The sequence below is a fragment of the Prionailurus bengalensis genome, chromosome D4, assembly GCF_016509475.1.
Source record: "Prionailurus bengalensis isolate Pbe53 chromosome D4, Fcat_Pben_1.1_paternal_pri, whole genome shotgun sequence".
NCBI classification, from domain to species: Eukaryota; Metazoa; Chordata; class Mammalia; order Carnivora; family Felidae; genus Prionailurus; species Prionailurus bengalensis.
The window spans coordinates 84,006,425-84,251,966 of record NC_057359.1 but is presented as its reverse complement, the minus strand read 5'-3'; the positions used below and the strand labels follow the sequence as shown (position 1 = coordinate 84,251,966).

Sequence of the window (245,542 nt, the reverse complement as noted above, 5' to 3'; positions counted from 1 at the left end):
CCAGGTTTTGGAAATGCCTGTATTGTGAAAGCAAATCTGAACTCTTTCTGAGCCTTTTTCGTTGTCAGAAGTAGAATTGCTTTCCATCAGCCTCCAGAAAATTGTGTATCTGGAGTCGAAGAGATTTAACAGCACGAATCCAGATTTTTAATTGTAATTGTTTTTTAAGTGCTAATGTTTGTAAAGCACCTTCAGTTCCTTGGATGAAAGGTGCTATATTCTCTCAGTGTAAATTAATAAAAAGATTATAGGAAGTTTGTCAGAAAATTTTATCTGATGCATAGTCTGTAGCATGTCCCGACCAAAAGTTAGCATTTTATATAACACAATTTAAACTAAAAAATGCTTATTCCTTCACTTGGTTGCTTGACTAGTAAACAGAAGTGAAACTTTTTCTTGTTTTGCATTTGACTTTGAGCTAAGTGTTCCAGTTCGTTAAAGGAAGTAGTCATTGTTATGTCCTGGACCCCATGCCCAGAACCATGCATCATGAGATGTCACAACTCTTTAGATTGTGTGTTTACAGTGTGTATTCATGCTGATGAAGTATACAGTAGTAAAACACCCAGAAGCATTTGCAAAGTCCCCTAGCATGGTGTCTGACACAGTAGATGCTTGGGGGACTGTTTGTTCCTTATTCCCCTCTTCTTCATTTTCTATTTCTTTACCAATCAGTTGGTGATTGCCTTTTTTACCCTCAGGAGAGTAAGACTATTCCGACTTGGATCACTCAAATATTTTCTTTATTCAAAACTGCATGAAATTTATGAAGATTTTTTTGTGTGTATCAACAAAAATACTTACTACGTAAGTATGTTCCACTCAAACCCTGGACATCCACTATTCTCAGCACTCTGCTTTTGGGTATAAATGGGAATGAGATATAAAAGAATACATGGAGGTGTTATGGAATAGCATAAAGAATATAGGCTCTGGGATCAGATCTATGTAAAAACTCAGCTCTGCCAGGCAGTAATAGCTAACTTAGCTAAATGATGTACATGCCCTATTTTGTGTTTACCTTTACTATGGTTCTATGACTATATTACCTCTTTCTGTGCCCTGCCCCTTAGGGGAGGACTTCAGATGAGGAAACAGACTTAGGATAGGTAACTTGTCCAAGGTTGCATAGGAGAGCTGGAACTTCAACTCCTTTAGGATATGCAAGAGTACATCTTAAACCCTCTTAAGCCATCTTAAGCATTACTGGTTTTTGTAGCTGTATGACCCTGAGTGAGTTGGGTTCTCTAGATCCTAAAATTCTGTGTCTAAAATAAGAATACCATACAGGGTTAACCTCTAGATTAAAAACAGCACACATAAAGCACCTGGTCCCTGGCCCAAAGCTGCTATTTATTGAGGGCTCACTCTAATATAGTATTTGCCCAAATTAAATGTAGTTGGGAAGTAAGAGTAATCTAAGGCAATAGATAGTTGCTAATATAGTGAGGCTTCTGGAAGTACAACAAATTTGGAGAAGGAAGTGTTTGACATAGGATAGAGTAATTGGGGAAGGCTTAAAAGAGGAAGTGTGAATTAAATGTGAACTGGAATGATGGGATATACATTTCTTATATAGTAAAAACACAGAAGTGGAGATTACTAGAACTTACATGTGACATGAAGATGGGACTTGAGGGTACCTTTTGGGAAGGCATAAGAAATGAAAAGCTGCAGCTCTATTGGCAGAACCACGTATCAGAGAGGAGTTGGCCAATTATGAAAGATCTTGAAAACCACATGGGATTTTAATCCCTATTTTTAAGAACTGTAATGCATGATATTTCAAAATTAGTCTTCTAGTGAGTTGGTGATCCTACCTGGAATCAGACCCCACCTGCCACAGTCTTATCTGAAAAATATTTCTGGTTTTTCCCCCTTCCCTATCTGGTTTGGTTGACATTGAGACTGTCTGTAGTTTGTTGATTTGGGGATTACATAAAATATTAATTTGGGGAAACCACCAGATGTTCGACATGTTTTTCTTGTCAAAGCCATTTTAACCGACCCCCCCCTACGATTTACCATCATCGTTTTGTAGAAGGAATATTACTTTTAACATGAAATGTTTAAAAAAAAGTCCATCTCAATAAAAATGCCCTTTATGTCAAATAAATTTGGTTTTGTGAAAAACCAGTATCCTAATTTTTGCCATTTGTGAGGGTCTGTGAGAGATTTGTCCCCAAACTGGTGGTGTGATCTACTCTAGGCTGTCACATTATTGATGCATAAAACATGTTCTAATAAATAGGAAATTGCAAAAGAGAAAGTTTTATGCCTCCTCCCAGCTCCAAATAGATGCCAGGGATCTATCAACAACAACAACAACAACAAAAACCTGTTCACATGGAATGTAGAGAGGCTGTAGAATACATTTAATTAAAGGGCACAATTTTATAAAATGTTAACGAGTTATGTCTTATTTTCAAGGATGATCTTATTAATGTAGAAGATGAACAGTAACATACTGTGCTTATGTGCTGGTAGTCTTGCATGCTTTGGTCTGTCGACAAATGCAGTGCAATTTATTTTTAAATTGATTAGCTGGCATTGAATTTACAATCATCTGCAGTATCACACGACGGTTAGCACACACTCAAGGATCAATTCTATTTAGCCCTTCCAAAATGGAACATACTGCTTTTAGTTATGGCATCAATTCTGTTTGCAGTGATGATTTTTCTTTCATGGTAATTTTTAAAATCTCTTGCTTTCTTGGAAGCCAGCACCCAAGCTTGTGATCTTTTCTGCAGAGGACTGAGCATCTGAAACATGCTTTATTTTGGTAGACTCTTACAGTTTTCTTGCTGGATCCTCAATGAAGGGTATCTGTGAGCTGTGAGCCCATTTCAGCATGATGTAGAGTCAGGGACCGCATTGAGGTGGTTCAAAATGAAGCTCGTTTTGGAGTTACCTCACCGTCGCACCTGCCAGAGGAGTTTGGGAAATTGCAGTGCTTGGCTGTTGGTCCTGGCGTGGTGCAGTGTTGGGGGGCGCCAGCAGGTGTGTGGAATGCAGGACGCAGAGCCAGGAGAACCTGCCGGCAGGTGTCTGGCGCCGGAGATGCAGTTTCTACTTTCCAGCGCACGGTGGCGCTTAGGTCTCCCCGGCGCTGCTAGCAGTCTCTAAGGCACCTCCGCCGCCACCTGCAGTCTCAACCAAACTCTAGGTGGCGGGATGTGACGGCCCGAGCGTCCAATCGACCGCCAGGCTTTCGGCTACACTACAGTTCTAGCCAATGGGAGCCGAGGAGAGGCGCGGAGGAGGCGGGCCCCGCGGCATGCCAGGCAGAGGCGCGAGGCCCTCCTCCCGCCTCTCCGCCTACTCCAGCCTCCGCCGCCTCAGCTTCCCGAGCGAGCCCTGCGGCCGCCGGAGCAGCTCCCGCGGCGGAGCAGGAGCCGGATGGTCAGAGGAGCCCGGCAGCCCCAGCAGCCGAGGAGTCGCCTGGCCCCCAGGTGGGGCGGGGGCTGAGTCGAGGTCGGGGTTAGGGATGGGGTGGGGGCGCGGGAGCGGGCCCACGGGCAGCGGCTCGGGGCCGTGAAGCATTCGGGGCTCCGGGAGGGGAGGGGGGTTCAGGCTGAAGGGGGGGTCCGGGGGGCGCCCAGGAGCGGGGGAGCGGGCTGGGCGGCGATCGCATCCTCGAGGCCGGACGAGAGGGGCGTGTGAGGGAAGGGTCGCCGAGGGGTGAGGCTGGGGGCGCCGGGCAGGGAGGGGCAGGGCGTGCGCGCCCCGTGGAAGGGCCGTGGAATGCGGGGGGCGCGGGGCCTGGAGGGGCGGGGCTCAGGGGGGCAGTGCACGCTCGGGAGGGGGTGGGCACGGGAGAGGGGAGGCCGGAGGGGCTTGCGGGGGTGACGAGGCAGACAATGAGTAGGTGGAGGTGGGTGGTTTTGGGGAGCGGGGCTGTGACGAATAGGAGCTGAGAATGGAGTGAGGGACTAGAAGGGAGAGCAGGGTTTGGGCAGAGCAGACATTAATTAGGGGAACTGTGAGTCCCAGGATTGCTCGGTCTTGGTAAATAGGGGAAACAGAGAGCATAAGGCATTTGTAAGGTCAGGTATGAGCCTAGCGAGCCTATGGTCCTAGAGGGTGGTGGTACGTTCAGTTCTTGACTGGCACAGTAGGGCCAGGAGATGTGTTCTTGTATATTACTTTTAGTTACCATCTTATTTGTTTGGTCTGTAGACTGACTGGCACGGTGGAGAAACCACCTCGAAAACGGAAAAGCAGGTAAGGCAAAATGCCTTCCTATTTTGCTTCGTGTTTTTCCATTTGCTTGGCTTCACCTATGCCATACTGCATAGTTACACACGGTCGGTAGATGAAGTTTTTTATTTAGCTCCTTTCCTTAACGAATATAACTGCATTCAAGGTCTTTCTTTTTGAGGAGTTCACAGTACTACCCTGTACCATTTGTGTGTATGTATGTAAGATTAAATGGGAAAGAGACATGGGTAATTGAGAAATCTTAGGTTTTACTTTATTTTTTTAAGTTTATTTATTTTGAGAGAGAGAGAGAGAGAGAGAGAGAGAGAGAGAGAGAGAGAGAGAAGACAGCACACACGTGAACAGGTGAGGGGCAGAGAGAGAGGGAGAGAGAGGATCCCAAGCAGGCTCTGCACTGTCAGCACAGAGCCCCATATGGGGCTCAATCTCACAAACCCATGAGCTGAGCTGAAATCAGGAGTCCCTTGCTTAACTGACTGAGCCCCCCAGGCACTCCCTTAGTTTTTTTCTTTACCTGTAATTTCACCCTCTCCACCATTTGTGTTTAAAATGCTAATGTTTGGGGTGCCTGGCTGACTCAGTCTCTAGAGTGTGCTACTCTTGATCTTGGAGTCCTGAGTTTGGGCCCCACCTTAAGCATAGAGCTTACTTATAAAAAATAAATAAAATATATTTAAAAAGTTATTGAGCATCCACTGTGTGCTGAGTATTATGTGCAAGTGCTTTATATGTATTATCTTCTGTAATCTTTTTTTTTTTAATGTTTATTTTTGAGAGAAAGGAAGAGCATGAGTGGGGGAGGGGCAGAGAGAGAGGGAGACAGGGACAGAGGATCTGAAGCAGGTTCTGTGCTGACAGCAGAGATCGCGATGTGGGACCCAAACTCATGAACTGCAAGATCATGACCTGAGCCGAAGTCAGATGCTTAACCAACTGAGCCACCCAGGAGCCCCATATCTTCTGTAATCTTGAAACACCCCAAGGAAGTATGTATCATAAGTTATCACTGTTTTGCACAAGAGGGAACTGAGGCACAGAGAGGCCAAGATCACTCACTCATCTAATAAATGATAGAAACCAGATCTGAATCCAGGCGATCTGGCTCCAGAGCTTAAGCTCTTACCCATTATACTATACTGCCTCTAATAAACATACAATTGAAAATAGATTTTCTTACTGCTTCTTTCTTTTATCATTGTACATAGTATGTAGAGTCTAATAAACAATCAAACCATAGGGAAATAGAAACAGGGGGCTTAAGGAGTCCACAAACAACTGAATTATTCCTTGACTAATGAAGAAGAGCATGCATCCATCCCACAAACTTTTTTGTGTGCGTTCCACATGTCAGATACTATGTAGCAGTTCTGTGTGGTCATTAGAAGGGTTCTTTTTCACAGATACAGGCCTAGAGAGAAAATAAGCTACAGTAGTGAGGATGGGACCAGTAGGACGCCTGTCATAGTTAATACTTGGTAAGTTACTGATGTTAGTACACGGAAAACCTCAACAGTAAGTAGATCATGAGGTAACGGTGGAAATGCTGTCAGTTAAAGTTCCTTTGTCACTCTAGGCCTGTGCTGTTCAATATGGTAGCTATGTGCGGCCATAAAACACTTGAAATGTGGCTCACATTACTGAGGAACTGAATTTTAAATTTTATTATTATCATTTTTAATGTTTATTTATTTTTGAGAGAGAAAGATTGGGGGAGGGGCAGAGAGAGAGGGAGACAGAATCCAAAGCAGACTCCAGGCTCTGAGCTGTCAGCACAGAGTCTGATGCAGGGCTCAAACTCACAGACTTTGAGATCATAAGCCTTGAGATCAAGTCAGATGCTTAACTGACTGAGCCACTCAGGTGCCCCTGCATTTTAAATTTTATTAATTATAATTAATTTAAATTCAGAAAGTGGTACTTGACTCACTGGAAGGTGTGTTTGGAACAATTTGGGTATGGGAATCTACTTTTTCATCTGGAAGTTTTATGAAATCTGTATACAAGTCCCGTATTTCCAGTGAAAATTTAATGTCCGAAACAAGATGTGCTTGAAGTAAAAATGCACATCAGATTTCAGGTGAATATGAAAAAATGAATGTGAAATTTCTTATTTACTAATTTTTGTAGTGATTAGATGATGAAATCATTTTAGGTCTAGTGGGTAAATAAAAGTATTACTAAAATTATTTTCACTTTTTTCTTTAACTTTTTCTAACATGGCTATTCAAAACTTAAAAGCTATATATACGGCTTACATTAAATTTCTTTTGGACAGACTTTAGCTCTCATTACCCGACTTCCAGTCTCTTGCAGGGGCCTCCTGACTGCGTTCTCTACCTTAAATCTGTAATTCATTCATTACAAGTTGATCTTGTAATTCCCCTATTTAAATCCTTCTGTGGTTCCCCATTGCTTATTGAACATAATTCAGACTTTTGAGCCTACTCATAAAAAGAGACTGCCTTTCTCCTCTCCCTGTCTTCCACAGTTGAATACTGTGGCCATGGAAATTCTCAATAATGGATCTATTAAATATCTACTATTAAGTGACTTAACTTTCTGCTGAATTCTGTACTATGAATTAATTGCTGAATGTAACTCTGTGTTCTGTTTGCCATTCCCAGAACTTATATACTCTCTTTGCTTTGGGTTTTTGCACATGATTTCTCTTTCTCTCTGGATTACTTTCTCCTTGCTCCTTGGCAGGCTCCCTCTAAGACTTAGCTCATATGTCACATCCTGTGTGCAGACTTTCCCAACCTCTCCTTCACCTTATTTGCTCCCATAATAGCTTGTACATACACCTAAGGGTAATGGTTTGGGCTGCATTTGAATCCTAGCTCTGTCAAGTACAAGTTATGAGATCATGTATAAGTTAATAAACCTCCTTGAGCCCCAGTTTCCTCATCTGTATGTGGAAATAATAAAAGTTCAAACCAGGGGCTCCTGTCTGGCTCCGTCGGTAGAGCATGCAACTCTTGATCTCTTGATCTCAGGGCTGTGAGTTCAAGTCCCACGTTGGGCATAGAAAAAATAAAATAAAATTTTTAGGGGCGCCTGGGTGGCTCACTTGGTTAAATGTCTGACTTTGGCTCAGGTCATGATCTCGTGGTTCGTGGGTTCAGGCCCGTGTTGGGCTCTATGCTGACAGCTCAGAGCCTGGAGCCTGCTTCGGATCCTGTGTCTCCCTCTCTCTCTGTCTCTCCCCCGCTTGTGCTCTTTCTGTGTCTCTCAAACATGAATAGACATTAAAAAAATAAATAAAATATTTAAAGAATAATTAAGAAAGAAATAGTCCAACCTTCAAGGGGTTGTAAAGTGCTTAGTACAGTGCCTGGCACATAGAAAATACACAGTAAATTTTATATGAAAAGGCAGCCATCGAATACCTTTATTTCCCACCCCTTTTCTAAATATATACAGGCTAAAGGATTAAAAATAAGGTATTGAGGTAAAGAAGAAATGAGAAAAGAATAATACAATTAAACCAGTGGCAAAAAACTATTTTAAACCAGTGGCAAAGTTGGTATATAGACTAGAAAATACTGAACAGTCACTAAAGGTGGGTTCCATATTTGGCTCTGAGTTTCCTCAAGCAAAGCAAAGAAGAAAATAAAGCTCAACTTCCAGATCCATGGTGTTTATAAAACCAAACACATGTTGTTTAAGAGAAACACAACTTTTTTTGAGTGTTAGTTTGAGAGAAATTTTTCTCAGGGGTCTTCATAGTGGGGACACTGGTTTTGTAAGGGGCAGAATCCCTGTGATAAACATAGTAGTGAGTTTTTAAAGATTGCTTCTTATAATGCTTTAAAAAAAATTTTTTTTAATATTTTATTTATTTTTGAGACAGAGGGAGACAGAGCATGAGTGGGGGAGGGGCAGAGAGAGAGGGAGACACAGAATCTGAAGCAGGCTCCAGGCTCTGAGCTGTCAGCACAGAGCCCGATGCAGGGCTCGAGCCCATGAACCGTGAGATCGTGACCTGAGCCGAAGTCGGACGCTTAACCAACTGAGCCACCCAGGCGGCCCAACTTCTTGTAATGCTTCTTAATCCAGGTTCATATGATGCCAGTGAACATTCTCCAAAGAGCCAAAGCAGTGTTTAAGTATACAGCTCACTGGTGGCTCGCTTGGCTTGGTTTAGAGATAAACAGGGATGAATAAGCTCCAGGGATTCTGTTTATTCCCAGCATCTAGACTTGTGTCTGGCACTTAGAAAACAGTTGGTTGAATTATTGAATGAATGTGTCCTTAAATACTTCTCTATGAATATTATTTTTTTAATTAAAATTTTTTTTTTACTTTTATTTTTTTAGTAATCCCTCCACCCAACGTGGGGCTCGTACTCACGATCCTGAGATCAAGAATCATGTGCTCTTCTGAGTCAGGCACCCCAAATCTATTTTCTTAATAATACTGAGACATTACTTGCCTTTATCATGATTCTCTCTCATTAGTGGTGTAATTTTCTTAGGCTACAATTAGGAGTGATTTCATTTTTGCTCTGAAGGCTCATGGAATGTGTGCTTCTGTATTATTATATATAAAATTTTCATTTTGAAATATAATGTAAATATCGATAGATATACCCACAAATAGAGTTTTCAAGAGTGTTAAGGGGCTGTGCGACCAAAAAGCTTGAGAGCTGAATGAGAGAACGTATCATACATAAGAAAGACTAAATTTTCCTTAACTCTTAATTCTTGGGATGCTCTTTTAACACTACGTCCCTCCTAGAGGCACCTTTCCTTCCTTTGGGTGTTTGACATTTAAGGGTCCAGAATTGTTACCACCAGGAGTCCCCAGTGTGGGCTGCCTGAATATTGTTTCTTGTAACTAAGTTTTGATCAACATCAGGCAACGATGAGTTTTATCTTCTATTCTCAGTGAAGAATCATGAGAACATGTGTTTTGCATGTCTGATTAAGGTCAGAGCCTGTGATCAAGTCAGGGTTTTGACCTGAATGGACAGCCAACATAAATCTATGAAGAGATCCTATGGGCAAGACAAGATTTTCCTCAGAAAACAGTCCTGAGATTGCTCTAAAAATAGCAAACAAAATGGCCAGTTAAGGTCCTAAAGATGGATTATAGGGAAAAGATGTAATGGTCATAGCCAGATTTTTCTTTTTTTTTATTTTATAGCTGGTGTTATCAGTTGCATACTGTGGTCATAAAAATTCTCAGTATCAACGTTTATTTATTTTTGCAACAGAGAGAGACAGAGCATGAACGGGGGAGGGGCAGAGAGAGAGGGAGACACAGAATCCGAAACAGGCTCCAGGCTCTGAGCCATCAGCCCAGAGCCCGACGTGGGGTTCGAACTCCCGGACCGCGAGATCGTGACCTGGCTGAAGTCGGACGTTTAACCGACTGCGCCACCCAGGCACCCCAAAAATTCTCAGTATCAAATGAAATGACTTTGTAATGAACACTTCCAGATGAATTAATTGTTGAATTTGCCCTTAAGCATCCCTTTGAGTTGGACTGCTGTGTAGAGTTGTTGACTATTATACCATATATCCTATTAATGTTTGGAAAACAGTTGCCGTAAGTGTCATTTTTATTTTTGGATACTTGCTCTTAAGTCATAGTGACTGAGGTTTTTGGTTTTTTTTCCCTTAAGTTTTTATTTAAATTTCAGTTAGTTAACATATAGTGTAATATTAGTTTCAGGCGTACAATTTAGTGATTCAACACTTCTGTACATCACCCAGTGCTCACCACAACAAGTTACCCTCCTTAATCCCCGTCATCTGTTTCACCCATCCCCCACCCACATCCCTCCACGTCATCTTTTTTTTTTTCCCCTCCATGTCATCTTTTGAGAACATTCCTGGTGTACACCAAACTATAAGGATGTTTTTTAAAAAACTAAGGTAATATGAGATCAGCATTTCATATACGACTGTTACTAATTTCGTGTGTATTTCTTTCGTCACTAAAACTTTTATTTCTTTATCTTAGTTCATCTTTGTATCCCTAGCACTGAGTGGGTGCTCAATAAAACTATAGCGGACCAATAAATGAATTAGTAGCAAGAAGGAGTTCATGTAGGATGAGGCTTTAGTGGTTCAAAATACTGTGACACTACTTAAGGACCCTGATAAACTGTACTAGACCAAGAGGAGTTTTAAGATTAGGAAACTTGATCTCTCTGGTTGTGGAAAATTGTGAAAACTTCAACCTGTTGCTTCGTAATGTTTGGTTTCTATGAGTTAGAGCATCTTCCAGATCCTATTAGGAATAAGACCCATTTGTTTGGATATGATTCATGTTGATTAAAGCTTTACTGTGTGATTTGGAGGGCTTTTTTTTTTTTAGTGATCAAAGCAAAGAGATGTAAACATTTTGATGGGATATGTAATTTGTCTGCATTACATTTGAATTCTAAAAACTTTATTTTATTTTTTAAAGTAACGTTTATTTATTTTTAGAGAGAGAACATGTGAGCAGGGGAGGGGCAAAGAGAGAGGGAGAGAGAGAATCCCAAGCAGACTCTGTGCTGTCAGCGCAGAGCCCCACATGGGGCTCGATCTCACAAACCGAACTGTGAGATCATGACCTGAACCTATATCAAGAGTTGGATGTTTAACCAATTGGGCCACCCAGGCGCCCCTTTAAAAACATTTAAATGCTTTCTACTCCTGGGTACCAAGGATATAGACATGATTAAGGTTTGGTCCCTGCTGGGTAAATCTCATATAGTAGAGAAGGCAGACCCAAACAATGGGAAAGTATAATGACTTTGTATGTATACAAAGGGTTTTAGTAATTCTGCATACTGGTAGGGCACTTTCCACAGACATTTCATCTAAGCCTTGGAGGTTTTCAGGAGGTGACTTTGGTGGTAGTGTGACTATTGAAATGACAGAGTAGACCCTGGATATAGATGGACTAATGCTGAGGACTTAAGTGAGCTGAACTCAGGACCTAAACCAGGCCAGTGTCAGGTATGGAAAGGAAGGTGCTTTTCAGAGTTCTGTGCTGTGGTGTCAATTTTTAGAGATTAAGCAGTGGTTCCCAACAAAGGCAACTTTGCCTCCCGGAGCCATTTGGCAATGCTGGAGACATTCTTGCTTGTTACAACTAAGGGCATCTGGTGGGTAGAGGCCAGAAGTGCTGCTGAACACCCTACAATATATAGAATAGCCTCCCACATTGAAGAATTATCCAGCCCAAATTGTCAGTCATGTTGAAGCTGAGAAATCCTGGATTAGGGTCTAATCTCAGCTCTTCCAAATACTAGCTTTGGGCTCTAGAACAAATTATGGATTTAATCTTTCTGAACCTGTTTGCCCAACTTTTACAAAGTGCAGGTATTGACAGTACTTACTTTGTAGGGTTACTAGCCTCCTCTAATAGCATATAGACCATGTGAGTGCAGAGATTTTTGTCTATTTAAAAAATAGATTTAATGGTGTAATGAATGTAAAGTACTTGATAAGTTACCTGACATGTTAAAGATTCAATAAATGATACCTGTTAACTATCATTAGTTTAAATATTTTTATTTTGCCTTTCCTTCTAGCCTTTTAAAGAACATCTTTATTGAGGTATTATTTATGTTTTAAAAAAGTATGCCAATTTTAAGTATGCAGTTTGATGACTTTGGACTTAAAGTGTATTCAGCCGTGTAATCACGATTTTGAACATCACCATTGCTGCCCTCCTGAAACCACTGATCTTTTTTCTCTATTGTTATACCTTTATCTTTTCTGAAATTTCATATAAGTAAATCATTCATTAGATAGTCTTGTGTCCTCTTGGTGTAACACTGTTGAGATTCATTCACGTTCTTGTTTGTAACTGTAGGTAACTTCTTATTGCTGAGGAACATTCCATTGTATGATTTTACCACAATTTATTTACGCATTTGCCAGTTGGCAGACATTTGGCTCGTTTCTGGTTTCTAATATGGATACAACTGTTAATGAACATTTGAGTTAAGACTTTGGGCAGATATGTTTTCATTTCTCTTGAGTAAATGCCTATGAGTATACTTGCTGGGTCTTATGGTAAGTGAATGTTTAACTTCTTAAGAAGTTGCCATACTGTTTTCCAAAGTGACGGCACCATTTTGCATTCCTACCAGCAATGTTTGGGATTCCATATGCTCCATATTCTTGCCAATATTTGGTATTGTCTTTCTTTTTCTTTTAAACATCTATGTCGAGGTATAATGGCATATAGTAAGACTCACATATTTAAAGTGTACAGTTAAAAAGCATTAAAAAATTTTTTTTAAGATTTATTCATTTTTGAAAGACAGAGAGAGTGGGGCGCCTGGGTGGCTCAGTCGGTTAAGCGGCCGACTTCGGCTCAGGTCATGATCTCACGGTTTGTGAGTTCGAGCCCCGCATCGGGCTCTGTGCTGACAGCTCAGAGCCTGGAGCCTGTTTTGGATTCTGTGTCTCCCTCTCTCTGACCCTCCAGAGAGAGACAGAGCACAAGCAGGGGTGGGGTGGAGAGAGAGGGGGACACAGAATCTGAAGCAGGCTCCAGGCTCTGAGCTGTCAGCACAGAGCCCAACGTGGGGCTTGAACTCACGGACCCGCAAAATCATGACCTGAGCCGAAGTCGGACGCTTAACCGACTGAGCCACCCAGGCTCCCCTAAAAAATGTTTTTTTAATTTAGCCTGAGAGAGAGAGTGTGTGCGTGTGTGCACAGTTGGGAGGGGACAGAGAATCCGAAGCAGGCTCTACACTGAGGTCATGACCTGAGCCAAAGTCGGATGCTCAACCCACTGAACGATCTAGGTACCCCTAAGTTTTGACACATGTGTATACCCTTGAAATCGTGTATATACATGTATATACCCTTAAAGCCATCGCCATTGTTTGCTGTTCTAGGGGTGTATGGTGATATATATCATTATGTTTTTAATTTGCCTTTCCCTAATGACTAATCTTGTTGAGTATCTTTTCATGTATTAATTTGCCATTCATAAAACTTCTTCTGTGAGTTTTCTTTTCAAATCTTTTGCCCGTTTTTAAAAAATCAGTTGTTTGTCTATGTATATAGTTAAAAGGGTTCCTTTATGTATTCTGGGAATAAAGTATTTATCAGATCTATGTTGTGCAGGTGTTTTTCCCCAGTCTATGGCTTGCCTTTTCCTTTTCTTCACAGTATCTTGAGCTTTTAGCTTGAATAATAGGTTGGATGGGAACATTTGCAATTGAGACAACAGAGACAGGAGCAAGTTTGGAAGGGAAAGATTGTGAGTTTATTTTGACCGTATACAGCGTAAAGTGCTTCACTGAACACTGTCTCTCGTCAGGCAGGTGAAAACATGGGTCTGGAGCTGAGAAGAGAGAGAGTAGGGCTTCAGGTATAGACTTGGAAGTCATCAGTAAATACTTAGTTATCCCGGTCGTGGAATGGAATAACAGAGGGGGACCACTTCGAGTGAAATGTGAAGAGTAGAGTGTCCTAAAAACAGGCTGTAGAAATAGACCAGACTGCTTTCTGTCTTTTGGATGTTCTATCTTTGCAGTATTGTCTGCCCTTTGCAATCGTTCTGTATGTAGTCCTCAAACAAATAGTGTTTATCTCTGGGAGAAAGATCTCTGTACTCTGGTGAGAAACTGAGATTCTGGAGGGTGTTATGTTGAAAACTAAGTGAACACTTTGCAATATACACCGAAACACAGGAATGTCCTCTACTTAGAGTGTTTCTGTGTGATAGTGTTTGCCTTAGCAACGTCCCTACAGAAATGCAGTGGTGTTGGTAAAGCTGTTTCTTCCAGCCCGTGTCAGTGAAAACCTACGGACATAACACCAAAATTCGGTTCTGTAAAAACAGATTCTGCAGGAGCCCAAGACGGTACAGTCAAAGTGGTCAGCATTTTCATGGTAATACTGTACTCGAGTAAAACCTAGACAGGCTAACGCAGTGATTATTTATTTCTTTATTATTAGTTTTTAAACATTTATTTATTTTTGAGAGACCGCGAGAGACAGAGCATGAGCAGGGGAGGGGGAGAGAGAGAGAGAGGGAGACACAGAATCCGAAACAGGCTCCAGGCTCTGAGCTGTTTGTTAGCACAGAGCCCAACGCGGGGCTCGAACTCACGAACTGCGAGACCATGACCTGGGCCGAAGTCGGATGCTCAACCAACTGAGCCACCCAGGCGCCCCAAGCAGTGATTTTTAAGGGTATTAAAAAAATGAGCCCAAAGGTTCATTGGGACTAATTCGAGGACTCTTTGGAAGGCAGGATGTCAGAAGTAGGCAGAAGAAAGTTAAACAGCCTAGCCTGTAAGGCTCCACATCTACTTTATATGTGTATGTATATGTATTTTTAATACGGAAAATTTCAGATACAGACAATATCGGAATGCTACAGTGAACTTAAATTGTTCACCCAGCGTCAATGATTATAAACTAAATCCCGTTTCATCTGTATACCTTCCTACTCTACCTGAAGCATATGCCATACATAGTTTTCATCTGTAAATGTGTGAGTATGTGTTGTTGAAAGATCAAGGACTCTTTTAAAACACATTACCACAATACTATTGACAATAACTTAAAAATATTCCCTTAGTGTTATCAGATATCTTATCAGTGTTCAGATTTCTACATTTGGCTAATCATTTTTTAAAATATGTGTTTGTTCAGGGGCGCCTGGGTGGCGCATTCGGTTAAGCGTCCGACTTCAGCCAGGTCACGATCTCGTGGTCTGTGAGTTTGAGCCCCGTGTCAGGCTCTGGGCTGATGGCTCAGAGCCTGGAGCCTGTTTCCGATTCTGTGTCTCCCTCTCTCTCTGCCCCTCCCCCGTTCATGCTCTGTCTCTCTCTGTCCCAAAAATAAATAAACGTTGAAAAAAAAAATAAATAAAATATGTGTTTGTTCAAAGATTCAGATCAGGTTTGTAACTTGCAATCTTTTGATTAGATCTCACATTTATTTACTTAAATTTTATTTTATTTTATTTTTTTTCATTTGAGAGAGAGAGAAGGAGAGAGTGAGCAGGAGAGGGATAGAGAGTCTTCAGGCTGAGCATGGAGCCTGATGTGGGGCTTGATCCCATCACCCCGGGATCATGACTTGAGGTGAAATCAAGAGTCGGATGCTCACCCCACTGAGCCATCCAGGCGCCCTTCACAGTTTTTTAAATCTGTAGTTTTCCCACTCTGTTTTCCCCCATGCTGTTTATTTGTTGAAGGAACCGTGTTCATTATTAAGAGTTTCCCACAATCTGAATTAAAAAAAAATTTTTTTTTTAACATTTATTTATTATTGAGAGACAGAGACAGACTGTGAGCAGGGGAGGGGCAGAGAGAGAGGGAGACACAGAATCTGAAGCAGGCTCCAGGCTCTGAGCTGTCAGCACAGAGCCTGATGCAGGGCTTGAACCCACGAACCGCGAGATCATGACCTGAGCTGGGGTTGGATGCTCAACCGACTGAGCCACCCAGGCTCTCCAAAGCTACTATATACTTTCTATAGGAGAGAATAGCCTAGAAAAAATTGTGGGTACTAGATTACTAATGGAGGGGTGCCTGGGTGGCTCAGTCGGTTGAGTGTCCGACTTCAGCTCAGGTCATGATCTCGCAGTACGTGAATTCAAGCCCCGTGTCGGGCTCTGTGCTGACAGCTCGGAACCTGGGGCCTGCTTCGGGTTCTGTGTCTCCCTCGCTCTCTGCCCCTCGCCCACTCATGCTCTGTCTCTCTCTCTCTCTCTGTCAAAAATAAATAAACATATAAAAAATTAAAAATATATATTACTAATGGACAAATCTTAATGTTTCGATGGAGCAACCTGTTCAGAACTTTCTTTATTTTTTTTAATGTTTATTTATTTTGAGAGAGAGAGAGAGACAGAGACAGAGTGTGAACCAGGGGAGAAGCAGAGAGAGAGGGAGACAAAGAATTTGAAGCAGGCACCAGGCTCTGAGCTGTCAGTACAGAGCCCGACGTGGGGCTTGAACTCAGAACCGTGAGATCATGACCTGAACCAAAGTCAGATGCTTAAGTGACTGAACCACCCAGGCGCCCCTTGTAACTTTTTTTAAAACTACCAAGGTGGATAAGTTAAAAAGATATCCATAAGTTAGTAAGTTAGTTAACCATATAGTAGATACAAATTACATTTAACAAAATCAGGTAACCAAGAAATGTTACAATATTTTAATTCCTTTAAATGAAATTAAATCCAACCTTGGGACATGTGCTCCCCCCACCCCTAATCCACCAAACTGATGAGAAAAATTGAATCTCAGTGATTAAGAATGGGCATCCATCCCTCCTTAGGGTTGTACAGGAATCTGAGAGGCTTGTGAGGAACCAGGCAAAGGGTGAAAGGTTCGTTTTCAGTCCATAATGGCTGTGACTGGTAAGCATGTTGTGTAAGAGGATATGGTTCCTTGAAGTTCGGTGGCTCTAACAGTTAGGGCCAACTTTAGGCACACGGATTTTTACTAGGTGTGGGGATTCTGGTGTAGAAGTGTCAGCTTTCCTGGGTACAGCACACACCCATCTCCCTCTGAGGACCTGTCATTTATCTAGAGCCCTGGCAGGAAGTGGGCTTGCAGGCCTCTTCTTTTTGTGGGTCCCAAAGAATTCCTTCCCCTTACCAGACAGTTCACTCCTTTTTTCTTCTCGTTTCTACCTTCGTGCCCTCAAAGGTATTGTAGTTCCCCCCCTCCCCTCAGCATCATCTCCTCAAGGAGCTCACATTTTCAGAAAACAAAGACGAACCTCCCTTGAGGCAAGGACCGTCTTCTTGGGGTCTGGGGAATACAGTGAAAACAAAACGTCCATTGATGTCTTAATAACTATCCAGCTCCTTTTTTTTACGTTCAACAATTCTTTTAGTCTCTGTAGTGGTTTTAAAGACTGTCCACAAATTCTTTGATTCTCCTTTCTTTAAAAGATGGAGCTTAATTCTCCTCTCCTTGAGTGTGGGCTGGACTTTGTGCTGTGGAAGTGATGAGACCTCACTTCCCAAATCAGGTCGTCAGGAGACTTTGGTTTGTTTCTTTCCTTCTGTCTCTCATCACTCCCTCTGAAGGAGGCTGGCTGCCATGATGTGAGACGGCCCTGGACAGACAAGAGTCACTTGCCACGTTGTGGGGACAGGCAGTCAATGGCGAGGGCCACATGGTAAGGAAGAGAGACTGCCAGCCACCAACCACATGAGTGAGCTTGGAAAGGGATCCTGAATTAGTTGAGCCTTGAGATGACTACCGCCCTGGCCAAAAGCTTGACTTACTATCCTGGCTTTACAAGGGCTGAGTTATATGAGCCTGTGATTTTTTTTGGCGGGGGAGGGAGGTAGTCTCTTTTCTTTCCACACTGGCTCTATTGTACCCAAGGGATGAATCTCTGGCTAAGCTTTCTCTCCTTCTGGATAGGTCTCTGATGGGCACTGTGTGTCTGTATATGTGTTTTGGAAGCAGCTGTCTTTTGATTAAAGGCATTGCAGGACAGTTTACTTTCAGGCAGTGATGTGTGCCTGTTGTAATAGCTGAATCTCTACCCATTTGCTTTTCTCTTCGGAGTCCCTGGTCTTTTGTCCCACAGATTGGGAGGTAGTCCCATGCTCATGTTCACTCTTATTAAGGTAAGAGCCAGAAGGTCGTTGCCCAGTGAAATTCACTTTTCCTCTGCCTGGTATCTGTCACCAGGTTTTGAACTTTTTTCCTACCCCTTCTTGGCTGTCTGTGAAGAGTGGACAGATCACACTTAGGTAAGCTACTGATGGTTAATTTTATGTATCAACTTGACTCGGTCACGGGGTGCCTAGACATTTGGTCAAATATTATTTTGGCTGTGTGTCAGGATGTTTTTGGATGAGAGTAACGTTTGAATTTGTGGACTGAGTAAGGTAGCTTGCCCTCCCCGAGATGGGTTGGCCTCATTCAATCAGTTGAAGACCTGAGAAGAACAAAAAGGCTGAATAAGGGGGAACTCTTCCTGCCAGACTGCTTGAGTTGGGATATCAGTCTTCTCTTGCCTTTGGAGTCAAGCTGAAACCTTGCTCTTCTTGGGTCCCGAGCCTGCTGGCTCTCAGACTGGAACTTACACCATAAACTTTCCTGGTTCTCAGGCTTTCAAACTCCAACCAATACTACACTATTGGCTCTCCTAGGTCTCAGCTTGTTGACTGCGGATCTCGGGACTTTTTGGCCTCCATAATTGCATAATCCAGTTATTATCCGGTCTCTCTATGTAGACACACACAATTACACATCCTGTTGGTTCTGTTTCTCAGGAGAACTCTAGTATATAAGCCTCATCTTTTTAATTTTTTAAATTTTTATTATTTTTTTTAAAGTAGGCTTCACACCCAGCATAGATCCCAATGAGGGGCTTGAACTCACCTGAGATCAAGACCTGAGCTGAGATCAAGAGTCAAACTCTTAACCAACTGAGCCATCCAGGCGCCCCAAGCCTTGTCTTTTTTTATGGCCTTCTTTTGTCTCATCCCTGGTTTGCCAGAGTGCTCCTAAACTTGTCATAGCTTCTGCACAATGAGCTGTAGGTTCTCTTCATGGATGCAGTCTGCTGTAAATGGCCATCTTCACCACAAGCTCAGCAAAAGAAATGCTTGTGTTTTTGTAAACTTGGCAGTTGTTTTGGAAACATTTCACACTAAGGCTAGGCATCATTCTTTTTTTTTTTTTTTTCTTTTTTAGTATTTTTTTTTAATGTTTATTTTTGAAAGAGACAGAGTGTGAGTGGGGGAGAGACAGAAAGGGAGACACAGAATCTGAAGCAGGCTCCAGGCTCTGAGCTGTCAGCACAGAGCCCAACGCGGGGCTGAAACCCACGAACTGTGAGATCATGACCTGAGCTGAAGTTGGACATTTAACCAATTGAGCCACCCAGGTGCCCCTGCGCATCATTTCTTTATATTCTTATTTTGCAGTTGGGTTTCTTTTTCCAGGCTCTCTCCATATATTCTGTGGGCCTCAGAAGCATATGTACCTGTTTGGCAGTATTCTAGAAGTTCTTCCTGGTTGAAGGAACCCATGATGAGAGTGTTCCCACATGGTTTCCCAAAAGTGTGCAAAGTGGCAATCAGAACGTTTAAAGTTTTATTTGTTTGTTTGTTTGTTTGTTTGTTTATTTATTTATAAAGTAATCTCTATGCCCAGTGTAGGGCTTGAACTCATGACCCTGAGAACAAGAGTCATATGCTCTTCTGACTGAGCCAGACAGGTGTCCCAGAATGTTTAAATTATTGTGATAATTTCCAAACTCTAGCATTATCTATGTTTTTAGAGAACAGCTGCTGAAAATAAAGGTTTTAGATTTAGAACAGTTGCCATTAGCCTGTCTTTCCAACAATAGATAAGCAAGTCATTTATCTATTGTGGTGACTCCTGGCTGGTGATGAGAAATTGTCATCAATGAGTAAGAGGATTCTTACTTTTTTATAAAATAGGAATATGCATCTGTATTGTCTTAAACCAGTTTTAAGTTATTAAGATACAAGCTGAAAAGAAGCGGAATGCTCTTCATAATTTATAAGAGAATTATAGAATGGGTACTGGAAAAATTAGTTATTGAATCCAGCCGTAGGCACAGTAGGAGAAATCCTACGTAACATACCAGAAAAGGAAGTCCTTTAAAATTCCTCAGTCTCCCGGGGCACCTGGGTGGCGCTGTCCGTTAAGCGTCCGACTTCAGCCAGGTCACGATCTCGTGGTCCGGGAGTTCGAGCCCCGCGTCAGGCTCTGGGCTGATGGCTCAGAGCCTGGAGCCTGTTTCCGATTCTGTGTCTCCCTTTCTCTCTGCCCCTCCCCCGTTCATGCTCTGTCTCTCTCTGTCCCCAAAATGAATAAACGTTGAAAAAAAAAATTAAAATAAATAAAATAAAATTCCTCAGTCTCGGTCTTTTCAGATATGGCTTACTTACATGTTTACTAGTAATTGATATGTATTTGGTATTTCCTAAGAATTTTATCTAAATTAAATATCTCATGTACCTGCTATTATATATTTTATTTGCCCTTGCACAAAATACCAATGGCATCTAGTAGAGGTTATGGTGAATTCAAAGTACTTCTGTCATTATTGATTTTTCTTAATAATCAGATAATAAAACCACAGCAATTGTCATATAGGTGGCCACAGAATTTTTACTCTTAAAAAGAGGGTCTTATACTTGAAGACATTGGAAACTACTGGATTTAGATATTTTTGGATCTATTTCTAGCTCTGATAGGTGGGAAAGGAACCGTAGCTTAAGGATGGAGTCTGTAAGGGCGTGTGTAAAGAGCATCACAGAACATGCTGGTGAAATCCCCAGGGCTTTGGCTGGTTTCTTAGTCACTCCTTTTTCTTTTTTTTCCCACGTGCCCTAGGGGTTTGATTCATCTTTTTCCCCCAACATTCATTTGGTAATCTCTTGTTCTCTCTGCCCATAAACCCTTCTTTGAAAGAGAATGCAGGTGCCTCAGCTTTTTCCCTTACTTTGTTAACTCTGAAACTATTTGATGCTTTTTCATTTAAAAAAATTTTTTTTAATGTTTATTTTTGAGAGAGAGACAGAGTGTGAGCAGTGGAGGGGCAGAGAGAGAGGGAGACACAGAATATGAAGCGGGCTCCAGGCTCTGAGCTGTCAGCACAGAGCTCAACGTGGGGCTCAAACCCATGAACCATGAGATCATGACCTGAGCTGAAGTTGGACGCTTAACCGACTGAGCCACCCAGGCGCCCCGATGGCTTTTTCATTTTCAGGGGTTTCTACTGCCAGTAACAATAGGCAATGAAATGAATGAATAAAAATTTATGCATTTGAGAATTTGGAGTTTTATTAAAAGCAAGATGTTTGCCAAACCTTCACTGAAGGGTAAATGAATAAAAGCTCAGTTTTCTAGTTGTTGCTAACTAGTACCTAACCATTTTTTCTTCTCTATTGTTTGGCCCTGAAGATAATTACTTGTAGGCCACTGAAGTCATTTCATCACAGAGGAGGAGAAGCTCCAGGTTAGTTTTCAGTCTCTTCACCCCTTACAGGAAAAGTCTACTTATAGAACCCAAAAAATAGTATTAACAAAAAATCAACTTCAATATATACGGACACGTAACCTTCCACTGATGTGATAGACTGTATTTTCCAACGATATCTGCAATAGCATTGTTCATTACACATGTTCTACTTACATTGTGACCTTGACGCTCCTCCCATCTAGTGTTGAGATCTGTGTCCCCATCTCTTAATCAGAGCAGGCCTTTGTAACTGCCACCAATAGAGCATGGCTCAGGCAAACCTCTGTGACTTATAGGCTGGGTCATAGAGATGCTGTGTGCTGCTGCCTTCCTCTCTTGGGGTATTCACTTTTGGAACCGAGTTCCCAGGCTGTGCTATGAGGGCTCAAGCGGGAGGCCTGTGTGAGAGAAACCGAAGCTCCTGGCCCTCAGCCCCAGCTGAGCTCCCAGCTGACATCTAGCCTCAGCTCGCCAGCCATGTGAGTGAGCCATTCTAAAAGCAGATCCTAATCCTCCAGATCCCCATCATACTGCCCCTGCGGGTGCCCACTTAGGGCAGAGAAGAGCTGTCCCTGCCAAGCCCTACCCAATTGCAAATTCCCGAGGACAATTAAAGGCTGTTGTTTTAAGCCACTAAGTTAGACAACAGAAGATGACTGAATTGGTATTCCATTTTGCCAAAGCTGAGAGAAGAGACCCTGCATATATCAAACTGCTTCAACTTACAAGCAAGATGTGTTTCTACCTTCAGGACCACTGTCTGTATCATAAAAGAAAAAAAAAAATAGATTCTGTGTCCTGTTCCCTTATAGATTTTTATCTCATAGGCTTTCACTTTCTGTATTTATTAAATTATGTGTCTTTTTTTAATGTTTATTTTTGAGAAAGAGAGAGAGAGAGGGAGGGAGGGAGGAGGAAGGGCAGAGAGAGAGGGAGACAGAATCTGAAGTAGGCTCCAGGCTCCGAGCTCTTAGGACAGAGCCCTCCTTAGGGCTTGAACTCACAAACTGTGAGATTATGGCCTGAGCCGAAGTCGGATGCTTAGCTGACTGAGCCACCCAGGTACCTCTGGGTCTTTTTAATTAAGAGTAGTACAAAACAGCAAAAATTGGACAGTAATATCCCTGCCCATATAACTCCATTCTTATGTCCTTCTAATATAGAAGGTTGTGTGCATGTTAGTAATGAGCAGTGACTTTAGAAAGATTCAGATGAGGTATGTGACCTTGGAAAGTGACCTCTTCTCTGTAGCATAGTTTCTTAAATAAAATGGTATCTACTTCATAGGGTTGTGGTGAGCCTTCAGTGATACATACATACAAAGTGTTAAGATAGTGCCTGTCACAAAATGTTGGCTCTTCTTACCACTGCTGGTTACTATCACTATTATTGGCATTATTATTTTTAGACAAGGGAGGGGAAGGATAACCAGCAAAAAGGTTGCAATCTGAAATGATGGAGTAAATATTCCTAAGAAGTTAGGGACAGAGGGATGCTCAGAAGTCTAAAAGGACTAAAGAATTAATTGTTTTAGTTTTTTTTTTTAAGGCTTAAGGCTTCACTTAAGAGGTGAAGACCAGGGGTGCCTGGGTGGCTCTGTTGGTTGAGCATCTGACTCCTGATTTCAGCTCAGGTTGGGATCCCAGGGTCATGGGATTGCGTCATGGGACTGAGATCTGTGTCGGGCTCTCAACTGAGCATGGAGCCTGCTTGGGATTCTCTTTCTTTGCCTCTGCCCCTCTCTGCTACTCTCTCTCTTTCTCTCTCTCTCAAATAAAAAAAAAAAAAAATTAATAAAAAAAAAGAAGTGAAGAGCAGAAAGACTCCTTTGGGAAAAAAGATTAGGGAGAAAGTGATGAAGAAATTTCAGAATAAGTGTGCTGGTTTTTAGACTTTTATTATTTTTTTTAATTTATTTGTTTTTATCATTATTATATTTTTTATTTTAAAGAAAGAGAGAGACACTGTGAGTGGGGGAGAGGGGCAGAGAGAGGAAGAGAATCTCAAGCAAGCTCTACATTTTATACTGAGCCCAATGTAGGGCTCTATCCCACAACCCTGGGATCATGACCTGAGCTGCTGAAATCAAGAGTCCGATGCTCAACCGACTGAGCCACCCAGGCACTCCAGGGACTTCTTCTTCTTTTTTTTTTTTTTTTTTTTTCTTTTTTTGCTCCATGGGCTTCTTGATAATGACTGGCATTTACTGATGTATTAGCCAGTGGTTTCTCAAATATGTTTTTTAACAAACCTTTTAACTTTATTAATGAATACTTTAATGCAATAAAATGTATAGATCTTAGGTATTGAGTTCACTGTTTTTATCAATTCTTACTTGTTTAGCATTCAGGTTGATTACAGAGTAGAGTTAATGAACTAAATAGGAGGAGGGGTCTGAGAGAGAATTACTTAATTCCCAGGGTGCTGGTTGGTGCTTATAAGCAGTTTGGATTTGTATTTGTTTCTTCATTAGAAGACGGATGGTATTGCTCCCATTTACAAATAGAGAAACTGAGACTCGGGAAAGTGAAGTGATTTACCCAGAATAACACAACTAGGAAGTGGCTCAGGCAAGACAAACATAGTCTTTGTCTGTCTCTATAATATTTTTACTGTTACAGACTAAAATAGTGATATTGGCTTTTTTTTTTAAGTTTTGGTGGAGATAATTTCCTATGAGGCTTTATTAAAGTCCCATAAGTAAAATGAAAACAGTTCTTTGATATACATGTCTTCTGGTTTCAAATTTCAAACTTCCTCAAGCTTCTAAAACCATTATTTTTTATTTTACCAATTTCTATAATTGACATAGTGTAATTTATCCTCTCTAGTGGTTATTAGGTAAAAGTAGTTGTTTGGGATAATGTAGTGCAACTTTACTTTTAAGTAGCCAAGAAAATAAAGACCATTAAGAATGAAAACAATTCTGTTTCCAGAAAGCTCATGCTATTGAGAGAGCTCAAGCATCTCTTAGATAGAATATTTAAAGGCAGAGGTGTAAGTGATGTCACTTGATTTTCCTGGATAACAAACAGCCTCATGCCGGAAACTAGATGGTGGACAAGTAATTTGAAATGTTACCGAGTGGAAACATCTTCAGGTGCAGGAATGCAGTCTTTGATTCAGTCAGCATCGTATTCCTGAAGGCCTCACATTTTTCTTTCCTCTCTCATATTTTAGACTGTTTTATCCTTGGCAGCATGTTCTGGTGTGTGTGTGTGTGTGTGTGTGTGTGTGTGTGTGTGTGTTCTACTTGAAAATTGACACTACATAAAGAAATAAATATAATAGGTGAAGGGTAAATGGGAATTGAGCCATTCATTTTCAGAAATTCTTTAAAAATTTTATTTTATGGAAAATGATAGCTCTGAAAATGTAATTAAGACATTTCATGTACAGGCAATCATTTGTTTAACAGGTATTCTAAAAGTATCTAGACATGCTTAGTATTTTTAAAAAATATTCTGAGGACTTTTAATGGACAATTTACTTGATTGGGATTCTCTTAATATATTGATGGTTTTCTCTTAATATATTGTTGATGGGTTTGACCTTTTAAATTTTTCCTAGTATCTTACAAACTGTTAAACATCTAAAAGTTTTTATTTATAATACAATTTTACTTGTAATAAAAATTTTAAACATCTCAAGTTAAATTCAGTATTTCATATGACAATCTGCCCTGTGCTCCTGGTATCTCTTTCTCTGCTCTACTTTTAATTAAAAAAATTTTTTTTTTAATGTTTATTTATTTTGAGACAGAGACAGAGACAGAGCATGAGTGGGGGAGGGGCAGAGAGAGAGGGAGACACAGAATCCGAAGCAGGCTCCAGGCTCCGAGCCGTCAGCACAGAGCCCGACATGGGGCTTGAACTCACGAACTATGAGACCATGACCTGAGCCAAAATCAGACACTTAACTGACTGAGCCCCCCTGGCCCCCCTACTTTTAATTTTTTTAAGTAAAAAAGTGTTGGGCTTTGTGGGGTTTTTTTTTCATTCATTTAATCTGAGTGTTGCTTTCTGTCTTCTTCCTCTACTAGAATATAAACTCTATGAGGGCAGGGCTGTTTCTTTGTAAAGCACAGAAAATGCCTGGAACGCAGTGGGTTTTTAAGAAATATTTTGTTGAATAAATCATGTTTACCTTAATTAATTATTTTAAAACGAAATCTAACATGTATACAAAAAAGCACATATGACATATGTATACTTTATTAAAAAATTTTTTAATGTTTATTTTTGAGAGAGAGTGAGAGAGAGAGAGAGCACAAGACACATATGTGGGAGGGGCAGAGAGAGGGAGACAGAGGATCCCAAGCGGGCTCTGCACTGACAGCAGAGAGCCTGATGTAGGGCTCAAACCCACAAACCGCGAGAACCGCCCCAACATATATATACTTTAAAGAAGAATAATAAAATTAGTATCTTTGTTCCCACTGTCCAGCTTTAAAATTAGTACATTGTCAATACTTTGGAAGTTCCTCCTATGCCTCTCTTGTATGGCATTCACTTCCTCCCCTCTCCTGTTAGAGGAAAGCGCTATGTTGAAATTGTTTCTATTCCCTTGTATTTTCTTTCATGGTTTTACAACATATGGGTTTAACTGTACATATATTGTTCGGTTCTAGATTTGTTAAGCTTTAAATACATGACATCATACTGGATTTCTTCTTTGGTTTGCTTTAGTCAACATTAGGACTGAGATCTATTCACGTTGACGCACATACACGTGTGCCGTTCGTTTTCACGGTTCCGTGATGATGGTCTCGCAGTTTATCCATTGTCTTATCTATGAGCGATTGAATTGTCTCTCAGTTACAAACAACCACAGACATTTTCTTAAAACACCTCCTGTACATGTGCAAGAGTTTGTTAGGGTATATGTCTGAAGACTTTCAGGGTCATATAAAATGGGCATTGTCAAATAAATATTGACATTGATTCCTAAAGTAGTTGTACTGTTGTAAACTCCCACCAGCTACTTCTGTGAGAATTCCAGTTTCTTACTTTCTTGCTGGCACTTGGTATTTTAAAATTTGAGCCATTGTGGTAGGTGAATGATAATACTATTATGGATCTTTTTTTTTTTTAATTTTTTTTTTAACGTTTATTTATTTTTGAGACAGAGAGAGACAGAGCATGAATGGGGGAGGGGCAGAGAGAGAGGGAGACACAGAATCGGAAGCAGGCTCCAGGCTCTGAGCCGTCAGCCCAGAGCCCGATGCGGGGCTCGAACTCACAGACCGTGAGATCGTGACCTGAGCTGAAGTCAGACGCTTAACCGACTGAGCCACCCAGGTGCCCCTGGATCTTTTTTTTTTTAAGAAAACATTTAAACTTTCATTCTTAAATAACTACTGTCATTTGGGCCCTTCACTTCTCAAACCATGGGATCATATTGGATACCTCATCTCACCTCCCATACCATATGATTTTCACAGATATTTTCTTTTTATGACAACAGCTGAAAAACCAGCTTCACAAGATATGACGTTATTGAAAGGAATATAAAGTGCCCTAATGTTAGAACTCAGCTGCCTAGAACTTGTAGTTTGTGTGGTATCCGACAGATGTCACTGTGTTTCCCTTGAAAGTGTAATATGCCCTGCTGTATGCTTGTAAATTTGCTGTGGTGACCTGGGTGCCTGAACACACAGTTTGGGAACCACAGCCTTGGAGTATTAATCATGGTTATCTTCAAGGAGTAGAGGTTTTTTTTTTTTTTATGATTTTTATTTTATTTTTTTAATTAAAAAAAAATTTTTTTTTAATTTTTTTTTTTAACGTTTATTTATTTTTGGGACAGAGAGAGACAGAGCATGAACGGGGGAGGGGCAGAGAGAGGGGGAGACAAAGAATTGGAAGCAGGCTCCAGGCTCTGAGCCATCAGCCCAGAGCCCGACGCGGGGCTCGAACTCACGGACTGCGAGATCGTGACCTGAGCTGAAGTCGGACGCTTAACCGACTGAGCCACCCAGGCGCCCCAATTAAAATTTTTTTTAAACATTTATTTATTAAAAAAAATTTTTTTTTCTCAACATTTATTTTTTTTGGGACAGAGAGAGACAGAGCATGAACGGGGGAGGGGCAGAGAGAGAGGGAGACACAGAATCGGAAACAGGCTCCAGGCTCTGAGCCATCAGGCCAGAGCCCGACGCGGGGCTCGAACTCCCGGACCGCGAGATTGTAACCTGGCTGAAGTCGGACGCTTAACCGACTGCGCCACCCAGGCGCCCCAACATTTATTTATTTTTGAGAGAGAGAGGGAGACGGAGTGTGAGCAGGGGAGGAGCAGAGAGAGGGAGACACAGAATCCCAAACAGGCTCCAGGCTCTGAGCTGTCAGCATAGAGCCCAATGCGGGGCTCAAACTCATGGACCTCAAGATCATGACCTGAGGCAAAGTCGGAGGCTTAACCAACTGAGCCACCCAGGCACCCTCAATTTTTTTTAAATGTTTATTTATTTCTGAGAGACAGAGAGAGACAGAGACAGAGCGTGAGTGGGGAGGGGCAGAGAGAGAGAGGGAGACCCAGAATCTGAAGCAGGCTCCAGGCTCTGAGCTGTCAGCACAGAGCCCACGTGGGGCTCAAACTCATGGACCGAGATCATGACCTGAGCTGAAGTCAGTTGCCTAACCGACTGAGCCACCCAGGCGCCCTTAAGATTTTTATTTTTAAGTAATCTCTACACCCAGTGTGGGGGCTCCGACTCGCAATGCTGAGATTGAGTCATATGCTCTATTGACTGAGCCAGCCAGGTACCCCAAAGGAGTGGAATTTTTATTTATTTGTATATTTTCTGGGTTTTTCACATTGCCTCTTTTTCTTTAAATTTTTTAATGTTTATTTTTGAGAGAGAGGGAGAGCATGCGCATGAGCTGGGGAAGTGCAGAGAGAGGAGGACAGAGGATCCAAAGCAGGCTCTGCGTGGACAACAGAGAGCCTGACACAGGGCTCGAACCCATGAACCGTGAGATTATGACCTGAGCCGAAGTTAGATGCTTAACTGATGAGCCACCCAGGTGCCCCCAACATTTCCTGTTTTGAAAAAAATTTATTACTATTTTTAAGTAAACTCTACCCCCAGCACAGGGCTTAAACTCACGATCCTGAGGTCCAGAGTCCCATGCTCTACCTAGTGAGCAGCCAGGTGCCCCCACATTTCTTTTATAATGATCATATAGCATTTAAGAGAGGTCAGAGAAAAAATTATATATATGTACTATTTTTAAAAGAAATTATTAACTGACATCCATACTTTATTTTGCTTTTTTAAGTTTTTACCTAGTTTTCTGTTCTACACATGAACATTTACATTACTTTACATTTATCTATTTTTCTTAATTTTCTAATGTTTATTTATTTTGGGGGGGGAGGGGCAAAGAGAGAGACACAGAATTCGAAGTAGGCTCCAGGCTCTGAGCTGTCAGCACTGAGCCCGATGTGGGGCTTGAACTCATGAACCATGAAATCATGACCTGAGCTGAAGTTGGATGCTCAGACTACTGAGCCACCCAGGTGCCCCAAACATGCGACTCTTGATCTCAGGGTCATGAGTGCAAGCACCATGTTGGGCATGAAGCCTACTAAAAAAAAAAATTAAAGATCAATCAATCAATCAAAATCTAGATGTTGAGTGTGCTTGTTGCTACTGGGGTACAGTGTTGTGTCACTTAGCATTCCTCTGATGATTAATGAAGCTAAGTACCTTTATATATGTTTCTTGGTTGTTTTTTGTTGTTTGGTTTTTTTGTTTGTTTTTGGTATATCCTGTTTTTCATGTGGCAAAATTTTGTCCAACAGCAGAGTTGAATAGTTGTGACAGAGACTGTCTGGCTCACAAAGCCTAAAATATTTACTAATTTACTATCTGGCCCTTTACAGAAAAAGGTTGCTCACACCTATAGTTATGATAACTATTTTAATGTCAGTTCTGGGTTGATTTTGATTGGTTGATTGTTCTCATCATCGCTGGCCATATTTTCCTGTTTCTTTGCATATCTTGCAATTTTTGTTTGGATGCCAGACATTGATTGGGTGGGGGGACTGGAGTTTTGTTTTGTTCTTTCTTTCTTCTACATTTCTGGAGATTTTCCTAGCTTGCAGTTAAATTATTTAGAAATATTCTGATCCTTTTGGTTTTAAGGTTTTTAAGCAACAGTGGGACCAAAGCAACATTTAGGGCTATCATCATTAGGGCTTATCATTCTTTACTACTGTGGCAAGATCCTTTGGAATACTCTACCAGGAAATTATAAGGCTTTCTAAGGCTGGCTAGTGGAAACAGGCACTACTACTGGCCTTTGTAAACTCTAGGCACTGTTGCCTCTAATCCTCTCGGATGATTTTTTTCCTCTGTCTTTGATAGTTTTCTTGCATGCATGGACTGGTGCATACTTTAGTGGAATACTTTAGAGGAACTGCCCACAAATCTCCAGTATTTTCTCTCTGTTTAGCTTTTTCCTCTACAATATTCTGCCCTGTGAACTCTAGCTGCCATGTCTCCCTGGACTCTAAGCTCTATCTTTTCAATTTAGGATATTCCTTGGGCTCTGCCTGGGCTCCTCTTCCCTGTCACACCCTGGAAATGCTCTCAAGGTTGGTGAACTGGGGCAATTGCAGGATTCACTGTTTGTCCTCAGAGATCACTGTTTTTTGTTGCCTGATGATGTACAGTGTCTTGAAAACTATTGTTTGTTATCTAAACTATTTCATCTGCTTTCTTTTGGTTGTTTTAAGGGGGTAAATCTGGTCCTTGTTATTACATCTTGGCCAGAAGTGGAAGTCTTTGAGCTCTTTGTAAAAAAAAATTTTTTTAACGTTTATTCATTTTTGAGAGAGACAGAGCGCAAGCTGGGGTGGGGCAGAGAGAGAGGGAGACAGAATCCAAAGCAGACTCCAGGCTCTGAGTTTCAGTACAGAGCCCGATGCAGGGCTTGAACTCAAGAGCTGTGAGATCATGACCTGAGCCAAAGTCGGACGCTTAACTGACTGAGCCACCCAGGTGCCCCTTTGAGATCTTTTTTAAAATCCTGAAAGGGTGTTGTTTAATTTTGTCAAATGCTTTTTTTTCTGTGTCTATTGAGATGATCATATGATTTTTTTCCCTTTTTTTTTTCTATTAATATGTGTTGAATTACATTAATTGATTTTTTTCTGATGTTTTAAATCAACCTTCCATTTCTGGAATGAACCATACTTAGTCGTGATGCATTATCTTTTTTTATATACTGCTATATTTCAATTTATTGGTATATTTTTTAGAGTTTTTGAATCTGTGTTTATGTTCATATACTGCCCTTCTTCGGGTTTTGACATCAGGGCTATCCCAGTTTATAAAATGGGTTGGGAAACATTTAATCTTCTTCTCTAGAAAAGTTCTGTTAATACTGGTGCTTTTTCTTCCATGAATGGTTAGAAAAATTCTCTGGTGAAGCCATGTGGTGATTTCTTTTCTTTTTGTGTGTGTGTGGTGATTTCATTAGGGAAACTGTTTAATTACAGCTTATTTTTTAATAGATACAGGACCATTCATATTTTTCATTTGTTTACATTTAAGTTTTGGTCAGCTGATTTTCTAAGAAGACAAATGATCTGTTCAAGGTCATACATCTAATAATGAATAAATCTTCCAATCCTGTGCTTTTTCAAACTTTGTCATACCAGCATAATGTATAGTTTTGTTTTTTTTTTTCAACGTTTATTTATTTTTGGGACAGAGAGAGACAGAGCATGAACAGGGGAGGGGCAGAGAGAGAGGGAGACACAGAATCAGAAACAGGCTCCAGGCTCTGAGCCATCAGCCCTGAGCCTGACACGGGGCTCGAACTCACGGACTGCGAGATCATGACCTGGCTGAAGTCGGACGCTTAACCGACTGCGCCACCCAGGCGCCCCAATGTATAGTTTTAAATTTGTATACTCTTTTATCTTCTGCAGTAGATTATAAACTAGCAGGCGGGTTCTATCTCTGATAAAAATGTCACTGGAAGCTTTCAGCCAAGTAGATACTTAAATTGCAAATAGATATTAAAGTTAAATTAAGGCATACATGGGATTTGTATGGAGATTTTAAAAGGAGAGACGGTTATTCAAGTAGTTGTTACAGAACTTCATTTGGGCTCTTTCAGTCTCTAAAGGTACATTTTAGTTCTTTGGTAATGGGCTATTGTTGGCTAGAATTATTAAATTAAAAAATGGGAATAGTATAGTTCTTATGCTTTAGATGTACCGTTTATATTGTTGTATTTATTTTTCTAGATTTTGCTCAATTGTATCTTTATTTCCTAAAATTTAGTAGATTAGATATCTGTTTATAATTCTAGGGCAATTGAAAAAAGAAAAATAATTCTAATTCAGAATATGATTTACAAAATGATTTTTTTTTTTAAATTTTTTTTTTCAACGTTTATTTATTTTTGGGACAGAGAGAGACAGAGCATGAACGGGGGAGGGGCAGAGAGAGAGGGAGACACAGAATCGGAAACAGGCTCCAGGCTCTGAGCCATCAGCCCAGAGCCCGACACGGGGCTTGAACTCACAGACCGCGAGATCGTGACCTGGCTGAAGTCGGACGCTTAACCGACTGCGCCACCCAGGCGCCCCCAAAATGATTTTTTATATCCATTCAGGAGAGATTGTAACTAAGATTCTATTATTGTAGAAAATTTAGTGAATCACCTTTCAATACCTTAAATGTGCCCATCTTGGTGTAGTAGACTTAGTTTAAGATTCACATGTTAGGGGTGCCTGGGTGACTCAGTTGGTTGAACATCTGACTCTTGATTTCAGCTCAGGTCATGATCCCAAGGTCATAGGATCGGGTCATGGGATTGAGGCCTGTGTCAGGCTCTACACTGAGCATGGAGCCTGCTTGGGATTCTCTCTCTCTCTCTCTCTCTCTCGCTCTCGCTCTCGCTCTCGCTCTCTCTCTCTCTCTGTCTCTCTCTCTCTTTCTCCCCCTCTCTCCGTGCTCTCTTTCTCTCTCTCTAAGAAAAAAAAAAAAGAAAAAGATTTACATGTTAGTGAAGAATGTGTGTTTGAGTGGAGAGGGTTCAGTTGAAGGTCTGTTTCTATAAAGTATGTAGTCTGTTGCCAAAAGAAATATTACCTAGCAGCAGTTTACATGTGCCAAGAGAGGCCAGGAAAGTCTCGTAGTAGAAATTGTACAGGGGAGCTGTCAAACTAGATCCCTGAGGATGTCAGGCAGGAAATAAAGCTTACAATGCTAAAAAATGTTACTGGATGGCTAGGCCATTGGAAATAAATCTTCCAATGCTTATATTTTTTATCACGCTTTTATGTTGAACAGTCAGAATTATAGTTAGGTAATTTAAACTGTTTAAAAAATTTAACCCCAAATTTAAGAATTTTTCTAAGATTATATATGTGTATTTTAATGTTTTTATTTTATTTTTGAGAGCAGAGCACGAGTGGGGGAGGGGCAGAGAGAGAGGGAGACACAGAATCCCAAGCAGGCTCCAGGCTCTGAACTATTAGCACAGAGCCTGATGTGGGGCTCGAACCCACAAACTGAGATCATGACCTGAGCCGAAGTCGGATGCTCAACCTGCTGAGCCACCCAGGCGCCCCAAGAATTTTTCTAAGATTATGTTGAATAAATATGAACTTATTTATATCTTTTTCCTACATACTGTTTATTCTCTGAGATGAGGTTTAGAAAAAGTATTAGGAGAGAGGCTTTAAGTTCTTGGGAATAAAATATAAGTAAACAGTTTCCTTTTCTGTGCCCAAAATGGAAATGTAGAAAATGTAAAGTAAGTAATCATGCCAAAGTATTTAGCTGTGGTTCTTTTTGTTTCTAAAATAAACATTTCCCGTCTCTATACATTCAGATATAGACTATACAGAATTACAGAAATGTTGAGCCTAAAGGACTTTTAAGGAATATCTATTTGGATTCCTTTATTTTGTGGGGAAGGGAAACAAGGCAGGTACAGCTGGGATAAGAGTAACTTAATTTGCCCAGTGTCCTGAAGGGAGTAGGAACACTTGTAGCGCTTGGGAAAATAGAGCCTTCCCTTAATTACTGTTGGTTTAGTGAGTTACTGGAAATTTCAAATGTATGGTGATGGCATTGGTTTTCTTACCACCTCATGGCTTCTAAATGCTGGAGTGTCAGCTTTTAGTTCCCTGCCAGTAACAGTGAAAACTGCCAAGCCCCTTTGAAAACCATTTATATTCAGGAAACAAAAACGATGTTGATCCTTTATATAAAATAAGAATAGGTTTAGGTTCTTAGAATTGAGAGGTTATTAAGAAATTATTTATAAGCTTTCTCGGCCGCTTCTGCATCGATGACACACTCTCTTCCATTATGAGCGCCCCTTGAAGTTCACAGATGGGTTTTAAACTGATGTTACAAAACACTAAAAGGAATAGAGATGGCCCTGCAATTTCGGTTATAAGCGGTCATTGTAACTGATCTACGTTAAAATCTTCTCTAGGGCAAGACTTAAAATCAGTCTGGTTTACTTCTGGACCGTAGGATGTTGATATTAATTATTTTAAAAATGTATGCTGTTTTAACAGCATTAAAGAACTTTTTGAAGAAGCAAAACTTTTTTTTTCTGCTTAATGTGAGAAAAATTTCTTTTTACAGAAAAGTTTTATTTTGAGCTCAGGCTGCAGCTACATTATAGCCTGTTCAGCAGATGCAAGTGTCGGATCGTGGTTAAGAGCTGGGCTTTGCCCTTTACTAGCTCTGGACTGTTGAGCAAGGTACTTCACTTACGTGTATCTCGGTTTCTTCAACTGTAAAATGGGAATAATAATAGTATGTACCTCAGGTACTTTGTTTTGAGGATTACATGAATGCTTGTGAAGTGCTCAGAATAGTGCTTAACATGGTAAGCACTCTGCAAATGTTAGCTATTATTATTACTATTATAACATGTGAAGCTCTTAGAATCTGGCTTCCTAGGTATTCGGTAAATGTTAGCTCTTGATGTTAGGCATTTTTAGTTAGTATGTAACAGGCTTTAGGGTCTTGAAGTAAATTAGATGGTTTAAAGTAGCACTTCCCAAAGTGTAGAGCCGTAATTCAGTATTTTGCAACCCACTCTTTTAGCCATAAATATTTCCTTCCCTTTCTTAGGCTTGTAAATTTTAGGACTTTATGCATTCCTGCTCCCCAGAGACAACCCAAAAGTCCCATCTAATCAGCACCAGGCTGAAGGTCCTGGCTCTTGTGATAGTTTCTCTATGTCAGACCCGATATGGTCTCCACATCACTTACTAATGCGGTTCTCTCTGAGCTCCTACCCCATTCCCGGCATTCAGGGAGGGCATGACTGCAGGAAATTCTCCTCTTCCCCCCTCTTCCTGCTCTCACCTTTTAATCCCTTTGTCTTCCTTGTCCTCTCCTTCTCCTTTTGCTTCTGCATTTGCTGTTTCTGGCACTATTTTAAGTTCTGATATGAAGTATATATATATATATATATATATATTTTGGTAATTTTCTTTCCTTGGATCAGTTGTTTTCCTTTTAATCTTATCCTTTTGTCTTTTATCTTTAAGTTCTTGGTTCATGGAGTTCATTCTGAATTTTCTTGATTTATTCCAAGAATGAGAAGAAATGTACATGGAATGTACTCTTCATCTGTATATTGAATATTATATTTGTTAGCCTATTTTTATATTTTACATAATTTTATATTGGTCTCTAACCTAACGCTCCATTCTTCTTTTAATAGACGTAGATTTAAATTCGATTTCTGTCACTTGCACCTTTTTTGACTTTCAGCATTTTACTTAATCATTTGAGACTTAGTTTTCTTATTTTTAAAAGGCACTTCATAAGATCTTCCTTCCAAGTGTTATTATAAATTTAGATTAACTTTTGCTTAAAAATGATGTATTTCCATATGAATTTACATTTTTCTTTTGATATTAAAAAAGCAGAAAAGGTTAAGACTATAAAAGGAAGGAAAGTGATTGAGAACAGAATAGCTGATGAGAGATTTAATAAAATTTTTGATGACAGAGGGGCGGCTGCGTGGCTCAGCTGGTTGTGTCCGACTCTCGGTTTCAGCTGAGGTTATGATCTCACGGTTCTTTGGTTGGAGCCCCGCATCGGGCTCCATGCTGTCAGCATGAAGCCTGCTTGGGATTTTCTCTCTCTGCCCCTCCCCTGCCTGTGTTCTCTGTCTGTCTGTCTGTCCCCCTCTCAAAATAAATGCTCAAGTCTTAAAAAAAAGGTTTTTTTGATGATAGAAACTCGATAAAGGGAAAAGTAATTGACATAGTAGGATAGAGAGATGTTATTACCTTCTAGGTATTACCTTTAAGACCTGAAGAATGGTTCCTACAGGAAGCACACTGATTCACTTCACAAATTTCTCAAGAGGCGGCAGCTACTTCAGAGGTGGGAGTGAGACATTGAACCAAAAATGGGTCATTGGTTCAAAGTCTGTTTACCGAAGGGCTGAATCTCCAGGTCCTCTGCCTTACGCCATGCAGCCAGGCGACTACCTGCCCTCTACCCCTCAATTATTCAGAAATCAAATGTAACCAGGGGCTGCGGTCTCTTTAAATTGGAGACATTTCAGGATGGAGTGACTCACGGGACAGAAAATGGGGCTTATCTGCGTACGGAACGGTGAACCTACAACGTCTTACCTCATCTCCCAAACACACTCTGGCTCCTGACCACTGGCCACCAGACTTCTATGGCTCATTTGGGAGACTGAAGGGATCTTTTTCAGAGAAACTGAAGAAGACTCAAAATTCTTTCTCATGCTGACATTTGGGGGTCTCTAATAAAAGAGCTATTTCCTTTAGGGAAGCTGTCTGGTTGAAAACCCTGTCTGAGGGCTTCTGGGTGGCTCATCTGGGTGAGCATCTGACTTTATTTCAGCTCAGGTTGTGATCCCAGGTTTGTGGGATCGAGCTCCACATCGGGCTCCACACTGAGCATGGAGCCTGCTTAAGTTTCTCTGTCTCTCTCCCTGTGCCCCTCTCCCCTACTCCTCTCTGTCTTTCTCTCTCTCTCTCTCTCAAGCATAAATAAATAAATAAATAAAATGAAATCTAAAAAAAAATCAAAGATTCAAATATGTTTAAAAAAAAAATAGAGAAAACCCTGTCTGTATACAAATCTTTCAGGGCTTCATTCTTTTTTTTTTTTTTTTTTTTTTTTTTTTACAGCTCATTCTTTTTTTTATTTTTTTTACATTTATTTATTTTTGAGAGACAGAGCACAAGTGGGGGAGGGGCAGAGAGAGAAGGAGACACAGAATCCGAAGCACGCTCCAGGCTCTGAGCTGTCAGCACAGAGCCCGACGCGGGGCTTGAACTCACAAACCGTGAGTTCATGACCTGAGCCGAAGTCGGATGCTTGACCAACTGAGCCACCCAGGCGCCCCTCAGGGCCTCATTCTTAAATAGGAACAGACAGCTACTAAGGATCTATGAGACTAAGAAAAAGCCTTCAACATGAACAACAGAGACCAAAAAAACACATTGCAGAAAGGATCTGGTGGAAACAGAGGTAAGGCAGGGCTCAGAGTCAAACTGTAAAATGAAAAAAAAAAAAAAATCCCACCAAACCAAAATAAAACTTCTCTAACTGATAATGTCATAGAGATACGGATTTATAAAATAAGGACTGGATTCGTTGAGGAAAGAACAATTCAGGAATAAAAAAGATCTTTTGGATGTATGTAACTAGAGCAGCTCAAATTTAAAAAAGAACATTTTTTTAAAAATGGTGGAAACCAGGGGCGCCTGGGTGGCTCAGTCGGTTAAGCGTCCGACTTCAGCTCAGGTCACTATCTCGCGGTCCGTGAGTTCGAGCCCCACGTCGGGCTCTGGGCTGACGGCTCAGAGCCTGGAGCCTGCTTCCGATTCTGTGTCTCCCTCTCTCTCTGCCCCTCCCCCGTTCATGCTCTGTCTCTCTCTGTCTCAAAAATAAATAAACGTTAAAATAAAAAAAAAAGTGGTGGAAACCAGGTGAAGTTGAAGAAGTCTCCCAGAAACTAGAAGGAAAGATAGTGAAGTGGTGGGAAGTAAGGGAGAAAAGATGCTCTTTGAGGAAGACAGGGTCACAGCTATAGTCGTGCCTCATCCGGCCACTCCTGCCCCTGCCTCTCCGCTCTTTGCTGTCCTGGAGGAACAAGGTCAGGAGGCTGTGCCATGGCCCCAACTTTTAAAAACACTGGGAACATACCCGTGGAACCACGAGGTAGCGATTCACAGAATTAGAATTACTCTGATCAGCCATCACGTAAAACCTTTGAAGAAGGTATGTACTGACTTGATCAGAGGCGCAAAGGAAAAGAATGTGAAAGGATCAGTTCAGATGCCTACCAAGACTGAGAATCACTACAAGAAAAACTCCTTGTGCTGAAGGTTCTAAGACTCAGATCCTTTTCAAATGAGGATGTGGAAAGGACTCATTGATTTGCACTCCTTCTGAGATTGTTAAACAGGTTACTGAGATTGTTAAACAGATTACTTCCATCAGTATTGAGCCTTTGTCCAGGTTGAAGTCACCATTGCAGATGCTCCAATCAACATTTTTGATAAATAGATTATCAATTGTTTAAAAAAAGAAAAGATGAGAGGCTTACAAAATTAAGTGAGGAGGTTCAATGACAGACTAATATAAGCTGCATAAGGAGAGACAAGAGGAAAATCTTATAAAACAAAAAATAAGAAAATTGTCTAGAACTGATGTTTCCAGAATGAAAAGCCTCTGAGTGGCTAGCACAGTGGATGAAAAAAGAATGAAGTAAGGTATGTAGAATTTGACGATCATCCTTTAAAAGGATAAAATAAAGGTATTGAAAACTTGCGCAGACACACACACACACACACACACACACACACACACGCACCCTCACATCACTTTTAACGAAAAGAGAACAAGTGTAGCATCCAATTTCTCATTTGCAACTCTAGAGGCTAAAAGACAATGGAATAGTGCTTGAAAAATTCTGATGAAAAAATTATTTTCAACCTGAATTTGATACCTGGCCAAATGATCAATTGTTAGCAGTATCATTCAGTATCATGTTTTGGTCATCGGGGATTTGGAAATTTTATCTTTCATGTGTCCTTTCTTAAGACTACTGAAGGGTACTACTCTTTGGCAAAGTAAGGAGGTATTCCATGAAAGATGATGATAATGGGCTTCAGGAAACAATAGCTCCAATGTAGGAGAACAGTGAAAGGGAAGTTCCAGGATGAGCCAGTATAGAGCAGATCTGAGAACAATCAATCCAGTGTGTTCAAAAATGGAATGTGATGGGAAAGAGGTGTCCAGGGTAAAATAACAGATTTTACTTGGGACAAGTAATAGGATGTATGATAGAGCATTAGGAATAAAGTTGATACACATATGATGGAACATTTTTGAAAACTTAAAGCTAGAGATATAAACAATAGTGTAAATAAGAATACAGGCCATGTATAAACACTAGGGAAAGAGAAAGCTCTAGGTTTTTGAACAGTTGGCTGGAAAACGAAGTTTTGGAATGGCAGTCTCTTAAATGTTGGAGTATTCCTGTAACTGGAGTTTCTGAGTCTAAAAGTATTCTTGATTTTTTCCTTAAAATCCTAAGTGTTCAAAACTTATTACAAAGCTACAGTAATCAAGGCAGTGTGGTAGACACACCGATCAATGGAGTAGAATTGAAAGTCCTGAAATAAAAAACTGTACATCTGTGGTCAATTGATTTTCAGTAGGGGTACTGAAAGAAGTCAATGGTGAAATAATAGTCTTTTCAATAAATGGTCCTGGGATAACTGGATATCCACATGCAACAGAATGAAGTTGGACCCTTCACCGCACATCATATATGAAAATTAACTTAAAATGGATCACACACCTAAATATAAGAGCTAAAACTAAAACTCTTAGAAGAAAACAGAGAAGTGAGTCTTTGTGACCTGGGATTAGGCAATGATTTCTAGACATGACACCAAAAACACAAGTGGCAAAATTGAACTATATCAAAGTAAAAAACTTATTGCTTCAAAGGACACCCTCAAGAAACTGAAAAGATATCCCACAGAATGGGAGAACTGGTGTGCAAATACCATATCTGATAAGGGACTTCAATTCAAGATACATAAAAAAAGATTCCTACAGTTCAACTATAAAAAGGCAAATAACCCAATTTATCAATGACAAAAGGAGGGGCACCTCAGTGGCTCAGTTGGTTGAGCATCTGACTTTGGCTCAGGTTGTGATCTTGTGGTCTGTGAGTCTGAGCCCTTTGTTGGGCTCTGTGCTGACAGGCTGGAGCCTGGAGCCTGCTTTGGATTCTGTGTCTCCCTCTCTCTCTGCCCCTCTTCTACTCACACTCGTCTCTGTCTCTCTCTCTCTCTCTCTCTCTCTCTCTGTCTCTCGTCTCTCAAAAAGAAACAAAGATTAAAAACAATTAAATGACCAAAGGATTTTTTTCATTTCATTTTATTTTATTTTATTTTATTTTATTTTTTTCAATATATGAAATTTATTGTCAAATTGGTTTCCATACAACACCCAGTGCTCGTCCCAAAAGGTGCCCTCCTCAATGCCCATCACCCCCCCTCCCCTCCCTCCCACCCCCCATCAACCCTTAGTTTGTTTTCAGTTTTTAAGAGTCTCTTATGCTTTGGCTCTCTCCCACTCTAACCTCTTTTTTTTTCCTTCCCCTCCCCCATGGGTTTCTGTTAAGTTTCTCAGGATCCACATAGGAGTGAAACCATATGGTATCTGTCTTTCTCTGTATGGCTTATTTCACTTAGCATCACACTCTCCAGTTCCATCCACGTTGCTACAAAGGGCCATATTTCGTTCTTTCTCATTGCCACATAGTACTCCATTGTGTATATAAACCACAATTTCTTTATCCATTCATCAGTTGATGGACATTTAGGCTCTTTCCATAATTTGGCTATTGTTGAGAGTGCTGCTATAAACATTGGGGTACAAGTGCCCCTATGCATCAGTACTCCTGTATCCCTTGGGTAAATTCGTAGCAGTGCTATTGCTGGGTCATAGGGTAGGTCTATTTTTAATTTTCTTTTTTTTAAAAATTTTTTTTTTTCAACGTTTATTTATTTTTGGGAGAGAGAGAGACAGAGCATGAACGGGGGAGGGGCAGAGAGAGAGGGAGACACAGAATCGGAAACAGGCTCCAGGCTCTGAGCCATCAGCCCAGAGCCCGACGCGGGGCTCGAACTCACAGACCGCGAGATCGTGACCTGGCTGAAGTCGGACGCTTAACCGATTGCGCCACCCAGGCGCCCCTATTTTTAATTTTCTGAGGAACCTCCACACTGTTTTCCAGAGTGGCTGACCAATTTGCATTCCCACCAACACTGCAAGAGGGTTCCCATTTCTCCACATCCTCTCCAGCATCTGTAGTCTCCTGATTTGTTCATTTTGGCCACTCTGACTGGCGTGAGGTGATATCTGAGTGTGGTTTTGATTTGTATTTCCCTGATGAGGAGCGACGTTGAGCATCTTTTCATGTGCCTGTTGGCCATCTGGATGTCTTCTTTAGAGAAGTGTCTATTCATGTCTTCTGCCCATTTCTTCACTGGGTTATTTGTTTTTTGGGTGTGGAGTTTGGTGAGCTCTTTATAGATTTTGGATACTAGCCCTTTGTCCGATATGTCATTTGCGAATATCTTTTCCCATTCCGTTGGTTGCCTTTTAGTTTTGTTGGTTGTTTCCTTTGCTGTGCAGAAGAAGCTTTTTATCTTCATAAGGTCCCAGTAGTTCATTTTTGCTTTTAATTCCCTTGCCTTTGGGGATGTGTCGAGTAAGAGATTGCTACGGCTGAGGTCAGAGAGGTCTTTTCCTGTTTTCTCCTCTAGGGTTTTGATGGTTTCCTGTCTCACATTCAGGTCCTTTATCCATTTTGAGTTTATTTTTGTGAATGGTGTGAGAAAGTGGTCTAGTTTCAACCTTCTGCATGTTGCTGTCCAGTTCTCCCAGCACCATTTGTTAAAGAGACTGTCTTTTTTCCATTGGATGTTCTTTCCTGCTTTGTCAAAGATGAGTTGGCCATACGTTTGTGGGTCTAGTTCTGGGGTTTCTATTCTATTCCATTGGTCTATGTGTCTGTTTTTGTGCCAATACCATGCTGTCTTGATGATGAGAGCTTTGTAGTAGAGGCTAAAATCTGGGATTGTGATGCCTCCTGCTTTGGTCTTCTTCTTCAAAATTCCTTTGGCTATTCGGGGCCTTTTGTGGTTCCATATGAATTTTAGGATTGCTTGTTCTAGTTTCGAGAAGAATGCTGGTGCAATTTTGATTGGGATTGCATTGAATGTGTAGATAGCTTTGGGTAGTATTGACATTTTGACAATATTTATTCTTCCAATCCATGAGCAGGGAGTGTCTTTCCATTTCTTTAAATCTTCTTCAATTACCTTCATAAGCTTTCTATAGTTTTCAGCATACAGATCTTTTACATTTTTGGTTAGATTTATTCCTTGGTATTTTATGCTTCTTGGTGCAATTGTGAATGGGATCAGTTTCTTTGTCTTTCTGTTGCTTCATTGTTAGTGTATAAGAATGCAACTGATTTCTGTACATTGATTTTGTATCCTGCAACTTTGCTGAATTCATGTATCAGTTCTAGCAGACTTTTGGTGGAGTCTATCGGATTTTCCATGTATAATATCATGTCATCTGCAAAAAGTGAAAGCTTGACTTCATCTTTGCCAATTTTGATGCCTTTGATTTCCTTTTGTTGTCTGATTGCTGATGCTAGAACATCCAACACTATGTTAAACAACAGCGGTGAGAGTGGGCATCCCTCTCTCCTCTGACCAAAGGATTTAAATAGACATTTCTCCAAGGAAGATACATAAATGGCCAATAAGCATATAAAAAGATGCTCAACATCATTAGTTATTAGGGAAATGCAGATCAAAACAAGGAGATACTGCTTCATTATAATAAAAGAGAAAGACAAGTACAAGTTTTGGTGAGGATGGATTGTTAAATGAGGTGTTCGCTGTGGCAAACAGTTTGTCAGTTCCTTAAAAAGTTAAGAGCAGGGGCGCCTGGGTGGCTCAGTCGGTTAAGCAGCTGACTTCAGCTTGGGTCAGGATCTCGTGGTCTGTGAGTTCAAGCCCCGCGTTGGGCTCTGTGCTGACAGCCCAGGGCCTGGAGCCTGCTTCAGAGTCTGTGTCTCCCTCTCTCTCTCTCTTCCTCCCCTGCTTGTGCTCTATCTCTCTGTCTCTCAAAAATAAATAAATGTTTAAAAAAAAAAAGTTAAGAGCAAAAAATAGCCACGTGACCCAGCAATTCCACTTCTAAGAATATACACAAGAAAACGAAAATGTACGTTCATGCAAAAAGTTGCACAGATTTTCAAGGCAGTGTTATTCATAATAGTCAAAAAATAGAAACAACCCAGTTGTTTATCACCTGATGAATGGGTAAATATGATGTGGTATATCCATACAATGAGATATTATGCAATTATAAAAGTACTGATACATGCTACACCATTGATGAATTTTCAAAACATTATGTTAAGTAAAAGAAGCGAGTCACAAAAGTCCAAATATTGTTGTAGGATTCCATTTTTATGAAATATCCTGTATAGACAAATCCATGGAGACAACACCGATCAATGGTTGCCATGGTAGGGGAAAATGGGGAGTGACTGCTAATGGATATGAGATTTCTTTTTGGGGTGATGAAAATGTTCTGGAATTTAGATAGTGGTGATTGATGTAGAATTTTTGTGAATATGCTAAAAATCCCTGAGTTATAAACTTTAAAGAGGTTATACCCTTCATGGCATGTGAGTTATATCTCAGTTAAACTGTTATTAAAAGAAAAAAAACCCTAAATGTTATGAATGGCTTACTTTAATGACTAATAAGAGATGTTTTGTGATAAAATATGAATTGGAATCATAAAGCAATTAACCACCTCCAGATTGGGTGATGACTGAGAAGCAGTTGAGAAAAAATTGCATAAGCCTTCGGCAGACACCAAATAAAACTTGGCATTTATATAGTAGCTCCTGTATGGCCAAACATAAGGTAACATTTTTGTTGTTTAGGCTAGATTTTTTTGGGATAGGACATTGTGATATAAATTTGAAGATGGTTGTTAGCTTGAAATGTGTGTTTTGTTCTTGTAACAGGTTTTTACTTAGGTGGGTTAAAACAATGATTGTACAATGAGAACGTGAGAAAATAAAAACTGTCCCTTTAATTCCAGTTCACTGTCAATTCATTCATTAAACAGACAGAAGAAAGAACTATTTTGGCTGTAAATGTGTTCCTTCGTTATTGCTTAGATAGAAACAGATGCTCTCTTTTGGGAAACATGAATTACTTTCAAGAAGGTATTTAGCATTTTTGCCCCATCGGCTTAGGTCAGTATTTTCATCTTACGCTTGTCATTTGCTATTTTGGATGAATATTTGTTTTAAAAAATAGTTGAGCCATGACCTGAGTTTTTGGAATTGTACCAAAACACTACTATGGTAATTTTATACAAACATATCCCTTGCTTTATCAACATTCATTTATTGCTAGTCTGTGCTGGGTTTTAATGTGATAATGGAGGTCATAAGTTCTATTCATGTGATTAGCCATTCTACAATTTCCTTTAATCATTAGAAAAAAAGATGTAATTTTACAGTATGATTTGAGCCAAGGGGTTATGTTATTTGAAGTAATGCTAAAGCTCTCCTAACTTTGTGAGGATGCACGCTCAACTGGTTCATTTGGGAAAGTATTTGACTGAGGGCCAACTAACCATTTGTGTCAGCTCTAGCCAGTAGCTTCTTCGAGATAATGATCTTAAAGTGATCTTAGATTTCTGTTGTAACAAGTAGTGCAAAGAATTTCCGTAAAGTATACTGCTAGAAACTATTTCGGAGCATTTGTGAATTTTTTGATTTGTTGGTTCTTCGTTTAAAGTGTTAAGAGCTGGCAAATTTGATCTGATAGGCAGAATTAGACTGCAGTCTTTTGGGGGTGGTGGTGATGTGGTTGGATTCTAAAGCCTAGAGCCTAGAGGAAGTGATGGCAGGAGTAGAACTATAAACCTCAAAATGCTCATAACCTCAGATCCATTCAAGACTCTTCTCCATTAAGATTTGGAGCTAGCTCTGAAAGTAGTTACAGCCTGTAATGTGTGTACCTCATACTAGAAACTCCTTTGTCATTTTTCCAGTTACTTCTGCCAGATGGGTTTTAAAATACTAAGAAAAATATGATGTCAGCTCTTTTGTACTTTGGACTAGAATGATTTTGTTCTCTTGTCTACTTGAAGAGTCCAGTTGAATCCCTCTTTAGTGACTGGCTTTTTTTTTTTATTGCATTTTCTATGTGTCCATTTCCACTTGTGGTAATAATCCTGTTGGGATGCATATTACCAGCTGTACGTGAAGGTGTAGCTATATGGAGCATAAAATCAGATATGCTTCCTGCCTTTGGCTCACAATCTAAATTTAGTAGGCGAGAATCTCCTTTCCTAGATGTCATTAAAAATAGAAGATACCCATCTGTCTGGAATGGTTTAGATATAATTCTGCCTACAGGCTTGGAAATGAACTATATAACGTTGACTTTCTTTTACCCCTAGAATTCTTAGAAAAATAATATCTTCTTTAATACAGAAGGCCAAGAGTGTACAGCTTACAGTGTTGATCTTAAACGATCCTGTAAGTTTATTACTACCAGGAAAACCTAAGAGAATTGAATTTTTAGGAGAAATAAGATGAGACAGTATCACTTGATTAAGAAAATTGGCTTTGAAGTAAAAGCTAGTTCCAATCTTATATTTACAATTTACTAACTATATGAGAGAATTATTTAATTCCTCTGAGACTGTAACCTCATTTATAATGTTGAATACGTTGAATTAGTTAACGTTTGTAAAGTGCTTTCTTCAGTGCCTGGCATGTAGAAGGCGTTTTTTGGTGGTGGTAGTTACTATTGTTTATTGTATTGTAATAAACATAAATTGTGGTTCTGTTTCCCACCCCCCCTACCCCCAAATTCTGCCATCTTGCTATTAAAAGATCTTATTGTGGAGCTCAGGGTATAATGGAGTCAGAGATAAACAGAGAATCCCTGGGGGTACTTGGAGTGATGGAAATCATTTAGAAGAGTACTGAAAGTCACACCTAAAGGACTGCTTACGTTTGGGGGCTTCAGAAGACACCGGGAAATACAGAACACTATCATTGAGGTGAGAGGACAGCTGGGAGAGTGATGTCATGGAATTCAAGACATAGGTTGCTCACCAGGTCACGTATTTTCTTCAGAAGTTTATTAAAACAACAACAAAAAACAAACGAAAGAAGCTTATTCAAAATATTAAATTTTTAAAAATTCTGTCTTTATTTTTGGAGAGAGACAGACAGAGTGCGAGTGGGGGAGGAACAGAGAGAGAGGGAGACACAGAATCCAAAGCAGGCTCCAGGCTCTGAGCTGTCAGCACAGAGCCCAACGCAGGGCTTGAAATCACGAACCGCGAGATCATGACCTGAGCCAAAGTCGGACACTTAACTGAGTCACCCAGGTGCCCCTACTCAAAATATTTTAAACACTAGGTGGCGTCAGGGAGTGCCCTGAGGAAACCATTGAACTGGGCAGATAGGAGGTCTTGATCTTTGAGAGAAGAGAGAAATGGCTGTAGACCCAGATTTTACTGGACAGAGAAGTCAGTATGAGGTGAGGAAAGTGAAGGCCATGAGTATAAGAAGGACTCTTACGAAAATTTAGTTGTATAGAGAAGGAGAGAGATAAACCTAAGGAGGTGGAGAAAGGATTGGGGTTTGTTAGCTTTGTTTAGGAAAGAAAAAAAATGATCATGTTTGTGGAGTATGAGGGAGAAATTAAACATATAACCAGATCATTGATGGGCAGGTTGTGGTATGAGACAAGTGGGAGTGGAATCCAGTCACAGGTAGAGGCTGAGATGAGCAGCTGTTGTTTTAGGGGAGGAAAGGAGGAAGACCAGCAAGTTTGAGACAGAAGGGGACAACGAAGAAATTTATGTCTCATGACTTCTATCTACATGGGGAAATGGATAGTGAACTTCCTGAGATAATAACAGACCCCAGCAGTCCTCAACTGAGGATGATTTTTGCCTCCCAGGATATATTTGGCAGTGTCTGAAGAAGTTTTTGATTGTCATAAGTTGTGGGATGCCCTACCGGCATCTACTGTGTAGAGGACAGGGATGCTGGTGATGCTGGTGAATGACCTAACATGTACAGAACAGCTTCCCCCATCAAAGAATGATCCGGTTCCAAATGCCAGTGGTGCTGCAGTTGAGAACTTGCCCTAGATCAGAACATACCTCCATCAGGATCTTCAACAAAAGCCAACCAATCTAGATAATGGCTTCATATATCCCCTCTTAGAAAGTCACAGTACATATTTTTGGAAGTCTGAAAAATCCTTAGGAGAAAACCTAAACTATTTAACCAATTAACTGTTTCTCTTCCTTTCATAACAAGTGTTAACACTCTGGGAAATTCATTCAGGAAGAGATTGTACATTTGATTTCTTGGCTGGCTGGTATTGTATTTTCATCCTTCTATGTGAAGCTCTTAGTTCAGAATCTGGCATTTAGTAAACCATCAATAAATAATAGTTTCTATTATTACTATTTTCTCCTTTCCAACTGTGAAATCCCAGGCCATTTCTGGTATGTGTTATAAGTTGTAATTTCATTTATTTATTTTTAAAGTTTATTTATTTATTTTGAGAGAGAGAGAGAGAAAGAGAGAGAGCACACATAAGGGTGTACAAGAGGGGAAGGGGCTGAGAGAGAAGGAGACAGAGAATCCCAAGCGCAAGTTCCATACTATGAGTGCAGAGCCTGACATGGGTCTTGAACTCATGAAGCGTGAGATCATGACCTGAGCCGAAACCAAGTGTCAGATGCTTAACTGACTAAGCCACCCAGGTGCCCCACAGATTGCAGTTTTAAGGTTCAGGTAGTCAGTGTGAACCATCAACACAAAAGACAAGAGATTCTTCTCATAGATCTGTAAAACCTACTGATATTTGTGCTTTAAAATCTAACATTGGAGTATGGTGGTTCCCCAAAGACTTAAACTTAGAATTACTACATGATCCAACAGTTCCACTTCTGGGTATATATCCAAAAGAATTGAAAGCAAGGACTTGAACAGATATGTGCATGTATCTGTTCAGAGCAGCACTATTCACAATAACGTCCATCCATGGGTGGATGGATAAACAAAGTGTGTTTTGTGTATGTATATAAAACATAATATTATTCAACCATAAAAGGAACGAAATTCTGGCTAATGGTACAAGGATGACTTTGAAGACATTATGCTAAGTGAAATAAGCCAGACACAAAAGGACAAGTATTGTATGCTTCCACGTATATGAGGTACCGAGAGTAGTCAAATTCAGAGACAGCAACTAGAATGGTGGTTTCCAGGAGGGGGAATAGTTGGTCCGTGGGTACAGAGTTACAGTTTGGGAAGGTGAAAAATCCCGGACATGTGATGACTGCGCAACAGTGTGGATGTACTTAATGCCACTGAACTGTATACTTCAAAATGGTTAAAATGGTGAATTTTATGTTATGAATATTTTAAACCCCCCTCCCCATCTCATGTTAGAATATTTAGCAACCACCACAAAGCAGTCAAGAAGCTCTCTGGTGGTTTAGTGGTTCGGATTTGCCCCTCTCCCAAAGCTTCACAAAGGTCAACAGAGATCAGTTTTAAACCATTGATACTGTTCTAATGGGGCAGAACAGACATAAACAAAAAATACATTTATTTATTAGATCATTAAATATATTTAACACCCCTACTGACATGCACATAATTTTCTCATTTTCATTACAACACAAAACTTTTGAATTTTCAGGTCCAGGGTTAATAGTGATGATTCTTATGTTTCATTCAAATAAAAGGTGTGTATTTATTTAGAGAAAAAAAGTGATTCTTTTTATAATTCTCTAAGAATTAACATCATGGTTAGTTTAATTTGGGGGAGTATCTGCATATATACTTTCTCCAAGATTTTTATATGTATTCTTAAAGAATGTTCAGAATGTAGCCAGCAGTATGAGAAAGAACCTCCATGGAACTGCAGTCACTTCCCTACATCTCAAGAAAATCTCCTGCAAGTAAATCTGTTTTTAAAAATTGTCTAAAAATGTTTGTCAAAGGCAATATGGGGCATGCTTATCTAGGGTAATGTTGTTGTTGTTTTAATCTGTGGTTTTTCCAATCGAGAAGAAATGGAAAAAGGAGGGAAGGTTTTGATATTGTGGATGTACTTGCTGATTAAGGGATAAGAGCATAGAGACACAAACCCAGGAATTATCTTACTTCTGCTAAAACAACAACAAAACCCTCCGATCTTCAGCACTAGTCTGTGTAATTGCTTTCCGCACAATAGCTATTACCTCCGACAGACTGAACGTTTAATCACTAGATTGGAGACTTCCCTTTGCAGTGCACAAATAGGAAAAACACCACCATGGACGTTTTCTCTCACATCTGACCCTCCTGTTTCTTAACTTACTAGCAATGCAACTGCATTTCACTGCCATGCCTCACCTTAACATTCTTAAGTTGTAATGTTACAGATTATTAGCCCACCAAAGTTTTTGATATGTTGACACTGAACAGTTACAAATGAGTACAAAACAATCTTGTCATTCATCGGGTTGTCTTTTAAAGGCTTCTGTTTGATTTTATGCACAAAGTATAGTCATCTTATGGAAAATAAATGTTATATTGCTTTCTTAAACCTCTTTTACACTTGTAATCTAGATTTAGTATCCAATAAGAGATCATATTTTTTTATTCTTTTTAAGTTTATTTATTTACTTAGAGAGAGAGAAAGTGAGAGAGAGCAGTGCTCAAGCAGGGGAGGGAAGGAGAGAGAGAGAGAATCCTGACCAAGCTTTGTGCTGTCAGCGCAGAGCCTGACGTGGGGCTCAATCTTACAACCTGTGAGATCATGACCTGAGCTAAAATCAAGAGTAGGAGGCTCAACTGACTGAGTCACCCATGCACCCTTACTGTTATGTTTTCAATTATGTTCTAAATATGTTTATAATCTTATATAATGTTGGTGTTAAAATATTGAGGTTTCTGTTGCTTGTTTTGACTGTTGTTATAATTCTTAGAGGTTCATGAAACATCTATAAACTCTTCTTCCTTGAAATGTAGGTATAATTCAAGCAACATACGCTTCTGCAATATCCAGAATATATTTTGCCAGTAACAAAAGGGTATTTTTTGGAAACACCAAACTTCAAAGAGCGTTAGACTAACAGTACACATACATATCATATAATTCTTCTTTATCTTCTGCCCGCCTCCTTAGATCACAAGACTGTAAAGAAGAACATCCTAACTTTTTACATGAATTTTATATGTATCCTAAATATATTTATATTTGTTTTAGTGTTAATATATTGAAGGCTATATATATGTAGCCTGTCGTATATATAAACTATATATGATATATTAGTTTTTTTCAGGACTTTAATCTCTTTCAGGAGGTTAATGATACAGAATCAAGAAGATATAATTTAGCTATTTTTAGTAAATTCTGCCTTGCTTCTATTTGGTATTCCTAGAAGTCAATGTGTATATATAATCTTTTTTCTCATTGATGAACAGAACTACAGGTATGAACCAAAGAAGTTTCTCTTCTTTGTAAATTCCTTCTTCCCTTCTCTCCTCCAAAAATTTTTAAAGTTTGTTTGTTTGTTTGTTTGTTTGTTTAATCTCTACACCCAACATGGGGCTCAAACTCATGACCCCAAGATCAGGAGTCACATGCTCCTCTGACTGAGCCATCCAGGCGTCCACCAAATGTTTTTGATGTTTATTTAGACTTCAAATTATAGGCAACCATATATCCTGAATAATAATGAGGTGTATGTATATTCTACAGTCGTGGAATATGGTCCATGAACTGTTTTAAGTGAAAAAGGTGAGGTATGTGGTATACCCTATAATTCCATTTTGATTTAAGAGAGTCACCGTCTATTTGATTTTGCACAGGGCAAGGTTTGGCAGGGTGTACAGGTGTAATAACTGTGAGGAACCCTAGGGAATGGGATGGTGCTCATTGGATATATCCAGTGAGATATATCCTATCTCAGGTTTGGGTCCCTGGAAATAGAACACGGGATGAGATTTCATGGGGGCAGTGACTTACTAGGAAGAATTTCAAGGAAACTTGGTAGGGGTGAGGAAGTGGGTCTGAGAAGAGGGAAGGGGACTGGAGGCTAAGCAAGGGTGCAGCAAGGATCAAGCAAGATCTCGGGGAGGACACTGTTGGCTCAGTCCTGCAGGGGAGTTCTGGAGCTTATTCCTAACAGCTATCACAATCAAGAACAAGATAAGAAGGTAAAGCCTTTGTAATACTCCTGGCCCCATCAGTCATTGCATAAGGACTGCTGTCCATGGGGAGGGGTGCATAAGTGATCGGAAGTGCTGGCAGCCTGAGAATAGCCTTCCCATAAAGACCTACATTTGCTGGCTGTGGTGAGTGAGAGAGTGCATAGGGTTGGGGAGGGACAGAGCACAGAAAGCCATTGTAGCTGTCACCCAGGCGACACAGGGGTTTAACAAGATAGAGGGTTGGCTCTTTCTCACGTGATGATCTTGTTTGAGCAGTCCAAGGCTGGTATGGTGGCTCCACAGGGTTCCAGCCTCCTTCTGTTTGGTTACCCATATCTGCATAATCTGAGATACTCAATATTATGTCCATATTCCCTTTCAAAAAAAGGGGAAAGGTCAGAGGGAAGAGGGCACATTAATTCCTCTAAGAGCAAGTTCTGGAAGTTACACACATCACTTAAGCTCAAATCTCATTGGCCAGAACTTAGTTACATGGCCACACCTGGATACACAGAAGAATAGTTTTTACTGGTTGGCCTTATGCCTAGTTAAAAACAGGGGACTCTTTTATTATGTAACCATTTCTGTAGAAGGAGAGAACGCAATATTGTAGGACAATCTGTTATAAGGGTATTAATTTTCTACTTTATCGGGATGTAGTTTGTTGGTTTGTTTGGTTTTTAGTTTTAACAATAAGCGTGTCACAGGCTGGGGTCTCCTGGAGGCAGAAGTTGAGATAGTTTAGTGTACAGGATGTTAAGAAGTGCCCTTCTGTCCATCTCTGTGGGAGGGATGGGAAAGAGGCAGGATTTGGCAGGGGAAGAAGTTGAGTTATGATGCTGTCCTGAACAGTAGTCTTAGCTGACCCTACCGGGAGCCTAGAGCTAAAATGGCCTTTTTAAGTTGTCCTGCACTGGGTTGAAGTGGCTGCACCATTATACCCTCAGCTCCATCAGTCACTGAATGTGGGCTACCTTGGGAGGAACATGACCTTGGGCAAGGCAGCTCTGCAGAGGTGATCTTTCAGGGGTGACAGCACTCCTAGCAAATGGGACACCAAGTCCTTCTTTAAAGGGAGAGCTAGGTGGCACATATCTATGTCTGTCACAGTATGTGTGTGTGTGTGTGAAAGTAATTAATACATGTTTATGTATCCACTTATGTTTTACTTTTCAAGTTTTTATTGAAGTATAGTGGACAATGTTATATTAGTTTCAGGTGTACAACATAGTGATTTGACATTTTTGTACGTTACTCAGTGCTCATCATGATGTCTAGTTTTTGAAATAAATTTTTATAATAAAGCTAAAATTTACTTAATCATTTCTTCCACAGAGTTTGTTGAGCAGCTACTATGTGGCAGGCTTTGTTGTAGGCACTAAAGATAGGGAAATGACAAAACAAAGTCCCTCCCCTTGTGGAGTTTATATTACATCTGAAGATAGACAATAAATAAATAAGTAAATTCATGATATGTCAGGTGGTGATAATAACTTTGGAGAAAAATAACATAGTATAAGGAAGTATAAGAAAAATAACATAGTATAAGGAACTACTCTTATTTAGAGTAGTCAGAGAAGGCTTCTCTGATAAGGTGATTTGACCAGAGATAAGAGTGAGATGATGAACTAGCTATGCAGGTATTTTTTTTTAAGTTAATTTTTTTATTTTGAGAGAGAGAGAGAGCGTGTGCAAGCAGAGGAGAGGCAGAGAGAATCCCAAGCAGGCCTCTGCACTCTCAGCGTGCAGCCCTATGTAGGGCTTGAATCCACAAACTGTGAGATCATGACCTGAGCCAAAACCAAGAGTTGGACACTTAATTGTCCAAGCCACCCAGGCACCCTTTTGGGGATGAGCATAATAAGCTTAGATTATAGCACATTCCAAGACAACCCAGTGGCAGGAGTGTGTAGTGTATTGGCATGTTTGGTGATGTAAATCGTATTTAGAATTTTTGCTTTTTAATTATACCCATTTTTGGAAGGCTGCAATAAACTCAGTGAGTGACAGGTCATTAAAAGGGGATGGTGGGGGGAGGAGGCGGGAAAGGTTCTTGGCTGAGAATTATCAGCCCTAATTCTAGCCAACATAAGCAGAAGAGGAATTTACTGGAAGGTTTTCAAGTACCTTACGCACTGATAGAAAGACTGGTTTAATAGTTTAGAAAGCAGGCGGGAACCAAGGGAATAAAAAGATCTGGAATTACTACCAAGATCACACCCCTGGAAGACCTTGGTTAAGGATGTCTGGTTAAGGATGCTGAATGTTTGTGTTCCCCCCAAATTCATATGTTGAAATCAGTGGTCTTAGTAGATGAAGCCTTTTGGGTGTGTTTAAGACATGAGGGTGGAGCCTCATGAGATTACTGCCTTTTAAAGGACGCTCCAGGGGCGCCTGGGTGGCTCAGTCGGTTGAGCGGCTGACTTTGGCTCAGGTCATGATCTCACAGTTTGTGAGTTCGAGCCCCGCGTCGGGCTCTGTGCTGACAGCTCGGAGCCTGGAGCCTGCTTTGGATTCTGTGTCTCCCTCTCTCTCTCTGCCCCTCCCCCACTCATGCTCTGTCTCTCTCTGTCTCAGAAATAAATAAACATTAAAATAAATAAATAAATAAAAGACGCTCCAGAGAGATCCTTTAACCCCTGTGCCCTGTGTGAGGATACAGAAGAGAGCCCTGGCCTGAACATGCTGACACTCTGATCTCAGACTTCCAGGCTCCAGAACGGTGAGAAATAAATTTCTGTGTTTATAAGCCAAAATACCAGTCTGTGGTGTTTTGTTATAGCAGCCAGAGTAGACTAAGACAGATGCTGTCGCTGCCATTTCTGAACGCTGATGTTGCATCTGTTGGAGGCCTGACTTCTGAACTTGCCATTTCTTTTCTTTTTTTTTTTTTTTTTTTTTTTTGAACTTACCATTTCTTATTTGAGTCAGTCTCTCTATCTCAAAGACATTTAAAAAGATTACTCTGGCTGCTATGTCAAGAATGATTTAAGGGGTTCGGTAGTAGAAGTGGGGGGAGCCAGTCATGAGACTCCAATGTAGTGATATTAACTTATATTAGGATAATGACAATGGAGTCAAAAAGAATGGACAGATTCATGAAACAGCTCATTAGGTTGCCACTAAAATTCTTATCTTGGAAGAATTCTTTTTCTTCTTCGTCCTCATCCTAATTCTCTTCCTGTCCCTCCTCTTCTCCTATTTCTCTTCCTCATTATTCCTTCTTGAAATCCAAACCTTCCTAGAGGCCTTGTTGTAGATCCTATCTTGCACACGGCAGTGTAACTTATCTAACTTATATTTCATAAAATCTCACAGTGTTCATTATTTGCTCATTGAAGAAATATTTCTGAGTTCCTGTTGTGTACTCTGTGGTGCTAAAGGAGGTTGCTAGTTGTATTCATTCTAAATGGAGTTCAAAGGGCCCCTGGGTGGCTCAGTCGGTTAAGCATCTGACTTCGGTTCAGGTCTGATCTCACTGTTTGTGAGTTCGAGCCCCACGTCAGGCTCTGTGCTGACAGCTCAGAGCCTGGAGCCTGCTTCCAATTCTGTGTTTCCCTCTCTCTCTGACCCTCTCCTGCTCACACTCTGTGTGTCTCTCCTCTCTCTCTCTCTCAAAAATAAATTAAAAAAAATTTTTTTAAACAAACAAACAAACAAATAAATAAATAAATAGAGTTCAAGTTTAGACGCTCAGAAATGGTTCTTTTCTTCCAGGGCACTTCATGATTGCTGATGCAGATCACCCTTTTCTAGGTGTGGATAATTTGAAACCACATGATCTCCCTTCATCTAAACTTTTTTCTCCAGGACTGATTAGTCCCTTATTTTAGTCTTTTACATATCAGTTATAGGCCAAATGTGTATCCATTATTTTAAAAATTAATGAGAAAGAAAATGGTATTTTTTTCATCCTCTTAAGACAGCGATTTTCAAATAAAACCAATCATCAGAAATGGCTAAAATGGTCTTTAAAAATAGAGCATTCCAGCCCTCCTGAATCATAACATCTGGAAGTAGGTCTCAGAAATCTTTATTAAAAGAAAAAATAAATATTCAGGATAATCTGCTGGGTTTGGGATATATAGCTTTATGCTGTTGAGACTAGCTATGCTCTTGGCCAAGAGAATTAATTAAATTTTTTTTCAGGGCGCCTGGGTGGCTCAGTTGTTTAAGCATCAAACTCTTGATTTTGGCTTAGATCGTGATCCCAGGGTCGTGAGATCGAGCCCCATGTTGGGTTCTGCACTGAGCATGGAGCCTGCTTTTTTTTTTTTTTTTTACATTTATTTATATATTTTTGAGAGGGAGACAGAGCGCACACAGGGGAGTGGGGGAGAGAGAGAGAATCCCAAGCGGGGTCTGCTCTGTCAGCACAGAGCCCAATGTGGAGCTTGAACTCACGAACCATGAGATCACAACCTGAGCCAAAATCAAGAGTTGGACACTCAACCGACTGAGCCACCCAGGTGCCCAAACATGGAGCCTACTTAAGATTTTCTCCTTCTCTTTCTCTCTCTCTCTCTCCCTCTGCTCCTCCCTGACTTGCATGCACACACACACTCTAAATAAATAAATAAATAAATAAATAAATAAATAAATAAATAGAAATAAATTTTTCTAAATGGGAATGATCCATTATATAACTGTTTGGTTTTCTCAGCTTGATTTTAAAATATGACATTTGTCTCATCTTTGAGATTGTTTTCATAAGATTATAGATAGTTTTCGGGGGGGGTGGTAGAGGTGGATTCCATTAATTTTTCTCTTGCCCTGTGGCTATTTTGTAACTATACAGTATTTATTTCATCTCCAAAAATAAAAGAAACTTAATCTCTCTATTACAAGAATATAGCTCACTAAACTTCAACTTCAAGCAAGTCTGTATTAAAAAACAGCTGGATCACTGCTCCATAAGCTTAGTGTGAATACAAATCACCCGGAGAGCTTATTAAATTGCGCATTATGATTTAGTAGGTCTGGAGTGGTGCCTGAGCTTCTGCATTTCTAAACAAGCTGGGGTAATGCTGATGCTGCTGGTCAGCAGATCTCATTTTGAGTAGTAAGAGGCTGAGGACAATTGAGTAGTAAGAGGCTGAGGACAATTGTATTATCCTTTGAGCTTTCATCTTTGTATGAGTTACTCTGCTTTGGGGCATGTTTTGGGACTTTAGTTTGACCAAAGGTTAGTAGTATATTTTAGGAAGATTGGATTATATAACCTTTATTGCTTTTTCCCATAATCTTGAAGGTTATAGTACTATAAATAGCCTAAGGTTTTAGTTTCAGGCTTTGGAACTGAATAAAGGAAATGTCAGAAGCAGTATACTTTTTATTGAATCATTAAATCTGTAGCAGAAAAATTGGGTTTATATACTTGAAGTAGTCTGAACTACAAGTAGCATATTATTAACTGAATTCAGAATATGAAAGAAAGTGATACAAGGTTGGACATTATTAGTAGATATGCAGGATATACCTACGGATTGGGGAATCTGTGTTGTGCAGAATTGAGACCGCTTTGGATAAGATAAATGTTAGGGGTGCCTGGGTGGCTCAATCTGTTGAGCATCCGGCTCTTCATTTCGGCTCAGGTCATGATCTCATGGTTTGTGGGATTGAGCCCCGTGTTGGGCTCTGCACAGACACTGCGGGGCCTGCTTGGGGTTTTTTCTCTCTCTCTCCCAGTAGACAAATAAACATTAAGAAAAAAAAAAAAAGATACATGTTAGATCAGTGGATTCTTAGCGGGGAGTGGGGGATTTTTATCTCCCAGGAACACATTTGATAAATACCTGGAGACATTTTTAGTTGTCATGATAGCAGGATGGTGGTAGTGCTATTGGTGTCAGTGGGTGGAAGCCAGGGATGCAGGGAAACACTCTCTGGTACGCAGGACAGCCCCTCGCAATAGAGAGTTACTTGGCCTAATATGCAAATAGTCCCAAGATCGAGAAAACTTACGTTAGAGAATTTTCACAAGTATTTTAAAAATATTTTTGAATCAAAAATTGTTTTGCATGTTTATTTATTTATTTATTTTGAGAGACAAAGAGTAGGGGAGTGGCAGGTAGAGAGAGAATCCCAAGCAGGCGCCACGCTGTCAGCAAAGAGCTCAGTGCAGGACTCCAGCTCACAAACCGTGAGATCACGACCTGAGCCAAGATCAAGAGTCAGACACTTAGCCAACTGAGCCACCCAGGGGCCTCTTTATTAACTTTTAAATTAAAAGTAATGCAGAGGGGCTCCTGGGTGGCTCAGTCAGTTAGGTGTCCAAGTTTTGATTTCACCTCAGGTCACGGTCTCACGGTTCATGGGATTGAGCCCCACGGGAGGTTCTGCGCTGACAGCACGGAGCCTGCTTGGGATTCTCTTTCTCCCTCTCTTTCTCTGCCCCGCTCCCCCCCCCCCCCCACACTCTCTCTCTTTCTCTCAAAATAAGTAAACTTAAACAATATATACAAAATAAAAATAATACAGGAAGCAATCATTCATATTCCTACCAAATTCAACCTGTTAACAATTTTGTCATATTTGATTGTAACCTTTTTGTTTAAGAAATATCACTCCATTATATTTTGAAATGTTTATTTTTGAGAGAGAGAGAAAGATAGAGTGGGGAAGGGGCGGAGATAGAGGGCTACAGAATTTCCGGAGTGGGCACTGCGCTGATGGCAGAGAGCCTGTGATGTGGGGATTGAATTTACGAACCGTGAGATCATGACCTGAGCTGAAGTCAGACGCTTAACTGACTGAGCCTCTCATGTGTCCCTCACGCCATTATTTTTGAGAAAATAACATGATTGCAATTTTGAATTCAAATAATGTGGAAAGTTCAGGGATGAAAATAATGAAGCTAATCCACATCTTACCACCCAGACATACCCATCATAAATACCATTTGAACATTAATCTTAGATATCTTTCCATGCATGTGTATAGATAGAAGAATAGAGAGAAATGCTTAAATAAAATTGGGACCATACTGTAGATGAACCAAAAATAACCATTATGAAAAAATTTAAATCTAGAGAAAACTAAATAGAATTATTAACCCCATGTACTCTACTCATCACTGAACTTCAGCAGTTATGAATACAGAGCCATTCTGATTTTATATACATCCACATCTGTACCCACTCACCTGACCCATAGTATTTTGAAACACATCTCAGACATGACATCATTTCATCTGTAAGCATTTTTTTTTAATTTTTTTTCCCACGTTTTTATTTATTTTTGGGACAGAGAGACAGAGCATGAATGGGGGAGGGGCAGAGAGAGAGGGAGACACAGAATCGGAAACAGGCTCCAGGCTCCGAGCCATCAGCCCAGAGCCTGACGTGGGGCTCGAACTCACGGACCGCGAGATCGTGACCTGGTTGAAGTTGGACGCCTAACCGACTGCGCCACCCAGGCGCCCCTCATCTGTAAGCATTTTAATGCCTATCTATAAAACTTGAGATCTCTTTCTTTGAGCTATTAATCACACACATACAGTTAACAATTTTTCTGATTGATTCATTCCCTCCCTCCTTCCCCCCTCTTTCCTTCCCTTGAATTATGTTTTGTTCCAAATGGAAGGATATTTTTTCCTACTGAGGTTGCACAAAATGAAAATGAAACAGCAGAATTCCACAAAGAAAGGGAAATGGATGCCGCACAGGCCAAACCAAAGCTATCTACTGCACATACTTTTTGCAAATTTCATTTTTTCTTTCTAGAATGTCTTCATCTGTTTGGCAGTGCTGTGTAAAATAATGAAATACTTTATTTCTCTTCTTTGCTCTGTTCATTTTTCAAGATGCCTGTTTTATCTTTTCCAGTATTTCTTTGAGATATCTCCCTGCTTTGATGTATTTGCTTACAGTAATGACCTCTGACGACTGTTAGCAGGAAAGTACCTGCAGGAGTCATCTAACTGGTGGTTTGCTTCTTGAGGACAGGAGCAAGTTTTACCATCTTTCTTCCTGACATGTCTTCAGTATTTGTCGGATGCTTGTTATTAATCTTGAGGGAAGCCTGCCAATATTGATTGGTATAGTAATTAAAACCATTGATTTACAATAACAACATAGTCTAACATATGTGCATGCAAGAGAATATTATTCAGATGCTAACATTTGGTCCCTGTATGGTACCTGTGGGCAGTCTCCATATAAAGTCATGAAGCAGGGAATTCTCTCTGATCGCATCCTCTTGTTTCTTCTGACACTTACAGGGTGACCACATGTCCTGGTTTGCCTAGTACAGTCTCCATTTCTACACAGTCTCGATGGAGTATTAATAGTGTCTCTTTCCTTTCACAGAATTGTCCCGGTTTAGATGGGACTTATACCACATTTAATATGTGCCAGGCTTTTTTCCAGACACTTTACGTACATTCTCCTTTGATCTTCGTGACAACCCTGAGAAGCAGAGCCCATTATTGTCCCCATTTTACAAATGGGCAGGTTGGGGGCACAGAGAGGTCAAATAGCTGGCTGATACCACAAGGCAGGGCTCGAGTAGTAAGTGGCAAAGCCAGGATTTGAGTGCAGGCAGTTGGGTGCCAGCGACCTTCACCACTCTGCTGCGTTGCACCCAGACTGGCCCCAAGGAGATCTTTGTAGAATACCTATCGACCCACGAGGAGTCTCCTCCTACCTAGTCTGCATCTTTGTAGATCAAAAGGCTGGCGAAGCCTTTGGGAATTTGAGTGGTTTCCTTATCTTCACAAAATACTTGTCGTTTCCTCACGTACCACCATGCCAATCTGATAGAGGCGTCTTTCTCTGAAGATTGAACATGTACCTTTTTTCATTCTCTTAATGGCAGCTATTTGGCATTCCTTTCTAACTCTTTTTTTTTTTTAATGTTTATTCTTGAGGAAGAGAGAGAATGCACGCATGAGCAGGGGAGGGGGAGAGAGAGAGAGGGACAGAGGATCCAAAGCAGGCTCTGCGCCGACAGAGCTAAAGTCTGATGTTCAACCGACTGAACCACCTAGGCGCCCCTGACATTCCCTTCCAGATGCTCAAGTGATGTATATCCTCAGCTTCCGTAGATTGTCAGGTCCCTGCCACAGTCACTTTTCCTTGCTTCTGGCCATCATTGGTGTTTTAAATTCACACACACACACACACACACACACACACACACACTCACACACACACACACACAATGTCTCTAGCACCTACAACAGTGCCTGCCATAAACTACCTTTGATGGTCAGTTCATATTTTGGAGTTGTCTGGGAACAGTATTCAAGGCCCTGGCGTAAAGTGCTTTGACGAAGGATATTCGAGAAAGCTACTGCTTTCAAGCAGCTTACAATCTAGTAAGGGGATGATGACCGTTCACAAATAACCATGACACAGAGCAGCTGATCTATAGGAGCAGAGTAATTTAGAGTTCAGAGGAACACAAATTGTTTCTGACAGGGTTGATCCAGAAACATTATGTGAAGGTGGACACACTTAAGTCCGTTTAATGATTTCCTAAATTGGGCACAGAAGAATTACTTTCTTGTGCTAAGGACAGGGCTTAAGTCTGCCAAGAGTAGAGGCCTGACAGAAGAGTGAGATGTGATTAACCCAGAGGAGAGGGGGGCTCCAGTCAAGTTGACACTTGGTGCCCTTGTGAGAAACCCTCAGTCGCAGGATTGCTCTGTTTTTACGGTATCATCATCGTCATGGCACATGTTGACCTTCTAGGTGGGTTATAAGCAGCAGGAACAGATGGAACTTCTCAGGGGCAAGGAATTTTATTTTTTTTTAATGTGGAAGCCTATTTATTTGAAAAAATTTTAACTTTTTTGGTTTAAAGTCTTTTGATATACACAAGGTCTTTTTCCCTAATAAAAACATTGTCTATTTCTCTTATACAGTTGACCCTTGAGAAACATGGGATTAGGGGTCTCAGCTCCCTGCACTGTTTGAAATCTGCATGTACCTTTTGACTCTCCCAAAACTTAACTACTGATAACCTACTGTTGACTGGAAGCCTTATCAATAACACAAACAGATGATTAACATGTATCTCCTCTATGTATTATATACTGTATCCTTACAATCAAGTAAGCTAGAGAAAAGAAAATGTTATTAAGAAAGTTATAAGGAAGAGAAAACACATTTACAGTACTGTGCCGTATTTACCAGAAGAAATTTGCATATATGTGGACTCCACAGTTCAAACCCACGTTGTTCAGCATCAAGTGTAATTGCATTGACCTTTTGTACTTTTTTTTTTTTTTTTAGGATTTTATTTTTATCTAATCTCTATACCCAACATGGGCCCCAAACTCACAACCCCAAGATCAAGAGCCTTATACTCTATTGACTGAGCCAGCCAAGCGTCCCTTACTTTTTTACTTGACTATCTAAATAACAACAACAACAAAAAATGATTAATTAGAATTTATCACAGTAGCCTGGTGAGATAGAGCAGTATTCATTATCCTCACTTTACAAATGAGGAAATTGAAGTTAGGTTACACTGTAAGTGAGCTATGTGACTTGGGTAAAAACGGCAAAAATGGGACTTCTACTTGGGTCTTCAGAATCGAGAGCCAGTGTATATCACGTGGTCTCATTTAACTTAACAGATTAAAAAATTTTTACCAATATCCAGATAAAAAGGAACATTGAAAGTTGTGATTATCTTACATTTTAGCTCCTTTTTAAATGAATGTCATTATCGAATCTGGTTCAACCTAATCAGTCTGTTTCCGTTTCTGAGTCAACAGGCCTATTTGTTTTGATGAGTACAGATCCCATAAATTGTACTGAAAGGGAAGTCCCTTGGAGGCTGCAGGTGGCCTACACGCTACCTCTGTGCAGATTGGTAAAACAGTCTCTCCAGACGGTTTGGGTCAGTCAGAAGAAGGCATCTCCCCTTGGGGCATGTTCAGCCCACACCAGGGTGCTGGCCTTGGGAAGTAAGCGTCTGGATTTTCATGTCTACACTGGCTTTTATGTAGCACTCAGAAAACAGCAGCCGGGGATCCTGTTTAATTTATTTATGAGGCGCTGAGGCTTCTTTAGGGTTGTGTTTACAGAGCGCACCTGTTGCTTTTCCTCAGTATGCAGCGAGTATACCTCCCTCAGTACCTGTGCTTATTTGCTCCACCCGGACCCCGAACCTCCCTGATATTACATGGCTCACCCCTTCACTTCATCCAGGGCTCCCCTTAAATCTTCCCTTACCAAACGTCCCCTCACCTCCTCTGCCTGGAATACCACCTCCAGGCACGCTGCCCCTTCTTGCCATAGTTTCTTCATTATACTTCTTACCACCTGGGATAAGTAAATTCGTGTGTGTTTTGTTTTGCTTTTGTTTCTCCACTAGAAAGTGCACTTTGTGAAAGTAGGGGTTTTGCCTGTGTTGTTCACTGCTCTGTTCCAGCAACTAGAACAATGCCTGGCAGTGGGGAGCTCTCAGTCAGCATTTGTTGCATGAATGAATACACATTGGACTGTTCTTATTGTGATTGATGATATCAGTGACCAATTTTAATATTTGCTACTTCTGCTGACTCTATTTGTACGCTTTCTGGACTATGATGTTATGAATTTTGTCTAATTGAACCGTCACAATAGCAGTGTGAGGGGAAAATAATGTAATTCTTATTTTAGAGTTGAAGAAATATAGCAAAACTTAGAAGAGTTAAATGACATGCCCAAAGTTAAATATCTAATCGTTAGAGTCATTCCCTTGACAGGTAGTTTTGATAATCAAAGTTCACTTAAAAACATTGTTTCAGTGATTCTTTAGGTCTTACGGCTTTTTTGAAAGAGGGATTTCCAATTACTGGTGGGGGGGGGAGAAACCTTAAAAACACTGTCAGCTATGTTTTAAGGGAAAGAGGAGGTAAGGCCCTTGGGATTTGAAGCTTTGGGATACTGGAGATCAGACAACTCTCCTTTGTAATCTTGCATTCTTATCTAAGGGTGTTCACCTTGAGGGTCCTTTGGGAAGAAGAACATGACTTTGGAGTCCTTTTCCAGCTGTGTAAGTCTGGCTATATAACTTATCTGAGTAATTTTTTCATCTCTAAAGTCGAGTAAGAGTGTCTACCATATGGGGTATGAAGATGAAATGCCTGGCCTAGTTTTTTGAGCTTGGGAGCTTGATTTCTCCTGTCCCCTTTTCTTTCTCCCTTCACCTGCAAGGGACTAGAAATCCAAGTTGTTTGAGCCCTCTTCAGGGTGATTTCTCTTCTTGATAACTTCCCTCCAGATAAGTAATCCTATATGTTAAACTGTTTTCTGGTAGTATGTAGGCAATCAAGGTACCTTTTATAATTTGCATGTTATATTGTTATTGCAACTCAGGGAGTAACTCAGGGTCTTTGTTTATTTTTATTTATTTTTTTCAGTTTATGTATTTTGAGAGAGAGAGTGTGAGTGGGGAAGGGGCAGAGAGAGAGAGAGAGAGAGAGAGAGAGAGAGAGAGAGAGAATCCCAAGCAGGCCCTGCACTGTCTGCGCAGAGCCTGACATGGGGCTCCATCCCATGAACCGTGAGATCATGACCTGGGCTGAAATCAAGAGGTGGATGCTCAACCGACTAAGCCACCAAGGTGTCCCCATGGACTTTGTTTATAAGTGTTGTGCACATACTGTTTTCACAAATCTTTGGGTCCAATTCCTGCTTTTGTAATTGAATGTTCATAAAAACTGTATCACTAGCTGGGAAGCCCTCCTTGTTTCTCACATCCTTCTCTCCATGTTCCTTGAAATACCAGGTTATTTTAAGTCGTTGACGTGTTTGTTAACACGTGTAGGTTTAGGTGCCTACTAGAATTTAAGTAGCATCTTACAATTTCTATAATAGTCACCATGTCCCCAGAAGAGTAGTGTCATGTACAGACTCAGAAAATAGGGTTTCCTGAACCAATGAGTAATTGAGGTAGGTGAAAACCCAGGAATTTTTAGGCTCTTTCTCTGAAATTAAACAGTACAGCATTTAATTTCTAACTGAAAAATTATTCACTGAGAAATGGGAAACAAGTTAAAGGAAGTACAGCCAACTTCCGGTTAAAGATGTCTGGGGGTCCTTCCCAGTTACATGCTGATCTTCTCTTCTCTTAATACCCTATTATATGCTGTATAATAAAGCATTAAAAAAGGTTCATTATTTAAGCATTAATTATGGATTTAGCTGGAAGGTGTATGATTTAAAGACTAACTGATTTAACCCCAAATAATGATATAACTATATTGGAAGGGACTCTGGGAGTATAAGAGAACTAATTCCTTGTTTGTCATTACAGAAAATCTGTAATGTCAAAAATGGATGAATCAGGCAATTGCAAGAAATGATTTTTATGTAGGACCGTAGGGAACACTATCAGATGAAACAGCCACAAGAGGTGAAAGTTGTTGATGTTGGTGGAGTAAGGGTGAGGCAGTGAACTACTGCTTTGCACTTAAGTCTTATTGGGTATTATTGAATGGTTAATTATGTGTATATTATTTTGATTTAAAAAAATTTTTTTAACATTTTTTTATTATTTATTTTTGAGACAGAGAGAGACAGCACATGAACAGGGGAGGGTCAGAGAGAGAGGGAGACACAGAATCTGAAGCAGGCTCCAGGCTCTGAGCTGTCAGCACAGAGCCCGACATGGGGCTCGAACTCACGGACCGTGAGATCATGACCTGAGCCGAAGTTGGATGCTTAACCGACTGAGCCACCCAGGCACCCCTACTTTGAGTTTTAAAATAAGGGCTAAAAGGGCAAGAGAAAAAGTAGAAATGTAACAATCTAAGAAAGTGAAAAAAACAACCCAAGAAAGGGAGAAAATGTTTGCAAATCCTTATCTCTGGTAAGGTACTTGTGTCTAGAATATACAGTAAACTCTTCCAACCCAATGATAAAGAACCCAAGTAACTTATTAAAATAGGCAAAGGATCTGAGGAGCCATTTCTTCAAAGATGATATATTAAGGGGCCAGTAAGCATGTGAAACGACGCTTAACATCATTAGCCATCAGAAATGTAAATCTAAACCACAACCAGATAGTGTTTCACATCCCCTAGGATGCCTAGAATAAAAAAGGCAGATCAGAAGTATTGGTGAGGTTGGAGAGAGATAAGCTCTCTCATACATTGCTGCAGCTGTAAACTGGTGCAGTCACTTTGGAAAACAGTCTGGTTGTTCCTGAAAAGCTTAAACATAGCATTACCGTCTGACCCAGCAACTCTACTCCCAGCTATGTACCTTAAAAAAGTGAAGACACATGTCCACACAAAAACTCATATGCAAATGTTCATAGCGGCATTATTCGTAATAGCCCCAAAGTGAAAACAATCTAACTGTCCATTGGCTGAAGAATGGATAAATAAACAGTGGTATCTATAGATACGATGGAATATTATTTAGCCATTAAAAAGAATGAAGCACTGGGGCCCCTGGGTGGCTCAGTTAGCTAAGTGCCTACTCTTCATTTTGGATCAGGTCATGATCTCATGGAGTTTGTGACTTTGAGCCCCTCATTGGGCTCTGCGCTCACGATGAAGAGCCTGCTTCAGATCCTCTGTCTCCCTCTTCCTGCCCCTTCCACACCTTTCAAAAATAAATAAATGTTAAAAAAAAATTAAACAGAATGAAGTACTGATATATGCTAAACATGAATGACCCTTGAAAACATTTTAAGCGAAGGAAGCCAATCACAAAAGCCACATTTTGTATGATTCCATTTATGTGCCCGTCCAGATGTTAAATCCATGGAAACAGAAAGTGGACTAAGGCTGAGAAGAGAGGTGTTTTAGGGGAAATGGGGCATGACTGCTAATGAACATGAAGTTTCTTTTTTGGGTGATAAAAATGTTCTAAAGTTAGGAGCACCCGGGTGACTCAGTCGGTTAAGTGTCTGACTCTTGGTTTCAGCTCAGGTCATGATCTCATGGTTTTTTAGTTCGAGCCCCAAATTGGGCTCCGCGCTGAAGGTGCAGAGCCTGCTTGGGATTCTGTTTCTCCTCTCTCTCTGTCTCCTCTCTCCTCTCTCCTCTCTCTGCCCCTCCCCTGCTACATGCTCTGTCTCTCTCAAAATAAACAAACTTAAAAAACATTCTCCAAAAAAATGTTCTAAAGTTCAATGTGGTGATGGCTGCATACCTATGAATGTATTAAAAACCATTGACTTGTACACTTAAGTAGGTAAATTGTATCGTATGTGAATCATACTTCAATAGAGCTATTATGTTACTCTATATAAAAATATAGATACATAGACATATAATCAAGTATTACTGCTAAAAAAAACAGTTTTATTTCTCTTTTGATGAAAAGTTTATTTTTTTCTTACTTTTGCTTCCAACTTATTACACACAAAACCTGCAATTTAGGAAAACAAAATTGTCATGGTATATAGATCATAAGTGTCTTTTAATGGTTATTTTTCCCCCGTTTAACACAAATCAGCATGATTTGTTGATCTGTGTGCCTACAGCCTTCTCTCGGAGTATGCCGAGATGTTGGTTTTGGGTGGCTCCAAATGTTTTTCATGTTGCCTGTTTTTAGTGTGCTGTAGACACAGACTTTTGGCTGCTGCCAGAGTCATCTTTGTATGTGATTAAGAAGAAAAATCTGTGTGGTCTGTACTTCTTCATACACCGAATAGGAGTAACGTCTTGTTGGTTGGCGATTGAGATTCTTGCCTGAACTTCTTGTTCCCTCTTGAGTTTTTGTGTTGTGAATAAATGGCTACTTAAATTGAACTAGACTGTATTTGACTGCTGCCTCTGTGGGTTTCCCCACTGGAGACAGTTTTCATGAATTGTTAGCCTTAGGCTGCTTCAGATGATGTTTTCTCACATTATTCTCTCGGGTACCTGTTTTTGATGCTGTCTTTCGTTTTGTATATTTTTGTGTTTCTTGCCCCATTAGCTTCATAAATAGTCCTTGCATGGGTCTGGTTGATAGTCATTGTTTTTAGATGCCTGCCTGCCTGCCTGCCTGCCCTTCCTTTCAGCGCAGTGCTGTTAGGCTAGGTCTCCATCAACAAAGTACTGGACTTTGCATATTTGTGCATGTTAGATTAACACCTCTCTTTCCCCACATTTGGTAGGCAAAATGATATCTTTTGTTTTTAAATTTTTTTTCTAACGTTTTAATTTTTTTTTTTTTTATTTGAGAGACAGAGACAGTGCGAGCAGGGGAGGGCCAGAGAGAGGGGGAGACACAGAATCCGAAGCAGGCTCCAGGCTCCGAGCTGTCAGCACAGAGCCCGATGCGGGGCTCAAACCCACAAACCGCGAGATCATGACCTGAGCCAAAGTCTGACTCTTAACCGACTGAGCCACCCAGGCGCCCCCAAAATGATATCTTTATAGTCTCATGCACAGTACCTCACAAATGGCATTCTGGCCGTGTATACACCACTGCTGCCCCATGCCCTAACTCCTTTGGCTTCCTTTTCTTTTCTTAACAGTTCTTTTTAAAATTTTTTGAAAAGTTTATTTATTTATTTTGAGAGCGCACAAGCAGGGGAAGGGAAAGAGAGAGGGAGAGAGAGAAAATCCCAAGCAGGCTCCATGCTGCCAGCATGGAGCCCAGTTCGGGGCTCAAACTCATGGACCGCAAGATCATGACCTGAGGTGAGATCAAGAGTCAGACGCTTTACCAACTGAGTCGCTCAGGCGCCCCTGGCTTCCTTTTCTTTTTCTTTTCTTTTCTTTTTTTAAAATTTTTTTATTTTAACGTTTATTTATTTTTGAGACAGAGAGAGACAGAGCATGAACAGGGGAGGGTCAGAGAGAGAGGGAGACACAGAATCTGAAACAGGCTCCAGGCTCTGAGCTGTCAGTACAGAGCCCGACGCGGACTGAGAGATCATGACCTGAGCCGGAGTCGAATGCTTAACTGACTGAGCCACCCAGGCGCCCCTGGCTTCCTTTTCTTAAACTGTCTTTGTCCTCAGTTCATTCAGTTTCTCTCACCATCGAGCAATGAGCAGTTTGGTACCTATGCATTTCTCTTACAGTTGTTCTTATAGCATGTAACTTAACTTCGCTTGTGGAAATAAGTCCGAGACATTGTTTTCAGAAAATAATTTGTATGTAATTCATGATAGTTTTATGCCATCTTTGATACATTGGAGATGCTTCCCATTCTGGTAAGGACCAGCGTTGTTCTTATTACAGGAATACCACCTGCACCAAGCGGTAGCTTCTCGTTCCTTTTACAATGAGTATGTTCAAACCATCATCATCACCCCTTACATACACACACACACGTTCAAAATTTTTTTGGACTTGGTATTATTCAATTTATGCTCTATTTTGAGTACACTTATGACAGTTTTACAACAAATAATTTTAAAGTACATTATAATTTACAGATCAGTTCTATATCCATTAGTTCATTGCAGTGTCCAACAGCCTTATGGGATAGCCATTATTACTACTATTTTTAAAATTTACATCCACGTTCGTTAGCATATAGTGCAGTGATTTCAGGAGTAGAATCCAGTGATTCATCCCCTACATATAACACCCAGTGCCCGTCCCAACAAGTGTCTTCCTTAATGCCTCTTCCTCATTTAGCCCCTCCCCCCACCCACAACCCCTCCAGCAACCCTCAATTTGTTCTCTATAAGAGTCTCTTATGTTTTGTCCCCCTCCCCGATTTTATATTATTTTTGCTTCCCTTCCCTTATGTCATCTGTTTTGTATCTTAAATTCCACATATCAGTGAAGTCATATGATATTTGTCTTTCTCTGGCTAATTTCACTTAGCATAATTCATTTCAGGTCCATGCACGTTCTTGCAGATGGCAAGATTTGATTCTTTTTGATTACTGAATAATACTCCATTGTGTGTGTGTGTGTATTTTTTAATGTTTATTTTTGAGACAGAGAAAGAGCATGAGGGGGGAGGGGTAGAGAGAGAGGGAGACACAGAACCTGAAGCAGCCTCCAGGCTCTGAGGTGTCAGCACAGAGGCTCAACATGGGGGCTCAAACCCACGAGCTGTGAGATCGTGACCTGAGCCGAAGTCAGATGCCCAACCAACTGAGCCACCCAGGCTCCCGTCTCCATTGTATATTTATACCATATCTTCTTTATCCATTCATCTGTTGATGGACATTTGTGCTCTTTCCAATACTTTGGCTATTGTCGATAGCACTGCTATAAACATTGGGGTGGTGATGTGCCCCTTGGAAACAGCACAGCTGTATACCTTGGATAAATACAATTGCTGGGTCGTAGGTTAGTTCTTTTTTTAATTTTTTGAGGAACCTCCATACTGTTTTCCAGAGTGGCCGCACCAGTTTGCATTACCACTAGTAGTGCAAAAGGGTTCTTCTTTCTCCGCATCCTCGCCAACAGCTTTCGTTGCCTGAGTTAATTTTAGCCATTCTGACTGGCGTGAGGTGGTATCTCATTGTGGTTTTGATTGGTATTTCCCTGATGATGAGGGATGTGGAGCATTTTTTCATGTGTCTGTTAGCCATCTGGATGTCTTGTTTGGAGAAGTGACTATTCATGTCTTTTGTCCATTTCTTCACTGGATTATTTGTTTTTTGGATGTTGAGTCTGATAAGTTCTTTATAGATTTTGGATACTAACCCTTTATCTGATATGTCGTTTGCAAGTATCTTCTTGCATTATGTAGGTTGCCTTTTAGTTTTGCTGATTGTTTCCTTCACTGTGCAGAAGCTTTTTATCTCGATGAGGTCCCAATAATTCATTTTTGCTTTTGTTTCCCTTGCCTCTGGAGACATGTTGAATAAGAAGTTGCTGCGGTGAGGTAGCCATTAGTCGTATCCCATTTTTATAGCTGAGAAAACATAATTTTGATACTCTCTTATGTTAATGTTTAATTATACAGCCATTCCATCTCTTTATATATGTTTTTTTTTAAATCTGAGTGTGTAAGAAGATGATCTCTTTCCTACCATGTGATTTCTATAAATATACTCTCTTTTATCAGAATCAATTTCTATACTTTAGTTTCAGTTTCTGCATACTTTCTTTCTTTTTTTTTTTTATATCAAGGGGTCAGTAGGGTCGGTTCCTTCTCAACGTTTATTTATTTTTTTTTTGGGACAGAGAGAGACAGAGCATGAACGGGGGAGGGGCAGAGAGAGAGGGAGACACAGAATCGGAAACAGGTTCCAGGCTCCGAGCCATCAGCCCAGAGCCCGACGCGGGGCTCGAACTCACAGACCGCGAGATCGTGACCTGGCTGAAGTCGGACGCTTAACCGACTGCGCCACCCAGGCGCCCCTCTGCATACTTTAATTCATTCCTTGACCTGCTTCCCTTTTAGGTCTTAGCACAGGGTAATTCTCTATTTTTTTTAAACCTCAGTAAACTGCAGAGTGATAACTATGGTGGTATTGTACATTAGATACTGTTTTCAGACTTCTTTCACACCTAAATAACCTTGTTCTATCTTCACAACAGTTATTTGAGATACACAGAGCAAGTGCAAATTGCTTGTTTTTGTGAATTAAAACCTTGCGACTCACAGTGTTCGCTCAAGTTTTTGTTTGTTTGTTTACAGTCACATAACTAGGAAGTGTTAGGAGCAGGAATACTCCAGCTTCTGGCCTAACATCGGGCACTTTCCGCTGCTGTTAGGACCCTGCGTTGTGCTCCCTCGCGTGATGTAATGCACACTTAACCAGGTTTCTTTCATGCTTTCATATTGCCAACCACTTATTCAGAATTCAACCCAGAGTAGCAGTTACTCTTGTTTTGTCAGAAGACTTCCTATAAAAAGAAGTTGTCAACAAGACAGGCCAATAATTTGCCAGATGCTCTGTATTTAGCAGAGCAAGTCTTTGAAGTTGTCCCTACTTACTGCTCTTCTGCTGTGTGTCTATTTTGTAATCTCTGCCAGGACTGTTGTATATAGATCAGTTTCCTGGGGCCTCAGTAACAAATTGCCACTAAGTGGGTGGTTTAAAACAACAGAAATTTGTGCTCTCACACTTCAGGAGGCCAGAAGTCCAAAATCAAAGTGTTGGCAGAACTGGTCCTTTTTAGAAGTTCAGAGGGAGACTGTTCCATTTCTCTTCCCTGGCTTCTGGTGGTTGCCAGCGATCATTGCTGTTCCTTGGCTTTGCAGCTGCATAATTCGAGTCTCTGTCTCCTTCTTCATATGGCTGTCTTCCCTCTGTGTCTGTGTCTGCATATGGCATTCTGCTCACTGTGAATGCCTGTCTCCTCAGCTTATAAGGACACGGTCGCATTGGATTAATACCCTGTTCCAGTACGACCTCATGTTAATTTACGCCTTAATTACATCTGCAAACGCACTACAGTTGACCCTTGAAGAACACAGGTTTGAACTGTGCTGGCCTTCTTACACGTGGGTTTTTTTCAATAATCACATACACTGACAATATCAATAAGTACAGTATAGTACTGTAAATGTATTTTCTATTCCTAATGGTTTTCTTAATGACATTTTTTCTAGATTACTTTATTGTAAGAATATGGTATATGATACATGTAATATACAAAATGTATGTTAATCAACTATTGATGTTATAAGGCTTCCAGTCAACAGTAGGCTATTAGTTAAGTTTGGGGGAGTGGGTCAAAATTATACATGGATTTTCAACTGCACAGGGGTCAACTTGTTTTTTCATTTTTCTAATGGTGTCTTTTATTGAATACAATTCTTGGTTTTCAGAATGGTCTAATTTTTCCTTAGTGAAGAATGCTTTTTGGTGAGCTATTTATTTATTTATTTATTTATTTATTTATTTATTATTGTTTTAAGACCTTTTTTAATGTTTTATTTATTTTTGAGACAGAGAGAGAGAGGGGATGAACGGGGGAGGGTCAGAGAGAGGGAGACACAGAATCTGAAACAGGCTCCAGGCTCTGAGCTGTCAGCACAGAGCCCGATGCGGGGCTCGAACTCACGGACCGCGAGATCATGACCTGAGCAGAAGTCGGCCGCTTAACCGACTGAGCCACCCAGGCGCCCCTTGGTGAGCTATTTAAATAATCTTTTTTTTTTTTTTAACCTCACTGTCATGAAGATAACCTCCCGTATTATTATTTAACTATTCAACTTTACCTTTTACATTTATATCCACAGTCTGCCTAGAATTGATTGTCATGTGTAATTGTGTGAATTTTTGTGTGAATCAAGATTCATGTTTTTTCTTTCAGTTTAGATATCTAGTTGACCCAATACTGGCTCTTTTTCTTAATTTTTTGGACAAAACTTATTTTTTCTCATTGCTTTACAAAATGCCGCTTTTGTCATAAATCAAATGTCGGTGTGCGTGTGTGTTATCTCTCAACTCTACTCCGTTTTACTCTTCTGGTACCAGTACCACAGTCTTCAGTCCTGCTTTTCAAAAGTCTTGGTATCCAGTGGAATCAGTCCTTCCATTTGTTCTTCATCAAGATTATTTTATTTTATTTTATTTTATTTTTTTAATATATGAAATTTATTGTCAAATTGGTTTCCATACAACACCCAGTGCTCGTCCCAAAAGGTGCCCTCCTCAATGCCCATCACCCACCCTCCCCTCCCTCCCACCCCCCATCAACCCTCAGTTTGTTTTCAGTTTTTAAGAGTCTCTTATGCTTTGGCTCTCTCCCACTCTAACCTCTTTTTTTTTTCTGCCCCTCCCCCATGGGTTTCTGTTAAGTTTCTCAGGATCCACATAGGAGTGAAACCATATGGTATCTGTCTTTCTCTGTATGGCTTATTTCACTTAGCATCACACTCTCCAGTTCCATCCACGTTGCTACAAAGGGCCATATTTCGTTCTTTCTCATTGCCACGTAGTACTCCATTGTGTATATAAACCACAATTTCTTTATCCATTCATCAGTTGATGGACATTTAGGCTCTTTCCATAATTTGGCTATTGTTGAGAGTGCTGCTATAAACATTGGGGTACAAGTGCCCCTATGCATCAGTACTCCTGTATCCCTTGGGTAAATTCCTAGCAGTGCTATTGCTGGGTCATAGGGTAGGTCTATTTTTAATTTTCTGAGGAACCTCCACACTGCTTTCCAGAGCAGCTGCACCAATTTGCATTCCCACCAACAGTGCAAGAGGGTTCCCATTTCTTCACATCCTCTCCAGCATCTGTAGTCTCCTGATTTGTTCATTTTGGCCACTCTGACTGGCATGAGGTGATATCTGAGTGTGGTTTTGATTTGTATTTCCCTGATGAGGAGCGATGTTGAACATCTTTTCATGTGCCTGTTGGCCATCAGGGTGTCTTCTTTAGAGAAGTGTCTATTCATGTCTTCTGCCCATTTCTTCACTGGGTTATTTGTTTTTCGGGTGTGGAGTTTGGTGAGCTCATCAAGATTATTTTAGCTGCTCTTGACTCTTTGCATTTCTGTATAGATTATAAGATCAACTTGTCCATTTGTCCAAACAAATCTACTGATACTTTGATTGGTATTTGCACTGATCTGTAGACCAATCTAGGGAGAACTGATGTCCTTATACTTTTGAGGCTTCTAGTATAAAAGATGGCATATTCTGAATTTTCTTATTTATTTATTTATTTATTTATTTATTTATTTATTTTTAAATTTTTTTTTTCAACGTTTATTTATTTTTGGGACAGAGAGAGACAGAGCATGAACGGGGGAAGGGCAGAGAGAGAGGGAGACACAGAATCGGAAACAGGCTCCAGGCTCTGAGCCATCAGCCCAGAGCCTGACGCGGGGCTCGAACTCACGGACCGCGAGATCGTGACCTGGCTGAAGTCGGACGCTTAACCGACTGCGCCACCCAGGCGCCCCAGAATTTTCTTATTTAATTCTGATAACTTATCTGCAGGTCCTTTTGAAATTTCTATGGAAAGGTTCATATCATCTACAAATAATGACAGCTTTATATTTATTTGATAAAAATATAATTGAGTCATGTGTGATTTTAAATTTTCTAGCCACATTAAAAAGGTGAAATTAATTTTAATAGTATATTTTATTCAACTAAAATACCAAAATATGATTTCAACATGTAACAAGGTAAAAATTATTAATGAGATTTTTACATGCTTTTTCATACTTAATCTTCTAAATTTGGTGTATTTTACATTTATGACACATCTCAATTTAGAGTAGCCATGTTTCAAGTACTTAGTAGCCACGTATGGCAAATGACTACAGCATAGGTTTAGAGAATGAGGCAAACTTTTTTTTTAAGCAAATGTTATATATATAGCTTTTTTATGTATAACTTTTAATGGAGTCACTGATGGGGCTTCTACTGTCTTGATTATATATAAGTGCCAAGGAGAGACTGAATTTTCAAGGAAGGTTATTCTGAAAAGGTGTCATTTGAATGTCTTGAACTATGAATATAAATTTGCCAGGTGAACAAAATGGCCAAAGAGAATAACATGTAAAACTGTGATGTTATATTAGAGTAGAATTCGTTCAGAGCCTTGCACATACTTTGCTGTGGGCGGAGAAGGGGTCACACTGCGAGAGTGGTGGCTGACTGGCTAGCAGTTCTTCCCCAGTTCCCTGTGTTATGAGTAATTTATTAGTAATGGTAGTTCACATGTTCCAAATAGATAAAGTAAGATAAATTTTCAAAAGTGTAATTGCTGGGCCTAATAAAATACGCATATACCCCAGCACATACGGTGAATCTCGGGGTCTGAACGAATTTTTCTGCCCCTAGAAAATATGCTGGTTTCAGTGCATAGTCAACTGCAATAATTAGTGTACTGTATCTGTAATGGGTTAACTGTTGTATTAAGTTCGTATTTTGGGTTTTTTGGTTTTGTTTTTATTTAAATTCTAGTTAGTTAAGATACAGTTCAATATCGGTTTCAGGAGTAGAATTCCGTGAATCATCACTTAGGTACAACACCCAGTGCTCATCATAACAAGTGCCCTCCTTCATGCCCATCACCCATCTAGGCCACCCCCCACCTCCCTCCCTCCATCAACCCTCATTTTGTTCTGTATCATTAAGAGCCTCTTCTGGTTTCTTTCCCTCTTTTTTTCCCTCCTTCCCCTGTGTTCATCTGTTTTGTTTCTTAAATTCCACATATGAATGAAATCATGGTATCTGTCTTTCTCTGACTGACATATTTTGCTTAGCATAATACACTCTAGCTCCATCCACGTTGATGCAAATGGCAAGATTTCATTCTTTTTGATGGCTGAGTAATATTCCATTGTTATATATGTACACACACACACACACACATCACATCTTCTTTATCCATTCATCCGTCAGTGGACAGTTAGGTCCTATCCATAGTTTAACTATTGATAAGGTTGCTATAAACACTGGGGTGCATGTACCCCTTTGAATCTGTATTTTTGTATCCTTTGGGTAAATATCTAATAATGCAATTGCTGGATTGTAGGATAGTTCTATTTTTAACTTTCTGAGGAACCTCCATACTGTTCTCCGGAGTGGCTCTACGGGTTTATATTTTGTTGATTACTGGTAAAGTTTAACATTTTTTCTTATTAACAGTGATGCATTACTACCTTCTAGTTCTCAGATTCCATTCAGGGTTTTCTAGTTGTCCCAATTATATCCTTTGCAGCAGAAAGATCCAGTTCAGGATCAGGCTTTGCACCTCAGTCTTCCTTTTCTTTGGAGGAAAAGGCATTTTCTTGACATATTTTACCTTGGCATTTTTGAAGATTACAGGTAGATTATGTTGTAGCAAGCCTCCCTATTTGGTTTTGTTTGTTTCCTCATGATTAGATTCAAGATCCAGCATCTAATTGAATTGGCAGGAACATTACTTCTCATTGTATCTTACCAAGTGGTAAAGGACTTTGATTAGTCCAATTATTAATATTCACTTTGATCATTTGATCAAGGTAGAGTCTGTCAGGTATCACTTCTGTATTTTGGAATTTATGTGTGTTTTATGGAGAAGTACTCTGAAACTCTCCCACACTTGCCATTTACTCAGTCATTTATTTATATCAGCATTGCTTCATGGTTTCTTACTTTATTCAATAGGTTATAATCCATCATTGTCATTATTTGTTTTGATGCTGAAATTATCCCCGGTTTGGCCAGTAGGAGGTTTTTCAAGCTGGATCCTCCTCCTTCTTTTCTTAATTGCTTTATTTTATTTATTTTTATTTTTATTTTTATTTTATTTTTTAAGTAAACTCTACCCTCACCGTGGGGCTTGAACTCACGACCCCAAGATCAAAAGTAGAATTCTGTACTGACTGAGCCAGCCAGGTGCCCCTTATTTTTTTATTTTATTAATTTATTTTTCCAGTTTTATTGAGGAGCATTGATATATAACATTGTACTAGTTTAAGGGGTATGTATATATTGTGAAATGATTACCACAGTTAAGTTTAGTTAACATCTATCACCTCACGTATTCTTTTCTTATTATAAGAACTTTTAAGATTTACTCTTAGCATCTTTCAGATACACAGTTCATTCTTGTTAACTATAGTCACCATGCTGTATATGTATCTCCAGAACTGAAAGTTTGTACCCTTTGACCACCTTCACTCATTTCCTCTACCCTACCTGCACCTATTCTATTCTCTCTTTCTATGAGTTTGGTTTTTTTTTTTTTTTAGATTCCACATATAAGTGAGATTATACAGTATTTGTCTTTCTCTATCTGACTTATCTCACTTACCATAATGCACTCAAGGCCCATCCATGTTGTTTTATATGTATGTTATATATAGGTTCCCTTGGAGATACATATATATATATATATATATATATATATATATATATATATATACCTGGTTCCCTTTATCGGAGAATGGTATTACAAGCCGAGATGTAGAGACTAGGTATGTTCATACCAAGTGGAGGTGGTCACTGTTCCAAGGCCCTCTCAGTACATAGATTTACAGAGCTAGGGAGTATGTATGTGTGTATGCTTATGTATACACACAGAGACATACATACGCCATACACATTTATGTCTGTATTCTTTTTTTTAATGTTTATTTATTTTTGAGAGAGCGTGAGCAGGGGAGGGGCGGAGAGAGAGGGGAGGGAGGATCTGAAACTGGCTTTGTGTCAACAGCAGCGAGCCTGACATGGAGCTTGAACCCATGAACTGTGAGATCACGACCTGAGCTGAAGCTGGACTCTCAAATGACTGAGCCACCCAGATGCTCCTATGTCTATATTCTAAAAGATCCATTAGTTCACCCAGACCTTCCACAGGGTTTATTCTAACCTTTCTCTTTTCATATTTGTATCTCTCTTCTCTTATAAAGAGAATTCTGGGTCCCATTGTCCTTAGTTGATTTTCTTATTTAAAAAAAAATTTTTTTTTAATAAAAAAAAATTTTTTTTTTTAATCTTTATTTTGAGAGAGAGACAGAGTGTGAGCAGGGGAGGAGCTGAGGGGAGGGAGACACAGAATCAGAAGCAGACTCCAGGCCCTGAGCTGTCAGCAGAGCCCGACGCGGGGCTCGAACCCACGAACCATGAGATCGTGACCTCAGCCGAAGTCAGACGCTCAAGTGACTGAGCCATCCAGGTGCCCCTTTTTAATCTTTTTTGATGTTTATTTATTATTAATGAGAGACAGAGAGAGGGAGACAGAGCATGAGCAGGGGAGGGACAGAGAGAGAGGGAGATGCAGAATTGGAAGCAGGCTTCAGGCTCTGAGCTGTCAGCACAGAGCCCGACACGGAGCTCGAACCCACAGACCGCAAGATCATGACCTGAGCTGAAGTCGGATGCTTAACTGACTGAGCCACCCAGGCACCCCAGTTGATTTTCTTATTTGATGAATCCTCCCATATATGAAAAATCTCTTCTTGTGGCCTCTGAACCGTTCCATGTGGAAATACTCAGGGTCACCTCACTCAGGGTTCAACCTCCCGTGCAGACCAGCCCTTTGTGTGCATGTGGATAGTCTCTTCACAGTTTGTGCCCTGTGCGTGGACACCTACTATGCTCTGCCCCACCTAATGGCTGTCAGACTGGATTGCTCAGGAAGGGGCAAGGGCTTCCTGGGAATTCTTGTTTCACCTGAATGTTTCTAGCTGTGGGGTTATTTCTTTATCTTTATCTTTTTTTTTTTTTTTTTTTGAGCCCTTTTGGTTTGAGGCCTCGTACTTTCCCTGAGTCTGAGAAGCTTAATGGAAGTTTCTTCCTGAAAATATTTTTCATCATCTCTGCATAATTTTTCTCTTCTATATATACTGTCATGTGGATGTTGATTTCCTTCATTTCTCTATTCCATATCTCTTGATTTTTCTTTTATGTATTTTACCTGTTCCTGATGTCAGGCAAAGCCTGATATTTTAGCTTATTAATTTGTTCAGCGCTCTCCTTTCTGCTCTTTAATACATTTATCCATTCAGTTTATTTCAGTGATTATATTTTTCATGCCCAGTATTCTTATTTGCTTCATTATGACATTTTCTTCCGGCTTTATTATTGTTTTTTAACGTTTATTTATTTATCTTGAGAGAGAGAAAAAGAGCACGCCCACATGTGCATGTGGGCAAGGAAGGGGCAGAGAGAATCCCAAGCAGGTTCCGCACTGTCAGTGCAGGACCCTACATGGCTGGTGCTTGATCTCATGAACTGTGAGGTCATGACCTGAGCCAAGAGATCAGGAGTCTGACACTTAATCAGCTGGGCAACCCAGGCACCCCCTTCCTGCTCTATTTCTAATATCCTTCCTTATTAAGTTTGAAAGTTTATTTATTTTTAAGATTTTATATATATATATATATATTTTTTTTTATGTTTATTTTTGAGAGAATGAGGGCACACACGCGAGTGAGCAGGGGAGGGGGAGAGAGAGAGGGAGACACAGAATCCGAAGCAGGCTCCACACTGTCAGTGCAGAGCTTGACACGGGGTTCGATCCCACAAACTGTGAGATTGTGACCTGAGCTGAAATCAGATGCTTAAGCACGTGAGCCACCCGGGTGCCCTGATTTTAAGTAATCTCTACACCCAGCAGGGGCTCGAACTTGCAACCCCAAGATCAAGAGACGCATGCTTTACCGACTGAGCTAGCCAGGTGCCCCAGTTTGTTTATTTTTAAACATTTATTTTCTGTCTTTTCTCCTGTGTCCTGGGGATATTAGTCACCTTGGTTCATGATGTATCTGAGGTGTGGTGAAGAAAGCTACAGTCAGCTTTGATGCCTAGTTTGTGCCTCTCCTGGGTTAGAGAATGGAGGTGGTAGGGGTCCAGGGAGAGGACTTACCCACCGTCATTATACGGTGTGAAACCCCTTCTAAGGCTCAGCACTTTTTTTTTTCTTTTTTTTAATTTTTTTTTCAACTTTTTATTTATTTTTGGGACAGAGAGAGAGAGAGAGAGAGCATGAACGGGGGAGGGGCAGAGAGAGAGGGAGACACAGAATCGGAAACAGGCTCCAGGCTCTGAGCCGTCAGCCCAGAGCCCGACGCGGGGCTCAAACTCACGGACCGCGAGATCGTGACCTGGCTGAAGTCGGACGCTTAACCGACTGCGCCACCCAGGCGCCCCGGCTCAGCACTTTTTAAGGTCTGTTTCCATCTGTTAGAAACTTCTAGCCCACAAAGTACAGAAAGCAGTGGTGGGAAAAGGGAGCCATGCACATACAGGGACCACCCACTGCCGTCCGTGCATATCCCCACCAGCTGGCCCCATGGCACCCACTTGTTACTCTGCAGCCCCTTGACGGTTTCAGGCTTGCCGACAGTCTTTCTGCCCTGTAACTGCAACTGCCTATTCAGTAAAATGTTGGAGAGAAAAATATTTACCGAAATAACCGCACCACACCCTAACTCTCATCTCTGGTGTCTGGCTCTGGTCTGCTCTGCTCGCATTTTCACCCTACATCAGGACCAGATTTCCCTACGTTGTTCCAGGGATTTCTGTCTGTATGTAAACACAAATTAATTTTTTTGTTTAGTATAGGTTCATACTTCACATGCTGTCCAGCAGCTTGCTGTTTTTACATTTTATTTTTTAAAAGAGTTTTTTTTTTTAAATGTTTATTTACTTTTGAGACAGAGCAAGATGGTGCAGGGGAGGGGCAGAGAGAGAGAGGGACAGAGTATCTGAAGCAGGCTCTGTGCTGACAGCAGAGAGCCCGATGTAGGGCTTGAGCTCACAAACCAGGAGATCATGACCTGGGCCAAGGTCAGATGCTTAACCAACTGAGCCACCCAGGTGCCCCAGCAACTTGCTGTTTTTAAAATGGCTGATTAGGGGCCCCTGGGTGGCTCAGTCAGTTGAGCGTCCTCTTGATTTTGTCTCAGGTCATGATCTCAGGGTTGTGGGATTACGGAGCCTGCTTAAGATTCTGTCTTTCTCTCTCTGCCCCTCTCCCCCACTTCTGTGCTCTCTATCTCAAAATAAAAAATAAAAAAATTAAAATGGCTGATTAACATGATTGATTACATATGAAGGTAGTTTGGTTTCAATCAAAGATAGCTTTAATGTATGTGTATGTATAGTTTTTATATCCCTTTTACACTGAGGTTTCTTCATATAATTACCTTATCTTAAATGTAAGTTAGTGATAGGGTAGAGTGTAGTTGTTAGTGTTCTGTGAAGCACTTGATATTTGCCCTCTTTGATTCTTTTAGGTTGTTACCAGTTTTTAAATACTGCATGATGATACTGAAATAAATATCTTTATGGATAAAGTGTTTTACATTTACAGATCATTTTCAAGGATGGATTTACAGAATGGATCAAATAGAGGAGTAGGTCAAAAGGCATTCAAATAGTATTTCCAATATGATGTACCAACTTGCATTCCTACTGACAATATGAGAGTGTTTTCCCACACCATCGTGCACTTAGGTTATTTTGATGATTTGACTGTGATCAGAAGAATTCTGTATCTTGAAAAAAATGCTATCAAATAATATAATTAAGGTATGTTCCTCATTTTATTCTTATCTACCGGATAAATGGACGTATGTTTTCTTACAGGACTGAATTTGCTCTTAAAGAAATCATGTCCTCTGGAGGTGCTGAAGATGATATCCCACAGGGAGAGAGGAAAACAGTTACAGATTTTTGTTACCTTCTGGATAAATCTAAGCAACTGTTCAACGGATTAAGGTTAGTGGACTCTTGATGCCTTAAACTTTTCTCTAGTTCTGTGTTTTTTTCCCTATGGCTGGTGTGTGGTAAGTTTCTGAAAGTCATGGATAGAATGTTTTATAAATACCTGTAGTAGAGGTCAGGTGATCATGCTGTTTTGACCCTCTTCATTTTCAGATGAGAAGACAATAGGAAAGAGAAACTGTTCCCTTCAAGTTGAGGCGAGCAGTTTTGTTAGATGGTTTTGCATACGGTATTCACATCATACCCTATTTATTTGTTTGTTTGTTTGTTTGTTTGTTTATTTTTAATGTTTTCATTTTTGAGAGACAGAGAGAGACAGAGCACTAGTGGGGAAGGAGCAGAGAGAGAGGGAGACCCAGAACCTGAAGCGGGCTCCAGGCTCTGAGCTGTCAGCACAGAGCCCGACGCGGGGCTAGAACTCACGAACTGTGAGATCATGACCTGAGCCGAAGTCAGCGCCCAACCGACTGAGCCACCCAGGTGCCCCCACATCATACCCTATTTACATCTGATTTTACACATTGGGGTATTGAAGTTAATGTATCTTTTTAGAAAACATTTACAATTATAAAGATAATTACAAGATTATCAAATATTCATTTGATAATATTCCATGACCACTGTATCTAAAGTTATACTTTCAGTCACTTTATCCCTATATTCATTTAATTTTTAAAAAAAAAAATTTTTTTTTTTCAACATTTATTTATTTTTGGGACAGAGAGAGACAGAGCATGAACGGGGGAGGGGCAGAGAGAGAGGGAGACACAGAATCGGAAACAAGCTCCAGGCTCTGAGCCATCAGCCCAGAGCCTGACGCGGAGCTCGAACTCACGGACCGCGAGATCGTGACCTGGCTGAAGTCGGACGCTTAACCGACTGCGCCACCCAGGCGCCCCTCATTTAATTTTTTAATAAAACTGATGACTGTCTTGAGCAATCTTATTAATTTGCCTATAATGTCTTCCTACATAAAACTAATATTCCCAAGAATAGGACCCTGTTTGTCACGGTTTCTCTAGTACATAATGGCCAGGGTCTGGCCCATTGCAGATGCTTCATAAACATTTGTTAAATGAAGGATTCCAAAGGCAGGTTTCTTAACTTCTGTACTCTGCTGCTTTCTATTTTGTGCCAGAGAAGAATCTTTGAGATCAGCTTCTGGTAATAATCAGATTAATTGCAACTTTTTAAAGAATTATTTTCTGGGGTCTGGGTGGCTCAGTTGGTTAAGTGTCCGACTTTGGCTCAGGTCATGATCTTGCGGTTCGTGAGTTCAAGCCCTGCCTTAGGCTCTGTGCTGACAACTCAGAGCCTGGAGCCTGCTTCGGATTCTGCGTTTCCCTCTCTCTCTGCCCCTCCCATGCTCATGCTGTCTCTCTCTCTCAATAATAAATAAACGTTAAAAAATAAATAAATAAATAAAAAAGTATTATTTTCTGAGGCACCTGGGTGGCTGAGTTTATTGACCATCTGACTCTTGGTTTCTGCTCAGGTCATGATCTCATGGTTTGTGAGATCAGTTCCTATGTTCGGCTCTGCGCTGATGAGCATGGAGGCTGCTTGAGATTCTCTCTCTCTCTCCCCCCCCCTCTCTGCCCCTCCCTCTGATCTCTCTCTCTATCCCTCAAAATAAATAAATAAAATTTAAAAAAGAAAACATATTTTTTCAACCGATTATTGCATTTCTTGCATATTTTTTCTTGTCCCTTGTCCTCCCTCCTTTTTATACTTGTAATGCCTAGAGTGAACATCCAGCTCAGGTCCTCTGTAATGACCTACTCTTGATTTTCATCTCTGTTCTCTTTTACATCATTTCGTTTTCAGAAAATGTCTCTGAAATTTGTCCACCATATGCCAGACATACTCTTTTTTTGTATTCATTTACTCTTTATGGGATGTATGTCATCTTGTCATTTCATATCAGCATTTTTTGCTATACTGCTTAATAAAAAGCCCTAGATACTACGTTTTGACCCAAAGTTTACTAGCTTCTCTATATATTCTCATTTGAATATAAGAATGAGTATAGTATGAGTATGTCTTTCACTGAGTATGTTTGAGAAGCATATTGAATGTAGTGGCATCTCCCTTCTTAAAAAGGAATTATTTTCCTAATCTGATTCTGGATCATAAATGAATCCTTAAAGCTCAAGTAATCTCTTGCTAGAGACTCTCCATCTGGCTAAAATCACTCTGTAACTACAACAACAGTAACAGTAACACATTTCCACACAGCATTCTACAGTTTGTAAATCGCTTTAAAGTATGTCTTCATCTTTAAGCCACACGATGACAGTATATAGTACAAAACACGTAACTAGAGTTGATTGTTTTATCTTACCCTCTTTTTAAATGTGCAAATTTTAAATTTAAATTTGTTGTGCAGATCAATTTAACAGCTCAAATGTGTCTCATTTTGATCTTTTTTTAAAGTGCCATTTTAATGATCACACTGATTTTATTTTTATTTTTGAATTTTTGATTTTATTTAGTTTTAAAGTAATTGCAGAGTAAAATTGTGTCTGTGGGGATGGTAGGAAAACCTAATACATGGAGAGGTTACATGAGATCTAATCTTTAGGACTGTTTATTTATTGTTACAGAAATTTATTATAATATGCTTGTGATACCTATTTCAGTTTAGTTCTTGAGCTCTTGAAGCTGTATCGGGTCCAAGAATTAATCCTTCTGGGCACCTGGGTGGCTCCAACTTCAGCTCAGGTCATGATCTCATGGTTCATGAGTTCGAGCCCCACTTTGGGCTCTGTGCTGACAGCTCAGAGCCTGGATCCTGCTTCAGATTCTGTGTCTCGCTCTCTCTCTGCCCCTCCCCTGCTTGTGCTCTGTCTCTCTCTCTCAAAAATAAACATTTAAAAAGAAATAAAGAATTAATCCTTTTGGCTTTGTTTTCTGAAATATTCAGTACATAATTTCACCAGTTTGAAATTTCCCTTCTTCATTTGTTAAGTCAATAATTTTGTCAGTATACATGTGTAACTTGCAGATACCATAAATTACTACCCAGAAAGCACTATTTTTTTTTCTTAACTTACATTATATCAGTCTGGCACTGTGGCCACAGCTTGCTTGCTTGCTTGCTTGCTTGCTTTCTTTCTTTCTTTCTTTCTTTTGTGTTTATTTATTTATTTAGAGAGAGAACGCCCACACACGTGCAAGCAGGGAAAGGGCAGAGAGGGAGAGAGAGAATCTCAAGCAGAGCCCAGTGCAGAGCTTGATCCCATGAACTGCAAGATAATGACCTGAGCCGAAATCAAGAGTTGGACACAACCTACTGAGCCACCCAAACACCCCTGAAAGCAGTATTTTCTATACTAATATATTGATTGCCTCCCAGATGTGGAGTAGTACTTCCCCAAAGTGCTATTTTTAAAATTTGAGAATCGTGGCGTGCCTGGGTGGCTCAGTCGGTTGAGCGTCCAACATCAGCTCAGGTCATGATCTTGCAGTTGATGGGTTCAGGCCCCACATCAGGCTCCCTGCTGTCAGCCTGTCAGTGCAGAGCCTGCTTCTGATCCTCTGCCCCCCTCTCTCTGCACCTCCCCTGCTTGCACTCTCCCAAAAAGAAATCAATCATTTAAATTAATATTTAAAAATAAAATAAAATAAAATAAAATAAAGTAAAATAAAATAAAATTTGAAAATACTAATAATAAATTTTGGCCTAGAGGAATGGATAAGCAAATTCATCAGGGATTTATTTTCAGTGTTTTGTGTACAGGGCCCTCTTTAAAAAAAATTTTTTTTGATTTTTTTTTTAATATTTATTTACTTAGAGCGCACAATCAGGGGAGGGATAGAGACGGAGAGAGAGAGAGAGAGAGAGAGAGAGAGAGAGAGAGAGAATCATAAGCAGGCTCTACAGTGTCAGCACAGAGCCTGATGCAGGGCTCGATCCCATGAACTGTGAGATCATGACCTGAGCTGAAATCAAGAGTTGAACACTTACCCGACTGAGCTACCCAGGTGCGCCCAGGGCCCTCTTTATTTTATTTATTTATTTTTTTCAACGTTTATTTATTTTTTTGGGACAGAGAGAGACAGAGCATGAACGGGGGAGGGGCAGAGAGAGAGGGAGACACAGAATCGGAAACAGTCTCCAGGCTCTGAGCCATCGGCCCAGAGCCCGACGCAGGGCTCGAACTCACGGACCGTGAGATCGTGACCTGGCTGAAGTCGGACGCTTAACCGACTGCGCCACCCAGGCGCCCCAAGGGCCCTCTTTATTTTAAACAGCCTTAATTATTTCTGTAATAAATATGGTGAGTAAAGTATATATATTCTCTGAATGCTTTTGGGTTGCTGTTTGAGAGAGATGTAGCTAATGGCAGTGCAAGTGTGAAGTTTCCTGAGAGATTAGTACTTTGATTCTTTTCCTTTTTTTCACTTTTTAAGAACATCTGTTTTACACGCATACACACACACAAACAGAATGATATAGAATTATTAAAAAGATTTGGTGGATAAATGAAAAAGAGCGAATTACAAAAACAGTATGTTCTTCATGATCTTGATTTATCAAAAATTCTATATTAAATCGATGTTCTGTATACCCTAGTAGCTCTTAGCGGGGACTGTTTGCTTTTACCGCCCAGTTTGGTCCCTAACCAGAGACCAAATATATTTGGGGGTTGATTTTCTCAAAATGTCTGGTACATATGGGGGTGTGTATTTTCTCTGCTTGTTTATCTAAATGAAAATGCTTTGTTCAGTATTAGGCCTTGGTTGGAGAGGCCTCTATTTATCAGTTCTGTAGGTTTTGTTTGAGTTCCCCATGGTGGTGGTTGTGGGGTGTGTGGCATTCTTCTCCACCCTTCTCTCCCATTCCCTCTCCAAAGTAGCTCTTTGAGTTATGCGAATTAAAAACCTCTCTGCTTTTCAAGGGGTGATACAGTTTTAGTGCATTTCTTTTGAAATAGAGAGGATTTCTTTGGGAAAAATGAAAAGAAATTTTTTTTGGTCGTTTTCCCTCTTTATATCTATGTTGGTCTGAATAGAAAACAGGATCATAGTGCTTATAGAGAAGAAGAAATACATTGATGGTGGTCTGGACCAGTTTTGGGACTTGGGGAAATGGGAAAGTGGGGACCCAGCTAGAGTAGCATAGCCTTTAATATGGGGCTCTTCCTTCCCAACATTCTTCTCACTGTTAGTGTTTATCAATTTTGACTAGCTTTCCTTCATGCTTTCTCTATTTTTCTTGAGTTCACAAACTAATTATTAAACTTACAATGCAGTGTAATAGACTTGCAGAAAAGTACAAAGATTATGAATGTATTTTTTTACAAATGGAGCATATCCATGTGGCTTGTACTTGGATAAAGAAATAGAACATATGGGGCGCCTGGGTGGCTCAGACGGTTGAGTGTCTGACTCTTGATTTTGGCTCAGGTCATGATCTCAAGGTCATGGGATCAAGTCCTGCATGGGGCTCTGTGCTGACAGTGCAAAGCCTGCTTGAGATTCTCTCTCTCCCTCTCTCTGCCCCTCCCCTACTTGCTCGCCCTCTCTTTTTCTCTCAAAATAGATAAGTAAACATAAAAAAAAGAAACCAACAGAACATTTAGCACCTCAGCAACCCCCTGTGTTCCCTCTCACTTGGACTTTTAAACTCCTTATGAGCAGAGCAAAAAAGTGCATTTCAGTTCATGAAAGGCTTCAGAGTTTCTATATAATGTCTTACTTAGATGTAATAAATTCCCTTTTTGCCCTTGAAGGTGTGTCTTTCCACCTTATATTACGTCGTTCATCTAAGTTCTCAGAACCTTTTAATTTTCCTAGGCATGAATATTTTTTATAACGTTCATTTTATTTTTGAGAGAAAGCGTGAGTGGGGGAGGGGCAGAGAGAGAGAGAGGGAGAGAGAGAGAGAGAGAGGGAGAGAGGAGGACAGATGATCCGAAGCGGGCTCTGCTTTGACAGGAGCAAGCCCTGTGGGAGGCTCGAACTCACGAACCACGAGATCATGACCTGAGCTGAAGTCAGATGCTTAGCTGACTGAGCCACCCAGGTGCCCCTAGATGTGAATATCTTAACGAAGTGTTTTTCTTGCCTGAAAATATCTCCTTATATTATGTGCATAATAAATAAGCTGTTTCCACTCACTGTGTAAGAAAACATAGACCAAGAGAGTGAGAAATAGATAAAATGAATGGTGTTTTTCCTTTAATAGCTCTTGCATGTAGTTACAGTAGTAATGAAGTGAGAATAATGTTAGAAATATCTTTGAATACTGTCAGAAAATGATCAAAAGCCCCAGTGCTTGCAGGGTTCCAGTTACCATGGTGACTAAGACTGCTGGAGCAGAATGGAATACTTGCTGGGATTATATAAGACAGCATCTTGAGACATGTATTTGAGATACACAGCTGTCCCTGCCAGTGATATCCATGACTTTTGGTGCTTTGAGACAGCAGAGGCCTCCAAATCACTGATTATTTGACTCTGGAAGAGCAAATACACATAGCCAAAATAAGCACTGGAGGCCACAAATATACATTGACAGAGAAGTGTGCCAAAGTGAAGTATAATGGTCTTACATAAAAATAACTGCAGAAATTGTGTTGATTAAATAGCCTTCTAATATTTCAAATTAAAGAAGAAATCCCCCACAATACTTCCTTGAAGAGCCTATTTTTAGGATGCCCTGGTTCCTAAGTAGGAAAGGGTAACTGGGAGATGAACGGTCTGTTCCCTTGTCCCTTTCCTCCCCTCCTGCAACCCTTCCTTCCTCTTTCTTCCTTCTTTTTCTGCCCCTCCCTCTTCCTTCTCTTCTTTCCTCAAAAAATTCATACCTTCCTTGAGGCAAGCTCTGCACACCAGTAATAGTAGGGTATCTGTGGGGCGCCTGGGTGGCTCAGTCAGTTGAGCATCCAACTTTGGCTCAGGTCATGATCTCACGGTTCGTGAGTTCGAGCCCCACTTTGGGCTCTGTGTTAGCTCTGTGCTGACAGCTCGGACCCTGGAGCCTGCTTCAGATTCTGTGTCTCCCTCTCCCTCTGCCCCTCCCGCACCCATCCTCTGTCTCTCTCTGTCTTTCAAAAATAAATAAAAACATTTTTAAAAAGTTTAAAAACATAGTAGAGTATATGTTATTTCAAAGATGATGCTTAAAGTAGCTGTACAAGCTTGTAATAAATATTTTGGTTTTCTGTGGCTTATTGCTCAAAAGAATTGCACGTGCATTTGAGGTAGACTGCCACCAGAGTGCAGTGGATATCTTGGTCACATGATGTAGAGAAGTGTGGACTAATAAAAATTTAATACGAACCACAAATGTGATTTTAATTGTCTAGTAGCCAGATCTTAAAAAATGTAAAAAGGCAAAAATGAAATTAATGTTAATAATTTGTTTGATCTAATATATCTAAAATACTTTATCTCAACATGTCATCAATATAGGAAAATTATTGAGATCTTTTACATTCTTTTTTTTCATACTTAGTCCTTGAAGTACACTGAATATTTTATTAACTTTTTTAATGCTTATTTTTTTATTTTTGAGAGAGAGAGAGAGAGAGAGAGAACATGAGTGGGGAAGGAGCAGAGAGAAGGGAGGAGAGAACAGAGGACCCAAAGCAGGCTCCATGCTGACAGCAGACAGCCTCATGAGGGGCCTAAACTCATGAATCACAAGATCATGATCTGAGCTGAAGGCAGATGCTCAACCAACTGAGCCACTAAGGTGCCCCCTGAATATTTTATATAAACTTAACATACATTTGGGTTCAGATGAGCCACTTTTCAGGTACTCAGTACCCATGTATGGCTATTGACTCAGGCACAATTCCTCCCACTTTTAGCTTCTGTTCACAAAATGATCCACTGTGCTTTCTGGAGAATATATACTGGCTGTTTTGGGGTTCTCTTCTTCACAGGTCCATCAGATGTCCCTGTTTGTTTCTTCTGTCTCTTCCTGTACAGATGCCAATAGCCTTCAGGTCTTTTGGCTGTTGGTGATTTGTCCCTACCCAGCTGTATTTGGGGATTTGAAGGATACTTTATTACTTACTCTGTTAGTTTGCTAGGACTATCATAACAACATATCACAGATTGGGTTGCTTAAACAACAGAAATTTATTATCTCACTGTTCTGGAGGCTAAAAGTCCCAGATCAAGGTACTAGCAAGGTTGGCTCTTTCTGAGGCCTCACTCCTTGGCCTGGAGATGGCTGTTTTCTCACTGTGTACCTAAATCTAGTCATCCCTCCATACGTGCACATCCCTGGTGTCTCTGTGTGTGTCCTTATCTCCTCCTTACAGGACACAAGTCAGATATATTAGTGCCCACCCAAAAGGCCTTGTTTCAGTTTAATTACTATATTTGTTTAAAGGTCCCATGTCAAAATGCACATTCCGAGGTACTGGGGGTTAGGACTTCAACATATGAATTTTGAAGTGACATAACACTTACTTTTGCTGAAGATGTTGTTTGGGGTTTTGGTTTTGTTATCTAATGTTTCTGTCTGTTTTTGGAATGTACCTGAGTAGCTGAAACTATGCTGCTGTCCTTTCCCCAGAATCCAGAAAATCAGCTATTTAAATGATATACCAAAATTTTAAACACTAAAATAGATGAGTATATTTCTAATTAGTTCTTTTTGACTATCAAAGTTCAGTATAACCTGACCTAAAAAGTTACCGTTTTCTAAGATCTTAATTGTCAGGCCTGGCTAGGAACAAAAATACACGTCTTCACCTTTTTATTAAAAAAATTTTTTTTTTTTTTTAGTTTTTATTTATTTTGGAGACACAGATCATGAGCAGGAGAGGGGCGGAGAGAGAGGAAGACAGATAATCCGAAGCAGGCTCCAGGCTCCGAGCTGTCAGCACAGAGCCTGACTTGGGGCTTGAGCTCATGAACCGTGAGATTGTGACCTGAGCCGAAGTCTCAGCTTAACCGGCTGAGCCACCCAGGCGCCCCGACACATCTTCACCTTTAGAATTGCTAGTGGGTTAGACCAGGGATTGGTAAGGGGGAAGGTATTTGTGTTTACTTTTTTTGTTTTGTTTTTGTCTTTTTGTGTGTGATCTTCTAAGATCTTCCAGGAGTAGTGTAAAGAGAAAAAGGAAAGATTTTAAGAATAATAGATTTCACTAAATCCTCAAAACAACCTCATTAGCACCTATTTTCTTGGCTCATAAATGAGAAAAACAAAACTTTGGCAGATAAGCAATAGCTTATGTTAATACAATGGGTTGTAATTTGGGAAGTGCTGCCTCAGAGAAGTTTTTCCTTGGTGTAGGAGTAAGGATCCCAAAACTTACAGGGAAGCTCTGATAGCCTCTTCTCTGGAGGTGACACAGGAGAATACTCTAATGATGTAGGAAGGACGCCGTTCCTGGCTTCTTGCACTCATCTTCTTGGTTCTCTGAGAAATCCACATCTGTAGAACTCCTTAGGGTAACATCATACCTGCAAAATAGTCACAGACCTTTGGAGGGACAAGGCAGCAACACCTTAGAGGACTTTAAAACTTGACAACCTTTTTTTTCTATGCGCAAGGGGCCAGTGGAAAATAAATGTATTTCTAAGTGTAAGATTTTGTATACTTCCCCTGGAGCTGGTTCACAGGAGGAGAAGACAGCATTCCGTAGCTTTATTTGGCTTGGCATTTCTAAATTCAAACTAAGGGTGATTATTCAAAGTTATTCAAATTCATAAACCATCCTTAGGAATGGAACAATGTACTAAGTGCTTTCTGTGTGCCCACACCATTCTAGGTACAGGGCTAGCGATGGGAGCAGGATGCAGAGATAAAGGGAATGTCCACCTTCTACCTAATCAAGCACTCTTGTGCATTTTTTCTCAATCTCTCATTCAAAAAAAGCTTTTCTCCCTCTTCAGTAAACAAAAGAGTTGGGATGCCTGGGTGGCTCAGTCAATTAAGCAACGGTTAGTGAGACTGAGCCCCATGTCGAGTTCTGTGCTGACAGTGCAGAGCCTGCTTGGATTCTCTGTCTCTCTCTCTGTCTCTCTCTCTGTCTCTCTCTCTGTCTCTCTCTCTCTCTGCCCCTCTCCCACATGTGCTCGCGTGTGTGCACTCTTTCTCACTCTCAAAAATAAATAAAAATTTAAAAAGTTGATATAGTGGTATCATTAAGATATCCTCCCCAAAGGAAACACTCAGCCTTAACAGTCTAGACCTGTGGATACCCCCAACATCTTCCAACTCACAGATCGATTCTTAAACCTAAATTTGGAAACCAGGTATGCCAGTTGGTTAAAAAAAAAAACAAACATACCGGTGTTAAAACAAGGAATTGCTGATTGGCCTTGCAAGTCCTGAACACAATTTTGTCTGGCGTATAAATGAACACAGAGGCATGGATTAGAACAAAGATGTCACTGTATGTAATACAGTCTTCTCTGTGTAAACAAGAATGTGTGATGGGACACTGTGCTCCTTGACTGAAAACCTTGTTCAGAGGAATTGAGTTATGCCTTTGACTAGAGCTTTGGTCATAGCTTTGTTAGAGGTCAATTGCATCCCATGACCTGGGGAGCAGAATGAGCTCACAGAGAAGAAATTACTAACGTAGAATCAAAATCTAAATTGTTTTCCCTTATGGTGCAAAGAAGAGAACATTAGATTAGGGGTTAGAAGGTTTGAATTTGAATCGTAGTTCAACAATTTACTGGTCATGAGTTCCCAGACAACTCGCTTAAGGTCCTTGATCCTTAGTGTGTGTGTGTGTGTGTGTGTGTGTGTGTGTGTGTGTGTGTGTACATGTGTGTATGTGTGTATGTGTGTGTAAATGTGTTTACATATACACATATATGCCCTAGAGAAGCCAAGCATTTAACTATGGGACTAAGGAAAGAGAAGCCAGTAGAAGAGAACAGGAAGGACAGAAAGGAGAGAATTACAAGATGATGGACATGGTGCACAGCAGCACACCACAGGGAGGACGGACGTGAGGATGGAAGGGTGGCTATCGGGCTGGGATGTCAGGTGTGGGTGGGTGTCAGCCATCTTAGCTAATTCCGCTTAGTTAGGATGGTTGATTTATAGAAACCCAGAAGAGGTTTCCTAAGTTTTGACATCTCAGCGTTACATTGGAAACATCTCTGAGGTAAGAACCAGGTTTAATCATTTGCACGACACTTTTTGCTACTGTAGTCTCTGAACTTCCGTTGGTAGAGTTGAGGATTTAAAAAAAAGGAGCGAGATAAGTGTCATACTTTCAATTTCTACTAACGCTTTGGAAGAAGAATATGAGCAGTCAATTTATAACATAGGTGCCTTTGCAAAAAGTGAAATATCAGGTCATTTAGCTTACAGGATAATTCACAGAGCCCCATTTAATTTAATTCTATGGACCATTAATTTCCCATCTCTGACATCAGTATTAATAACCAAATGATGTATTCAGAGTTTAAAACCATAGTCAAGCTCTGAATAGTAGAGGAATTTGTCTAAACCTCTTTATAAAATACCTTAGTTAGTTTTAGACTCTAATCAAATTATAGTGGTATGTATATTAGCTTCTGTGATAGGTCTTATTAGAGAAGGGGTGGTCACAGGACTTAGCCTTTAGGAAGTTAAACAAAAATTTAACTCTGTTGAAAAAGAAATTCCTGTCTGTATAGCTGCGTTTTAATTTTTTTATTATTATTTTTTTTATTTTTTATTTTTTTATATTTGTTTACTTAATTTTGAGAGAGAGAGAATGTGCAGGGGAGGGGCAGAGAGAGAGAGAGGGAGACAGGATTTAAAGCAGGCTCTGCACTGACAGCAGAGAGCCTGATGTACGACTTGAACTCACAAACCAGGAGGTCATGACCTAAGCCAAAGTTGGATGCTTAACCAACTGAGCCACTCAGGTGCCTCTAATTATTACTTTTTTTAAAGTTTGTTTATTTAGAGAGAGAGAGAGAGAGGATGTGCATGCTTAATGAGCGTGGGGTTAGGGAGAGAGGGAGAGAGGGAGAGGGAGAGGGAGAGGGAGAGGGAGAGAGAGAGAGAGAGAGAGAGAGAGAGAGAGAGAGAGAGAATCCCAAGCAGGCTCTGCACTTACAGTGCAGGTGCTCAAACTCAGTAACAGCGAGATCATGGCCTGAGCTGAAATCAAGAGTTGGACTCTTAACCGACTGAGCCAACCAGGTGCCCCTGAGTTTTTGTTTTTATTTTTATGTATGTATTTGTTTGTTTATTTTTAGAGAGAGAGCATGCAAGTGGGGTGAGTGGCAGAGAGAGAGAGAATCTTAAGTAGAGTTCATGCCCACTGCAAAGCCCAACGCGGGGCCCAATCCCACGACCCAGGAATCATGACCTGAGCCGAAATCAAGAGTCTGGCACTCAGCTGACTGAGCCACCCCAGGTGCCCCTATGGCTGGGGTGGCAGATGTTCTAAATTATTTTGAGGAAAATACTATAGAATTTGGCCAGCATTGTTCATAGCTATATCAGAAAATCTTTGTGTACTACAACTTACTTGTTTTGGCCTTTTGGATCACCAATTATGTGCTTTCAGCCCTCATACAAAATTCCCTTCCTTAAAGCCCTTTACGCTGAACACTTGAAATTATATACATAGTCATGACACAGAGCACTGAGTTGTATCTAGTTCCGTTTTCTCTCGTAACAGAATGTATTACTGAGGTTTATTAAATCTGTCAGTTGGGAAACTCGGAAGAACTTGGAAGCACATGCTTCCTTGAAAATTTGCCTAAAGACTTCACACAGTATCGGTAAAGAAGCACCCAAGAGTTGTCAGTTCCCGTGGAGGTGATGGTGATGTTGCAACTCAATGCTGTTATGTAATAACACAGTCTTCCTAGCAGCAGCTACATGATAAGAGTCTTAAAGATTCTGGCAGCAACTTCAATTTTAAAATATCTGATTAGCTCTTTCTCGCTGGAGGTACATGGAGACATTAAAAAAGAGGAAAACTTGCAATAAATGTGGAAACTGGTGTCTGTAGTTAACCTATTTCTATAATCTGAAATGACTTTTTCCTTATCATAAGGATAATAGAAATGGATTTTAAAATGCAGTCAGGAGCTCATTCGTGTTACGTATACCTGAAAATTTCATGTAGGGAAACCTTTTGCTTTTTTATTTGTTGTCTTAACATCTGGTAGAGAAATGCATATCTTCTTTCACTTATTAACTCCACTTACAGAATTTACCTTTTACTCATTATCACATAACTATTCAAAATGATTAGTATGAAGTGTTCATTGCAACATTTAAAAAAATTTGTTTTTAATGTTTATTTATTTTTGAGACAGAGAGAGACAGAGCGTGAACGGGGGAGGGTCAGAGAGAGGGAGACACAGAATCCGAAGCAGGCTCCAAGCCTGTCGAGCTGTCAGCACAGAGCCCGACGTGGGACTCGAACTCACGGACCGTGAGATCATGACCTGAGCCAAAGTCGGCTGCCCAACCGATTGAGCCACCCAGTCGCCCCTTAAATTTTTTTTTAACGTTTATTTATTTTTGAGACAGAGACAGAGCATGAACGGGGGAGGGTCAGAGAGAGGGAGACACAGAATCTGAAATAGGCTTCAGGCTCTGAGCTGTCAGCACAGAGCCCGACGCGGGGCTCGAACTCACGGACCGTGAGATCATGACCTGAGCTGAAGTCGGCCGCTTAACCGACTGAGCCACCCAGGCGCCCCTCCATGGTGTATGTTTTTTATCCATTCATCAGTCGTGGACACTTGGGCTGCTTCCGTAACTTGGCTATCGTTTCTTTTTTTAATGTTTATTTATTTTTGAGAGAGAGAGAGACACACACAGAGCACAAGTGGAGGAGGGGGAGAGAGAGAACGAGAGAGAAAGAGAGAGAGAGAGAGAGAGAGAGAGAGACAGAATCTGAAGCAGGCTCCAGGCTCTGAGCTGTTAGCACAGAGCCCGACACGGGGCTCGAACTCATAGACTGTGAGATCATGACCTGAGCCGAAGTCGGATGCTCAACCGACTGAGCCACCCAGGCGCCCCTGCAGCATTTTTATAACAGGGAAAAACTAGAGGCAATATAAATGTTAATAAGGGATTGGTTAAATAGTTTGTTTATTGTATACAGTAAATGTTGATATAATTATGTGTGTATTTAAAAACCCTGACATATTATTAAATTTAAAAGACATGTGAAAAGGCGTGTTATAGAACATTATATATAGTTTGATCCCATTTATGTAAAATAATAGAAAAACTCACATATTTACTTAAATGTACATAGAAAATCCATCCTTAATGGTGGTTATTTCTGGGGGCTAGAATTGAGGGGGAAAACAATAGGGTATTTTTTACTTCTTACTCTATATACTGTATAGATTTTTGTTTTAAAAGAGACTTCTATTATTTTCAAAATTGAAAAAGAAAGAAAAAAATATAAGATCTCTGTGGTAGATTGCCTATAAAAATCATTCCCTTCCTCGTATCCATGCCCCTGAGTCATCCCCTCCCACACTGACTCTGGGCTTGGCCGTGACGATTCCTTTAGCCAATGGGGTGGTGCAAACATGATGCAAAGAATCAAAAAAGAACGATGCACATTAGAGCCGCCCTCTCTTTTGCTGCTTTTGGGATCCTTGCAACCAACCTCATGGAAACCGAGCTAGCCTATTGGATGAGAAACACATGACCCAGCACCCTTGCTGCCAGCCAGGCAACGGTGAGATGTCTGAGGGAGGCCATCCACCACTAGCTGTCCACAGTTGCATGAATGAGGTCTGGCTACGGTTTTATTAGCTGATAATTGCCTTTGTTCCTCTTACATATTATCTTAGTGTTCTCTCTCTCTCTCTCTCTCTCTTTGATGATCTCTTCTTTCTCTTTTGCGTATCCATATCTCTCTCTTTAAGCAGCTTTCCCTGACTCCTCGAGCCCTCCAATATACCTCTTTTCTACAGTCTTCTGTTATTTTTATTCAGTACCATATAAGTTAATACTTATGTGCTATTTTTTCTTTTTCTGTACGTGTGTTAGTCTTTTCTATTTAACTAAGTAATAAGCTCTTTGTAGAAATCATATTTCACATCACATTCTCTGGCCTTTGTAGTACTTAGCACTTGGTAGAATTATATGTAGTAACTATACCTTGTCTAATTGCAGGGCAAGTGTCACCAATAGCAAGATACCTGACTGGGGCAGGAGAAATGCTATACAGGGGTGCCTGGGTGGCTCAGCTGGTTAAGCCCCCGACTCTTGGTTTCGGCTCAGGTCATGATCTCACGGTTTGTGGATTTGAGCCCCACGTCAGGCTCTGTGCTGACAGCACAGAGCTTGCTTGCGATTCTCTCTCCCCTCTCTTTCTCTTCCTCCCCTGTGCTCTCACTCTCTCTCCCAAAAGTAATAAATTTTAAAAAATTAAAAAAAAGAGAAATGCTTTATAAACATAAGCTATATCTGTTTCTGCTCTGTAGCTCTCTTATTACCATGAAATTATGTATCCTTTGTTAAGTAAATTAAAAAATATATAGCAGCTTTGTGTGTGAGTGTGTGTGTGGGGGGGGTCTCTTTCTTCTAATCTCAAATATGTATGTGTATTATACACCGTGCTACATATGTTTATATTAAACATGAAAAAATGTTAATTGTATATTAAGTGAAAAAGTTGACATTACAAAACAAGATAAATACTGTGCCTGTATACACAAATACTGTGTATGTATGAAATCTGGAAGGATTTCTCCCTCCACCTCCTAACAACCAAACAATAAAATACTACCTCAAATTTCTATATATTAGTATAATTTACCAAGAACATTCAGCTTACTTACTTATGTGAGCTAAATAAAGGGTTTCTGGGATGCCTGAGTGGCTCAGTCAGTTGAGCGTTGCATTCTTGATTAAAGCCCCTGTCATGATCTCACGATTTGTGAGACTGAGCCCTGTGTTGGGCTCTGTGCTCACAGCACGGAGACTGCTTAGGATTCTCTCTCTCTCTCTCTCTCTCTCTCTCTCTCTCTCCTCTCTCTGCACCTCCCCTGCTCGCTCACTTGCCCTCTCTCAAAAAAATAATAAACGTTAAAAAAATAATAATAAAGGATTTCTTTTATACAAGTTGAACTTAGGTTAAATGAGAGAATTTATATTTAAAAGTCTCTCCTTTTACTATGGGTCATTTCAGTGTTTCTCTATTTTAAGTATTTTAGTAGACATTTGAGTTATAGGGATCATTCTAAAATATAGCCTGCCCTTCTTTTCTTAATTGAAAATAGTGCTAGTGGTGATCAGAGGGGTATTGATTTAGACAAAGTTATATTACCACAGACAGGTAGATTAATGAAAAGGAGTGGAGGGCCCCCAAACAAAAACACTTTTATCTGACAACCGCAGGTAGAAGGGATCAGCCCCAAATTTATTATCTCTGAAGCTTGGGATGGTATATGGGGATTCATTGTACTATTCTCTATTTTTGTATATGTCTGAAACTTTCCACCATCAAAAAATAATTTAAAGACATAACCTAAAGAATACAGATACTTTTCACAAATCGATAAAAATATGAGACACTGTAGTAATGTGAACTAAATATTAGACCTTTGTGCAAAGCATTGTAAAATTTAGTGATTATTTTCAACATAAATGGAAAGAGATACTACTGACACTAAAAGTTACTTCTTTTAATTGTGTTATTTTTTTTTTAATGTTTATTTATTTATTTTGAGAGAGAGTGCAAGTGTGAGCAAGGGAGGGGCAGGGTGAGAGGGAAAGAGAGAGAAAATCCCAAGTAGGCTCCGCACGTGAGATCATAACCTGAGTGGAAATCAAGAGTCAGATGCTTAACCGACTGAGCCACCCGGGTGCCCCAACACTAAAAATTATTTTTAATATGGCATTTCTCCAAATGGATGTCTAGATTCATTGAGGTCTCATTAGAACCCATTAGGACTTTTTTTTTTTTTTTTTTGGTAGAACTTTCATAAGCTAATGTTAAAGGTCATGGGCAAGTACAGGGAATCAAGAACAGCCGTGGTGTTCCTTAAAAAGAAGAAAGAGGGCGCCTGGGTGGCGCAGTCAGTTAAGCGTCCGACTTCAGCTCAGGTCATGATCTCACGGTCTGTGAGTTCGAGCCCTGCGTCGGGCTCTGGGCTGATGGCTCAGAGCCTGGAGCCTGCTTCCGATTCTGTGTCTCCCTCTCTCTCTGCCCCTCCCCCGTTCATGCTCTGTCTCTCTCTGTCCCAAAAATAAATAAGCGTTGAAAAAAAAAAAAAGAAGAAAGATGCCATACTTTTTATAAAGCTGTAATAATTAACAGAATGTTAATGAGGAAATAGAAAAACCAATAGAATAGAGCCGAGTCTCAAGAATAAGGGAAAATTGATGACTGCAATTCTAGTTCTGTCATATTAGTCAAGTCAAATGATTTATTTTTTTTAATGAAAAAAATGACATTTTTAATTAAAAATTTTTTTAATGTTTGTTCATTTTTGAGAGACAGAGCGTGAGTTGGGGAGGGGCAGGGAGAGAGAGGGAGGCACAGACTCTGAAGCAGGATCCAGGCTCTGAGCTGTCAGCACAGTCTGATGTGGGGCTCGAACCCACGAACTGTGAGATCATGCCCTGAGCTGAAGTAGGAGGCTTAACAGACTGACCCACCCACGTGTCCCTCATGGATTTATTCTTGGGCTTTAATGAAGAGGTTTTACCCTGAGAGTGAGACTCAGTTGTAAGTGGCATTTATAGCCAGCATCTCTCAATTGTATCTTTTACTTGTATGCATTAGAAATTGTTGTTATCTTTCAATTCTGAAAGTTCTGGAACTCGTGGGTTATCCCTTTTCCTTTCAACCCTGCTTGTAGCAAGTTCTTTTCTGAGTTCATCTTTCTCATGTTTTGTTAAGTGCAGCTAATAGCATCCAGGGCTAGTAACATACTTTTCCCGGTTTCTTTGTATAAATCCATAAGTTCGTTAGTCACTTCATCTCCTTTCCAAGTGATTGCAGGCAGATGCTGTTTTGCCGCTGTATTCTATGTGTCATCATTTTCCAGCCTTCAGTAACGGTTTGGTGCTGCTAAATTCCAATGCCAGTGTTACATATGTTGTGTATTTGTTATGGAAATAGCCCATTCCTGGTATCCATTTCTGTACCGGCTTTTTCTCAATAAGGCTGCCGTAACAACTTCAACATTTTAGTGCGTTAGTACAGTAGAGACTTATTTCTAGCTCCCATGTTAGCTATAAGATGTCTTCAGTTCTGAGGCTCCATTAAGTGTGTCTTACTCTGTGTTCCAGGCTGAGGAACAGCCCTATCTTGGTCTTAGGTTGTTGGGAAGTAAAAATGCTGAACTATGTAGTATCTCTTACGTCATCTTCTCAGACATGGTATGGGTAACTTGCCATTGTATTTCACTGGCCAAAGCAAGTCTTAAGGCCAGGCCCATGTTCCTTATGACAGGGAGGAGTTTGTCTCTAAGGGGTGGACGGTGAGTCACCAGGGCCAAGAACAGGGATGTATAGTGTCACCCATAGGGAGAGGATAGAAGAATTGAGGACAACCATACCACCTGCACATCCACTTCTAGATGGTGGAATGTTTTTCAAAGTGCTGAGTTCTTCTATAAAGATAATAAACATTTGGCATTATCAGTCTGTAAGTGACTGTGAATAATATCAGCCAGGGAGAGGGAAGAGAGTGCTAGAAACCTCGTGGAACAGGCATCTACAAAGGAGACTGAGGATGAACAGAGGTAGGAGGGAAGAATAGGAAAGAACATGTCCTGAGCTCTTGTTATAGAACCATTTCCACTCCCAAAATTGTTACTTTTTTTTTTTAAAAGAAAGACTGGGGGTGCCTGGGTGGCTCAGTTGGTTGAGTGTCCGACTTTGGCTCAGGTCATGATCTCACGCTTTGCGGGTTCGAGCTCCACGTCGGGTTCTGTGCTGACAGGTCAGAGCTTGGAGCCTGGAATCTGCTTCAGATTCTGTGTCTCCCTCTCTCTGACCCTCCCCTGCTTGTGCTCCGTCTCTGTCTCTGTCTCTCAATGATGAATAAACTTAAGTAAAAGAAAGCCTGAATGCAAATGTTTTAAATATATCCAGTTTGTACCATCACAAGACCTAATTTCCAAATAGCATAAGAAATTGATTTAATACATGTTTGTTTGTATTACAGAGATTTGCCACAATATGGGCAGAAGCAGTGGCAGTCCTATTTTGGAAGAACTTTTGATGTTTACACCAAACTCTGGAAGTTCCAGCAGCAGCATCGGTAAAGGAATTTTATAGTTACAGGAGAGTGAAGGTCCATTTTATATTAGTCCCACTTTTGACCTTTTTATCTCTTGGTGCATTTTAATATATTTCCTCTTCATGACGCAAATGAAAACGAATTGATTTTTTTCCTTTTTATTTAAGGTTTTAAAATGTAATGTTCTCATCTGATTTTTAAAGACAGTATCATATCTGAAATGGTTCAGATTAACTGTGACATAGGTAGGCTGATTCATGGTTTCATTCTAATGTAGGCATTGTTTATTGGTCAAAGCTATTTGGGGGTGTTGCTTTTAATTTTCATGAGCTTAGCTCAGAACGGTTTCTTTTCATATTTCAACTTACTTTAAATAGACATTTAGTACTGCTTTTTGAATTTAATTGAATGATGATGTTGAAATCTCATGAAAAATTCATGAATTTGAATTCTGAATTGGGTGGTATTTTATCCTATTAAATTTACAGATTTGGTTATTTTTGGAATTTATAGTCTCTTATTTCTATTTTCTTATCTCCTATGTAAAACAGACAAGTCTTGGATAATCGGTATGGCTTGAAGCGGTGGCAAATAGGGGAAATTGCTTCTAAGATTGGGCAGCTATACTACCATTATTAGTAAGTGAATTGCATATGGAAAAAAATAAAGCGTTATCCTGGTTTAAACACAGCATGCAGAAGTATACTTACTTGGTAGGAGGGAAAACTAAGGAGGTACAAATGAAACCCCAGATCATAGTAATCAAAACAGTCTTATGAAATGATCTTCCATAATCCAAGTAACATTATTTGCTTAAAAGGCTTACCTTCCAAACAGTTTATTTGGGCAGACGCATTTATAACAAATGATTATGATCTCCGTTTTAGATAAACGCTTCACTTGAATCTTAATACATAACTTGTATGTTTGAATGAGTGGTTTTGGGGGGAATACTTTAAAACTCATACTTGTAAGATATATCTAAAAGGTTTTGTGAAGCAGATAAAGATAATTTTGATTATATCCTTAGCGATGAGTCAAGCAAGGAAGAGCACTCCTTTTAGGAATCTAGGTCTCATAAAGTAATATCATTATACCATAAAAAGCTTGGACTATATAGAACTTCTTCCTCTTCCTGTCTTTTGAGATACCATCCATCATTCCCCTGTTAAAATCACTCTTTCGGGTAGAATATTTTCTTAAGAAGTCCCTTGTAAAACTAAAGATGTTAGAGAACTGAATACATCGCCCTCTGAAGGTTCACATTGATTAGCGCATTTCTGAGTCCTGTGAGAAAAAAACTGAAGAAATGAACCAAAGGACAAATGACTGTGTATGGATTTGGGGAAGGTCATGAAAGATGTAACTGGGTGGAATGCTGTTTGGAGAATCCCTTCAAAGAACGAAAATAATCTGTACTTTGGATTGCCATCAAAAAAGGCTTGGGAGCAGTGGGGAGGTATTTTTTTTTTTTAATTACCAATATTTTTACACATTGTAAGGGTGATGTGATGATTGCTTTGCTGATTCAAATTTAGTTTAGTCATTCCCATCCCCTCGTGTAGAGGAATAGCAGAGGAATGAAACAAGTATTCATCATAAATGGTTTGAGACACTGTCAAATATGAAGATTTTTTTTTCCATAGCCTACGCACATCTGAGACCAGCTATCTGAATGAGGCTTTCTCCTTCTATTCTGCAATCAGACAGAGATCATATTATTCTCAAGTCAATAAAGAGGACAGGTACGCACCTACTATGTTTTTAGAAAGAGATAAAACACTCAGAATTTTTAGTCTGTGTGGAAATTATGCAGAGAAGCACACATTTGTTTATAACTTTTATTCATTTGAATGGGCTTTATTGAGTGCCTTACAATGTACTAGGCCTTCTTAAGCATACAGAGGTATGTTACCTAAAAGCAATAAATGTTATAATATATGTTTAGCAGATGTCACAGTACCTGAGTGGAGTCAGAGCACAAAGAAGGGGTTGATTGTTTCTGTATGAAAGATTAAGGCCGCACAAATTCTCATAGAAAAGAAACAACTCCAAAGTGAGGCTTCGCTGATAACCTTTGTCCTTTTTAGCCTGGGTAATTTGAATTCATATGCATTCAGAAGCCTGTTGACAGCTGTCCGTGGGACTAAAGAAAAGGCTGCCGGTGCAGTTTACATTGTATTTGATAAACCCGTTATGTTACAGTTGCATAGCTGTAGGAAAAAAAAATCAGATAGAAATCATTCATTCCAAATAATAATCTATTGAGCACTTACATATCTGGCAGTGTGGTAGATGCTTGGGTGGGAGAAGAAGAAAGAAAAGAAGGTATACAGGTGTTCTCTTTTCCTTTCAGAGGATTATCTTCTCATGGGAGTTACAGACATATTTGGGGCCCAGGTAGACTGGGATGTTAATTCCAGATGAAGACGGAATTGCTGAACAAGTCAGGGTTTTGCTGGAGAATCTTTGTGACTCGTATTCCCGGAATTGTTAGAAGAGAAAGTTCAGGCGTAGTAGATCTGAATGTTCTCCCTACTACCGGCAACAGAACTCACAGTTGTTATACAGTGAAAAGATTATATTCTCTTAGCAGTAGAAGAGAACATAACTTTGACATATTTTTCTAGAGAACACTTTGTGGTTTGGCTATCATAAGCCTTCCAGCTAAATAGCAACATGTTTTGGAAAGCCCCACTCTTGTAAATCCCCTTCATTCCCTAGCAGATCCTGTTCAGGCTTGTCCAGAGGAGGTTGCTTGATACAAGCAAGGCACACAGATGCTAGATTCTCCATTTCCCCCCGAAGTTGTCACCGTGCTTCACTCTTCCATCAGAAGATCCGTTAGTCACCTCTCCTTCAGATTTCTTATGGTTTCCTTCACGTATTTTCACTACAGTTATATTTCGTCAGACTCCCACCCGCTTTCTTTCTATTCATGTACAATTTGTCTGAATTCTTGGTGAGATAAGTTTTACTTCTAAAAATACACAGAAGGGCTATATGATATCTTCTCAGTATGAAAAAGACATATAAGGAAAGAACTATTTTAAGCAACAGTGAAACACCTTGTATAATTCATATTTCTGCATTTTCTAATTCACTCAAAGGGAAATTGGCCTTGGGCCCCTTGGCTTCAAATCCAGCAGTTTCATTTATGAAAATCACTTTCTGTCCTAATAGCAAATGCCACATATGAATGGTTTTCCTGTGCTGCCTCCTAGAGCAAGGCAGATGAACAGAGGCAGGATTATTTGGAACCAGGATGACAAAATCTCTTGCCTTAGGCCACTAAATTAGAATCAAAGGACAATCCTGTGTGCAAAATCTTGCCCTTGTTCGCTGTACCTTAGGAAGGACTTTACTCAGTTGGTAGGGTTGTTTGTTTCTTAGTTCATACAGAGCAGGGAGACAGTCAGGGTAGCTATTAGTGACAGCTGCTAAAATCAACAGCTGGTTGATTAAAACTAAGAAGTAACAGTATTGCACAATTTCACAATTGCTTTAAAAGCAAAAATCTCTCCTCAAAGGGCAACTGCTCTCTGCACTGTCTCAGTACCTAAGGACTGTGTTAAAGCCAGAAGTCACAGTACATTTCAGCAGTCACCAAAGTGACTGCCTGTCACTAAGCATAAACAAATGCTCATTCCAAGGGCCCGTCCTATTTAGTAGAGGAGACGTTGCCACATAATCACTTGTCCTAGGAGCCACAAACCCTGACTAGTATTGCAAATGGCTAAGGCTCAACCTGGTCGGAGTTAGATGTGGGGATGGTGAAGTTTCTGAGTACCCAGAAGCCTGGGGACACATTGCAGTTAGCCACCTCGGAAAATAGTGTCTCAGGCAAACATATAAAGAGTCAGTGTTTTAGAACTAGTGGGCCTGGCAGGCTGGACAAAGCTACAATTCTGGAGTGCCAGAATAATTTTGTCAAAAGGATCGTGATGTCAACTTCAGCAGTGACAGTGTTGGAAGTTTTACGTTGTGGGAAACGTGAATCTAAACTTGAGAACCTTGGCACTTCCTAGTAGTGTTTATTGGGAGGATGTGATGTGGACCTTTCCAGTGTGATTCATTGGATGATTTTTTTCTTCTACAGTTTCATGTGTTATCAGGCAGTGGGCTGTGGGCCTGCCTGGGACAGCCTCTCGTGTGTATAAGTGGACAGCACTGACTTTTTTATCTGTGCTTTGCTGCAGTCCAACACAGTGGTTTCCAAAATAGAATACATCCACCTACTTCTGTATGTTTATTTAATACAGGGGTTGGCACGCTGTGGCCTGTTTCTGAACTGTCTGGTAGCTTAGAATCCTTTTTATATTTTTAAAGTGTTACGAAAACAGAAAAATATGCTACAGACGCCATATGGGCCTGCAGAGCCTAAAACATTTACTGTCTGGCCATTTACAAAACTTTGCTAATCCCTGGTTCAGTATGTTTGTGTAATCTGCATTACATAGTTGTATCATCTATGATACAGATTCATAGAACCTATTTTATTTTAGCAAAACATTAAAGGAATTGTCTTATTAGTATTTCAACTGCGAATTGACATCATCCTACAAATTTTCCTCCTGTTTTGAATTCCACTTCTGACAATGTGGCAGGCTGGATAATCTAAAATACTGTTCCCCAAACACCTAGAGATGCTGACTGAACAGATCCCCTGTCCTTTTATTTTATTATTATTATTTTTTTTTACATTTATTTATTTTTGAGACAGAGAGACAGAGCATGAGCAGGGGAGGGTCAGAGAGAGAGGGAGACACAGAATCCAAAACAGGCTCCAGGCTCTGAGCCGTCAGCCCAGATCCTGATGTGGGGCTCGAACTCACAGACCGCGAGATCATGACCTGAGCCGAAATCAGACGCCCAACCGACTGAGCTACCCAGGCGCCCCTCACCTGTCCTTTTAAATGGACAGTTTAGCTGTCAAGAAAGTAAGGAGAATCCTCAGATTATCAACCCTGTGACCAGTGCTGTGACAGCCTTACAAGAGAGTGTTTGGTTTTGGTGATGTGAAAGAGCTAGTAAGGTTTTCTTTAGGAAGAGAAAAATTGAAACCGGAAGGAAGGGGTGATATATAAGGATTGGTAAGAAAAAAGTTATCCCTTTGTTTCCTAAAAATCACGGACTTCATAAGACAGTAAGTTTAAGGATGGCTAATTGAGGTTATCAAGATAAAACGGGGCCAAATTCTGGATAATAATAACATGAAAGAAGAAAGAAAGTCAAGAATTAAATCATACCAATAAGATCCATTTATTGTTCAGAACAAGCTTAGAGTAAGTAAAGTTTGTTTTTTAAAATAGTAAGAAAAATGTTTTTAAATAACATAAGGAGAATGTGTAATTTCTAAACAGGTAGAAGGGGGAGGAAAGTGAATAATAAAATTATGATCATTACAATAAAAGTTAGGGAAGGAATGTGTACTAAAAAAAAAAAGTATAGTTAACACAAAAAACAAAGTAGGAATAAATCCAAGTACACTGGTAATCATAGTAAGTGAAAGTGGTCTAAACTTCCTAGGTAGAAGTCAGAGATTATCAGTATCCCTTTTTTTCTCCTCCCACCACCCCCTCATGAGTATGCCTTTTAAAAGAAAATCCAGTAATCTAGTGTTTACAAAAGATTTTCTAGAGATACAAGGTACACAGAAAAAGATAAAGTAGATACCAAGGGAAGAAATGCCACGATAGATAGATAGATAGATAGATAGATAGATAGATAGATAGAGATATATTTAAGTTTACTTATTATTTGGAGAGAGAGAGTGAGTAGGGGAGGGTCAGAGAGAGAGAGAGAGAGAATTCCAAGCAGCCTCCACATTATCAGCGCAGAGCCCCACACGGGGTACGAACCATGAACAATCCGTGAGATCATGACACGAGTTGAAATCAAGAGACAGATGCTCAACTGAGCTACCCAGGCATCCCGAAATGGCACTGTATTTAAGGAAAGAGAGCATTATTAAGGATAGAGGTTTATTTCATAATGGTAAAAGGAACAACTCAAAAAATATAAAAATTCTATGGGGCACCTGGGTGGCTCAGTCAGTTGAGCGTCTGACTTCCGTTCAGGTCATGAACATGCGGTTCGTGAGTTTGAGCCCTGTGTTGGGCTCTGTGCTGACAGCTCAGAGTCTGGAGCCTGCTTCAGATTCTGTGTATCCCTCTCTCTCTGCCCCTCCACCGCTCACACTCTGTCTCTCAAAAATAAAGATAAAAAAACCTTTAAAAAAAAAAATATATATATATACATAAAAATTCTAAACTTTTTTATATGCCCAGTAATGTAACATTATAATAAATAACAAAAATTAGCTTATTTTCTGGGAGAAATTGATAAATGGCCCAATATATAAGGAGATTTTTAATGTACTATATTTATGAATCAGAAGACACAAAATGAGATTTATGTAACATAATTAAAAACTTGTTCTAATGTGCTTAAAACTGCCTACAACAATAAGCAAATGCACATAATTTTCAAGCTTATCTGGGACTTTTTTTGAAATTGACTTATACCTGACACAAAACAGGTTTCTTTTTTTTTTTTTTTTCAACGTTTATTTATTTTTGGGACAGAGAGAGACAGAGCATGAACGGGGGAGGGGCAGAGAGAGAGGGAGACACAGAATCGGAAACAGGCTCCAGGCTCTGAGCCATCAGCCCAGAGCCCGACGCGGGGCTCGAACTCACGGACCGCGAGATCGTGACCTGGCTGAAGTCGGACGCTTAACCGACTGCGCCACCCAGGCGCCCCTACAAAACAGGTTTCAATTATTTTCAAGTGTATGATATCTAACCATGGTGCAGTGCCATGAAAAATTAAGAATGACAACATAGTTGTCTAAAAAATCAATAAATCTATCAATTAGTAGACACATTTCTAAATAACTCCTGGGTCAAAGAGGAATTTTTTAAAATTTTATTATGGAAAATGTCAAACATAAAAAATATACTGTTGTAGGGTTATTATAATTGTAATGTAGGCTGTGGAAATTAGAAATATCAGGTTTGATATCCCTCATAGGGATGAGTATACAGGTTCAGGTGTGAAGAGCTACAATATTGATTGTAAATAGCCTTTGATAAGTTAAGAGTATGGGTTGCTACTCCTAGCAACCACTAAAAGAATAATAAGGAAGAAGTATAAGTAAGAAACTGATAGAATATATAAAGTAGAATACTAAAATATAATTAACTGAAAAGAGCACTAGAAAACACAGATGCAGAAGGGGCGAATGGAAAACAAACAGCACAGGGTGGCTCAGTCACTTGAGCATCCGACTTCAGCTCAGGTCGTGGTCTCGCGGTTGGTGGGTTCGAGCCCTGTGTCGGGCTCCTTGTCGACAGCTCAGAGCCTGGAGCCTGCTTTGGATTTGGTGTCTCCCTCTCTCTCTGCCCCTCCCCTGCTTTACTCTGTTACTCCCAAAAATAAATAAACATTAAAAAAAAAAAAGAAAAAGATGGGGTGCCTGGGTGGCTCAGTCGGTTAAGCGTCTGACTTCGGCTCAGGTCATGATCTCACAGTTCGTGGGTTCAAGCCCTGCGTCGGGCTCTGTGCTGACAGCTCAGAGCCTGGACCCTGCTTTGGATTCTGTGTCTCCCTGTCTCTCTGCCCCTCCCTGGCTCACACTCTGTCTGTCTGTCTCTCTCTCTCTCTCTCAAAAATAAATAAACATTAAAAAAAAAAAAGAAAGGAAGGAAGAAAACAGCACAGAGGCACCTGGGTGGCTTAGTTGGTTTAACATCTGACTTACTTTTGACTCAGGTCATGATCCCAGCGTCGTGGGATCTAGCCCCCAGCCTCCATGCTCAGCCAGCAGCATGCTTAAGCCTGTCTCTCTCTCTCTCTCTCTCTCTCTCTCTCTCTCTCTCTCTCTGCCCCCTCCCCCACTTGTGCTCTCTTTCTGTAAACAAAACAAAACATAAAGCACTGTAAGAGATGGAAACCCTTAGCCAGAGCAACAGTAAGATAAAATGTAAATGGTCCAAGTACCCGAGTCTATGAGGCAGACACTGTCAAAGTGGATTAAAAAGCTAACTCTACATTGTCTGCAAAAAATGGGTCAGGGCATCTGGGTGGCTCAGTCAGTTAAGCATTCGACTCTTGGTTTCAACTAAGGTCATCATCTCACAGTTTGTGAGTTTGAGCCCCACATCGGGCTCTGTACTGACAGCCTAGAGCCTGGAGCCTGCTTTGGATTCTGTCTCCCTCTCTCTGCCCCTCCCCTGCTCACACTCTGTCTCTCTCTGTCTCTCAAAAGTAAATAAATAAACATTAAGAGAAAATGGGTCAAAGTGAAAAGTCACAGGAACTTGAAAGTAAAGGAATAGAAAAAGACAGGGTACACAGACAGTAAGCTTAGGAAAACTGGTTTGATTGTATTAATATCAGAAAGTAAGTTTCCAAAACAAAGAATGTTTGTCCTGGAACTCTTTTCAGCTCGTATTTTCCTGCCTGTTGTCTTCTACTCTTTATCTCTCACCTTAAACATCGCTCTCTTTAGGAAGCCTTGTCTGTGAGCTCAAATAGCATCCTTTCTCCTCTCAGTGTACTTATTCCGCTGTGTTTTAAGTGTCTGTCTGTCTCCGGTACATTTTAGGTAGTTTCCTGTCTCTGAGATCTATGAAGAAGAGGCTGTGTCTATATTTGTTTGTCTTAATCATTTCTCTAGCACTTAACCAGGGTGCTTGATGCATCTAAGTTCTCAGTGGGTATTTGTTCAATGAATGAATTTGTGAATGAACATAATGAATCTGTGAGTAAGAAATGTGCTAAATGCAGCTGTAGGCTATATGCAGAAATGTTTATGACTGTGCAAAATAGGATCTAAAAAAGTGTAAAAGCTGTCAGAAAGTTGGAAAAATCAAAGAGCATGTTTTCTTTTTTAATCTAATGAGTAATTTCCCATTTATCTGCCGTAGACCTGAGTTGGTCGTTAAGAAGCTTCGATACTATGCAAGATTTATTGTAGTTTGTCTTCTTCTCAACAAAATGGATGTTGTGAAGGATTTGGTGAAGGTAAATGTACTTTAAAATTATTAAAATCCTGGGGTGCCTGGGTGGCTCAGTCATTTAAGCATCTGACTCTTGATTTCGGCTCAGGTCATGATCTCACAGTTTGGGAGTTCAAGCCCTACATCAGGTTCTTTACTGACAATGTGGTGCCTCCTTGGGATTGTCTATCTCTCTACCCCTCCCCCACGTGTGTGTGCACACGTGCTCATGTGCATTTCCCATGTATACTCTGTTTCTCTCACTCAAAATAAAATAAAAAGAAATCATTATTTTAAAAATAAATAAATAAAATTATTAAAGTCCTACTCTGTAATGGTGTATGGATAATTTTGCTTTTTTAAAAATAGATTTAAGGGGCGCCTGGGTGGCTCAGTCGGTTGAGTGTCCGACTTCAGCTCAGGTCACGATCTCACGGTCCGTGAGTTCGAGCCCCGCGTCGGGCTCTGGGCTGATGGCTCGGAGCCTGGAGCCTGCTTCCGATTCTGTGTCTCCCTCTCTCTCTGCCCCTCCCCCATTCATGCTCTGTCTCTCTCTGTCCCAAAAATAAAAAAACGTTGAAAAAAAATTAAAAAAAAAATAGATTTAAGATAAAAATAATTCTAGCATATCTAAATTTAGTATATCTATATCTAAAACGTTCAAAAGTGTGGTAACTTCGGACAAGGGTAATCTAAAAGAATATTCCTGCCCTCTTCATATTTCAGATACACACTAGCGAGAGACAGTTCTCTTAATTCTTTTTGTTTTTGTCCCGTAAGCGTGTTTTACATCTCACCACACATCAATGGATGGTTGCAAAATGCAAACAGAAGTTAAAATAATCGGTTTAAGAGGAAATAATTGAAAGGTTGGGTCAAGAATAAACATTTAATGTTTCACAAAGTTATTGCGAACGAGTTTGGGTTTTTCCATCCTTTTACTGTGTCTGCATCGCTGTCCTTTGTTACCTCAGGTAAATTGGAGGTGGGTTCACTTAATGTCTCTAATTATTCACACCCCGTTCTGGTTGCACTCTGCAGTCAGCCAGCTGTTTCCACAAGATACCGCTTAAATTTTGGTACTCAAGTATCACATGTTAGTTTTGACAAGTCCTTCTCTGTCTTCCTCCACCTCTAGTTACTAATAAGACTGTTTCCAAAACACAGTATGATATGAATCCAAAGAAAATCATCTAGACAGTCTTTGTTGTTAAGCATTAAAAGCTTGGGGTTTTACCTTCAATAAATTAATTGCTGATGTAGAATTGAGTAGATATGAGTTGCTCTGGATCTTTGTGAAGATCTTGTTGATGTGTATCATTCTGGAGTCTTTTATTTTAAAGCAAAATAAAGTAGTTTTCTTCATTTTGGGCTATAATTGGGACCATATATTGATAATAATCAAGCTTCTTTTTTTTTATAATAATCAGGCTTAACTATATCCATTTCTGTCAAGAATATGGTACAATATAGCAATCTATTTGTATGTGTATTTTCCCCATAACTGTTTTTCTTTGTGAAAAATTTAAAATCAGGAATTGTCAGATGAAATTGAAGATTATACTCACCGCTTTAATACTGAAGATCAAGTGGAATGGAACTTGGTGCTTCAAGAAGTAGCAGCTTTCATTGAGGTCAGTTTTTGACAAGAGAGATTGTCATAATAATGGAGAAGTAAATGCCTATGTGGCATATGTTTTTATTGTGTGTATATGTCAATAAGAAGGAATAATTTATCATGTTGACGTTTTGCCTTGGCCATCGACTACTCCTTTTTTTCTCCAGGCGGACCCCGTAATGGTATTGAATGATGATAATACCATTGTTATCACATCTAATCGCCTTGCGGAGACAGGAGCACCATTGCTGGAACAGGGCATGATTGTGGGACAGTTGTCTCTGGCTGATGCGCTCATTATTGGTAATTGTAATAACCAGGTAAAGAATTGTGAAGGAATTGTGCTTAAAATTCAATTTAAAAAATAGTGCTTGGGGCGCCTGGGTGGCGCAGTCGGTTAAGCGTCCGACTTCAGCCAGGTCACGATCTCGCAGTCCGTGAGTTCGAGCCCCGCGTCGGGCTCTGGGCTGATGGCTCAGAGCCTGGAGCCTGTTTCCGATTCTGTGTCTCCCTCTCTCTCTGCCCCTCCCCCGTTCACGCTCTGTCTCTCTCTGTCCCAAAAATAAATAAACGTTGAAAAAAAAATTTTTAAAAAAATAGTGCTTATTATTACAGAATTACAGATTAACATCACGTAATTACTGTTTCCTTGTAAATATCCTAAATCCATTTGTGAGGAAATGTTTGATTAAATAACACAGTGTCCACATATGGGCTGTATTACAGGCATTTAAAGGTTTAGAAAGAATTTGTAATCACAGAGGAAGATACAGTCATGATATAGTGAGTAAAAGTAAACTTGGTATGGAGATATGTAAACAGAATTATTTCATATATGTTAAAATGTCTGAAGGGGCGCCTGGGTGGCTTGGTCGGTTAAGCATCCGACTTCGGGACTTCCGCTCAGGTCATGATCTCACGGTCCGTGAGATCGAGCCCCGCATCGGGCTCTGTGCTGACGGCTCAGAGCCTGCAGCCTGTTTCAGATTCTGTGTCTCCCTCTGTCTCTGCCCCTCCCCTGTCCATGCTCTGTCTCTCTCTGTCTCAAAAATAAATAAACGTTGAAAAAAAAATTTAAAAAAATGTCTGTATACATATATGCACAGGCAAAAGAACTAGGAAGAAATTTACCAATATCATAAAAGGTTTATCTCTGAATAGCAGAATTATAAGTAATTTTTATTTTCTTCTTTACAACTTTCTAAATCTGTATATTACTTTTACGGTCAGGCAAAAAAAAAAAAAGAATTATTTTTAAGCATATTTGCCATAGCAAATTTCAGATTTTTTTGGTGACAGAATAGTTCCATGATGATGAGGATTTAATGTACTAGAAATGTAAATTTACTGGAAATTATGGGATATCAGAAAAGTGTCAAGTGAATACATTTTTCTTTTTTTTTTTAATTTTTTTTTTTTAATGTTTATTCGTTCTTGAGAGACAGAGCATGAGTGTGGGAGATGCAGAGTGAGAGAGGGGAGACACAGAATCTGAAGCAGGCTCTAGGCTCTGAGCTGTCAGCACAGAGCCCAATGCGGGGCTCGAACTCACGAACCGTGAGATCATCACCTGAGCCAAAGTCAGACGCTTAACCGACTAAACCACCCAGGCACTTTGAATGAATACATTTTTCTGTATGCATTATTTACACAAGTTTTAATTTTGTATCCTTCTCTTACACTTTTCATTTTTGTTACTGTTAACTTTTTCTAGTACTTCTCCAGTTTTAGCTGTTAAAAGCCATTGGTTTGCAAATTTAATTTAAATTAAAACATTGCCTGCCTATGGGCAGAAGACAGAACAGGCATTTCTCCAAAGACATACAGATGGCCAACAGACACATGAAAAGATTCTCAACATCACTCATCATCAGGGAAATGCAAATCAAAACTACAATGAGATATCACCTCACACCTATCAAAATGGCTAAAATCATAAGCATAAGACACAAGTGTTGGTAAGGATGTGGAAAAAAAGGAAGCCTCTTGCACTCTTGTTGGGAATGCAAACTGGTACAGCCGCTTTGAAAAACAGTATGGAGGTTCCTTACAAAATTACAAAATAGAACTACAGTATGGTCCAGTAATTACATTACTGGGTATTTACCCAAAGAATACAAAAACATATTTTCAAAGGGATACATGCACCCCTATATTTTTTGCAGCCTTATTTACAATAGCCACACTGTGGAAGCAGCCCAAGTGTTGATCAATAGATGAATGTATAAAAAAGAGGTGGTATATATATATACAATGGAATTTTCTTCACCCCTAAAACAGAATGAAATCTTGCCATTTGCAACAACATGAATGGAGCTAGAGAGTGTAATGCTAAGTGAAGTAAGGAAGTCAAGGAAAGACAAATACCATTTGATTTCACTCTTATATGGAATTTAAGAAACGAAACAAATGATAAAAGGGGAAAAAAGAGAGAGAGACAAACCAAAAAAAAGACACTTAACTATAGAGAAGAAACTGATAGTTACCAGAGGGGAGGTGGGTAGGGAGAAGGGTGAAATAGATGATGGGGATTAAAGCATAAATCATGATTAATAATAATAATAATAATAATAAACATTGCCTACCTGAAGTTCTATATAAGTATTATTCAAAACAGAAAAGGATGCGGTCTTAAACATTGTATAAGGCCAAAATGTACTGAAGAGGTTATGAAATATGGGCCATAGCCATATTTCAGCAGGCTGCCTTGCCAAAAAAAGTTGTTTTTGTTTTTGTTTTTTTAGCATGTTTTTTTAAGGATGCTAATATAGGTCTTGTTGTTTACATGACTACTTTTTATGTTTTTAAAAATACCGGAGGAAATTGATGGATAAAGATATAAATAAATGGAAAGATACATGATAAAGTAAAGCAAATACAAAAAATTTTAATGGTATAGAATTTGGATGATACAATGGATATAATTCTTTTAATTTTCTGTCTTTTGAAATTTTTTACAATAAAACACTGGGGAATAAATTACCCAGTGTCATTAAGTACACATGAATGTCAGGAGTAATATTATGATCAGAGACTCCTAGGTCTGTATACTGTATTAATGGTAAGTTTGTTTTGCATGCAGGTTAAGTTTAGTGAGCTGACTGTCGACATGTTCCGGATGTTACAAGCCCTGGAAAGGGAGCCAATGAATTTAGCTTCCCAGATGAATAAACCAGGAATGCAGGTGATCTTCTCTCCACATTTGCCATTTTGGTAACACCATCATTGCTTCTGCTCCTCATGGAATGCTGTTATTCAACAAATGCCATGCATGCGAATAAAGAACTCTCTCGATGAGGCACAGGAGAGATAAGCACAATAACAGTAACATGGAGTAATAAAAAGATATTTGATGAAGAGTATAGTAAAAATAGGCATTGATAATTCATCTGTCAAAATCAGCCTGTATGTGTCTTGTTTTCTGTGTGTGAATATAGGAATCAGCTGATAAACCTACCAGACGAGAAAACCCCCACAAGTATCTGCTCTACAAACCAACCTTCAGCCAACTCTACACGTTCTTAGCAGCATCTTTTAAGGTATATATGATCCAATACTTCTTATTGTATGGGGGGAAGTGTGCCCTAAATAGAATCTGAGAGTCACTCTTTTCTTTGACTATTTGAGTCAAGAATGTAGATAAAATATGAAAATGAAATCTGCATTCAGTATACCTAATCACAACTATTTTAGGAATGGAAATTGCTTATGTTGTTAGGAATGTTCCTTACCGTTAATTAACGAGAGTATTGATTAATTATCATTCTTCTTTCTCCAGGTTTTTATTACTAACCTACTGTAGATATAACAGTCAGATTGCACAGGCATGTTATGTATTCAGGCAGCTCTGGCAAGCCCTGTGGTCATCTGAAAGAACCATGAGAAGTAGTGAATTCTTCCCAAAGTTTATGTAGAGGAAGCCATGGGCAGGAGTTTATCTTGTAGACCCATAGTCAAGATCTTTACTTCACCATTTCAAGGTTTGCCAAGAACATTCTCTAAATGATGAAATTTTTAAGGCAGAACATGTCTTCAAAACTTTGGGCAATAGTTAGATTATTGATTCATATTGACTCTTTGTTGTATAAACAGTTATGAGTTGAAACCAGCAAGAGTGGCTGTCCTCTTGGAGAAGACAGTGATACCTTACATTAGGTTCTTGTCCCTGCAACTTTAAAATGTCAGGAACTTTGAATAAAACTGTTTTTTGTTTTGTATATGTGATTTTCTTTAATTTCAGGAGCTGCCTGCCAATAGTGTACTTCTGATTTACCTGTCAGCCACTGGCGTTTTCCCCACAGGTCGTTCTGATAGTGAAGGTACAATAAAGGAATGCTCCCTGTCGTGAGCAGGGCTTGAATTCTCTTTATTTTCTACAAGATGATGGCCCATAGCCCACAGACCATCCCAGGCTTTCCAGAGAGGCTTCCAGATTTGAAGCCTGGTCTCTTTGTTGAATTGACAATCTTGTAGATACCCCAGTCTATTTTATTTGCTGAAATATTATACTTTGAAGTCCACGAATCATCAGCAATTCGTATACTAAATGCATGCCTCATTATCAAATTTGCCAAAGGCACATATATATTTGTATATGTATGGAATAACTGAGCCTAATTTTCTACTTCACATCATTGAATTTTTCTGGGCCGTTAATATGTCAGGGAATCTGGTCAGCGGCTTCATTGTGGCTGAAAGTCTTTGTAGAAATCAGTGCATTGCTGTAACTGTGAAAGTTCAAGTCCTTGTCATGATTTTGTTTCTGTCCTTTATTTCGTTTTATGGATTCAACCTGAAGAATATTGGGATGCTATTTCAGAATGAAAACTTTTTAAAACTATTCAGAATATATAAGTCCAGAATATATGAAACTGGTCAGAATTTACTTGAATGTAAATTAGGCAATTAGATCTTTGTCTGGACAAAAAAAAATTTTTTTTCTTAACATCCTTAACATTTTCCTCTTCATCTGTTTGTTGAAATTTGCATTCCTTTATACAATGCATGTCCCTGCCATCTTCCTTGCATGACGTACAGGTCCTCTTAAAGTGTTAAAATGAAAACAAAACAAAATAAATCTCAATGTCTTTTCATTGAAGTGATTTTTAGGGGTAAAATATAATACAACATTAACAGTTACACACAATCATAAACTACTTTGAAGTTTTTTATAATAAAGCTAGTAATTTTATTTTTAAATAAATGGAAATTTTGTAATTTTTTAAAGTTTATTTATTTATTTTGAGAGAGAGAGTGAGCGAGCAGGGGAGCAGCAGAGAGAGGAGAGGAGAGAGAATCGCAGGCAAGCTCTGCGCTCTTAACACAGAGCCCATCGTGGGGCTTGAGCTCACAAACTATGAGATCATGACCTGAGCTGAAACCAAGAGTCGGACACTTAACCGACTGAACCACCACAGTGCCCCTTTTTCCATGTTTTATAACATAAACTGTTGAATCAGGTTTTCTGAGCTCCCATTTAACATATTGACCTCTTCTTTTCCTTTTTTTAAAGTACAAGAGGTACTAACTAAATGGTCCTTTGGGAGAGATGATTCCTAACATCCCATAGCTGTTCCATTTAGACAAGAGTTCAACTAACCAATGTGATCAGTAGGAAAGGCTAACTTTAAAACCGAAAGTACAGTGGCTGACATAATAGTGATAATAACAGATTTTTTCACACACAGAAATTTGGCATTCCTTTTCTAAAAATGACGTGTTTATCAATGAGAATTTTCAAGTCCCACTCAAAATTGTTCCCTAAATTTTATAATTGGTGGCTCACTTAAAATTACATTTAAGAAATTATTAGGTCTTCTTTCTGCAACTTTCTCACTTAGATAATTTGGTTGAATGTGAGATTTTGATTTTGCTTGAAATGTAAAGATCATTTTGAACATCCCAGCTCTCCATCCTTTTTACTACCCAGAATGAAGGGGTGCAGTAGATTCTTGTTTTGTTTCTCATTATCTTCTGTTTGAAGAACTGACAAATAATTAAATGATTTTTTAAAATGTTGAAACAGGCAACATGCTGAAATCATTTAAATATTGCATTAAACTAGGATGTTAAATTTTAAAATGTTTAAAATGTTTTGTGTTTATCTTCCACTTGTATCAATCAGAGATTCGCACAAGACCTTTGAATTTTGAGCATCAGATCAATGTTATTCTCCAGCTGAAGTCTAGGATTCTTCCCTTGTTTTTATAGGTCCTTACGATTTTGGCGGAGTACTTACTAATAGTAACCGGGATATTATAAATGGAGATGCCATCCACAAACGAAATCAGTCCCACAAGGAGATGCACTGGTATGTATTCTGGTGTCTCTCCTTATTATGAAAGTAAACGTCTGTTGTAGAAAACATTAAGTGAATGGGGACTTTTTTTAGTACTAGAAATATTCCCTCAGTATAACACGTATTTGGGTTCTAGCAATATTTCAGGCTCTGACTATCCTAGGAAATTAGAATTTTTGGCTGTTCTTTGTTTTTAAATTTTTCATTCAGTATTATATGTCAGGCACTATTCAGTCATGGGGATATGTCAGCGAACAAAATTAACATTCAAGTTGGAGGAGATTTTACGTGTATACATAAATAATATGTCAAGACATGATACATGTTAACATCCATGCAAGAAGCTTTTTTAATATAAGAGTCTGTTGTTTAGATATAGTATAAATGAACTTAGGTGTATGATTTTAAGGAAATTTCACCTATGAATGTTCACTCTTTTTCTAAGTACAACACATTCACTGCTTGGGCCATTATTGGCTCTAGAATTTTTCTAGCTGAGAGATAGCAATTTCTTGTTACAAAGGAGACTAGACTTGTCTGAAACTGCATTTCTAATCGCATTTTACACAAAAATGTTATAGCTGTTCATATTAATGAGAAAGGGAAGACAGGGAGATATTTCAAATTATGTGTATAGTAACTAAGATTCCTCCAAGCCATATGTTCGTGCTGTCATTGACCTTAGTTGTAGATGATTTATATTAGAAAAACTTACGTTTGGGGCACCTGGGTGACTTAGTCGGTTAAGTGTCCGACTCTCGATTTCGGTTCAAGTCGCGATCTAGCGGTTCGTGAGTTCGAGTCCCACATCGGGCTCCACACTGACAGTGTAGAGCTTGCTTAGAATTCCTTCTCTCTCTCTCTCTCTCTCTCTCTCTCTCTCTCTCTCTCTCTCTCTGTCCCTCCCCAGCTCTCTGTTTCTCTCTCCCTCAAAGTAAATAAACTTTTTTAAAAAAACCTGTATTATTTAAAAGAAAAACTTACATTTGAAACATATTGGTTTGATGATGTTACTCATTGACACATCATTTTATATATTTATGTTTACATTTGCATTAATATCTTTATACATACACCCATTGTCCAGTAAGCTACAGATAAGAGAGCATGCACAAAATTGTTATCTTTTCCTATGCACTGGCTCCCAAATGCATATTGTGGGACTTCAGCCTTTGGGTGCCATAGGTCTTCTGTGGGCCAATGAATCTATACGTTTAACAAGCACCCCATCTGATTCTGACGCAGAGGTACAGAGGAAACGTAAAGAATAGTAAAAGGAGAGCCTGTGCTTATTGCTGCAATGTTAAGATATAGCTTGAAATATTAAATATCTTTAAAATAAATACATTGAAATACAAATCTGGTTGTGTTAGTACATCCTGTTTTCAGAACATTTTCTTAGAAGGAGCTTTTAAATACTAACCCAGCACTTAAATGCTGACTTGTGGGATTTTCCTATTGTATGTTTTGTCCATCTATATATCTGTTGACTTCTCTTTAGCTTGAATATTCCTGTATAATAATGATCTCTGAACATTTTTCTAGTTAAAACTGCTAACGTGTGTATCCCAGTAAATAGAGACGTGTTTTGTCTCTTGCTAAGTTGATCTTTGTTTTTTGCTCAGTGCCATGATGAAAAGGAGATGTGAGCAGACCAAACTGAAGAATAAGATTTCTGAAACTTGGCCAGTTTAGTTGTACAGTTATTCATCGTTACCATTGTTTTGTTTTCCCAGCCTTCATCCTGGAGACCTCTATCCTTTCACAAGGAAGCCACTGTTTATTATCGTGGATTCATCCAACAGCGTTGCATACAAGGTGAGTTCCATCAGCACCATTGTGCATGTTAGACATTATGGCACCACTCCAAGGTAACCAGTCTTAACATGTGCCTTTTTATTTTGCTTTATTTTTTTACATTTTAGCAGTTTGTATTTAGTCTTTCTTTTCTTTTGAGGTTGTGCATGCTAGTCAGGATCTGGTGCTATGAATAGAAACAAGAAGAAAACGCATGAATGGACACTCAGTGGAAAATAATAAATCCTCCTGCAGGAAAAAAAAATTCAAGATTTCCAAGATCTCTGGTGGGAGGTTTATTTTTGTTATATAACCCAGAGTAATTTTCTTTTATAGGAGTAGGAGTATATAGGAAAGTTTTATTTTCTAGTTTTCAAACGTTTCTCCTTTTCCACACTGAGCTGCTATAGTTTAAATGAAATTTCTATTCCATCTTACATAGTCACAGTCTGAATATCAACATAAATTGTTTTAGACGCACTTTTTTTTTTTTTTTTTTAATTTGTGACACTAAGTAAAAAAAGATGGCCCTGAATGCTGAAATAAGTAACAGGGAACTAAAGTGAAAAACTTCTGGTTTTATATTTTGCTCTTGAAGCAATGGGTTTCAATGACTGTACAAAGAATGTCCATAGTGAAACACTTTAAAGTTGGATATTAGAATTCAAACTACAGTAATTTACAGGAAAATGAAAACAGAATCTTTGGAGTCCTTTGTATGTGGTTGGAATATTTCATTAGTCAACAATATGTTCAAAAATATGCTAGGAACACAGATCTGCCAATTAAAACTATTTCTGTTGTGGGTGTTCGTACAATTAGATAGAGAAGCAAATATTAGTAGATTTATTTTAGGAGAACAAGGGAAAAAATGTCTGCTTGCCAAGAGATGACTCCAAACATATGTTTTCTATCTAATTTTTATGTTTAGTTTCACTTTTTAGAGTTAGTGTCTGAATTTCAAGAGTATCCAATCCACCCTACATTTTTCAGCATATATCCTGCTACCCATTTTGTCAAGTTTCACAACTCTTGATGTTTAGGAAAATTAGCTGTCAACTTTATTGAATCATGTGTGTGTTGTTGCTTTTAATCTTTGAGGGGATGGGAAGCTGCTGAAGGAAAGAAAAGGTTTATTGGCTACCTCATTCAAATCTATAAAACCAGAAGAGTTTTGTGCCTTGACAGAATTCAAAGGAAGCATTCTGTGACCTTGTCAATGACAAGGAATCATTTGCTACAGTTTACTGATGTGACAATATGTTGATGTACTAGGTCCAGTGTGTTACTGAATATGATCTAGCATGCGTTTAGAGTATTTTAGCAATCTATTAATTTCCCTCAGTTTGATTGGATATTTGATACCCCCTTTTATAATCTCAAGAATGTCATTCATTGTATGTGCCTGCTATTTCCAAAGTGCTGTTTGGGTACAGAATGGGTATTGAATGCTGATTTTTTTTGTTGTTGTTGTTATTTTATTTTTTTTAATGCTTATTTATTTTTCAGAGAGAGAAAGAGAGAGAGAGACATCATGAGTGGGGGAGGGACAAGGAAAGGGAGGCACAGAATCCTAAATAGGCTCCAGGCTCTGAACTGTCAGCACAGAGCCCAACGTGGGGCTTGAACTCAGGAACCATGAGATGATCACCTGAGCCAAAGTCGGACACTTAATCGACTGAGCCACCAAGCGCCCCTTGAATGCTGATTTTTAAAAACACTATTGTGCATAGTTGGAAATGTATTTCCCTAATTATATATCATGATTTAATTTGAGATTTCAATATTCTGATACCCAGAATGACAGTGGACTAACAGAAAGCTTTTCTTGTTTATTCATTTGCTCTTGATGGCACATGCAATGTCACTCCTTTAAAAAATTAAATTGTCCAGGGGCGCCTGGGTGGCGCAGTCGGTTAAGCGCCCGACTTCAGCCAGGTCACGATCTCGCGGTCCGTGAGTTCGAGCCCCGCATCAGGCTCTGGGCTGATGGCTCGGAGCCTGGAGCCTGTTTCCAATTCTGTGTCTCCCTCTCTCTCTGCCCCTCCCCCGTTCATGCTCTGTCTCTCTCTGTCCCAAAAATAAATAAAAACATTGAAAAAAAAATTAAAAAAAAAAAATTAAATTGTCCAGAACATACTTATCTACGTACGCATTAGTAAGTCAGGCAAGTCAGAGCATGGCAAAGACCAATTTGTTCTTTTTAAAAATTAATGCTAGGGGCGCCTGGGTGGCTCAGTCGGTTAAGCGTCCAACTTCGGCTCAGGTCATGATCTCGCGGTCCGTGAGTTTGAGCCCCGCGTCAGGCTCTGTGCTGACAGCTCAGAGCCTGGAGCCTGTTTCAGATTCTGTGTCTCCCTCTCTCTCTGACCCTCCCCCGTTCATGCTGTCTCCCCCATCTCAAAAATAAATAAACGTTAAAAAAAAAAATTAATACTATTCGGTACCTCTAAATCAAGTATGCAGTCGTCTGTGTTGACATGTGAAAGTGTCTGATATTTACTTTTCCCACAAAGCATGTGTGAAGAGTCTTAAATTATCATTTAACATATTTCTAGTGAAAAAGAACTGTGTGATTGATACATTGTTTCTCGAGGATCAACTTGACTGTGTATGTTTCACATATATGAATGTTTCATGAGCATGTTTGCTAATGTTTTTTATATAAATACAAACATTTCATGCATACTTCTTCATTTAAGTATTACTTTTTTATTTTTGTGAGAATTAAGCTCCTGCATATAGTTTAAAACTGTCGCTCACAACTCTTTCTGTGTATCAGAAACATTCGAGTCCTTCTCGAAACCATTTGTACCTGGGCCCCAGCTCCTGTGACTCTGCATCACTTGACTTGGGGCCGGTCTCAGGTATCAGTACAATTCCAGTGTGTTGTCAGGGTGGGGACGACTCAGTCAGCAAGGTGTTACCAGAAACGGCAGTTGCCATACTCCTGCCAAACCCCTGTTTGCCTTTTCCCAGAGGCCACCAGTCACATCTTTTGTAGCTGATTATTTGTCTAAATAACATGCTCGTGTTGATACTTCTTGGTTCTTCATTTTCAGGCATTATGTACTGATGTCCCATTGCGGAAGAGAAATTCAGCTCTTTCCTCTTCTTATCCTCTGCTCACATTTATACCTTTTACCTCCTTTTCTCCCCACAGTAGATTTCTTCTATCATGATTTTGGTTCGCTGAATATTTCATGCTTATATTACGATGACTGTAAAATGCATCTAACAGTTAAGCCATATAGTAAACTTCTTCTTTCCCATGCAACTTCCTGCTTTTCCTGGGGCAAATAATTATGTGACTTTGTTCCTTGTTTTTGTCTGAATGTCACACTGATTCAACCCCGATCTTCTCACCAGGCACCTACGTCTTGTAGGTTGTTCGGATTCATCTGTCTCTTCATTTTTTCTTTGTGCTGAGTTACCCCTCAGAGCCTCTGAACTGGTGCCCTCTGCAGAACCCTCATCCCAGAACTCCACTTCATTGTTATCCTGAGAATTCATTATCTCTCCTTTGTTTCCTGAATCCCATGTCTTCCTCTTGGACTCTCCCGTATACTCTCTCACTTTGGTGCAGCATCTCCAGGAGCAGCTTCCTAGAAAGGCTGAGCAGGAGGTAAAATATCTGAGGTCTTGCACTCCTTCAATTGTTCTTTAATTTACTCTCACCTTTTGATGATGGTTTTGGTAGAGACTGGAAATTATTTCCCTTCAGAATTTGGAAGGGATTGTTAATATTGCTTTCTAGCTTCCAATGCTTCTTGAGAAGTAGAAAAGCATTCTCATTCTGGATTCTTTTTGTGACCTGTTTTCAGTCTCTGGAAACGTGTGGGATTGTCAGTTTGTCCCCAGTGTTTTTCACCTTCATTACGGTGTGCCCCAGTCTGGGTTTACTTCATGGTACATGGCATGTACTTCCTGAGTTTTTTCAATGTGGAAACTCTGCCCATTTACTTGAGTTGCTCATTGATCTCCTCTCCCCATTTTCTCTGTTCTGTATTTCGGGAATTTCTGTCATTCCTGTATTGGACCTTCTAGTCTAGTCCTCTGTTTTCTTGCCCTTCATTTTCCATATTTTGTTCCTCTTGCTGTTTAGGAGATTCCCTTGCCTTTATCTTCTTTTTTTTTTTAATTTTTTTTTTTCAACGTTTATTTATTTTTGGGACAGAGAGAGACAGAGCATGAACGGGGGAGGGGCAGAGAGAGAGGGAGACACAGAATCGGAAACAGGCTCCAGGCTCTGAGCCGTCAGCCCAGAGCCCGACGCGGGGCTCGAACTCACGGACCGCGAGATCGTGACCTGGCTGAGGTCGGACGCCTAACCGACTGCGCCACCCAGGCGCCCCGCCTTTATCTTCTAACCTATGAGATTTATTATTTGTTTTCTAGATGTTTCTTTCATAAAGAAATAAATGTATGTGTATGTATATACAACAAATATGCGGACACGTATACAATCGTCTTGGTTTTGATCTTGTTTGAAATATCTTCTCTTACCTTTGAAAATATCACTTGATCGTTAAAAAAATTCTCCCTGCATGCTATCTTTTTCCTCCATGTTGATTTGTTTCTCTTTGGTTTTGTCTGTATATTTATTAGAGACTTTTCTCAGAGTATCATAATGCTTGCTTGTCTGCTCAGTTTTGAGAGAGGAAGCTAGCACAGTGATTGGAATCTCTGTGATTGTGGGCAGGGCTTGTCACACTGACATGCTCAGTGTGATGGTCTAGCTGGACCATTTAGCTGGGTAACCTCTGATGTCAGCATCTTTAGGTCTTTTTAATGGTCTGCTCAGATGCACCAGGATGTGATTATCAGTGCTATGCTTTGTTTCCGCTAAAGTCTGTGTGTGTTTATATTTGCATATACATATATCTTTGTGTCTCCATTGTCTTACACTTAAAATATTCTTAATAATGCATGTTGAATGATTAAATGAAGGTGCACATTATTATCTTTATTTTGTAGTTGAAGAAACTTTGCCAATGGAGGTTAGGTATTTTGCCTAATTGATTCCACCAGTCTTTGTTATTCCAAAGCCCAAGCTCTGTCCTTATTTAGGAAAAGAGGAGTTTTGCATGCCAGTCCTAACCTCATTTCAGAGGACAGTGATTGAAACACCAAGATATACATGGGAAGTATGGCCCAAACTTCCACTCTCAAATTGTCATTAGGGAATGGGCAGGTTGAAGTGGTTTTATTTCTGTGGTCACATAGTACCAGCAGAGTAAAATAAAATCCCTCAGTCATGTTGGGTAACACGTCTTTCAGTTCTGCTTTCTTTTCTTTGGAAGAAGAAAATCCTTTGGGTGTTTAAATATTTGTGACAGAGCTGGATCTGTGCCAGTGAGCATAACTTACACATTTGTCAAAACAGTCATATTTACGTAGACAGCCCCATCCTAAAGCGTTTGACTGATGGATGCAGATTGCCGCAGGCTGTCACGACGTTCACCTTCCTAACCAGGGCACGTGAGAACTCTTCTGCCAGCCAGTTGCACTCATTCCATTTCTTTTTGCTACTTTGAAAGACCATCTCTTTGTTTTTGGCCTCCTGCAGTTATACCGTGATATGTCTAGGATTTGTTTCTTTATATTTAACTCACTGGGATTTGTTGGATTTCTTGAACTGGTACGTTGGAGTGTTTCATTATTGCTGGAAAATTCCTAGCCAGTATCTCTTCGGATATTTGTTGTACCCTAGCTTCTCTCTCATCCCCTTCTGAGACTCTGATTGTATATGTATATTTAATAGCCTAGCATTTGCACTGTGTCTTCCACATCTCCTAACTTCTCTTCTACATTTTCCATCTTTTTGTGTATCTGGTTGAGATTTGGATAATTTTTTCTGATCTGTTTTTCAGTTAACAAATTCTTACTTTAGCTGCGATTAACTTGCTTTTAAACCCATTTGTTGAGTTTTATATTGGTTGTGTTTCATTTCTAGACGTTCTGTTTGGTTCTTTTTCAAATAATCCATTGCCTTTTTAATTTTTAATTTTTAAAGTTCTTATTTATTTTATGAGAGAGAGGGTGTGTGCACGAGCAGGGGAGGGGCAGTGAGAGGGAGACAGAGAATCTGAAGTGGGCTCTGCACTGGCAGCAGAGAGCCTGATGTGAGGCTCGACCTCATGAACCATGAAATCATGACCTGAGCCAAAGTTGGACGGTTAACCCACTGAGCCACCCAGGTGCCTCTCCATTTCCTTTTTTATAGCTTCTTTTCTGTTTTCAGGTTTGTTCTTTATTTCTTTAAACTTAATAAGCATACTCATTTTGCTCTTTATTATCTAGCTGATTAGGCTTATACCTGAAATCTGCTTTTGCTGCTGAAAGATACCCTTTGGTATTTTTGTATTCTTATATGCTTGATGATCTTCGACTACTTTCTTCTCGTTATCCTTAAAACTATTTGTGGGAAATGGACTGAAGATACTTTCATCCAGAGAGGGTCTGCATTTGCTTCTGCTAAATACTTGGAGGCACTACCAAGCCGTGACCATGTTTTTACGATTACCTCCCTGGTATGAATTTGGGCTGCAAACATGTGAAAGGAGTAGCTTAGAGTTAGAACACTCAGGCACTGTTGCGTTTTGTTTGTCTCTGTTCTGTTCAGTACTGAGAAACTTCCCTGCAGGCCCCTTGAGGAGTGGTCATGGGGGAAGGATGGTAAAGTTTGGTTTGGGTTCATCCTTACACTAAGGGCGTAGCCCAGCTTAACAGGGCTGGTTTCCTGTTAGACTCCCGTCTTAGGCAGACCCTGAGCTCTGACTTGTGTCCTCCTCTCTGGATAGGACCTTTAAAACCTGAATTCACGTTGTTCGATTGCCTCGGGGCTAAAGATGTCTGGAGTCAGCTTATTTTCTCAGTTTCTTCTACTGGTTTTTCCACATTTCTGTGACGTCTTATCATTGGTGTACCCTGGGCTCTCTCTTTTTCCTCTTCTTTTCCAGCTACAACTCACTCTCTTGATGCCCTTATTTAACATTTGGGTTTTGTTTTGTTTTAATTTAAGTAATCTCTGCACTCACCATGGACCTTGAATCACAAGCCCAAGATCAAGCGTCGCATGCTCCACCGACTGAGCCAACCAGACGCCCCGAAGCCCTTATTTAGTTTCATGACTTTAATTACAGTCTCTATGCTGACAATTTCTAAATTCCTGCCTCTGGCCAGACCTCTCTCTGTTACTCCAGACTTAAGTGTAATCTACCTGCTCCATATCTAATTGGTGATTCTAATAAAGATCACAAATTTCACATGCCCAAGACAAAATCCCTAAGACCTCTTCCTCCTCCAGCTTTCCCCAGATCAGTTAATGCAGTTAATGACTATTATTACACTTTGACAGTTGCCGCAGCCCAAATCCTTGGTTTCATACTTGCCTCCTCCTTCCCTCACATCCCACATCCATTTCAGGAAATCCTCTTGGCTGTAAATGATATATCCAGAATTGTCCCACCTCCACTGCCATCACCCTGACCCATGCCATCGTGTCGCCCTTGAGTTCTTACAGGAGCTTCCTTAACAAGTCTTCCTCCTTCTGTCCTTGCTTCCTTACAGAGTGTGTCTATAAGTCAGAGGACGTCACTTCTCTACTCAGAATTTCCAGAGATGCCTCATCTCACTCAGAGTGGAGGCTTCATGTGATCTGCCCTCACACACCTCCTCGCTCCCCTCAGATGCATCTCTGACCTTTTCTCTTGCCCGTCTCCCTATCGTTCAGTTCTCTTCAGCCACATTGACCTTGCTATTCCTCTAACTTACCTGGCAGTCTGCTGCTTTGGATCTTTGTGTCTATTCCCCCTGCCTTGAATCCTCTTCCAAAGACACCCACGTTGTTCTTCAGGTGTTTGGTAAATTGAAGCCTCTCCATAGAGTCTTCCCTAATTGCCCTATGCATTATTTTTATTATTTTTTAAAAGATTTATTTATTTTGGGGCACCTGGGTGGCTCAGTCGGTTGAGTGACCAACTTTGGCTCAGGCCACGATCTCATGGTTTGTGAGTTTGAGCCCTGCGTCGGGCTCTGTGCTGACAGCTCAGAGCCTGGAGCCTGCTTTGGATGCTCTGTCTCCCTCTCTCTCCGCCCCTTCCCCACTCGTGCTCTGTCTCAGAAATAAATAAACATTTTAAAAAATTAAAAAGAAAAGATTTATTTGTTTTTGGATGAGCACGAGCAGGCGAGGGGCAGAGAGAGGGGAACAGAGGATCTGGAGCAGGCTCTTTGCTGACAGCAGAAGCCCAATGTGGGGCTTGAACTCAAGAACTGTGAGATCATGACCTGAGCTAAAGTCGGATGCTCAACCGACTGAGCCACCCAGGTGCCCCCCTAATTGCCCTATTTAAAATCATATGCCAGGGTGCCTGGGTGGCTCAGTCGGTTGAGTGTCCAACTTCGGCTCAGGTCATGATCTTGCAGCTCGTGAGTCCGAGCCCCACATCAGGCTCACTGATGTCAGCCGGTCAGCACAGAGCCCACTTCAGATTTTCTGCCCCTCCCCTGCTTGTGCGCTCCCCAAAAATAAATAAATATTTTTAAAAATAAGATAAAAAGTAAAATCGTATGCCCCCTTGCATTCTTTATACACCTCTTTATTTTTTTCTTAATTATCATGACAGCTTCTTTATAGTGCCATCCACCATTCTAAGCGCTTTACAAAGATATTTTTTAAGTGTTTACTTATTTTTGAGAGAGAGCAGGGGAAGAACAGAGAGAGACGGGGAGCGACAGAGACGGGACAGAGGATCCAAAGCGGGCTCTGTGCTGACAGCAGACAGCCAGTGTGGGGCTTGAACTCATACACCGCAAGATCATGACGTGAACCAAAGTTGATGCTTAACTGACTGAGCCACCAAGGCACCCAGCACTTTATCAGTTTAAAAAAATGTTTAATCCTCAACAACCCAAGGTGTTACTTTTATTATCCCTATTTTTTTACTGATAAGAAAACCACTGCACAGAAAGGTTCAGTAATTTGCCCAAGGTCACACACACGATAGGTGGCTGAGTTGGGATTTAAACAATCTGATTGTAAAGTCTGGGCTGCTAACCATACTCTGCTGTCTTTCCATTTGTAGCAGTTGCCACCTTCTATGATATTGTGTAACAACTTGGTTTACTGTGGGTCTCTACCGGCCACCTCCACCCCCATCTAAATGCCAGCTCCTGGAAAACAAGATTCAAAGAAAAAATCTGTTTTGTTTACCGCTGTCTTCCTAGCACCTAGAACAGTGTATAGTCAGTGGGTTTAAGGAGTATTTGTTAAAGAAAAGAGATCTTTAAAAAGGACACCATGTACTATTTTAAAGTTACAGAGATGTTTTAAAGTATCATTAAATAGATAATTTTATGGGAGAAAAAGAGCTATTGTCTATAAGAAGGAAATCAGAGCGCTGCCTGGGTGGCTCCCTCCTTTGAGCGTCCGACTTTTAATTTTGGCTCAGGTCGTGATCTCACGATTTTGAGATCCAGCCCCGCATCAGGCTCTGTGTTGAGCATGGAGTCAGCTTGGGATTCTCTCACTCTTCCTCTCTCTCTCTCTCTCTCTCTCTCTCTCTCTGCCTTTCCTCTGCTCTTGTTCTTTCTCTAAAATAAATAAATAAACTTAAAAAAAGAAATCAGAAAATTATAATCATAGGGTATGAGATAGAGGCAAATGATCAAAGTTATCTCCTTTTTCCCCACAAGAAAATCTAGCCCTTTGGGGTTTACCAGTAAATACTTTTATTATACATTTTTTTAATTTTTAAAATGTTTTTATTTATTTTTGAGACAGAGAGAGACAGAGCATGAGCAGGGGAGGGGCAGAGAGAGAGGGAGACACAGAATCCAAAGCAATGTCCAGGCTCTGAGCTGTCAGCAGAGTCCAACGCGGGGCTCGAATTCATGGACTGTGAGGTCATGACCTGAGCTGAAGTTGGACGCTTAACCGACTGAGCCACCCAGGCACCCCTATTATTATTTTTTTAAGTTTTAAAATTTATTGTAGTAATCTCTATATCCCATGTGGGGCTCAAACTCATGACCTCGAAATCAAGAGGAACATTCTCCAACTGAGCCAGCTAGGTGCCCCACTAGTAAATACTTTTTATTTGTTTGTTTGTTTGTTATGTTTTATTTCATTTATTTTTGAGAGAGAGAGAGCACACATCGGGGTGGGGGGGCACAGAGAGGGAGAGACAGAGAATCCCAAGCAGGCTCCACGCGGTCAGTGCAGAGCCCAACCTAGGGCTCGAACCCATGAACCATGAGATCATGCCCTGAGCCGAAATCAAGAGTCAGACATTTAACCGATTGAGCCACCCAGGCGCTGCCACCAGTAAATATTTTTCAACTTTTAGAATCAAATACACAATTCCAGAGCAATGAAGTTCAGAACTATCCATTCTAGGAGCGCCTGGGTGGCTCAGCTGGTTGAGCGTCCGACTTCAGCTCGGGTCATGATCTTGCGGTTCATGACTTCGAGCCCCACATCGAGCTCTGTGCTGACAGCTCAGAGCTTGGAACCTGCTTCGATTCTGTGTCTCCCTCTCTCTCTCACCCCTCCCCTGCTCGCACTCTGTCTCTCTCTCAAAAATAAATAAACATTTTAAAATATATAAAATTATTAAAAAGAACTATCCGTTCTATAGCAATTAGGTCACAAGATGCTTGTATGACCTTGAGCACGTTCTTGGTTTTACCTGTGCCACTTTTTCTTTCTCTACAAAATAAGTTGGCAATACTGATCTTACAGTATTGTTAAGATTACAAGTTAGGATCTAAGAAGTCTAGGATGATCCCTAAAAGGCAGTATTAGCATTCAGTAAATTATAGAAATTATTATGATGATGACTCTTTCAAGGCACAAATAATACACACAAAAGAAAACCCTACCCCAGATTAGTTAATCATTATAGATTAGAAAATTTTAAATAAAATACTAGGAAATAGACTTATTTATTAATAAGATAATCTAACAAAAGAGTTTATCTGAATCATGTATGTATTTTGTGAAAATCAATCAATATTGTATCCTATGCCAATAGGATAAGTAAGAAAAATCACATGCTTGTCTCAGGGGTCATTTAGTGAAATCTAATAAAATTCAGTACCCATTCTTAATGGAAAAAAAAAACAAAACTCAGCTTATGTGAAAAGCCTCTATATTAAGTAGCCAATTTTGGACTTCAAGTGAGAAACATTAAAAGTATTCTTAGTTAAAATGAGAAAAAGAGAATGCCTGCTGTCATTTTTGTGATTGATTTTGTTTTAGTCCTAACCAGAATTGTTTAACATTCCCCAAATAAAACAATGAAAAAGGTTGTCCAGACTAATAAGAGGTGTAAATATTGAAAAGAAAGAAATAAAAATCTTTAAAAAAAATTTTTTTTGATGTTTACTTATTTTTGAGAGACAGAGAGAGACAGGGCATGAACGGGGCAGGGTCAGAGGGAGAGAAAGGGAGACACAAAATCTGAAGCAGACTCCAGGCTCCGAGCTGTCAGCACAGAGCCTGACGCGGGGCTCGAACCCACAGACCATGAGATCATGATCTGAGCCGAAGTCGGACGCTCAACCGACTGAGCCACCCAGGCACCCCAGAAATAAAAATCTTCAATTATAGATGATACAATTTTATATTTAGAAAATCCTAAGGAATCACAAAACAACTTAATATGCAAATAGATCCAGCAAAGTAGTTAGATATGGGATGAATATACAAAAATAAATAGTAGTGTTATATATGAGCTATAGCAAGTTAAAATTTCTTCAACGTATGTTCTATTTACATACATTTGCTATAATTTTTCTTAGATATAATAGCATTAAATCATATAATCCCTACATGGGGGCAATTATGAGACATTCCCAAAAACTTACAAATAAAGAAAATAAGAATCATAAGGGAGTTAAACTAAAATTAATTACCAAATGGGTTAGAACCAGAGACACGTGAGGTATCTTTAAAGAAATAGTTTTCTAGGCCTAAAATTTAAATATAATCTGATTGAAGGGAATCAGAGGTCCCCAAGATCACCCCCAGGCTCAGCAGTTCACAAGGACTGATAATTCTCAGCCTATAGTCACACTCAGTACTGAGATTTCTCACAGTAAAAGTCTCAAAGTAAGAAGGCACATGCAATGAAGTCTAGAGAACAGCAGGCACAAACTTCCAAGAGCCCTCTTCAGTAAAGTCACAGTGGATGCCCTCAGTTTCTGTAGCAACAAGTGAGACGACGCAGGTGAAATGTTTACCAGGAAAGCTCACTAGGAACTCGGTGCCCAGGGTTTTTATTAGGGACTCATTGTGTAGACACCCTCTGCCTGGCACTTCCAAAATGCCATTATCCTAGAAGGAAAGCAGGTGCTCAGCATAAACCATCGTGTTTACAGTCTTGATAAAGTGAGCCGCTCTTGCCAGTTCTGCTAATGGTGGGAACCCTCCCCACATCTAAGTCCCCAGAAGCCAACCTGCGACCAACTTTCTTAAGCAGGCCTTTCAAAGGATTGCTGTCAGGCTTTAATGAAAAAAAAGACTAACTCTTTGCACACAATATTTAAAGAAAAAAAGAAGAGAAAGGTTGGTCAACAAGAGAAACAAAGAGAAGAGAGACCTTGGGACATAAATAACAGCCATGTGCATTTTAACACTATCCAAGATCAAGAGCATCATGGCCAAAGATCCAGTAGGCCATTCCTGCAGTGTGGATAAATATCTCCAGCTGCCTTATCTGAAGAATGCTCCTTAATATCATTCATCTTACTCCCTTTGTTTTGATTGCAAGAAATTTCTAATTTATTTAATTTTTTTATGTTGCTACTATATTCACAAAGTCACAAAATCAAAAATTTCAAAAAGGCTTTATTATGATATCTCTTTAGCTTTCCCACTCCCAATTGACTCAGTTACTCTCTCTATGGGGAATTATTATTGTCTGTTTCTTGTTTACCTTTCTAGAAAAATTTTAAAAATGCATGTATAAGACAAAACAAATACATAGTCTTTAGTCTTCTTGGCTGTATAAATAATACTAACATACTATACACAAAGTCTCTATAGCTTACTTTGTTTTCACTTAGTAAGAAATGTTGGTGGGGGCACCTGGGTGGTTCAGTTGGTTAAGCGTCTGACTTCAGCTCACATCATGATCACACAGTACATGGGTTCGAGCCCCGCGTCAGGCTCTGTGCTGAAGCTCAGAGCCTGGAGCCTGCTTCAGATTCTGTGTCTCACTCTCTCTCTGCCCCTCTTCCACTTATGCTCTGTCTCTCTGTCTCAGAAATAAATAAAACATAAAAAAAAAGAAAGAAATGTTGGTGATCTTTCCATATCCCTTCATAAAGAACTTCTTTGTCCCTTTTTTATAGGTGCATAGTATTCCATTGTATTGTTGTGCCATAATTTATTTTTCCAATCCCTTGTTGCTGGTGATTTGGTTGTTTTTAGTCCTTTACTATTGCTAACAGTACTGCAAGGAGTAACTTGGGACTCAAAGTTATTATAGGTTTGAGAACATATTAGTAGCATCAATTTTTAGTTGTGGGATTGCTGTTAATGGAATATGCATCTGAATTTAATAGATACTGCCAAATTGTCTTCTAACGAGTTTGTACCAATTTATACTCCCACCATCTACATATGAGTATTTGTTTTCCTATAGTCTTGCCAATAGTGTATATTCTCAAGGTTTGGTAAATTTTGCTACACTGGTAGGTTAAAAATGATATTGCAGCATAGTTTTGGTTTTATTGCTCTTATTAGCAGCAAGGTTGAGCTTTTCATGTTTTTGAGCCAGTTGTGTTCCTTTTCTGTGAATCTTCTGTGATCTTCCACAGAAGAATCTTCTGTGATCTTCTGTTGGGTCAATGGTCTTTTACTTAGGGATTTGGAGAAGCTCTTTCTATATTGAGATTAATCTTTGTAATGTGCCTTGCAGATATTTTCCCCAGTTTATCATTTCGCTTTTGATTTAGTTTATGCTGTATTTTACTATGCACAAGGCTTTGGTTTTGTAACTGGGCTTATTAATCTTTTTAAGTTGATTTATTTATTTTTTAGTAATCTGTATACCCAGATGGGGCTCAACATGGGGCTCGAATTCACAACCCCAAGGTCAAGTGTCACATGCTCCTCCAACTGAGTCAGCCAGGTGCCCTTGGGTTTATTAATCTTGACCATAGTAGTTAGGATGATCTTCTAAGTTATAAAAATCATCCTTATTTTCTTACATTTTCTTTTTGCACTTTTATTGTTTATTTTTTTTTTTATATTTAAATCTTTGATATATCAGGAATTTATCCAAATATGTGGTGCAAAGTATACAGCCAACTTTTCTCTGGATGGCTATCTTAATTTTTTCCTTCTGGGTAGCCAGCTAGCCATCAAATTTTCCTACTTCCTTTTTTTTTCCCCCCAATTTTTAATTATTTATTTTAAGTAATCTCTATACCCAACATGGGCTCAAACGCATGACCCTGAGATCAAGAAACGCATGCTCTTCCAACTGAGCCAGCTAGGTGCCCCAAATTTTCCTACTTCATAATTTGATTCTTTTTTTTTTTCTTTTGAGACAGGGAGGGAGGGAAGGAGGGGGAGGGAAAGAGAGAACTAGAACTAGTGGGGGAGGGGCAGAGAAAGACTCTTAAGCAGGCTCCACACCCAGCACAGAGCCTGACACGAGGCTCGATCTGATAACCATGAGATCAGGACCTGAGCCAAAATCAAGAGTCGGACATATAACCCACCGAACCACCCAGGAGCCCCTTCTACTTCCTAATTTGAACTATCATCTTTATCATATATACTCAAGTCCTATCTGTTTTGGGGTCTAATTTTGGACTCTTTGCTCTCTTCCATTGGTCTTCTGCCCACTCTTATGTCAGTGCCACATATTTTTAATTGCGGAGGCTTAAAAGTATGTTTCAGTATCTCATGAGTCTAGTTGCCTCTCTTTGTTCTTCTTTTTCAGAGTTTTCCTGGCTAATCTACTTTTTCCATATGAACTTTAGAATTATTTTTTTCAGTTGCAGGAAAAAATATCTGGCCATTTTTATTGAGGTTGGTTCAAATTTTAAAAATGAGTGGAATGATATCTTTAGAATGGGTTTCTCTCTAAGAACATCCTTTAAAGAAAGCATATCCTTAAGCGAAGAGTGGTTTAGTTTGAGTATCAGCTTCCATTCCCACTGTAAATTAACATACCGACATTCTGGTTTTATAGGTCATTCTGTGTGAGCAGTGATTTGATTCACAATGAGAAGTGGTTGCAAGTCTTCCCTGATTACTTCTCAGTAAGTCAGGTTTTAGAGCCCGTGAGGCTGAGAGCCAGATCCTAGAGCTTGGAAAATCCATGCTTGTATATATTGCCCAATGATGTGGCCTCTTGGTAGATAGCCAGATGACCTCTCCCAGTAACACTGCAACCATGTATATGCCTTTATTTTAAAAATCAGTAGTTTCCTTAGTAAACTGCACTATTTTAAGAAAGCCTATTTTGGGGGCGCCTGGGTGGTTCAGTCGGTTGAGCGTCCGACTTCGGCTCAGGTCATTGTCTTGCAGTTCGTGAGTTCGAGCCCCGTGTCAGGCTCTGTGCTAACAAACAGCTCAGAGCCTGGAGCCTGCTTCGGGTTCTGTGTGTGTCTCTCTCTCCCTCTCCCCTGCTCATGCTCTGCCTCTCTGTCTCTCAAAAATAAATGTTAACAAAAGAAAGAAAGAAAGCCTATTTTGCACGGTAGTTATACACGGATGGCAGTCTCTTCAGCTGTTACTGATGTTTCTGCATCTGTCTATGAGTAAAAGGGCCCTATCTGTACACTAACGATGTACTTTGAAAAACTACTATCTTTGTTACAGAAAGTAACTATCTTTGGCCAAATCTTTAATGAAAGTTTTAAATTCTTATGTTACAGAATTTCACAAACTTATTTGGACAGCCACTAGTCTGCTTGCTTTCTCCTACAGCGTATCCAAAGGCTTTACAAGGTACGTTGTCGTTACCTGTTATATCAGTAGGTTGCAGATAACTACTGTGTACATTTTGAATAATACTGATCTCTGTCTTCCCAACCTATAATGATCACATGTGGCTTTATAGTATTTCATGTGGCAGCTTTCACTGTGAAATACACCCAGAAGTCTTGCCAACGACTAGACTTCTTTAATGTGCTACCATTAGGTCTTGAGATAATTCTGAAAGAAATGATAAATCGTCCCTGAGAAAAATATGGTTTGTGGTCCCTTACTGTTGGGGAATTCGTGATTTGTGAATTTTACAATTTGTTTGGCAGGTATTGTTTTGCTTTGTTTTTTGTTCTGGTCTGCCTGTCATCATTCATATAGCATGATTTCCTATATCTCTGGCTACCTAATTTAGGCATCTTCTAAGACCATGAGATTTCTGGTCTAGAAAACTTCTCAGCCTCTGCCTAAGAGTTCGGAGAACCCAACTGGCACAACTTAAGGGTTTCTTTTATTCACATTTTTACTTTGTTGTATTTTTTAAATAAAAGAACCTCTTTTCAGTGTGCCAGGGAGACAGTGTGCCAGTGTTTTGGCTGTTTCTCAGATGGCTGAGAAATGAAAGACTTTGTCTTTAATAATTTATCCTCGATAAACAACACTAAAATCGAACTCTAACTCCCAGTCATTAAGCTAGGTAAAAACTAAACAAACCTAACACTGTTTTAGCAGTTCTTGTCACTGTTTCACTATCTCCCTGACTGCGAATAGTGCTGATGTCTCTCTGTGGGAGATGGCATTTTACTGCTACTTCCCAGCCAGAAGTCCTGTCTGCTGACATAGTTTGACACAGGAAGTGATGGTCAGCATTTGAAAGCCTGAGAGAAGCTGGAGACTTTTCACCGTTGTTTTAAGGTAAGTTTTGCTATTTAACAGGGAAGAACATGTAGAAATATTAAGTTCATGTATCCAAAAGCCAAATTACTAAGGGATAAAACTTACCTTCAAACAACGGTAAAATTCTCCTGCTTTGAGGACTTTGTTAACGTGTTTGTTATCATTTCTGGAGAAATATAACCTCTTCCAGTTATTTAAGAGTGCGTTTTCCTACCAATTTGTCCTATCAAGATGCAGCTTTGTTTAAAATTGCATGATCTGATGTGTTAATACCAAGATTATTTGGTCCAAAAGGCTTTACTGTAGAGAGGGTAAAAACACCAGGCCCTGGAGGCAAACTGAATTTAAATCCCAACTTAACCACTTACTCGCTATGTGACCTTGGGAAGTTACTTAGCCATTCTGTGCCTCAGTTTCTTTCCTATCAAATGGAGATAATAATAGTACCTCCTTGTTAAATAATTCTGGATATACAGTAAGTATTCAGGATGTACTATCATTTTTTAAACTATCATTATTCTTAATGCTTACTACTCTGCTCAGTTGTGGTGTATGTCCTTAACAGTTTTTAGTTTAGTATCGTATCTTTGTGCTAGAAAGCTCAGACCTTTAATCCCTCAAATTTGGCCTATCGGGACACAGAACTAGCGGATACCTAAGTATTTGGAAGGTCTAATTAGATTACTGCCCCTCTGGTATCTAAAGTATACAGTTCTGGGGCATCTGGGTGGCTCAGTCGGTTAAGTGTCTGACTTTGGCTCAGGTCATGATCTCATGGTTCATGAGTCCAAGCCCCACATCGGGTTCTGTGCTGACAGTTCAGAGCCTGGAGCCTGCTTGAAGTTCTCTGTCCCCCTCTCTCTCTGCCCTCTCCCATTCATGCTCTGTCTCTCAAAAATAAATAAACAATAAAAAAATAAATAAAATAATAATAAAGTGTAGAGTTCTTTCTGTAACCATGAGTTGCATGATTTATCAACAAACCTTTACTCAGCATTTATTTATGAGGTCCTGTGCTGGGCACTGGGGATAACACTCTAACCCACACAACACAGTATGCTCCTCACACAGCCAAATATCTCGCCAAAGATGCATTTCTTTTAGGTGTTTCATAGGAGCAAGCACATGGAACACATAGAGGAACTCCTAACTGGCCCTTGAAGGTGAAGAAAGTGGATAAAAAGATGTTAAAGTTGAAGGATATATTGAATTATATGAGGCTTGTTCTAGCAGAGCAATAGTGTGTGAGCCCCGACATAAGACCACTGTGATGAGAGCTCATGGAACATTTTTTTTTTAAGATTTTATTTTTAAGTCATCTCTACATGCAACGTGGGGTTCGAACTTACAACCTTGAGATCAAGAGTCACATGCTCTCCCGACTGAGCCAGCCAGGCACCCCAGTTTATGAAATATTTAGAGAAATATAAGTACTTCCTGCTAGCGGAAGGGTAGGGTGTGGGATTGTGTGGCCGAATCATGGAAAACCTTTTAGGATTTGTGAAGAAATTTAACTGGAGGACAGTGGGGTATCATCAAAAGATTGTGAACAGAAGAGTAGCCTGGAAGAGCATTCAGGCCACCTTGTGGAGAATGAATTGGAGAAGAACATTGATGGAAATAGGGAGATGGTGGCGGCTTCAAAAGATACTAACCCCAGAGAGCCAACAGGATTTGGCGATGGACTAGATATGAGGGAATAAGGGAGAGGAAGGAGGCAGGGATGGACTTCCGGGTTTCTGGCTGAGATGCTGGTAGAAATGATGGTAAGAAGCAGATTTGTAGAGAACAAAAGAGGGAAGAATTTGCTTTCAGTTTCTGACATGTTGGGTTGGAGGTTACCTTTGAGACCTAGGTTGAGTATTGTAGTCTTGAGCAATTCTGTTCAATAGAAAGACAATGTAATTCACTTATAATTTTAAGTTTTCTAGTAGCCACATTTCAAAAAAAGTAGAAAGAAACAGGCAAAATTAACATTAATATATCTTTTTGTACTGAGGCTTTGAAATCCCACATATATTTTATACTACACGGTGCACCTCAGTTTGGACACATTTTAAATGCCCAGTAGCTACAGCAGGACAATGCAGTCCTAGACCTAGCAAGCTCAATCTAGGCTGCAGATAAGAGAACTGGGAATTAGTTGGCATGTGATAACTGAAATTATGGGAGTAGGTGAGATCAGCATTGTGTAGGGGGAAAGAAAGAAAATACTGATATTTAAGGGATAGGCAGAGAAAGAGCAACTACTAAAGGAGAGTGAAAAAGATTGCCAATTCTAGTACTCAGAGAATGCTATCATGAACTGCCCACGTACTTGCCGTATTTGGATGAAATTTGTTAGTTGGAGTGAAAAAGGCAAAGGAATATGTACCTTTTCCATTTCTCTTAAGTTTATACTAGGCTCTATCGTAAGTTTGTTCAGCAGAAAGTAGTGTGCCTGGGATGTTTTTCTAGTTACATGCAGAATCTACTTTGTTGTGATTTAATGATATAAATTTAATACATTGTCACTATATTAAATTACTCCTCAAATGCATCTCTTATTTTTTGCAAAACTGTTGTCTCTATATATAACATGTTTGTTATTACAGATCAATCTCAACGAGGTAGCCTCTTCACTCTCTTTTTGAACAATCCTCTAATGGCCTTCCTATTTGTCTCTGGATTGTCAAGCATGCGCAGAGGCCTATGGGAAAAGTGTCAAGAATATCTTCGAAAAATCAACCGCGATATTGCCCAGCTACTGACCCATTCACGTTCAATAGGTACCCTACTAATCTAACTGCACACTTAACATACTATAACGGTTCTTAAATTTTTGAAATTGTTTGAATTTTTAAAGGTATTTGTTGAAGGCAGAAAAGTTGAGAAGGTTTTCCTGATCTTTCTTCCCCTTGAAATGTGTTTTCCTTTTAAGCATCTTTTTACTGTCATCTTTCTCCTTTTTGCAGATCAGGCATTTCTCCAGTTTTTTGGAGATGAGTTTCTTCGCTTGCTCCTCACAAGATTTATCTTTTGTTCAGCCACCATGAGGATGCACAAGATTTTTCGGGTAGGCAAAGAATATTATTAATGACCAATTTTACCATTTAAGGAATTTAAGAATCATGTATTATATTTTATTAAGTATGTTACATTAAATACAATTTGAATAGATCCAAAGGCATTTACAAATGAATATGTAACATATAATGATGACCAATATAAAATACATCTGAAAACTCAACATCCAGTTTAAGAAGTAGAACATTTTCATTACCTTTTAGGCCCTTCCCAGGTCCTCTCTCTCTCTCAAATGAAATTAAAATCCTGAACTTTATACTTAGCATTCATCTTTATGGTTTTGCCACATGTGTTTGGATTCCTGCACAGCATAGGGATGGATCCACGATGTATGTATTCTTCTACAGCTTGCTCTTTTTTCACCTGCTATTTTATTCCTGAGACTGAGCCAAGTTGATGACAACTGTAGCTTTCATTCATTTGTTTTCACTGCCCTATAGGATTCCATTGTTTGACTGTATATCAGAAATTTCTCATCTATTCTACTGATGATGACATTTAGGTTGTTTCCAGTTTTTTATTATTGTAAACAATGCCACTGTAAAACCTTCCGTCAGTTCCCTGGTACACACATGTAAGCCTTTCTATGGGGACTATACCTACAGTGGAATATGAGGTCAGATGACGTAAGTATCTTCAACTTTACTAGGTGATGCCAGACGGTTTTGCAAAGTGGTCATCTCAGTTTACGCTCAGCAGCAGTATGTAAGAGTTATTGTTGCGCTAGTCCTCTCCAGCCCGGGTTGCGGTCTTACTTTATATCATGTATGCCTAATGGGTATAAAGTCATAGCTCACTGTGGCTTTAATTTTTATTTCTGAGATTGCTTTGAGGTTGAGCAACTTTTCACATATTGTTCTGTGTTCTTTTTCTTTAATTTTTTTTAATGTTCATTTATTTTATTTTTTTAATGTTTTTATTTATTTTTGAGACAGAGAGAGACAGAGCATGAGCAGGGGAGGGGCAGAGAGAGAGGGAGACACAGAATCTGAAGCAGGCTCCAGGCTCTGAGCTGCCAGCACAGAGCCCGATGCGGGGCTCGAACTCACAGAGTGTGAGATCATGACCTGAGCTGAAGTCGGACGCTCAACCGACTGAGCCACCCAGGTGCCCCAGTGTTCGTTTATTTTTGAGAGAGAGTGAGAGACAAAGTGTGAGCAGGGGAGGAACAGAGAGAGAGGTAGACACAGAATCCGAAGCAGGCTCCAGGTTCTGAGCCTGATGCGGGGTTCAAATTCACAAACCAGTCATGACCTGAGCTGAAGTAGGACGCTCAACCGACTGAGCCACCCAGGTGCCCCTCTGTGTTCTTGTTTGTAAAGAGTTTGTTCAGGCCTTTGGTCCATTTTGCTATTAAGTGGTTTGTTTTTTTTTCTGTGAATTCGTGTAACAACATAACACTGTTCATTGACTTTCTAAAAATTTTAGCCATTATACGTTTCATTTCTATAAGTAACATTTGGGTTTTTTTCAGATATGCCTGAACATTTTTAAGTCTCTTGTAACTTTTAGTTTTAAAATATGTTGATTTTTTTCCGTTTTTTTATGGTGATTTTAAACATGAAAAAAATTGTACAGTGAATATCCATATATATACACTAGCTAGATTCTTCAGCTAAACATTTTGGTATATTTGCTTTGGAATGTTTGTCCATTTACCCATTCCTCTTTCCATTCATCAGTTTATCTCATTTTTTGATGCATTTTGAAATAAATGGTAGACATCAATAGCCTTTACCTCCAAACACTTCATCATGCATATGAATAACTGACATAGGGGTGCCTGGGTGGCTCAGTCAGTTGAGATTAAGCGTCCGACTTCGGCTCAGGTCATGATCTCACGGCTCGTGAGTTTGAGCCCCGCGTTGGGCTCTGTGCTGACAGAGCCAGGAGCCTGCTTCAGATTCAGTGTCCCTCTCTCACTCTGCCCCTCCCCCGCTCATGCTCTGTCTCTCTCAAGAATAAATAAATATTAAAAAATATTAAATAAATAAATAAATGACATATATATACTCTTTCTTTTTAATTTTTTAAATTTATTTACTTTGAGAGAGAGTAAGCAGAGGAGGGGCAGATAGAGAGAGGGAGAGAGAGAATCCCTAGCAAATTCCACACTGTCAGCAAAGAGCCAAATGTGGGGCTCGAACTCATGAACCGTGGGATCATGACCTGAGACAAAATCAAGAGTCAGATGGTTAACTAACCGAACCACCCAGGTGCCCCTATATATTCTTTTTTTTTTTTGTAATGTTTATTCATTTTTTGAAACAGAGAGACAGAGACAGAGTGCGAGCAGGGGAGGAGTAGAGAGACTTGGGGGGGACACAGAATCTGAAGCAGGCTCCAGGCTCCAAGCTGTCAGCAGAGAGCCCGACAAGGGGCTTGAACCCACAAACCATGAGATCATGACCTGAGCCGAAGTTGGACACTTAACCGATTGACCCACTCGGGCACCCCTATTCTTTCTTTAATGTAAAGTTCATATACATTGAAGTGCACAAAACTAACCTGTGCTATGAGGCGCATTTTGACAAATACATATACCTGTGTAACTCAAACCAATCACGTTATACAACATAGCACCAGTCCAGATAATTCTCTCTACACCCTTTTCCAATCAGTCCAGTACCCATTACCCCAGAGGCAATGCTATTTTTATTATGTTCACTCTAACTTAGTTTTACCTATTCATAAAGTTGAATTATACAGTATAGATTCTTTTGTGTAAACCTTCTTTGACCAAACACGTTGTTCTTGAGATTAATCCATGTTTCATGTATAAGTAGCTCGTTCGTCTTTACTACTGAGTAGTAATCCATTGTCTGAAAATACCACAGTTTATTTAGGCCTTCTCCCTTTGATGAACACCTGGGCAGTTTTAAATTTTTGACTATTATAAATAAAGTGGCTATGAACATTCTTGTACAAGTCTGCTCAGACATATGTTTTGAATTTTCTTCGTCATAGAGTATGTATGTGTTTACTTTTGTAAGAAACTGCCAGACTTCTTCTTAGAGTATTTGTACCATTTTATATTTCCAGCAACAATATATAACAAAAGTTTCTTTATATCCTTGCCAGCATTTGGTGTTGCCAGTCTTAAATTTCAACCATTTTTGTGGATTTATAGTGTTTTCTCATTGTAGTTGCAATTTGCATTTCACTGAATAATGTGATATTCATTAATAATGTGATATTAGACATCTTTTCATGTACTTATCAGCTATATTTTGCTGTATTCACTGGTTGCCTTTTTCTCTTCTTAACAGTGGCTTTTGAAGACTAAACTTTTAAATTTGTGATGAAGTTTCAACTAACCAATTTTTTTTTCTTTTTTTGTGGCTTGTTTTATCCAAGAAATGCTCGCCTATTCCAAAGTCACAAAGATTTTTTTCTACGTGTGCTTCTAGTTTTAATAGCTTTAGTGTTTACATTTAGGTCTGTGATCTATTTGAGTTACTTTGGTTTACAGTGTGAGGTAAAGGTTAATGGTACTTTCTTTCATATGGATATGAACTATTTTAGTATAGTTTGTTGAAAAGATTATCCTTTTTGCATTGAGTTACTGGTGTAACATTTTTGAAAATCTGTCAACCGTGTATGTATAGAGATATTTCTGGACTCTAAATTCTGTTCCATTGACCTATAGCATTTTTCTGCAATACACTACTGCCTTGGTTATTCTAGTTTTATACTAATTCTTAAAATCCTATATGTGAACCCCTCTAAAGTTTAAGCCTTTTGGTTGTTCTGGTTCCTTTGCATATCTATTTGAAATTTAGCATCAGCTTCACATTTTGAATGGGACTATATTTAATCTTTCTAACCAATCTGTGGTGAATTGTATTTTCATAATATTGGGTCTTCCAGTCAATGACTGTGGTATATTGCCCCATTTATTTAGGTCTTTCGTTTCTCTCAGCAGCGTTTTGTGGTTCTCATCTTATAGGTCTTACATGTATCTTAATAAATTTATTCCAGGGGTGCCTGGGTGGCTCAGTTGATTGGGCATCCGACTTCGGCTCAGGTCATGATCTCACGGTTCGTGGGTTCGAGCCCCGCGTCGGGCTCTGTGCTGACAGCTCAGAGCCTGGAGCCTGCTTCGGATTCTGTGTCTCCCTGTCTCTCTGACCCTCCCCCGTTCATGCTGTGTCTCTCTCTGTCTCAAAAATAAATAAACATTAAAAAATAAATAAATAAATAAATAAATTTATTCCAGAGTATTTCAAGTTTAGTGATGTACTGTAAATAGAATTGTATTTTTTATTTCATTTTTGAATTATTTTTTGCTAATATATAGAAATACTGCTGTTTTTAACATTGTTGTTTCCTTGCAGTCTTGCTGAATTGAAATATTAGTTCCGTTAGCTTTTTTATACATTCGTTAAGATTTCATATGTACATGATCCTGTCACCATCAAGTAAAAACAGTTTAAAAAAATTTTTTTTAATGTTTATTTTGAGAGGGAGATAGAGTATGAGCCAGAGAGGGGCAAAGAGAGAGGGAGACCACAATCTGAAGCAGACTCCGGGCTCTGAGCTGTCAGCACAGAGCCCAACGCAGGGCTCGATCTCATGAACCACTAGATCATGACCTGAGCCGAAGTTGAACGCCTAACCAACTGAGCCACCCACACACCCCAAGCAAGAACAGTTTTACTTCTTCGTTTCCAATCTATATGCCTTTTATTATGATGGGCTTTTGTTTGTTTTGTTTTTATTTTTGTGCTTTATTTCAGGGTTAGGTCTTCTGGTAAAATGTTGACTAGAAGTAGTGAGAATGGATATCCTTACCTTGTTCCTGATTTGGGGGAAAAATATTTAGTCTTTTGCCATAAATTCTGATGTTGACTGTTGGTTTTTCATAAATGCCCTGTTTAGGTTGACTGAGCCCCCTTCTCTGTTCCTAATCTGCTGAGTCTTTTTATCAGAAAGATTGTCAAATACTTTTTTGCTTCATTAATTGACCTGATATATATTAATTCTGTTAACATGATGAATAGCATTGGTTGATTTTTCTAATAGTAAGTTCAGCCTTGTATATCTGAGTTAATGATATCTTATGGTCATGTATTACGCTTTTGCATTGCTGGATTCAGTTTGCTAGCATTTCATTGTGGATCTTTGCATCTGTTGTCATGAATGAATATGGTACTTCATTTTCTATTCTTGTAATGTCTTTGTGGGGTTTTGTTATCAGGGTATTCCTGACTTCATAAATTGAGTTGGGATGTTGGGACCCCTAAGTGGCTCAGTCGGTTAAGCATCCAACTTCAGCTCAGGTCATGATCTCATGGTTCGTGGGTTTGAGCCCCTCATCAGGCTCTGTGCTGACATCTCAGAGCCTGGAGCCTGCTTCAGGTTCTGTGTCTCCCTCTCTCTCTGCTCCTCCCCTGCTCGTAATCTGTCTCTCTCTCTCTCTCAAAAATAAATAAACATTAAAAAAATAAAAATAAATAAAATGAGTTGGGATGTGTTTCATTTTTCTCTCTTTCTTAAAGCTTCTTTAGGATTGATATTATTTCTTCCTTGAAAGATTGATGATAGTATTTATCAGTGAAGCCATCTGGACCTGGGGTTTTCTTTTGTGGAAGGTTTTAAATTAATGAATTCAATTTCAAAAGCTGTTCATGTTTTCTGTTTTTCTTAGTTGTTTTTTTTTTTCAATTTTTTTTTTTTTAACATTTGTTCATTTTTTGAGAGACAGAGAGAGATAGAGCACAAGCAGGGGAGAGGCAGAGACAGAGGGAGACACAGAATCTGAAGCAGGCTCCAGGTTCTGAACTGTCAGCACAGAGCCTGACACGGGGGGCTCAAACTCACAAACTGTGACATCATGACCTGAGCCGAAATTGGCCACTTAACCGACTGAGCCACCCAGGCACCCCAGTTTTGTTTTTTAATGTTTTCTTTTTAAGTTTTTAATGTTTATTTATTATTTTGAGAAAGAGAGAGACAGATGTGAGTGGGGGAGGGGCAGAGAGGGAGACACAGAATCTGAAACAGGCTCCAGACTCTGAGCTTTCAGCACAGAGCCCGACGCAGGGCTTGAACTCTCGGACCACGAGATCATGACCTGAGCCGAAGTCAGGTGCTTAACCAACTGAGCCACCCAGGCACTCCTATTTAATTATTTTTGAGAGAGAGAGGGAGACAGAATCTCAAGCAGACTCCGTGGTGTCAGCACAGTCTGATGTGGGGCTCTGAACTCACCAACTATGAGATCACAACCTGAGCCAAAATCAAGAGTCGGATGGATGATCAACCAAATGAACCACCCACGCTCCCCTGTTTTTCTTATTGGTTAATTTTAGGGACTCTAAAATTGTACGTGGATTTCTTTTTTTCCTTTTTTTTTTAAGATTTTATTTTTCAAGTTATATCTACACCCGGTGTGGAGCTCGAACTTTCAACTCTGAAATCCAAAAAAAAAAAAAAAAGAGTTGCATGCTCTACTAACTGAGCCAACCAGGCACCCTGTAAAGTTATACGTGAATTTTCAACTATGCTGGCGTTGACACTCCTAACTCCAGCATTGTTCAAGAGTCAACTGTATGCTAACTAATTTGGATGTAAATTATAAAAAAATTTTTTTAATTAAATAAAAAAATATTTTAAAAAAATAAAGCAAACAGCAGAAATATGAACACTGAATTTAACTGACCAGAAAATAAGTAAGAAAATCACCTACAAACCCTTGCAGGAGACATCTATTTCAGCAAGGCAGAGAATTATGGACCCTTTATGTGATGAAATATGTAAGTGAAGATATGTGGGTCTGTGTATGGATGCAAAGTGATTAAATTGGGTACTTACTGTTAAAAAAAAGTCAACTGTACTTTCATTTTATTTATTTATTTAGCTATCTATCTTTTTTTTAATTTAACTTTATTTTTTATTTTTTAAAATTTACATCCAAATTAGTATATAGTGAAGCAATGATTTCAGGAGTAGATTCCTTAATGCCCCTTACCCATTTAGCCCATCCCCCCTCCCACAACCCCTCCAGCAACCCTCAGTTTGTTCTCCATATTTATGAGTCTCTTTTATTTTGTCCCCTCCCTGTTTTTGTATTATTTTTGTTTCCCTTCCCTTATGTTCATCTGCTTTGTCTCTTAAAGTCCTCATTTGAGTGAAGTCATGTGATTTTTTGTCTTTCTCTGACTAATTTCTCTTAGCATAATACCCTCCAATTCCATCCACGTAGTTGCAAATGGCAAGATTTCATTCTTTTTGATTGCCGAGTAATACTCCATTGTATATATATACCACATTTTCTTTATCCATTCATCCATCGATGGACATATGGGCTCTTTCCATCCTTTGGCTATTGTCGATAGTGCTGCTATAAACATGGGGGTGCATGTGTCCCTTCGAAACAGCACACCTGTATCCCTTGGATGAATTCCTAGTAGTGCAATTGCTGGGTTGTAGGGTAGTTCTATTTTTAGTTTTTTGAGGAACCTCCATACTATTTTCCAGAGTGACTGCACCAGATTGCATTCCCACCAACAATGCAAAAGAGATCCTCTTTCTCCACATCCTCGCCAACATCTGTTGTCGCCTGAGTTGTTAATGTTAGCCATTCTGACAGGTGTAAAGTGGTATCTCATTGTGGTTTTGATTTGTATTTCCCTAATGATGAGTGTTGTTGAGCATTTTTTTCATGTGTCAGTTGGCCACCTGGATGTCTTCTTTGGAGAAGTGTCCATTCATGTCTTTTGCCCATTTCTTCACTGGATTATTTGTTTTTTGGGTGTTGAGTTTGATAAGTTCTTTGTAGATTTTGGATCCTAACCATTTATCTGATACGTCATTTGCAAATATCTTCTCCCATTCTGTCGGTTGTCTTTTAGTTTTAATGATTGTTTCCTTCACTGTGCAGAAGCTTTTTATTTTGATGAGGTCCCAGGAGTTCATTTTTGCTTTTGTTTCCCTTGCCTCTGGAGACGTGTTGATTAAGAAATTGCTGCGGGCAAAATCAAAGAGGTTTTTGCCTGCTTTCTCTTCGAGGACTTTGATGGCTTCCTGTCTTACGTTGAGGCCTTTCATCCACTTTGAGTTTATTTTTGTGTATGGTGTAAGAAAGTGGTCCAGGTTCATTCTTCTGCATGTCGCTGTCCAGTTTTCCCAGCACCACTTGCTAAAGAGAATGTCTTTATTCCATTGGATATTCTTTCCTGCTTTGTCAAAGATTAGTTGCCCATACGTTTGTGGGTCCATTTCTGGGTTCTCTATTCTATTCCATTGATCTGAGTGTCTGTTCTTGTGCCAGTACCATACTATCTTGATGATTACAGCTTTGTAGTATAGCTTGAAGTCTGGGATTGCGATGCCTCTTGCTTTGGTTTTCTTTTTCAAGATTGCTTTGGCTATTCGGGGTCTTTTCTGATTCCATACAAATTTTAGGATTATTTGTTCTAGCTCTGTGAAGAATGCTGGTGTTACTTTGATAGGGATTGCGTTGAATATGTAGATTGCTTTGGGTAATATCGACATTTTAACAATATTTGTTCTTCCTATCCATGAGCATGGAATCTTTTTCCATTTCTTTGTGTCTTCTTCAATTTCTTTCATAAGCTTTCTATACTTTTCAGTGTATAGATTTTTCACCTCTTTGGGTAGATTTATTCCTAGGCATTTTATGGTTTATCTATCTTTTTTTTTTAAATGACCATCATAACTTTGACATTTATTTATTTATTTATTTATTTATTTATTTATTTATTTATTTTTAATATTTATTTTTGGGAGAGCACAAGCGGGGGAGGGGCACAGAGTAGGGGACAGAGGATCCAAAGCAGGCTCTGCACTGACAGTGACGGCATTGAGCCCAATGTGGGCCTCAAACTCACAAACCATGAGATCATGACCTAAGCCAAAGTCGGGCACTCAACTCCCTGAGCTGCCCAAGTGCCCCAACTGTACTTTCTTTTAATTTCTATATATATTTTTTTTTTTAATTTTTTTCAACGTTTATTTATTTTTGGGACAGAGAGAGACAGAGCATGAACGGGGGAGGGGCAGAGAGAGAGGGAGACACAGAATCAGAAACAAGCTCCAGGCTCTGAGCCATCAGCCCAGAGCCCGACGCGGGGCTCGAACTCACGGACCGCGAGATCGTGACCTGGCTGAAGTCGGACGCTTAACCGACTGCGCCACCCAGGCGCCCCTAATTTCTATATTTTTAAGCTAAGATCTGAAAACTTTTCTCTCTTCTTTTTAAAAAAATTTTTTTTTTATGTTTATTTGTCTTTGAGAGACAGAGCACCAGCAGGGGAGGGGCAGAGAAAGAGGGAGACACAGAATCTGAAGCAGACTCCAGGCTCTGTGCTGTCAGCACAGAGCCCTATGCAGGGCTTGAACTCACAAACCAGGAGATCATGACCTGAGCCGAAGTCGGGTACTCAACTGAGTGAGCTACCCAAGTGCCCCAACTGTACATTCATTTTAAGTTGCCCTTTTAATTTCTGTATTTTTTATCTTAGATCTGAAACCTTTTTTCTCTTCTAATACAAGTACTTACCTTTAAAGCACTGCTTTAGTTGTATGATTTAAATAATTTTAAGTTTAGGGGTGCCTGGGTGGCTCATTTGGTTAAACGTCCGACTTCAGGTCAGGTCATGATCCCGTGGTTTGTGAGTTCAAGCCCTGTGTCAGGCTCTGTGCTAACAGCTCAGAGCCTGGAGGCTGCTTCAGATTCTGTGTCTTCCTCTCTCTCTGCTCTACCCCCCTACTCGTGCTCAGTCTCTCTCTCTCTCTCAAAAATATATAAACATTAAAAAAATAAAAAATACGGTTATTAAATAATTTTAAGTTCATTGAGACTTGTTTATGACTCCGCATATGAATTATTTTGATGAAGGTTCTATCTGTGCTTGAAAAGAATGGGTATTCTGTTATTAAATGGAGTTATATATAAATGTCAGTTCATTCAATTTGTTATTGAACTATTTGAAGCAGGATACAGTGTTAAGTCCTCTGTATTCTCACTGATTTTCTGTCTGCTTGTTCTATCCCTAACAGGGGAATATCTAAACCTCTAATTGTCATTGTGAATTGGTTGGTTTCTCATTTTGCTTTTGTTTTTTGCTTGTGCATTTTGAAGCTGTTTTTATTTTTATTTGTTTTATGTTTATTTATTTTGGGAGAGAGAGTACAAGTGCGGGAGGGTCAGAGAGAGAGGGAGAGAGAATCCCAAGCAGGCTCTGCACTGACAGTGCAGAGCCCAACGTGGAGCTCGAGCTTGCGAACAATGAGATCGTGACCTGAGCCAAAACCAAGAGTTGGACACTTAACTGACTGAGCCACCCAGGCGCCCCTGAAGTTGAGTTCATACATACGTAGGGTTGTTATATCTTCTTGTTGAAATTACCCCTTCATTTATGAAATGTCTGTTGTTATGTGTGGCAATATTCCTTGATCTGTAGTCTATTTGGTTTATATTAATATGACCATACCTGTTTTCTCCTAGTTTGTGTTTGCATGACCAATCTTTTTTCCTCTTTTAACCTATGGCTCTCTTTATATTTATTTGAAGTGGATTTTTTTTCAATAGCATTAGTTAGGTCTTGCTTTTTTTTCTAGTTTGAGAATCTCTACCTTTCCTTTGACATTTTTTAGTTTTGAATTATGTTTATATTAAATGTAATTTTTAGGGGCACCGGGGTGGCTCAGTCAGTTAAGCATTCAACTTCAGCTCAGGTCATGATCTCACGGTTTGTGAGTTCGAGCCCCACGTCGGGCTCTGTGCTGACAGCTTGGAGCCTGGAGCCTGCTTCAGATTCTGTGTCTCCCTCTCTGTCTGCCCCTCCCCCACTCGCACTCTGTCTCTCTCTCAAAAATAAATAAACATTAAATAAATAAATAAATGTAATTTTTAACATAGCTTGACTTAAATAAATGCTGTTATTTAGGGGCGCCTGTGTGGCTCAGTCAGTTGAACATCTGACTTTGGCTCAGGTCATGATCTCATGGTTCATGAGTTCGAGCCCTACATCGGCCTCTGTAGTGACAGTTCGGAGCCTGGAGCCTGCTTCAGATTCTGTGTCCCCCTCTCTCTGTCCCTCCCCTACTCACGCTCTGTCTCACTCACTCTCTCAAGAATAAACATTAAAAAAAAATTTAAATATGTTATTATTTGTTATCTATTTGTCCTAACTGTGGTTTGTACCTTTTTTCTTTCTCTGCTGCCTTTATCTTCATTTGAATTAATTGAGGTTTGGTTTGGTTTTTGTCTTAGAATTTTATGTTAACATCACTAATGATTTATCTCTGTTGTTTTACTTTTGTGTGTGTGTGTTTATTTATTTCTTATTTTATTTTATTTTATTTCTGTACTTGATTTTCCATCTGATATCATTTTTCTTACTATAGAATTTCTTTATCATTTCTTTTTTTTTATGTTTATTTATTTATTTTTGAGAGAGAGTGTAAGCACAAGCAGGGGAGGGGCAGAGAGAGGGAAAGGGAGACACAGAATCTGAAACAGACTCCAGGCTCTGAGCTATCAGCACTGATCCTGATGTGGGGCTTGAACCCATGAACCATGAGATCATGACATGAGCCAAAGTTGGACGCTCAACTGACTGAGTTATTCAGGCGCCCCTTTTATCACTTCTTATAGTGCAGTTCTGGTGGTGATTAGTTCTTTCATTATTTATTTCTCTGGAACAGTCCTTATGTTACTCTTGATTTTTTTTTAACCATGGGTTATGTAGGAATATGTTGTTTTGTATCTAAATATTCAAGTTATCATTATCTTACTGATTTCTCTGTTAATTCCTTTGTGGTCAGGTAATATACCTAATATGGTTTGAGTCCTTTTAAGTTACTGAGACTTGCTTTATCATCCAGATTGTCATCTGTTATGGTAAATGTTCTATGGGCACTTGAAATAAACATACATGCTGCTACTGTCATATTGTCAGATGAAAATTTTTGTAAATATCTGTTATAATGTAGTTCACAGTTTTTGTATTGTTACTGATTTTCTGAATGCCGTTCTATTAATTACTGTGATTTGTAATTCGTCTTTTCTTTTTTCTCTGAGTAATTTTAAGATTTTCTCTTCATATTGATTTCCTATAATTTAGTAATTGTGTACCTTGATATGGTTTTCATTCTTTCTTTTTTTCTTGGGGTTCCTTGAGCATCTTGGATCTATGGAATAGTTTTGGAATATTTTGGAATACTTGATTTATTCAAATATTTTTCTCTCTTCCTCCATTGTCTCTAGAACTTAGTTACATATATATTAGACAACCTGTTACTAACCTTCAGATCACTTCATTTGCTCCTCATTAAAAAAAAGTCTCTTTCTGTTTCAGTTTCTATTGCTGTGTCTTTAAAGTTCATTGATGTTTTCTTCCACAGCATCTAATATGCTGTTAATCCTTTCCATTTAGTTTTTCGTTTCAGGAATTACATTTTTCTCATTCCTGGAAGTTCTGTTTGATTCTTTTAATATTTTCCATTTCTCTTCTCATTTTGTTTTCTTTGTGCCCTTAAATGTATGTGTAAGAGCTAAAGTCTTTGTCTGCTAATACTATATTCTCTATCATTTACAGCTTTGTTTTTATGATTTTTCCTACTGGTTAGGGGTTTTGTATTACTAATTTTTTGTATGTTTAGTAATTTTTCTTAGAGTGTGTGCATTGTGAGTTTTATGATGTTGAATTCTAGACTTTGTTGTCTTTCTTTAAAGAATGTTGGACTTTGGGGCGCCTGGCTGGCGCAGTCGGTTAAGCGTCTGACTTCAGCCAGGTCATGATCTCGCAGTCCGTGAGTTCGAGCCCCGCGTCGGGCTCTGGGCTGATGGCTCAGAGCCTGGAGCCTGTTTCCAATTCTGTCTCCCTCTCTCTCTGCCCCTTCCCCGTTCATGCTCTGTCTCTCTCTGTCCCAAAAATAAATAAACGTTGAAAAAAAAATTAAAAAGAAGAATGTTGGACTTTATTCTAGCAGGAGTTAAATCACTTGCACATTTCTTTGACTTGTTTTGTTTTGTTGTTTTTTTGAGAGGTCACAAGTGAATGAAGGGCAGGGAGAGAGGGAGAAGGAGAGAGAGAAAGGGATTCTTCCCATGAGGGGCAGAGAGAGAGAGGGAGAGAAACAGAGAGAAGCAGGGCTCACCTGAAGTGGGACTCATGTTCACCCAAAGCAGGGCTCTTGTTCTCCCCATGTGGTACTACTTGTGGTCACCTGAAGTGGGGCTGTAGCTCACCTGAAGCAGGGCATAAGCTCACCCAAAGTGGGACATGAACTCACCCCATATGGGATTCTAACAAACCATGAGATCATGACCTGAGCTGAACTCAGATCCTTAACCAACTGAGCCACCCAAGCACCCCTCTTTGACCTTTTCATGGCTTGTTTTCAAGCTTTTTAAGGTAGCTTTTAGAGTAATGTTAGCTTATCAATATACGACAAGGGATGATGTTTCTGGGATGTCTTTCATATGTCCTCTGTTTCCACAGATAAATCTTCTCTACTCTAGGAGGTGTTTGGTCAGAACTCAAACATCTCTCAGCCCTGTGTCAGCTGAGAGAATTGTTCACCTTACAATAGTCCACCAGTAGTTCCTGTTTTTTTGTTTTTTTCTTCTTTTAGGGGTTTAGAACATTTCTTTTTTTGTCTCTCCTCATAATATTTAGTGCGGTAATACAAAAATTTCGTCTTTATAATTGTAATGAGTAAAGCCTACAAGCTGAAGGAGATAAAAGTGACATTTGAGTGTATGAACTGTCATGTGGGATGCATAGAAAAGTAGTGACTTATTTCTCCAGGGAATTTTAAATGAGTGGCAAAATTATAATATATAGAAATTACCAAGTAAAGAAGAATTTCCAAGTGAGAACAACCTGATATTTAAAATTCTCTTTCTTTTGCTTCCATGCAATTACAAAAAGTTGGTTTTTTTCACTTTTTCTTTGACTATTCCTTTTTTTTTTTCCTGCTATTATTTCTTCTCCCTTTCTAGGGACTCTTTTTTTTCTTTCATCACTCTCTTTGCTAATATTCTTAGACATCTCATCCATTTTCTTGGTTTAATATTTATCTCCATGCAGATTATATGCGTGTTTACATATACTGCTCACACCTGTCTTCCGAGAGGCAGACTTGAATTTTCGAATTCCTGTTGAGGGAATTTGTATTACCCTATTACTTCAAATAAATATACCAAAAACCTGAAGCTTTATACTCTCTCCAAATTATTTCTTCTCTTCTCTTTTTCTCTCAGTGGATCCCAGCTCTTGTCTTATGTCACCTGTTCCTAAAGCCTTACAGTCAGCCATCTTTGACACCTCCGTCACATAATTAATTTCCAAGCGTCATTAATTTGCCTTTTTCAGTGCTTCTCATGTCTTTCCTCTCATTCTGAGTTCTGCTGTAACATCTATTTATTCATTAATTTAACAATTACTTGTTAAAATCCTGTATGTGCAGGGACTTTTCCCATAACAAGTAGGAATTATATGATTTCTACAAGATAACAGAATGCTCAGAAATGATAGGACCTAATAAGTACTTGTGAAATGACTCACTAAATGAATATATTAGGTTGAACTATATGAAACTGTCATTTTTTAAGGTCACAGTGGCCAAATGTCAGCAATTTCAAATGTCCAACAGATACACTACTATTAAGAATCATACTAATATGAAGGAAAGAAATACATACTAAGTTATTTCTTAATACTTAGAAATACTTGTTAATGTTGTATATAACTTCTTTCATTAAACTATAAAACTTGACTTTTCTCTTCTTTGCCTACCAGGAAACGCGAAATTATCCAGAATCATACCCACAACTGCCGAGGGATGAAACAGTGGAAAACCCTCATCTCCAGAAGCACATTCTGGAATTAGCGTCCATTCTGGATGTTCGAAACGTGTTCCTCGAGAGTACCATAGATGACTATTAAAACAAAAACCCTCTTGTTGAAACAATTTTTCATTTGCCACAGATTTTACATGGTGCAGTTTTATAATGTGATGACAGACACATAGTGGTGTTACTTAGTTTTAATTTTTTTAATTTAAGGCCACCATTTTAAAAACAAACAAAAAATTGGTCAAACTTTTAGGGTAACCGTTTTAAAATACAGTCTTTCAAGTCTTTTAAAAAACTCAATTAATCTTGGAATTTTTACTTTTCAGTTTTGAGGTACAGCTGCTTACCTCCAACATTTAACCCTACACACAAACAGTCACTGTTCTCACCCTCAGAAGAGTAAATCATTTATTTTTATATAATGAGGAAAATCCAGCTCTTGTACTTGGACCTTAAATGTGTGGATTTAAGAAATATCTCATTGTTCACAAAGATGAAACTAGCCAGCATGGACTATTAAAAATCAAGAACAGAGTCTTTCCATAATATTTCTTTTCATTCCAACTTAGTAGGGTAGTCAGATGTGTGATTCTTTGAAGAATAATCGAGGCAATTTTTGAAATCATTTAATTCATTAAATACTGTCACAATTTCGGAAACTGTATAGGATCGATTTGCATCTTAAATTTTTAATTGGAGTCTTAAGATGATAAATATCACTTGGAATGTGTGATCCCTGTGTTATCATGAGCTATGCTGGCATATTTTGTTTTCTTTATAATCTGAATACTGGAAATGATGAAAAGTATTTCAGTCAGAAAATCAGATTGTTGGTTTCATAATACGATTTTTCCATGAGAAATTCTATTTAAACTCTTAATTCACGATATCAGGATTAAAGATTATCCAGATTGAAGGCTGTGGCATATAGTACAGAGTTTATAATCTTTTTGCCTAGTTCACATTTATGAAACTTCAAAGTCAGAGATGTCAGTAATTTTAGTTGGGGGCAACTGAATTGTTTAGCTTAAAATGGAAGTAACTTTTGCATTGACAATTTGGAAATAAGATTTTTAAGAACTCCTTATATTTAATATTTTATATTCATGCACAAGTTTTTTTTATTATTTTAAATAGGACTCCGTATATAATACAAAGATTTTTTGTTCTTTCTTCTCTGTCATCCCCTTCATAATTTCATACGCATTAGCTATGATGTTTTGGATTTTTTCCCCCTTCTTTTGACTCGACAGCATTCAAGTTCCGAAATCTATGAATCAAAAGCCCTTCTACCTAATTTTCTCTTCAGGCTCACATGCTACCTCTGGCAGTTCCAGGGGACATAAGGTGATTGCTTTTGGTGCCTCTTTCCTGTGTCCTTAGGGAAATTTTACTGTAATATTTTTAGCTTGGTTTTCATTTCAGGCATAGGAAATTATTTTGGTCTAACTTATTCATATACCTGTTCCAATTTGATGATTTTTTTCATCTGAAATCTTGAAATCGTTGTTCTTAGGTTTGGGGGACTTTGTGATATTTCGTTAATTTTTTCTCATTGTTTTTGTTTGTTCTTTTAAACATTATTTCAGAAAGCTTTAGAAAACTTATCCTGGAGGGAGATTTCCTTTGCCCATTGGGTTGTTTTTCTTTATCAGATAAAGACTGTTTTTCCCATTTTTCAGTACCTTAATAAACTTAATAGCTTTCCTTCCATAACAGTGTTCACCTGGATTACAGCAATAGACTGACCTCTTGTTTCAATTCCCCTGAAGTTCTGTGCCAGTAACATACCTAACAACACGTACTTTTCTGACTTCTGATGCCTAAAATAGTATTTATCCTCCTGAGCTTTATTCTTAACTGTTTTTAGCAGAAAGAACACTGATCTGAGAACTAGGAGACCTGAGTTCTTGTCCTGGCTTTCTTGGTAACTAGCTTTATGCCCTTTGACAAGTGTCTTCATGTTTCTGTTTTATAGTATTCTCATCTATAAAGCAAAGACATTGACCCAAGGTCCTATTCAGTTCTCTGGTTCTGTAATTAAAATTTGGATTCCAAATAATTCATTTCCCTACCCCTGACACCTGGAAAACTAGTTTCCGTGATTTTAGCATAAACATTTTCTTTTCTAAGTCATATTTAACTTGTCTTTATTCATGAAAGTATTTGGGTCTCAGTTAATGTAAAAACTAATCTCTTGAAGAAATTAGAGCTTTTGCAATTAGAAACATGTTTGTCCAAGAACAAGGGGTCTTAGAAATCACAAGTTTAGATGATGACATTGTTTCTTGAGCTGATAGTAATTTCCTATTGGTAGTTAAAAATCTAAAGTGAGCCAAAGTGATCTTGAATCTTCAAAAGAGGAAAACTGTGCTAGAAAATTCTAAACCGTTGTTTCATTCATGCCTTCAAAAGAACATGGTACTGAACAACAGCTAGACTCCAGATTTTGGTCTAGGCATTGGGAAAGCAAACAAATTAGGTTTAAAATTCCTTGTCTTCATGAAGTTTACATTTTAGGAGGAGAAGCCAGGCAATAAACATAATAAGGAAGTAAATTTATATTAGACAGTTATAAGTAGTATGAGGAAAATTTGAGCATGGTAAGGGAAACGATTCAATTGTTTCTGGACGAACAGTGTCTGAGTGATCAGGGTAGGCCTTATTGAGATTACATTTGTGCAAACACTTCATGGTTTTTTTTTTACACTTTTTATTGTGAAAACTTTAGGCAAACGTAGAATTTAGCAAATTGTTTTATACCCATCACCCAGCTTCTACATTTTAAGACATTACTTTAATCAAGGAAAAAGAAATATAAAAGGACAATCACCTATAGACGATGGCAAATAATCTCTTTTTCAATGCATACTGCTCCCCTTTATAAGTATAAAAATATTAAGCCCTTTATTTATTTAATTTTAGAATTCATAGAAATTTAAACATTGGAACTAAGAACAAAGCAAAGCAATGGGAAAAAGCACTTCTTTGTTTTCAAATTGCACAAACTCCCCCTGGAGATTCTGATAGTCTCTCACCTCCCTTAAGAATCACTGCAAACGAAACAAAGCATAAGATTGCGAGAAGTCACTTACATACAAAACAATGTTAAGCACAACGGAATTATTTTCTCTTTCATTAATTATGTATTTCTGAAGTTGGTAAAGCAGCTAATTTATCTCTTTCTCAGAAGAGAAATCTGAGACCCCAAAAAAACTATAGGTTTATTCATAGTGGCAGAGCTAGAGCTGAAACTCAAATCTCCTAACCTCAGCCCAGTCTTACTAGTAGCTCAGGTTGATTTCTATAATGAACAAGAAAAGAATAATTAGAGATTTATATTTTGGCACAAAAGGTTATGGTATTTTAAAATTATATCAAATATTGAAACCAGGAAATCAGTCATCCCTAGCAAATTTTTATTAATTATAAGAAATCCCCAAGCCAAACAATTTAGTCTTGATTCTAGCCAGGATATATTTTTTGTATGTGTGTGTGTGTGTTTTCCTCCTAGGAAGTGGTGCTCTCAAAACCTCTCAAAGCACATAGAATTTATTGTACCCTTTATATTTTTACCAAGTTGAAATGTTTTGAGATTATAGAAGCAAAGTGCAATCTAGTCGTGGCTGAAATTTTCCTGATGCAGGATCTGGGTTTTCTTTTTTTCCTTACTTGTGGCTACTGCCCCTTATTTTCTTCTTGTAATAGAATTCTCTGAAACAGATTAGGTGGTAATTGTACTGAGTTTCATTGAGGAAAAAGCATCCAATCTGATTCATATAGCAATTGTGGGGTTTTCTTTAGCTTTCTTCTCCAACTTGAATCTCTGACCAGTATGACTTCGTAACTTTGTCTCTTAGAAGGGATTTGGACTCGGTTGAAAAATCTTGTAGTAATCCACGGGGACTTGTAATCAGCCTGATGTATACAGAACATTCTGGACTGGAAATAGAGTAAGGTGCCAAGGTGTGCACACTTGGCTAGTGCCAGTGATTCAGAACCACCTCCCTACCCTAAGTGAGTAAAAAGATTTGATACGAATATGAATGGTATGAATCTCCTGGTGATATTTTGGGTGTGTATGTTGCTGTGTGTGTTTGGAGAGTATAAAGGGTATTTACATTGAGGGCTCTTTTGTTGACCTTATTTATTTGAAAATCCTATTTTATTTGTAATCGCATGTGTATATTTTTGTGATGCTAAATGCAATCTCTGTGTATACTTTTTTGTATATATGTACATATTTGTAAATATATTGGTATGCAGTGATACAGTATGTGTATATTATATACCCATACCCATTGTGGGCTGAATTTATTTAAGTTCTGTGAGGACATCATAGTGGCATTGTTCATGCTGCTGTAATTAGGTTGTGGCTGTATCTCATTCATGAGCCTCTATTTTGAGGGGCTTGTGTTTGGGTAAAATTGGCTAATTTGGAGTTGGAATTAGGATATGAAAACCTTAAAAGAAAGCAGGATATTCTTAGCTTTAAATCATCTGCCAATTTCCATTTAAACTGATGACAAATTAGTGATATAAACCTGAAAAACCTTAGTGTGTGAAATGGAGACACCAGCAGGTTCTTAAGCTATATTAGTCCTTTATTTTCTTGACCCATAGTTGAGTATTATTACTGAGTAGTATTTATATTAAGAATTAAGGGGCTGTGGAAAAATGACTTTGATCACATTTCAAGATAGATAGGAAACTGTCCTTTAAATTGAGAGATTTGTTTTATAGTTGCCATGCCCATACCTGATGCTAAATTTTAATTTTGGAACAGTTTTGTCACCAATGTGTCTCATTTTATATCTGTCTCTGTGAGGCAGAGAAAGGGGCATTATTAGCAAGGGGAAGGCTTTACCTCGGTGGGGTGGGATTTAATAAGGAACAGGAGAGTATTAATCTGTATATTTGCAGCAGCTGTGATTAATTTAGTCCTGTCTTGGCATTTCCTACTCTAGATTTTTCTTATCGGAGTTGCATATCAGAGATGAGTAGGCTCATCTGAGGAAATGGCTTTCAGTGAATAAAATGCCTCCAGTCGTATTTCTTTGTCTCTATGAGACCACTTGTGTTCTGCAAATTGATGATATATTCACACATGAAATAGGAGTCTTAATATTAGATGCATGGCGTGCTATAAAATCCGGGCCTCCAAACCGCTACCAAGGATGATGGGAGTGGGGGGGGGGCGGGGGGATATCCTCTTAGACGATAGTAAATATGTGCAGTGCCAACATGTGAACCTATGGAATATCATACATAGAGCATCGATTCTCAGTTACTCCTGTCTTCACCTGGCATGTATATTTGCATGGAAGAGTGTGGGAGATGTTTAATACACACTTGAATACATTCACCGCAAAAATTAAGTAGAGGTTATTTTTGCATGATAAAATATAACTGCAAAACAACTGTTTGCTCCATTATTTTTCAGAGACTGAATCTGATATAATATTAAATTTTCTTAAATAGAGAAGTTAGTTTTACCACCCAACAAATGTCACATTTGCCTCTTCACTATATTTTGTAATAAAAATCCCAACTATTCATAACACTTCTCATTTACAGTATTAAATTTAAAATAAAGTTATAATTGCCTTTTTCTTGAGTAAATCTTAAAATTTGGTAATGTGCTATTTCTGAAAAATCAGTGAAAAATGTCCATAGTGTCTAACATTCTGTTGTTTTAGTAACCAAATCATTTATTGCAGTTGGAGTAGCAGAGCAGATGTTATGCTATTTAAAATTCACAGAACTGACTCAGGCGCAGTATGGACGTTAATTTGAGGAAAGGAGCAGCAACAAAAAGTGCAGTAGATGAGATTGACATTGTGACTATGACCTCTGTCTTTCCCAGTCGTAAAGCCAGTTGCTTGGCAGTTAAATAAGGTAAGAATGCTTAGGAGGCCAAGCCCTTTCCCCCATTCTGTGCTCTTAGACATTGATATGCTATTCCTATTCATGCTGAACCTCCCGGTGTTTCCTGGATAACGTGACCACTTTGCCTTTAAAAAAAAGGCAATTCATCTTCCTCAAACTAAAATTTCAAAACACTCTATTACACTGTGTTCCAGCTTCACTGAGTTTTTGAGCAGACTAATTAAGCATGCCTTGTGTTTAGGGAAAAATAATTGATGTGTGAATGGAATCAATCACCTATCAAAGGGAAGGGTGTCAGGATAACGTAGGGGGACATACCCTTAAATTGAGTAAAGATACATGCATTAAATTAAACTAATTTGTTGGTGCCATAGAAATGTAAGTCTGTAAATATGAAATGTTTTCTTAAGCTAAAATTGGTATTTTTCACTTATTAGGTTGGTGTAGCTTTTGAGAATTCCATTTCTGTATAACATTGTTATTAATCACTGAAACCCCATTTCTTAATTTTAAAATATTTTTGTTAATTTCTTTTGTGTTTTCTTTAAAAGTTATTACTTCTCAAACTACTGTCAGCAGTGTGATTTTTTAAAAACATTATTCAAACAGTTAGATTCAGAGTTTTTTAATAGTTTGAAGTATATCTTATTAATTCTGCACTCCAGATTCACTTAAGCCTGAAATTGATCGTAAAACATACTACATATTAGGAATATTTTCCTAGACAATCATCTTTTTGGGCACAGTATTGTTTATTGAGATACTGGTAATTTCAGGGTTCAGACTTTTACTTTTCTGATAGGCTTATGGAATGAAAGTTAATAGAGTGGAGTGATTTTATCACTTTCAGAATGAGATCAGGAATTATAGCTAGCCTTCCTACAGGTCTGCAGTAAACAGTATTTAAAATTTTTTTATCACTAGCATTCTTTTCTGAAGCTGTTGTGAATGTACACTTGTCTGTGATGAAAATTAAGGTTTGTGAACATTAAAATTTGTTTTCTCAAACATCAAATCAGTATGATCAACTACTATAAAATGTGAAATGATATTATGATAATCCCAAAGTAAATACTTCCAAACCATAGAAAAATAACCACTGCATTTAAAAATTTTTTATTCCTGCCCTCCTTTGCATGTCATGACTTCCTCCTAAATTATGTGTTGTGATGTATTAAAGATCTGCAGAAAAAAAATTACTTAGAATGTTTAGGGCAATAAGAATTTTTATTATTTCCTGAAGAATGAGAGTGTGTGTTTTTTTGTTTTTGTTTTTTTTTAGCTCTTAGTATCTTATTAAAAATAAATTTAACGGTTCAGTAAAATATTTGAGGACTTTGTAGCTTTTTCTAGTTCTCTGGATACATTCCTTTTGCCACATAGACCATATGGCTAGTTCTCCAATGATTTTTTTGTTTGTTTTTAATAAACCTTGCTGTTTAACAACCAGAGAGTCTTATATTTTGGACACTTCTCCCAGTTGAGGTAGACAGGACTTAGGCAGATACAATGCCCTAACATTTTCACAGTAGAGCTTACAAGTCAAGGAAATTATCCAAATAGGTTATCTTCATGTGTAGCACCAGTACAAATAGTGTTTTTATTAATCATTGAATCAGATGAAGCAGTTATAAATCATTTCTTACTTTAAAGATTATTGTCATTTCAGTCCACATTGTTATTTTCTCTGATCAGTTTCCATTGTCAAGTTGAATATATCCTTTTTCTTTATTCAAATCATCACTAAAAGTTAAGCTAGTCAAATAGGAGTTAAAATAAGTTGTGTTTGATCTTTTTCCCTGAAAATAATGGTGAACCTACTATCTAGCTTATGGATATCAGGCATAAATGCCCTTGTTTCAATCATAGCAGAAATTACATTTGGAGAATACAATTACTTGATTTTGTGGTAGTGTGAAATACTTTTTAAAAATTGTGCTTGTCTGTAACTGAAATGTTATAGAATTGTAACACTATAGGGATTATAGAGTTATATCTATTAGCTCTCCTCAAGAGATTGAAGCACAATAATTTTCATGTAACAGTTCTTATCCAAGTGCTGCTAATCCGTGTGCAAATAACGAAGCTATTCGGTTGCCTATCTAGCTATTGATAAATCACTGTAATCCTTGAGACATAGTCTTGTTGCTCATTTGTATTAAATTTTTAGTATTGTGGGTTAATATTTTAGATCAAAATTCATCAACTCAGCTCTGTGAGACAGCAAACCATTTGGATTCATTAGTTTTATATGTTACCAGTAGAATAAATTTTGAAGGGGCTGTTTACTACCAATGACTAAGGGGGGAAATTATATCGTCAATTATCATTTGACTCGAGCATTTGTGGTATTGTGAAAGTCTTATTTGTTGTGTTTCTGAATTGCTTAAGCCATACATACATACTCCTAAAGATGTTTTCCTGTTGTGTTCCTTTTCAGTAGCCTTTTACTGCTGTGTCTGTTATGATTAGTACTTCATAGATTTTAGAAACTGAGAAGTTACTGAAACATGTTATTTCCTTGAGTTCATCACTTTTGACTCTTGTATGATATGTGATTTGTCATAAAGGATAGCAAGCCTTTCACTAACTACTTCACTAAATGAATTTCAGAGTAAACACTGTGATTCTGCAGAGTGGATTCAGTAGGCCCTTGTCTTTCCAATGTTTTCTTCTGTTACAGTGCCTGCCACCTTAAGGGCACTTAAACGCTAGAGGATGGAAAGTTAAACATTGTTGTTTTGATGTTTATTGAAAAATAAGATTACAGAATATTTGATTTTTGTTGTCAGTGTATTGAAAACATTTTTGCATTGATAAATGTTCTTTAGGAATGTGACTACATTCATCAGGTGTGAACTCTTGTAAATGAATTTTGTATCTTGAATCCACGTGTATATTAAGTGTATCATCAATATAAAAATAAACATTATTTGCTTAAAATTTTTGGTCCTTCTTCAGGATTGTTAACAACATACGTGCTAAACTATTAGGGTTTGTTTCTTTCAGGTAACACCTCAGACACTTCAGACTGTCTTGAAGTCCGTAGGTTCAATGTTTAATCTTCTAGTTGATAAGTTTTTCTTTGGAGTCCTAGTCTTGGTTTGTTCCACCGCCCTGCTTGCGGTGGTCAAAACTGAGACACGCGGAGGCAAGATTGTTTGGGAGGTGGAGGGTGGAAGCTGCTGACTTTCCGTCTGGTTTTGGGTCTTGGTCGAGAACTAGAGCGACTTAAGTGTAGAATGTCTGTCTTGGTTGGCACTGAGGAGCCCAGAGACCCAATTTGCAGGGTAACTTTGAACGAGGCAGTTTTGCCTCTCTGGACTTTGCTCAACTGTCGAAAGTTGGAGGCCCATTAGCAGATCCGAAATGAACGTAGTGGGCTGCCACCAGCTTGTTTATTAGTGAAATGCAATATATCGAAGTGCATTATATATAAGGGCCTGACTCTGGAAGCGCTTCTATCAATGGTACATTATGTGTGTCCTGGGTTGCGATATAAATCGTATAACTTGCAGTAGGTCATAGGCACAAACGTTACAACACTCAGTCACGAGGCGCGAAGACCGAGTTCTAGTTTCTGGAGCCATAGGCTTGCAGGGATTACTACAAAGTGACAAGAGGGCCGTGTACGGTGCAGTGGGATTGGGATGCGGAGAGCGGAACGGAAACTCCCAGTCGGCTGAGCGCAGTCACGGATTCGGGGTTTCTAAACCTCACAGCACACGCTGGCCCCACGGCACCAATTGGGGGATTCCCCTTCTGCCAGCAGGCTCCTCCCACTCCCCCCGCTCCGCACCGCCCCCTTAAAACAACAACAACAACAACAACAAGAAAGGCTTTGGCCACCCAGTCATCCTCCACATGTCTGTCCTCTGGCTGACGTGGCAGGCCGGCCTCAAGGAGCGCCCGGCCTCGCGCCCGCGCCCTCCAGCGGCTCCGTCCCAACCGCCGCCCCAAAGAGCTGGAAGTCGTTCGCGGAGCCCGCGAGCGGGCGCATGCGCACGGCAGGCCCGCCCCGCACGCAGCCACTTCCGGAGCGCGGGTGGAGGTGCGGTTCCGGGTCGCTGCTTTGCTAGCCGGCCGGCCGTGGGGGCTGGTGACGCGGGCCGGCGTTCGCGAGAGGTCCCGGAGGCGGGGCTCTGCCGGCTGCCCAGAGAGCGGCAGGTGCGCGGGCGGGGGCTGGAAATGCCAGCAGACCCCTCATTTTCCCGGTGGCCCCGGTCTGCCCCCAGAGCGGCCCGGACGGGGTTGCCCAAGACCCAAGGCGGGGGGCGGTGCCAGGGTTCTGAAAGGGCGGGGGTGGGGGCACAGGGGCTGCCGGGCCTGGGAGTCTGGAACCTGTAAGTTTCAGGATTCCCCCCTGAGCGACCTTGGACAAGTCACTCCTCTCTGGGTCTCAGTTTCCTTGCTGTCAAATGGGAGAGACGTTTGGGTCCCTCTTTTCTCTGACAGTCCAAACGCAGGTTCTCGAAGGAGCCTGAATGAGTGGGATCCAGACTCCCTTAGCAAGTTACCTGCCTGCCTCCCTGGGCGTTAGGCAGCTGTCTTTTACCCAATTTAGCCATTCTTTTTCTCAGCGACTTTTTAGTGTGAGTCAAGTCTCTGTGACTGGACAGCCCCAGGTGTGGCCAGGTAAACAATGTGTGACTGCCAGAATCAACTGAGAAATAAATACCCTGGGAAACCTTAATTTCTTTCATTCAAGTTGGTTTTGCTTAGGGCTCCCAAGGTGAAGTGAATTTAGGCACCAGTGAGAGATTCTATTCTTTGTGCCTGTTAGTGCAGGTCTTGGAAAGATCACAAATGCAAAGGAGACCAGGGTGAAGGAAGGTCGCCCACTGAGGATTGTTGCAGTGACAGATTCTCCCTTCTGTCCCCTGGTTAATCCTCCCTCTCTCCTCTTCCACTCCCCCCCCCCCCAACATTTTGGCCTTACACTTGAAATACCCAATGCGTTTTATCTTTGTTTTCATGCAGGACAGAATGCTTTGACCTCCAAGCTGTTTTAAATCTGGCAGATAAGCCAGGTGAGTAGGTGGTTTACAGACATTGAAGAGTTGTACAGACTTAAATGGATAATCTGAAGTGCTCAGAAGTCATTTGTAGACCTTAGAGCAGAGCTTAGGTATCCTCCACAAAACATGGATATAAGTCAAGGTTGGAACCGGAATATTAGTGTTTCATACAACACCGGGAGGAAAAAAACATTTGAATCTCATGTAAAACATTCTTTTAAATTTTTTTTTTCAACGTTTATTCATTTTTGGGACAGAGAGAGACAGAGCATGAACGGGGAAGGGGCAGAGAGAGAGGGAGACACAGAATCGGAAACAGGCTCCAGGCTCTGAGCCATCAGCCCAGAGCCTGACGCGGGGCTCGAACTCACGGACCGCGAGATCATGACCTGGCTGAAGTCGGACGCTTAACCAACTGCGCCACCCAGGCGCCCCTCATGTAAAACATTCTTAAGAAGAAACCGATTTCAGGTCTTTTTTTTTAATGTTTATTTATTTTTGAGAGAGGGAGAAAGCAGAGTGTGTGCAGGGGCGGGGAGGGGCAGAGAGAGAGGGGGACACAGAATCTGAAGCAGGCTCCAGGCTCTGAGCTGTCAGCACAGAGCCCGACGTGGGGCTCAAACTCACAAACCGTGAGATCATGACCTGAGCCGAAGTCGGACGTTCAACCGACTGAGCCACCCAGGCGCCCCTGATTTCAGGTCATTTTAATCACCCTTAAAGAGAACCGTGCAGCATTTCCCGGAAATGTGTAAAGGTATCTGGTGCTTTATAGTATAGTTGTCTGGCTTGGGTTTTGTTTTTTTTCTAGGTTGTCGGCTTTTTCTAGTGAACAGCTGATTGCAAACCATCTTAGAACATTAGAATGTTACACCTTTATCCCCATATTGAGTTACATATTTTTGTCTTCATCTTAAAAAAAAAAAAAAGTAAACTGTAGTTAAACTTAATATTGGGGGAAGGATTCCAAGCCATGATGTGATGTTAATGTGTACCCTGGGAAATTTTACTAAAGTGTGTTACATGCCATAGCCAACGTAGTGTAATAAAGAAAGAGTAAGGACTTGTGAGTCAGAATCCTCGGTTCAAATACCAGCCCTTCCACTTAACCACACACTCTTTGGCAGATTACCTCATCTTCTCAAGACTGGATTTCCTTACCTGTTTATGCATATGAAGTACCCGAGTGCTTTTTCAATGTTTAGCAATTGTGTTCTGTTAAATGTACATGTAAAATTAGGAAACTTAATTTTGAAACCTGAAGCTTAACATAGCAAGTCAGTTGTGAAATCTCTCCTGTGTTTAACTTAGATCTCTCCTTCATCTGATTTCTAGATACTGTGTTCTGTAAGCCGTTGGCCCACATTTAAGTGGGAATGCAGCTATCTCGGATGTCTGGAACTTTTTAGGCACCAGTCTCTGAAGTCCTGGTTGCTGGCCTAAGGACTAGACTACTGTGGTGGTTTCAAAAGCTGGTCATCAGTGCAGGATAGCCACACAGCAAAAATGTTTGCAAAGCTAAAGAAGAAAATAGCAGAAGAGACTGCTGTGGCCCAGAGGCCAGGAGGTGCTACTCGGATCCCACGGTCAGTGAGCAAGGAATCGGTTGCCTCTATGGGAGCCGACTCAGGAGATGACTTTGTAAGTATCTTCTCTAGTTTCTAATATTTGGCACAGTCTTGATACATTTTTAAATAATTCAGAGAATCCTCAGGACACCTGGATGTTCTTTTAAATATTTTTTTTTTTTAATTGCAAGATTATGTATGGTTTGTATCTGATTCTTCTTACTCTAAGGTGCTTTCTATTTCTTTTTTCCTAATTTTTTCAAGTCCCTTTTCGTATTCTCTACAATGTCTTCTTATACTCTTTTTATACCTTGTGCATCTTGTTTTATATTTTATTTCTCAAAAAGACTTGGCTTATTGTCACCGCAGACAGATATCCTTTAGGTCATTGTTGCTTAACATGGTTTGCGAGTTACGGTGTGGAGTTAGCCAGAGTGCACTATTTTATGGGGAAAGTTGATGAAAAGATGACACCGATGACTGCAGTATGTCCCTTATTTGTAAAGTGTCTTTGTTTTTGGAAAGATTTCAAAAAAATGAAGATACTTTTGTGTTAGGTAGATGTCAAGCCTTAGGACTGGAAGTGTGTTTTTGGCATATGATAGGATCCTCTTTAAGTCAAATAACTTCTTTAAAAATTATTTATAATGCTTGAATATGTAAAAGAATGTATGTAATATAAATGTAAAGTATAAAACATAAAAATAAAATGAATGCTTGTTAAGTTGCCACCTATCCAAAGAAATAGAGCATTATGGATACTGTTGAAGCCACTTGTCTGCTCCTTCCCAGTTCCCTTTCTTCCTTCCTGCCCTCCAAATAACCCCATCCTAAATTTTGTATATATCATTCTCTTGACTTTTAAAATGTCCTCCAGGATATGTACATATTTATATATTTTTTATATGTACATATTTATAAATAGTTTGTTTAATGTTGCATATTTGTGAACTTTATAAAACTAGTATGCCTTAGTCTTCTTGAACTTACTTTTTTTTTTTTTAAATTCACCTTGTTTCCAGTGAAGCTGTGTTCCATGAAGCTGTGATTCATTTGTTTGAGACTCAGCATTTGACAAGGCCACAATCTGAGTTGTTTCCATGGTCATATGAGTCTTCTTTCTCCTTTCTTATACGACCTGTCCTGGCTCAGATTACATGGCAAAAGCTATTAGGTTATTGGGATGGAACAATAAGATTACCATATCTAAATTGTTGGCTGCTATATTTACCAGGAAATATAATGCACATTTGATCCCCGGGCTGAAGGATATAGTTCCAGTGCTGAGTTCTGTGGCAGAAGTACCTGCTTTACCTTCATGGTAACATGCTAAACGAAGTCTCTCATCTTGAAGGTATACCAGTTATAGATATTGGTCTGAATTCAGGAAATACTTTCCTTTGAGACTTCTAAATAATCTATTTGAAATTAGTGTGTATACATTTTTTAATTTTTTTTTTTTTTTGAGAGAGAACATACAAGTTGGGGAGGGGCAGAGAAAAGGGGACAGAGGATCTGAAGTGGGCTCTGTGCTGACAGCAGAGAGTCTGATGTGAGACTTGAACTCCAGAACCATGAGATCATGACCTGAGCTGGAGTCAGATGCTTAACTAAGTAAGCCACCCAGGAGTCCTGACTGTGTGCGCATTTTGATCTTCACTCCCTGTCTCCAGGCCTGTGTATCCCACTGCATACATTTCTCCAACGAGATGTTTTTCCTCTAGTGTCTCAAATTCTTTTTTTTTTTTTTTTTAAAGAGAGAGAGTGTATACATGTGGGGAAGGGGCAGAGGGAGAAAGAGAGAATCTCAAGCAGGCTCCATGGTCAGTGAGGCACTCAATGCCATACTTGGTCCCACAACCCTGGGATCATGACCTGGGTCAAAATCAAGAATTGGACACTGAACAGACTGAGCCATCCAGGTGCCCCTAGTGTCTCAAACTCTAAAAAAAATTTTTTTTAATGTTTACTTCTTTTTTTGAGAGAGGCACAATGTGAGCAGGGGAGGGACAGAGAGAGTGACACAAAATCTGAAGCAGGCTCCAGGCCCTGAGGTGTCAGCCTGGAGGCCGACATGGAGCTGGAACTCTAGAACCACGATATCATGACCTGAGCCAGAGTCAGTGGCTTAACCAACTGAGCCACCCAAGCGCCCCCTAGTGTCTCAAATTCTAAAACGAACCAAATCAAATTCGTTAACTCCATCTCCAGGTGTGCACTTCCATCCCCCAAGTCACCAGTATGAAATTTTGGAAGCATTTTAGACTCTTCCCTCCATTTCTTGGCGTCCAGTCAACAAATATTGTGGCTTCCGTCTTCTAAATGTCTCAAACTTTCTCTCTTGACTCCATTGCTGATAGTACATTTACTTCCATTTTATTTCAAGCTGTCTTTCTTTCTTGGAAAAATGCGGTAGCTTGTCTGGGCTCTTTGCCTCCAATAACTCCCCAATGCACATGTGTTCATGTCTCTCCATTGCTTGTGTGTTCATGTCTGTCCAGCTCCTCAGTGTTTTCCCCATCACCTTCACGATGAAGTGCAAACTCATAGTGCAGTAGTAAACTTTCATGGTCTTGGCACAGCTTACCTGTCCACCATCCATGTTGAAATTGCTGCATTTCTGGAATGGACAACATTCCTTCATGCCTACAGATTTTTGCACTTGCTCTTTCCTCTCTCTGGAATGTCTCTTGTCTCTTCCTTTCACTCTTGAGTTCCTCTCACAGACTTGTGCATCTTTCAAAACTTTGCTTACATGTTACTTCCAGGAAGCCCCCTTGACCCAACCTGCCCTTATCACCCCCTCTACCCTTTATCCCTCCCAACTGAGTTTAGTCCCTTGTCTCCTACTTACCTCTGTAATAGCACCTATTGCATTGTTGGTGATTTGCTTGTCTCTCAGTAAATTGGGAGCCTTATGAAGGGCAGTAGAGAGAAGCAGTTAGAAACTCAGGTCACGGGGTGCCTGGGTGACTCAGTCAGTTAAGTGTCTTGATCCCAGCTCTGGTCTTGATCTCAGGGCCATGAGTTCAGACCCCATGTTGGGCTTTGCACTGGACACGAAGCCTACTTTAAAAAAAAAAAAAAAGGTCAGCTTAAGGAGTTAGACCTGGATTTGATTCCCAGCTGCATCGTTATTATGTGACTTGAGGCAAGGTCCTATATTTTATTTCTGTGTCTTAGTTTCACATCTTTAGGAACTGTACCTGTCTTTATTAAAATGTATGTGTCGGGGTCCCCAAGGTTCACCCCTAGATTCAGTGATTTACTAGGAGGGCTCACAGGACTCTGCATGGTTTTACTCACTGCTGTCATTTATTATAGTGAAAGGATACAAAGCATAATCAGCAAAAGGAAAAGGTGCGTGGGGCAAAGTCTGGAGAAAACCATGTGCAAACTTCTAAGAGTCCTCTCCCCCTATAGTTACATAGGACACACTTAATTCCCCCAGCAATGAGTTGTGACAGCACATGTAAAATATTGTCTTTTAGGGAAGCTTATTAGAGACTCAGTGCCCAGGGATTTTATTGGAGGCCCTTCACATAGGCATCTACTGCCAACCATTTACGAAAATTCCAGACTCCCAGAAGGAAAATGGGTGTTCGGCATAAACCATATTTTTTACACAAACACAGTTAGGTACAGTGAACCATTCTTGTCGGGTGGTGGGAACCATTTTAAGTGTTAAGTTCCCATAGGCCAGTCCAGGGCCAGCCTTACAAGCAGACCTTGTTAAGGATTGTGATTGCAGGCCTGCAATGTTAGCTCTTATCTGCCTAGTGAATAAAACACTTAGCATAATGCCTGGCTCTTAATAGGCATTTCATAATAGTAGCTGCTTCAGCTGCTGCTGTTTTGGGTAGGGACTCTCTGTCTCACCTCTGTTCCCAATGCTTAGCACAATGCTGGGAATAGGATGTCTCTCACTAACAGTAATAATCATAATTTCTGCTACTAATAATAGGTGATATGTCTTAAAACTAATTATGTGCCAGTCTCTGTTTAGGGACTTGACAAGTTTTGATTTATTTAACCTTCATCAGAGCTCTGTGAGATTGATCCTGTTTGTGGTCATAGTTTACATACGAGGAAATCAGTGCACAGAGAAAGTGACTAATTGGCCCAGGTTCTTGTTTAATAAGTGGTGAAGACAGGACTTTAACCCAGGCCTTCCACCTCCAGAGACTGCTATGAACTTTACCAGGTCTCAATCAATGTTGGATTGGGCAAGTGTCTAAATATTCTAAATAAATGGATATTTAAAGTGAATTTTTCAACCACCTTTAAAATATAAGATGGGGAAACATGACTCAAGACTAGATGTTAGGTAATATTTTAAATTTTGTTAAGCATGATAATGGTACTGTGGTTATAAAGGAAAATGACCTTAAATTTTAGAAATGTTTTTCAAAGTATTTAGGATGAAATGTCATGTCTTATTTATAGTAGTACCTCAGTAAAATAAAACTTAATGAAGGAAATATGGGGAAATTTTAGCAATTATTAAAGTAGGTGGAGAACATTCATGAAACCATTTTCCCTAGTCTTCTGTATTTTTAAAAATAAAAATTTTTACAATTGAAAGAAAAAAGTTACTTATTAGCAATAGTAAGCAGTATTCAAAGTAATAGGAATATTCACATATTTTAAAATAGATTGTTGGGGAAAATTGATGTTTCATTAATATATTGATTCTTGAATCCATACTACCTACTAAAGTTCTTGATGCATTTTAGGTAAAGATACTGAAACTTTTTTTTTTTTTAATTTTTTTTTTTTAACGTTTATTTATTTTTGAGACAGAGAGAGACAGAGCATGAACAGGGGAGGGGCAGAGAGAGAGGGAGACACAGAATCGGAAACAGGCTCCAGGCTCTGAGCTGTCAGCACAGAGCCCGATGCGGGGCTCGAACTCACGGACTGTGAGATCATGACCTGAGCCGAAGTCGGACGCTTAACCGACTGAGCCACCCAGGTGCCCCTATACTGAAACTTTTTCAACGTCTGTGATCAGTTCTTTACCAGTCTTTGCTCCCTTGCTAAAGAACCTTCTCCATTTTATCCCAGGACTTTACCTTGGAAAAAATAAAGTGATTTTCTTTTTTATCACTGAAAATATATTCTTTGTATTTTATGTACTTGGTGTGATATGACCACAATGGATTTGTTTATCACTGCTTATCGCAGTACTGCATACACACACACAAACATGATCTGTTTAGCATCTATCTCCTTCTAGTGTTGCTTCTACTTTACAAGTAGATAGACTAGGGCCCAGGTACGTTAAGAGGCTCTTCAATGATCATAGTCAAAGTATAACCAAACCTAACATAAGACTTACTGCTTTCTGGTTCTGGGGTCTCACACTGCAGAAAACCCAAGTATGAATATGACCTCTTCTTGTGCCAATTTCAACAGGCTTCCGATGGAAGCAGCTCCAGAGAAGATCTTTCATCTCAGCTTTTGAGAAGAAATGAACAGATACGGAAATTGGAAGCCAGACTTTCTGGTATGTCAAAGAACTCATAAAAAGCAAGCAAAGAAAACTTGCCTTGGTTAACTCTCTCTTTTTATAAAATAGCCATGTAGTATATAACCTTATAGTTATGTTGACATATTTTCATATATTTCTTAGTCACATTGGAGCAATTTGTACCCTTTTTGTTCCCTCCTTTTATTAGTGTACCGAATAGTGTAAATTCAAAACTGAGTTTTAAAGTTAAAAAAAAAAAAACAAACCCAACAACTTAGGTTTTTCTGCTCCTGAGGTTTCTAGCCATGGATATCAAAGGTGTTAAAAGTGTATGTAGACTAGCTATGACCATCTTTTACCCGTTAGCATAGCCTCTTTCAGATGGAGAGGGGTAGGGAATAGTATTTATAGGGAATGGCCAATAGGTGGATTCTTCAGCACCAAAGAAGGTTTGGTGCTATGTGGTCACTTGCTACAGCTACATATCACCTGTGTAAATGTCATTCTGGGTCTTTAGGCCACTTTTCAATGATATTCAACACCTGTATAGAAGCTGTAACTCTCATTATGTCTTTTGTGTGCAGTTTACAGTTAACACAACTTCCATCATATCCTTGCCTGACAGGGCATGTTTGTGATAGAGTTGTGAGTTCTTATTTTGGTTTCTGCCAGTGGATACATTTTGAAAGTTTCATCCTGTGAAGTGGTCAATGGCTTCTGTGTTTCTTTTTGTCCCTTGGCCTTATCCACATTTTTTTTGGAGTGAAAGCAGTAGACTACAGAATTCGCCAAATCGTATGTGAAGTATTTGTGTGTGTGAGTTACCAAAGGTCCATAGCACAGCTCCCAGCTCCCAGTTGATCCATTATCTCATTTTGTCCTCACTGTAGCCTTATTAGGCTGAACGAGGTTAAGGTCACACAAGTAATAGTAGGTGGTAGAGCTGAGATCCAGACCCAGATTTGCTTGCTAGAGTCCATGCTCTTAACTACAGTCTTCCTTAAATTCAGTTGTGACCATCCTGTTATGCGTACCTGTACGTAGTATCAGTAACAGAGGTGAAATAACATCACATTTGCTTAATGTTGGGGAGAAAGCTGTAAAATACCATGTGCCTTCCCTAATATAGAAGGAAGAATGGTTTAGGCTTGACTTAAGTTAGAGGAGGGACAGGGAAGAGAACGGACACTTAGCCCAGTTATGTCCCGAGTATTTTCCTCCGGGTTAAGTATGAATAACAACGACAACAACATAGCAGCTACCTTTTATTGAACACTGTGTATCAAGTAGTTCTGGCATGGAAAAATACCTAGTTTATTACCTAATTAAGACATCTAAAACACTTTGTTTATTAAGTGCATTTGAAGCAGGCACAATTAATATCATTTGATAAGTAAAGAAACTAATACTTAAGACCAATAATTTGCTTAAGGTCTCAGCTAAGGACTGACAGAGTTGGGATTTGAACTAAAGCTTGCCTACTTTTCCACTATTCCATACTATCTTCTTTGGCCACCCAGGTAATTAATTCTGACTTTCACCTTTAATATGGCATAGGAAGCTCAGTTTCTGTGTAGAAAAGAAGCTGACTTTTCTAGAGAATTAAGTACTTTCATGGTAAAGACCATACTGTGGTAAGGTGTTTGCTATCACCCTAACCATTGTTACTCAGTTGTATGGACTGTGAGCTAGTGAGTTCCCTTTGACCTCTCCTATTGCTAATACTGGAGGGGGAAATGAAAACTGAGATTGGAAATTAAATAATGAGCAGAGCATTTCTGATGACCAGTCCAGGCCCAGTTCTTGTTCCCTATCCAGGCTGAACAAATCTGCCTGTTTGTACGCACCATTAACACCGTGGATAGTTTGTACTATACCTGTTTGCCTGTGTTGTTCATTGTTAACGGGAGGCCGTCTGCCTAGCTTTCCTTAACAGCAATGGTTTTCAGGTTGAGAAAATCATCATCATTTTCACTCATTTTTTTGTTTAATTAACTTCCTTTCCTGATGTTTGTCCATTCCTGGTATGTGCGTCACCCTCCTCACCCAAGACTATGCTGAACAGGTCCGAAACTTGCAGAAGATAAAAGAGAAGCTTGAAATTGCGTTAGAAAAACACCAGGATTGTACGTATTTTTTTCCTGCTTTTTTTTCAATCTTCTTAGGGTTTATATATTTTTTTAAATGAAACAGTAGCATATGGATAAGTTTGTCCTTCGTCATAACTCCAATCTTTGTAAGTGTACTTCGTAATCAGGTTGATATAACATTTGTCTGATATTTATAAACATACAGTTCCTATTTATGTTACATGATGGGCATGCTTCTTAGGAGAAGGTCATCGTGTGTATCAGCTTGTCTTCATCCAGCATATTGGCTGCCCTTAGATTTTAGTAAAATAGTGTGCCTGGCCTTTCGGCCTAGATTAGGAGACTGGTTTGAGCTGTAGCTTCATGCTGCTGCATTCAGTAATGGGGGGATATCTTAAGCTGTCATCACTCCTCCAACAATGGTACATATTGTTTAGTCTATCCTAACTTATATGTTCTCCTTTGGATTCAAGCCAAGAAAGATGCTAACAGAAATAGAAAGTTATTTTCTGTTGATGTAATATATACTAAAAAATTTTTAAAGGAAAACAAAGTGAAAGAAGGTTTTCTTCGTTTTGCTAAGTTTTTTAATTCTGAGAAAGTGGTAGTAATCAGCACTTAGCAAAGGCATTATTGTTTTCTGGCAACCTACTCAAATCATGTTCTGTCATTGTGCCATTGAAAAAGTTACCTTTTGGCATCTTCCTAAATGTATATATGTGCTTATTACAAAAACAAAACAATAGAAAGCAAATAATAATAATAATAATAATAATAATAATGCCAGCAACAAAAACAACAACTGTGGTCCAAAAGATTCTGGGAAAGTTGAGATGGATCAGGTTTTTCCCAGTCTCGTTATTCATTTACGTGACCTAGATCTTTTTTGTTAGGTGACAATTGTAATCACTGGGCTATTTGTCATGCCGTTTCTGAAATATTTCCATATCTCAAATAGAGCCTCTTTGTTAACAGCTTCCATGCGGAAATTTCAAGAGCAGAATGAGACATTCCAAGCCAACAGAGCCAAAATGGCAGAAGGACTGGCTTTGGCATTAGCCAGAAAGGACCAGGTATTTTATATGTGACGCCCAAGACTGGTGGAAAGATTTCACTTCGTGACATGATTTCAAAAATCATGAAATAAACCTGGTAGAAAATATTTATAGTCTAGGAGAGAAGTTGTAATCATGAAATGCATCCGGAATGTGAGAATGCATCCAGAATACCATTCTATCATTCTGTGTAGCTTTGTAAAAGGGAGAGGGAAATCATGTGTCCTAATCTGGTGGCATATCCCAAGAGAAGGAGAACGGTCTCTGTCGTCTAAAAACCTGTCTCAAAGCCTAGTCCCCAAATATGATAAATCGTGGAAAATGCTATCAAGCTAGCCAGCTTCTATGATGTACATAGTTCTTAACAACCTCTCTTCCCCAGTTTCTTCAACCCCAGTGAGCTAGACAGAAAAGAACTCCTGTAATCTCACTAGAACCATTCATTGACAGAGGCTGGAATAAGAAAGGAAAATAGTACTATTACTAACTGTTACAATAATTATGAAGAGTATTTCATTTAGTGGCATTTTAAGATAAACATCAAGATATTATGATAATCTTGATTTATTAAGACAGGGTCAATTTATGATGTTTCACTTAAGAAAATATATAATTCATCTACAGTAGGTGGGTGGTTGGTTTGTTGGTTGGTTTTAAAGTGAGTATCCATCATCTAGGACATTTGCTAGCCAGAAAAAGACCTTATTCCCAATACTTAGTGGATAACTATGGTATGAATGTATATAAATGAAGAAATCATCTAAAATTGGTGGATTCTGATTGTAGACAGTTGGAATATGACTTTTTGTACAAATGGTGATTTTTACTCCTGTTCTCTGATTTGTGAATAAGGGGCATAATCCTTTTACCTTTAACTTATGCCTTATACCAAACACCATAAAACATACTGGTAAAATCAAGATAAGAAGGAAAATAATGATTAGGGGCTGGTGAAGACCGTCCCCCTCAACTTCAGTAAATTAATTTCTAAACATCAGTTATAGAGTTACCAACTCAGCTGGTCCCAGCTACCCACTCCCAAGAAATAATAACAATACTCACGGAAAAACACGTAGGAATAAACTGAAAAGCTGCATCAGAACACCACATTACAGCTTTGTTTGGTGCTCTACTTAGTAAAAATCTGCAGGCTTGTATTTGTGTTCTAGAATTTTTTATAAAATTCATTTTCTTCTCCTTTTAGGACTCTTGGCTTTCTTAATACTAAGCCAACTTTATGGGATTTTTTTTTAATTTGCTGTTTTGGTTGGTTGCTTGCTTGTTTTTCAGGGGGAATTAGGTGGTTTTGCTTTCTGAAAATCTTTGTTACTGATAGTCTTCCCTGGAAACTGTACTTTTTTTGTTGTTTTGTTTTAGGAATGGTCAGAAAAAATGGATCAGCTTGAAAAGGTTAGTTCATCTTTTATTTTTGTCTCACTATGAATGTTGGCTTCTTGGGGCTTAGAAAATGGTTTCTCCAGTACCCAGTGTACAGATTGCTCTACCACCTCTTGGACTCAAGGTCCTGGATAATTAGACACTAACTTGAAAAGCTCATGCGTTCTTTCTGGATGGGCATGCTGGATATCTTTTGTTTTCCCCTCGCAATATCCTCTCCACCCCTCTCTTACCTTTCTCTGTGTACCTGAAGGCTGTTAGAAACTGCATCAGCAGGGCTCCTTGGCCCTCTGGCTTCCGATTGGGTTCTGCCAGTGGGGAACTCCAAAAGACCGACGGGCAGAAGAAGAGTGTGGTCGGAAGGCTTTTATTCCCCCAGCCTTCTCCATGTGGGATCCATCCAGGTTGGTTGCATCCCATGACCAAAGGTCACAGCTTCAGTTGGATATCCCGGGGTCTCTTGGAATCTCCTCGTCCCTTTGCCCCTTCATGCCCAACTGTTACTAGCACATTATCTCTTTGGGTTTTCTTATCCCACCCACAGCTTTGAAAAGTCCCTTTATTAAACTCCTCTCAAAATACTCCATTTGCGACTGCCATCTGTTTCCGACTGGGGCCCTAATTGGCACTGTGGTAACATTAGGAATTCTTTTTGAAGAGGCAATGAGAAGGAGGGCATTTTTCAAGGCTCAGCGTTAAGTAGATAAGAGCACTCCTTGACTAAACACAGATGAGGAAAATTGATTACTTTAGCACCATAGCTTGTGTAACACTGTGTAGGTGCTTAACGTAATGTATTCCTGGCTCCCAGACATGAACAGGAAGATGAAGCTTCAAGCCTTCATCTTAGAAGGCTTGAAAAACATTTTAATTTCAAAATCAGCCCCCTCAGCCCAAATTATATGCCGCTACCTAATTCATTTTTTTGTTTTCATTGAATACTCCTAAGTTACTCTTCGTGGTAGAAAAATTATTTCTTAGACTGATTGATTCAGTTGCACAATATATTTACTGTTTATTTTATTAAACAGGTGAGTTTTATTGTTGCTACATTCTCGGGAGAAAACACCAAGTTAAACCAGCAATTTCGTGTGTCTGTTCTGTAGAAATCTGATTATCAAGCTGTCAGTTAAAAAATGCTTGACCAGAATGCCTGGGTGGCTCAGTCAGTTAAGCTTCCGACTTGGGCTCAGGTCATGATCTCACAGTTCATGGGTTCGAGCCCCGAGTTGGGCTCTGTGCTGACAGCTCAGAGCCTGGAGCCTGCTTCAGATTCTGTCTCCCTCCCTCTACCCCTCCCCCTCTCACACTCTGTCTCTTTCTCAAAAATATATATTAAAAAAAAATCTGAACATGGTGTGAATGATAGTCTTCTTAAATATGGAGGTATGGGTTAGGTTCAAGTGTTCTAAACTCCAAAGATTGTAGCAATTGAAATTCTCATTGTTATCTTTTTAAATTATGGTACAGGGAGATACATGTAGGACTGAACTAAATAAAACCTACTTCCGCTCACTGGGGCGAGCCCCTACCCCCTCTACTCCCCCGCCCAAGGAGGGATTGAGAAATATTTTAGACCCAGAAAGAGCAATGAGACATCTATGTAGGTCTTTGAAGCCTGTAATTTTTGGAAATGTTATTTTTAGACTGTTTTGATTTCTTTTCAATCAGGAATTGGAAACTGCAGCGGCAGGGTTTGTCCTTAAGAGAATCTATCTTGGGAAGCTGTTATTTAGTAGATTGTAACCTGCTGGCACCAATCACAGTCATGTCTAACTTTTGTTGATGTCCTAACTGAAATTGCTGATACCAGTTCTACTTAAATGCATCTCATTTTTTCAGAGTATTCAGCCTTACTCTATAGTGATTCACACCATTCAGCCAGTTCACTATGTCACTTGAAAATAGATGTGTAACATGGATATCTGTAATTTCTTTTTTTTTTTAATTTTGTTAACATTTTTTTTTTTTTTGAGACAGAGAGCATGAACGGGGGAGGGTCAGAGAGAGAGGGAGACACAGAATCTGAAACAGGCTCCAGGCTCTGAGCTGTCAGCACACAGCCCGACACGGGGATCGAACTCACGGACCGAGAGATCATGACCTGAGCCGAAGTCGGACGCTTAACCGACTGAGCCACCCAGGTGCCCCTCTGTAATTCCTGATCAAACTTAAGAACTTTAAAGTGTTAAGTAATGGTTGCTCTTGTTCCCTTTATTCACAGGTGTCATTTAAAACATTTGTTTTTGGGGGGCACCTGGCTGGCTTAGAGCGTGTAACTCTGGATCTCGGGGTCATGAGTTTGAGCCCCATACTGGCTGTAAAGTTTACTTAAAAAAAGAAGAAGAATTTTTTTTTAAAAACATATTTATTTTTAACTTAAATTTGTACATAAGGCCATTTTGGTCCTATCACTGTAAAGCTTACCATTATCTAAAATTGTCTATTGACAAGAGATTTTTTTAATGGTGTTTATTTATTAAGGATTTTGCTGGGGGTACTTGGCCGGCTCAGTCGGAGGAGGGTGTGACTCTTTATCTCGGAGTCACAAGTTTAAGCTCCATGTTGGGTATAGAGAATACTTAAAATCTTAGGGGGACAAAATCTCCCGAATAAAAATAAACAAATTGTGTAGATTAAAAAAAAAAACTGCTTATATAATATGGATTTCTGGTGTCTTAATTGCCTGAGATGATGTCTTTTTCCTCTAAATAGGAGAAAAGGTTTCTGACAGCTCAATTACAGGAAATGAAGAACCAGAGTTTGAATCTTTTCCAAAGGAGGGATGAAATGGATGAATTAGAGGGGTTCCAGCAGCAGGAACTAAGTAAAGTAAAGCACATGGTACGCATTTTTGTTTTCATAGCTAAATACTGAATAGATGATTAATTACTCTGGTTTTACTAGTCCTCACTCTCTAATGACTGAGAAACATATCCTAGTAGTCTTTGGTATTAATCATAGTTGTATGTTTTTCAATTTATTATAATGGGAAGGTTCTGTTTGAAATGCGTTCCCTTTCTCTTTCTTTTTTTACTACTGGGCATTAAATCCCCTTATAAGCTCACAAAAATGTTATAAAAGTTTGGCTTGTTGATCCCTATTTTTAAAAATATGTCTTAGTAGTATTTCTTCATAGTGGTCTAATGAAACTTTATACCTTTGTATCAGCTTTTAAAAAAAGAGGAAAGTCTGGGGAAAATGGAGAAAGAGTTGGAGGTGCGAACCAGAGAACTTACTCACATCCAGGAAGAGTTGATGACCTCCAATCAGATGTCTTCAGACTTAAGCCAGAAGCTAGAAGAATTGCAGAGACGCTACTCAGCGCTGGAAGAACAGAGGTTCTTGCTTGGTCTGTGGGGCCCATGGGAAGCGGTGTTAGTGTAGCTCTGGCTATAGCTTGCCTGCCTTTCCCCACTGTTCATTGCAACACTTTCTGATCTCAGTTCTGGCAAAGGCTTCTGGATTGTCCTTACCAGCCCAGGGCTCAGGACCCTCTACCTCCCCCACCCAAAACCTTTATTCCCCTTCACCTGCCTAAGCTCAGCTTCCAAGCCTACCAAGCAATTAAGTATGTTTTTGTTTCTAAGCTATTGAGTAACCAAAGGCAGACTGGGATTTTTTGCTTAAACCTGGGTGGGATTTTTCTCTTTGGGCTTCTACTTCAGAAAGAGCCAAGGAGTCTTCTCCACTGATAATCTTCACTGGCTAACGTTTGCAGCCCTGACATACAAAGAGCCATCTGTATTTTTCCTGTCAGAAAGTGTCCTTTAGATGAGATTTCCAAATGTGTTTATTGTCTGCTTTCTTTCAATGAAGGGATCATGTGACAGCTTCAAAAGCAGGTGCAGAAAATAAGATCGCAGCCCTGGAGCAAAAGGAACAAGAGCTCCAAGTATCCATTCAGCAGCTTTCCATGGATTTGCAGAAGGTAAGTAGAGTACTAGGAGCGGATCCAGGTTGCTAGGATTCATGAATGGGGTAGAAACTAAATCTGTCAGAAATTTCAGTCTCAGGGTGGCTGCTGAAACTTCTATTTCTCATGCTGTCTGCACTGCCCTACTTCCTGGTCTAGCCAGGGTACATTCCCATGTAAGTGGCCACATGGCTGAACAAAGGTTGCTTAACAGAAGAGGTCAGTATTGTACTGGCAGGAATTCTCAAAGCACACGATTTGATCTGCTCACATTTGTTCTAAAGTACTACATGGTGGACCTCAAGCATAAGAAGATGTAACCATCATGGATGATGGGGCCTAATGCAGTTTGTTCAGAATGATAGTCATTATACTTCATTTGTTCATTTGGCCAACACTTATTGCCTTCCTATTACAGGTATGTGCTAAGCTTGAGACTATAAAGAAGAAGAATAAAAAATATTATTATTGACTATAGAGTAGTGTTTCTCAGTGGTATGTTTCTTCTCATCATTTTGAATTGAATAATTGTATTGTATGATTGTCCCTTGCATTGCAGGACATTTAGCTTTCTGGCCCCTGGGTTCTTAATGCCAGCAGCATCCTTCAGGCATTGACAATCCAGCCCTTCCCATCATATGACAGAACATCCCCTGGCAGGTGGTACCACAGACTCTACCCTCATCCCTTGAGAACTGCTAATGTCAAGTGCAACAAAAGACTTAACAGCATCTATTTGTGTAAATAGGAGTCTTCGCATATCTACAGATACCCAAATGGAACCTGAGAGAGGTTATATACTTTGTTCAAGAATTCAGGGGCGCCTGGGTGGCTCAGTCGGTTAAGCGTCCGACTTCGGCTCAGGTCACGATCTCGCAGTATGTGAGTTCGAGCCCCGCGTCGGGCTCTGTGCTGACTGCTCAGAGCCTGGAGCCTGTTTCAGATTCTGTGTCTCCCTCTCTCTCTGACCCTCCCCCGTTCATGCTCTGTCTCTCTCTGTCTCAAAAATAAATAAACGTTAAAAAAAAAATTTTTTTTTAAAGAATTCAAAACTAAGTCACAGTAAGTGACAAAGCTGGATTCTAACCCAAGTCTTACTCCAAAACTCATGCTTGTGCTACTGGACTTTGTTGCCTCACCCAGTAAACAGACCTTACATAAATGAATGAGTGTGATATAAGGTCTCTACCCTCAGTGAACTGAAAATCTGGAGACTTAGTGTTTTCTCTCAGGAACTTACAGTTTCATTATAGAACTCAAACCTCCTGTGACCACAAGAAAAGAAATTCTCAACTCAGCAAGTCCCAAATAAGTGACATAGGTTTTCCATTGCAAAAGATAGGCCATAGGGAGAGTATGTGTTTCCAGCACAGGAGTCAAGGAACTCTTCCTGGAGGAACTGGAATTTCAAAGATGGGTAGTACAGCAGGAGGCAGAGAAAGCAGAAGGGCACAGAACATATGGGAGTACCGGAGATAACACACAAATTTTGGGACTCAAGAGACACTTTGATATCAATTAGAACCATCTGTCCATTTCAGGGGCGGCTGTGTGGCTCAGTTGGTTGAGTGTCTGACTTCGGCTAAGGTCGTGATCTCACGTTGAGCTTAGGTCCCACATCGGGCTCTGTGCTGACAGCTTAGAGACTGGAGCCTGCTTAGGATTTTGCATCTCTCTGCTCCTCTCCCACTTGCACTGTCTCTCTCTCTCTCTCTCTCTCTCTCTCTCTCAAAAATAAACATTTAAAAAAATCCATCCATTTCATAATTGGAAAAACTAATTTTTTAGATTGTGGTTATACTAATAAGTTCTCTCATTCATTCTAAAAATATGATTTGAGCCTTACTGTGTGCCAGGTTCAGTGCTCTGTGCTGAGTGTTAGAAACAGTGTGATGAACAGGGGCGCCTGACTGGCTCAGTCAGTGGAATGTGTGGCTCTTGATCTCAGGTTGTGGGTGCAAGCCACGCGGTGGGTGTAGAGGTTACTTAAAAATAAAATCTTTAAAAAAAGAAACACCGTGGTGAGCAAGACAGATACCGCACTTGCCTTTGTGGAACTTGTAGTCTAGAGGGGAAGTCAGATGTTAATCGGTAATATATACATAAATATATAATTACAAACCCTGATGCATGCAGTGAAGCAAAACTACAGGATATTGTGGCATCTTTTAATGGCATCAGATTAGCCTTGGGGGTCAACAAGTATTTCCTTTGAGGAAGTAACACTTCAGCTGCGGAGGGGGAGAGACAGTGGGAGAGAATTTTAAGCAAGGAGCAGTATGAACCAGAAACCCAGAAACCTTGAGGCAGGAAAAGGATGAGCACATTCAGGGAACTGGAAGAAAGAACACAGAGGAGAATGCATTGATTTAGGAGGAAATGTTGAGTGGGCGTCCATTTAGGAAGCTCTTACGCCTGTTCAGGCATAACATGGTGGCTTTGACGAGAGTGGTGGTGAAGAGAATGGACTAGACATTTTATGAAACAGTGAGGACACTGACCTACTTGCTACTGCAATGGATGTAGAAGAGGAGCAAGAGAAAAGTTTTGGTGATGGTTTCGGGTTTCTGGAGTGATCGACTGAGTGGCTGATAGTGTCAATCATTGGGCTAAGAGCACCAGAGGAAGGACAGTTTTATCGTGAAGATCATGAGTTTGGAGTCCATTGTTTTGTTTATCATTATTGAATAGATGTAACATTTACAAAGATAAGTAAGGTAGAGAGTATAACAAGTCAGTGAACCCCTATGTAGCTAACCCCCGGGTTAAAAAGAGTAATATGTTTATCTTTGAGGTTCCCCATGTGCTATTCACTGTTCCATCCCATTCCTTTTTCTTTTTTTTTTAATTTAATATTTTTAAAGTTTACTTATTTATTTTGAGAGAGAGAGACAGAGTGAGGAAGGAAGGGCAGAAAGAGGGAGAGACAGAACCCCAAGCAGGCTCTGCGCTGTCAGTGCTGAGACTGATGTGGGGCTCGAACCCACAAACTGTGAGATCATGACCTGAGCCAAGATCAAGAGTAGGACGCTTAACCAACTGAACCATCCAGGCACCCCTCCTTTTTCTAAGTAAACACTATCTAGAAATTTCCATTAGTTTTATAGAACAATGGAAGAAACTTCCATTTTGTTTTATAATTTTACCATCATTTTATCCCTAAACAGTATATATCTTCTTTTGTTTCTCATGCATGTTAAAATTATATAAATCATCGTGTAGGTATTCTTCTAAACCTTGTTTTTTGTGCTCAACATTGTATTCCTAAAAAACTTTCATACGGGTACATGCTGCTATAACTTGTTCTTTTCTCAGCTACATATTATGAAGTTACCAAAATTTATCCATCTTATTGATAGTCAACATTGGGGTATTTCTGGTCTTTTGCTCTTACATACAAGGCTGCTATGAGCTTTCATCTACCTGTGCAGGTTATTCTAGGGCATATTTAAGATATGGAAAGTTTGGGGGTTTTTGGCTGGCTCAGTCAGTGGAACATGCCACACATTGGGTGTAGAGATTATGGGACATCTTAAGGGACATCTGGGTAGCTCAGTTGGTTAAGCATTCGACTTCAGCTCAGGTCATGGTCTCACAGTTCGTGAGTTCAAGCTCCTCATCAGACTCTGTGCTGACAGCGCGGAGCCTGCTTGGGATTCTCTCCCTCTCTCTCTGCTCCTCCCCTCCTTGTTCTCTCTCTCTCTTTCTCCCTCTCCCTCTCCCCCTCCCTTTCTCTCCCTCTCTCCCTCTCTCTCCCTCTCTCTCCCTCTCTCTCTCTCTCTTTCAAAATGAACTTAAAAATATTTTTTAAAAAATTACTTTTTGTATTTGTTGCTGGCCTATAGAAATATTATTTTTGTATATTGTTTTGTACAACTTATTAGCTCTTATTAAGCTTAATAACTAACATACAGATGTTTTTTAGTTTCTTGAATAGCAGTCATCTGTGAATAATGATGGTTTTGTTTGTTTCAAATTCTTATACCTTTTATTTCTTTGTCTTACTCTGTTATTTGTTTTCTTATTGTTGAATTGTAAGAGTTTCTTTTACATTTTGGATAGCACTTCTTTATCTGATGTGTCTTTTGCAAATATTTTCTCTAGTCTGTGGCTTGATTTCTTATTCTCTTGACATTGTCTTTAGCAGAGTAGACATTTCTAATGTTGATGAAGTCTGTTTATCAATTATTTCTTTCATGCATCACACCCTTGGTGGTATATTTAACAAATAATTGCTATCCCCATGGTCATCTAGGTTTTCTCCTTGTGTTATCTTCTATGAGTTTTATAGTTTTAAGTTTGACATTTATATCTGTGATACAATTTGAGTTAATTTTTATGAAGGTTGTAAGGTTTCTATGTCTAGATTCATTTTTTTTCATATGGATGTCCCATTTGTTCTAGCACCATTTGCTGAAGAGGCTGTCTTTGCTTTATTGTATTGCCTTTGCTTCTTTGTCAACGATCAGTCAAGTTATTTATGGGCATCTATTTCTGGGCTCTCTATTCTGTTTCATTGATCTATTCTTTTTTTTTTTAATTTTTTTAAAAATGTTTTTATTTACTTTTCAGGGGCGCCTGGGTGGCGCAGTCGGTTAAGCGTCTGACTTCAGCCAGGTCACGATCTTGCGGTCCGTGAGTTCGAGCCCCGCATCAGGCTCTGGGCTGACGGCTCAGAGCCTGGAGCCTGCTTCCGATTCCGTGTCTCCCTCTCTCTCTGCCCCTCCCCCGTTCATGCTCTGTCTCTCTCTGTCCCAAAAATAAATAAACGTTGAAAAAAAAAAAATTAAAAAAAAAATGTTTTTATTTACTTTTGAGACAGAGAGAGACAGAGCACAAGCAGGGGAGGGGCAGAGAGAGAGAGAGAGAGACAGAATCTGAAGCAGGCTCCAGGCTCCAAGCTGTCAGCACAGAGCCCGACGCAGGACTCAAACTCATGGGCTGTGAGATCATGACCTGAGCTGAAGTCGGACGCTTAACCAACCAGGTTAAGCCAGGTTAAGCCACCCAGGCGCCCCAATTTGTTCTTTTACCAATATCATCCTGTCTTGATTATTGTAGTTTCATAGTAAGTCTTGAAGTCGCGTAGCATCAGTCTTCCAACTTTGTTCTTCTCCTTCAGTATTGTGTTGGCTCTATTGTGGGTCTTTTGCATCTCCATATAAATTTTAAAATCATTTTGTTGATATCCATAAAATAACTTGCTGGAATTTTGGTTGGTATTGCATTGAATCTATAGGTCAAGTTGGGAAGAACCGATATCTTAACAATATTGAGTCTTCCTATCCATTAAAATGGACTCTCATTCCATTTATTTAGTTCTGTTTTGTTTTTTTATTTCATCAAAGTTTTGTAGTTTTTCTCATATAGGTCTTGTACATATTTTATTAGACTTATACCTGAGTATTTCATTTTAGGGTGCTAATGTAAATGGTATTGTGTTTTTAATTTCAGATTCCACTTTTTTATTGTTGGTACATAGAAAAGCAGTTGACTTTTGTATAACAACCTTGTATCCTGCAACCATTCTATAATCACTTGTTATTTCTGGGAGGGGTTTTTTTTGGCCAGTTTATTTGGATTTTCTACATTAATGATCATGTCGTCTACTAACAAAGACAGTTTTGTTTTCCTTACCAATCTATGTACTTATGTACTATGTACTTTCCTCTTCTTGCCTTATTACATTAACAAGGACTTTTTTTTTTTTTTTTTAACATTAGCAAGGACTTCTAATACAATGTTGGAAAGGACTAATGAGAGGGAACATCCTTGCCTTATACCTGATCTTAGTGGAAAAGCTTTGAGTTTCTCATCATTAAGTATAATGTTAGCTGTAACATATAAGGTGTTGGGGGCCTGAAATAAAGCAGCCAGAGTGGAGGGGAGGATCCATGTAGGATATGGCACACAGGAAGACTAAACAGAAATTGTAACTGATTCTTTTTCTGTCCCTAATTTTGCCTAACACCAAAACTTGTTTGGTCTTTGGTTTTCTCTATGAAGAGTCAGCTATATATCTCAAGTTCATATTGATATGTAGTAGAATGAGTACAGGCTTTGGCTGCAGAAGACCTGAGTTTGAATCTTTAATTTCACAATAAGGTGTGCACTTTTGGGCTATTTCCTAAGCTTCAGTTTCCTTATAAATGGACACAGTGAAGGGTGGTCATAAGGACCAGGGATGATGGGAAGTGCTTACTCACGTTCTGCAGACTATAGCTGCCACTGCTGCACTCTGCTATACTTTCTGATTATTGCATTATTAGTAAGAGACCCCTCATGATTGGTCGTCATGGCCAAACTGTTTTTTCTTTCTCTCTCTCCCTCTGGCCAGATATCTGAGTCACAGACGTGGGAGTTGTCTTTACCTCTTTTCCCAGCTTTATGGTCATGCTGAACTTGTCCGGCACCTCTTTGCATGTGCTGTTCTTTACCCAGAATGCTTGTTCCTCTTTCACCCCCCTTCTACCTGATCTGGATACGCCTGATGTGATTTCCCCCATTAATCCCTCCTTTCTCTGATATAGCACCTTATATGTCCCTCTGTTGCAGTATGATTGTATTGTTTTATAATTGATTGCATGTGTATGTGTCTTCACCAGCCACCATCTGTGGATCAGGAACTGTGTCTGGTTGTATCCTCAGAAGACAACATACGGTATAGACTTGATAAAAGTTTATTTAACTGTGGAACCTTGAATCCATGCTTCAAACTTCTCCTCTACTACCTATGCCATCACCCCTGTGAGAATGTAGATGGCAAGTGTTTCTTCCTAAAACCCTAAGCCCAAGTTGCTACATTTTATTCTGAGGAGAGATTGACTGGGTTCCAAGCTGAACATGAAAGTCTGTAGCTTGAAATGGAGCAACAGAAGCATTAAGTAGGGGATTTTGAGGAAGCAGAGTATCCGTGAGGATGTACAAGTCTTCATAGTAAGATGTTGATGCTGTACGAACTTTTTTTGAAGAGAGGAGAATGGGCAACCTCAGTGAATACAAGGACCACTAGGGATCTAAGAACTTGTGTGTTCAAAGTTTCCTGGATCCTCTGTTGAACCAAGTCCCAACCCGTTGCCACCACCACTAACTACCATCATTGCTAAAGGGATAGACTGAAAGGAGGATAGCTGTTGGTTTGGGGCTAGGGTGTGAGATGCACAATGGATCTGCCCTGGTCCCTGTGCTGGGAGGCCAGGGTGAATGTCATCCTGTGTTTTAGAAGTTCTCTCTTAGGCCTTCGTTAAGGCAGCTATGTTGGCATCCTTACTCCTTCATCCAGCCCCATGTGTCCAGAAACATTGTTCTCTTTGGTTGTTTGTAGAGCTTATGGGGTCCTTCTTCAGTGGGATTAGCTCTGCCAAGTTCGGCATGTGAGCTAAAATTGTCGTGGGCCCTATTGGACTCTAGATTAATAGGATTAAATGTGTGCTTGATGAGAGTAAAAGGTTGTACATCATGACAGTATAATCTGATTGTCTTAAAAAGGAGGCGCATCTTTTCAGCATCCTGGGTGCATTCCACTAAGGGAATAGCCTTGTTCCTTCCCGCATTGTCAATTGCTTAGGTTGTATGAATGATAGATTACCTTTTTTTTTTTTTTAAACTGAAGTTCAGGAGCTTTATTTTTTTATTTTTTATTTATTTTTTAATTTTATTTATTTTGGGGACAGAGAGAGACAGAGCATGAACGGGGGAGGGGCAGAGAGAGAGGGAGACACAGAATCGGAAACAGGCTCCAGGCTCCGAGCCATCAGCCCAGAGCCCGACGCGGGGCTCGAACTCACGGACTGCGAGATCGTGACCTGGCTGAAGTCGGACGCCCAACCGACTGTGCCACCCAGGCGCCCCACGATTGATTACCTCTTGCGGTGCTCAGTCTGAACCAGTGCCTGGGTGGTACTGGCTCCTGATCTTGCTTCTTCTGTGTCCCTTTTCAAGGAAGATATCTTGGCTGTTTGTTCTTCTGAGAGGCAGTTGAGAACAGAATTTCGGGAAAACGTAATGATCCAAGAGGAGACAGGAAGTGGGAGAGGGGTCATAGAGTAACGTAATCTCTGCTTTCACTTGCAGGCCACTGCTGATACTCAAGAAAAAGAAAAACTCATCACACACTTGCAGGAGAAAGTCTCATCCTTGGAGAAGAGACTAGAGCAGAACCTGTCAGGAGAAGAACACGTGCAGGAGCTCCTGAAAGAGGTAGCTGGCTCTGTTAGGGCAGCCACTGCTGGGAAGGGAATGGTAACACCGGAGATTTCATGCAGTCACAGAGCTGCAGGGCCAGAGTCCACAAGCAGCCGGGTGGGAGAGTGCTCCCTCCAACTTTTGATTGTCCTGCTTCCAACAAAAACAGCCCTGTCACCCATGTGTACCATGCTTCATTCAGAGATGCTTGTGGATGAACAGCATCCCTCCCAATCGCCAATAAACTCCACCGGTGATATATGCCACTTGGGCTATCTTATCTTACCGCTCTGTTCTCTTCCACCCTTTTGCACTTTCCGGTGGCCAAGGAAAATTTTTACCATCTGCCTGTGGTGTGAACAAGAATGGCCTTCAGCAGTGAGGGGACTCTCCTTCGCTGAAGGAAGCTGTTGAGCGGACTGGCCTTTTGCCCAGTGGTGTAGGTGAACTCACTTTCTCATCAGGCCTGAGCCCACTGTCTGCCCATATCCTACCCCTCCTTCCCTTTGTATCCCAGTGACTGGCCTCACCATGACAAGGGTGGCACGGCCAAGACCTTGGGCCCAGATTAGACCCTCCCTGTCTGTCTGCACTTAGTTTCAACTAAATATCTCCATCTCCACTGCCACCGTCGTCCTTCAGGGCTTCCAGTTGCTCTAGCTGAGTTCATATCGGAAGTCTCCAGCCTGCCCTACCCAAAATAAGTCTGTCCTTCACCCCTGACAGTCTTCCACGCTCCCTGCCTAACTGATATTCCTGACTGCCTCATTCCCTTAACCATTTTCCCCAGCTCCCCTACAGTCTACAAGTGTGTATACCCTGGGTTCTGGAGTGTATTGATTTCTAGAATCAGACTGCATAGGTTTGTGTCTTGCCTGTTCTACTTACCAGTTTGTGACTTAGAGCAAGTAACTTAATCTCTTTGTGTTTGTTTTCTCCTCTTTGAAATAGGGTTGATAATTGTACCAAACAAATAGAATTGTTATTAGAGTTCAAGGAGTTACAGTATGTGAAGTGCTCAGAATGAAGCTCTAGAACATAAGTCTCAATGTATTTCAGCTGGTAATATTATAATCATTATTGTTGTGCCATCATCATCATTATAAAGCTTAGTGTGCATAGGAGTTACTTGGGGAGTTTTTTTAAAGTGTATATTCCTGCCCACAGATAGCCTGTTTTCAGTAGGCCAGGTGTAAACCTCCAAGTTTAACAGCCAGGTACCCCTCCGCCAATCAAGTTAGTCTAATGCCAGTGTTTGGACAGCCCCACTTTAAAATATATTGCCTACAGGGGTGCCTGGGTGGCTCAAGGTTGGTTAAGCATCTGACTTCAGCTCAGGTCACGATCTCATGGTTTGTGAGTTTGAGTCCCACATTGGGCTCTCTGCTGTCAGCACAGAGCCTGCTTCAGATCCTGTGTCCCCCTCTCTGCCCCTCTGCAGCTCGTTCTCTCTTAAAATACATAAATACACTTAAAAAAAATACATTGCCTGCAAAATTAAATTCAGTCTCCTTTCTGCAGCATAAAAAGCTTCTCATGATCTGGTCCTTTGCCTGACTTTCTTGTTTTGTTTCTTGACCTGAATCCACCATTGCTTTAGCTTTTTGGAAGTTGTAGTTCCCTGAGTGCCCCAGGCTATTTCACTGACCTTCCCTCTGCCTAGGTGCTCCCTCCCACCCCTGGCCACCTGTGAATTAGGAAGCCACCCACTTTCCTGAGGCGGCAAGTGTCCTGCACAGGGCACCTCTGTGGGTACTTACTGCACTCTGTAATCTTTTTGTTAATCTTTTGCCCCAGCCTCAAGGACTAAGGACTGTGTCCAATTTATTGCATACTTTTTTTTTTATTAAATTTTAATGCTTATTTATTTTTGAGAGAGAGAGAGAGAGAGCACGGGGAGGGGCAGAGAGAGAGAGAGAGAGAGAGGGAGACACAAAATCCGAAGCAGGCTCCAGGCTCTGAGCTGTCAGCACAGAGCTCGACACAGGGCTTGAACTCGGGAACAGCGAGATCGTGACCTAGGCCAAAGTCGGATGCTTAACTGAGCCACCCAGGCGCCCCTCTGTGTATACTTTATGTAATGTGAAATTTATCTCAATCAGCCCTTATTTTTGTTAATGCATTTGTGTCCTTTGTGTCTTGCACAAATCACAGTATATTGTAGGTATCAGTGAGTATTTATTCAGTGGGAAAATGACGATTTTCTTATACTCTTCCTTCAACTTACAGAAAACAGTTGCTGAGCAGAGTTTGGAGGATACCAGACAGCAGCTCTTGGCAGCCAGAAGCAGCCAGGCCAAGGCCATGGACATTCTGGAGACTCGGGTACTAACCTCACTCTTAGTGATTCCCATGTCTGGGTGGTAACCTGGTTGGATGACATGGTTGTGGGAGAATCCCCTGGGGTCAGAGGTTTTCTTTTCTTTTCTTTTGTAATGTTTATTTTTGATAGAGTGTGAGCAAGGAGGGGCAGAGAGAGAGGGAGACACAGAATCTGAAGCAGGCTTCAGGCTCTGAGCTGTGAGCACAGAGCCCGACACGGGGTTCAAACCCATGAACCACAAGGTCATGACCCGAGTGGAAGTCAGACGCTCAACTGACTGAGCCACCCAAGCACCCTAAAAGTTTTCTTTTAAAGGGACTGTTTTGGATCTTACTTACACATGGTTGAGTTAGTCATTTTCTTCATTCTTGCCACATTGCCACCGTTGTTCCACACAAAATTGTTCTCGTTTGTTCATTCCCTTTTATCCCCAGTCCCTTCCTTCCCACAGGAAGCCATTCTAATGTGGTTAATAGAGATCCTTTTGTTGTTGGGTTACCTTAAAATTGGTGACCTTGTTTTGTGTGCATGTGTGTTAATTTATGTGAGTGATGTAGTTCCACATCCACTGTTCCTTTCACCCGCCCCATCTTCTGGCTGTGTCCACTGGATTGCGCTCACTACACCAGACTGCAGTCATCTGCCAGGCGCTGGACGTCCAGATTGCCACCTTCTTCCTGTCACCACAGAAAACATGGCAGCAAATAGCTCTGTCCTTGTCCCCTTGAGGGTAGAGAACGCATATGACCTAATGTGACTAAGTAGGACAAGAATGTTCCTACAAGGGCTGCGCTTGGCTCTACTCCCCTAGCATGCTTGAAGGGGTCCTATACCTGCTTTGCTGTCTTTTCCAGCCATTTATTTATGTGTTTATTTTGCCAGTTTAATGGCGTGCGAAATGGTGGAAAGGGTAAGGGATCTCTGTGGAGCCTCTTTCTTAAGGGCACTAATCCCGTCCTGAGGGCGGAACCCTCAGGACTCGAGCGCCTCACCTCCCAAAGGCGTCACCTGAACACCTCACCTCCCAAAGGCATCATCACCTCCTGTCACCATCACATCAGACATTAGATTTTCAACATGAATTTGGGGGACACAAACATTCAGACTATCACAAATGCTTAGCTCATTTAAAAAAATTTTTTTTTAATGTTTATTATTTTTGAGAGACACAGAGATAGAATACAAGCTGGGGGAGGGCAGAGAGAGAGGGAGACACAGAATCTGAAGCAGGCTCCAGGCTCTGAGCTGCCAACACAGAGCCTGATGCGGGGCTCAAACTCACGAGCCATGAGATCATGACCTGAGCTGAAGTGGGATGCTCAACTGACTGAGCCACCCAGGCGCCTGCTTAGCTCATTTTAAAAATCTTATTTCCTGGGGCGCCTGGGTGGCGCAGTCGGTTAAGCGTCCGACTTCAGCCAGGTCACGATCTCGCGGTCCGTGAGTTCGAGCCCCGCGTCGGGCTCTGGGCTGATGGCTCAGAGCCTGGAGCCTGTTTCTGATTCTGTGTCTCCCTCTCTCTCTGCCCCTCCCCCATTCATGCTCTGTCTCTCTCTGTCCCAAAAATAAATAAACGTTGAAAAAAAAAAAAATTTAAAAATCTTATTTCCTGATAAAAATATTCAAAGGTGTATTTTTCTCAGCATAGCTTTGTTTGCTTTATTAGAATTCATTTCTATTTCTGAATTTCTATTTTTTATTGCAATAAAATACGTGACATAAAATTTACCATTTCAATATCGTTTCTAGTGTACAATTAGTGGCATTAAGCACATTCAGACTATTGTGAATCCACCACCACCATCCGTGTCCAGAACTTTTTCATCTTCTCAAACTGAAATTCTGTCTGCATTGAATACTAACTTCCCATTCTCTCCCACCCCCAGTCCCTGGCAGCCACCATTCTACTTTCTATCCCTATAAATTTGACTACTGTAGAAACCTCATAGTAGTGGAATCTTACGATATTTGTCCTTTTGTGTCTGGCTAATTTCATTTAACATATGGCCTCAAGGTTCATTCATGTTGTAGCATGTGTCTGAATTTCATTCCTTTTTGAGGCCAAATAAGCCAGGGTTTTGTTGGTTTTTTTTTTTTTTTAGTTTTTTTATTTTAAGTAAACTCCATGCCATGGAGGCTCAAACTCATGACCCCAAGATCAAGAGTCACATGCCCTCCTGCCTGAGCCAGCCAGGTGCCCTGAGGCTGAATAAGCCTTTTTAAAAAAGGCTTTCATTCTTTTTTATGTCTGTACCACATTTTGTTTATCTATTCATTTGTCGACGGACATTTGGGTTATTTCCACCTTTTGGCTATTGTGAATAATGAACATTAGTGTAGTGCTGTGAACAAGGTTTTTGTGTGAGCTGTTACTTTGATTTCTGTTGGGTTTCTGTCTAGGAGTGGAATTCCCAGGTCATATGATAACTCTGTGCTGAACCTCTTGTGGATCTGAACCTTTCTGGAGCTCTGCCTCTAAATTGGGACCTGAGTAGATCCTTTCGGAATTCAGGAGTTTAAAAAGCTAGGTTTCCGTTCTGGCTCTACCATTAATAAAATTTGTGATATTGGACAAGTAACGCTATCCTCATCTGTGGAAATAATGCTGTTCTCAGGGAGTTGTTGCAGTTAAATCGTACATGTGAATATGTATCAGGAGCCGTGAGACCTAAAAATGTCCTCCGCCCACGGGGCACCTACCTCTCCGTGACAAAGCTGCAACCTTCCTTGTGTTTGTTTTCACGATAAGCTTCCTCAAGGTCAAATGTTATTCAGCGAACAAGAGGACTTTATAAGGGAAATTGGCAAAGACCGCTCAAGTCAGATAAAAATGGCCCGTTGGAAGATCTGGCTCTGCGGACAGGGTGTCGTCCCATCCGCGGGGCCGGCCTGGCGTCCTAGTGCGGTGCCGGGGACACAGTCAGACTCGGTTGACGTCTGTAGAACGAGTGGAAGTTTGTACGGTGAGCAGTCATCCCACTTCCTGGAATCTGTCGTAAGGAAGTGGCTCAAACCAGGTCAAAAACTGTCGAGTGAAGACGTTAACTGTCTCAGACAGGAAAGTGGGAAACAACGTGAGCGCCAGCACAGGAGGCAGTGGGTCAGTAGATTGTGAAACATCCCTTAAGGAAATAATCCAGGTTCTCAAGGCTACATTGAAACACAGAAGGAAACTTGAGTGAAGAGGAAAAATACAGAGTTTGCCTAGAATTATTTTTTTTTTTTAAGTCACAAAAATAGACTGGAGGAAAAGAATGGTAGAATAGTGGTAATGATATTTAAACGGATTTGATTTTTAAAGCCATTTGTTCCCACCCTGTGACTTCTGAATGAAGACGCTCCCTTTCCCCCTCAGGTGCAAGAGCTCGAGCACAGCTTGCAGGCTTCTGAGGAGAAGCTGAAGCACAGTGGTGACGTTGTGGCGGCTCAGGAAGCTCAGATTCGGGAGCTTGTAAGTGGTGGTTGTGGCTGCTGGGCTCTAGGCCCTTGATGCTCGCTTGCCCTTTATGCCTTTGCAGTCACCCCAGACTCACCCCGGTGAGGTGCTAGGACCTGACCTCAGATACACTTGTTGAACTGGGCGTGAGCAGGAGGGCAGCTGTGGTAGAGGGAGTCCGGACGCACTACGTACTGAAGGATCTGAGTTACCCAAGGAGGGAGGGACTGGCTAATTGCCATCTGATGGCTGGCCGTGGGGCCCGGCCTAGTTCTGGGACTATTAGAGGCGGTAACTCTGCCGGCAGTCAGACCTCAGCTTGCGGCCAGGACTGAGGAGAACTTGGCAAGGGGTTTGGCCAACCGTTGCAGCCCCAGGTGGGGTGTTGAGTTAGGAGCTAGAGAAACGAAAGCATTATTTATTGTATGTTGGCCGTGCCAATCACTGTGCTAAGTATTCTGCACGTGTTGTATTTAGTCCTTGCTATAGACCTAAGAGGTACGTACTATTCTCATTCCCTAGAGGAAGCTGGTTCAGAAAGACTGGGTCACTAACCCAGTGGTCATGGTCTCCCTGCTGGTAAATGGCAGAACCCGCATCTTTCTTCAGTCAGAGCCCTTGTTCGTCGTCACTGTACTATACAGACCGTCCATGATTTATAATGGCTCAACTTAAGGATTTTCAGCTTTATGAGATGAGAAATCAGTACGCACTGAGTAGAAACCATACTTCAAATTGTGAAGTTTGAGCTTCTCCTGGGCTAAAGGTGTGCGATACAATATTCTTCCTCAATACCAGAGTGTGGTGGGGAGCCGCAGCCCCTGGGCAGACTTTCTGTTTGTCACTTTCAGTGCAGTATTCAGTAAATTACAGGAGATATCCAACACTTTAATATAAAACAGACTTAGCCCAATTGTAGGCTAATGTAAGTGTACTGAGCATGCATTTATTTATTTATTTATTTTATTTTATTTTATTTTGAAGTAATCCCTACATCCAGCATGGGGCTTGTACTCACAACCCTGAGATCAAGAGTCACGTGCTCCACCAACTGAGCCAGCCAGGTGGCCCTCTTTTTTTTTTTTTTAAAGTAGCCTAGACTACTTTATTGTTAATTTTATTTATTTATCTTAGAAAATGCACGTGAGCAGGGGAGGGGCAGAGAAAGAAGGAGACAGAATCCAAAGCAGGCTCCGTGCTATCAGTGCAAAGCCCGATGTGGGGCTCAGACTCACAAATCGTGAGATCATGACCAAGCTGAAATCAGTCATTCAACCAACTGAGCCACTCAGGCGCCCGTGGCCTAGCCTACTCTAAATGCTCAGAACTGGGGTACCTGGCTGGCTCAGGCCGCAGAGCATGCAACTCGTGATCTTGGGGTTGTGAGTTCAAGCTCTACGTTGGGTGTGGAGATTACTTAAAAATAAAATCTTTAAAAAGTAAAGTAGGCTAGGCTGAGCTATGATGCTTGTTGTGACTTAATACCTTCAACTTACAGTGAGATTGTCGGGTTGTAACCCCATCGTAAATTGAGGAAGATACATATTGCCTCCCCAAGAAAAGCCTCAGCCATAGAGGGCAGTACCAAGTAGGGTGAAGGAGGGCTGTATCTTAGGACTGACTGGTGCCCTAAGCTGTCCTCCCAGCACCAAGACCAGTCCCAGACTCTAGCTCCCGAATAGGCCAGGGGTGCCCGGCAGGGCTGCAGGTGGAGACCTCAGCAGCACCCAGGCCAGAGAGCAGGAAGGAGAGTTGTTTCCACTGGACACCCATCTTTGGGTCACCGAGGGACAGAACGGATGAGGTCCTCACTGTCACCATGAATACTGTCCTCTGCAGGCCGCCGCAAACAAGGAGAGCAGCCAGGCACAGCAGCAGGTCCTCGCCCTGGAACGGCAGTGCATGGAGCGCGTCCACACACTGGAGACCCAGCTCGCTGCCCTGGAGAGCGCCCGGGTGGCCGACCAGACCGCCGCAGAGCGGGAGGTGGTACGTGAGGAAAGGAGTGAGCTTTGTGAGCACCAGGTTCACACGTTGCTGGGCCGCCGGGTTGTTGACAGGAAGAAGACCAGCCTCCCTCTCAACAGAGAACCACTTTTTGGAGCAGTTTTTATCTTTCCATCGAGACACCTGCTCATGAGAATGGATGTAAAAAGGCTGCTTTTTATAAAACCCCAAACAGATGGGTTTTCTTTTCTTCTGGGCTGCGCAAGGACTTGTGCTTCCTGACCAATCCTGTCAGCCTCCTCCCCTCTTTCTGCAGTGTTCTTGTTCCTCCCTCATGGCTTCTCCCTCTGATTCCTCGCCGTCAGAGTCAAGTGCCATATTTCTTCTCGTGAGGAGGGTAGCTGAGAATTTTCCATTCTCCTCTCCCACCCCTGCAGGGACACAGGAGGTGGGGTGCCTTCGTAAAGGTTCCATGTCTGTAGGACTGTGCCCAGGGGAAATAGCGAAACGCCCTTTTCGTTTTATGTATACTTTTCTTAATTTGCAGAGAGAACTGGAGCAAGAAAATGCAGCCCTTAAAGAAAGTAAGAATGAATGTGAACGTTCTTTGCAACACCACCAACTTGAACTAAAGAAGCTCAAGGTATTTATCTAATGGCGTCCATGTGTCACAGCAGTGACCCATCTTTTATACGTGTATTGGGAGCAGCCCAGTGAAAGTCCTGTACTCAGAGTGGAGAAGGCGTGAACTGGCATTTGTTCAACAGTCCCTTAGACATTTGTTAGAAATCTCACCTCATTAAGTCCTGTCGTGATCCAGGGTGGGAGGAGGAATTATGCTCACTGTGCAATTAACGTCAGTGAGGCTCCACGTATAAGTAATTCGTCTGAGTTCCATAGTTAGTTCCAGGTGGTGCTGGTCTGACTTCATGCATCCAGCCCTTCCTCTGTGTCATCGTCAGCAGCTTCCTGAAAGTCATGCTGTCAAACCACTGGTGGTGTTGATCTTTCCAGCGAGATTAGCAAAACAAGGGCTTAACTTGTCGTAAGGACCCCATCTGTTTATGTCGGAGACCACATGTAGAGATGAGAAGCAGTCTGCTGGATTGTTACCCTTTCCCTTCTGAGAACTTGATTCTTTAATCAGATTCTTTAATCAGACGTTGCCCCCTTCACTCCCTGCACGTAACTGGATGCAGAGAGTTTCTGCCACTTTCTTACAGGCCTCCAGCCTCCTCTGGCCCCGTTCGTAAGAGCCCTTAGATGATGGATCATTGCAGTACTTGCCCAACTTGGTCACGACACAAAGATCTTGTGGATCTTTTGGCAGAGACCTTCTCTGAGAACACCCAAAGCTGTGGGTCTGCATTAAGTAAGCTTGCAGTAATAGTCTCTGCTAAGTTAGGTGCTAATGATGTAGTGCTGTATCGTGGGAAACGTGTACTTTGGTGGCAGATATTTTCTCATGCATTCCTTCAGCAAACAGTGGAGTACCTGTGGGCTCTAGTGTAGGGGCTGGCATGTGGCATTGAGCAAAACAGGCAAAATTTCCCTCCGGTGGCGCTTGTAACTAGAAAATGAACAACTGATAAATAGTCGTAAGTGCAGTGCAGAAAGTAAAGCAAGTGTGAAGGACAAAGAGGAGAGAGGAGAGGGCTCTAAGGTGGAGGTTAGGGAGGGCTTCCGTGATATTTGAGCAGAAGCTCTGAGTCATGAGAAGGGGCCAGCAATGTGGATGTTTGGGAAGGAAATATTCCAGAAGAAATAGCAAATAGAGGGGACAAAACAGAAGAGACTCCTAAATATGGAGAACAAACTGAGGGTTATGGGAGGGGTTGTGGGAGGGGGGATGGGCTAAATGGTAAGGGGCACTAAGGAATCTACTTCTGAAATCATTGTTGCACTATATGCTAAGTAATTTGGATGTAAATTTTAAAAAATTAAAAATTAAAAAAAAAAGGAAAGAAATAGCAAATAGAAAAGCTCTGAGGCAGGGACGCCTGGGTGGCTCAGTCGGTTGGGTGTCCGATTTTGGCTCAGGTCATGATCTCACGGTTCATGGGTTTGAGCCCTGCATCGGGCTCTGTGCTGACAGCTCAGAGCCTGGAGCCTGCTTCAGATTCTGTGTCTCCCTCTCTCTCTGCCCCTCCCCTACTTGCACTCTGTCTCACTCTCTGTCTCTCTCAAAAATAAACATTAAAAAAAATTAAAAAACAAAAGAAAAACTTTGAGGCAGAAAAAACAGTTCAGAAAACAGCACCACGGCCAGTGTGGCTGCTGCTCAATGGGCTCAGGGAGAAGAGGAGAGGAGCCAGGCAAGCAGACTTTGGGAGTTTTAAGCAAAGAAGTGATGGTAGAAGTCTTAAAATCATTATTCTGGTTCTTTGTGGAGCATGTTCTGGAAAGGAGGCAAGTACAGAAGCAGGAAGTCCTGTTCAGAGGCTCAGATATTACATTGCTTACCATGTTTAAAGGCATGAAAGACAAAATCACAAATTTCAGCAGAGATTTGGAAACTGTACTAAATGGAAGCAGTTTTAAAAGGGAAACAAATTAGAGCGTGGGAGCTGGAAAGTGTAGAGCTGAGACCCCAATGCAGTAGGCACCCTAAAGGCACAAGGAAACTTTTGAGGGTAATGAGTATTTTCACGGTTGTTATTGTGGTGATGGTTTCACCATAAGCCATCACATTCCACACTTAAAATATGTGCAGCATAGTGTCAGTTATACTTCAGGAAAGTTGTTTTAAAAAATAATATGTTAAACAACAGATTAGCACTCATAAGAGAATTAGTGAGACAGAAGAAAAGGCAGAATGAAATACAGAAAAAACATGAAAAAAGACAGGATGCTGCAAGGTGTTTGATCACCTGTCAGTGGGGGCCCAGAAGGGAATGCAAATGTGAGGTCGAAGCAATTATTGAAGCAACAGTAGCTGAGAATTTTCCAAATAGCTGAAAGCTGTCAGTTCACAGGTACAGGTGTGAGAATTCTTACAAATCCAAATGGGATAAATGTTATTTTTCCTTTTTCTTTAAGTTTATTTTTTGTTTGTTTGTTTGTTTTTTTTTTTCTGTTTTTTTTGAGAGAGAGAGACAGAATGCAAGCTGGGGAGGGGCAGAGAAAGACGGAGACACAGGATCTGAAGCAGGCTCCAGGCTCTGAGCTGTCAGCACAGAGCCCAACGCAGGGCTCGAACTCATGAACCTGGGCCTAAGTCGGGTGCTCAACTGACTAAGCCACCCAGGCACCCCTAAGTTTATTTTTTTTTAGTAATCTCTACACCTGATGTAGGGCTCAAATTCATGACCCCCCAAGATCAAGAGTCACATACTCTTCCGACTGAGCCAGGCAGGCTCTCCCAAGATAAGTTTTGAAGTCTGTACCCGGACACAGCATGGTAGTAGAACTATAAAAACCAATAAAACAGAAACGAGGAGTGGAAGCCAATTTGACAATAAATTTCATATTAAAAAAAAAAAAAAAAAAAAACCCAGAAACGAGGAATTAGTCACCAACAGATTTGCCCTAAAGGAAGTGCTAGAGAGCATCATTCAGGTGGAGGAAGATTCTAGATAGGAGGACAGAAGACAAAAGGCAATAAGAAAGAATAAAGGTACACAAAAAGAACCAGAAGATCTGTCCTACAGTGTGTCCATCACGGTCCAGTCAGGATAAAGGAACCAGACCCATTTATTGAAGTGAGAATTCGTGATCTCGTGTAAAGTTTTTAGTCCAGCGCTGAAACAGGCAAAAGATACTGTGAAGGTAGCCACTGCAGAAACAGCTACAACTAAGGGAACAAAGCAAAGAAGGTTGAATTATTAAACTTAGGAATTAAGACAAAGGGCCCCACAGGTCTGGCACTTGGGCCTCTGAGCAGGGGACGCTTTTGAGCGGGCGCTGGTGTGCTGGGGGACAGGGCAGCCAGTGAAATCAGCCCCGGGGGCTGGGGAACCTGCAGAGCGGATGCAGATGCGGCTGCGGGAAGAAATTGCCTTCTTGCCACCGCCAGGGCAGTGCAGACTGCTCGCAGAAGCGGACAGGAAGGAGCAAGGCTTTTGCTGTGTTCTCCTGCTTTCCAGTCTGCCTCGAGCTCCTCCTGTTGGCAGAGGCTCACATGGAACCAGCTGGACGAGCAGAAATGTCATTTGCAGAGCCTCAGACCAGATGTAGCATCGTCGCAAAGCAGAGGATGAAAGGGGCAGTGGGGCCGATAGGTGGGAATAAAAACTGGCGCACACAGGCTGTTTAGAAGTGTGGTTAATTTTCAAATGTTTGCGGAATGTTCTCGATCTTGGATTTCTAGTTTAATACTATTATGATCAGATCATACACTAAATGATTTCAGCCCTTTGATGTTTACTGAGGTTTGTTTTATGGCCCAGCCTGTCATACAGAGTCTATTTTGGTAAATGTTTCAGTGCGCTGCTGCTGTGAGGGGAAAGCATTCTGTAAATGCTAATTAGATCAAGTTGGGTGATAGTGTTGTCCAAATCTTTTATGTTTTCTGATGTTTCTTTTTTGTCTCCTTGTTCCATCAGTTAGTAAGAGTGATGTGTTAAATCTTCAACTGTGATCACAGATTTGTCTCTCTCTTTAATCCTGCCGGTTGTCAGTCTTTGCCTCAAGTGTTTTGAAGCACTGTTTTTAGGTGCATACCTATTTAGACTGCTGTCAGGGAACACACTCCCAGGTGCAGGGAGCTGCCACACGTGGGTAGCCTGGTGGCTCCTGCGGCCAACCCGGACTGTGCCGGGCAACCTCGAATCCCACAGTCCTGGGTTGCATGCGGCTCTGGCAGTAGCAGACTTCAGAGCCACATAGACCCCGTCCTGTGTGCCAGCCTAGCCCCTCACCGGCTGACTCTTGAGGGAGTCTAGTTTCCCCTTTTTCAAAACTGACGATAATAACCCTTGACCTCGAGAGGATTGCCCCGAGGCTCGAGCGTGACCGTGGATAATAAGTATCCCATGCGGTTCCTGGCATGGAGGTGCTTTGAGTCTCTGGTTCCTGCCCTGACCTGCTTTCCTGCCTCGCGCTCTGTCTGCTGGCCGTCCTCTTAGACACCAGCAGTCCGAGCTCTTCTAAACCTCCCCGGAAAAGCCTTCTGCCACCTGCCGCTTGCACTCACAGGGCCACGTTTCCGTAGCTGCTTCTCCTGTATCAACACTGCCTCCCCCGATGAGGGGTATTGTCTGGCGCAGCGCGGGCTCCTGCCTTTTGAATTCAGACGCTAGGTTTCCTCATCTCTACTAGAGATGGACGCAGAGAAAGGTCAATTCTGACAACTCCACAGTAGGAGCCAGAATTCCCCTGGCCAGGAGGCTGGCGTCTCCTTCCATCAACTCACTTGTACCGACACAAATTGAAAGGTGTCATAGGGGAGTTGAGTAGCTCCCAGAACCAGAAAGACTTGTCCGACTGGAACTTGGGGGTGGGGGGCGCCTCAGGTCTCTTTCCTTCCTGCGTCATGCTGTTTCTTGCCCTGTCAGTTACCCAGACGCTTGGCCTTGCTTTTCCCCACGATACAGATGGCGGCCTTCAAGTCGGGTGGTCATCACAGCAGCAGCTCCAAGCTGGTGACATGCCAGCTTAGGAAAGAGGGCTTCTCCTTGGCTTATCAAAAAGGCTTCTGATGTAAAAAGGGATTCTGATTGGTCCATCTTAGGTGACAGAGCCTCCCCTTGAACAAATCAGTTTGGCCAGGGGGCTGCAGTACTTCAGTTGGCCAGGCCTGAGTCCCGTGCTTCTCCTTGTAGCCGCAACATGGGCAGCCCTCCAGAACTGCAGGGTGGAAGTGGGGAATAGCAGTGATGAGGCTCTTATCCCCCAAAACGGTGTGATCTGGGGTAGACACAAACCACAGATGTCCCTGACCAGAATGTAGGCACCTGAGAAGTCTAGGGGTTGATCGGTGAGCACGGCATTCGTCTCCGGGAAGAGGACCGATGTGTCTGTCTGTCAGGAGGTGGTTCCTGTGCTGTGGGGCAGGCCAGGGAGGCAGCCCGGCTCCATGTAGAGAATTTTCTGGGTGGTACAGTCTAACATCCAGAGGCTTGGCTCTAAGCTCAGATGCTGGCTTCAGAGCTGGCAATGCCACTTACTAGCTGTGGGACCAGAGCATTTTTCTCTTATAAAATGGATAATTTTGATGAGTCTGTGGCATTTTGCCCTGCCCTATTTAATTCAGTAATTGCTGATTATTTTTCCCATAATTGGGTTGTTCCGGTCCACTAGTCCATTCACATGGCCTGAGAATCTTCCTTCCTATTCTGTGTTGATTTCATCAGACCAGCTCTTCTCTTGGAGTTCTGGGTCCCCTAACCGTGGCCCGAGGACTGGCTGGTGTGCCCATGGGATCCCCAAGCCTCGGCGGTTTGCCCTTGTGCGGAGAGGTCGGTGGGTTGTACACCAGGACAGCTCTCAGAGGCATACAGACGGCACCGCAGCGAGAGGGCAGTCCAGGGCCCTCGGGCAGCAGGAAGAAAATCTGTAGGATGGAGGATGGCATTCCCCCAGTGGGCGGCACATAACGTGCAGTGAAACACCCGTGAGAGGCGTTTGGGGGCTCAGTGTCCCACCCATTTTCTGGATTGTAGGAAGAGTGGAGCCAAAGAGAAATTGTGAGTGTCGCAATGGCTCAAGCCCTGGAGGAGGTGCGGAAGCAGAGGGAAGAGTTCCAGCAACAGGTAGGCCCCGTTTGACCCTGAGGCACGGGCCAAAGGGTGGTGTGTTCCAGCCTCGGGCAGGACCAGCCTGCCTCCCCGTGTGTCCCCCTCCAGGGGCTGGACACGGGTGTCAGGAATGCCAGGAACTGTGTGATTGATGACCCTGAGGTCTCTAGGAGGGTGGGAGAAAAACGTCATAAAGAAATCCTCACCCCACGGGATGGCCTTTTTGGATGTTTGATGGCCGGTTACTGTTGTAAACCTTACCTGGGGAAAAGCCCGCATCCAGGTGCCTCCTGGGCTCTGACTCTGTGAGGGGCATCGCTGCCCACAGGCCCCGGAGAACGCAGTACAGCTGAGCCCTCAGCGAGAAGGGTGGGCAAAGCTTCCTTTCAAGACAGACTCAGCATCGGGCCCCAGACCTTGTAGGGAATGGACTCTAGGCCTTCGGTGAGTCCTTAACATAAATTCCAGTCTCAGTTGCATCTGCAAAGACTTTAGGATAATTACACCTTTCAGATCATAATGAGGTCATGTGTATCAAATGCTAGGCATGTCACAGGTACTCAGGACACGGAAGTCATGGTTATGACAGCTTGGGGAAGGCCGGGCAGAACAACCACATCTATGGTAGGCCCGTTAGTGGTAGGCTTGGGGCGGGGGGGGGGGGGGGGGGGGGGCGGGCGGCCTGTGCAGGGCCCTGGCCTAGAATTGTGCTATGTCCGTAGGAGTAGAGGGTAGCCTACGGTTTGTTTGAGGCTATAGACTTCAGGGAGGGATTCCTGGGGGACCCTGGGTAGCGGAAAAGTGGAGATTTCTTTTGGGGGAGATGCGGTTACTGCTGCCAGCCTTGTCTTATGTTGGCTTTTCTGTCCAGGCTGCTAACCTCACAGCTGTAGTAGATGAGAAGGAGCAGAGTCTGCAGGAAAAAGCTGAAGTGATTCTCCAGAAAGAGCAGGAGATTTTCCAACTGAAGAAAGGTGAGGAGTTTGCCCCTGCCGAGCCCTCTCACCTGCTCCCACCCAGTACCCCTGCCCTGAAGTGGCCTGGTCCTGAAGCAGCAGGAGTCACTGGTGCTCCCCTCTGCCCGGCCTAGGTCACGACTCTGCCCTGTTGCAAATGCACCAGCTTCAGAGCGAGCTGGAAGCCCTGCAGAGCCTTAGGGCGGAGGAGTCCGAGGCTGCCGCGGGGTTCGACGTGCTGAGACTGGCCGTCCCGGAGCAGGGGTTGGCACGCTCAGTTCCCGAGCCTCACGTAAGTCCCCAACTGAGCCGCGGGCCGGTGTGACGGCAGCAGGACGGGGCTGCCTGCCGTAGTTTGCCAGTAGGAGGCGGTGGGAAGACAGGGAGGAGAGCTGGCGCTCACTAGCTGTGGGATGTTGGGCAGGTCACCTCCCTTTCTTTAAAGTAGGGGTGCCTACCTGACTAGGAGCTCGTGGGTATTGAGGAGCCCATCGGATGTGGCGCCACGTGTCCGTGTTCAGTAGAGCCCTTTCCTTCCAAGCACGCTCGCTGCACGGAAAACTGCCTGTCCCCCTGGAAGGCGCCGGACAGGATCTCTACAGCCCAGGTTTGGTTCCTAGCCAGCTAGCTGCCTGTTCCGGCCCATCAGCCCGCACCTTTGGAACCAGTCTGGGCCCCTTTCCCCATGGACCTGTGGCTTAGCTTGACCATTACCTTGTCCATCCTGTAGGCGGCCTCGAGGGCCACGCAGGACCCCGCGTACCAGCTTCCGGCTGCAGAGGGAATCCCAAATGGTGAGGTGGGGGCTGTGGAACTAGGGCAGCTGCAGAAGGAAAAACAGGACTTGGAGCAGCAACTCGTGGAGAAAAACAAGGTGAGAGTGCGCTTTACCTCAGCTGTTGATCTCCCCGCCCTCTCCCTGTTCTGGGCCTAAAACCGTTCAGTCCCTTGTCCGAGAGTTTGGCTGATGCCCCCGGGCCCCTCTTGGGAGAGATCTTACCTCTTCACCAGAAGGGCTTCTTCCTGGACTTCCACCGGTGTGGAGGTCTTCCTTTCACACCTCCCCCACGCTTGAGATAATGTCCAGAGTATTTGCGCTCAGGCAGTAGTGAGGCCAGATGTCACAGGTGCTGCTGTCACCAGCTGGGTCATATTGGACCCATCACCTTACCTCTCACTTCCTTTCTGTGGCTGTGAAATGACCCAGTGATGCCTGTCTTCTGGCGGTTTTACTGGCAGGGGAGGGCATTGGGGTATGAAATGAAAGTTTGTTAGCTGTCCTGTGAAATTTCGCGTATTTGGTAGAGGCTTAATAAATGTCCCGATTCCACCCACTCCTCAGGCCCCCGCACCTGCAAGTGCAAGGTCTCCTTTGATCCTGGTTTCCAAGTGCGCTGGGAAGTTAAGGGTGCTGGCTGGTCACTGCTCTGGCCTCCAAAGTGTGATTGTGGGTGTGTATTTTTTTAGATCTATAACAAAAGGAAAAAATGCTCATTCTCGCTTACACATGTGCATTTAATCTTACTGTGAAATGTAAACTACAGAAAAGCGGACAAACTCCCTGTGCCCAGGACCCAGCCCTCAGACCTCCTCTCTAAGTGGCATTCACTCCCTCAGAGTCCTGCCTCTACTGCCCACTTTGGGCGCCCACATCCTTATCTCAAGGCCAGACGGCTCCCTGGAGCTCTATAGATTGTGTCTGTCTCCGTGGCAGTGTCTGCAAGGCATCTGCGTAAACTGTCCAAAACCCAACTTCACATTCACCATGCTGCCTAATGGGGGCTGCTCTTGTCTCAGTAAACGTAAAAAGTAAAAATCTTAGTATCATTCTCAACGCCCTTGTTTCTTACACAAGCAACATCCAACCATTAACAAATCCTTCTGGCTCTCCCTTCAAACTATACCCCAAATGGGCTGCATCTCATCCCCACCACTGCTGCCACCGTAGGTGGGGTTACCATTTCTTCCCTGCAGGCTGGTGTTGGGCTTCTAATGGTTTCCCTGTCACCACCTCTGTACCAGCCCTCTGATGACTTCCCCTGTCTCTGTAAATATAACCCACATCCTTGCAGTGGCCCACAAAGCCCTGTGTGGTTTGGCCCCTTAGTACCTTTGTACTGCACCCCCTCTTAGCCACATTGGCCTTGCCTTTCTGTGACTGTCAAGCACCCTCCCGCCGCAGGACCTTTGTACTTGCTGAGCCTTCTGTCTGGAATATCCTTCCTGTAATCCCCTCACTTCCTTTGTGATGTCATTTTGTTAAGGAGGGCCCCCCTCCACCTCCCCACCCCCCCTCCCCACTATGCTTGGCAGCCCTCACCATCACCACCAGAACTTCCTGTCCCCTTACCAGGCCTCTTAATACCTTCTTATGTAATGTACGGTCACTGACATTTTCTCCTCCTGAGAGCAGATATTTTTCATTTTTTTCTTTCTTTTTTTTTTTTTTAAATGTTTATTTGTTGGGGTGCCTGGGTGGCTCAGTCGGTTGAGCATCCGACTTTGGCTCAGGTCACAATTTCACGACTCATGAGTTTGGGCCTCATGTCAGGCTCTGTGCTGACAGCTCAGAGCCTGGAGCCCCCTTGGATTCTGTTTCCACCTCTCTCTGCCCCTCCCCCACTCATGCTCTGTCTCTCTCAAATAGAAGTAAACATTTAAAAAAATCAAACCAAATGTTTATTTATTTTGAGAGAAAGCAAGAGACAAAGAGAACAAGCACACGGGGGAGGGGGAGAGAGAGGGGGGGAGAGAGAATCCAAGCGGGCTCTGTGCTCATTGCGGAGTCTGACGTGGGACTCGATCTCACGACCGTGAGATCATGACCTGAGCAGAGATTAAGAGTTGGATGCTTAACCAACTGAACCACCCACGTGCCCCTGAGCATTTTTCTTCTTTTGCTTCTTGCTTTTCCCCAGCCTCTAGGACAGCGTCTGCCTGTAGTAGGGATTTAGTCAGTACTTGTTAGATGAGTTAATCAGTGAACCAAAATCCTAGAAAATCGGGTAAAATTTAAAATACATAAAATAGCAAATGTACTTTTGGATGAATGCCAGCCTCGTGGTCAGCCAAGAGAATACAGATTGAAACAACACATTATCATTTATAAAATGGGATGTGTTGGAGGCCATTTAATGTGCTTGACGGGAGCTGGGTCTGTGGCAGAGCCATCTCAGTCCTGCGGAGAGACTGGACACACGTTAGAGAAAGGGAGGCTGCTATTACTGCCGTGTTCAAAAATGGAGGCTCAGCGCTGCCCTAAGGCATGGGGCATCCCCTCGAGTTACTGTCACATTAGAAGTTAAAATTAAGGGGGTACCTAGTTGGCTCAGTAGGTGGTGCACACGACTCTTGCTCTCAGGGTCATGAGTTCAAGCCCCACGTTGGGCATAGAGCCTACTTAAAAAATAAAGAAGTTAGGAAAACCGTGGAAAGCTATGAAAACTGTGATAAATGAAAAACACACACTATTCACAATTCCAGCTACTCGGTGCAAGATCAGTGACTCAGACCTGAAGGTCACGGGAAAGACTAAGTTTGTGAGACTTTGGAGAAATGTTTAATGTTTTTTCCTGTATTGCTGATTATACAGTAAATTTTCTCATTGGGAAAACAGAGGTTAGCCTTTTTAGTGATTAACGGAGTGTGTAATAAATTACACATAAAGCTCAATACTAATTAAACTCACTAAAAATAAAATAAAATAGAGAAGTACAGAAAAACCATGACCGTTTACACTGTTCCAAATAAGCATTGAAAATGGTATTTCCGGAGCAGTGGTGAGGGATCCTAGCACGCAAATCTCATTCTGAAGGACAAGTCTACTGTACAGAGGTGTTTCCAGACGCAGGCACCTGAAGCAGTCCTGAGGGCTGAGCCCGTGGGGAGGCCGGGGCAGCCCTGGGGCACGAGCGCTCCACAGAGGGTATGCGACGGCTTCAGTGGCCCTTGTGGGGCCTGGAGAGCATGTGCGTGCAGAGCAGCGAGAAGGAGGGAAGAGGGCCCCGGGCGGGAGGCACACAGGTGTGACAACACGAGCCCCTCAGGAGACGGGACAGTGTCTTATAACAGGTGTATAGGGTCCCAAGGGGGTGGCTGGCTGTTCTGTTGTCCTTGGCACCTTCAAGATGGTGGAATGTGCATGTAACAGATGGCTTTTTGCGGGGGGCGGGGTTTGTCTCAGACCATAAAGCAGATGCAGCAGAGGATGCTGGAACTCAAAAAGACTCTCCAGAAGGAACTGGTAAGTTCCCCTCTTCTCCCCACTGCCTGTGCCCTTCCTGGCTCTCTGGCCCTCCCGGGTTCCCTCGCCGCTTGACAATGCTCTCCCCCCACCGGTTGATTGCGAGGTCTCTGGGAAGCCAGATGTTGGCTGGTGGGACGGTAGCCCTGCCAGCTCGAACCTGTCTCTGAAAAGTAACTATGTGACTCGGGGCACGTGCGGTTCTTCTCCAAGCCCTTCTGTGGGCTGAGAAGTCAGCGACCTGTGCGCCAGGTGAGCAGCAGAGCGCCAGGCCCAGACAGGAGAGCGGCATCTCTGCCCAGTTTGGGGTGCTCGCTGCCCCACAGACATCCTGACAGCGGGACAGGGATCGTCCAAACTTTCCTAGACAACCCCCTCCTTCCTCTCAGGCCGCCCCGTCTGCCGGGGAGGGGTGGGGGGGGTGGCTGAGCCTTCTTCAGGCACTTCCTTCCCAGCGGGGGCCCTTTCACCCTACTGTGGTGCAGGTGAGGCCAAGGAACGGCGGGTGAGCGCAGCTCAAGCCGGGTGACTCTCCCGGGTGATTTTCAGACCTGTCTTGAGGGGTTTGGCACAGCATCTTTCCATTGGGTTTTTAGAAAATCAGACCCGACAGTGAGCTCTTTGAGGTCCGAGAGAAGCCTGGCCCCGAGATGCCCAACATGGCTCCTGTCACGAATAATGCTGACCTGACTGATGCCCGCGAGATCAACTTTGAGTACCTTAAACACGTGGTTTTAAAATTCATGTCCTGTCGAGAGTCTGAGGTAAAGGGTTTCTGAGTTGCCTTTTGGGTCCTGAGTGCCTGGTTCCTTTGTCCAAGCCTCGTGTGGCTTCCCACCAAGTACATTGCTTTCTTCCACTCCCGTGCTCCCATTTGGCCACCAGTGTGGACACGTAACGGTTATTTCTCCAGCTGGCACTGACCTGCTGACGGTGCAGCCGGCAGGTGGGGGCCAAGAAGGGAGTCCGCTCCGGGGAGGCCGCGCGGGTTGGAGGCTGAGGCTGCAGTCGGGAACGGTCTGCCCCGCACACCCGCATCCTGCTGAAGGGCAGGGTGGCTGCCGTGGATGTCCTGGGGGTCTTGCCGGTTCCCAGAGGAAAAGATGGAGGGGAGAAAAGTCCCCGTGGGGACTCCCGTGGGGAGCACACACCGGGAAGAGACCCAGGGAGTGCTCCAGTTAAGCCCCCTGATCCTCCCCCACCGTCCACTACCCCACGGCCCATGGCAGCGAAACACAACTTTGTTTCAGGCTTTTCACCTTATAAAAGCTGTGTCAGTGTTGCTGAACTTCTCACAAGAGGAAGAGAACATGCTCAAAGAAACCCTGGAGTATAAGGTAGGGTTCCCTGGCCTGCTGTCTGGTTCTTAGGAACCAGCTAGTAATCCCAGCACTGGCGGGTGAGCCCGTCCACAGCTGCATCATCCGCCGAGAAAGTGCTACGGGATAGTGGACTCCTGTTGGGCCGTGTTTACTGAGTACGTGCTTTGTGCACACGTGTCTGCGCGGTACCCACCGACAGGCCCTATGTTTCCACCGCGCTTTCACTGATGTCATTAACGTCAACAGCCCCAGGTCTGGCCCAACGTCCAGACTTTTTTTTTAAATAAAATATTCAGGGGCGCCTGGGTGGCACAGTCGGTTAAGTGTCCGACTCTTGATCTTGGCTCAGGTCATGACCTCACAGTTCGTGAGTTCAAGCTCCACATCAGGCTCTGCACTGACAGCGTGGAGCCTGCTTGGGATTCCGTCTCTCCTTCTTGGGAATCTTGGGATTCCGTCTCTCTGCCCCTCCTTCACTGTGCACACTCGCTCACATGCTCGCTCACTCTCTCAAATAAAGAAAAAGAGAGAGAAAGAGAAAGAAAAGAAAAGAAAGAAGGGAGGGAGGGAGAAAAAGAGAAGAAAGAAACCTGGGTGGCTCAGTCGGTTGAGTGTCCAACTTCGGCTCGGGTCATGGTCTCACGGTTTGTGGGTTTGAGCACCACATCGGGCTCTGTGCTGACAGCTTAGAGCCTGGAGCCTGCTTCGGAGTCTGTGTCTCCCTCTCTCTGCCCCCCACCCCTGCTCTTACTCTGTCTCTCTCAAAAAACAAATAATAAACACCAAAAAAAGTTTAAAAACTAAAAAATAAAATATTCAGAATTGATAGAACAAAAAAATATTTTCTGGAAGAATTAGGTACAATTCCACTACCTTGTTCTTGTCAACTCTGTTTCCTCCTGCTTCCCTCCCATACTTAGAATGGGCTCGGGGCCCCGTAGACGGGTTGCCACGTCCAGCATCTTCGCTGGGTGCTTGCGGGACAGGGAGGGGGCGCTTTCAGCTTCCTCTGCACCTAGTCCCGATGCTCAGAAGCCCTCTCTGCTTCCAACGCAGATGTCGTGGTTTGGGTCCAAGCCAGCTCCCAAGGGCAGCATCCGGCCGTCCATCTCCAACCCTCGGATCCCGTGGTCCTAGGTGGAAATCCGGCAGATGGATCTCCATGCGATGACACTTTTTCTGTGAAAAGAACACTGACACACCAGTCTGGGTGGGTTTTTAATCACTGTAACCGCAGTATTTTGTACAAGCGTCAGAGCATTGTTTACAAGACTTAAGGCCCCCTTCCCGACAGACTGATCTGAAGCTCAGGAGGTGGCTGATCCTGTGTCATTGTGCTCACCAAACGGGAGGGTCCTGGCACTACCCGCGTTTCCACAGTGCTGCTAAACTCCCAGCTCTGGCCAGCACCCGTCTGCACCTGAACCCTCTAACTGTTCACGTTAGCACTTGAAGCTGAAGCCGGCGGCATCGGGCAGAGAGGAGGCACCCGGCCCACCACGGAGTGCTGACGCTGGACGGAAAGACAGCCCTTTGAAATGGTGCCCGGCAGGCCAGACCCACCTGCTTCTGCCACAGACAGCCAGCTCGTTGGGGGTGGCTTTTAAAAATTCCCCTTCCCCATCAGCATGTTTGGGTTCAGATGAGTTAGACGAGGCTTTTTAACCCTTCCTCTCAAGAAAACATTATTTCACCCTGTTTGTCAGACCACCCAGAACTTCAGATGTGTACATCTTTAAGGTACTCTGGGGCCAGTGTGGATTAATGAATATGCAACTTTCTGACAGTATCTCATTTTCCTGAAGAAAACTAGCAGATATATTAAAAAAAAAAAAAAAAAAAAAAAAAAAGATCCTTAGCACCAAATACACTCAATTGCCTTTTTAATGAATGTACTTGTCTTGGATAGGTTGCTGGTAAACCATTTTAAACTATTTTTTATAGCTAAGATTCTTCGCTATTGTAAACATGTCTCTGTATTATAAAATCCATTTAACTGGTGTTCTTAAAGGCAAATCAGAGCATCAAGAGGAAATTATTTCTAAAATTGGGATTCCTTTCCCTTTTTTAATTTCACCGCAGCATTCTGTGGTCTCTGCTTCCCTCTGAAGCAGTGGTGGTATTTCATTTGCTTTGCTCTTAATTCTGTGTTGTAAGACGGAGCAAATGCTAATCACACGTTCGCTACGGTTAAGGACAGCCTGGACAGCCTGCTCCGTTCGGAGGAAGCAGCAGCTGCCCCCCGCCCCCCGCCCCCCTCCCGGTTCTTGACCAAAACATGGGAAGCGGTCTGCCTTGTACGTGGAGCTACCGTCTCTCTCCCTAACGCTGCCCCTGTATACTTAGGATGACACTACACCCATATATGGCATCCAGACGGCCCCAGACGGCTACAGTACTTGATGGCGTGCAGATGGCTCGGGTAGGGACCTTTAAAAACTCTATGGAATCTAAAGAGAAACTGTTGATTTCGTTTGACAAAAGTTTTACCGGCTAAATAAAATAAGTTAACCGGAGCTCCTAAAATTTATTGTCAGTTATTCAGTGTTTCTCAAAAATGCTTAGGGTTATAATCTATAAAATCTATCTCACGGCGGAACACGGATTTGCAGAGTTAACCTAGCACATTTCCACAGACCTGGAAGTACCAAGCAAGGGCAGCGTCACCCTCATCCCAGCCAGGCTGTCTGCCACCCAGTGGCCCATTCTCCAGTTACCTACCTCCTCCCGTGGCTCCTCCCTGCAGATGGCTTTCCCTCGTGGAGAATATATTTTCCACTTACCTGGTGGGGACACACAATAGGAATGCCTTCCGTTCTGTAATTTGGAGAACAGGTACCTTTTCTTAGCTTTTCCAGGAGACTCCCCAAGATTGGGTGGTCCAGGGCTCACCAGACGGCTACCACACGGCGGCGGGAGCCCCGTCCCACTCTGCCGTGGCCTCTCCAGCCCTTGAGCTGGTCTCACCCTGCCCCAGCCACATCCCCGGCAGCTTTAGGTGTAGTTGTGGGACCCATCACTCGGCCTATACTTGCCTCGGGAGGATTCATTCTGATTAGGCTTTCCTCCTGCATGTTGAATTTCCTTCAGCTTTAAGAGGAAGAGTGGAGTAAATATTCTAAGTGATTTAATGCACTTTTGTATAAAAAGTTCTGTGATAGACAGTATGTATAGCCCTTTATATGAGCATTGGATCTGGATTTCTCTCCGGTTGTAAATAGGAACTGTATTATCTAAGACTGCTGTAGAAAATTCATTTGTGGTGTCACTTTTTGATTAAAGCTCTTTAATCCAGATGCAACTACAGTGGGTTTTACTTGATAGTCTAATGAAATTTAGTACATTGTGTCTCATATTTAATACTCCAAGGCGACCTTCAAAGACTACAGTACAGAGCTTCCAGGTGGGAGCACAGAGATGTGGGGAGAATGGCACGCTCAGAGAGCATGGAAGCTCCATGCCCTTTCCCAAGTTCCCTATGCATCTCTTCCATCTGGCTGTTTCTGAGTATATCCTTTTATGCTAAGCCAGTAACCTAGTAAGTAAAAAAGGGAAGGGGACTGCGGGGGCGGGGGGATGGCTATAGAGCCTTTCTTTCAGAATCTCCCCAGATTAGGTTTAAGTATATGTAATGAAACCTGCAGCCTAGTCTTACCTCCCAGAACAGTGGAGCTTCTGCAGAGGAATTGAAAGGATTGTGTCACTTTGGTCAATGTCTATCGACAAGGCCCACAGGACCAGGAAGAGCTTCAGAAATCTCAACGGGGTCCTTTAATAGAATGCAGACTGCAGTTACACGTGCTAAAAAGGCCAGAAAGACATCTTTGCTCTTCAAAGAAGCTGGCTGTTAGGGGTTATAGGGAACAAAATGTTCCTTTTGTATAGACTGATTGCTACCTGTTTCTGGCTTTTAATCCTTTAAAAGAACTTGTTTAATGGGGCGCCTGGGTGGCTCAGTTAGGCATCTGACTTCAGCTCAGGTCATGATCTCACAGTTTGTGAGTTGAAGCCCCACATCTGGCTCTCTGCTGTCAGCACAGAGCCCACTTCAGATGTCTGCTCTCTTTGTCCCTCCACTGCTCGCTCGCTCGCTCTCTCAAAACAAAACAAAAAGGATAAAAGCAAAAAAACTTGTTTAAGAGTGTTCCTGCCACACAGCCCAAGTCAGAGTCAGGAGATGGTGACCGGGCCTTTCTGGGGCGCGCTCCCAAAAGATTCCAAGTGCAGTCACACAAACTAAAGACTTTGGAAGCCTAGACCAATTATTGAATGTTCGGCACTTTATTAAATAAGCTCCAAAATTACATACAAATCAAAAGGAGTAAAACCAATAAATAGTTATTCGGCAAAATCTCTCTCCATAGCAGCCAGCAGTGCCGAGCCCAGGCCTGAGGTCCTGCTGTGGCAAGAGGGCTGGACTGCCATGCTCACTCCCTGGGGACAGCGCCCCAGGGACACGCCCACCCCTCCACATCAGTTCTCATTCGATTCCGTCCCACTCATTACTCATTTTACATACATGAAACACACCGCAAAGTACATACTAATAAGCCAAGAGCTTTATTGATGCAGCAGGCACTTTACAATGAACCCAAGAGAGCCCGTCTTCTCTGGGAAGACGGGATGTCTGTACAAACCCTTGAAGTTTTTACTACTTCAAAAAAACAAGCTCTCCCTTTTACCACAGCCCTTGGATCCGTACCTGCCCAAGTCGTCCCTCCCCCATTTTAAAGAGGCAGAGCACACAGGTACACCTGACCAACGCTGGCCAGCCACTCCAGGAGACAGTTACAATGTCAGTTCTGTGTTACTTGTGGACAAAGGCATAGACTATCAGATCCTGCAAAGGATTTAGGAAACAGACGATTTCTCCCTCCACCTTGAAAATAAAATACACTTCAGCTGATGCATGTCCTGAAATAGTTTAGCTGGGAGTTCCTAGGAAGATGGTCCATTGTCAATCCCTTCTTCATCAGCCTGTGCATCCAAAATTCTTCTCAAGGTAACATGAGTCCTTTTTTTTTTTTTTTTTTTTAAACAGTCTTTCTTGCTGTAAGAACTCTTATAATGGAGCCTAGTCCTCCTACTGCTAATGCCTGTGGGGGCAGGAAAAGGAAAGGAGTGAAATGAGACATGGCTGGCCACGTGGGAGCCTGGCTTGCCAGGGAAGAAGGGACCAAGCATTCCCAGACCTAGGTCCCACCGCGTCACGGACCCTCTCGAGAAAGGGTTCCTGCAACAGCACAGTTAAGGAGGTGACGACAGAGCCCCCATTCTAGGCGTGGAGCCCTGTCCTGGAGCCAGGGGTCCCGAAGAGCTGCTAGCTCGAGACAGCAGAGCTGGGCTTGAGAACACTGTTACCAAGCACATACACAGCACAGCCCCCCAAGTTTCCCTTTTTGACAAGCTGTTTCCGGCCTGCCGGTACTGCCCTAGACACTTAAATAGACACGAGCTCATTATAGCTGCCTCCCTGAGGCCTCTTTAGAAATGCCAGCAGGGCTCGGCACCAAGTTGCCTTAAAGGGACCAAAGGGCCTGGCCTCCCCACCACACAGAGGGCTTGCTCAGCTCCCGAGTACCAGAGCCACCCCCACCAAGCCCAGGAGTTCACCTCCCGACGGAGCAGGCACAGCACACCCCACAGCAGGACCAAAGGCCACCACCGCGGCACAGCACCAAGGCTGCCCAAGTGGCTGACCCCTCAAAACTTTTATGGAGAGTTTTAGATACCGTGTTGGTAATAGCCTGGTCTCCTATACTGACAAGAGAGCTTCCTGTAGCTCTACAGGGCAGGGGGACATTGGTACATAGGCAGGACACGGGCTAGATGAAACGGCTTGCTCTTCTAACAACCTGAACAAAGGACAGGCACAGCTTTTTATGCTTCAGGTGGATGAAGGCCCTGTTAAGTAAACATTCAGGTTTCTGCCACTACCTTCTCTGGCCTAGCGAAGCTGCGGCACAGCAGGAAGCCCCTAGAGTTAGCGAGGGGCTCAGCCTGCATCCTTAAGAGCCCCCCAACCGCCACCTCCACCAATGCAAAGCAGCTGCCTCCACTAAAGTCTTATGAAGCCCCAGCTTCAAGCCTGCCTCCCTCCCACCTGGGACTCCCTGTCCCTCTTCCCATGCCAAGTCACCTGTCCCCATGACATGCCCGGCATAAATCAGCAGCTAAAGTAATTGCAATTACCAGAGACAGTGAACCCCTACCAAGTGCTTCCACGGGAGAAGTGATCAGATGTCCCAGGTTGCTTTAGGCGTGGCCCCTTATTATTATGACAATCAGACTGTCCCATGTTATTGTGGGAACTCTAGCCCGCGGATCTGAACCCTAGAACTGGGGCGAGTCCGTGAGCTGCCCGCATGAGCAGTGTGTTCACCTACCTTTTCATGCCATTGGAGTAACACCGCACTGCTGTTTTCTGTGGGCTTCTCAAACCCTTTATAAATGTACTTCATTAGCAAGTCAATGCCATTTCTGTCCAGTGACTGCACAGCCTGCTCAATTTCACTGCTCTTAAAATTTGTAAGCACTTTCAGCACCACGCCCTGGGCTCGTTCCTATAAAGGAAAGAGAAAGGGAGTGACACCCAAAGCCACAGCCCAGGCACATCCATGTCCTCCAAGACCGGCACAGAAATACCAAGTGGTCAGAACTCTTAGAAACACTGCCCAATGTCTAATTTGTCTGGGATGGTTAAAAACTAAGTGGGCTGAAATACCTTTATTGATTTAAATTTCAAGTATCCCTTATTCATGCTAATAAGTTATTCCACTTATTTTGGGGGAGTAAGTGGTTTGTCAGAGAGAAGCATACCTGCGAAGCCTCAGATTCCACAAGATCCTAACTGTGGAGATCTACTTTCTGAACAGGTGTACTAGGCTGCAGTTTCCCTCTGCGTTCACCCCAGTAACACAGAAGCCACTTCCCTCTGCCCGAGAGGTGTAGCCATTGATTACATCAAGATGCTGTGACAAGACAGCAAAACCCCAGCTTGAGAGACACCCCTTTCCCTGGACCAAATTTTAGACAGCTTCTAAACAGCTGTGATGCAGTAAACACAAATGTATCTTCTCACCTTGTTTTTAAAAGGCAGGAAATTTTAAAAGCACTGAAAATACTTATGCAAATAAAGCCTATTCGATAACCTTTAAAGCAGAAACTGCTAAGTCCCATGTGGCATGCTAATTTATAGTTTTGCTAAGCAGCAAGGGCTAGGCCGACTTCTCACCCCATGAGGCTCTGGGGAGAAGTGAATGTTTCTGTGGGGAGCTTTTACTATAAACACCGACAGCTTTGATGTCAGGAGTGCCAGCCAGGAGGCTTCCATGGAAGCACTGCCCAGTGCCAACCCACTCCCTTAGTAGATACTCACTGATGCTAACACTAAATAGATGCTGTCTGAAGCCCCGTGGAAGTCACGCTCAGCTGGGGACACGGACAACCACACCCTGGTCCCAACACCACCCGGCAAAGCTGCAGCAGAGCCCCCTTTACCTTCACGGCCTGATTCTTGGTGTTGACGGGAGAGTTCCGCAAGGCTGCATGGAATGCCCGAAGCATGTCCCCTGTGCATCACCACCAGTTAAGGATGGCTAGGCTCAAGCATGTTCACGCTTTTATTAATGAACTCATTTCAAAAACAGCTCAAGAAAGGAGTCAAGAGATATCCACATTCACCCACCTCCCACCGCAGCTTCCAGGTGGCCACAGCCCGTTCAGAGAGTAGCCTGTGGCTTTCCTGAGCCACAGAGAGTAAGAGGACACCTCTGCCAACAGTGCAAGCCCCTCCTTCTGCCGCCCCCTAAAACACATTTGGACACTCCTTCCCTCCCTGGAAACAAGTGCCCTCTTGGGGTGACCTGCAGCAAAACCTGACGGAGCTTGCTTACAACTGCTTGGTCCTGGGCACCACGTCTGCCCCATCGGGTCCTGACAACAACAGTGCGCGCCTATCATTCTCATCTGCTCATTCTCAAAGGAGAATGAAGGCACAAACGGAGATCTCCTCTTAATCCAATGTTTTCTCAGTTAAACTGCTAAAGAAATTAAGATGTGCTAAAATTTCTATCTTCTAAGACCTACTTAGGTCTGTGAGGTCCCAGCTGCTACTAGGAGGGAGATTTATTAATCTAAAAGATGCTTTTCCCCCAAATATGAGTTGATCCTCTCCCCTCCCTGCAACCTTAGTTGCAATCCTGACACCTTCTTTGCTGAGTTCCAAATATACCACACTCAAAAGAAAATGACAATCTGGGTTAGGTCCCCAAAGGTGACACCTATTTTAAACTGAATTACATCAGCCAACTTTCATTTCCTCATCTGAAACACTGGCTTCAGCCAAAAAGCTTCAAAAATAGAACAAGGAATGGCTTCTACCCAATCAGGTCTCTACTCCTGTTCATGCAGTGTTACCTACGTGTGAACAGAGACTCCGGAGCAACGCCTAGTCCCATCTTCCCTAGTGTGGGCTCCATCTTGACGGAGCTGGGCCCACACCACTCAGGAGCCACTCTGGCTGAGCTCCCCGGGCCGCTGCTGGGCCCTGATCCACCTTCCACAATGGACAGACGGCCCACCCCCTATATCTGTTGGCTTTGGAATTCCTTTCCCTCAGCCAAGCAAGGGCCAGTCTGGTACCAGCCACTGATAACTTCTACCTTAGAAAACAGTTCTGATTTGGCGTCCCAGAACAATGAGCGGAGTCTCAGAAGCTTAAAGAAATGTAGGCTGGCTCTCTTTGCTAACCAGCATGACTGGCAAACAAAATCACTCAGGAGATGGATGGGGAAGGGCAGGGTAACTAGTCCCCAGGGACAAAAAGAGTCACCCTTTAGTTACCTCTGTAGTGCCGACCTACCAAGCATTCGCTATAGATGTTGATGGGTGGAGGGCCTTTAGCAGCTTGGGGAGTTCTGGGGAGGAGGGAGGGCACAGTATTTATCCAGCTGGCCTCAGGGCTCAGCTTAGAGAACAGGCTGGGGAATGCGCCCCCTTGTCTCCTCTAGATCAGGGCTCCTCAACCACAGCATTAACATTCTAGACCACATGATTGATGTGAGGTCTGCCCTGTGCATCACACGATATTTAGCAGCATCCCTGGCTGCTACCCACTAGATCCCAGCAGGATTTCCAAGTTGTGATAATCAAAGTGTCTCCAAACAATGCCAAATTTCTTCAGGGGGAAGAAAGTGCAAAACTGCTCAAAACCATTGCTTTGGACCTGTTCCTGAGGACCAGAAAGTTCTTCAGTGAGGAAGAAAAGGAAGGAATACTTTAAAATCCTTATCCTGTACCAGGTGCTTTCACATGTCCTCTCATTACTGCTATCAACCCTCTGTGACAAGAATCATTCTCATTTGGAAGGCAATGGATTTGAAGCTCAGAAAAGGGAAATGACCTGCCCAAGGTCACAAAGTTAAGCTGTCCAGCCGGCCTTCAAACCCAAGGATGCCCAACTCCAAAGCCAAGCTCTTTCTCTAATCCCCTGCTGTCACTCTACCCACAGACCCAAGCTGCATGTCTAGGGCACTCGCTGCGTGCCCAGTACTGTGAAGTTTTTTGCAATGTTGTTCCGTGATGCTCCCATGGAACCTGTAAGGCCAGCATGGTTCCCCTCCTTTTCACAGAAGAGGATGCTGAGGTTCAGAGAAGGGGTGAGGTCACATAGCTATAGCATGACAGAGTGAGGTTTGCATTGATACACAGCCCATGTTCTTTCTATTTCATCTGCCTGATTCCCTACCATGACTCAATTCCCTTTGCAGCAGTAGGACAGGCCTCCTCCTCCTCCTCCCTACATTTCCCCACTCCAATCAACCAACCGCTACCCCTTCCTCTGGACTTTGTTCTAAGACTCTTCTATTAGAAGCCTGTTCTATAGTTTAAACTCAGTAATATCACTATAAGTCCAATATCTGGCACATGATAGGGACTCAGTAAATACTAGTTCTCCTTCCTCCTCCTTCCCTGGGCCCATTTGCCAGGATTTCAGTTCTCATTGCTAACCTCCCTTTCCCCAATCCCAAGAGGTATACTGTCCATGGTAACAAGGTTTCTGACACAGCCACTAGTGGAGAAACTGCACCCACTGGATGTGCTAAACCTAGGCCTCCAAGCAGCCTCAAGAAACCTATCATTAGGGGCATAGCAAGAGAGGACTTTCAACAAGTCCCTGCAGCATCAGGACCAACACCTCAGATAACCAGACCTTGTTCTCCCCATCTGTAGATAGTTCTCGACCACACGCCTGACCCTGGAGTCTTTTTGGCATTGCCTGCCCATGAGCCAGGTTCTGCATCAGAACGCAGAATCAATCTTCCCTCATGAGGGGTCCTTCTCATGAGCCCGATTCACCAATGGGGTAAACAGGGTGATCCTGATGGGGCAGGAAATACGAGTTTGAATCCCCACCTTTGAAAACACATTCCTGTTCAAACAAAGAAAGTCTGAAGGTTTTTGTTTCAAAGGCACGGTGGAGGAACACTGCAGGACTCCTCCCTAAGGTAGTCCACGGGCCTGACTTCCCAAGCTGAGTCAACTGATTAAACACTCAGAATCTGATTTATATACAGCATGAGCCTCCAACCCTGCCCTGGCAAGTGTGGGGGAGGGGCAGGCACTTCCTGTAACACCATTTGAATAAAGAAAAATCCTTCCTGTGAGAATAAGTCAGTTTCCTGTGCTCAAACTGCTAAGGGACCGAGCGGGCTGTGACAACCACCTCTATTTTTAATCTTGTTTTCTAAATGCTTGCTCTCTGTGGTCACAGGAGTAGTCATTTCCAGTCATGAGGCTCTACTTTTACATTTCACTTCATACTGTCTGGTTTTTCTTAGCTCTAAACTACTAGTTTTTCCCACCGCTTCCTGCACAAGAAGGCTATTGCGGGTAGGAAGTCAAAACTCACTTGTTGAACGTGGCTGAGACCATCAAGGTCCACAGCTCAAGGTGTTCATAGGGAACTGAGGACAGGTGCAAAACAGTGGCATTAACCTGGAGGGTCAGATTGATTCTGGGGTCGGAGGTGCACAATCTCTGACCTCAGGGCTGGGCTAGGGCTGCAGCCTTCGCTCCCCCTTGGGTCCCTTCTTCCCCACAGCCATCCACCCACCTATTTTCCTGTGGTGCTGCAATCCGGCCCAAGAGGACAGTGCCCAGGAGCCACCCAGGCTGCTCAATTACTCAGCGGGGGCTCACCTCTGCCCCCTCCCTCCCATCAAGCTCGAGAATGGCCCCATTTCCTGCAAGGGAGGGACGGAGTGATAGGGAGCCCAAGCCACGGTCAGTCGGAGGGGATGAGGACACCGGGGGAGACTAGGGCAGGCCTCGCGGAGGAGTGCGGGGCCTGCAGGCGGCAGGCGAGTCGGGCGTGCCTCGGAGCCTGGCGAGCCGGCGGGTCCACCAGGGTCTAGGGGCCTCGTGGGGCCACGCTGCTGGGGGAACCTCCGAGGGCCGGAGCCCGGGTCGGAGGGAAGGCGGTGGGGGATACCGGGCTGAGGGAACCCGGTTCGAGGGGAGCCGGATCGGAAGGGACTTGGGAGACGGACCTCAGGGGCCCCGGGGTGAGAGGAGTAGGGAGGCCCGCCTGAGGGGAGCGCGGCCCGCCGCGCCGGTTAAGGATATTGCCGCAGAAGGCCGTCCACCTCGCTAGGGTCCGGGCCTGGCTCGGCCGCCGCCGCCGCCGCCTCCTCCTGCTCGTCCACGAATTTGTTCTCGTCAAACTCGTCGATGTCCACCCGACGGAAGCGCGAGGACAGCGTGTTCCGGGCCATGGCGGGGAGTCGGCGCCCGCTCAGCCGGCTCCTCTCCGGGTCCGACCTCGGCTCTACTCCGTTCGGCACCGGCTCAGGCTCGGGGGCGGGAAGCTGCCGCCGGGCGCCTCCTCCACCTCCTCCGCGCGCAGACGCCGCTGTCCGCCCACTTCCGGGCCACGCCGGAACCGGAAGTGCCGGTAGGCGGGAGGGGCGGAGCCCTGTGGGAGACTGGCTGGAAGCGCTGGAGAATCCACCTTATAGTCGTTCCCACGGCCTTCAGCGGGACTTTCATCTTCGGGGAGCCCCAGTCTTGCTGTCTGAGTGGGCGCCCTGTCCCCACGCAGGTCCCAACATCGTGGACGCTATAACTGCGCTCCTTCTTCGGCTTCTCCTGAATCCGAAGAGCCCCTGGCCTTGGAAGGGGCCTGGAGCGGCATAGCCGCGGACGCGGGGGGGAGGGGGAGTGCGGCACGGGGCCCTGAGGATAAGGCTCCTGGCTGTCGGGTGCTGGGCAGGCTTCTTTGAGAAAAAAACCTTCGAGCTGAGGGATGAGTAGTAGTTCTATCTCTGGAATTGACGGAATGGGGGGCAGGTGGGGAGGGGGATCCTAATTCTACAATCTTAGGAGCCTTGAACGCCACCACTTTGCTCGGAGGAAGTCGCCTCTGCTTTGTACATAGTGATTCTATTGTTAATTGAGAGACTTTACAGACGTTTAAAGTGTGTCCAGAAGGCAGACAAGACAATGAAAATATTTGGACTAGGCAACCTCGGGTGTAGCAGTCACATTGGCCTGGCGGGTGGGAGGTGAGGGACATGACCCTGTGGTCCCCATGCTGACAGGAAGGGCGAGGTCCTGGGGGCTGAGAAGCCGGTCCTGGCTGGAAAGGCATATTCTGATGGAAAGCTGAATCCCCAGAGTAAGAGATGGGGAAAGATGGGGCTGGGGGGACGTAGTGCGGAGTCAAGAATGACTTTGTGGTGCCAAGATTGAGTGGGCTGTTGGCTGAGGGATTCTGTTAACAGGCCTTAACCTTAGATTAAATTGGGTCTTTGTTTTCATAGAGTTGTACCTTTTTGTTGTTGTTTAAGATTTTAAGTAATCTCTTATGTGGGAAACAGGCAAAAGGAAATGTAGATAAAATTAAATTTCCTTATAACTTGCAGCCCATTAACAAGTACTTGAGGCAGTCAAAGTACTACATTCTACCAGAAACCCAATTAATACTTTGCTGGAGGGTCAAACAACCTTAGCTTGACCACAGGTAGGTCTCCAGGATCCTGTGAGTCTCTTAGCATATGAAAACCCTTTCCAAAACTTCCCCTCGCCTTTACCTCCCCGAGCTCCCAAGTGTGTGATCAGTCACTCCTCGCAATCCCAGTGCAACTCTGCCTGCAGGTCCTGTCCCTGTGCTTTAATAAAACCACCTTTTTGCACTGAAGACATCTCAAGAATTCTTTCTTGGCTGTGGGCTCCAAAACCCAATACTTCAAACCACATTAATCTCTATACCCAGCGTGGGGCTGAAACTTAGAACCTGGAGATCAAGAGTTGCATGCTCTACTGACAGAGCCAGCCAGGCACCCCTAATTGTACTGTTTTTGATAAATGACTCGTGTTTATTGTTTCAAATGCTTTTCATTGAACTGTGTCTATAGATAAAAAAAATATTGCCAGACTATGATACTTCGTAATCTCAGGTGCTAAAGATCCAGACTCTTACACTGGGAAGTAGGTGCTGAATAAAAGTCTCAGAGGTCCTGGAAACAGGCAAAGCCCTCCTGCCTTTCAGCTCCATACCTTGAAAGGAATATTTGTGACCCAGGCAGGCCACATGACAGCAGAAATTCATATCCCCAGAACAGCCTGAGGAGAAGGAACTTTAAGCCAGAAATGCCCATTTTAGGGGTGCCTGGGTGGCTCAGTCGGTCAAGCATCTGGCTCTTGATTTGGGCTCAAGCCATGGTCTCACAAACTGTAAGATCAGGTCAAGCCCCAAGTCAGGCTCTATGCTGACAGCTGGAACCTGCTTTGGATTCCCTTCCTCTCTCTCTGCCCCTCCCCACCTTGCACTCTCTCTCTCAAAAATAAATAAACCTGGGGCGCCTGGGTGGCGCAGTCGGTTGAGCGTCCAACTTCAGCCAGGTCACGATCTCGCGGTCCGTGAGTTCGAGCCCCGCGTCGGGCTCTGGGTTGATGGCTCAGAGCCTGGAGCCTGTTTCCGATTCTGTGTCTCCCTCTCTCTCTCTCTGCCCCTCCCCTGTTCATGCTCTGTCTCTCTCTGTCCCAAAAATAAATAAACGTTGAAAAAAAAAATTTAAAAAAATAAATAAATAAATAAACCTTTTCTTAAATGCCTAATTTATATGTAAGGAAATAGCCCCCAAATAAACTGGTGACTGAAATAATGGCCCTGCTTATGACTGGATCTCCCAGGCAGGAGGTCAGAATTTAATAAATCTGTATATACTATCCTGGCGCACCTGGGTGGTTCAGTTGGTTGAGCCGCTGACTTCAGCTCAGGCCATGTTCTCTCAGTTTGTGGGTTTGATCCCCGCATGGAGCTCTGTGCTGACAGCTCAGATCCTGGAGCCTGCTTCAGATTCTGTGTCTCCCTCCCTCTCTGCTGCTTCCTTGCTTGCGCTCTGTCTCTCTTGCTTTCAAAAAATGAATAAACATTAAAAAAATTTTTTTTAACCTATACTATGTTAGGGATGACTGTGCTGAGGGTATAAAACCATGCAGGGCCTCACAGTACCTTAGGTAAAGTGGTCAGGAGAGATTTCTCTGAGGAGGTGACACATCAGGGACCTGAAGGAAGTGAAGGAGGAAGCCAAGCAAAGGCCCAGAGACAGGGCAGGTGTGGCATATTCCGGAAACAGGTCATACTGGGGCACAAGAGTGAGGAGAGATGGAAGCAGGAGAGGTTTTGTAGGCTGGGGGAAGGACGTGGTCAAACTCATGGGACAACACTGGAGATTCTGGGCAGTGACGTGATCTGACTTAAGCTTGAAAAGTGCCCCTCTAACAGCTGTATTGAGAATATATGGGAATAAGAGCTAGAGAAGTGATTTAAAAGGTGACACCAATGGTCCAGGTGACAGGCAATGGTTAGCTCAGGCCAGACAGGTGCCAATAAGAGTCGTGGGAAGATGTTAGGTCATTGTGAAAGCAGAGGCTGCAGAATCTGCTGGTGTTTGGATGTGGCATGAAAGGAAACAAGGGAGTAACAGATGACTTCCAAGTTCAGAAAGATGCACATAATCATTATTTCTAAAAGACCTATAAGCATTTGGAAAATATGACAGCAAAGTCCCCTCGCACCATTCAACTTTCTTTCAAGACTAATCCATGCCAAGATTGCCTTCTGTCTGCCCTCTCTTCCTCATACCCATCTACTTCTTGGAAGCCGTGGTCTGTGCAAGGCTTATGAATTCATTCATCCAACAAGCATCCATGTGCTGGGCCTGGAGACTAGATAAACTAAATCAAGTGTCAGCCAAGGTTCTACCCAGAGGGAACTTACAGGCTGGTTGTGGAGACAGACTTATAACTTTTTTTTTTTTTTTTTTTTTTTTTTGAGAGAAAGCGCGTGCAACAGTAGGGGAGGGGCAGAGGGAGAGCGAGGGAGGGAGAGAAAGAGAGAGAGAGAGAATCTCAGTATGGAACCGGAGGCAGGGCTCAATCTCAGGACCCTGAGATCATGGCCTCAGTTGAAATCAAGAGACGGTCGTTTAACTGACTGAGCCATCCTGACACCCCCCGGACCTGTAAACATTTTAAATCAGTACATTTGGGGCTAAAGAAAGGATTGCACAGAACGCTTGGGACATCAAGCACTTGGCTGGCTCAGTTGGAAGAGCATGACTCTTGATCTCAGGGTTGTGAGTTCAAGCCCCACATTGGGTGTAACGATTGCTAGAAAATTAATTAATTAATTAATTAAACGACGAAGACAACGACTACAACAAAACAAAAACAGAAAGCTTGGGACACAAAAGTTAGATAATATACTAATTTAGTGAAAAGCTAAGGCTCATGGCTAGAACCCAATAAAGGGATGGAAGAAGCCTCCCTGGAACCTGACAGTAACAAGGGGGCAACCTGGCTTTAACTAGTGCTCTAAAAGGTGTTGGTTCATATTTGTACATGGCAATGGAGTGACACTGGAGTGATTCACGTTTGCTGGTTGGGGCAACTGCCTGGTCAGAAAGCCTGAGCACCTTCCCTGCTTTGTGAATTCTCCTTTAACTTTCAGGGCCCAACTCAAGTGTTCATTCCACAGGTAATATTAATGTCAATAATACTTTGAACGACTGTTGTGCATTAGATCTTGTGCTAAGAGTTTCTCGTGTTCGTAAGCCTCAAAAAAATACCCATTTCACAGGTGAGAAAACTGAGACTCAGAAAGGGGAAGGGATCTGCCAAGAGTCCCAGCGAACAAAAAAAAAAAAAAAAAAAAAAAAAGGCCCTGAATGCTTTCCCTGCCACATGCTGCGTTCACTGGAACGTTTATGGAGTTGGGAGTATAGCTGTCTGATCCCGCCTCTCCCTGCCCTCTTCGGATTTTAAATTCCTTCAAGGCAGAAGTCGGGTTCATTCATCTTTGAAACCCTCATCCCCTCCAACCCCAGGACACTGGCGCCCAGATCAAAGCAGCACAAATGGAGCGACCTGCAAAGGTCTACTGAATGAATGAATGAACGAGTAAATGACTGAATGGACGAATTCGAGTCCTCACTGTGCCATCTCCGGGAAGCTGCCAGTCACCCTGGGCCTCGGTTTCCCCAACTGCTCTGCTCCAGAGACATGAAGACCTGAGTAATCCCAGGTGCGGGACTCCTCGGGGCGAAACAGAGCGGGCGGTACCTCGGCTTTCCCCGCGGCGGGGTAGGGATTGGAGTCAGGGGCGGAGCTAGGGCTCCCTCGGGGCGGAGCCATTGGCCGCGCCCACCGCCACCCGGCAGTAGTTGTGGAGGTCAGCCCCGCCCGCTTCCTCTTTCCTTCGGCCTCTTTCCATCGGCGCGGCGGCTGATTGTGTAGACATGGTGAGGGCGGTGGAATCGGGTGCCATCCCCGCGCTGTGGGGCTCGGGGCCTGGGGTGGGGAGCTCGAGGTGAGCACTGGGGTTCCATCTGTCAGCCGGGCCTGTAAGGCGCCGTGCCGAGTGGCCTAGCGCCGCCACAGCCGGTCTCCCGCCCTCTCCCTTGTTGGCCTGGGCCTGGAGAGGTGAGCCCGCGCTGCCGACGCCTCCGTCTTTATGTCTGCTGAATGGGAGCAGCGGCCCAGCCTCGTAGCGGACCTGGGCGAGGGCGCGCCTGCGGGGGCCTCAGTTTCCTTGCCCAAGGCACAGACTAGGGGAGGGTTGCTGGGCTCGCAGCGCGTCCTCCGGGGGCTGGCCACGACGCAGGCGGAAGGGAGGATGGCCGCTGGGAAGGGGAGACAGCCTTGCTGGGTGTTTGACCCAAACCCTTGATTGCGCGCAGGCCAAAATTAAGGCTCGAGACCTTCGCGGCAAGAAGAAGGAGGAGCTGCTTAAACAGCTGGAAGACCTGAAGGTGGAATTGTCCCAGCTGCGCGTCGCCAAAGTGACAGGCGGGGCGGCCTCCAAACTCTCCAAGATGTGAGTGAGGGGCGGCAGGACCACGGTTTTCTGGGTGTGGGGGACACCTGTGCGTTGGAAGCATTTGTAGAGTTTTCGTGGCTGGCTAAAGGAAATGTCCGTTTCATGGACCCGTGGGTTGGAATGTCATGCCCTTCCTAACCAGCCTTTCCAGGCTCACCTTGCTCACACCCAGCCACATGGGAGACCTGCTGTGTGGTTTTCTTCTTCTCTGCATTAGACCATTTTGTCCTTTTGCCTGGAGTGCCCTTGCTCAGCTTCTCTAGTTGAAGAAAGAACAGGTTGTCCCTGAAGCCCCTTTTTCATTTTTTTAATCTCTTTTTAATGTTTATTTACTTTTGAGAGAGAGCAGGGGAGAGACCGAGAAAGCGGGAGACACAGAATCCCAAGCAGGCTCCAGACTTAGAGCTGTCAGCACAGAGCCTGAGGCAGGACTTGAACCCAGCAACTGTGAGATCATGACCTGAGCCAAAGTCAGATTGTTAACGGACTAAGCCACCTAGGGGCCCCCCTGAAGCCCCATTTTAACGCTGCCTTGAAAAGCCTAACCGGACCCTTTTCTCCCACCAGCACTTGGTCCTCCCTGCCCTCCTCCCTCACTTGGTAGATCAGTGCCTTGCGCCCACCTCTCCCTTAAGTTGGAGTTAACTTAGTTACATGAATCAAGAATCAGGACTTGCGGAAGGAACATGGGTTTGGAGTCTGGAACTGGGCGCAGATTCCACTTTTGCCACATCCTACCCGATGGGTGTGCTGACTCGCCACTCAGAGTTGGTTTGTTTTTGTTTGTTTGTTTTGCTTTTCTGTAAAATGGGCCCCCAACAACCAACTCGCAGTGCTGGGAGGGGATTGGGTGAGTTGGGGAACACGCAAGCAAGTTGCATGCTGAGCCCTCAAGACTGTTTACCAGCTGTCTACTGAGTGGCCCTCCTTCATCCCCCAGCATGCCTCGTGTTCAACATTGACCACAAATCACTTATTCCCAGCTTCTTCCTATGTTCATCCTCTCCCCCCATGGCCTACGTCTTGTTGCTCCCCCCCAAGTGGCTCTTCCTGTGACTCCTTAAACTTGTTGCCCAGCTTGTGGCATGATTTCCCATAGTCGACTTTGACTTTGGTTAGGTCTTTGTAGCTGTCAGGATATATGGCCTGAGGTGGAAGGTCTTTCCTGATCTCCCTTCTGCTTCTGCTCAATGAATGAATACTTCACAGCTTCTCAGAAGCACTGGGCATGCCAGCCCTTCCCTGTCCCCACTCGAGGGATACCCATCTTCTAGAGTCTTCAGACCTCACCCCCAGAACCACCTTCTGGGCTGGGTTAGGCACCTCTTGGGTGAATATGGACAAGCTGGTGGGGAATAATACCACTCCTGTCTTAGGACATCTGGGGTCCTGAATGAAATGGGGGGGGGGGGCACTGTATCTCTCCACCATCTTCACTGATGTCTCTGTTTTGTAGCCGGGTTGTTCGTAAATCCATCGCCCGCGTTCTCACCGTCATCAACCAGACTCAGAAAGAGAACCTCAGGAAATTCTACAAGGTGAGTCTGGGCTGGGGGGAGTCGGAGGGATGCTTAGCTGCAGGGGCAAAGTTCCATCTCTTCCTTGGCCAAAAGGGTGGTATGAAGAGGTTCTTTTCTGCTGGGGTGCATGGCAGCAGGCTTTCCAGAGCCTTCCCAACTTGTAGCTGGTTTCTCTTCCAAACCAGCATCTTGGCACTAGTCTGCATTTCCTCGGGGCTGCACTGGTCAAGAAATCAGCGTGGTGAGAGTCTGGCTGGAGCCTTGGGTTTTGAATCCAGCCTCACCAGCTGAGTAAGTCTGAGCAAGGTTATCAGGGCTCAAGCTGTGAAGCAGAACCAGTTGGAAACTTCATGTGTGTGTAGACATGCACTTGACTTATTACAGAGAATTGGCTTATGTGATCGTGGGGGCTAGCTGATAAGTCCAAAATCAGCAGAGCTGGCTATCAGGAAGAGAAAGTCATGGGCAGGCCGGAACTCACATGACACAGGTTGAAGCCCCTGTCCTTCGGTGGGATTTCTTGGGGAGATCCTCAGCCCTGCTCTAAAGCCTTTCAGCTGAAAGCCGCCATGTGTTGCTGGTTAGCTGCCCCCAGGGATAGTAGCATGAGCGGGGGGGGGGGGGGGGGGGGGGGCCAGGCAAGGGTGCCGCCATCCCTGAATGTGTGTACATTGTGTGTGTGGGAATGTTTTCTAAGAATTGGGCTTGAAACTTTGATGTTTTTTATTTTTGAGAGAGACCATGGGGGAGGGGCAGAGAGGGAGACACAGAATCGGAAGCAGGCTCCAGGTTCTGAGCTGTCAGCACAGAGCCCGACGCGGGGCTCAAATTCATGAACTCTGAGGTCATGTCCCGAGCCGGAGTCAGACACTTAACCGACTAAGTCACCCAGGCGCCCCAGGCTTGAAACTTTGATCAGGCTCCAGAGGGACCATGGCAGAGGTGGTGGATGGTCTTCCAGTGAGTTCACCCCCTGCCAGGCACCACTCAGTCCAGGGGTGGTGGGGGGAAGGGTCAAGGTGAGGTCTCTGTCTCTAGGTTAGTGCTGTCGGCATGGTCACAGATGGCCACATGTGGCTGTGGTGGCTGAAGGCCTGGATTTGTAACGTAGGCCTCGCGTGGCCAGCGCCTGTATTGGCCAGCAGAGCTCTGAGGGCTTAGGAAACTTGAAATGGATGAGGCCCTGACCTGTGCTGTGGATAACATGGATATGGGTGGACAGAGACTCATGCCTCCAAATTCCCCGTCTTCGAGCTTACCCTCCTCTGCGCAGCTCGTTTCTGTTTCTGCACTTCTCTGCCCTGAGGCTGTTCCCCCTCTTAGCTCTCACACCACTGCCCTGTGCCTGTACCGCCTCTGGACTATTGGCAGTTCCCAGAAAGCGCCTGAGCTGGCATTCTTCAGGGTTTTTGTGCGCCCCGTTTTCTCCCCCTTGAAACTGGTGTTCGCTCCGATTGCTTGCTTTGTAGGCTATTTCCAGTCATTAGGTGGAAGCTTCCTTTATCTTTTCTCCTCTTCCCCACCGATGGGCCGCTTGTTAGCTGCCCAGTCTTACCCACTGGGCTGGGAGCTCCTTAAGCAGGTCTGATTCTTCACTAAGGTGGCACCCAGCACAGGGCCTCAGTCCCCTACTGGGCTGGTCCTATACCTCCTCATGCTCAGGTCTACACGTTAACCTCCGCACCCCAGTGGCCCCCTTCAGGCACTTCCAGCATCTTCCCCGTGCCCGCTAGCCGCTTAGTTCCAGCCTCGGAGGCTTCGTTAACTGCCGCAGTAGCTCCAAAACCCTGGTGCTCAGATTCCCCGCGCTCTCCCATCACCCAGGGTAAGAAGTATAAGCCCCTGGATCTGCGGCCCAAGAAGACACGTGCCATGCGCCGCCGGCTAAACAAGCACGAGGAAAACCTGAAGACCAAGAAGCAGCAGCGGAAGGAGCGGCTGTACCCATTGCGGAAGTATGCGGTCAAGGCCTGAGCACCGGCATCAATAAAACACAAACAAACTGGCTGGCATTGCTTCATGTTTGCGGGTGTTTCAGCGAACCGTGCTGGAGAGGTGGGCTGGCGTGCCCTGGTTGTGGTTGCTAGGGGCCTGGGGGCTTTGGCAGGCCTGCCTGCGGCTGTTGGCAGCCCCGGCGCGGGACCATGACCAATCCTGGTCACAGGGATCTGTTGGGTGCTCTGTTAAGGTTACTTTGGGCCTGTGGCGTGCAGCTGCCCTCACTGTCCTTTCAGGGGCTCGTTCTGCCAGGTCCCATGCGCCCTGGGCAGGGAGAGACAGGCTTGAGATCAAAGAGCCATTTGTGGTGATGTTATATCTGAGAGGCCCTGGGTGATTTGATCGTGCATCGGAGTTGGCATCTTGCCTGATCAGCAGCTCCAGACACTAAGAGTTTCCCATCTGGGGTGAAGGCACAGGCGTGGGCCACATCCAGGACTCCCTGCCGAAAGCACTTCACTGGGCTCTGGGAACGCGAGTCCTGCCTGCCCCCAACCTCCCCTGGCAGGCCTCTTCTTTCCTACACCCTTGGGTGCTACATCCGTGGACCTTACTTACCTTCAGAGTCTCCATGCACTTTCCTGTGTTGCAGTCCCAGACTTTGACCTGGGAAATAATATAAGCAGAAGGGAGGGAGGCCTCACCCCATAAGTCTGGCATCCTTGAACCCACTTTGGAGTGAGTCCCAGCCACCCTCTTTACCTCCTGGTCTGGGTTTTGTTGTCTGTGAGGTGTATTTAACATGCCCGGCATAAAAATCTGATGCGAAAATTCAGCGCAGTGCAGTTTCCTTTTCCCTGAAGCTATGGTGCGTCTTAGAAATGTTACTGTCACTAGCAGCTTCTGGGCCAGTTTAGACCTTAGTGCCCAGAAGTGGTGGGCACCTGGGTTCTGTCCTTGTCACCTTCCTGTTCGGGGCAAATAGGATGTGGCCCTTTCTAGACCATGCTGAGGGCTCTGGTAAAAGAGGATGTTGGGTTAGTTCACCAGGAGGACAGGCCTGGGGCGGGCGGCAGGGGGGGTGGTGGGCTTACCATATGGGAGTAGCCAGCGCTGGCTAGCTGTGACCCATCAGGGGAGAAAGCTATGCTCTTCACCCAGGTGACATGGCCCTTGAGCTGAACAAGCAGGTTTCTGGTGGAAGGCTTCCAGATGTGGATGGTCTTGTCCCAGGAGCCGGAAGCCTGGACAGCAAACAGCTCTAAGCCCATGGGTTTGGAGCCAGCAGAGGGCCAGCCTGGAACCCAGGGCGGCCTAGCTCACCAGGAGGCCGGATGCTGAGTAGCACAGGCAGCTGATGTTGCCACTGTGGCCCTCCAGCTCTTGGTGGGAGGTCACTGGGGTCCCCGTCCGCAGGTCCCAGATGCAGATAGCAGAGTCCCAGGAGCCAGTGGCCTGCAGACATCTGCTGTGAGCATGAACTAGCGAGCCCATGCCCACCCACCTTTGTGGTTCTTAGGCTGGCCAGGCTCAGGAAGCAGGCAGTTTGTGAGTCCTGCTGAATTCCCCATCTTATAGATAAGGGGAGTGGCTCAGAAGAGCAGAGTCACCCAGTTAAGGTCTGAAATTCTGACCACTGCTCAGCCCCCAAGCAAGTAAGTGGATGTGGCTCACCAGGCAGTCTGAGCTGGGTGCGAAGTCACTGCTCTGGACAGAGTCTCGGTGCCCTCCTAAGTGGCGCAGCATCTGGCCAGACTGCAGGAGAGAGCCCTGAGCTTTGGAGGGTAGCCCAGAGCCTTGTGCTAGGTTCTGGGCCTCAGATGGGTCACACCAGGAATGGGTCAGACCAAGGAGGGGTCAAGACCTCTCCTCCTTGCAGGGCTGCCTGGGTAATGTGATCACACAGGGTCTGGGGAGGTTACCTGGTCCTTGAGGGGAGGAGAGGGCAATCCAGGCCGCATGACCCTCGCAGGCAGAGATCTTGAGGCACAGAGGGCTGGTGTGGCTGGGGATGTAGCTGCAGCCAGATGTAAGGGGGTCTTGGATGTCAGGTGTGGGCATGGGCAGTGGGGAAAATGGAACAACCTTTCTGGGGCACTGGGGTGGGGGTTGTCTCCTCCAGGTCCCAGGTCTCGCTCTGGCCGCCCCTCCACATACCTGCACCTCCCAGAGCACCACCCGCTTGTCCCAGCCACCCGATGCCAGCTGCTTTGAGTCAGGGCTAAAGCTAACCGTCTCCACGCTCCTCTGGTGACCTGGTGGAACAGGATACGGCAGGGTCTAGAAAGGAACACAGGCCTGGCTGCTTGGTCCTAGTCCCACCCAGTGCACTCACCCTTCAGGACGTGCAGACACTTGGCTTCTGCTACATCCCACAGGCGGATGGTACAGTCACCAGAAGTTGTGGCAAAAAGGTGGCCATCAGGGGAGAAGCGGCAGAACTTGATGGGGCCTGGGTAAGCAGGCATGGTCAGGGAATGGGGTGCTGCCTTCCACCTTGCAGGCCAACCCCTGCCAATCTCTCTAGCCTTATCGCCTACCTCCCCTCCTCCCTCCTAACTCTCTCACCCTCCAGCCATCTAGCAAGTTGAGCTTCCATGACTTGACCTGAAACACCCAACTTTATTTTGCCCATTTGTAAAATCAATGCCAAAAGCAAATGCAGGCACCTTCCAGAAACTTTTTGAGAGCCCAGCCTGGGTTTGTTGCCTCCTTTGAGCTCCCCAGCCCTGGACTTTACCTATTAACATTAGTCGATCTGCCCTGTAATTACCAGGTTTTTTTTCTTGTTTCAGTAATAATTATAATAGTTCTATCTACTGAGTTCTTACTGGGCGTGAGGCACTTTGCATTATCTCATCCCACAGGGGAGCAACTGTCCCCATTCTAAAGAGAAGGAAATAGAGGCTCAGAGAGATGACATAACGATCACAAAGTGGTTAAACAGCTGAACACTCTGCTAAGTGAAATAAGTCATGAAAAGGAAGGTATTTAGAGTAAATTCATTGAGCTAGAAAAAATGGTGGTTGTCAGGCTGGAGGAAGGGATGAATGGGGAGTTTAATGGGTATATACGATAGAGTTTCCATTTTGCAAGATGAGTTCAGGAGACTAGCTGCACAAGGAACATACTTAACACTACTGAACTGAACATTTAAAAATGGTTAAGATGGTAAATATATTTTTAAACAATTTTTAACAGTGGGAATGGGGACCTGACTCTCAACCAGTAGAGCATGTGACTCTTGATCTTGGTTGTGAGTTTGAGTCCCATGTTGGGTGTAGAGACTACCAATTTTTAATTAAAACTTAAAAAAAAAAACCAAAAAAACAGCAATAGGGTCTGAGTCCTGGTCTGTCAGAGGCCCTGTGTCCTTGCCCTCCTGCCCCAGCCCTGCCCAGACTGTCTGGCATGAATGCCCAGCTCAGATGTCAGAGTGATAGGCTCTGCAGAATGCCAGACAGACCCGTGGGCCTTGGTCTCCACATCCAGCCTCAGGAGCCCCACCTGCATGGCCACCCAGCCTCCACAGCAGCCGCCCGCTCTGGGTCTCCCAGCCGTACACACAGCCATCCTCAGAGGCTGTGAGCAGCCTCTGGCCGTCGGGAGAGAAGGCTGAGGAGTTGACCTGGAAGGAGAGCACAGAAGTGGTCCCATCCTGGGGCAAGAGACACCTGTCTGCTCATGCCTGACCCCAGACTCCTGGGCCAGCCCCAAACACTGCCCCACGGGCCTGGGGTTGGAGCTTAGACTTCAAGCCTCACTCTACAACTAGAGCTCAGAATGCAGGAACCACCCTTGCAGTCAGAGCCAAGAGCTTGGAGCCTTCTCTGGAATCCTGTAAAACCTGGGCCTGAAGCCCGAGAGTCCTCACTGAAGGTAGAGGCTGGAGCCTTCTCTAGAACCAGAGCCTGGCACCCCAGAGCCAAGAGCCCATTCTAGAGCTGGAGCCCAGAACTAGGAGTTCAAAATCTAAGCCCGGAATTCATTTTAAAGCCAAAGTCAAAACACTGGTGTCATCCAGGAGTTTGCACCCTCTCTAAAACCAAGAGCTTAGAATCTGTAGCCCATTCTGGAGCTGGGTGGGGGCCAGAGAACCACTCTAGACCCAGAACCAGGACCCTAGGGTCAGCAGAGCCCAACCCGACCTTACCTCCCCGCGGTGCTGGCCGAAGAATTTCACTCTCCCCACGGCCAGCCTTCCTGCGGACCCGCTGTTCATGGGCCCCAGGGCGCTGGTCCAGCCAGCCGGCCCCACTTGAGGTGGAGTGGATAGAGAAAGCTGTGTACAAGGGGTCTCCATGGAAATCGGGGCGGAGCACGCAGCCACTGCGGGGTCTCTGGGAAGCCACGAGGAGAGACAGGTTGGGAGAGACTGTTCTCAGCCCCCGGGGGGGGGGGGGGGGCGCAGCGGGCAGGACCGTCCGTGAGGCTCTGAGAAGGTACTTACTTCCCCTCCTGGCCGCTGCCAGCCAGACCTTGTGCAGCCCCGGCCTCGGGGCCAGACCATGAGCACGGCGACCGCTAGAGGGCACGCCAGCCCCGCACACCGCCACTGCCTCCCCGCTGCAGAGCGTGCAAGCTCCCAGACCCCTTTGAGAGGAGCCGCTTTCCCCATGTGCGCAGTGGGGTGGCACATTATAGGTGCCCAGGAAAGCCCGCTCTGGTTCCAAGACCCCTTTCCTCCTGGAGTGCCCAGTACTGAGGCTGAGAAGTTCCCATGAAGGGGGCTGGAAACGATGCTATCTGCCCTCCAGAATGGGGCGAGCCTGAGGTAGTGTGTGTAAGGCACAGGGCATTAGAAAGTGGAGTCCCCGTTGTTAACATTCTGGCAGTACAAAATGTGGCCATCTGAGGATGTGGAGGATGTGGAGGCCATGGTAGGAGGCCCCAGGAGGTGTCAAGTTCCTTGTTGGAGAGTTGAAGCTGAAACCAGGCAGGAACAGGACTTGGTTTCAATGTTCATTTTGCAGATGAGGAAATAGAAGCCTCATAGGTAGAGGGACTTTCCCCGAGGTCACTCAGGCAGTAGGAAACGAACTGGGACTTAACCCATGACTGTCTGACTTTGAGGGCCTATATTAGGACCATCTGCCATGAATTCCAGGGGTCTCAAGCAGATGCCAAGGTCCTTAACTCCTGGTACATCTGGGAAACTGAGGCCCTGAGAGGGCAGATTTGGCCCAGTCATCCAGTACTTCTGTGGCAGAGCTGGGGCCAGGACCCAGTCCCTCCCCAACAAGGCACAGGGGGTGGAACAGAGACACCCTGTCTGCCACTGTCCAATGGGTTCCAGGCTCCTTGGGGGTGGGGTGGGGCAGCGCCGCTTTGGGAGCCTCAAACTCAAGGATTCCCAGCAGTGACTCACACCCCTCCCCCCAGACCTCTTTCCCAGACTCTTCTCACGAGATCCACTGCTCTCTATTTTAGGTCTCAGACAGTCAGGCGGGAGAGGGGGCGACAATGGTGGCTTTGAGGCGGCGCCACCCCCATCCTAACTCCAAGAGGGCCCAGGTCACTGAGTTGGCTCCTCAAGGACCCGTCTGGGTTGGGCCTGTGAGGCCACCACCCCATCCCTGGACATGGGTGCCGAACACAGTTCCTCAGAGCTATCTGGCCCCCCAGGCCCTCCCCACTCCCTCTGCGTAGGCAACCCCCTCCCAGTCCATGCCCCGTCTGGCATCTCCCCAGCCACCTGGCTGCTCTTGCTTTACCTGGAGGGCCCAGAACCACCTAGCCTCGTGCAGCCCATCACTCCCAGACCCCTGTGAACAGACCTTGTCCACCAGGCCCGGTGACTACTCAGCTGGTAGAGGTGGAGCTATGGTTAAAATCTTCTCTTTTCTTTTCTAAGTAAGCTCTGTGCCCCACGTGGGGCTTGAACTGCTCACATCCCCAAGATCAAGAGTTGCATGCTCTGCTGACCGAGTTTAAACCTTTTTGCTTGACACCAGAGCTGGTGGTTGGAACTACCCACCATGAATTCTAGGGGCCCTGGGGGCCATCCTGTCCTTGTCCTCGTGCCCTCCCACCCCCACCTTGCTCCCTGAACTCAGCCACAGGGCCCTTTTTCCATCCCCTCCACCTTCACTCCCACTCTGGGCCTGTGCACACAGGGTTCTCCATCCTCTTACCTGCTTACCTTGGGATCCACCTCAAATATCACTTCCCCGAGGTGCCTTCCCTTGCCCATCCCCCAGACAAGTCAGAGCTCCTGCCCCAGAAATAGGGCATTAGAGCCACCGGTCTGGGTTGAACCCGAGTCCTGCCAGCTACCAGCTCTGCGATCTTGGGCAAGTCACCCGATCACTCAGCGCCTCGTTTCCTCATGTGTCAAATGAGTGTACTCACAGCGGTTGCCTTGTGAGGAGTCAGTGAGATGGTGCCATCAAGGGCACCTGGTGTGCAGCAAGCACTCAAAGAAGTGGGGGCTAGGCTGTGACGTCCACAAGCCTCAAATCTAGACACAAAGCTCTGAATGCCCTTTGTCAGGCTCACCCAAGGGGCCCACCGCCCAGGGACACCTCATGAAGTAGAGAGGGCCTGGTGGTCCGGGGTAGCCTGTCTCCATGCTCAGCAGGGGCTGAGGATTTGGGCAGAGGCTGCACCTGCAACAAGGGATGGTCCACGGTCCACAGGGGAAGGGAGGGCATGGGTCACAGTCACCTTGGCAGCAGAAGTATTTCACTGGCCCGGGGTTCTGCCCATGAGATTAGGGGACACAGATCCTCACCTCTCCAAGAGGGTCCTCAGAGGATGTCTTCCACCCCTTGACTATATTCCTTCTCAGAGAGCCCACCGCCTTCTCTCTTCCCCCAGCCCAGATTGTCTGGGGAGGTGTTTTGTTTAGTTTTGTTTTTCTGGCCTTTCCTACTGTCACTCTATCTCTTGAAGGTGGCCCAGGGTCTTGGAACCAGCCTTGCCCCTCTTCACTATCCCAAATTACCTGCCTTCCCGGGCCCCTTGGTTCTCTCTGAAATTGCCATGGGTATGCAGTCACTTTAAAGAGGAAACTGGAGGGGTGCCCGGCCGGCTCAGTTGGTAGAGCATGCAACTCTTGATTTCTCAGGGTTGTGGGTTCGAGCCCCATGTTGGGTGTAGAGATTACTTAAAAGTAAAAATCTTTTAATTTTTTTTTTTAAATTTATTTTTAGAGAAATAGGATGCACAAGCAAGGGAGAGGGGCAGAGTGGGGGAGAGAGACAATCTCAAGCAGGCTCCACACCCAACGTGGAGCCTGATGCAGGGCTCTATCCCCACACCCTGGGATCATGACCTGAGCCGAAATCAAGAGTTGGACACTCAACTGACTGAGCCACCCAGGCACCCAAAAGTAAAACTCTTTTTAAAAATAAAATAAATATAAAATAAATAAAAATAAAGAGGAAACAGAGAAGGAAATGACTTGCTCAAGGTCACACAGCTAGAAAGTAGGAAACCTGAGATTCAAGTCTATGTCCAATAACCCCAAAGACTTCAGCTTATTGCTTGTACCAGACATTCTTTCAATATAGCGTGGGAAAGTTGGGGTATCAACCCCTGCCCACCTCCCAACATATCTTACCCCTGTGAATGGGACCTCACTACCCCTCAGGACAGCCTATCCCATCGTAAGAAACTCCTATTACCGGAAGGTCCTGGATGAGTCGGAATCTGCCCTGTACTGTCCAGCAGAGTGGACGATGGGCCCAGCCTGCATCCCTGCAACTCCACTCCAGGGTCACAGCCAGCTAGTTCTGAAAGGCTAGAAACAACTCAAAAAGGCAAAAACTGTAGAAATACATGACTGCATAGTTGAACAATGACAGCTACCCAGCCAGAGAAATGGACAGAATACAGCTCTGCATACCAACATGCAAACATCTCACAAAACATGCTCCACAAAAAGCAATGTGGCCAAAGATGCTATAGGCCAGAACCCCTCATATAAAAGTCAGGACGTGCCAAAGGCAAACCCTCCATTACTCAGGCATACATCTGCACGCACTGAAACTTGAAGAAAAAGCAGGGAGTGACAAACTCTCAAATAACCAGAGTGGTTAACTATGGGGAGAGGAGGGGAGGGGACACAGGGGCCCTGCAGTAGTACTTGCTCCTGGTGATATTCTGGCTCAAAGCTGGGCAGTGGGCATCCAGGTGTTTGTTGGATTATTCTTTTTTTTTTTTTCAATATATGAAATTTATTGTCAAAATGGTTTCCATACAACACCCAGTGCTCATCCCAAAAGGTGCCCTCCTCAATACCCATCACCCCCCCTCCCCTCCCTCCCACCCCCCATCAACCCTCGGTTCTCAGTTTTTAAGAATCTCTTATGCTTTGGCTCTCTCCCACTCTAACCTCTTTTTTTTTTTTCCCCTTCCCCTCCCCCATGGGTTTCTGTTAAGTTTCTCAGGATCCACATAAGAGTGAAAACATATGGTATCTGTCTTTCTCTGTATGGCTTATTTCACTTAGCATCACACTCTCCAGTTCCATCCACGTTGCTACAAAGGGCCATATTTCATTCTTTCTCGTTGCCACATAGTACTCCATTGTGGTATATAAACCACAATTTCTTTATCCATTCATCAGTTGATGGACATTTAGGCTCTTTCCATAATTTGGTGGATTATTCTTTAATAAACAGCCCTGCCTGTCCGGCCCCTGCCCACCTCTCCTGCCTGCTTCAGGCTTCCTCACCCCTTCCTTCACACCTTCTGCCCACCACCCCCAGTCCTGAGCACGTTAGTGGATCATAAAATGCCAAGGCTAGGATGTGCTTTCTGATGGTACCCCGAGAAACAAGGAAAGCCCTCTTGTAGCAAGAGAGCAGGTAGAGGAAAGGTGGAGAGTCAGACTGCCCTGCTTCCTACCAGCTTTCTAGCTCCCAGCTCTGATCCTAGAAGCTGTCATCCCAAACTGTACCTATTTCCTACTTCTGCTGAGTCAGCTCCAGGATGGTTTTTGTTTTTTAAATGTTTTTTTTTTTTTTTAAGTTTATTTATTTTTGAGAGAGAGGAAAAGAGAGAGCATGAGTGGGGTAGGGACAGAGAGAAAGGGAGAGAGAATTCCAAGTAGGCTCTGCACTGTCAGTGTGGAGCCCCATGCGGAGCTGAAACTCACAAACCGTGAGATCATGATCTCAGCCGAGATCAGGAGTCAGACGCTTAACCAACTGAACCACAACCACTAGTTGTACTAACTAGCTGGACTCACCCTTTCTGGAAAAGTAGGACCGCAGTGCTTTCTTCTCTCTTTTTGTGTTTTTGCTCACTTGCCTCCCAAAGGGCTTTGACTAAAACATTTCTGTAATTTTCACAGCTGGTCCCCTATGATTATGCCTCTCGGGCTTCTCCTCTGGGCTTCCTCTGCTTCCTCTGCAGCTACTTGCATTCTGGGATCCTAGCTCCCCAAGTGTGATCAACACCTTTACTGGAATGCACTGTAGTTGTCATTGTCCCTCCTAAAGTGTGGAGACCGGAACTGGAAACATACTCTCTGTATGGGCCAACAAATGCCAAGTTGAAAGATACTGTCATCTCCAATTTTCTAGACACTCAATCTCTAGCAATGCAGATTGCTAGAGGCATTTGTCTTTTCAACAGCTACGTTATTCTGGTGACTCAATGAATCTGCAGTGAGAGCTTTTTCCCACAAACTACTGTCCAGGCAACTCTCCCTCCCCTATAGAGTCCTTGCACAATGGATTCTTTGGAAACACACAAAACCTTACACTATGCTGGTTAAATGTCATTTTCTGGATCCCATCCACCCATCTAATCTTGAAAGTATTGTAAGTGTGGCTTCCATTGCATAGAACTTTGATTTCCTCACCGTGGCAGCTGGGAATTTTATGAGCAGGCCTTCTGTGTCCTAAATCCAAATTGTGAAAGCGATGATCAATGGGACTACCACTAGAGACTTCCACTGATTTTCACCTTCTTTTGCACCCATCCGCACCCATCAGGATCATGAACTAATTGTGAGGGGAAGGAGGGTCCACTCCCTTAGGAGCGGGGTCTGGGTGGGGAGGAGAGTGATGAGCTCCTACCTCCACCATGGCTCTCTGATTGCAAACAACACAAACCCACCTATGGCCAAAAGAGATCATATGGGAAGGGACTGGGCGGTGGGGAGGAGTGGGAATTAAAGATGGCAATGCAGTAACACCCAGGAAGTACAGGAAGCAGGGCTGCTAAGCCACTACGATGCCCAAGCACAGGATCCTTGAAGACCGTATGATTGGTCCAGCATGGGTCACGCCAGGGGCGGGGACCTTGATTGGCAATCCTGGTATGACCTGGGGTTTTACCTCGACCTCCACCCTCCTCTACTAATCAATCAAGGATCTCTAGGCTTAGTACCTGCTGTGCACATTGGAGTCAGGAGCCGGAGGGGTGCATTCAAATTGGGCTCTACCACCCATCCGCTGTGACTTCGGGAAGTCGTTCTGTGCTTCCTTTTCCTCGTGTCTACAATTAAGATAATGATTAATACTCACCTCATAGGGTCTGCTTTGAAGATTGAGTGTTAATACATACAAAGTGCTTAGAACAGCGTCTGGTGCACAGTAAGTGCTCTGTGTTGGTCAGCTGTGTTACTGAAGTATTATATCGTGAATCCACAAGTTTTCTAGTGTAGCCCGAAAGATATGAAGATAAACTCCCATGTCTTAGAGAAACTCAGGTAGGTGTATCTGCATAGGGCACTGTTGCCCTGTTGGCAAAGGAGACAGGCAAGAGCATAGAGTGGCTTACTTCCCAATGACCGCCGTTGGCATTGGTAGAGCACGGCCTTTTCTGAGCACTCTCAGATCACGGCTGGATAATCTGTCCAGGACTGCTTGGCAATCAGTGTTGTGCTAACTAGTCCTTGATTGCTGGACTCACCCTTTCTGGAAAAGTAGGACCACAGTGCTTTCTTCTCTCCTGGGCCCTGGCCTCTGGCAGTGCTCTGTGGTGTCAGAGTTCCGCCTTCTACTCTGGCTCTGTTGGGCTATGATTTGCTAGAGCTAGAAACTTGGTTGTATTTATTTATCTTATTATATTTTTAGCATGTTCTTTTCTAAAACTATCTTTCCGTTTGGGTAGAGTGACCCGGACGCCAGAAGGAACCTGAGAAGCTCAGGGGGCCTGCCCACCCTCCAGTGTCCCTGGCGTGGGCTGTGGCCCCGTGCCTGTGTTCCAAGCTCTCAGGTTCAGGGACTCTTCCCCACAGCCCTCTTCAGCCAGTCCCACGTTCCAGTAACTCTTACAGAGAAAGAGAAACCTCCTAGGCCCTGGGACGAGCACCACAAAGGTCATGAACATACCGCCTTCCTGATGCCAGGACCGGATTAGGACCAAATGAGGGGGCCAGGGGTGGGTGCCCTGGCAGGGCCTCTGTGACAGGCCCATCCAACTTGTGGAGATGGGGCCACAGCCTAGCCAGAGAGGACTTTTATGGCATTTTATTTAATATGTAAATTTTTTTTTTTTTGCAGTAAAAAATGAGTTTATTTTTTTTAAGTTTCTTATTTATTTGTTTTTAATTTACATCCAAGTTCGTTAGCATATAGTGCAATAATGATTTCAGGAGTAGAATCCAGTGATTCATCCCCTACATATGACACCCAGTGCTCATCCCAACAAGTGTCCTCCTTAATGCCTCTTACCTATTTAGGCCATCCCCCCACCCACAACCCCTCCAGCAACCCTCAGCTTGTTCTCTGTATTTAAGAATCTCTTATGTTTTGTCTCCCTCCCTGTTTTTATATTATTTTTACTTCCCTTCCTTTATGTTCATCTGTTTTGTAACTTAAATTCCACATATGAGTGAAGCTATCTGCTATTTGTCTTTCTCTGACTTATTTCACTTAGAATAGTACCCTCCAGTTCCATCCACGTAGTTGCAAATGGCAAGATTTCATTCTTTTTGATTGCCGAGTAATACTCCATTGTATATATAGACCACATCTTCTTTACCCATTCATCCGTCGGTGGACACTTGGGCTCTTTCCATCCTTTGGCTATGGTTGATAGTGCGGCTATAAACATGGGGGTGCATGTGTCCCTTCGAAACAGCACACCTGTATCCCTTGGATAAATGCCTGGTAGTGCAATTGCTGGGTTGTGGGGTAGTTCTATTTTTAACTTTTTGAGGAAACTCCATACTGTTTCCCAGAGTGGCTGCACCAGTTTGCATATTTATTTAATTTTTTACATTCTCAAAAGAGCCTGGACACAACGATGTTAAACAGCAGTCTGAGGACAGAGGGACAGTCACCTGTTTTTCCAGGTCTATGAGGTCTGTGCCTGCATCTCTGATGATTTCAGACAGCACTTGCCGGCCTCCCCACAACCCCCGCCATGACCCTGAGGTTCTCGTGGAGATGGAAGGGTTGGGTCCAGGCCTTGGGGATCGAACCTGGGTCTCTCTGACTTCTCTATGCCTCAGTCTGGACGCTTTCACATTTCTACACAGCTTTATTCCTAGCACACAAACCAGTTTTTAGTTTAAAAAATGTTTTAAATTACATGCTGGTTGCAAAAAAATATATATGTATATATAGAAGTCTGAAAAATAAAAGACACAAGTGGCCATTCACTCCCCCATACCTCTAGCCTCTCTCCAGAGGAGGCAACTGTGAGCAGTGGTGGTGAGGGATAGGGGAGCAACCTTTCAGTGACTTCTCCTTTGAACCCCGTTTTCCCCTCTGTAAAGTGGAAACAGCGATGCTTGGTCCAAGAGGCTCCCAGAGGTGAGGGGTTGCCTAGTCAAATGAGACAAAGTTAAGAGAACCTGGCCTGGGGCCTCGCACAGAATAGGTGCTCAGGAAATGGCTGTTGGTTTCCCAGTGGTGTGCCCCCTCAGGCCTCAGTCACTCCATCAGTCTCCCCAGCTTGCAACCTGGGGCCAAGCACCACCCACTGCCTTCTCAATGCATCCAGAAGAAATTAGCCCCAGGCCAACAAAAATTAGGGAAGAAGGAAAGGGAGTGAAACAACACTCCAGGGCTTGCTTGGGGTGACTGATCTCAGTCGATTCTGCCACCTGACTACAATCTTATTTTGCACAGATGGGGAGACCAGAGTCTGAGTGGGGAGGTAACTTCCCCAAGCCAGAGTGATGGCTGGGCGGGAGAGCCAGAACAGAGGCCAGGCCTGAGTCCCAAACTCACGTTCTTCCTGCCCTGCCACACTGACTGCAAATCAGTCATTCATCCCTGTGCTCAGCCCAGGCCCAGAGGAGGTCTTGACAATGCTTTTTTGAGTGATTGGATGCGTGAATAAATGAATCAGTGGCTACATTGTGTACATTATATGGTGCTCTGATCTCTACTCCCTTTCATATCCTTTATTTCCTATGATTTTTTTTTTCACAATGACCCTACCTGGCAGGAAGCTTCACCCCCATTTCACAGATGGGGAAACTGAGATTCAATTTGCCCCAGGCTTTAGCCTTAGCATGAGAAGGAGACAGAACCAGAACTCAAGTCCCAACTGTCTGAACTCAGAGCCACAGTGAACTGTTTCCACTGGTCCCCACAGCTGTCTCCATGGTGCCAGCACCAGCTCGGGAGCCTCTGGAGCCTAGCATGTGCTGAGGAGATATTGAACCACCAGATGCTTGCATGAATGCCCTGATAAAAGTTCTGAATTACTTGTTTTTTTGGAACCAAATAAATGGTGGGGCCTTGGAACACTTGCCCAAGTCCTCCGGATGCCTATCCCTACCCTAGCTGGGTTCACCCTTCCCTGAATCCTGCAGGTTCCAGATGAAGCTGGCATCTGGCTCCTTGGTCTCCGTGTGTCCATCTTGGCTCTGGGGGAAAAGAGTTAGGGAGAAGGATGAGGTCTGGCCCAGACTCTGGGGCATCTGTAAAGGTAGCAGACCAAGGTCAGCATCTGGTGGCCTTCCCCTCACCTCCTGGGTTTTGGGGGGAACTTGACCCTACCCTGGAATATACCCAGGAGGACAGATCATCTAGGAACAGAGCCCTGAAAGGTGGAACCAGTTGCACCCAGCCTGACTGACCCAACAGCATCAGAAAGACAACCATGGCCACAGCTCTGCTCATGGAGTTGGACTAAACCCTTTCTTACTTCATTGAGTCCTCCCTGTGTGGCCCCAGGTGGGACCTGGACCAGCCCTGGCCTGACACTTGACCCAGAGGACCGAGGGACGAGAGCCCCAGGATGGGTAGTGGCTCATCCCCTGTTAGTCCCCTTGTCCCTGGGCTGCTAATCCACCTTGGGCCCTGAATGGGGCTTCTGGAATCCCACTGGAGCTGGGGGCGACGGGCTTGGCTTCAGGGCAAAGTGGGAAATAAGGGGGAGGCGATGGGCACGCTGCCAGACCCCACACCAGCCTCTTCTCTTCCTTCCCCCCCTTTTTCATTCTTCCTTTGTTTCTGTCCTCCACCCACATCGCCTTCCTCTGAGTTAGATCCTTTTCTCCGGCTCTTGCCAAATCCTGCCCCTCAATCCCTGTGAGTCTGCCACTTGAGCTCAGGACCTGAGAGAGCTCAGGGAGGGGGCCGGGTCCCTTTGGGACAGTCAGAGAGGTCATCTGGGAGGAGACTATGGGTTCTAGGCTTCTGGAGTTAAGGAGGTATCTGTCAGATGCACAACGGGGAGAAGATCTGAAAGGCAGGAATAGGGTGTGGGCCACCTGGGGGGACATCTGTGGGAAACAAGAATAGGAAGCTGAGAAAGAGGTTCCAGAAATGGAGGCCTTGAGTGCCAGAGTAAGGGGCTTGGCTCCCTTCCCCTGGAAGGTGGTTCTCAAACTAGCTGTCATGGAACCCAGAGGGTGCAAGAAGGAACCCTGGAATTCCTTGATGGGGCAAATAAAAGGGTGGGAAGAAGAGACCCAAGGGTGGAATTCTGGGCCTCTGGTGCTGCTCCAGCAGAATGACTCTAATCTCCCATTTATGGACCATGCTGCCATAAGCTGTGGGTGAGCAATGGGGAACTGGGAAGGGTATTCGGTAGGGACAAGGGAATGGCCCAAATTGGGCTTTGGAAACCAGGCTGACTGCGGGAGAGGGAGAACTGAACTCCGGGAGTCAAGTGACCCACCAGGCCTTTGTGCAGAGGTCCTCTGGCCCCCTGATCTTTTTTCCTCAGGCCGTCAGGAGGCAGTGATAATGGTCACAACCCAACCATCACAGCGCGAGCAGGCGCCATGCTCTGCAAACCACATTACATTTTCACACCAGGCAAATGCATCTGCAGTCGGGGACATCGAGGGCCTGGCAGAGGAAGAGACTCAAAAACCAATATCACCAACCAGCCTCAGTGGCAGAGTCAGGATGCCACCCCAGAGGCTGGTCGGCCACAGAGCATCGGGCCCCTTGGGCAGCCTGGAGCAGCTGCTGTGGTGTCCAGTCCGGTTACAGCCCTCTCTGCCCACCTGCCCTCCCAGCTGTCTCAGCCACACCTGGCACCCACATGCCTCGTGGCAATCTGACCGGCCTTGTGCTGCCTTCCGGGGAGACAGCTGGGGGATGGGGGATGGGAGACAGGGGTAGGGTGGGAAACCGAGCCCCTGCCAGCAAGCAGGAGCCAGCAGGGCAAGGAAAGACCAGCGGCCCCCATTCGCTGTGTGACCTTGAGCTCCTTGGACTAGGGCTGCTCTGAGCCACCTGGAGCTAGGGCTCTAGTGTTGACTATAGGCAGCTTGTGGCCTCGTGGGCTCCTCTCTTCGTGCCTGGAACAGCGAGCTCACCGACCCTCATGGGGCAACCACCCAGCCCTCCACCCCCTCCAGAGTGAAGCAGTGGAACTGACCAGCTGTGTGATCCCAGGCCAGTGTCTTAGCTTCCTTGTCCTCCAGTTGAGAGGGCTGGTGACTGGGATGCCCTGCAGGCAGCCCCTCCCTCCTCCACTTGGGAGCTGGTCACAGCAGCCCCACCCCTCCCCCAGGCCCCGATCTTCCTCAATGGCCATTTTGTGTCGTTGCCAGGGGACTGCTGTTTGCTCAGCTGCCCCAACCCTGAGACCTCACGATAATGGACGCCTGTCAGCCTTGGGGCCCCTGTGTCTGGGGCCTGGGGGGTGAGAAGCCCTCTCCTTC

General features: G+C 42.3%; 5 protein-coding genes and 3 long non-coding RNA genes across 11 annotated transcripts; 3 read left to right on the top strand and 5 right to left on the bottom strand.

The window, feature by feature from the left end:
- Positions 1 to 3,307: 3,307 nt before the first annotated feature.
- SCAI (suppressor of cancer cell invasion) lies at positions 3,308 to 154,877 on the top strand. Of its 3 annotated transcripts, XM_043566909.1 has the most exons (18): positions 3,308 to 3,455; positions 4,183 to 4,227; positions 80,395 to 80,526; positions 99,624 to 99,719; positions 100,250 to 100,336; positions 101,345 to 101,443; positions 108,632 to 108,728; positions 110,239 to 110,337; positions 110,489 to 110,641; positions 113,404 to 113,505; positions 113,759 to 113,860; positions 114,562 to 114,640; positions 116,532 to 116,631; positions 118,356 to 118,437; positions 134,320 to 134,392; positions 137,860 to 138,033; positions 138,220 to 138,320; positions 153,109 to 154,877. In XM_043566909.1, exons 1-18 carry the CDS (start codon positions 3,403 to 3,405, stop codon positions 153,253 to 153,255), a joined length of 1,821 nt encoding a protein of 606 aa, XP_043422844.1. In that variant the 5' UTR covers positions 3,308 to 3,402; the 3' UTR covers positions 153,256 to 154,877. The 3 variants fall into 3 exon arrangements, 2 of the variants coding, with proteins under 2 accessions (XP_043422844.1, XP_043422845.1); XR_006295106.1 differs by lacking the exons at positions 138,220 to 138,320; positions 153,109 to 154,877 and adding an exon at positions 135,140 to 135,283 and having other exon boundaries at positions 137,860 to 137,962; XM_043566910.1 differs by lacking the exon at positions 153,109 to 154,877 and having other exon boundaries at positions 137,942 to 138,033.
- Positions 78,270 to 92,687, bottom strand: LOC122475178. Its single transcript, XR_006295107.1, has 3 exons — positions 92,574 to 92,687; positions 86,133 to 86,135; positions 78,270 to 78,305 (listed from the first exon to the last, which is right to left on the bottom strand). It is a non-coding gene; the product is annotated as an uncharacterized LOC122475178 (long non-coding RNA).
- LOC122475179 lies at positions 101,526 to 102,145 on the bottom strand. The gene is made up of 2 exons (XR_006295108.1): positions 102,033 to 102,145; positions 101,526 to 101,911 (listed from the first exon to the last, which is right to left on the bottom strand). It is a non-coding gene; the product is annotated as an uncharacterized LOC122475179 (long non-coding RNA).
- An 8,173-nt stretch (positions 154,878 to 163,050) lies between the features above and the next one.
- GOLGA1 (golgin A1) lies at positions 163,051 to 211,960 on the top strand. Of its 2 annotated transcripts, XM_043566907.1 has the most exons (23): positions 163,051 to 163,220; positions 164,034 to 164,083; positions 165,407 to 165,712; positions 171,058 to 171,148; positions 173,164 to 173,238; positions 174,178 to 174,275; positions 175,635 to 175,667; positions 178,371 to 178,499; positions 178,827 to 178,996; positions 179,475 to 179,586; positions 187,645 to 187,770; positions 189,985 to 190,080; positions 193,434 to 193,529; positions 195,354 to 195,503; positions 196,009 to 196,104; positions 202,064 to 202,153; positions 203,010 to 203,112; positions 203,229 to 203,386; positions 203,825 to 203,968; positions 207,278 to 207,337; positions 207,934 to 208,101; positions 208,588 to 208,674; positions 209,716 to 211,960. In XM_043566907.1, the coding sequence occupies exons 3-23, from the start codon at positions 165,578 to 165,580 to the stop codon at positions 209,794 to 209,796; spliced, it is 2,298 nt and encodes a 765-aa protein (XP_043422842.1). In that variant the 5' UTR covers positions 163,051 to 163,220; positions 164,034 to 164,083; positions 165,407 to 165,577; the 3' UTR covers positions 209,797 to 211,960. The 2 variants fall into 2 exon arrangements, with proteins under 2 accessions (XP_043422842.1, XP_043422843.1); XM_043566908.1 differs by lacking the exon at positions 173,164 to 173,238 and having other exon boundaries at positions 163,094 to 163,220.
- On the bottom strand, positions 193,037 to 205,316 carry LOC122475176. Its single transcript, XR_006295105.1, has 5 exons — positions 205,205 to 205,316; positions 204,447 to 204,563; positions 204,095 to 204,326; positions 203,809 to 203,917; positions 193,037 to 193,228 (listed from the first exon to the last, which is right to left on the bottom strand). It is a non-coding gene; the product is annotated as an uncharacterized LOC122475176 (long non-coding RNA).
- A 1,236-nt stretch (positions 211,961 to 213,196) lies between the features above and the next one.
- ARPC5L (actin related protein 2/3 complex subunit 5 like) lies at positions 213,197 to 220,572 on the bottom strand. The gene is made up of 4 exons (XM_043566906.1): positions 220,288 to 220,572; positions 216,160 to 216,232; positions 215,046 to 215,222; positions 213,197 to 213,755 (listed from the first exon to the last, which is right to left on the bottom strand). The coding sequence occupies exons 1-4, from the start codon at positions 220,434 to 220,436 to the stop codon at positions 213,693 to 213,695; spliced, it is 462 nt and encodes a 153-aa protein (XP_043422841.1). The 5' UTR covers positions 220,437 to 220,572; the 3' UTR covers positions 213,197 to 213,692.
- A 4,787-nt stretch (positions 220,573 to 225,359) lies between these two features.
- RPL35 (ribosomal protein L35) lies at positions 225,360 to 229,572 on the top strand. Its single transcript, XM_043566904.1, has 4 exons — positions 225,360 to 225,467; positions 225,906 to 226,042; positions 227,502 to 227,583; positions 229,390 to 229,572. The coding sequence occupies exons 1-4, from the start codon at positions 225,465 to 225,467 to the stop codon at positions 229,537 to 229,539; spliced, it is 372 nt and encodes a 123-aa protein (XP_043422839.1). The 5' UTR covers positions 225,360 to 225,464; the 3' UTR covers positions 229,540 to 229,572.
- Positions 229,431 to 233,896, bottom strand: WDR38 (WD repeat domain 38). The gene is made up of 9 exons (XM_043566905.1): positions 233,657 to 233,896; positions 233,011 to 233,131; positions 231,839 to 231,955; positions 231,661 to 231,758; positions 231,178 to 231,258; positions 230,827 to 230,958; positions 230,598 to 230,747; positions 230,122 to 230,169; positions 229,431 to 230,017 (listed from the first exon to the last, which is right to left on the bottom strand). The coding sequence occupies exons 1-9, from the start codon at positions 233,804 to 233,806 to the stop codon at positions 229,877 to 229,879; spliced, it is 1,038 nt and encodes a 345-aa protein (XP_043422840.1). The 5' UTR covers positions 233,807 to 233,896; the 3' UTR covers positions 229,431 to 229,876.
- Between the last annotated feature and the right edge of the window lie 11,646 nt (positions 233,897 to 245,542).

Coding starts and splice junctions, on each gene's coding strand:
- WDR38 (XM_043566905.1), bottom strand. CDS start 233,806: ATGGAGACCCCTTGTACACAGCTTTCTCTATCCACTCCACCTCAAGTG. Junction 233,132..233,656: donor TCGGCCAGCACCGCGGGGAG/GTAAGGTCGGGT, acceptor CTCTCCTTCCAG/GTCAACTCCTCAGCCTTCTC. Junction 231,759..231,838: donor GTGTCTGCACGTCCTGAAGG/GTGAGTGCACTG, acceptor CTGTTCCACCAG/GTCACCAGAGGAGCGTGGAG.
- ARPC5L (XM_043566906.1), bottom strand. CDS start 220,436: ATGGCCCGGAACACGCTGTCCTCGCGCTTCCGTCGGGTGGACATCGAC. Junction 215,223..216,159: donor CCAAGAATCAGGCCGTGAAG/GTAAAGGGGGCT, acceptor TTTCCTTTATAG/GAACGAGCCCAGGGCGTGGT. Junction 213,756..215,045: donor TACTCCAATGGCATGAAAAG/GTAGGTGAACAC, acceptor CTGCCCCCACAG/GCATTAGCAGTAGGAGGACT.
- RPL35 (XM_043566904.1), top strand. Junction 226,043..227,501: donor GCCTCCAAACTCTCCAAGAT/GTGAGTGAGGGG, acceptor TCTGTTTTGTAG/CCGGGTTGTTCGTAAATCCA. Junction 227,584..229,389: donor ACCTCAGGAAATTCTACAAG/GTGAGTCTGGGC, acceptor CCCATCACCCAG/GGTAAGAAGTATAAGCCCCT.
- SCAI (XM_043566909.1), top strand. CDS start 3,403: ATGGTCAGAGGAGCCCGGCAGCCCCAGCAGCCGAGGAGTCGCCTGGCC. Junction 113,861..114,561: donor TCTTAGCAGCATCTTTTAAG/GTATATATGATC, acceptor CTTTAATTTCAG/GAGCTGCCTGCCAATAGTGT. Junction 116,632..118,355: donor TCCCACAAGGAGATGCACTG/GTATGTATTCTG, acceptor TTGTTTTCCCAG/CCTTCATCCTGGAGACCTCT.
- GOLGA1 (XM_043566907.1), top strand. CDS start 165,578: ATGTTTGCAAAGCTAAAGAAGAAAATAGCAGAAGAGACTGCTGTGGCC. Junction 175,668..178,370: donor AAATGGATCAGCTTGAAAAG/GTTAGTTCATCT, acceptor TCCTCTAAATAG/GAGAAAAGGTTTCTGACAGC. Junction 196,105..202,063: donor TTGAACTAAAGAAGCTCAAG/GTATTTATCTAA, acceptor TCTGGATTGTAG/GAAGAGTGGAGCCAAAGAGA.